The 288,358-nt window shown below is 44.1% G+C and overlaps 2 protein-coding genes across 2 annotated transcripts; one reads left to right on the top strand and one right to left on the bottom strand.

Annotated features, from left to right (window-relative positions):
* Positions 1 to 24,468: 24,468 nt before the first annotated feature.
* On the bottom strand, positions 24,469 to 24,825 carry LOC121279428 (histone H2B 1/2/3/4/6-like). Its single transcript, XM_041190672.1, has one exon. The coding sequence runs from the start codon at positions 24,823 to 24,825 to the stop codon at positions 24,469 to 24,471; it is 357 nt and encodes a 118-aa protein (XP_041046606.1).
* A 44,804-nt stretch (positions 24,826 to 69,629) lies between these two features.
* LOC121279409 (corticotropin-releasing factor receptor 2-like) lies at positions 69,630 to 269,825 on the top strand. The gene is made up of 12 exons (XM_041190630.1): positions 69,630 to 69,747; positions 69,875 to 69,994; positions 160,261 to 160,346; positions 193,970 to 194,076; positions 200,591 to 200,708; positions 205,370 to 205,523; positions 210,746 to 210,806; positions 223,198 to 223,270; positions 238,544 to 238,629; positions 253,988 to 254,123; positions 254,302 to 254,343; positions 267,157 to 269,825. The coding sequence occupies exons 1-12, from the start codon at positions 69,630 to 69,632 to the stop codon at positions 267,295 to 267,297; spliced, it is 1,242 nt and encodes a 413-aa protein (XP_041046564.1). The 3' UTR covers positions 267,298 to 269,825.
* Positions 269,826 to 288,358: the final 18,533 nt, after the last annotated feature.

Here is a 288,358-nt window from a genome sequence, read left to right as displayed (position 1 = left end):
GTGGTGTAAGTATACCCACAGAATTGTTAGGAAGGGAGTTCCAGGATTTTGATCCAGTGACAGTGAAGCAACAGTGATATATTTCCAAGTCAGGATGGTGAGTGACTTGGAGGGGAACTTCCAGGTGGTGTTCCCATCTGTCTGCTGCCCTTGTCCTTCTAGGTGGTCGTGGTCATGGGTTTGGAAGGTGCTGTCGAAGGAGCCTTGGTGAATTTCTGCAGTGAATCTTCTAGATGGTACACACTGCTGCTGCTGTGCGCTGGTGGTGGAGGGAGTGAATGTTTGTGGATGTGGTGCCAATCAAGCGGGCTGCTTTGTCCTAGATGGTGTCAAGCTTCTTCACTGTTGTAGGAGCTGCACTCATCCAAGCAAATGGGGAATATTCCATCACATTCCTGACTTGTGCCTTGTAGATGGTGGACAGACTTTGGGGAGCCAGGTGGTGAATTACTTGTCGCATGATCCCTAGCCTGACTTGCTTTTGTAGTCACAGCATTTATATGGCTATTCCAGTTCAGTTTCTGGTCAATGATATCCCCCAGGATGCTGATAGTGGGGGATTCAATGATGGTAATGCCATTAAACATCAAGGGTTGATGGTTGGGTTCTCTCTTGTTGGTGATAGTCATTGCCTGGCACTTGAGTGGCATGAATGTTACTTGCCACCTGTCAGCCCAACCCAGGTCTTGCTGCATTTGGCATATACTGCTTCAGTATCTGAGGAGTCACGAATGGTGCTGAACATTGTGCAATCATCAGTGACCATCCCCACTTCTGACCTTATGATGAAAGGAAGGTCATTGATTAAGCAGCTGAAGATGGTTGGGCCTAGGACACTACCCTGAGGATCTCCTGCAGTGATGTCCTGGAGCTGAGATGACTGACCTCCAACAACCTTCCTTTGTGCTAGGTTTGACTCCAACCAGCAGAGAGTTTCCCCCCTGATTCTCATTGACTCCAGCTTTGCTTGGGCTCCTTGATGCCACACTCAGTCAAATGCTGCCTTGATGTTAAGGGCAGTCACTCACACCTCACCTCGGGAGTTCAGCTCTTTTGTCCATATTTGAACCAAGGTTGTAATGAGGTCAGGAGCTGAATAGCTCTGGTGGAACCCAAATTGGGCATCAGTGAGCAGGTTATTGCTAAGCAAGTGCCATTTGATAGCACTGTTGATGACCCCTTACATTACTTTACTGATGATCGAGAGTAGACTGATGGGTGGTAATTGACTGGGTTGGATTTGTTCTGCCACATGGCTTGGGCCTTCCTCTGCTGCAGGAAAAACTGGGCCAGGGGTGGAATGAGGCCCTTAAATTTCATATAGTTCAACCCACCGGGGGAGCGCAATATTCAGCCTATGATGTTCACTGGATTGGGACACTACAATTACTGTTTTTGGGGCATATTAATGACTTGGACTTGTGAATATAGGGCATCATTTCAAAGTTTACAGATGATATAAAACTTGGAGATTTAGTAAACAATGAAGAGGATAGTAACAAACTTCAGGAAGATATTGACTGGCGAAATGAGCAGACATCTGGCAGCTGAAATCTGTTTCAAATCAATATGAAGTGATGCATTTTGGAAGGAGGAAAAGAAGAGGCAATACCTGTGAAAGCAAGGAGAGACAATTAGGGCATGACAGTTGCCTGTGAAACAGGACATGTCACTCACAGCCTGGTTTTCTGATGGATGTTGCACTGCTGGATTCTCACTTGGTAGAGCAGCCATGACCTCACTGTCAGCATAGGAACGGTCCAGCTCCTTGTCGGCCAGCTGGATGACTCTGTTTTCAAAGCCTAAAGACCTTGATTTCAGGCTTTCCTCCACTGGTCTGAGACTTTCCCTCTTGTTCTGTGCAAGCTTGTCTTGCATAAACAGAGATGGAGACAGTGTAAGCAGGATGCCTGCCAGGACAGATGATAAGTATGCCTAGCATGTGTGGGTAATCAGTGGTCCCATGGACAGGATAAGGATAATGAAGGTGTGTGAGAGAGAGTGAATGGTGATGCCCCTTGAACTGGGGGTGAGCGAGGACCCTGTGGATGTGTGAAGGGTTTGAGAGTGTGTGTGTTGAGAATGATGAAGAGTGACTTATCCTGGTGCAACAGAGGAGATCATTCATTCTTTTGTGGCACTGGGTGCCTGTCCTCTTTTACAGGGCGTTGGTACTGACCACCCCTCCCAAGCTGGATTGGTGATGTTACTACCTATCCTGTGGCAAGTGCAGGGGTAGAGGACATCACAGCGAGCCTCCACTGCAATAAAAAGGCATTCGAGGGGTGCGTTATTGAACCTGGGGGCTGAAGTCTTTTTGCCTTTCGGGGTCGTGTCTTCTTTGTCATGGGCTGGAAGCATTGAGAGGTATGCCTGGCTCAATTTTAAATATGGCACTTGGTGTGATGAAGCAGTGAGGTGATGGCATAGCGGGTGAATGAGAGCCCACCCACCATGGAAACGGCGTGTTTCCTGGGAATGCATAGCTAATGCAGTGGGTTTGGGATGATCCGGCGTTAAATGCCGCCATTGGGTAAAATGTCATTTTACCCACTCACTACCACACTTAGTGCAAATCTGAGATGATTCCCCCCATAGAAACATAGAAGATAGGAGCAGGAATAGGTCATGTCGCCCTTCAAGCCTGCTCTGCCATTTGATATGATCATGGCTGATTCTCTATCTCAACACCATACTCCTGCTCTCTCCCCATACCCCTTGATGGCTTTCGAGCCCAGAAATCAATCAATTTCCTTCTTAAATATATTCAATCACTTGGCCTCCACAGCCTTCTGTGGTAAGGAATTCCACAGGTTCCACCACCCTCTGAGTGAAGAGGTTTCTCTTCAACTCAGTCCTAAATGGCCTATCCCATACCCTGAGACTGTGCCCCCTTGTTCTAGACTCCCCAGCCAGAGGAAACCTCAGCTCTGCATCCAGCCCTGTCAGAATTTTATACGTTTCAATGAGATTCCCTCTCATTCTTCTGAACTTCAGTGGATACAGGCCTAGTTAGCCGAATCTCTCCTCATATAGCAATCCTGCCATCCCAGGAATCAGTCTGGTGAACCTTCACTGCACTCCCTCTATGGCAAGTGTATCCTTTCTTAGGTAAAGGAGACCAAAACTATGCATTATATTCCAGGGTATGGTCTCACCAAGGCCCTGCACAGCTGCAGTAAGACATCCTTGCTCCTGTACTCAAGGCCCCTCACAATGAAGGCGAACATAACATTTGCCTTCTTAACTATTTGCTGCATCTTCATGCTTGCTTTCAGTGACTGGTATACAAGGACACCCAGGTCACTTTGTGCATCAACATTTCCCAATCTATCACCATTTAAATAATACTCTGCCATCTTCTTTTACCTAAGTGGATAACTTTACACTAATCCATGTTATTCTGCATCTGCCATATATTTGCCCACTCTCAGCTTATCTAAATCACCTTGAAACCTCTTAACACCCTCCTCACATTCCCACCAAGTATTGTGTCATCAGCAAACTTGGAAATATTACATTTGTTTCCCCTCATCCAAATCATTGATATATTGTGAATAGCTGGGGCCCCACACGCTGATCCCTATGGTACCCCACTAGTCACCGCCTGCAACTCCAAAAAAGATTTGTTCATTCCTTCTATTTCCTGTCTGCTAACTAATTCTCAATCCATGCCAATATATTACCCCCAATCCCATGTGCTTTAATTTTGCACACTAACCTCTCATGTGGGACTTTATCAAAAGCTTTCAGAAAATCTAAATACACCACATCTACTGTCTCTCCCTTATCTATTCTGCTAGTTACATCTCAAAAAACTCCAGTAGGTTTGTCAAACATGACTTCCCGTTCGTAAATCCATGTTGATTTTGTCTAATCCTGTTGATATTTTCTAAGCGTCCTGTTATCACATCCTTTACAATAGACTCTAGCATTTCCCTGACAGCTGATGTTAGGCTAACTGGTCTGTAACTCTCCCAGAGAGGTTGGTTTCTGACAGGGCCACTCAGTTCCTGACCTCATAACAGCCTTTGTTCAAACATGGACAAAAGAGCTGAACTCCCGAGGTGAGGTGAGAGTGACTGCCATTGACATCAAGGCCGCATTTGACAGAGTGTGGCAGAAACCAGTTCTGCTGAAGGGTCATGAGGACTCGAAACGTCAACTCTTTTCTTCTCCGCCGATGCTGCCAGAACTGCTGAGATTTTCCAGGTAATTCTGTTTTTGTTATGAATCGGCACTCCATGTTGAACATCACTTGGAGGAAGCACTGAGGGTGGCAAGGGCACAGATTTTACTCTGGGTGGGGGACTTCAATGTCCATCACCAAGAGTGGCTCGGTAGCACTGACCAAGCCCTAAAGGACATAACTGCTAGTCTGGTTCTGTGGCAGGTGGTGAGGGAACCAATAAGGAGAAAAAACATACTTGACCTCATCCTCACCAACCTGCCTGCCGCAAATGCATCTGTCCATGACACTATCGGTAGGAGTAACCACCACACAGTTGTTGTGGAGATGACGTCCCACCTTCACATTAAGGATACCTTCCATCGTATTGTGCGATACTACTACTGTACTAAAAATTGGATAGATTTCCAACAGATCTAGCAACTCAAGACTGGGCATGAGATGCCATGGGCCATTATCAGCAGCAGAATTGTACTCAAGCACAATCTGTAACCTCATGGCCCGACATATCCCCCACTCTACCATTAACATCAAGCCAGGGGATCAACCCTGGGTCAATGAAGAGTGCAGGTGGGCATGTCAGGAGCAGCACCAGGCATACCTAAAAATGAGGTGTCAACCTGGTGAAGCTATAACACAAGACTATTTGCATGCTAAACAGCATAAACAGAGAGTGATAGACAGAGCTGAACAATCCCACAACCAACAGATCAGATTTGAGCCCTGCAGTCCTGCCACATCCAGCTGTGAATGCTGGTGGACAATTAAACAACTCACTGGAGGAGGAACGACAAATATCCCCATTTTCAATGATGGAGGAGTCCAGCACATCAGTGCAAAAGATAAGGCTGAAGCATTTGCTACAATCTTCAGCCAGAAGTGTCGAGTGGATGATCCACCTTGGCCTCCTCCAGAGGTCCCCAGCATCACAGATGCCAGTCTTCAGTTCATTCGATTCACTCCACGTATTATCAAGAAATGGCTGAAGGCACTGGACAGTGCAGAGGCAATGGGCCCTGAAAATATTCCGGCAATAGTACTGAAGGCTTGTGCTCCATAACTTGCCGTGCACGTAGCCAAGCTGTTCCAGTACATTTGCAACATTGGCATCTACCCGGTTATGTGGAAAATTGCCCAGGTATGTCCTGTACACAAAAAGCAGGGCAATAATCACCCCATCAGTCTACTCTCGATCATCAGTAAGGTAGTGGAAGGGGTCATCAACAGTGCTATCAAGCAGCACTTGCTTAGCAATAACCTGTTTACTGATGCCGAGTTTGGTTTCTGACAGGGCCACTCAGTTCCTGACCTCATTACAGCCTTTGTTCAAAGATGGACAAAAAAGCTGAACTCCCGAGGTGAGGTGAGAGTGACTGCCATTGACATCAAGGCCGCATTTGGCAGAGTGTGGCATCAAGGAGCCCTAGCAAAACTGGAGTCAATGGGAATCAGGGGGAAAACTCTCTGTTGGTTGGAGTCATACCTAGCACAAAGGAAGATGGTTTTGGTTGTTGGAAGTCAGTCATCCCAGCTCCAGGACGTCACTGCAAGAATTCTTCAGGGTAGTGTCCTCAGCCCAACCTTCTTCACCTGCTTTATTGATGACCTTCCTTCCATCATAAGGTCAGAAATAGGGATGTTCACAGATGATTGCACAATGTTCAGCACCATTCGTGACTCCTCAGATACTGAAGTAGTCCATGTCCAAACACATCAAGACCTGGACAATATCCAGGCTTGGACTGACAAGTGGCAAGTAACATTTGCACCACACAAATGTCAGGTGATAACCATCTCCAACACAAGAGAATCTAACCATCACCCCTTGACGTTCAATGGCATTACCATCACTGAATACCTCACTATCAACATCCTGGGGGGGGTTACCATTGACCAGTTGCTGAACTGGACTAGCCATACAAATACTATGGTTACAAGAGCAGATCAGAAGCTAGGAATCTTGCGTTGAGTGACATCAAAAGATAACTCCCCAAAGTCTGTCCACCATCTACAAGGCACAGGTCAGGGATGTGATGGAATACTCACCACTTGCTTGGATGTGTGCAGCTCCTAGAATACTCAAGAAGCTTGACACCATCCAGGACAAAGTAGCCTGCTTGATTGACACCACATCCACAAATATTCATACCCTCCACCACCAAGGCACAGTAGCAGCAGTGTGTACCATCTACAAGACCCATCGCAGGAATTCACCAAGCCTACTTACACAGCACCTTCCAAACCTACGACCACTACCACCTAGAAGGAAAAGGGCAGCAGGCAGATGGAAACACCACCACCTGGAAGTTCCCCTCCAAGTCACTCACCATCCTGACTTGGAAATATATCACCATTCCTTCACTGTAGCTGGGTCAAAATCCTGGAAATCCCTTCCTAACAGCACTGTGGGTGTACCTACAAAACATGGATTGCAGTGGTTCAAGAAGGCAGCTCACCACCACTTTCTCAAGGGCAACTAGGGATAGGCAATTAATGCTGGCCCAGCCAGTGATGCCCACATCCCGTGAATGAATAACAAAAAAAGAAAGAATTATTGCTAATTTGTTTTGCCCAGTCTATATGTAGATTCAAGCCACCAATGATAATGTCACACCCTTATTTTTTGCATCTCTAATTTCCTGTTTATTGCTGTCTTTTACCTTATCACTAGTGTTTGGAGACCTATAGACAACTCCCACCAATGTTTTCTGCCCCTTGTTGCTTCTCAGCTCCACCCAGACTAATTATCTAACTAGATTTTCTGAACCAATATCCTCTCTCACTGTTGCATTTCATTCTTAACTAACAACACCACACCACCTCCTTTTCCTCTTTGCCTGTCCTTCCTTAATATTGAGTACCCTTGGATATTCGGTTCCCAGCCTTGGTCACCCAGCAGCAATGTCACCATAACTGCAATCATATCGTATCTGTTTACCTTTATTTGCATTGTTAATTTATCTACCTTATTGTGAATGCTCTGTGCATTCAGATACAGTGCCTTTAGCCATGTCTTCATAAGATTTTTTTTTACATGCATTTTTTGTGCTATGGCCCTATTTGCTGCTCGCCTTTGTTTTCTCTGCCTTCCACTTCTGCTTTTTACTTTTCTGTCTTTCATTCCTATCTTTGTTTCCCTCTCTTGTATCTCCCCACTCAGGTTCCTATCCCCCTGCCAGTCCAGCTTGCACGGGTCCCATCTTCCCCAGAATCCTTCCCAGTGTCTCAGGAATCTAAATCCCTCCCACCTACACCTTCTGTCCAGCCACACATTCACCTAGTCTATTCTCCTATTCCTGGTCTTGCTAAAATGTGGCACTGGGAGCAATCCTGAGATCATTACCTTTGAGGTCTTGCTTTTTAATTTATTTCCTAGCTCCCTATATTCTACTTTCAGGACCTTATCATTCCTTTTACCAATGTTGTTGGTACTGATATGGATCACCATCTCTGGCTGTTCACCCTCTCCCATCAGAATGTCCTGTAGCCGTTCAGTGACACCCTTGACCCTGGCACCATGGAGGCAACATATCACTGATGTCATGTATGTGGCTGCAGAAGCGTCTATCTGTTTCCCTTACGATAGAATCCTCTATCACAATTGCTCTCCCACTCTTTTTTTCTCCCCCACTGTACAGCTGAGACATTCATGGTGCCAAAGGCATGACTCTTGCTGCATTCCCCTGAGAAATCATCTCCCCTCAGCAGTATCCAGAATGGAAAATCCGTTAGAGAGGGCAATGGATCCAGGAGACTTTGCTACCTGCCTAGTGCTTTTATTCTGTCTGGCAGTCACCCATTCCCTTTCTGCCTGTGCACTCTTTACTTGCGGTGTGATCACCTCAGCGTACATGCTATCCATGAAGATTTCATCCTTGTGGATGCTCCAAAGTGTCAGAAACCTCAGCTCCAGCTCTAAAACACAGATTCTGAGTAACTGCAGCTAGAGATACTTGCTGCACATATGGTCGCCCAGGACAGTGGGAGTGTCCCTGACTTCCCACATCACACAGGAGGAGCACTCCACTTGGCTGAGCTGCCCTGCCATGACTTGCCCTTAAATTACTCCCTTTATTTTTACTTCTTCTAGTTTAGAGAATATTAAGGACAGAAGAAATATTAATGAAGTCTTATTCACGAAGGCCACCGCTCTTCTTATGGAGGAAAGGTGTTAAATGAAAGGATCACCTCCTTCCCTCTTCAGCGAATTCCCTCTCTTACCAAACTCCAACTGTAGCACTCTAATGCAGTGGTCCATTGCAGACAAAAGCATCACTGTAGCTGGCTTGCTTTTATGCTGTCTGATTCTAGCTTCTGAAAACCTGTTTAAGCCAGTTAACTAATTAACTAGTTGCAGCTGCAAACAGAGCCTGTATCACCCCTGGACTAAAACTCACCCTCTCCCAACACAAAGAACAACTTTTAGTTAGTCGCTAAATTAAAGAAAGATTTGGATAGAAATTAACTCTTAAAAGTCCCTCTCTCACTAAGATCCAACTTAAGCAGTTTATAAAGCACTCCAGTGGTGGAAGAGGATAAGATAGTATTTTTTTTCCCCAAAAGGAGTTGGATATATAGTTAGCAAATAATTTTTAAAAACGCAAGATTATGGGGAAACAGCAAGGGAGTGGTATTAATAGATAACTCATTCCAAGAGCTAGCATAGGCATGTTAGGTTGAATGGTTAAATACTGTGTCATTCAATGATCCTATGAAGTAATGTTCTGTGGAGGAACACAACTGAAGCTGTATAGCAGCAAAGATCCACATAAAGCAATGAGATGAATGACCAGTTAATCTGCTTTTGGCAGCATTGTTTTAGAAGAGAAAGTTGGCCAGGATCTGGGGAGAACTCTCTGCTTTTCTTTGAGTAGTACCATGAGTTCAGACAAATGGATGTAAGATCTCATATGAAGAATGGGCCTCTTTCAATGCAGCATAGTGCACTGATTGTCAGCCTAAATAATATGCTAAGACCCTGGAGTGATATTCTTGCCTTGGAAGTCAGGATGACACCAACTGAACGAAGATGCATTCTCTCCATATCATTGTGCTGAAAATCACATCCATGTCTTTGTTACTTCTAGGTTTGACAATTGCAATGTTCTCCTTGCTGACCTTGCATCATCCAGTCTATGTAGGCTCGAGCTTATCCAAAACTCTGCTGCCTGTTTCCTACCTCGCACAAGTCTTGTTCATCCACCACTCTTGCGCCTGCTGAACTATATTAGCTCCTGGTTCAGCATTCCTCAATTTTAAAATTCTCACTCTTGTTTTCAAATCCCACCATAGCCTCACTTCTCTATATCTTGATTACCTTGTCCAGCCCTTAAACCTCCAAGATCTCTGCACTCTTCCAATTGTGGTCTCTTGCTCACCATAAGTTTTAATTGTTCCACCATTTTATCCATGCCTTCAGCTGGCTTGACCCTAAGCTCTTGAAGTCCTTCCCAAATTGCTCAGTTTCTCTTTCTCTCTCCTCCCTTCATCAGGTGTTCCTTAAAACTTACCACATTGCATAAGGCTTTGGTCATCTGCCCTAATATCTCCTTATCTGTCTCAGTATCAGATTTTGTTTGTTAGTACTCCTGTTAAGTGCTTTGGAATGTTTTAGAATGTTAAAATCTATATAAATGCAAGCTGCTGTTAAAAGAATGATGCCATTAGTATGGGAGGTTTTGAAGTGAAGGACATGTTTTTTATTCTTTATTGGAATCTGGGCACCGCTAACAAGGTCAGTATTTCTTGCCCATGCCTAAATGCCCATGAAAAAATGGTGGTGAGCCATCTTCTTAAACTGCTGCAGTCCATCTGGTGTGGGTATTCCCACATTGCTGCTCGGAAGACAGTTCCAGTGACAATGAAGGAACAGTAATATAGTTCCGAGCCAGGATAGTGTGTGACTTGGAGGAGCAAATGCCGGTGATGCTGCTGAAGTGTGCCTGCTGCCCTTATTCTTCTAGGTGGTAGAGGTCATGGGTTTGGAAGATTCTGTCAAAGAAGCCTTGATGAGTTGCTACATTGCATCTTATATATAATACACACTGTTACCACTGTGCATCAGGGTGGAGGGAATGAATGTTTATGTTGATGGGTGGTGGGCCGATTAAGTGGCATGCTTCGCCCTGGATGGTGTCGAGCTTCTTGAGTATTCCCCCTAATTGACTTCAATTTTACTAGGGCCTAATGATGTTACATTTGGTCAAAAGATACCCCGATGTCAAGAGCAGTCACTCTTACCACCACCCCCCTCCACTCCCCTCTGAACTCAATTCTTTCGTCTATGTTTGGACCAAGGCTATAATGAGGTCAGGAGCTAAGTGGCCTTGAACATTAGTGAGCAGGTTATTGCTGTGGAAGTGTCGATTGATAGCACTGTCAACGACGCCTTCCATAACTTTACTGATGATCGAGAGTAGACTGATGGGGCCATAATTGGCTGGATTGGATTTGTCCTGCTTTTTGTGAATAAGATAAGTTTGGGAAATATTCCACATTGATTTTACCCAGACCACTTTAATCTCAAGGAATAATTCTGTCCCCCAAAATAAATCAAGAAACACAAGAGTTGATCATCCTTTAACAATTGCAGGAATTTTGAGGGTCTTGTTGCATGGTGGTTATGTTACTGGGCTAGAAATGGAGCGGCCTGGACTAATGATTGAAAAACAGCTGTAACAATTTCCAATTTTCATAAATGACTTGGGATCATTTGTATTGCACTGAGGGGATGCTGCCCTGTTTTAGGTATTATGTTTCAGATAAGGTGTTAAACTGAGGACCTGTCTGTCCTCTTAATTGAATGTGCCACTATTTGAAGAAGAGCAGGGGGTTTTCTCTGATGTCATAAGACCATAAGATCATTCTCCTTCTTAAGCAGTCCCTCAGGAATAAGGGCGACTTGTTTAATGGGTTCTGAAATGGATGATGAGACCAACGCATGATGTTCAGACTCTGCCAACTATAGGGCAGGTGATGCTTGAAGTGCCACTGCACATTCCTAACAAAGTCTCTTGATGTGTTTGGTGCTTTCCCGAATGAGCCTTCTCCATTTTGGCCAGTCACAAGCCAGGATCTCCCATGAGTCAATGGTGATGTTTGATCTCTTCAGGGATGCCTTGAAGACACCCCTAAAGCATTTCCACTGTCCATCTGGGAGTTTCCTACTGTGACTGAGTTCCAAGTAGAGCAGTTGTTTCAGGAGTATGGTATCAGGCACACAAATGACATATCTCGCCAAGCCGAGCTGATTTTGAGTGATTAGTGCCTTAATGCTAGAAAGTTGCCTTGTGAGAGGACTCTTCTGTTGGATTGCCTTTCTTGCCACTAGATTTGGAGGTTCTTGTGAAGACACTGCTGTTGGTACTCCTCCAGTGCTTTGGGGTGTCTTCTGTAGCTTGTCCAAGTCTCCGTAGGGATCACTCCTGCCTGATAAACCATAGCCTTAGGTTTTGAGATCCTGGTCCTCAAATACACTTTTCCTCAGTTGGCTGAAGGCTGGGCTAGCAAATTGGAGGCAGTGATGAATTTCATTGTTTATGCCTGCCTTCATCAAGAGGAGGCTTCCAAGATACAGAAAATGGTCCATATTTTAGTCCATTAAGATCATAAGGTCATAAGAAATAGGAATAGGAGTAGGCCTTTCAGGCCCTTGAGCCTGCTCCGCCATTCATTAAGACAGATTGCGGTCCTAACTCACTTTCCTGTCTGCCCACTATAGCCCTCGACTCCTTGAAGAGCAAAAATCTGTCTAACTCAGCTTTGAAGATATTCAATGACCCAGCCTTCACTGCTTTCTGGAGAGGAGAATTCCAAAGATTTCTAGCCCTCTGAAAGAAGAAATTTCTCCTCATCTCAGTCTTAAATGGGAGACCCCTTATTATGAAATTGTGCCTCTTAGTGCTTGATTCCCCCATGAAGGGGCATCTTCTCAACATCTACCTTGTCAAACTCCCTCAGAATCTTATATGTCTCAGTAAGATCACCCTTCATTCTTCTAAACTCTAATGAGTATAGGCCCAACCTGCTCAACCTTTCCCCATAATACAACATCTTCATCCCAGGAATCAGCCTAGTGAACCTTCTCTGAATTGCTTCCAATACAAGTCCATCCCTCCTTAAGTAAGGAAATCAAAACTGTACCTAATATTCTAGGTCTGATCTCGCCAATATCCCGTTTAATTGTAGCAATGTTACAGGTACATTTTATATTATTTACAGGCCCTGACTTTGCCATGTTTATACTTGACACCCACCCTCCACATCCCTTGTAATAAAGGCCAACATTTCATTTGCCTTTCAAATTACTTGTTGTATCTGCATGCTGACTTTTTATGACTCATGTACAAGGACACCCAGATCCCTCTATACTGCAGCACTCTGCAGCCTCTCTCCATTTAAATAATATTCTGCTTTTCTATTCTTCCTGCCAAAGTGGACAAGCTTACATGTCCTTATCAATGTTTCCTCTCAACCAACATTACTAAAATAAACAATAATTTAGCCATTTATCATTTACTTTTTGTGTGGCCTTGCTTTATGCATAGGGTTGCCAACCTTCCCAGAATGGCCAGGAGACTCCTGGAATCACCCCCAATGTCCCGGCAGCTAATAAAAGTCACCTGGGAGGTTTTAAAATGATAGGCTTCCCCATAAAATCAATTGATTCCTCTCCTGGCAGCCACAGAATCCATTTCACTGAATGGCATTGCACAGGCAGGCTAGGCAGCACTCCCACACAGGCAGCGTGATGATGTAGCACATTACATCACGGCCGCACGTGTGTATTGAGCTCATAGATGTTGCTGCTTGCCTCCCTGCTGGTTTTTCTCCCGCTGGCGCTGAGGTGGTAGTGGAATCAGGCTTCTGCAGGAAGCAGGTGTGAGGCCATGGGGATGGAGCGTGTGAATTTGTTAATGTAACTATCAGGAGGGAGCAGGGCAGGGTTGCCACTTGCTGGAGAGTGGAGCTCGAGGCGGCTATTTGTCAGTGCCTGCCGTCTAATACCCGGGGCTTTGGACTTTTCCCCCCTCTCCCATGCTTACGGGATTCTGTGATGTCACCTCCACTGGTGTCTCCCAGAACATGCCTAGCCAGAGTCGGCAACCCTATTTGTGCGAGATGGCTGGCACATTTCCCTACATTGTAAAAGTGACTACGCTTCAAAAGTACTTCATTAGTTGCAAAGTGCTTTGAGGTTATGAAAAGCACTTTACAAATGAATGTTCTATCTTTACTTAACACCCACAGAGGCCAAAGTGGATAGCCTGGGGTTATGAAGAGCATTGATCCATGTATATTTGACTTGCTGTCATGTGTAATTCTGTTTCTTATCTGAATTTAAATGTAAGCATTTTTTATTCCCTTTTGACAGATCATCCTGCCCTGTTTTTCATCATTGCTCACATCTCTGCTAGAACAGTACTGTGAGGCCTTATCATCTTTATACAATGTTACAGGTACATTTAATATTATTTACAGGCCCTAGCACGGCCAATCCTGCCTTAATTGTATCACAGTTGTCAAGTCTAGGTTTCTATCATGAGTGAGAATTGTAATTTTGAAAAGACTAAAATAAACAAGCCCCAGTTAAACACATGGATCTGTGTTTATTTTTAAGTAAAATAAGATCAGAATAAGTTACATTTTCAAACTAATGGGTGAATAAGAATTACTTCAAATGAATGGCATTTGGTAAGTTCAGTTAAATGAGCAACACTCTTCAATTTGCATTGTAGCTGGCAGTCAAATCATCCTAATGTAAATCTACCATGAGTAATCCCCCAGCTGCGAGTACAGCAATCAAATGTCAATATGTCTCCAGTTCGTGGAATGGGTCCATATCATGAGACTACTTCTAATTGGCACTGATCAGAAATTTCAGTAACAGAGCCCACAAGGTGGCTTCAGAGGGAACTAATGCTGTTGTGGTAAGAAATATTCTTTTAATTCAGTGTTGTCCATTGTATATCACCCATTAGTCACAGGGATTGGTTAAGGTGACACCATTTTAACCACATGCGTTAATTTTACAGTACAGTAAATGAACCCTCACGTGTAAATCTACTTAACAAACGTCCAGTGCAATTTAGTATAAAACTTTGCAATCTTTTGCTTTCACCTAATTATCTGAAGAAAATAACAACATGATTCTCTCCGTGCAACTCAATGGAACATCAATGAATTCTGCGTACAAACCAGCCAACTCCATATTTGCTAGAAGACCTCACTAACTTGTGTAAAATGTGAAAAAAATTGTTTCAGATTCTATCCTAAACGCTTTACTAGCAAAATTAAAACACGCAGTTGTGCGCTCGCAGACCCCTTTTTTAATCACAATTTTAGTTTTAAGAAAGTAAATTGAGTTTTCTCAGTTGAACTGTATGCAGCCATCACAGGTATACCTGCAACATTGAAGAGCTGTGATCGCTTGGTGGAATTTTTGTCTGATTACATCCTGTGAAGGGTGCTTGAAATTAAACACCCTGTGGATACCGTATAAGCAATAACCTGGAATTATCTAATAAAGCTAAAGAGCCAGATGGGAATTACATAGAACACCTACAGACAAATCTTTTTGAAACATTAACAGCAGGTGACAAACACATTACCACAACCACAAATGAACAGCATAAAACTTGGCAGCAGCTAATTGCATGTACATGCTTGCCTACATTGTCCTACAATGCTTTGATTTAAAAATTCTGTTCTTTGTTTTCAAATCCCTCCGTGGCCTAATCCCTCCCTAGGGTGACCATTCATCCAGTTTTATACTGTTCAATATGGTTTTAGTCTGTCTGGCCATTTTGTTGTACTGAATGGCTTTATGTCCTGTATTTTGTGCCTTAGTAGACTTACCACTGTGAAGAACTGTTCTCGTTCCTTTCCCCATCTGCAACAACCTCAAACTGACTGTTGTCTCTCGTTGACTTGCAATTTGGCCTTTTCCATCTTGAACCAAGATATATACATACATATGAACATATGAACTAGGAGCAAGAGTAGGCCATTTGGCCCTTCAAGCCTGCACCACCATTCAATAAGATCATGGCTGATCTGATTATAACCTCAACCCCACATTCCTGCCTACCCATGATAACTTTTCACTCCTTGTTAATCAAGAATCTATCTATCTCTGCCTTAAAAATATTCAAAGATCCTGCTTCCATTGCCTTTTGAGGAAGAGAGTTAATACCTCCTCCGGGTCTTAAAGGTTTCGATCAAGTCACCTCTTACTTTTGTAAACTCGAGTGGATATAAGCCTAACCTGGCCAACATTCCCTCACAAGACAACCCCCCTACTCCCGGTAATAGCCTAGTAAACCTTCTCTGAACTGGCTTCTAACGCATTTATATCTTTCCTTAAATAAGGAGACAGTACTGTACACAGGAATCCAGTTGTGGTCTCACCAATGCCCTGTACAACTGAAGCATTACCTCCCTACTTTTGTGTTCAATTCCCCTCGCAATAAATGATAACATTCCATTAGCAATCCTAAGTACTTGCTGTACCTGCTCAGGGCTCTGCAATCTCTCACCATTTAGAGAATATGCTTCTTTTTTATTCTTCCTGCCAAAGTGAACAATTTCACATTTTCCCACATTATACTCCATTTGCCAGATCTTTGCTCACTCATTTAAACTTTCTATATCACTTTGTAGCCTTCTAACATCCTCACAACTTACTTTCATACTTACCTTTGTGTCATCAACAAATATAGCAACCGTACATCTGTCCCTTCATCCACGACCTTTATATTCTAAAAATTTGAGGCTTCAGCACTGATCTCTGTGGCACACTACTTGTTACATTCTGCCAACCAGAAAAAACCCATGTACGGCTACCTTCTGTTTCCTGTTAGCTTGTCAATCTTCTATCCATGACAATATATTACCCCTTAAACAATGAAATTTTAGATTCTGCAATAACCTTACCAAATGCCTTCTGGAAATCTAATTACAATACATCCACCAGTTCCCCTTTATCCACAGGACATGTGACTCCTTCAAACAACGCCAATAAATTGGTTAAACATTATTTCCATTTTAAAAAACCACATTGACCCTGCCTGATTGCCTTAAACTTTTCTAAGTGCCCTGCTATAATATATGTAATAATAGCTTCTAACATTTTCCCAATGACAGGTGTTAAACTAACTGTTTTCTGTCTCCCTCCCATTTTGAATAAAGGAGCGACATTTGCTATTTTCTAATCTAATGGAACCTTTCCCCAAATATAGGGAATTTTGGGGGGAAATTAAAACCAAAGCATTAACTATTTCACTAGCCACTTCTTTCAAGGCCCTAAGATGAAGTCCATAAAGACCCATGGATTTGTCAGCCCATTGCTCCAACAGTTTGTTCAATACTACTTTTCTGAAGATTGTAATTTTCCTGAGTTCCTCCCTCCCATTTCCTGATTTACAGATATTTCTGGGATGTTACTCGTATCCTCTATAGTGAAAACCAATGCAAAATGCCTATTCAGTTCATCTGCCAACACCTTACCTTCCATTACTAATTCCCCAGACTCACTTTCTATTGGACCAACGCTCACTTTGCTAACCCTTTCCTTATATAAATATTTATAGAAACTCTTACCATCTGTCTTCATATTTCCAGCTAGCTTTCTCTTATACTCTAATGTTTCCCTCATTAATCTTTTTGTCATTCTTTATATTCTGTCTAATCTTCTGACTTGCCACCCATCTTTGTGCAATTATATGCTTTTTCTTTAAGTTTGATACTGTCTTTAACTTTTTTAGTTAACCACAGATAGTGGGTTCTCCACTTGAAAGTTTTCTTTCTCATTGGAATGTATCGATTCTGTGCATTCTGAAATATCATTTTAAAAGTCTGCCTCTGCATCTCTATGGAACTATCCCATAACCTCATTTGCCAGTTCACTCTAGCAAGCTCTGCTTTCATACCCTAATAATTGCCCTTATTTTAAGTTTAAAATACTAGTCCTGGACCCACTCTTCTCTCCCTCAAACTGAATGTAAAATTCAATCATATTATGATCGCTGCTACCTAGGGGTGCCTTCACTTGGAGCTCCACACATGATGATTCATCTCTGTACATGATGATGTCACCTCTATATACGATGACATTGTTCACCCTCGCTGCAGCACTGCCCCATATTTTTGGCCTCCTACAGTGGCCACCCTACTCTTCCTTACCTGAAATCTCTCCTGTAACTCTGGCTTTTTGTGCATGCCTGATTTTAATTGCTCCATCATTTGGCAGCTGTGCCTTCAGATTCCTGGAATCTAAGCTTGGGAATTCCCTCCCTAAATCTCTCCAATACACTACCTCTCTCCTCTAAGATGCTCCTTAAAACCTACTTCTTTGGTCAAGCTTATGGTTATCTGCTCTGATACTACCTTGTAGGGCTTGGTGTCAATTTTGTCCTATTACTTTGCTGTGAAGAATCTTTGGATGTTTTACTAAGTTAAAGGTGCTAGTTAAATGAAATGAAGTTGTTTAATCAACTGATAGGATTCACAGCAGCAGGAAAGCTAAGAGGACTATTCAAGCTCTCAGCGATGACTCCATAAAACTGAACACACACTTCAACGTCACAGCAAGTCAAATTTCCTACCAGCTTCTAAATAGCTGAAAATGTTCTAAGCAAAGTGCCAGTAAGACTAAGTTACCAATACCCTTTGATGCTTAAATATCTAATCCAGGTTTACCAGACCATTTACCATGTGCAATCTTATAGATGTTATCAAGATATTAAATAACAATAACAATAAATAATCTGGCTAGCTCGATGACAACCAGTGCTGCAGTGAGGGTGAACAATGTCATCATATATGGGGGTGACATCATCATGTACAAGGGTGACATAATCATGTACAGAGATGAATCATCATGTGTGGAGCTCCAAGTGAAGGCACCCCTAGGTAGCAGCGATCATAATATGATTGAATTTTACATTCAGTTTGAGGGAGAGAAGAATGGGTCCAGGACTAGTATTTTAAACTTAAAATAAGGGCAATTATTAGGGCATGATGGCAGAGCTAGCTAGAGTGAACTGGCAAATGAGGTTAAGGGATAGGTCGATAGAGATGTAGTGGCAGACTTTTAAAATGATATTTCAGAATCGTTACATTCCAATGAGCAAGAAAACTTTCAAGTAGACAACCCACTATCTGATCAAACACTGTGGTTGGCTGAAACACTGGTTGCTTGACAAGTTCTACTTATGTCAGAGGGATGCCAGATCCCCAAAATGTGACATATTTGGTGCAAAGGTTGTAGCTATTTTATAATCCAGTAAAGACACCACACACCCAAAGAACTTTAGCCCAATTTCACTATTTCGCCATAACTATAAGTTATCTGAGTGCTTAATTTTGAACTGGCTCTAATTCCCATGTGGAACAACATCCTGTTCCAGAACAGGCAGGTTTCTAGCCTGGAAAGCATTGCATAAGCCAACTTCTTAATACAATCCAGCATATCAATTTTTTGCCTAATGATTAAGCCATGTAGCACCCATTCTTGGGTGCAAATTGGCCTCCAAACCTTCAATATGGCGGCCATGAAACATATGCTCATTATGAGTTACATGTCCACAAGATTGGTAAAGGCCAAAAACAATTAAAGACCCAATGCCTATTTGAGATGCCAGTGCAAGATTAGTTTGTAATAAAATGAGGAAATGCTGGAAATATTCATCAGGTCAGACAGCATCTATGGATAGAAACAAAGTTCACATTTCAGGTCATGATTACCCTTCATCAAAACAGCCAGCGCTGGCTGCACTTAGTGAAACCAGGCCTTCATGTGGCCTAAGTGACAGTCCTTAAAGACAACACCTGTTAGGTCATTATACTTGCTGGAATACCAGAGGAGCAAGAGTCTGCCTACCGACCCAAGTTAATCATCACATACTTGTGCAAAAAGTCTTCATTATGATGAAAGATGTTCATCTCACAGTAGTTCATCTGAAATTTATTAGTGATTTGCCATTTCTCATCATAAAATCATAGATAGATATAATACAGAAGGAGGCCATTTGGTCTGTCATGTCTGTGATGGATCTCTGCAAGAAGACATCATCCATTTCCATTCACCTGTCCTTTTCCCATAGTCCTGCAATTTTTTTCTCTTGGGACGATAACCCAATACCCTTTTGAAAGCCAAGATTGAATCTACCTCGTTGCCAATCACCTTAAATCAGTGTACTTAAAAAAAGGTGCACAGGCAATGGAATAGGATTTTTCAAGGTAGATCGCTAACATTGATGTTACTCTCTCTCACTCTCTCTTCCTCTCTCTTTCTCTCTCTCTCGCTACCTATCCAAACTGATCTGACACAATGATATATTCTAAATAACTGAGGCCAATCAGGATAAGATGCAGGTCTTTGCGTTCCTCCTTTGGAATAGAGAAGCCAACCGGGAATTACATATCAAATGGTATAGGAAAAGGCCCTGTCTACTTTGGTGTGACACAGGGTAGTACTCTGTGTAACAAGGAACACATAATCAAGATAAGAGTTAAAGTTGGAGCTTAGAAAAGCATTCTTTAAAATCTGGCTAACTCAAAATGGGGCACTGATACAAATACTATCAGGACTACAGCTCTAGCAGACCATTTTTCTGCTGTAGAATATGTTTGCCCTGTACAGGGACAGCAACAACCTAAGCAAACCAATTGAACTCATTTTTTAATGCCTGCTCCAAAGTAGATGAGGTTTACCTGCAGCCAACATAGGACTTTGACAAGGTGTTTACTAAAACCCGCTTTCACAGCCATATCTCCTTTCTCAGTGACTGTCTCCATCTCCGACTTACTCCACGTGGATTTCAATTGAAATTCCATCCCTCTTGTTTCGAACCCACCCAGGATTACAGGTATCTCCGGGACAGAAAACGTTTCTCGGACTGCTGTTCCCATCACATTCTGAAATCCACACTCAGTGCCATGCGCCGCCATATGAACACACTCGACCTCTCCCTCCAGCAGCATTGCCGCACCCTTTTTCAAAGCTGCATGTGCCCCCAGTTTCATTTTATTCTTCGTCTCATCCGACGCCTCAACAAGAAACTTTTTTCCTTTCTCTCAAGTGCTAAGGAACGCAAGCTCCAACAACTCATCAACCTGTCTAGGACCCTCCACCCCTGCCTGTCCCTCCGTCCCCACCCCATCTTCCAATCCCAGCCACGGCCGTGTATTCACTATACCCCCTGACCTTCCCCTCTCCAACGCTGAACGTTCAGTGCTCAGCAAAGGACTTAGTTTCATACCCTTACGCCCTCATCTCAATAAATTTCGGGCTCAGCACGATGCTGAACTCTTCTTCCACCGTCTTTGTCTCCGTGCTCACTTCTTTGGGCAGGAGTCCTCTCCCCGTTCAATGGATCCTTTTACCTCCAATATTCTCCCTCCACCTGGACTCCTCCCTCTGGATTCTTACCTTCTCTTGATCTTTTCATTGAGAACTGTCAGCGTGACATTAGTCATCTCAATTTCTCTGCTCCTCTCACCCATTCTAATCTGTCTCTCTCTGAACTTACTGCACTCCGTTCTCTCAGGTCCAATCCCAACATTGTCATCAAACCCGCTGACAAGGGTGGTGCTGTTGCTGTCTGGCGCACTGACCTCTACTTCGCGGAGGCTGAGCATCAACTCGCAGACACTTCCTCCTACCTCTCCCTGGACCATGACCCCACCACTGAATATCAAGCCATTGTTTCCAGGACAGTCACTGACCTCATCTCCTCTGGAGATCTTCCTCCCACAGCTTCCAACCTGATAGTCGCCCAACTTCGGATGGCCCACTTCTACCTCCTACTCAGAATCCACAAACAGAACTGTCCCAGTAGACCGATCGTGTCAGCCTGCTCCTGCCCCACGGAACTCATTTCTCGTTATCTTGACTCCCTTCTCTCTCCCCTTGTCCAGTCCCTTCCCACCTACATCCGTGATTCCTCTGACACCTTACATCACATCAACAATTTCCAGTTCCCTGGCCCCAACCGCTTTCTCTTCACCATGGACATCCAATCCCTCTACACCTCCATCCCCCACCAGGATGGTCTGAGGGCCCTTAGCTTCTTCCTTGAACAGAGGCCCGAACAATCCCCATCCACCACTACTCTCCTCCGTCTGGCTGAACTTGTTCTCACACTGAACAATTTCTCCTTTAACTCCTCTCACTTCCTCTAAATAAAAGGTGTGGCTATGGGTACCCACATAGGCCCCAGCTATGCCTGTCTCTTTATGGGGTATGTGGAACATTCCTTGTTCCAGTCCTACTCCGGCCCCCTTCCACAACTCTTTCTCCGGTACATCGATGATTACTTCGGTGCTGCTTCATGCTCTCATCGGGACTTGGAAAAATTTATTAATTTTGCTTCCAATCTCCACCCCTCCATCATTTTTACATGGTCCATCTCTGACACTTCCCTTCCCTTCCTTGACCTCTCTGTCTCAATCTCTGGTGATAGACTGGCAACCAATATCCATTACAAGCCTACCAACTCCCACAGCTACGTTGACTACAGCTCCTCACACCCTGCTTCCTGTAAGGACTCCATCCCATTCTCGCAGTTCCTTCACCTCCGTCGCATCTGTTCTGATGATGCTACCTTCAAAAACAGTTCCTCTGACATATCCTCCTTCTTCCTTAACCGAGGTTTTCCACCCACGGTCGTTGACAGGGCCCTCAACCGTGTCCAGCCCATCTCCCGTGCATCCGCCCTCACACCTTCTCCTCCCTCCCAGAAACATGATAGGGTCCCCCTTGTCCTGAATTATCACCCCACCAGCCTCCACATTCAAAGGATCATCCTCCACCATTTCTGCCAACTCCAGCACCAAACACACCTTCCCTTCACCCCCCCGGTGGCATTCCGTAGGGATTGTTCCCTCCGGGACACCCTGGTCCACTCCTCCATCACCCCCTACTCCTCAACCCCCACCTATGGAACCTCCCCACGCCCACGCAAAAGATGCAACACCTGCCCCTTCACTTCCTCTCTCCTCACCGTCCAAGGGCCCAAACACTCCTTTCAAGTGAAGCAGCATTTCACTTGCATTTCCCCCAACTTAATCTACTGCATTCGTTGCTCCCAATGCGGTCTCCTCTACATTGGAGAGACCAAACATAAACTGGGCGACCGCTTTGCAGAACACCTGCGGTCTGTCCGCAAGAATGACCCAAACCTCCCTGTTGCTTGCCATTTTAACACTCCACCCTGCTCTCTTGCCCACATGTCTGTCCTTGGCTTGCTGCATTGTTCCAGTGAAGCCCAACGCAAACTGGAGGAACAACACCTTATCTTCCAACTAGGCACTTTATAGCCTTCCGGACTGAATATTGAATTCAACAACTTTAGATCTTGAACTCCCTCCTCCATCCCCACCTCCTTTCTGTTTCTTCCCCCTTCCTTTTGTTTTTTCCAAAAATTTATATAGGTTTTTCTTTTCCCACCTATTTCCATTATTTTTAAATCTTTTATGCCCCGCTAGTCTTTCCACCCCACCCCCATTAGAGCTGTACCTTGAGTGCCCTACCATCCATTCTTAATTAGCACATTCGTTTAGATAATATCACTATCTTCAACACCTCTGTGTTCTTTTGTTCTTTTGTCTGTGACATCTTTTGATTATCTGCTCCTATCACTACTTGCTTGTCCCTACAAGCACACCACTCGCCCCCAACCTCTCTCCCCTCACCGCCCCCCCTCCCCACCTTAAACCAGCTTATATTTCACCCCCCTCCTTATATTCGCTCAGTTCTGTGGAAGGGTCATGAGGACTCGAAACGTCAACTCTTTTCTTCTCCGCCGATGCTGCCAGAACTGCTGAGTTTTTCCAGGTAATTCTGTTTTTGTATAGGACTTAGGACTCCTTAGAAGTAGGTCATTCGGCCCCTTGAGCTTGCTCTACTATTCAATAAGATCACGGCTGATCGAGTTGTGGTCTCAGCTCCACTTTCTTGCCTGTCGCCCATAAACCTTGACTCCCTTCTCTAACGAAAATCTATCTAACTCAGAAATAGAAACAGGAAATGCTGGAAAATCTCAGTGGGTCTGGCAGCATCTGTGGAGAGAGAAACAAAGTTAATGTTTTGATTCGGTATGGCTGTTCTTCAGAGCTTCCATAGATTAATTAAGTACCATTTCCCTTTCACATGTCGGCTCCACCAGATCATATTGCGATCTTCTAAGTATCCTGCTATGACCTTCTTAATATTGAATACTAGCGCTTTCCTTATGACAGATGTTAGGCTAACTAGCCTTTAGATTCCTGCTTTCTACCTCCCTCTTTTTTTGAATAAGGGTGTTACATTAGGTATTTTCCAATCCATTGGGATCCTTCCAGAATCTAAGGAATTTTGCAAGTTTATAACCAATGCATCTACTATCTCTGCAGCCACTTCTTTTAAGGCCCTAGGAGGCAGCCTCAGAGACTTGTCAGCCTTTAGATCTAAGAGTTATCTCAGCACCTTTGCCTTGGTGATGGTGATTGTTTTAAGTTCGTTGCTCCCTATCACCTCCTCATATTCAATTATCTTTGGGAAGTTTTCTAGTCTTCTGCTGTAAAGTCAGACACAAAATACTGCTCAACGCCTCCGCCATTTCTTTGTTTTTCATTACCGATTCACTAGACTCACTCTTTAGAGGACCAACACTAGCTTTAATTAGTCTTTTCCTATTCAAGTGCTTATAGAAACTCATACTATCGGTTTTTATGTTACTAGCTAGCTTTCCCTCATATTCTGCTTTCTGCCTCTTAATTATCTCTTTAGGCACTCTCTGTTGATTCTTAGGGCAACATTTTCCCCCCATCGGGGGGTGGGGGAAGTGCGTGAGCGGGTGCGGGTGGGTGTTCTTCTGATCGGGGGCGCACCGCCATTTTACCTGGGTGGGCCAACTATGGCCCAGCAAGCGTGACATCCACCAGGAAGCGCTATGCACTGCCTATGCGGGCCGGGGTGAATTCCTTCAGCTGGGAGTGCGCTCTTTCGCGCATGCGCATGAAAGAGCGCACAGATCTCCCTGAGGCAAAGTGCTGCCTCAGGGAGATTGGCTCTGATTTAAAACTTTCAATAAAGGCGAATAAAAAAATTCCCTGCCATGTCCCCTCATGTGACTTGCCGATAACTTTTATTTAAGCATTTAATGAAAATTTAAATACCCTCATGAAACCTCATCCCGCCCATGGATGAGGTTTCATGTTTTTTCCAAAGCCCGCCTGGGCTCCCGGCCTGCCCACCAACCCTAAGGTTGAATTTTATATAGATCTGTCGAGAAGCTCTATTTGCAGCTGGTATATTTAGTGACCGCCTTGGTGCCCTCGGAAACGGCGTGTTTGGCCAGTTCCCCCGGCAACAGGAGGCGGACGGTGGTTTGGATCTCCCGGGAGAAGATGGTGTGCCGTTTGCTGTAGTGGATCAGGTGGGAAGCCTCGCAGGTGATGCGCTCGAAGATGTCGTTGACGAATGAGTTGATGACACTCATGGCTGAAGAGGAGATGCCAGTGTCCGGGTGGATGTGCTTCAGCACCTTGTAGATGTAGATGCTGTAGCTCTCCTTCCTGCTTTTCTTGCGCTTCTTCTCACCTTTGCCGCGTTTCTTGGTGGCAGTTTTCTTTGACCCCTTTTTAGGGGCCATGCCCTTCGCCGCCGCTTCAGGCATTGCGAATGAAAGTGGTGATGGACAGGTCCATCAATCATGTTAATTAGTTTTTTAATGGCCTTAATAGATCGTTGACTAAATGATGTAGAGTGATGTCAGGATGCATGCCCAATGTATCACTTTGTCATTTTATGCATTGGCGAGCGGGCCCCGCCCCCGCTCGCCGACTGGAAAAACCTGCCCTTAAAGTCTATCTACTACCTTTCCCTAGCTTTCTGTCATTCTGATATATCAAATCCTCTTCAACATTTAGGTCCCAGCCTTGGTCACCTTGCAATCATGCCCATCAGGTCATACATATTTACTTCTATCTGTGCTAACAATTTACCCCTTTGTCACAAATGATGTGTGCATTCAGAGAAAGGGCCTTAATCTCTTTTTTTTTAAACAATTTTTGCATTTTCCAGCCTTATCTGCTGGTGCACTCTTACGATTGTATGTTCTGTCCCTTCCTGTCACTCTCTGGTAGCCACGACCCAAGTTGCTGCTCTGTTCTATTACTTTGTTGTTTCCCTTTATTATATTTTCTCTGTCAAGTGATCCCCCCAGCCACTATTTAGTTTAAAGCCCTCTTTACCGCCCCAGTTATATAATTCACCAGAACACTGGTCCCAGCATGGTTCAGGTGATGATCGTCTCAATGGTACAGCTTCCGTTCCCCAAGTGCTGGTGCCAGTGCCCATGAATTGAAACCCTTTTCTCGCACATCAACCTTTGAGCCATGCATTCATCTCTCTAATCTTATTTATCCTATGTCAAGTTGCTCATGGCTCAGGTAGTAATCCAGAGGTTATTACCCTTGAGGTTCTGCTTTTTAATTTAGCCCCTAAGTGCTCATACTCTCTCGGCAGAACCTTTTTCCTATGCTGTAGATACCTATGTGAACCACAACAACTGGCTCCTCCCCGTCACCCCTCCCTTCTCCAGCCCAGAGCAGATGTCCCGAACCCTGGTACTGGGTCAGCAACACAGCAATCTGGACTCTCGCTTTCGGCTGCAAAGAAATGTGTCTATCCCCCTCGCTATGCTATACCCTACTGCCACTACCTTCTTATTTACTCCCCCAACTTGAATGGTGCCCTGGGTCAGTTAGCTCATCCACCCTGCAGCTCCCACAAACAAGCTGAAAGAACCTCAAAACTGTTGGACAGTTGCAAGAGCTGAGGCTCCTGCACTCCTGATCCCATTACCTGCCTGACTTACAGTCACACGCTACTGCCTCTGACCACTGACTAAATCAGAAGGCCCTGCCCTAAGGGGTGTGTCTGCCTCCTGGTATAAAGTATTCAGGTAACTTTCACCCTCCCTGATGTATTGCAGTGCTGGTGGCTCAGCCTCTGGCTCAGTGACCCTGAGCTGAAGCTCCTCAAGCTGCAGACATTTACTGCAGACCTGTTTGTCTTGGATCACACTGTTGTCAGGACCCACCTTATGCAGTCGCAACACATCACCTGCCCCGCTATCCCAAATGAGTTCTAATTAACTAATTATTTAGTTTTATTTAATTATTTATTTTCCTTTTTAATTTTAATTCATGCCTCTTGCCATCACTTACTGTACTAATTAAAACCTTATGAAGGTTTTAAGATATTTCAAAAGTTTTGTTTTTCTAATTTTCAGCTATTTACACACTCTTCCTAAGTGTAGTTACTCGCCAGCCAATCAACTCACTGCTTTCCTTTGGTGTTACTGTTCACTGTTTCTTCAAATTGAAACTCCCGCTCTACTCTCTGTTCTGAAGTCTCGCTGTTTTAACCTCTCTCCTGAAGTCTCACTGTTTTAATTTCTCTCTCCTGAAGTCTCGTTGTTTTAACCTCTCTCTGTGAAGTCACACTGTTTTAACCTTTCTCTGCAAAGTCACACTGTTTTAACCTTTCTCTGTGAAGTCACACTCATAATCTCTCTCGCTGCTAAATTACACTGGTTTAATCTCTCTCTGCAAAGTCTCACTGCATTAACCTCTCTCTGTGAAGTCTCACTGTTTTAACCTCTCTCTGCAAAGTCAAACTGTTTTAACCTCTCTCTCCCAAAGTCTCGCTGTTTTAGCCTCTCTGCGAAGTCTTGCTGGTTTAACCTCTCTCTCCTGAAGTCATGCTGTTTTAGCCTCTCTCAGCGAAGTCTCGCTGGTTTAGTCTCTCTCCTGAAGTTTCATTGGTTTAACCTTTCTCCCACAAAGTCTTGCTGTTTTAAACTCTCTCTCCTGAATTCTCACTCTTTTAACCTCTCTATCCCCAAGTATTGGACCTCTAAACATCTGACAAGCAACGGTAGCCAGAGCTGAAAGAGAGGGACCATCTAATGATCTTGCTATCCATTATTCCAGGATCCTCCTGCTCAGAATAGATGGAAGTTGAGGCACAGCTGCCTGCAATTCATGAACCTCTCTCTCCTGAAGTCTCGTTCATTTAACCTCTCTCTTCATAAGTCTTGCTATTTTAAACTTTCTCTCCTAAAGTCTCGCTGTTTTAAACTCTCTCTCCTAAAGTTTTGCTGATTTAAACTTTATTTCCTAAAGTCTCGCAGTTTTAAACTCTCTCTCCTGAAGTCTCGTTGTTTTAAACTCACTCTCCAAAAGCCTCGCTGTTTTAAACTCTCTCTCCTGATATCTCGCTGTCTTACATTCTCTCTCATCAGGTCTCACTGTTTTAAACTCTCTCTCCTAAAGTCTCGCTATTTTAAAATCTCTCTCCTGAAGTCTCACTGTTTTAAACTCTCTCTCTTGAAGTCTTGCTGTTTTAACCTCTCTCTTCTGAAGTCTTGCTGTTTTAACCTCTCTCTTCTGAAGTCTTGCTGTTTTAAACTCTCTCTCCTGAATTCTCATTGTTTTAACCTCTCTCCTGAATTATCATTGTTTTAACCTTTCTGTCACCAAGTATTGGAACTCTAAACATCTGACGAGCAACTTCCATCTATTCTGAGCAGGAGGATCCTGGAATAATGGCTACCGTTGCTCATCAGATGTTTAGAGCTGAAAGAAAGGGATCATCTAATGATGCTGCAATCCATTATTCCAGGATCCTCCTGCTCAGAATAGATGGAAGTTGAGGCACAGCTGCCTGCAATTCATGAATCCTCTCAACTCCACAATAAAATAATCCAGAATTAACACTTGGAGAATGTATTTACAGAATAAACCCCATCATCTAGACTTTGAATACTTTGAACATCTCCCAGCTTCAGCCTCTGAGCTGTGGCTAATCTGGCAACATTTATGCACTGAGAATGGTCAGTCAAAAATAATGAGGTGGGAATGGGGTTTCAATGACTGCAACAGTATGGGGGAGATGGTGGTGTCGTGTTAAAGTCACTAGACTAGTAATCCAGAGGCCAAGGCTATGTCTTGAGACCAAGGGCTCAAATCCCACCGTGGTAGTTGATAGAATTTAAATTCACTTAATCTACGATTGAAAAACTAGGCTCAGTAATAATGGCCATGAAATCATTGTCAATTGCTGTAAAATCCTGCCTGGTTCACTGATGTCCTTTAGGGAAGGAAATCTGCTGTCCTTACCTGGTTTAGCCTACAGACTCCAAGCCCACCGCAAGACCATAAGACATAGGAGCAGAAATTGGGCCATTCGGCCCATTGAGTCTGCTCTGCCATTCAATCTTGGCTGATAAGTTTCTCAACCCCATTCTCCCGCCTTTGCTCCGTAACCTTTGATCCCCTTACCAATCAAGAACCTATCTATCTCAGTCTTAAATACACTCAATGACCTGGCCTCCACAGCCTTCTGTGGCAATGAATTCCATAGATTCACCACTCTCTGGCTAAAGAAGTTTCTCCTCATCTCTGTTCTAAAAGGTCTTCCCTTTACTCTGAGGCTGTGCCCTCGGGTCCTAGTCTCTCCTACTAATGGAAACATCTTCCCCACGTCCACTCTATCGAGGCCTTTCAGTATTCTGTAAGTTTCAATCACATTCCCCCCTCATCCTTCTAAACTCCATTGAGTATAGACCCAGAATCCTCAAACGTTCCTCATATGTTAAGCCTTTCATTCCTGGGATTGTTCTCGTGAACCTCCTCTGGACCCTTTCTAGGGCCAGAACATTCTTCCTGAGGTATGGGGCCCAAAATTGCTCACGATATTCTAAATGTGGTCTGACCAGAGCCTTATAAAGCCCCAGCAGCACATCCATGCTTTTATATTCTAGTCCTATCGAAATAAATGCCAACATTGCATTTGCCTTCCTAACTACTGTCTCAACCTGCAAGTTAACCTTAAGAGAATCCTGGACTAGGACTCGCAAGTCCCTTTGCACTCCAGATTTCTGAATTCTCTCCCTATTTAGAAAATAGTCTATGCCTCTATTCTTCTTACCAAAGTGCATGACCTCACATTTCACCATGTTGTATTCCATCTGCCACTTCTTTGTCCATTCTCCTAAATTGTCCAAATCCTTCTGCAGCTTCCCCGACTCCTCAATACTACCTGTCCCTGTGGTTGACCCTTAACTGCCCTCTGAAATATTGTGACAAGCCACTCTGTTCAAGGGCAGTTAGGTATGGGCAACAAATGCTGGCCTTGCCAGTGATGCCCACATCCCATGAAATAATTTTTTTTAAATGGAGTGGCTTTAACAGAGCAATGATGGTCTCAAAATGACTTCTCGCTCCATTAACACCAGAGATGTGACCAGTTTCATTCTAAAGAGGAACTACTAACCAGGTGTCCAAAGCATCTATTTAATCCGTGTAGGATTGGGTCATTTTAATTTGGAAATCAGGGCCCTATAACATAAATAGGATTCCGTTTGCAATCTTATGTTGTAAATGAGCAGTGCCTGCGCTCTGCCGGCTGCTATTAACTCCACGTGCAATAGAAGAGAAGAGATCCAATAAAGGTAACTGCTCAAGTATTTTTGTGGGTCCTGGAAAAGCAGGAAAAGGACTTTTGGGCCCACAAGTATAACTTGGGCCTGTGGAGACCCCAATACCAGTATCCTTCATTATTACATGTCTTCCACACTCTTCTGCAACTTGCCTTCCTGGCAGAAGCTCAAACCCAATTTCCCGTCTTCAATATGACAAGCTGTGTTGGAGAACATGTTTGAGCCCTGCAGCTCACTCACTAAATTTAAATGAGTGCAGAGTCTCAAAATTACAAGAGTCCCTTTGCTGCTGGAACAGTCCTAAAATCAAAATTGACTCTAGTGGCATTAGACTGTGGTGATGAGCCACAAAGGATGGCCCATCTGCTCTGCTGGCAGCTTCTGTCTAAATCCTGCTAATCTTGTCAAATGCAATGAGAATGCCAAGACATGTGCACTCTGGCAGGAAAAAATATGAAAGTACGACGAATCAAAGTTTGGAATTTGGCAAGAAACTATAAAACTTAGAGACGATCTTCTATGTTATTGCTCAGCAATTGCAAGTAGTGCTTTGACTTCATTTGATTGATACATCTACTTTTCAGTAGTATTATGCACGATTTTAGCAATAACAAATGAACACTAATTAGCACTCATCATTGGCTGTCCCTCAATTCAAGGATGACATCTACTCAGGATCGTGAGTTTCTGCCATGGGTCTTCATGTGTCTAAACAGGTTGACTCTAACCCACAGAACTTTGAGCACATAGGGCAGGATGTCTCACAAGATAGTGGTATCTGGAGTGCAGGATTTGCCTTATATTCTTTCCTTCTCTGTCGTTGCCCTGTTTCATCGTTAAGACACTGTGACTGTCAAAAAGATATAATAATGTCTATAATGTTATTAGAAATGATTTTAAAATGGAGTTTAGCGGTGTCTGTGTATGCTTGTGTGTGTGTCTTAATTAGATTAAAGCCAGATGGTCTAGAAGCTTTGATATATAGAAGAGAAGTAGGTTTGAAATGGTATTTAGATAAACACGGAGGCAATTTGCATTTTTTTCTTTAAACAAACTAGTGTAGCTTGGATTTAAAGAGAGGGTGTGAAATATGACACCTAACCAGGTGAAGCTCAGAAACAGTGTGTTTGTTTATTTTTCCAAAGGATTACTAATAAAGTGGGTATTATGAAAGGGTTTCTCTTAATTAGAAGAGCTAAAGTTCAAAAGGCCTAGTGATACAATGAAAAATTTGCATTCAAAGAGGAAAATATGTATAAAAGAAGAGAAGGCTGTTGGTAAAATGGAGACGGATTCTAAGATCTAAAGCCTCCAGCCTGTAAGCCTCAAGCCACTGCCTGCAAGGGCCCAGAGCTGAAAGAAATTGATTTTGAATGCAACTATCCAGAGGTGTGCCCGGGTTTGTTTAAATCTATGTGTTTTACTGTTGCCTTAATGGAGGTGTAACTAGGAGTCAGATTAATTAGGGGATTTTTGTAGTTATCGTAGAAGTAATTTTGTAGACATAAGTATGTGCTTACAATCTTTCTTGTATCAATAAATGTTTAATTTAGTTTTATTAAATCCTCTTGAGACTCAGTTGTCTTATTATAACTGAATTCAAAGCCTGCATCTCGAAACGTACAAAATGAAAAAATTGGTTATGACAGTTATTTCAAGTTTCCCTTTGGGATTTTAACAACTCAGCATTTACCCCCATTGGCTGTGTCATATTAATTGGGGGCTCTTTGCAGGATATATTTGAAATTCTTTGATTTTTTGGAGTTGGTGAATCTTAAGGTTATGAGTACGAGAAGCATTTTGAATTCAGGAGTTGGTGTGAGGTATTTTTGAAGTGGTGAAGCTGCAAAAATGATTGTATCCATGGCTGAATCTTTTTTGCGAGTAGAAGATATAACTCTGATTCGGTTATAGAAAGTATCCAAGAATAAGTTAACAGAGTTGGCAGATAAGTTACAATTAAGATTACCTGCAGGGGTGAGGAAATTAGACAGAGGACATAATTTTCCCAGAATTGCACTAAGTGCGGTAGCGGGCGGGTAAAATGGAGTCCTATCCGCCAATGAAAATGGCGGATTTTCATGTTGTATCTTCGTGAGCCCGCTTCACTATATATTCACTCCCGCGAAACATGCAGATTCTACGGTGGACGGGCTCTCATTCGCCCGCTTGCCATCACCCCGCTGGTTGCCATCTTTAAAAGGCAGCCGCCAGCAAAGCGCTCATCGCCACCAACTCACCACCGCTGCCCAGGAGACATAGCCAGCAAAGGCAAAAAGACTGCAGTCCCCGGCTTCAATAATGGGTTCCTCGAGCGACTGCCCTCCATGTCCCCATGACGACAAACCCTGCAGTAAGTGGCAGATTTGAGCCACCAGATCCCTAGACATGTGCAGTCGTCGACAACACCGATTCTCAGTTATCTGCAGGAATGGCAGGCAGTGTCTATAGACCTTGGGTGTCGCTTGGTGCCAACTGGCAACGGCTCGCTGACGCTCCTGGGCAGTGTGTGCAGGAGCCTCAGCTGCCCCTTCTTCATGAGGTTGCTGCTCCTGCCTTTGCGCAGCCAGGAGCCTCAGTCGCTCTCTCCTCCAACTTCTGTAGGCCATCAGGTCACCAGGATCCATGATTCTGGCGTGGTCCTCCTGCAGCATGAAAGAGAGAAAGACATGGTTATCATGGCTGTACTTAGCACCTTTCCTGACCCTGTGTGACCGCCCCTTAACGCCTCCCAGAGAGTGCTGGTCACCCCTCGGATGGCCAGAGGTGAGTGTGCTGCATGGTTGCCCTGTCATCTGTGACATGGGGAACACTGGTCTAAACTAGGATGCTGAGATTGCAAGGGGCTGTGTGCACCTCCAGCAATGACTGCTACATGGCCAGCATTGTTCTGGAGATTGTACAACGTGTGCAGTCCAACTGCTCTGCGGTCCAATAAAGTGGTGGCGGACTTGAAGTCTGTCCTGGACGGCTGGCAGGGAGCGAGGGGGTAAGTAAGATATGGAGTGCCTGGTGGCCCTTTGGTGCCTCCATGATGCTTGCTTGGGCGGGTAGGCTAAGAGCCTGACCCCAATCATATCACTGTGGCAGCACCTGATCTGTCTTAGTTACAGAGGCATGGTCAGTTTATACAGATGTCCTTAATGCGTGGCCATTTCCCTCACTTACCCTGCCTCCCACCTCAATTGCCTGTGTGTGGGATGCAGTGCCAGGGCAGCACTTGACCCTCCACCCCTCAGCAATTGCCTCTGAGGCGGGTCAGCACTTTCCCGCAGACACCCCCATCCTTCAGCAGTCACCTGCGGAGCCAGACATCAGTTTCTCCTGCCCCCCCCCGTGCCACCCCTGAGGCCTATAAACAATGAATGAGTTGTGGAAAATGCTTTGCCCTCTCACCTCACTTCCCCCAAGTGAAGGCCAAGTGCACGTCACCTGCATGCTGTTGTGAAAAACGTCTCCATGCTTTCCCACTGATGTGGACAAAGGATACGGCGGGTTCCAAGAACCTGGTGGGATGGCCTTTTAATTATATGCTAATGTATTACAATTAGCTCCCTGACGCCTGATGGTGGGAAACGTGGTCTGCCAGCGGCGGGCTGAGTGGAAGATTGCGACCTGCCTTCGTGCCATTGTGAAGTGGGTACAGCCATATTTTCCGCAAACGCCACCTATCACACACTGCCAGCAGTCTTGGAAAATTCTGCCCATAGTTGAAGTGATAGCTCAGCATTTGAAATTGGAAGGAATAGCTGAGAGACAGGGTTCTCGAAGGGGTGGTTCATTTGAATGGGTTCAAATTCAGTTGCAAATGAAAATGTTTGAATTGGGAGAAAAGGAATGAGACAGGGCATTCCAAAGGGAACTGGCAGAAAGGCAGGAGAGAGAAAGAAAACAGGAAAGGGGATTAGAAATTGTGAAGATAGAAAAGGAAGAAAGAGAAAAAGAGAGAGAGAATTTCAACTGAAAATGCTGACAGTTAAAAAGGAGACACCAGGTGGTGAGGAGGGACTTATCTCCAGATGAAAACCCAGTGGGGAGATGTTTAAATTTGTACAAGCTCTTCTAAAGTTTGAGGAGAAAGATGTTGAAGCGTTCTTTACTTCACTTGAGAAGATAGCTAAACAGATAAATGGCCACAGAAGAACTGGACATTGTTGTTGCAATCCAGGTTGCTGGGGAGAGCATGAAATATATGCTTCACTGTCTGAAGAGGTATCAGTTAATTTGAATGCCTATGAAATGGTTCCTGAGGTATTTAGGCAGAAATTTAGGAATATGAGAAAACAACCTGGGCAAATTTATATTGATAAAAATAAAATACTGAGGATGCTGGAAAACTGAAACAAAAACAGAAAATGCTGAAAAAATCTCAGCAGGTCTGATAGCATCTGTGAAAAGAGAAACAGAGTTGATGTTTTGAGTCCATATGACTCTTCTTCAGAGCTTACATTGAGTTTGAGAGAGTAAAACAAATTAATTTTGACAGGTGGATGTGGGCATTAAAGATAGAGACAACATTTGCAGCTCTTAGAGAAGTAATTCTTTTGGAAGAATTTAAAGACTCAATTCCTTCGGTAGTGAGACCTCATGTGGAGGAACAAAGGGTTGAATCTGTAAGGCAAGCAACAGGCTTAGCTAATGATTATGAGCTAGTTCATAGTGCTAAACCTTTTTTTTGTCACAGTTTAAAATCAGAATAGGACATAACGTGGGAAGGTGAAAGGAAGGTGGGTAGTCAAAGAAGAGAAAGAAAAATTCCCAAGAATTTTTTTTCAGAATTAAAGGGAAGGTGCTGAGGGTAGAAGTGACATTTGAAAGTTGAGATGTTTTCATTGTAATAAAAACACAAAGTCAATGTGCCTGAAATTGCAGGGGAAATCTATTGGAATTATAGGGGTGCAGGAAAGTACTGGAAGTAAAAATATGGTGGGTTCTGAGGTTCAGGCATTGGAAAAAACAGTTGTTTTTGTACAGATAAAACAAGGAGAATCAGGGAAATATAAAGGAGTAGGAATGTGTTCACAATTCACCCAAGGGAGTTCTGAGGAGCAGGTTGCAGAAATGTTTAAAGGTTTTATGTGTGAAGGGAAAGTCTTTCCATGTATACAGGATGGAATAGGTAAAGATGTTAATTTTTTAAGAGACGCAGGGGCTAGTCAATCCTTAATGTGGGACATTGGCAATTGTTCAGAGGGAGTATTGCAGGAGCAGTTGATAATAAATGGGATTCATGGATATGCTAAACCTATTCCCTTGTGGAAGATAAATTTAAAGAGTAAATGGAAGACAGGTGTGGTGGCAGTTGGAATAGTGGTTAAATTGTACATTGCAGGGGTTCAGTTTATTTTGTGTATTGATATAACTGGGTCACAGATTTGGGTGATGCCTATGGTAGTTGAGCAGCCTGTAGAAGTGTTCTCAACAGAGGTGTTGCAAAAGGAACATCCTGGGTTGCTTCCAGATTGTGTGATAACAAGGTCACAGGCTAATAGGTTGAAACAAGGAACGCAAGAAAGACAGGCAGTTCAAAGGCAGGAAGAAGGTATTGAAATCCAAATAGCAGGCACTATGTTTGATAACATTGTTCATAAAAACAAAGCAGAGGAAATGGCAGTTGAGTTGTTTAGCTCAAGGCAGTTAATTGAGTTGCAGCAAAAGGATTTGCAATTAAAACAATTATATCAGACAGCTTACTCAGAAACATAGGCAAAATGTATTCCAGGATGTTCTTACCTTCATTTTAATGAGAAAAAGGAGGCCAGATCATGTCTCAACAAATGAAAACTGGAGGGAGGTACATCAGATTGTTATCCTGTTTGGTATAGAAATGAGATTCTGCGGATTGCTCTTGAAATTCCAATGGTGGGACATTTAGGAATTAGAAAGACACAGGCAAAGATACAGAACTATTTTTTATTGTCCTGGTTTACAAAGGGATGTAGTCAGATTCTGTAGAACATGTCACACATGTCAGGTGATACGGAAACCACAAGCAGTGATTAAGCCAGCACCTTTAAACCCAATACCAATATTTGAAGAGCCTTTTACTAGGCCATGATTGATTGTGTAGGACCCCTCCCTAAGACTAAAAGCGAAAATCAGTACTTATCAACTTACCAACAATAATGGATGTGTCAACAAGGTTTCCTGAAGCAATATTTTAAAAGAAACATTACAATAAAGAAAATTGTGGAAGAGGTAACTAATTTTTTTACAAGATATGGTTTACCTAAGGAAACACAATCAGATCAGAGATCAAATTTCATGTCACTGCTTTGGGGATGAAACAGTTTAAGTCAACAGCTTATCATCTGGTGTCACAGGGGCTTTGGAAAGATGGCATCAAACTTTGAAAACTATGATGACAGCGTACTGTCAGGATTATCCACAGGATTGGGATAGGGGAATTCCATTCTTGTTATTTGCTATTAGAGATTCTCATAATGCATTTATTTGAACTAGTTTATGGTCATGAGGTAAGGGGACCACTGAAATTGATTTATGAGAAATTTGTGGGTCAAAATTTGGAAACTCCTGGATCACATATCAAATTTCAGATAGAGACTCGACAGAGCATGTGAGTTGGCTAGGGAATATTTAAAGATATCACAGCAAGTGATGAAAGTGAAAGCAGACAGGAAGGCTACAGCTTGGAATTTTGTTGCTGGAGAGAGCACTGGGAGACTCATTAAAGGCAATGATTAGTGGGCTTTACAAGGTTCAAAAGAAATTGAGTGAAGTAAATTATTTAATAAATACTTCAGATAGAAGAAAGAAGCAGAGTGTGTCATGTAAATATGCTTAAAAATACTTTGACAGGAAAGAAGAACAGAAAGAGGTATTAGTGGTGGTAGATGATGAAAAACAAGCAGAAGTGCAGGACTCTGAAATTGATTTTCCTCTATTCAAATTGGATAATGGGGGGGGGGGGTACTTGAAAATTTAAATAAAATATTGAGTTACCTTCCAAGCAATTGTCAAAGTGATTTGGAAAAGCTATTGTAGTCGCACAACCTATTTGTGGGAATAAGTTGGGGAAGAAGGATTTAGCTATACATGATGTGTCTGTCGAAGTTTCATCTTCAATAAGGTAACATCCTTAGAGATTAAATCTGGCAAAGTTATCACATGTATAAAAAGAAATTGACTTCATAATTCAAAATGATTGCAGTAACTGGAGTTTGCCTATTGTATTGGCACCAAAACCAGATGGAGCACTAAAGACTGTGACTGGGATTTTCTGGCTCCATAGTGGGTAGGACCCGCCGCTGGCAAGGTGCCACCCCAGCCAGAAGTCCATTGACTTGCAGCAGGACCTGAAGATCCTGGCGGTGGCTGGATGTGGAAAATCTCGCCCTCTGTATGAACTATTGGAAGGTGAATATAGTGAAAAAAGATAAATATCCTATACCACAGTTGGAGGATTGTATTGAGAAAGTCAGACAATCAAAATTTATCATAAAGATTGACTTGCTAAAAGGATATTGGCCAGTAACATCGGACAGATCAAAGGAGATATTGGCTTTTCTGATGCCAAGTAGACTATATCAGTTTAACGTCATGCCATTTGGTATGAAGGATGCATCTGCGACATTTCAAAGATTGACAAACAAAGTCATTTCAGGTCTAAGCAATTGTGCTGTGATATTGATGACTTAATAGTTTTCAGTCAGATGTGGGAGGAGCATTTACAGCATCTGGAAGAATTATTTACTTGATTACAAGAAGCTAATTTGGTGAAGAGCTTGGCTAAAAGTGAACTTGCAAAACGCAAGTTACATAACTAGGCCATACTATTGGACATGGTAAGGTGTCTTCGAGAGATGTGAAAGTCAAGGCTATCATAGATTTCCCAGTGCCTACGACAAAACAAGAAGTTTTGAGATTTCTGGCTTACCAGGAATTTGTACCAAATTTTAGAAGTTGCTCCACTGACTGAATTATTTAAAAAAGAACAAGAAGTTCAATGGACACGGGAGTGTTAGAGGTCATTCGGTAGTTTGAAAACTGTATTAACTACGACACCAGTTTTGGCAGTACCCAATTAGACACACATACATAGTGCTTCCCGTCGGGCATCACGCTGGGTGGGCCTTAATTGGCTCACCCATGTAAAATGGCGGTGGGGCCTGTTTCGACGGCAGCGATTGGCTGCTCGCCCGCCACTGAGTTGGTCGGGCCCACCCACCCATCAAGGGCAAAATTCTGCCCAGTGTGTTTGTTTATTTTTCCCAAGGATTACTAATAAAATGGATATTATGAAAGGGTCTTATTTTTTAGAAGAGGTCAAATTCAGAAGACACACTGATACAATGAAAATTTGCATTCAAAGAGGAAAATATGTATAAAGGAAGAGAAGGCTGTTTGTAAAAAGGAGAGGTATTCTAAGATCTAAAGCCTCCGGCCTATAAGCCTCAAACCGCTTCTGCAAGGACCCAGAGCTGAAAGGAACTCATTTTGAATGCGACTGACCAGAGTGTGCTTTGCCAGGGGTTTGTTTAGATCTATGTGTTTTAACAGAAGTGTAGGTAGGAGTCAGATTAATTAGGGGATTTTTGTGGTTATGGTAGTAGTAATTTTGTAGACAAATGTATGTGCTTACAATCTTTTTTGCATTAATAAATGTTTAATTTAGTTTCATAAAAACCTCTTGAGACTCGGTGGTCTTATTATAACTGAATTCAAAGCCTGTATCTCGAAACATACAAATTGCAAAAATTGGTTATGACAGTTGTTTTAAGTTTCCCTCTGGGATTTGAACAGCTCAGCTTTTATCTTTGGCTGTGTCATAATAGTGATTCAAAACGAGATGCAGCTTGATGGACATGTTTTCGTCATTTTGAACAATTGGTAGCAAGCTCCTCCCAGTCATTAATATCAATACTGTCACACTTCATGCAGAGCTTCATGGTGTCTTTGAAGTGTTTTCTTTATCCTTTATCATTGGAACATTGGCCACCTAACAGTTGAAAAAACAGCCTGGCAGGGGAGGCGGTTTTTGGCCATTTAGGCACAATATCCAGACTATTTTGATTTTGTAGGAGTTTTGCCTGAATGCCTATGGACCTCGCTTCAAGGGCACTAATATTTGTTCAATTGTCCTTCTATTGAACCCAGAAGTTCACCAGAGACATTGCTGATAGAATTGCTCTAATGCTCTTATGGCCTGAACTTTTCCCGCGTCGGGCGGGCTTGGCGGGAGCGGGCAGGGGCAGATGGGAACCCAACCACAGCCCGCGATCGACCCCACACTGCCATTTTACGCTGGCAGGCCAATTAAGGCCCGCCCAGCATTATATGTGAGCAGTAGCGAGCGCTACCTGTGCGGGCAGGGGGAAGAGGGAGAGGCTCCCTTAGGGAGATTGAAGCATTTTTAAAAAAATAAATACAAGCAATAAAAATTTAATGGAACATGTTCCCTCATGTGACTGTGTCCCACTCGTGGATGCTTGCACCCTGCAATTGCGACATAATCATATAACTCCAACTGACTTGAGTAGGAGATCTGAAACAGACAGCTTCAAAATTCGGACCGGGGTCAAGCAAGGTCGTGTGATAGCCATACTGTTTACAGTCTACCTGACAGTGGCTATTCACCTCAAGGATCAACATCTTTTTGATGTCAATATTAATTAACATCTAGATGGAACACTCTTTAACCTCAGTGGCCCTGGTGTCAAAACTAAACTAACATCCTAACATACATGACCTACAGTTTGTTGATGAATGCAGTGTCATTGCCCACTCTGCACCGGATTTGCAAGACATTTTCGATCTCTTCAATTCTGCATTGAAGAAATCCAGCTTGTCCTTGGACATTATCAAATCAAAACACATGTATCAATCCACATCTGGCTAACCAAATATTCCATCTCCTGGAATATGTTGAGGAAGAGACTAACTAAGAAAGTAATGCATTTACAGCAGTCAAAAAAACACTTATCTACTCTGCTTTTTATCTTCTCGTTTTACTTAAAAACACATAAAAAGGTTAAAGTTGACATGTATAAGCCATGTAAATGTGAATATTGAGATCATATGTCCAACAATGGTGTCTGTTACTCATTTTTTATTTACTAAGCAAAAACGCATTTGCCACATCTAGCCTGGCTGCACACTTTTGTGGAATTGCATATATCTGGGGTCATTTGATCCACATTAACTCCCAGGGTGGTTCAAAGTCAAGAAGTTATGTTCAGGAAAATGAATAGGGCCAGTGCTGGTCTGGAAGATAGTGCTCCAATATTTCTTTCGGGAAAAGCATTCAGTTTTCATAAAGCTTCAGTAAAAGCCTAATTGACCTAAGAGAAAGGGCTGGAGGAACTCAGATGTTTCAGTCTTGAGTAGAGGCAATTGAGCAACAACATTTGGTATTTCAGATATTTTAGAAAAAGCAAATCCAGAGCACTGCTTCAATCCAAACAATGGCATTAGGACAAGGTCTGCAGGTTACACAGAATTACATGGAATATACAGCACAGGAACAAACCATTTGGCCCAGCCAGTCATTGCTCCATGCTCCATTTGAGAACCCTCCCAGCTTTCCTAACCTAACTCTATCAGCTTCACCCTCTATTCCCTTCTCCCTCATAGGCTTATCTAACTTTCTTTCAAATGCACCTATGCTATTTGTCTCTGTTCTCTGAGATAGCAAATTCCACATTTTTTGCAGAAGTTCCTCCCGAATTCTCTTTGATTTCTTGGTGGCGACCTTATATTTATGACCTCTTCCCCACATAGCCTTTCATAATTTTGAAGATTTTTATTGGGTCCCCCAACAGCCTTTTCTTTTTGAGAGAAAAGAGATCCAGTTGGTCATTCTTTCTTGACAAGTATAATCTTTCAGTTTTGGTATTATCCTTGTATATCTTTCATGAACCCTGTCCAATGCCCCTATATCCTTTTATTAATATGGCGAACAAAGCTGCAGTACTCCAGAGTGGGATTTTCCAGCCCTGCTGACACAAAGGGTCAGAAAATCCTGGCCCAAGGTTGAATAGAAGTTTTGGCACAAGGGTGTAAAATTGAATCTTAGACTCTGGTCAAGTGTTTTCTTCACAGAAGAGTATCATGGAGTAGACTTCAGGTAGGGGAGAGGGGGAAAAAACTTTGAAATCTTACAAGAAACCAGATATTTTGCTGGTTAAGCTGCACTCATTCTGTGGATGGGTAAAAAGAAGAAAGAACTTGTATTTATGACCTCAGGATGTCATAAAGCACTTTGCAGCCAATTAAATGCTTCAAACTGTAGCCATCATTGCAATTTAGGAAAAGCAGCAGCCAATTTTCAAATAGCAAAGAGAAATGAGGTAATGAGCAGATAACCTATTTTGGTGATGTTGGTTAAGAGCTTAATGTTGACCAGGAAACAGAGTGTATAGTGCCGTGGGATCTTTTGCGTTCCCTTGAGAGGCAGTCAGGGCCTTAGTTTAACATCTCACCTAAAATACGGCACCTCTGAAAGTGCAGCACTTCATCAGTACTCAGGACACAGTACTCAGTTCATGTAACTCTCAGTTATCTGGATTAGGGCTTGAACCACAACCTTCTAATTCAGATGAGAGTTCCACCCCTGAGCAAAGGCTGATGTCTGAATCTGGATGAGCTGAAGGCCTTCTTCATCCCTTCCTATCATAAACTTGTGAAAGGTCTAATAACCTCCAGTGTTAAACAGTGTACTGACATTGCCACTTGGCTAAGGTACTATCTATAAAACCTTTCACCAGGAATACTTAGAGCCTTAGAGAGCAGTAAATTGTGTGGGGGGGAAAAGAACAAATAATCTAATTGTATTATTAACTAATGTATTTTATACTTATCAAGATGAAAAATGTCAGTGATTAGAAAGTGAAACACTTTCTATTTCAAGCAGCTAGTGATGGTACGAAACATCCTCAGACAGATATAATTCAGCCAAAGGTAAAGTAAGGCTTCCTCTCCCACTGCAATGTGCAGTCCCAACCTCAGAAGTAAACGCACAAATGCATCAATGTACCATTTTTGTCAATGTCCACCAGTCACCTGTGGGCTGACGAAGTGAGATTGCCAAATTGTGAAAAATTAGCAACATCCTTTTGTTGTGATCTCAAGCCAACCAGGACATCCATCTGTTCTTGTCTGGTCTAGATTCGAATGTAAGACCCTGTCACGTAAGATCAATAGCTAACATACAGCTTCACTGAGTTTCCTTCTTTCGTCAATCTCCCTGCCCCCCAGTATGTTTCCAATGTAATTTTTTATGTGGAGCTAGAGGGGAGTACTTTGAATGAAAAGCACTCCCATATACTTACCTTCCTCTTTCATTACTTTAAATTATGCCTTATTTGGTAGTTACAGCAAGCTGCTAAAAGTATTTGGTGTTATTTATGGACGTTGCAGAGCATATGGCAGAGATCCTGGAATGCAAGTTATTGTTTTAATAAGAAAATGAAAAACAAGTATTAATAACGATCAATTCTGTTTGCCAATGTAAATGGGTCTATGTGCTTTAATGGTAAAAATGAGATAGATTTATAACCCTCTTGAATACCTATGTCTATTGCACATTATGCAATGAAAATTTTACCTTAATATTCTATGTTGGGTTTTGTTGGCCACATAGGGGAGGTGATGGTGTAGTGGTATTGTTGCTGGACCAGTATTCCAGAGACCCAGGGTAATGCTCTGGGGACCCCGGTTTGAATCCTGCCATGGCAGATGAATTCAATATTAAAAAATCTGGAATAAAAAGTCTAACGATGACCATGGAGCCATTGTTGTAAAAACCCATCTGGTTTGCTAATGTCCTTTAGGGAATGAAATCCATTGTCCTTACCTGATCTGGTCTACATATGACTCCAGACCCACAGCAATGTGGCTGACTCTTAAATGGCCTAGAAAGCCACTCAGTTTTTACAAAGTCACTAAAAAGGAATGAAACCGGACGGAACCCCCAGCATCAACCTAGGCACCAGAAACGACAACAGCAAACTCAGCCCTGTCAAACCGGCAAATCCTCCTCACTAACATCTGACAGTGAGTACCAAAACTGGGAAAGCTGTCTCACAGACTAGTCAAGCAACAGCCTGACATTGTCATCCTCACAGAATCATGCCTTATAGATAATGACCCAGGCACCACCATCACCATTCCTCGGTATGTCCTGTTCCCCCAGCAGGACAGACCTAGCAGAGGTGGCAACACAGTGGTATACAGTCAGCAGGGAGTTGCCCTGAGCGTCCTCAACATCGACTCCGGACCCTATGAAGCCTCATGATATCAGGTCAAACATGGGCAAGGAAACCTCCTGCTGATTACCATATATTGCCCTCCTTCAGCTGATGAATCAGTGCTCCTCCATGTTGAACACCACTTGGAGGAAGCATCGAGGGTGGCAAGGATGCAGCATGTGCTCTGGGTTGGGTACTTTCAATGTCCATCACCAAGAGTGGCTCAGTAGCACCGCTGCTGACCGAGTTGGCCGAGTCCTAAAGGACATAGCTGCTAGACTGGATCTGTGGCAGATAGTGAGGGAACCAACAAGAGGGAAAAACATACTTGGCCTCATCCTCATCAACTTGCCTACCGCAGAGGCATCTGTCCATGACAGTATCAGCAATGACCACCGCATAGTCATTGTGGAGACAAAGTTGCACCTTCACGTTGAGGATGCTCTCCAGCGTAATGTGTGGTACTACCACCGGGCTAAATGGGATACATTTCGAACACAAGACTGGGCATCCATGAGGCACTGTGGGCCATCAGCAGCAGCAGAATTGTACTCAAACACAATCTGTAACCTCATGACCCGGCATATCCCCCACTTTACCATTACCATCAGGCCAGGGGACCAACCCTGATTCAATGAAGAGTGCAGGAGGAGGGCATGCCAGGAGCAGCATCAGACACGCCAAAAAGGGGTTTCAACCTGGTGAAGCTATAACACAAGTCTACTTGCGTGCCAAACAGCATAAGCAACAAGTGAAAGGCAGGGCTAAGCGATTCCACAACCAACGGATCAGATCTAAGCTCTGCAATCGTGCCACATCCAGTTGTGAATGGTGGTGGACAATTAACAACTCAGTGGAGAAGGAGGCTCCACAAATATCCCCATCCTCAATGATGGAGCAGCCCAGCATATCAGTGCAAAAGATAAGGCTGAAGCATTTGCTACAACCTTCAGCCAGAAGTGCTGAGTGGATGATCCATCTCAGCCTCCTCCGGAGGTCCCCAGCATCACAGATGCCAGTCTTCAGTCAATTCAATTCACTCCACAAGAAATGGCTGAGGCACTGGATACTGCAAATGGTATGTGCCTGACAATATTCCAGCAACAGTACTGAAGACTTGTGCTCAGGACTTGCCATGCCCCTAGCCAAGCTGTTCCAGTACAGTCACAACACTGGCATCTACCTGGCTATGTGGAAAATTGCCCAGGTATGTACTGTACACAAAAAGCAAGACAAATCCAATCTGGCCAATTACCGCCCCATGAGTCTACTCTCGATCATCAGTAAAGCAGTCAGTCATCAACAGTGCTATCAAGCAGCACTTGCTTAGCACAAATCTGTTCACTGACGCTCAGTTTGGGTTCTGCCAGGGCCACTCAGCTCCTGACCTCATTACAGCCTTGGTTCAAACATGAACGACAGAGCCGAACTCTCAAGGTAAGGTGAGAGTGACTGCCCTTATCAAGGCAGCACTTGACCGAGTGTAGCATCAAGGAGTCCTAGCAAAACTGGAGTCAATGGGAACCGGGAGAAAACCCTCTGCTGGTTAGAGTCATTTCTAGCACAAAGGAAGACGGTTGTGGTTGTTGAAGGTCAGCCATCGCAGCTCCAGGGCATCACTGGAGTTCCTCAGGTTAGTGTCCTCGGTCCAACCATCTTCAGCTGCTTCACTAATGACCTTCCTTCCATCATAAGGTCAGAAGTGGGGATGTTTGCCGATGGTTGCATAATGTTTGGCACCATTTGCAACTCCTCAGATACTGAAGCAGTCCAGGTCCAAATGCAGCAAGACCTGGACAATATCCAGGCTTGGGCTACAAATGGCACGTAACATTCATGCCACACGAGTGTCAGGAGATGACCATTTCCAACAAGAGAGAATCCAACCATCACCCCTTGAAGTTCAATGGCATTACCATCACTGAATCCCCCACTACCAACATCTTCAGGGTTACCTTTGACCAGAAACTGAACTGGACTAGCCATATAAATACTGTGGGTACAAGAGCAGGTCAGAGGCTAGGAATCCTGTGATGAGTAACTCACCTCCTGACACCCCAAAGCCTATCCACCATCTACAAGGCACAAGTCAGGAGTCTGATGGAATATTCCACGCTTGCCTGAATGAGTGCAGCTCCCACAACACTCAAGAAATTTGGCACCATCCAGGACAAAGCAGCCCGCTTGATTGGCATCACATCCAGAAACATTCACTCCCTCCACCACCGATGCAAAGTTGCAGCAGCGTGTACCGTCTACAAGATGCACTGCAGGAATTCACCAAGGCTCTTTCAACAGCGTCTTCCAAACCCACGACCACCACCATCTAGAAGGACAGGGGCAGCAGATACATGGAAAATCACCTAGAAATTCCCCTCCAAGTCACTCACTATCCTGACTTGGAAATATAACGCCGTTCCTTCATTGTCGCTGGGTAAAAATCCTGGAACTCCCTTCCTAGCAGCACTGTGGGTGTACCTACACCACAAGGACTGCAGCATTTCAAGAAGGCAGCTCACCTCCACCTTCTCAAGGGCAATAAATGCTGGCCCAGCCAGCAAAGCCCACATCCTGTGAATGAATTAAAAAGAAGAGCTTTGATCAGTGAGTCCATTTGAACGCTATATTTATCTACAAAGTGGCTGTGAGTCACACATTCCTACAAAGAAACTAACAAAGACTCCAGGCTCACACTTAGAAAGGTCTAATTCCTCAGGTAGCTTTCAAGCTATTGCCAGCACCTTCATACCTCTGCAGGCTCTTGGTTAGAGTGGAATGTTGATATACACTGATTTATTTCAGATGCTTCTAACAACAAGGTGACTTTGAATGTGCTCACTGTTTAAATCCTTTTGTGCATTGATTTTTGTTCGACTTTTTAATTTTGTGCCCAGCAGGATGAGAAAACACTTTGCCAGTTTCAGCATTCAGAGCAGGCCCAGGTGTAGCAAGGTCTGATATTTTTCAAATTCCCCTCTGTGACCACTCTGATGCTAAGTTGGATGTAGCTTTGTGTTGTAGTTTGAAACTGCTACTTTGGTATTTCAAATAGGCAACATAGACTTAATTGTATCCCATTAGTCTAAATTGGATTTGAACCCATGTTCCAATATCTAACCTTAGTGGACTACACTGCTGTTGAAGATAAGTCGAGATGATAGAGCACGTCTGTGTGCCTTCAATGTACACTTGGAACTTCTAGTATTCAACTTAAATCTCATTTTGATGTCTCCATAGAAGTTCTTGGTGTAGCTTTCATAGCTGGTTCCTCAAACAAACTGACCATTGACATTCATAGCTCAAGCTACTCACTCATATGCAATCTGTTGGTAAGTGTGTGAGTCTGTCCTGAATTCAGTTTATTTATCTCCAGGGCCTACCTTCCCAGAATTCTGGAACCAGATCTTCAGGTTTCCCTAGAATTCAGTAATTGGATTCAAAATCCCTCTATGCTATATTTCTGTGCTCTCTTTCATTTGATACTCTTGTTTTCAATTGCCACAAATTTTCAGGAGCCTCTGCTGCCCTAACAATGTGTGTTTATGTACGTATATGTGATGGACATCCATATGCAGATTTATATGTGTGTGTGTGTGTATATTTGATTGCTGTTATGTACTGTACTTCCAATCAAGATTTTAGGCTGAAAAACATTGCGAGTCTTATTTTGATTCAATATATATGTATCTGCTGCACACTTCTTTAAAAACATGATTAAAACATAACTGTATTAGTCATGAGTCATTCAGTTAAGACATTATACCAAGGTCCAATAGGCAATAATTCCCATCCCACTATGTGAAGAAAATCCTTGGCATTCTGGCCAATATTCGTCCATCAGCCAATACCACCAAAAACAGATTAACTGATCATTCATCTCATTGCCATCACAGAATGACCACTACAGATGTCTACAAAGTCACTACACTAATTCATTATGTGAGATGCTTTAGTCTGATACGGCAATACATGAATGCACAAATTATTTATATGTTATCATTTATTAGTTGCGATGTCTACTTGTGCAATCTGTTTGTTTTGTGATTCATAGGAACATAAGAACAGGAGTAGTACATTCAGTTTCTCAGGATTGCTCTGCCAGTCAATTAAACCATGGCTGATCTGCACCTCAACTCCATCTACCCACCTTTGCTCCAGAGCCCTTGATATCCTTATCTATAAAACATCTAGCTCAGTATTGAAAGTTCCAATTGTTTCAGAATCTGCAGTCTTTTGGGGTCGAGAATTTGAAATTCCCATTACCCTTTGTTTGAAAAAGTGTGTCCTGATATTTTCCTGAATGGACTAGCTCTAAATTTAAGTTTATATCTCTTTGCCCTTGATTCTCCCTCCAGAGGAAACGATTTCTCCATAAAAATCCTGTCAATCTTTTTAACATTTTAAACAACTTGATCAGATCATCCCTCAATCATTTACACTCAACTCAATAAGCCAAGGTAATGCAACCTGCCCCCATTGTCTCATTGCCTAAGCCCTAGTGTCATTCTGGTGAATATTCACTGTACGGCTTCCAAGACCAATATGTTTCAAAACTGAGTGATGTATGCCAGATGGGGTCTGACCAAGGTTCTATACAATTGCAGGATAATTTCTGTCAGTTTGTATTTCAGCTCCTTGAGATAAAGGCCTCCAAAGCAAACACATCAGTGCAATGAAGGTGCAAGGCTACAGGGAGAAGGCAGGGCAGTGCAAATAGTTTGAGAACACTGAAGCCAAGAGTTGACATTAACTTGACATGACAAATGGCCTCCTTCTGCTCAGTGAAATTCTGTGTTTCTATGACAAATTACATATACAAGACATGACAATGTGAGTGAAGAAATAGAAATATTTATTTTAAAAATCCGTGTTTTTTCTAATGTTTGTTACTTTTTGGCAGTTTTAAATGGACTTTATTTTCTTTGTTGAAAATTTCTAAATCAATAATTCCTCATAAATCTTGTGTATAGTATATACCTCGTCACATTTTCAGCGTCACACTTTGTTACTGACAGCTCATTATTATAAAACAATACATTCCATTGACTCACCACGAACAACACCCAAAAGTCAACTAGTATTATAATAAACTAATTAGCTGTCCTAAGTTTAATTTGTTGTGTTTCTATTTACAACTTTCCTGTGAACTTCAACATTTAAATTGATCAATTTAAATTTCAAATATTCAGTTAATAATAATGAACAATTTAACTTTAAGCACCATTGCCAGATTTCATAGGAAATCCATATTATTCACAACAATGATTTTTTTTGCTCTGGGCTTTACGGAGGAGAAAAGTTAGCTCAGCTTTAAAATGATTTTCCTGCAAATTGATATTCTGCATTTGTTTTTACAAATATACTTTTTAGAAGTAGTGTTTTTCAACTTTGTCCACATAAATCAGAATTACTGAAGCAAAGGTCAGTGCAAGCAATTGTCATTATGCTCAGGGAATGACTTAGGCTCATTCAGTCGATAAGGAGACAACTCACAGTATTTCATATTTTTTTAATTAAATCTGATTAGTCACCCCACTCTCAGTCACTATCCAGTGACCCCACTCTCAATCATTAGCCAGTGACCCCACTCTCAATCACTATCCAGTTGCCCCACTCTCAATCACTAACCAGTGACCCCACTCTCAATTGCTATCCAGTGACCCTGCTCTCAATCACTATCCAGTAACCCCACTGCCAATCACTAGGCAGTTACCCCACGCTCAATCACTATCCAATGACCCTGCTCTCAATCACTATCCAGTGACAATGTTTTTGATCACTATCAAGTGAACCTGCTCTCAATCACTATCCAGTGACCTTGCCCCATCACTATATGGTGACCTTCTTTCCCAATTTCTATCAGTGGCTGTTGTTCTTGATCTTCAGCCAGCCACTCCTGCTATCGGTCACTATCCAGTGATCGCTGCTTCTGATCTTTATGCAGTGACTGTACGTTGAATCACTATCCAATATCCTCCTGCTCCCAATTTCTATCCACTGATCTCTAATCCAATCTTTACCAGTTACTACTGCTGTCAGTCACTATCCAGAGACCCCTACTCCTGAACTCCATCCAATGATCCTGCTCCTGGTCTCTCTACAGTGACCCTTGCTCCTGATCTGTATCTGGTGACCCCAGCTCCCTATCTTTATCCAGTGACTCATGTTCACAATCATTATCCAGTGACCACTGTGACTGATCAAAATCCAGTAACCCCTGCTGTCAATCACTATCCATTAAGTTTGCTCATGATCTTTATGCGGTAACTCCCGTTGCCAAAATGTTACATTCTCCCATATACCATCTAAATATCTGTGGAGAAAAAAAAACAAGGTTAATGTTTTGAGTCCGTATGACTCTTCTTCAGAGCTAAAGAGAAGGAAAAACGTGATGAAATTTATTCTGTTTAAGGTGGGTAGGGCAAGTGAAGCTGGAAAGAAGGACTGTGAAAGGTGGAGGCAAAGGAGAGATTGCCAAAGATGTCATGGACAAAAGGTCAAACGGGTGTTAATGATAGTAGTACTGGCTAAAAGAGGTGCTGATGGTGGCATTAAAGTCAGAAAGCAGAATGTGATAATAGCAGGACAAGAGTAAACACTCTGGAAAGAAAACATGAACAAGTGACAGATGGACCTTGTAGGGATGGGGTGGGGGGAAGGGATGGTGGTGGGAAAAAAGATTGAAAATAGAATAAAATGTGGGGATAAAACAATGAATAAAAACGAAAATAAATAATAAAAATGTGGGTAAAGAATAAGATAAAATAAATGAAAAAACATTTTAAAATGAAAATGTATATTGAAAAAAGGGGATTAAAAAAGGGGTGAGAATGGAGGAGAGAGTTCATGGTCTGAAGTCATTGAACTCAATGTTAAGTCTGGAAGGCTGTAAAGCACCTGATCGGAAGATGAGGTGCTGTTCCTCCAGTTTGCATTGGGCTTCACTGGTACATTACAGCAGGTCAAGGACGGACATGTGGGCATGAGACCAGGATGGGATGTTGAAATGGCAATCGACCGGAAGGTCTGGGCCATGCTTGCAGACAGATCGAAGGTGTTCTGCAAAGTGGCAACCCAGTCTGCATTTAGTCTCCCCAATGTAGGGGAGACTGCATTGGGAGCAGCGAATGCAGTAGACCAAATTGAAGGAGGCACAAGTGAAGCACTGCTTCACCTGAAAGGAGTGTTTGACAGAGGAGATAAAGGGTCAGGTGTTGCACCTTCTGCGATTGCATGGGAAGGTGCCCGTGGGAGGGGGATGAGGTGTTGGGGCTGATGAAGGAGTGTCCTGGAGGGAACGATCCCTACAGAATGCCGACAGGGGGAGGTGAAGGGAAGATGTGTTTGGTGGTGGCACCATGCTGGAGTTGGCGGAAATGGTGGAAGATGATCCTTTGAATGCAGAGGCTGGTGGGGTGAAAAGTGAGGGCAAGGGGGGCCATATCATGGTTCTGGGAGGGAGAGGAAAGTGTGAGGGCGGAGGCACTGAAGATGGATTGGACACTGTTTAGGGCCCTGTCAACCACAGTGGGTGGGAAACCTCGGTTAAGGACAAAAGAAGACATGCCAGAAGCTCCGTTTTGGAAAGTGGCATCATTGGAACAGATGTGGCAGAAGCGAAGGAACTGAGTGAATGGGATGGAGTCCTTACAGGACACAGGGTGTGAGGAGCTGTAGTTGAGATAGCTGTGGGAGTTGGTGGCTTGTAATGAATATTGGTGGACAGACTATCACCAGAAATTAAGACAGAGAGGTCAAGGAAGGGAAGGGAAGTGTTAGAGATGGACGATGTGGAGATGATGGAGGGGTGGAATTTAGAAGCAAAATTGTTAAAATTTTTCCAGTTCCAGATGCGGGCATGACTTGGCACCGAAACAGTCATCTATCCAGTGCCCACCTGTTCCCAATCACCATCCAGTGCCCACCTGTTCCCAAACACTATCCAGAGCCCACATGCTCTGAAACACTATCCAAAGCCCAACTGCTCCCAATCTCTATCACGTGTCCACATGATTCCAATCATTATCCAGTGCTTAACTGCTCCCAATTACTATCCAGAGCCCGCCTGATTCCAATTACTAACCTGTGCCCACCTGCTACCAATGGCTATTCAGTTCCCACCTGATCCAGAATACTATCCAGTGCCCATCTGCCCCAATCTCTATCCAGTGTCAACCTACTTCCAATCTCTAGCCTGTGCCCACCTGCTTCTGATCTGTATCCAGAGCCCACCAGCTCCCAATCTCCATCCAATTGCCACTTGCTCCCAATCACTATTCAGTGCCTACCTGCTCCCATATTATCCAGTGCCCACCTGTTCCCATTCGCTATCCAGTGCCCACCTGCTCTCAATCTCTAACCACTGCCCACCTGCTTCCAATCTCCATCTAAATGTCACCTGCTCCTAATTGCTATCCAGTGCCCACCTGCTCCCAATCACTATCCGTGCCAACCTGCTCCCAATCATTGTCCAGTGCCCACCAGCTCCCAATCCACTATCCAGTGTCCACCCATTTCCTAACATTAACAAGTGCCCATCTGTTTCCAATCATTATCCAGTGCCTTCCTGTTCCCAATCACTATCCAGTGCCCGCCTGCTGCAAACCATTATCCAGTGCCCACTTCCTCCCAACCATTGTCCAGTGCCCACCTGCTTTCAATCACTACCCAGTGACTACCTGTTCCTAACCATTATCCAGTGCTCACCTGCTCCCAATCACTATCCAGTGTCCATCTGCTTTCACTCACTATCCAGTGCCCACCTGTTTTCAATCACTATCCAATGCCCACCTGTGCCAAATCACTATCCAGTGCCCATCTGCTCCCAATCACTATCTACCTCACTACCTGCCTACTCCCAATCGCCACAGTGCTCACCTACTCTGAATCACTATCCAGTGCCCACCTTCTCCCAATCTCTGTCCAATGGCCACCAATTTCCAATCACTACCCAGTGCCCACCTTCTCCAAATCATTATCCAGTGCTCACCTATTCCAAAATCAATATCCAGTGCTTACCTACTCCCAAACACTATCCAGTGCCCACCTGCTCCCAATCTCTATCCAGTGCCCATCTGCTTTCAATCTCTATCCAGTGGCCCCCGCTCCCAATCATTATCCAAAGTCGACCTGCTCCCAATCATTATCCAATGCCCAACTGCTCCCAGTCACTATCCAGCACCTGCCAGCTCCCAATCTCTGTCCAGTGCCTACCTATTTCCAATCATTATCAGGTGCCCAACTGCTTCCAATCACTGTCCAGTGCCCACCGGCTCCCAATCTCTGTCCAATGACCACTTATTTCCAATCACTACCCAGTGCCCACCTTCTCCAAATCACTATCCAGTGCTCACCTATTCCAAAATCAATATCCAGTGCTTACCTACTCCCAAACACTATCCAGTGCCCACCTGTTCCCAATCTCCATCTAGTGACTATCATTATCATTATCCAGTGGCTCCTCATCCAAAGATCTAACTAGTGGCCACCTGCTCATAATTATTATTTAATAACCTTTGCTGTCAATCATATTCACATGACCCTGGGTTCCAATCTCTATCCAGTGTCCCCGGTTCCCAATTGCCATCCAGTCCACCTGCTCCCAAACACTATCCAGTGCCCACTTGTTCCCAATATTTATCCAATGCCCACCTATTCCTAATCACTAAGACAATGCCCACCTGTTTACAATCATTTTGTGTGCCCACTTGTTTCCTATCATTATTGAGTACTCACCTGTTTACAATCACAACCATTGCCCACCTGCTCCCAATCACTATCCAGTGCCCACCTGCTCCCAATTACTATCCAGTGCCCCTTGCACCCAATCTCTGTCCAGTGCCCACCTGCTCAAAATCACTCTCCAATGCCCACCTGCTCCAAATCACTCTCCAGTGCCCACCTGCTCCAAATCACTCTCCAGTGCCCACCTGCTCTATTCAGTGCCCAACTGCTTGCAATCTCTATCCAATGCCCATCTAGCACCAACCCTGTCAAGCCCCCTCAGAATCTCATATGTTACTATAAGATCACCTCTCATGCTTCTAAACTCCAATGATTATAGGCCTAACCTGCTCAATTTGTTCTCATAAGACAATCCCCTTATCCCAGGGATCAGCCAAGTAAATTTTCTGAATTGCTTCTAATAGAAGTATATTCTCCTCATACAAGGACACCAAAACTGTACACAGTAATCTAGGTGTGGAAAATTGCCTAGATATCTCCTGTCCACAAAAAAAAAGGACAAGTCCAATCTTGCCAATTACCATGCCATCAATCTATTCTCAATCATCAGTAAAGTGATGGAATGTGTCATCAGCAGTGCTATCAAGTGATGCTTACACAGCAATAGCCTGTGTACCGATGCTCAGTTTTGGTTTTGGAAGGGCCACTCAGCTCTAGACTTCATTTCAGCCTTGGTCCAAATATGGACCAAAGAGATGAAACCCAGAGTTGAGGTGAGACTGCTCTTGACAAAAAGACGGCATTTGACTGAGTCTGGAATCAAGGAACTCTAGCAAAACTGAAGTCAATGAGAATCAGAGGGAAAACTCTCCAATGCTTGAAGTCATGCCTACCAAAAAAGAAGATGGTTTTGATTGTTGGGGGTCAATCATCTCAATCCCAGGATATCACTGCAGGAGTTCCTCAGTGTAGTGTCCTAGTGCCCAACTTTCTTCAGTTGCTTCATCAATGACTTTCCCTTCAACATTAGGCCAGAAGTAGGGATGTTCACAAAATTCAATACCATTTGCAACTCCTCATGTAATGAATTTGTCCATGCCCATATGCAGCAAGGGCTGGACATTCAAGTTTGGACTGATAAGTCGCAAATAACATTTGCACCACAGAAGTGCCAGGCAATGACCATCTCTAACAAGAGAGAATCTAACCATCTCTCCTTGATATTCAATGACATTACCATTGCTGAACTCCCCACTATCAATAACCAGGGGGCGGGGGTGGGGGGAAGTGCTGGTACCATTGACCAGAATCTTAACTCTGCCAGCCATATAAATACTGTAGCTACAACAGCACAGTTTGGGAATTCTGCAATGAGTAACTTGTCTCCTGACTCCCCAAAGCCTGTTCACCATCTCCACAAGGCACATGTCAGGAATGTGATGGAATACCCTCCCCATGTCTGGATGAGTGCAGCTCCAACAACACTCACAAAGCTCGCCAGCATACAGGACAAAGCAGCCCACTTGATTGGTACCCCATCCACCTCCTTTAACATACACTCCCACTACCTCTGATACACACTAGCAAGTGTGTACCATCTACAAGGTGCACTGCAGCAACTCACAAAAGCCCCTTTGATAACCCCTTCCAGACTCGCAACCTCTGCCACCTAGAAGGACAAGGGCAGCAGACCCATGGGAACACCACTAACTGTAAGTTCTTCTCAAAGTTACACACCATCCTGACTTGGAACTATATCACTGTTCCTTCTGTTCTTCCCATCCAGCACTATGGGTGTACCTACAGCATAGGGACTGCAGCAGTTCAAGAACAAAGCTAATTAAGGATGGGCATTAAGTGCTGGCCCAGCCAGTGACACTCACATCCCAAGAATAGATATTAAAGAAAAGGCTTTTACTTGTATGTGGTTAGGAAAGTAAATCACGTAGATTCAACAGGAAGTAGAATTAATTGAAGTAGGTGGTTTTGCTCATTGTTCTGTTTCCTATAGATAGTGGGTCTGCATAGTGATAACCCAGTCAACATGTAAGAGAATGCCTGTATCAGTGGTTGCAATAGCAACAGCTTGGTGATAGATGCAAGAGGAGTTTACCACCTTTTTCTTTCTCTTCCTCATTCTCTTTTTCTCCCTTCCTCTCTCTCTCTTTATCTTTCACACATACACACGCACACATACAAACATACACACAAACACATACACACAAACACACACATCCACATTCATGCTCCTGTCAGTCTCTGCTCTCTTTATTTGTTTCTCAGGTAATTTTCCAACTTTTTGATGCCACTGGGACCCACATATGTTTCCACATTGGAAATTCCGACAGCTCTCTGACTATTTAAGGTAACAAATTGTACATATGAGACTCTTGCCATATTTATCTCTGCACGTATGTCTGCATTTCTATAGCTCAATCTGTAATTTATTCATTCTGTCTATCTATTTTTGTTGGTACATTGATGTATCCATTACATATATCCATACAGAACCTATTTTGTACATTTTGCTATCTTCCTCTGTATATCAATTTACCTCTCTTCAGGCCTATGTACTTATCTTTGTATCTTTTTCTCTAGCTGCATCTATCTGTTGTATACCTTTGATTCTGCTTCGCTATTTCTTTCTTTCTGGATCTTCCATGTATCTATCTCTGTGCATTTATCAATATCCATTTGTCTCTGTCTTAATCTTGCTGAATATGTATCAAAATGTCAGTACTTTTAGAACTATCTACCTGTGGCAATAGCCATTTATCTATTCTGAACCTTTACTTGTATCTGTTCATGGCTCTGTACCGAACTGAACACAGCTTTATTCATATTCATCTATCTCTAACTCAATCAGTCCAGCTGCATCCATTTTAATGCAAAAGGTTTATCTATCTCCTTATTTGTGTATCTCTACCTGTATCCACTTATATCTGTTTGTATTAATCAATAATGTACCTGCATTTGCATCAGTCTCTATCTTTTAATATTCTATATCCATCTCAAGTTATTTTTATTTTCAACTGTATTTCTCACTCCCTTTACCGCTCTATACCTATTTCTATTTATCCATCCACCATCACTATCCATATTTATCTATCTTGTTATTTATCTCTATATCTATACTCTATCTATATACAGACCTATATCTGTACTAGCTATCTGCTTCATCTGTTTAAATGTCTCCCCATGTCTGAATATATATTTTTTTCATAAATTTATGTCCTGCATTTGATTGTTTGCTGTTGTTTATTTTGAACCACGTTCTGATATCAGGTTGAATTTGGTGTCAGAGTGAAAATGAACAGATGCTGACTGAAATCCTTTTAGTGTTGCAGCCATTTCAGGGCATATTGGGCACATTAGTCATCTCTTATCTGAGGCTTACTGCAGCGAGTCTGTCCTTCCACTCAACTCAAAGAGCCACTTTCTCTCGCGTTTACTTTTTTTTTAGCAGAATGATGCATTCCTTAACATAACTAAAGAACAAAAGCCACTGAACTTGGTGGGCACAATGTAACAGTAAGTAAACTAGCACAGTGCATCTGTGCAAAGCCATTGTTTCAGACACACTCTGGTTTATTCTGCAATTCCCAAAGCTTATTTTTTCAATCAAGCTTCTTGTTACCTCTCCCAGAGTTTAGGGGTTTGATAGAATAGTGTTACTGGATTAGTAATCTAGAGGCGCAGACTAATGTCCTGGAAACATGAACCACCCTGCCACACAAAGAGTCGGTGGAGAATGCATTGCGACTGATACTGGCTGCCCCACAACCATTTAATGCTCCAACGAGCATTAATTGGCTGGACAGAGAGGGGGTGTTGCTGGAGAGGCCGAGGGGGAGGTAGCACCCGTGGAAGGGGCAGACCTTGTGGGTGGAAGGAGGCCAGTGATGGAGGTGCCCTCCCCCTTCCCATCCCACCCTAGGCCTGAGCAGGGTCACTTTCTGGGCTTCCCCCTGCCCCTGAGCCCCTCCTGCCAGCCTGCAAATTGAGGCTGGGTTGGAAATGGCCCTTAATTGGTCATCAATTGAGGCAAGGGTGGGCCGGCTGGCCTTGGCTTTGCCCGTCCCACCGCAGAACTTCGGATTTTCGGAGAGGTCAGGGTGGACCATCTGAGGAATTTTACAGCACCTCACCCACCCGCCTAGTAAAATTCTGCCATTGAATTCAAATCACACATGACAGTTGAGGGAATTTACATTCAATTATTGAACATGTTTGGAATAAATCGCTAGCCTCAATAATGATGATCCTGAAACTATTGGATTCATGTGAAGACCCATCTGGTTCACGAATATCCTCCAGGGAAGGAAATATGCCTTCCTTACCCAGTCTGGCTTATAGGTGACTACCGACTCACAGCAATATGGTTGCATACGAATATACATATGAGCATATGAAGTAGAAGCAGGAATAGGCCACTTGGCCCTTTGAGCCTGCTCCGCCATTCAGTCAGATCATGGCTGATCTGATTATAACCTCAACTCCACATTTCCACCTACCCCTGATAACTTTTCACACCTTGCTTATCAAGAATTTATCTACCCATGCATTAAAAATATTGAAAGGCTCTGCTTCCACTGTATTTTGAGGAAGAGAGCTCTAAAAAGTAACAACCCTCCGAGAGAAAAATTTCTCCTCTTCTCTGTCCTAAATAGTCAACCCTTTATTTTTAAACAGTGGCCCCATAGTACTAGATTCTCCCACAAGAGGAAACATCCCTTCCACATCGACCCTGTCAAGACCCCTCAGGATGTTATATCTTTCAATCAAGTCATCTCTAAATCTTCTAAACTCCAGTGGATACAAGCCGAGCTTGTCCAACCTTTCCTCATAAGGCAGCCTGCCCAATCCAGGTATCAGCCTAGTAAACCTTCTCTGAACTGCTTTCAATGCATTTACATCCTTCCTTAATTAAGGAGACCAATACTGCATACAGTACTCCAAATGTGGTCTCACCAATACCCTGTATAACTGAAGTATAAGCTCCCTACTTCTGTATTTAATCCCCCTCTTAATAAATGATAACATTCAATTAGCCTTCCTAATTACCTACTGTATACTAGCCTTTTGCGATTCATGCTCTAGGACATCCAGATCCCTCTGCATCTCAGAGCTCTGCAATCTCTCACAATTTAAATAATATGCTTTTTTTTTCTACCATTTTCCCACTTTCCCACATTATACTCCATTTGCCAGATCTTTTCCCACTCACTTAACCTATTTATATCCCTTTGTAGCCTCCTTCTGTCCTCTTCACATCTTATATACTCCCTATTTTTGTGTCATCAGCAAATTTAACAACCATACCTTTGGTCCCTTCATCCAAGCCATTTATATAAATTGTAAAAAGTTGAGGCCCCAGCACTGATCCCTGTGCCACAACACTCATTACATCTTGCCAACCTGAAAAATACACACTTATGCCTACCCTCTGTTTCCTGTTTGCTAGCCAATTTTCTATCCATGCCAACACATTACCCCCTACACCATGAGGTATTATTTTTCACAGTAACTATTGATGTGATAGTTATCAAATTACTTCTGGAAATCTAAATACAGTACATCCACCGGTTCGTTTGCCTCCAATTTGCCCTTAGAAATGTCCTAGCAAACCATCCAGTTGTGTCAAACCACCCCGAAATGTTGAATAAGAATAAAACCAGACAGACCACTTGGTATCAACCTAGGCAGAGGAAACGACAAAGACACATTCTGCCCAGTCTACGGCACAAAGTCCTCCTCACTAACATCTGGGGACTTGTGCCAAAATTGCAAGAGCAATTGCTAGACTAGTCAAGCAACAGCCTGGCTTATTCACATTCACCAATCGTCCCATACTCGCAGATTACCATCCCTGATTATATCCAGTCCCACTGGCAAGACAGACCCAGAAGATGCAGCAACACTGTCATATACAGTCAGGAGGGAGTGACCCTGAAAGTCCTCAACATTGACTCCAGACCCCATAATGTCTCAAGACATCAGATCAAACATGCACAAGAAAACCTGCTGCTAATTACCACCGACTGCTCTCTCAATTGCTGAGTCGTTACTCCTCCATGTTGAAAATCACTTGGAAGATGTACTGATGATAGCAAAGGCACAGAATGTACTCTTGGTGGGTGACATCAATGCCCATTACTAAGAGTGGCTCAGTAGCATCAATACTGACTAAAGTAGCAAGTCCTAAATAACATGTCTCCCAGACTGGGCTTGCAACAAATGGCGAGAGAAGCAACAAGAGGGGAAAACCTATTTGTCTTTTTGCTCACCAACCTACCTGTCACCAATTCATCTGGTCATGATACTATTGAAAGGATTGAGCACCGCACAGTCCTTATGGAGACAAAGTCCAGTCCTCATCTACCGGCATGCTAAATGGGATAGATTCAGGATTGCTTGAAATTGCATGTCCATGCAATGCTGTGGGCCATCAGCAGTAGCTGAACTATATTCAACCACAATCTGTAACCTCATAGCCCAGAATGTACTCTGGGTGGGGGAGTTCAATGTCCATCACTAAGAGTGGCTCAGTAGCACTAATATTGACCAAGCTGGATGAGTCCTAAATGACATAGTACCTAGACTGGGTCTGTAGCAGGTGGTGAGGGAACCAGCAAGAGGGAAAAACATACTTGACCCCTTCCTCAACAATCTGCCTGAATCAGATGCATCTGTCCATGACAGTATTGGTAGGAGTCACTACCGCATAGTCGGGGAGACTAAGTCCCACCTTCACATTGAGGACACCCCCCATCATCTTGTGTGGCACTACCACTGTGCTAAATGGGATAAATTTCTAGCAACTCAAGATCGGGCAATCCATGAGGCGCTGTGGGCCATCAGCAGCAGCAGAATTGTACTTGATCCCTATCTGTAATCTCATGGCCCGGCATATCCCCCACTCTACCATTATCATCAAGCCAGGGGATCAACCCTGGTTCAATGAAAAGTGCAGGAGGGCATGCCAGGAGCAGCACTAGGCATACCTAAAAAATGAGGTGTCAACCTGGTGAAGCTATAACACAGGATTATTTGTGTGCCAAACAGCATAAGCAGCAAGTAGTAGATAAGGCTAAGTGATCCCACAACCAACGGATCAGATCTAAGCTCTGCAGTTCTGCCACATCCAGTTGTGAATGGTGATGGAAATTAAACAATTCGCTGGAGGAGGAGGCTCCACAAATATCCCCATCCTCAATGATGGAGGAGCCCAGCACATCAGTGCAAAAGATAAGGCTGAAGCATCTGCTACAATCTTCAGCCAGAAGTGCCGAGTGGGTGATCTATCTCGGCCTCCTCCAGAGGTCCCCAGCATCACAGATGCCAGTCTTCAGCCAATTCAATTCACTCCACGTGATATCAAGAAATGGCTAAAGGCACTGGATACTGCAAAGGCTATGGGCCCTGAAAACATTCCAGCAATAGTACTAAAGACTTGTGCACCAGAACTTGCTGCGCCCCCAGCTAAGTTGTTCCAGTACAGCTACAATACTGGCATCTACCCAGCTATGTGGAAAATTGCCCAGGTATGTCCTGTACACAAAAAGCAGGGCAATTCCAACATGGCCAATTACCGCCCCATCAGACTACTCTCAATCCTCAGTAAAGTAATGCAAGGAGTCATCAATAGTGCTATCAAGCGGCACTTGCTTAGCAATAGCCTGCTCACTGATGCCCAGTTTGGGTTCTGCCAGGGCAGCTCCTGACCTCATTACAGCCTTGGTTCAAACATGGATGAAAGAGCTGAACTCCCAAGGTGAGGTGAGAGTGACTGCCCTTGACATCAAGGCAGCATATGACCGAGTGTGGCATCAAGGAGCCCTAGCAAAACTGGAGTCAATGGGAATCAGAGGGAAAACACTCTGCTGGTTGGAGTCATACCTAGCACAAAGGAAGATGGTTGTGGTTGTTGGAGGTCAGTCACCTCAGCTCCAAAACATCACTGCAGCAGTTCCTCAGGACAGTGTCCTAGGCCCAACCATTTTCAGCTGCTTCATCAATTACCTTCCTTCGCACCATAAGGTCAGAAATGGGGATGTTCGCTGATGACTGCATAATGTTCAGCACCATTTGCAACTCCTCAAATATTGAAGCAGTTCATGTCCAAATGCAGCAAGACCTGGGCAACATCCAGGCTTGGGCTGACAAATGGCAGGTAAGTTTCATGCCACACAAGTGCCAGGCAATGACCATCTCCAACAAGAGAGCAACAACCAGCCCTCCTTGATGTTCAATGGCATTACTATCATTGAATCCCCCACTATCAACATCCTAAGGGTTACCATTGACCATAAACTGAACTGGAATAGCCATATAAATATTATGGTTACAAGAGCAGGTCAACGGCTAGGAATTGTGCGATGAGTAACTCACCTCCTGACTCCCCAAACCCTGTCCATCATCTACCAGGCACATGTCAGGGAGTGTGATGGAATACTCCCCACTTCCCTGGATGAGTGCAGCTCCCACAACACTCAATAAGCTTGATACCATCCAGGACAAAGCAGCCCACACAACATCCACATACATTCACTCCGTCCACCACCGAGGCACAGTAGCAGCAGTGTGTACCATCTACAAGCTGCATTGCAGGAATTCACCAAGGCTCTTTTGACACAATCTTCCAAACCCACGACCACTACCATCTAGAAGGACAAGGGCAGCAGGTAGGTGGGAACATCATCATCTGGAAGTTCCCCTCCAAGTCACTCACCATCCCGACTTGGAAATATATCGCTGTTCCTTCACTGTCACGGGTCACATGGGTCATGCCTGGACCTCGATGGGGCTTATCGTTGCTGCCAGAATGTCCTGGACCTGTGACACAGAGTTCCGCCATTCTCTCTGTGTGATCCCAGCACCTTTAAGGTGTGGTCGGCCCCCCCCAATCTCATCAGCATCTGTATCTGGTGAGAGTGTGGTCCTGAAGGGTTCAGCTCACGAAGGATTCCATAAGATCAGGATAAGTTAAATATTCCCTGCTGCATCTCCATAATATGACCCTATTCACAGAGCGCAAGTGAGGCACCATCAGCCAGACAGGAGTTAAACATTCACAGATGCAATGTGAGGATCTATGGTGTCTCCTCATTGCATGTCGTCAACATCCTCCATGGATCTAGCAGCTATGCGGGTCTCCCAAGGGAGATTGCCTCATCTGGCCAGTGTGATGCTTCATTGCCATCATGCTCAACATCGAGGAACTGCTCACCCTCATCACCGTCAACGCCCTCCTTATCGGAGGAGACATGTAGCTCCTCCATCTCCTCCTCAGCCAGCTCCTCTCCCCGTTGCAATGCCAGGTTGTGAAGGGCAGGTGATGATGATGCGCAACGCCCTCTGTGGACTGTATTGCAGGGCTGCACTAGACCAGTCCAGGCACTGGAATTGCATCTTAAACATCCCAATGGTCTGCTCCACCAAGGTGTAAGTTGCAGCATGAGCCTCATTATACCTTCTTTCTGCTGCACTTTCAGCCATCATACAGGCGTCATCAGCCACATCCTCTGTGGGTAGCCCTTGTCCCCAAGGAACCAACCCTGCAGTCTCTGTGGGCCCTGGAAGACCTCAGGGATCTGAGACCTGCTGAGAACGTAGGAGTCATGCACATGCCCTGGGAACTGCGCACAGACCTCCAGGATGCATTTGTGGTGGTCACACATCAGTTGAATATTCAGCAAGTGGAGGCCCTTGCAGTTGACATAGTTGACCATGGTGCTCAGATCTCCGTCGCAACACATGTGAGTGCAGTTGATGGCGCTCTGCACCTGTGGGAAATCTGATATTTGGGCAAATCTCAGCGCTCTTGCATCCTGGCTTTCCTGTCCCTGGGCGAAATGCACAAAGTTGTGTGCCTTCAAGAAGATGGCATCTGTGGCCTCATGGGTGCGTTTGTGCATGGAGGCTTGCAATATCCCACAGAGGTCACCCGCGGAGCCCTGAAAGGTTCCACTGACGTAAAGATTGAGTGCCATTGTCACTTTCATGGCCACCGGCAGTGGATGCCTTACATTTCCCCTTGGCACCAAATCCTGTAGCAGGTGGCAAATGTGACCAACCAGTTCCCTGGACATGCGCAGCCTTCGGATACACTGATTATTGGTCATCTGCAGGAATGTCAAGCACAGTCTGTAGACCCTGGGCCTAGTTAGGTACTGACCAGCGATGGCTCAATGTGATTCTTCAGCGGTATGTGCGTGAGCCCCAGCTGCCCCTTCTTCTTGAGGGTACGGCTCTTCCCGCTGCCCAGCCAGGCACCTCTGTCACTCTCTTCTCCTTTGTCTGCACACTCTGTAAGCCATGAAGCATACAGCTAGGTCACCAGGCTCCATGCTCCTGATGTACTCCTCCTACAGGATGAAAGAGAGATGTGTGGGTTAGCATGGGTTTACTAAGAACCTCTCTTGGTTAGTCTGAAGGCCCCTTAATTGATCTCAGAGAGTGCTGGCCACCACTTGGATGGCCAGAGTTTAGTGTGCTGCATCACTGCCCAAAACCCCACCCACCTCCACCCCACTCCACCTGACCGATTGGCAACAGCTTCACCCACTGGACTACATGCAGTGCTCTCAGCTCAGGCGCAGACATTCTCCTAACCCACAATGCAAAGCTGCACTGTTAGCTTGAACCATGGGGGAGACTGGTCCAAACCTGAATGATGGCATTGCAAGGGGCTGAGAGCACCTCCACCAGTGACTGCTCAATGGCCAACTTTCTCAAGGAGATTTTACAATGTGCCCAGTCGTCCAACTGTTCTGCTGTCCACTAAAACACTCATTAGTTTGCAGTCTGCGCCCGAGGGGTGAAAAGCTCTGGAGCATTTGATGGCACTACTAGGCCTCTGTGTTGCTTGAGTGGGCGGATAAGCTCGAGGCTCCAACTCCAAGCATGTCAATGTGGCTGTGCTTGAACTGTCACAGCTGTGGAGGAATGGATACTTTATACTAGCTCTTCCTAATGCCGCTTCCTTCATGCCTCACACATGCTGGTGCATTACCATCAACAGCAGCGCAGCCCTTAACCCCCACCCCACACCTCCCCCAATGCACCTCACCTGCAGGACAGCCCATCGCCCCCCAGCGAAGTCAGATAGCTGGGAAAATGCGACTTGCTAGTGCCCTCACCTGAATGTGCAGCGCCTCAGCCTTGAGGTACAATGGGCAACCCTCACAAGCGCTGCACAACGTTAATGTGCACTCACCTCCGAATTCCCCTCGAAGTGCAGCCCGCCAGGTGCATGCCTTATAAATGCATGTATAAATGCTCAGATGATCCAGCGTGGGGGGATGGTTCTGTTGAGCTGGGCTTATAGCAATATGCAGATGTATTACAATGAAGTTCCCAACGTTTGACAGCGGGATATGTTAGCTTGAACCATGGGGGAGACTGGTCCAAACCTGAATGATGGCATTGCAAGGGGCTGGCAGAGCCATTGACAGGCAGAGTGGATGATTGCAGATGTGTTTCACAACCGTGTGAAACCGATTTTTGGCTTCCCGCCATTTTGTCTGCTCATGCCCACCATGAGGCCCTCCACCAGCAGGCACTGAAAATTCCACCTTGAGATTCTGTTAACTTGACAACCATCATGGATAGAGTTTGCCAGCAATGTGAACCTTATGCTCCATTGAATCCCTCCCCTGGCCTTGCATCCTTGGGACTCATGGGCAGACCCCAATCTTGTATACATCATGTTACAAGTTGTTTCCTATCCTCCCGAACAGCATAAAAAAAGCAATGAATAAATGATGCTCCAAATCCATCCCTAACAATATGCCAAATAAATGTGTATGGTATTTTGTGCATCATATATTCATTTCTATTGCCCAATCAGACAGAGGATCCTCCTGATTTGTTTGCAGTTTCACATCAAGCATGATGCCTTTACTCATTAAATTATCACAGGAGCTACCCATTCATTCTAGATAAAGGAAAGAAAGACTTCAGATCATCCCAAAGTAATTTGCAGCCAATTAAGTCCATTTTGGAAGTGTTGTCACTGTTGTGATGAAAGGAAATGTAATTACATTTTGTCCTGAAAGTAGCAATGTGGACATGAGTCGATAATTTGTTTTGAGATGTTGGATGAGGGATAAATATTGGCCAGGTCACTGGGAAGAATTCCCTTATATAGTACCAAGTGATCTTTTAGGTCCACCTGAGACTGCAGGCAGAGCCTCTGTTTAAACCTTGCATACAAAAAGCACACCTCCAACTGTACTGCACACCCACAGTACTGCACTGAGGGTGCACTAATGTTGGCCTAGTTTTGTTTGCTTATAACCCACAACCTTCTGCCTGAGAAGCAAAAGTGAATCCAGCTGAGCCACAGCCGGCACACTGTTAAATTTCATTCTAATCCAAAGATCCAATTTTCAAGTGCTGGTTTGATTAACTTCTATGTGTGGCAGGCCAAATTCAAAAAGAAATCCAGAGCATTCAACACTATTTAGTGCACTGTGTATAAATCATCAGCCTGGGTGATCTTTTATCCAACTGAAATGTTTATTAACAGGTCCATAATGTGTCCAAGATAGAGAGCAAGAGAGATACCGAGAGAGAGCAATAGGCTGACAGATCACAGAATGGCTACAATGCAGAAGGAGGCCATTCAGCCCATCATGTTCACACTGGCTCTCTGAATGAGCAATTCACTTAGTGCCATTCTCCCACCTTCTCCCCTGCATATCTTCCTTTTCAGAAAACAGTTTAATTCCCTTTTGAAAGCAAAGATAAAAACAAAATACTGTGGATCCTGGAAATCTGAACTTTCTGTTTTTGTCCCTTTTGAATGCTTTGATTGAACCTGCCTCCACCATACTCTTAGCCAGCATATTCAGACCTTAACCACTTGCTGCATGAAAAAGCTTTTCCTCATGTCGCTTGCCAATTATTTTAAATCTGTGCTCTCTTATTCTTGATCCTTTCACAAATGGGAACAGTTTCTCCCTATCTACTCTGTCCAGACCCCTCATGATTTTGAGTACCACTATCAAATCTTCTCTCAGCCTTCTCTTCTACAAGGAAAACAGTCCCAACTTCTCCCATCTCTCTGTGTAACTGAAGCTCCTCATCCCTGGAGCCATTCTCTTGAATCTTTTCTACATTCTCTCCGCCTTTGCATCCTTCCTAAAGTGCAGTATCCAGTGCTGGACGCAATACTCCAGCGGAGGTTGTTTAATGTCTTATACAAGTTAAACGTAGCTGCCTTGCTATTGTATTCTATGCCTTTATTAATAAAGCCTAGGAAACTGTATGCTTTATTAACCACTCTCTCAACCTGTCCAGTCAGCTTCAATGACTTCTGCACATATACACCAAGCCCCTCTGCTCCAGAACCCCCCTTAAAGTTGTGCCTTTTATTTTATATTGTTTCTCTATGTACTTACTACCAAAATGAATCAATTCACATTTCTCCACATTGAACCTCACCTGCCACTGTCTAAATGTTCCACCAATATGTCTGTGCCCTTTTGAAGTTTTATGCTATCTTCCTCATAGTTCACAATGCTTACAAGTTTTGTAACATCTGCAAATTTTGAAGTTATGCCTGTACCCAAGATCTAAGTCATTAATATAAATCTGTAAGAGCAAAGTTCACAACACTGACCCCTGGGGAACTCCACTACAAACCTTCATCTGGGTGGAAAAACAGTCATTAACCACTGCTCTGTTTCCGTCACTCAGCCAATTTTGTATCCATGTTGCTGCTGTCCCTTTTATTTCATGAGTTATAATTTTGTTCACAAGTCTGCTGTGCCGCACAGTATCAAATGCATTTTGGAAGTCCATGTACATGACATCAACAGTATTGCCCTCATCAACCCTCTCTGTTACCTCTTCAAAAAACTCCAGCAAGTTAACTACCACGGTTTTCCTTTAACAAATCCATGCTGGCTTTCTTTAATGAACCCACATTGTAACTATTAATATTATCTCTAATTATTGTTTCTAGAAGTTTCCCCATCACCAAAGTTAAACTGACTGGCCTGTAGTGGCTGGATTTATCTTTACGCCCTTTTTTGAACAAGGGTATAACATTTGCAATTCTCCTATCCTCCAGCACCAACCCCGAGTATAGAAGATTGGAAAATTATGACCAGTGCCTCCGCAATTTCCACTCTCACTTCTTTCAGGGTCATCTCATCTGGTCTGGTGCTTTATCAACTTTAAGGATACACAGCCTATTTTATACCTCCTTACCAATTTTAGCTTCTTGTTGTATATTAATTACCTCCTTTTTCACCATGGCTTTGGTAGCAACTTCTTTCTTGATAAAGACAGATGCAAGGTACTCATTTAATGCCTCAGCTATTCCCCCTGTCCCCAAATGTAAATCCATTTTTGGTCCATAGACAATCCTATTCTTCCTTTTACCACCCTTCTACTTTTTATATGCCTATAGAAGACTTTGGGATTCCCTTTTATGTTAGCTGCCAGTCTCTTTTCAATGGTAGAAAGAGACAGAGATACTGAAACACAGAACAAGAGACAGATACAGCTAGAGAGCAAGAGAGAGAAGCATTGAGAGAAAGCAAGGGAGAGAGTTACAGGTAGGGAGCAAAAGACAGAGATACTGAGTGAGAGAAAGAGACAGAGAGATATAGGTAGAGAGCAAGAGACAGAGATACAGAGAGAGAAAACAAGAGAGCAAGATACAGAGAGATACAGATTGAGCGCAAGAAACAGAGACACTAAGAGTGAGGGAGAGCAAGAGACAGGAACAGATAGAGAACAAGAAACGGATAGAGAGCAAGGGAGAGAGTTACTGAGCGGGAACAAGAGACTGACAGGGAACAAGAGAGAGTGGGAGATATTGCATCACAATGGTTCATCATACGGTGATGTGTAATCTGAGGAAATCAAATGCTGCCAGTAGCACTAAATGGATAGTGACTATAGAATTTCATGTAAGATGTTCAGGGGTTCAATGTAAAAGCTGAGATCAAAACTGTTCTTATCCTTTCAGAAAGGGGTGTAAATTACAGCCTTAATGATGTTTTCTGTTGTGTCATTTCCAACCACTTCAATGGCAATGACTGACAGCAAGGAAGAGAGATTGAGTGAAAGCAAGTGACAGAGAGATACAGATAAAGAGCAAAGGAGAGAGGTATAGAGAGAGAAAGTGATACCGAGAGAGAAAGAGAGAGAGAAAGAGACAAAGATACCAAGAGAAAGAGACAAAGATACTGAAAGACAGTACGAAACAGGGATACCAAGAGAGAGAGACCAAGACACTGAGAGAAAGAGACAGAGATACTGAGAGAGAAAAAGAGACAGTGATGCCAAGTGGGAGAAAGAGGCAGTGATACCGAAAGGGAGAGAGGCAGCGATACCAAGAGAGGGAAAGAGACAGAGATACTGAGAGTGAGAAAGAGTTAGAGATACAGCGAGAAAGAGACAGTGATACCAAAAGAGAGTAAGAGACAGAGATACAGATAGAGACAGACAGAGATACCGAAAGAGACAGACAGACAGACAGAGATACCGAGAGAGAGAGAGAGCAAGAAACAGAGACACTGAGAGAGGGAAAGAGAGGGAGAGAGACAGTGATATGAGAGAGAGAGAGGGACAGATACCGAGAGAGAGAATGAGACAGTGACATCGAGAGAGGGAAAGAGGCAATGATAACGAGAGGGAGGGAGGCAGTGACGCCGATAGAGGAGAGACAGAGATACCATGAGAGTAAGAGACAGTGATACCGAGAGAGAGAGAGATACTGAGAGAATAAGAGACAATGATACCAAGAGAAAGAGGCATAGAGACCAAAAGAGACAAAGAGACAGAGATATCAAGAGTAAGAGAGAAGCAGTAATATTGAGAGGAAGGGACAGAGATACTGAGAGTGAGAAAGAGTCAAAGATATCGAGAGACAGTGATACCAAAAGAGTGTAAGAGACAGAGATACAGAGAGAGAGAGAGACAGACAGAGATACCGAGAGAGAGAAGGAGACAAAGATACCGAGAGAAAGAGACAGATACAGAGAGAGAGAGACAGAGATACCGAGAGAAAGGCAGTGATACTGAGAGAGAAAGAGACAGAGATACCAGAGAGATAAAGAGACAGTGAAACACCAAGAGAGCAAAAAACAGATACTGAAAAAGTAAGAAGCAGAAGTTACTGAGATTAAGACAGATACCAAGAGAGCAAGAGACAGAATACAGATAGAGAGCAAGGAAGGGAAATACCAAAAGAGCAAGAGACAGAAATTCTGAGACAGTAGGAGACAGAGAGAGATACCGTGAGCAAAAGACAGAAGAAATAGAGAGATACTGAGAGTTAGACAAATACGAAGAGCAAGAGACAGAGAGCAAAGAGAGATATCAAGAGAGCAAAAAAAAACCAGATACCGAGAGCGAGCAAAAGTTAGAGAGCTACTGAGAGTCAATAAATACAGGAGTGCAAGAGACAGGGGGGAAATGAGTCACAGCACCAGAGGCAGTAACTGATTGAGATGGAAAAAGGTGAAGCATGGCCACCAAATAGAGATAACCTTAAAGAGATTGGAAAAAAAAAGTGTGGGAGAAAGACAAAAAAAATGAAGAGATAGGGTGAAAAGAACAAAACAAGGCAGGTAGGCAGAGAAAAAGAAACCGATTGGGGGGGGTGGTGGTGGTGGGAGAAGGGGACTGACAAAGGAAACAGGGGGTGAATTGGAAGAGATGGAAACAGAGATCCATGAATTCATGGTGTATGTAAGGAAGAAAAGAGACGGATTGACATAGGTGAATATATAGGCAGAACAGGGATTATGGCTTGAAAGAGAAATAATAAAATTATGAATAAGTGGAGGAGTAGCCGGAATTCACAGTGCAAAACACTCAAATTACCGATATATTTGATCAGGCGTGGACAGCTGCAGCATTCTCATTGGCCACAGAGGTGGAGCGAATCTAACGGAGAGGTGAGGCTTTAAACCAAGAGGCTCCTCGCACATCTCATGAAAGAGAGAGGAGAGCCGCTGTAACAGCAACAACAAAAGAAAACACACACACACACACACCGGCACTAGTGCAGCACCGACCCCAACCAGCACCATGGACTCTACAATATTTCAGATCATCATCGACGAGTTTGATCCCAATTGCAGCCTAATAGATGTTTTCCAGGACCATTTCTATGAAACTGACTCTATCCCTGTTGTGGATCTCACTGGTAGGACAGTTTAACCCGGGCAAGAAATTGTAGATTTAACTTGTGGACTTTTAGCTCATATTTGATTTTTTTTCTTCTTGTTAACCTTTCTTATTTACATTCTATATTTTTGTAACTTCTTCCAAAGGCATTTATTGCAATTCAACTACCGATCAAATAGGAACTTGCTGGCCGCGGACAACAGCAGGGCAGCTTGTGGCGAGACCTTGCCCCGAGTTCTTCAATGGGATTAAGTACAATACCACAAGTAAGAACAGTCTTTTATTCATAAAGAAACTTATGAAGTAGCATAAATGTCCATTCACATTATGCTGTAGAAACATAAATGTAAAGATTCATTTGGACTGTGATGATTTCGTGCTCCATCTTGGCTGGGCTTACAGTTTCTAAAAAAAAACATGCTTTTTCATTTCTGTTAGTGATACAGGTTTTATTTCCCTTGTTGGTGTACGCTTTGAGCCTACAGTTAATGGCGTCTTTCCCGTTAATGTTTTTTGAGTCTGGTGTGAATTCAGTCTGTGGAACCTGCATTTTGTGTTTTTAAATGTGAAAAAAAAGTGTGAAGTTCGAGTTAGAAACGAGTAAATGGGAAGGGAAGCTGAAAGGATTGGGGTTGGGGGGTAGGGGGAGGAGAAAGCCAAATAGGTAGCTGTGACTTCTGCTCTCTGTGCTACTGTGAGGGCTTGTTTCTTCCTGACCCCGTGTAGTCCGTTATAGTGTACGGGATGTCACTGCGTCCTCTTTCATTGGCACACTTAAAGGGACATCGTGTCCCCCCCTCCCCCCCCGCCCCCCCTCCAACACACACAAACACACAAAGTTTGGCTGCCAAAGCTTTTTCTATGCTTTTGCTGTGGAAATGTGACGGTGCAATTTGGACTTAGAAATGTTTAGTAGCGATGTAACAATTATGAGTCGCTTTGATAAAGTAAAGATAAACTATTTCCAATGGCAGGGAGGGTCAGTAACCAACAGAGATAGCTTTAGAGATAATTGGCGAAAGCATCAGAAGAAAGATGTGATTTTGTGTAATCACAGCAAGTTCTTCTGATCTTCAATGCACTGCTTGAAACGATGGAATTTTCACAATGGAATTGGATATATGCTTGAAAAGGAAAAAAAAAATCCAGGGCTTTACAAAAAAGAGCAGGGGGAGTAGAATGAGTTGGATAGCTCTTTTGAGGAGCTGGCACAGGCACAATAGCCAAATAGCCACCTTCTGTGCTACACTCTTATCTTCTTTGCATCGTGAAAATGTCAGCATGTCATTTGTGTGCAATTTTTGTAAACTGCTCCAAGTGCAGGACATTGATGGTTCGCTTTTAATCTGAATTCTGAGTGTGTTTGGAAGGTTATTGCAACATGGAACTCACTGCCTGAAAGGGTGGTCAAGGCAGAAGCTCTCACCACAGTTAAACAGGACTTGGATGTGTACTCGAAGTGCCATGACCTGTAGGGCTACAGACTATTGCAGGAAGGTGAGATTAAGCTGGGTAGCTTTTCATTGAGCAGCATGGACACATTGGGCTGAATGGCCTTCTTCTGTGTCATAAATTTTCTAGGATTCTATGATTCTAATATCCAAGGGTGCAAATTGTCACTCCATTTTGGGCACCAAGAGGTTAATTGCTCATCAGGTGAGACAGTGTGCCATGTGTGTATCTCAAAGCACAAACATTGACTGGTCACAGTGATAGGTCAACACTGCAGTTGATGTGGACTTAGAAATTAACGGGTAAATATTTAATACTTTTATACGATGCTGCATCACCTGCTACGTTAATGCCGGATTTGGTTTAATGAGCTCATGCTTACAATACGATAGCCAACAGAGGAAATTCATATGAGAGTGAGACCACTAAATTGAAAGAGATCACAAAGAGCAAGACTGGTAGACAGAGATTGAGAGAGGAATGGAAAGAAGGGGCAGTAACTGAGAGTATTTTCCTGTCCTAAGTCAGTGCTAGCAATTACTCAGCTACAATGCCTAATGTAAGGTGTTAATGTAGTCACATTATAGCATAGCTTTTGAACTGCTTTTTATTTTAATTTTACGTTATATGAAAGCAATGTCATGAGACAAATGTCAAAAATTGGACGTCGTTTAGTTTGAAATTTACTGAGTTTGCTGACAAAAACAAAAATTGCATTCTAAAATAAAAGCAAAATACTGTAGATGCTGGAGATCTGAAATAAAAACAGAAAATACTAGATAAACTCAGCAGGTCTGGCAGCATCTGTGGAGAGAGAAACAGTCAACATTTCGAGACCCTATGACTCTTCTTTAGTATGGACTCGAAATATTAACTCTGTTTCTCTCTCCACAGATGTTGCCAGATCTGCTGAGGTTTTCCAGCATTTCCTGTTTTTATAATATTTTTATTATGGTTGCCCTGAACTGAACATAAATCAGGCTTTCCAGTATCATGATCAGGAAAGTCTGGAGAAACTTGGGTTCTTCAAACTCATAAAAGAAAAGAATGACTGAGAGGGGGCAACATGTAAGGTAGCAACTGGTATAGAAAAGCTGGGGTAAAATTGGCCTCCGTTAATAGTGAATCCATAACTCATTTTATATTATGTGCTATTATTCTTTTGGTTTGTTTGAATGATAAGGGAAATCAGATATGGTGTGAAACAGGTTGAAAATTCTCTATAAGCCCATTTCACACTCACAATGTAGATGAATTTCACCACTCCACCCGCCACCTCTCTCTCTGGTGAATCTAGAATTGTATTTCAAATGAAACTGTGACAATAGACCAAGAGCGTGGCTTCAGAATAGTAAAATATAAATTTAGGAACACTATTTCAGATGCTATGTTTTTTTTCTGACAAGATAAACTAAAATGGCTAAATGACGCATGCTATGTGATTAACTTCAATATCCTCTGGATAAGGGGTGCTGGGAATCTGCCAAATTTCCTAGTGACCATAATGGAATGTGTGAATGTAAAACTCAGGCGAAGTCAGAATCAGGGGAGTTTGACACTCTTGCAGTTACACTGAACTTTTATTGTAAGGAATATCCCAAAGTATTTTGCAAATGCAGAATGTTGAAATAGAATGGAGAGTGTAAATAGACACATTTCCTGAATTCATAGATGAAGAATGATGCCTCAATAAGATAGTACAGTGGAATAAGACCACTTGAGGCAGCATCTTTAGCGGAATTACAGATTTTAAAAATCATTATTAATATTGGCAAATTACATCTGCATACATTCAAGTTCAATATCTTACTAGCTTTATTTGGGGTTTTTTTGCATAAATTTAATTTCTGAACCCTTCTGCTGGAATACAGTTACAAAAGTGCTCACTAACCCTCTAGTATGTCACCCAAGCCTTTCTTGAGCCCAGATGCACAGTATTGGCACGGTCTTTAAATAAGAGTTGACATTACATTTGATCTTGATCTGCTGTTGCTCGATCTCCACATAGGAACATAGAAATAGCCATTCAGTTCCTTGAGTGTCTTCTGCCACTTAATTAATTTGCGGTTGACTTGTACCTCGACCCCATTTACCTGGCTTTGATCCATATCACTTGATATATTTGCCTAAAAGAAATCTATCAATCTCAACAGCCTTTTCTGGGAGACAGTTCCAGCTACACACTTTGTAGCAGGAGTAACAGGATCCCTCCATTCCCCCAAACTAGTGTGTTGAGACCAATTGCACAAACCAGCTTCCCATTTCAACTGAGATCAGATCACAAGGCACAATCTGAAGCTGGGACCCTTCTGATCTGGATGGTCCAGAATCAGCAAAGCTACTGGGAATAATGTAAACATTAGTTTAAAAGGGCACAGTCACTATATTAAGTACTTCCAAGACACTTTCTACTAGTGTATGGAAAAACATACAAAAAGAGGACAAATAAAGATCACTCGGTCAATCAAGCTTATCCCATTAAGACAACAATACAAAAACATGTACATCATTCACCCTCACCACACCACATAATCACTTGAGAGGCCAGACACACAAGAGGAAACACAAACATGTGGTTGGTTCAGGAATAGCTCTAGGAAGTTTATCCAATTCACCAAAGTAATCAAGAAAAGCTCAAGGATTTGTCGGATGTCCAAACTCCACAGAATCACAAATAACTAACAACCTACCATCTATAATTGGAAATGCGCTCGTCACTCATCAAGTGCCTGCTGGAAAGATTTATTGAGTATACATCTTGGCAGTTCTTTCTAGACAGTAACAATTCTCTGTGAAAAGCAATACTTCCTGGCATCTAAGCTTACTCTTTGACCCTTACTTTTTTGTGGTGCCCTCTAGTCATTTCAAATAAACTAATGGAGCCATATCCAAATCCGTCATAACTTAAAACATTCTTAATCACTTGAAGTCTACAAGGATGTGATCATTATCATTGGAGCTAAAAACTCAATAGCCCTTATAAACAGGCATGGACATCATAGTGCATAATTAGCCAGCTCCTGTTCAAAGTAATGCAAACTTCATGCTGCCTGTTAATTTAAATAATAGTGGCATGCAGACCAATACTGAACATACAGCTGACTGCGCATACCTCAGCTGGGTGTCCAAGTTCATGCCAAGCTAGCACCACTTAAAGCTAGCCTCCACCTCCTTAAAGGCAAGATGTTTTCCGGCTGCAGCGGGTTCTGGAAGTCATTGATCTATAGGAAGAGTGAAACTGTCACAACATGGCAAAGAGTAGGGGCCCAGATTTTCTGATACTACACTCAAGGTCCTGGTTCACGATGTTGACAGGGGGAGGGACATCCTGTATCCGCAGGGGGCCAGGATCTCTAGAAAAGCGTTAAGAGGGAAATGAGATCATATAGCCACAAGGGTAGATGCGAACAGTGTGTCCATGAGGATCTGGATGCAGTGCCATAATAGGTTCAATGATCTCACATGAGTCGTCATGACCAGTAAATCCTTCTTCAAATGCTATACTCTTGCAACTGAACTGCTAGCCTCACACACTGCTCCATTCATCACATCTACCCTCCTTTGCTCACTTAGCAACAATCTTGATCAGTCATAAATCATACCTCATTCATAGTTTTACCTCACTTCATGTAATTAGCACACCCACATCTCAGTTTGCATACACTGCCAGCTATTCAACCATGACAACCACATCACCCAATTTCACTGCATCACACTCAATGATACCCTGCTCCCTTGCAGGACAAGGTGGGATAAGAGTTAACCAGTGAGGGATAGGCATGGCTGAATGTCCTCACCCCCATGGAGGAGACAATGGACATCATTAATGTAGTAGCCATCTCTGAGGCAGGGCTGAGACCATAGAAAATGACTGTACGCTCTGACTTAATCCACTTCCTCATGGTCCATTTCCCTCTCATCTCTCAGTCTCTTTGCATGCAGATGATGTAAGTATGCAACTCCTGCAACTCCCCGCTTCATGACCTGTCCCCTGCAACCCTATCCTTGTGCCTTTCTTCTTTAAGATACCCAAGAACTTTCACCTGGTCAGGCACTGATGGGTGAAGGGAAAAAGGAGTTGGACACCTACGATGAAGAAACATGGTCACTGATCTCATTCCCCCAGCCACCAGCTCAGATGCCAGCACTGCATGTGCTTTAGAGGGTAATATTATGGAGAACTCTCCATGTGGTGATTTGTCTGGTACCAATAGGCTGCAGCCAGGGTGGAGGGGAGGATTGCATGGGTGCCAGTTTCCTAGAGGGCAACGTCGCATATGAGTTCTGCTGCAGAGAACTTAGATGAGGATTTTGCTGGGGCAGCACACAGAAAAAGGCGGATGGCTGTGCACATAGAAATGCTTGGTGCATTGGCAGGCCAGCTAGAAGGCCTGCAGTCAGTGTCAAGAAGCATGGATGAGTCGGCTCCAACTTGGCATAGGGCTGTGCGCAGAGCTTGGATGTGTTGACCAACTGTATAAGAATACACAATGACCCAAACATTTGATAGCCAACACCTCCACTTCCATTGCAAAACAAGCAGAGGTGTCTGTAAAGCAGTAGAAGCTCAGGATGAGGTCATGTTGCCATATAGACTCACTCTGTTATCATCATGGCCGCAGATACCTTTGAGGCCAGGTCTCACAGCAGGATAACAATCTGTGCTCCTGCAGATTAATAGCATTGCTGAGATGCAGCCCAAGAGAATGGCAGTAGCTCTGTAGGCTAACATGCAGTACTGCCCCAGGATGGCAGCATTCATTCTCCCACCACTGTCAAATTGCCAGCGCTCCTGTTGTTGTCTATCAGCCAGCCAGCCCAGACTGCTGTCACCCATGCCAAGCTGATGCAGTCCAAAGCCAGGCCTTCAAGGCCCAGAGCAGCTTGAAGACATTCTGCAAGCCTTCTGCAGTTTCCCATACTGTAAGTCAGTAACATTCCACCAGCTATGCTATATGCACTGCATACAAGCACTAGGACAAACAAAGGCAACCATAACTCAGGTATTAAGGGTATGCACAAGGGTGATAAGTTGATCTTTGTATAGAATATTGGATGTTTTGCTGGATAAAGAACAATTGTTTTATGTTTGCTTTTATTTCAGCATTGTGGCCCAGAGGTTGCTATGGTGGTCAGGAACAGAGGGATGATAAGGCATGGGACTGTTCTACCAGAGGGATTTGGTGCTAAACTCATGGGAACTGTAGTTGAATGAGGCAATTAGGACAGCCTGGTCAGAATGGGGATGTGCAATTTGCCTCCTCCTTTGCTTTCTCCTCCTCCTCTGCTTCCTCCTCTTGCCGAGGTGGTCACTGAATATATGGTGGCAGGGGCTGTGTCCTGATGACGGCTAAGATGTGGAGAATGCAGTAGAATGCTGGGGATCTCCCCCATAGTGATCAAGGTAGTGAAACTGTTGCTTTAGTACTCAGTGGTCTACTCGATAATGTATTTTGTGGCAGCATAACTGTCACTGTACGCATACTGATCATGTGTGACTGTGTTGTGGAGCGGAGTCATGAGTCAGGTATAAAGGCAGGTTTAGTCCTTGTCACTGAACAGCCACCCTGTAGGTTGACATGATGGCTGAATAATCGATGAACACTAGACACATGCAGAATGAAATCATGACTACTGCCAGGATAGCTGGCGTTTACCAACATGATGTGCTGAGCATGGTTGCACACCATCTATGTTGCAGGACATCCAGCTTTTAGTTGAGGTGTCTGTAAAGCCACAGGTGTGCAATCGATGCCATCCTGCACCATGGGGAGTCTCGCTATTGTCGCAAAGCTACATGCACACTTTGCCCTCTGCACTTGGTGCAGAGAGAGCACAATGAAATCCGTCTACATGTTATAGAGAGTGGCTCTCATTTCTCTGATGCAGTGTGAACATGAGCTGAGAGATGTTATATATGTTGTCTTTTCCAGTCTGGAAGGGTCCTAATGCAACAAGATTCAGGGTGACAGTCACCTTCACAGTCATTGGCAGTGTCATTCTTGTCCTGCTCTGAGGCTCCATCTTATGTTACAAGAGATGGTAGAATTCTATGAGCACTTCCTCCATGAATTGCAGTGGATGCTGACGCTGCTTCTAGCCTAGGTGGATCCCGGAAGACAATAGGTGGGTAAGGACTTCTGCTGAGAGCCCTTCCCCTCCGCCACCTCCTCCTACTCCATTATCTGCAACTTATCCTCTTATTTGCTGCCTCTGCTTTATCTGCCACTCATTTTGCCACCCAGGGGAGATTGCAATTATAGCACACATGACTTGGGAGTAAGTGGTCTGCCCAGAACACTTGCAGTTACAACCAAGGCCTTCTCTATGTGCAGATTCTTCAGCCTTTACCAATTTTAACCAACTCATCAAAACACCAAGCACTTTCACAAACTCAGAAAGAGCCAGTACAGAGTAACCAGCAACTAACCTGCAAGTTATTGATCATCCCTTTAAATAGCAATGATGGGGCATTCTTCATTTCACTGGACACATGTTCAGCTGTGTCTGTTTCAGAAACGGTGTTAGCTACAGTGACGAGGTCCAAAAAAGCAGCACAGGCATTAAATTAGCGTTAGGTAATGGCTGATATCATAATCTGCTTATTCTGCATACTACTGATGCAGGCACCTGCACTAATGCCCTTAGCAAGATAGCGTCTGTCGCATGTTGCACAGGCTATGGAACCGAATTTCGCAAGTATTTTTTTCTCCAATAACAGCTGGTACAACACATTCGGGTTCATATACTTATAATGAGGATAATAAAACAAATCAGAATATTACATTCTAAAACTCTGTGATGTATTGTACATGAGATCTTCAAGTACGGCAGACATTCATTGCTGTCCAATGCATGAGGCAGTTATCAGGCTGCTGTGATGGTTGAACCAGATATAGTTCAGCTGGAAAGCAAGTGGAAAACTGGAGACAAGTACATGGTCACAATGAAAATGCAAGAGAATCTATCATTTATATTATTTTTTGTTAAAAGTAAAGGACATTCTTGATGCAATATTGGGCAACTGCCTGGAATGAGCAGTTTCATTTGAACAATGCTAGAGTAATTGAAATTTTCAAAATTGAGATGGGGCAGTCTTCTCCCTAAAGAAAACCTACCCATCTCATTTTTGAAAATTTCAATTACCCCAAGACTTCCCCTTTAAATCCTGTTCACTAATTTGTTTTGCTCATTTTCACCTCTCCTGAAGGTATCAAATCTGTTTTTTTAATTAACTCATGGGATCTGAGTGTCACTGGCAAGTTCAGCATTTGTTACACATCCCTAAGATAACTGAGTGGCTTGCTAGGCCATTTCAGAGGGCAGTTAAGTGTCAACCACTTGCTGTGGATCTGGAGCCAGACCGGGTGAGGATGGCAAATTTACTTCCTTAGAGAAGAATGTGACGTTACTGGCAAGGCCAGTGCCTATTGCCCATCTCTAATTGCCATGAAGATCTTGTCATGGCTTTGCATCTTAAACTGTTGCAGGTATGAGTCTTACAGTATTTACAGCACAGAAATAGGCCATTTGGCCCAACAAGTCCACGCTGATGTTTATTCTCCACATGAGCCGATACAAGTGAGTAGCATGCTAGCAGTTAAAGTAAACCACTTTGATGTGGGCCTGAAGTCACCTATGGGTTAGACCAGGTAAGGACAGCTGATTTTCTTCCCTAAAGGCTATTAATGAATTACAGCAATCTGACAGCTTCATGATCACTTTTACTGACACAAGTTTTTATTCCCAGCTTTTTTAAAAGCTGACTTCACATTCTCCAAATGAGTCCATGGAGGGATTTGCACTCTGAATTACTGGTCCAGTAACAGGGTCACTACGCTGCGGTACCTATTCTACATTTGTGATCTGAACCTGAGGTTGGCAGCCTGTTCAAAGCTGAAGGAATTTGATCCTGATTCCATCCAACATCGACACGTAACAGAGGTGATTGGATAATGAACGTGAGTGGGAACCCCTGAATGATATTTCTCCTCGGCTCAGGAGCACTGAGAAGATATGTAGCACACACATAATTGAGGTTAACTAAACACCACAGTCTGTGAATTGAACCTATGATGTTCCATGTTTACTCAGTTAGTTCCGACTTCCATCAAGTGAGCTGCTGGAAGAAGGAGTTTAAAGCCAGCTCGTATTGCAGAAATATTAATTAGTTAGGTATTCAGACTGAGAGGTCAGTTGCTCCAAGGTGAACTTTGCATTGTAGTGAACCATTAGTCTGGAGGAACTGTAAAAATATGCCTGCTTTAAGGGAAAAAAATTGATTGCACAACACAGACTTCCTGAGCCTGAGACACAATAAACAGCTAATTTTTCTATAGGCCAGAATGTTGCTGTCGGTGTGCGGGGACAGGCCCAACATGCCAACGCATAAGTGACGTAAGATGACATTGGGCGTACGTCCCGACATCATTGTGCGTCATTCTGATACTGCGTTTGGTGGGCGCACGCCTACCAAACTGTCAAAGGCCTATTAAGGCCAATAAGGAAGTCATTAACATCATTAACACTGCTGCCCATCCAACCTTAAGGTTGGTGGGCAGGCAAAGAGCCCAAGCGGCCTTCATGTTTTTAAGGAAACCTCGTCCATGGGCGGGATGAAGTTTCCTGAAGGTTTAATAAAACCAATAAATAAATTTTGTTAAATTGACAAACATGTCCCAGCTCATGTGACACATGAGGGGGCATGTCAAAATAATTTTTCTCTTCCTTTATTAAGAAGTTTCAATATGTACTTAATCTCCCTGAGGACAGGGAGATTGCTGCGCTCTTTCTCTCCCTCCTCCCTCCGCCCGCACAGGTAGCGCTGGGTGCTACGGAACGCATTTTACGCTGAGTGGGCCTTAATTGGCCCGCCCACGTAAAATGGTGGCATGCAGCCGATTGCAGGCAGCAACTGGCTCCTCACCCGCCCCCGCCCGCTCCCGCCCTGCCTGCCCGACATAGGTAACATGCAGCCCATAATGTTTGTTGGATGGAATCTTGACCCCTTTAAGAATAATTGTGGGATTGAGCCATTTCTGATTCCTGACATGCAGTTGATGGCAGTGCACCCGCCCATAAGATCTTCCCGGAGTCGGCCGGTTAATTGGTCACTTCTGGGAGTGCCATTTAAGTTTAGCAGGTGAGTTTCTGAGGCTGCGGGAACCAATCAGAGGACAGGGCAGCCCTTCTAGCATAGGTAGGTGCTACCATTGTCGGAGGAGCACCATGAGGGAGGCGCCCTCTGAAGAGGTCTCAATCTTCTAAAAATAAATTGTGTCCTCAGTTGCCTGGTCACGCCTGTAGGGGGAAAACCCCTCCACAGGGTGGCCCGTGGCCCACTGTTACCTGCTGCTCCAGTGAGGGGTTAAGAATGGGTAGGCTGTGTGGGCTCCCCTGGGAAACTGCCGGCAAGCCACCTCAAGGCATGTTGGGCTATGGCTGCCGTGCTGGTGAACTTCATCTGTCCACAATTGGGAAATTAATCATTCAAACTGGGCACCTGCTGGTACTAGGCAGGCAGCCATTGCTGGTGATGACTCGCCTACATCAAGACTGGCTGGAAGCCGGAACACGTTGGGCATTAACCAGCACCCTCATTTCAGAATTTCCCCCTGGTCTGACCTTCAAACCTGCCTTTGCATGAACAGGGTCATTTCCCCCGCTATCAGTAAATAGTGCTTTACAGGTCAGTAGATATTGGGTAGGAGAAAGAAAGAGAATTTAAATCAGCAGGGGACAGAAACATTAATGAAGAGGAGACAGGTGATTGGGGGATATTTGAAAGCTGGGAAGGAGGTGACAATGAGGAGATTCAGAGGGAGGGATACATGGAATACATGTCACAGAAACAGGCCATTCGGCCCAACCAGTCCATGCCCTCATGTATGCTCCAATCAAGCTTGCTCCAATTTTTGTCATCTAAATCTATCATTATAACCCTTCTCCATCATTTCCTTGCCTATCTTCCCCTGAATGTATATATACTATAAGGTAATGTGGTGGAAGGAGTGGATGCTAATTGTGAAGTAGAAGGATCAGAAAATGAGAATTAGACCAGTGTTGCAGGACTGGAGGTGCACACAGGAACATAACGCTGGAACTGATCATCAAGCCGGTAAAACTACTTCTCTCACTTCCTCTAAAAGCCTTAACTATGGGGCTCAAAAACAACTACCTCCCCCTCCCCATGACAAGCAGGAAGTCAGGGGTGACTAAACCCTAAAAAACACAAAATGTGACCAAATTCTAACGAGTACTTACATGTCATGAGTTTTACAGCAACAGCTTGGGAAATCCAGCAGCAAAATGGTGTCTGGAGATGCCTTTTATGGCACTTCCTGTCAGCCAGGCAGAACAAGGGTGCTCCCCACAATCCCTCCAGGAAGACTTTGGCCTCTCCCATCAATTGCAGCCTCTCTTTAGCCCCTGCCACAATTAACAACAACCCCCTTCCCCAATCTCCTCGCAAGCCCTACTCTGCACCCCAACTCCGATCACAGAGACAGTGTCCAAACGTCACTGGCTCCCGCCTCCTGCCATTGGTTTTCTCACCCAGCAGCCGGTCACACTGTCAATTTGCCAGCGACTGGTTGAGAAATGGAAGGAAAAATGAAAATAATACCTTGCTATTAAATGCAACAGAACCTCTGCATCCTTGGCCTCGCCAATTTCAGCTCCTCCCCATTTCCTCTACACCTTCCATAAATATCCAGGGCTATGTCTTCAACCATCTATTGGTTAACTCAATCAATAAGCAAGATGGAATGAGATCACTGGACATCTGTTCCTTCTTTCTAAAATTAACTCCTATGATTTGCCTCGGAATATTCTCCTATATTAATGGTGCAAAATAAATAGAGGTTTTGATCGGTTAGGGAGTTGAAAAATGTGCCTGGTTTTCTGTACCTGATTTCTATCCACTAACTTCTGCTGAAAAATATGCACGTGGATGTTAGTTGACAACAGGATCATGGTCAGGAGTGATGGTCCCCCCAGTTTAATAAGCTACTGACACTCACTGCATTGACTCACATATGGTGAATGGCCACTTGAATGAAGCAGTGGAGGGCAACAAGCACCATGTGTATATTGCACTTTTCAGGCCCACAGTACAGCCTGAAGCACTTCAGCTCTAACAGTCTTGTTGGAAAATCTTCACCACATAGACTGCAGTGGTGCAAGAAGACCTACTACCAGGATAGCTAGGGCTGGGTAATAAATGCCAGCCTTTCCAGCGATGGCATGTCCCAACTATGAATAGAATAATTTTTTAAAAATCTAAGCAACTGTTCTGTAAATTTGAGCATAACAAGGTCCTACAAACAGCAATGTCATGAATGGCTTCTTAAGATATTTTGGTAGGGGGAGGAATGTTGGCCAGAGCACTGACCAGAACCCTGCTTTTCAAATACATCCCATACTCCATACGCAGCAAGACCTGGAGACCTAGAAGGCTTAGTCTGATAAGTGGTCAGAAACATTTCTGCCACATGAGTGTCTGGCAATGCCGACCTGCAACAAGAGAGTATCTAACCATCTCCCCTTGCCATCGCTGAATCCCTCACATTCAGCATCCTGAGGATTACCATTGACCAGAAACTGAACTAGACTAGCCACATAAATACTGTGGCTACCAGAGCAAGGTTAGGAGATAAGAATTCTACAGCAAGTAACTCAACTCCTGACTCCCCAAAGCCAAAAATCTACAAGGCACAAGTCATGAGTGTGATGGAATACTGTCCACTTGCCTGGATAAGTGCAGCTCCAACAAGCTTCAAGAAGCTCGACACCATCCAGGACGAAGCAGTGCACTTGATTGGCACCCCATTGACCACCTTAAACATTCAGCTACACACAGTGACAGCAGTGTGTACCATCTACAAGATGTACCACAGCAACGCAGATGCGTGGGAACACCACCAACTGCAAGTTCTCCTCAAAGCCACAGACCATTCTGACTTGGAATTATATCGCCATTCCTTCACTGTCATTGGGTGAAAGTGCTGGAACCCCCTTCAACAGGCTCACTACTACCTTCTCAAGGGCAATTAGCAATGAGCAATAAATGCTGGCCCAGCCAGTGACGCCCACATCTCATGAACAAATAAATAAAAAAATTCATGGGATCTTTTACATCACTTGAGAGAGAGCTGGGGTTTCAGTTTAATGCTTCATCTAAAAGACTCTGATTATGCAGCACTCCCTTAGTGCTGGGAGTTACAGCCTAGATTACGTGCTCAAGTTTTTGGGGTGGGGCTAGCATTTGTATTCCATAAGAATTAGTGCTTTCAGGCAGAGAGGAGAACGCCAGGGAAAAGAACCCAGGTTTATACAACAGAAGGATAAAAGGGCCAAAATTATTGCTCTAATGTTTAGGAGAAATTCGAAATTGTCTATGCTGAAAAGATTCATATCATGGCATCATACAATCAGAGAATGGTCACAGCACAGAAGGAGGCCACTTGGCTCATTGTGTCCGTGCTAGCTCTCCACAAGAGCAATTCATCTAGTCTCACCCCCACCTTTTCCCTGTAGCCCTGCAATATTTTTTTCTTCAGATAATTATCTAGTTCCCTTTTGGTGGCCAGGATTAAATCTGCCAACATCACCTTCTCAGGTAATGCATTCCAGACTCTAATCACTCACTGTGTAAAAAAGATTTTCTTCACGTCACCATTTCTTCTTTCATCAATCACCTCAAATCGGTGTCGTCTAGTTCTCAAACCTTCTACAAACAGGAATAGTTCCTCCTTAACTAATCTGTTAAAATCCCTCATGATTTTAAATACCTCTATCAAACCTCTCTAAGGAGAACAGTCACAACTTCTCCAATCTATCCACTTAACTGAAGCTCCTCATCCCACGAACCATTCTTGTGAATCTTTTCTGCACCCTCCCTAAAGCCTTCACAGCATCGCTCAAGTGTGGTTCCCAGAACTGGATGCAACACTGTAGCTGAGGCCGAACTGGTGTTTTATATATGTTTGTCATAATGTCCTTGCTTCTGTATTCTGTGCCCCTATTTATAAAGTTCAGGATCCATGTCCTTTATTCACCACTTTCTTAACCTGCCCTACCACCTTCAATGATTTGTGCACATACATGCCTTGGCCCTGCTGCTCCTGAACCCCTTTAGAATTGTGCTCTTTATTTTATATTGCCTCTCCTCATTCTTCATACCAAGATGAAACACTTCACAAGTTTCTCTGCATTGTGGAGCAAAGGAATAAAATAGTCATAGTAAGTGTTTGATAGCAGCAGGCTGCAGGATTAGAGATTAAATACAGTCTCAGTAGAAGTGAATCAAAGCAAAACTGGCAGTACCTTGTATAGCCCGTGTTTGATGCACATTTACTCATTATGTTTGTCAGTAGGTATTACTGTTAGGGTCAAGTCTGGGGTAATGCAGCTTTTACTGATATTGATATTAGTAGGTGCCTTGGACATCTTATGCCTCTGTCAGCTTGGCTCAGCAGTGGTACTTTTGAGTCAGTAGGCTGAAGTCCTACTACAAGAACTACATATGTAACTAAAGCCAATATATCAGTGCAATGAGGGAATTAAGCATTGGCAAGGGAGTGTGCTTTGTCGGCTGAGGCACTAAATCAAGCTGTACCGAAGAGTGTAAAAGATGTACTTGCAAAAGCCCCCAGCACCCTTGGGCAACAGTTGTGGGATTATGCTGTGCTTTGGCTGTCATGGTTGCCTACGTAACAGTCTCTGTCAAGCACTGAAGATGTTCACTGGTTAGGCCTGAGCTGGAGTATTGTGTTCAATTCTGGACACCACCCTTTAGGATAGATGTAAAAACCTTGGAGAGGATGTAGAAGAGATTTACGAGAATGGTACCAAAGATCAGGTACTTCAGTTTTGTAGAAAGCCTGAAAAAGCTGGAGTTGATCTCCGTAGGCCAGAGAAGGCTAAGAGGAGATTTGACAGAGGTGTACAAATCATGGATGCAGTGCGCAAGGAGAAACTGCTTCCAATAGCAGAAGGGTCACATGTTTGAAGTGATTGGCAAAAGAACCAGGGACAATATGAGGACTTCTGTTTTACAAAGCAGGTTATTGTCATTTGGAATGCACTGTTTGAAACGGTTGCGGAAGTAGATTCAATAGTAACTTTAAGAAGGCAAAAGAAAACAGAGCTATGAAGAAAAAGGAGGGGCCTGAGATTAATTGGATAGCTCTTTCAAAGTGCTGGAAAAGGCCTGATGGAACTGAATATTCTCTTTCTGTGCTGTGTCATTCTATGATTCTAATCACCGAGGATGCAGTAAGATGCTATACAAATGCAAGTTCTTTTCTTCGTTAAAGGTGTTCTGCATTACAAATTATAATGAAATATCAGCCACAGTAATTTCTAGGCTATAATGACTATCAGGCTTGGTAACTGTAGGATACCATTTACAAGTTGTCCTCATGGATGGCACACACAAGATGGAGGATATTATTAAATCATTTCACAGATAAAATGGATAGTAGAGCTCCCAGTTAAAGAGCTTATTTGAACTTTCAGAAAATTTGTAGGTTCTTTATGAGGAATACTAATTAAACTAAAAAACAGAAGGTGTGATTAGCCCTGAAGAATTCAAAATAGGATGCATGGCTGATTTTTTGGATTATTCTTTAGAGATGTAACTCTCAAGAACAGGTGGATCAGCAATGTGTGGGAAGATGCAATTTTAAAAATTCTGAAACCTGACTTCAACCCACTCACTTACTGTTTTAATGGAGGCAGATCGAGGAAGTGTAAGTGGTACAGGTGACCGACCCACTCTCATGAAGCAGATCAGTCCATGATATTTTTTTAAGAAAGTTGCATTGTTGATTTTAACTGAATTTTTAATTTTAATGAATGGATGCCCACAACTGAGGAATCCTGGCAGATAGATAGAGGCGAAGAGGCCTGGATCAATGAGGTAAATGCACTGGTCCTGGACCAAAAGGAGGAGGAATGTTTCACTTCGGCCAAAAATGCTTATCTCCACACCATCAGACATCCATGATTGGCCAAGTCCCATCATCCTCTCCTCCCAAGGTTGGCTAACCACCCCACGACATCCAATTTATCCTCTCCCTCCACAGCATTATCATCTCCTACTGTAAGATGTCCACATTCCATAATAACTGACATCATCCCCCCCAACCTTTGCAACATCTGATAAGTTTCCCCTTCCCTACTGATAGATTTGACCACTTCCCCCTCCTCCTGCCATGATGTCAGACTTACCTGACACCAGTCATCTGGATGATGATTACCGGCCAATACAGTCAATCTGTTAATCTGGCTAGCTGTTCAGCGGGAAATCTTTTCAATACATTTAAGATCCCTCCCGCTGTTAAATATGGCAGGACCTGCCAAGAACCTTTATTCCCAGGTTTCCCATCCAGAAATCCTCTTACATCTCTCTTGCTGACCCCTGAGTAAATATTGGGGCAATAGCATCAGATTTGGATAGATTGTCATTTGTGCTGGTCTGTGTTGGAACTCTTTTGCTTCTGATCAATGGGCAGCACCCAGTTTTCTACCCCTCTGTAATGATGGTGGAGTTTCCAGCTGGTACAGCTCCATGAATAGTTGAATCCCTTCAGTACTTCACCCAGTGCCATTTCCACTTCCACTCCTTATGTGCAAGGCTGGTCGGTGAAGGTTCAGTTTCGTAAAAAAGTGCCCAAGAGGTGTGGAGCTTTGACTTCCGGTTGCAAAGCTAACTGAACAGCAGGAAATGGCATGGGCAGCACCCGCCCAATTTCCTGACATTCAAATCTGAGTGGCAAGGCTGTCCCTTGAGTGTCACTATTTCAGCATCTTGCCAAATCTAACACTTTCATTTCTCAGAGCTCATGTTCCAGCCAGCCACGTTACCCACTGATCTGGCATTCAAGGATTGTAATTGTATTTGTGCTAATTTTATCCAGCCCTGTAATGACGCGACCTATTAATGTTTGCCTATTTTCTTCGCTCAAAAGTAAGCTGTTTGTTTAGTATTTCTGTTAATTTCTATATGATGTAGTTGTTAAAAGCATCAACGCATTGAAAAATCGCCGTGGGAACAGCTACTTTGGTTGCTATGTGGAGGACTATCATAACCATGTTCTTTTTGATATGGATTTAAAATGTCATTAGACAATGGGGGAGAAATTGGGCTATGCAGCGCCAGTTTGTTGGGCACCTCATAGCTTCCTAGTGCTTGAAAATAAGGTCTCAGATGCATGTTTCTGTTGGGCGGGACACCATCTTGTTAAAGGAGTTCACATGCAGTGACCTAAGGAATGCAGAGGAGGCAGATTTTGATATCATTCAATGTACAATGCAGAATTGACACTGACACTGCCATCTTGAAACTCCAATCTCTAAACTAAGCTCTGCTTAATATGTAGATGAACAAGCATAAAATGAAAGACCCCTCAGCCCCACCAGTGCGATCTAAAGAGATCATGGAGTACTTACAGATCAGTTGCTGTATTACTTCTTCTGATTGATGGTGCAATTATATGTATTTTTGCAGATTCCCTATACTTGGCTAAAGTTTGAATGGGCTACAGGGAGTAGTTTGTCTGGTGCTGAAGTCATTCTTTGTTAATTAAAAATGCTGTGCTGAAACAGGTTGCTTCCAGACATGGGTAGTCTACTTGCCTTCCTTGGGGAGTTAAGCATGACTGCAAGAAGGAACAGAGGCAATATGGAACAGAACAAGTTGTTAAAGTAGGGAGAAGGAGGAGGGACAGAAGAGAGTCTTAGCAGGAAGCCACACCCACTGAGGGTCTTCAGGGTATAATTCTCCAATGATACTTCAGATGTTTTCACTTCACATGCAGCATGGGTGGTGGAGAGGAGACTACTGTTGGCACTGGTAGGCAATCTCGAGCAGCTCTAGGTATAGAACATGCTGTACCAGACATTTTATTTATTTACTGGGGTGCATGCATCATTGTCAAGACCAGCATTTATTGCCCATCCTTAAAAGACCTTGGGAAGGCGGTGGTGAGCTGCCTCCTTGAACTGCTGCAGTACCTGTGGTGTGGGTACACCTGCAGTGCTGTTAGGAAGGGAGTTCCAGGATCTTGACCCAGCGACAGTGAAGAAATGGCGATATATTTCCAAGTCAGGATGGCTTGTGGCTTGGAGGAGAACTTACAATTGGCGGTGTTCCCATGTACCTGCTGTCCTTGTCATTCAAGGTGGTAGAGGTCACGGGTTTGGAAGGTGCTTTGGTAAGTTACTGTAGTGCATCTTGTAGTTTGTACACAATGCTGCCACTGTCGTTGGTGGAGGAAGTGAATGTTTAAGGTGGTGGATGGGGTGCCTATCAAGTGGGCTGCTTTGTCCTGGATTGTGTCAAGCTTCTTGAATGTTGTTGGAGCTGTACTCATCCAGGCAAGTGAAGAGTATTCCATCACACTCCGGACTTGTGTCTTGTAGATGGTGGACATGCTTTGGGGAGTCAGGTGGTGAGTTATGCAGTACAGAATTCTCAGCCTCTGACCTGCTCTTGTAGCCACAGTATTTATATGGCTAGTCCAGTTCACTTTCTGGTCAATGGTAATGCCCAGGATGTTGATAGTGGGTGATTCAGTGATGGTAATGCCATTGAATGTCTAGGGAAGATGGTTGGATTATCTCTTGTTGGAGATGGTCATTGCCTGGTACTTATGTGGTGAAAATGTTACTAGCCACTTATCAGCCCAAGCCCAAATACTGTCCAGGTCTTGCTGAATATGGACATCGATTACTTTAGTAACTGAGGAGTTGCGAATGGTGCTGAACATTGTGCAATCATCTGCAAACATCCCCACTTCTGACCTTATGATGGGGGAAAGGTCATTGATGAAGCACCTGAAGATGGTTGGCCGAGGACACTACCTGAGGAACTCCTGCAGCGATGTCCAGGGGCTGAGGTGATTGACCTCCAACAACCACAACCGTCTTCCTTTGTGCTAGGTATGACTTCAACCAGAGGAGAGTTTTCTCCATGATTCCCATTGACTCCAGTTTCGCTAGGGCTCCTCGATGCCACACTCAGTCAAATGCGACCTTGAAGTCAAGGGCAGTTACTCTCGCCTCACCTCTGGAGTTCAGCTCTTCTGTCCATGTGTGGACCAAGGTTGTAAGGAGGTCAGGAGCTGAGTGGCCCTGGCAGAACCCAAACTGGGCATCAGTGAGCAGGTTGTTGCTGTTATTGAAGGTATTTGGTAGCACTGTCTATAATACCTTGCATCACTTTACTGATGATGGAAAGTACTGATGGGGCGGTAATTGGCTGGGTTGGATTTGTCCAGCTTTTTGTGGAAAGGACGTACCTGGGCAATTTCCCACATTGCTGGATAGATGCTAATGTTGTAGCTGTGCTGGTACAGTTTGGCTAGGGGCGCGGCAAGTTCTGGAGCACAAGTCTTCAGTACTATTGCCAGAATTGTGTCAAGGCCCATAGCCTTTGCAGTATCCAATGCCTTCCGTCATTTCTTGATATCATGTGGAGTGAATCGAATTAGCTGAAGACCAACACCTGTGATACTGGGGACCTCAGGAGGAGGTCAAGATGGATGATCCACTAGGTGCTTCTGCAGGCTGCAAGTGCTTCAGCCTTTTCTTTTGCACTGATGTGCTGATCTCCTTCATCATTGAGGGTGGGGATATTTGTAGAACGTCCTCCTCTTGCTAGTTGTTTAATTGTCCACCACCATTACTGACTGGATATGGCAAGACTGCAGAGCTTAGATCTGATCCATTGGGTGTGGGGTGTCTTAGCTCTGTCTATTGACTGCTGCTTCCACTTTTTGGCATGCAAGCCCTGTGTTGTAGCTTCACCAGGTTGACAGCTCATTTTTAGGTATACCTGACGCTGTTCCTGGAATGCGCTGCTGCCCTCTTCATTGAACCAGGGTTGATACCCTGGCTTGATGGCAATGGTAGAGTGAGGATATCCATGCCATGAGGTTACAGATTGGTTGAGTACAATTCTGCTGCTGCTGATGGCCCACATGCCTCATGGATGCCCAGTCAAGTTGCTAGATCTGTTTGAAATCTATCCCACTTAGCATAGTGGTAGTGCCACACAACTTGATGAAGGGTATCCTCAATGTGAAGGTGGGACTTTGTCTCCACAAGGACTGCGCAGTAGTCACTCCTACCAATACTGTCATGGACAGATGTCATGTAGGGTTTCCCCTCGTTGCTTCCTTCACCACCTGCCACAGACACAGTCTAGCGGCCAAGTCCTGTAGGGCTCAGCCAGCTCAATCAATAATGGTGCTACCAACCCATTCTTGGTGATGGACATTGAAGTCCCCCATCCAGAGCACATTTTGTGCCCTTGTCACCTTCAGTGCTTCCTCCAAGTGGTGTTCAACATGGAAGAGTACTTCTTCATCAGCTGGTTTTCTGGTCATTATTACCAAGACTAGCTTTTATTTCCAGAGTTACTAATTTAATTTAAATTCCACCAGCTGTTGTGGTGGGATTTGAACCTGTGTCCCCTGGGCCTTGCCACTGCCTCCCAAACTGCACTGCCTTGGCCTGCATTGCAGCTGTCTGAGCTGGTTGGCTGACAGGTAACAGTAGAAGCACTGGTAGAGTGGGAAGGGGGTGGCAGAAATAGAGCCATTGTCACCCCTGGGGGGGTGGGGGGGAGAAAATAAATGACCTTGGTTACATCATCTGCAGCTTATGAATGAGAAGCGATTGTGAGATGGGGGAGAAGTAGGAACAGAAAAAGAAGATCAGTTATACAGAGACCCCCATCATTAGTCCCTTCAGCCCTGCCAGTGGCCATGACTTCAGTGATGCATCTCCTCATGACGATCAGCATTTCCTCCATGGGGGGTAAAACATGCAGGCGTGCTTGTTACCTTCCAATCTTTTCCTGCTGGCTGCTGTTATGTGCCACCTTCTGCTACAAAGAGGGAAATGCGTCAGTGAGTGACCCTCAATATGTTTGGGTGCTATGGCTTTCCTGAATTATTATCTGACAGAGTGGCCGGAGCCTTCTGCCCTCTCTAGTGGCATGTTTGGGGGCAGAAAAGGCACTTAATCAGGCAGAGGGTGGCAGATGAGCACCCCATCACCTTGTTGTCTCTGCCCCAATTAGATCCCAGGTGCGAAGGCCCATGATTGGCATTCTCACCCTGCTACCAATTGAGGCCTTTAAATGGGCAATTAATGACCACTTAAGGGCCTCATCCCGCTACCACTCATATTAACCCAGCTGTGGGCGGGCCTGTCACCATGTGTGCATGACAAGTAAAACAGTGCGGCTCCCTGGAAGGGGGAGGGGTGTGTGGATGGAGTGGGGGAGGTAGTCTCTTCTTAAAAGGCATTCATTGCCTGATTGAGAGACCTGCCAGTGGAAAATACGGGGGGGCAGGGGAGGTGGCCCACTGAGAGCCACACCCCTGCTCTTGCTGCTGACACCCCCTTCCCTTGCAATCGCTCTGCCATCACATACCTGTGGCCTGGGTCGATTTCCAATCCTGGGGTTCGGATAGCTGTCATTCCAGCAGTAGTTACTGCCTCCCCGGTGATGCTGCTGCGTAAAAGGCCTGCAGACCTCTGGCTGGCAGATCTCGGTAGGCAGGATCTCTGCCTCCGAGGTCTTGATTCTGGGGAAAGGCCCACTGCTGGCCTATCAACTAGTTGGCTCGTGATTCGGTGGGCCTTCCCCAAAATAGGTAATGTGGATCTCCCGTCAGCGCTCCAGCCAGCAGGCAAGGCCCCCATCACCTCTAAGATTATGCCCATGTGTGTGAGCTGTGATTTGTGTTTGCAAAGCTTGCAACAGTACTAACTATGTGAGGGTGAGATAAAGCATATGAATTCCAGGGTTAATTGATAAGTGTCGCTAGGTGATGGTGGTGTAGTGAATTGAACAGTGAATGAGACTATTGGTGCAGTTAATAGGAAATGCCATTTGAAGGCAGTGTCACTCATGTTGACAACTCATGTCAAATCATTAACCTTCTTTTGTTCTTTTAGTAGTGTAAATGGCATTGCCCTCTGTTGTTGCTTGTTCCCACTGCCTCCCAATCATTTGTCTAGAGGGCATGACATCTCTCCATCTTTTCATATCTTCCATCAAGGGCCCCAGCACACTATCTGAAAACTTGGGTACACGTTCTGTCAAATGTTCTGCCATTGATCAAAGAAACACAGCCCAGATTGACTTCTGAAAAAAAATCTTCCACCACTTCTTACAGCCACAACTTTAAGATGCTGATGTGTGGGGCCAATGAACAGCTCAGAGGCAAGCAGCAATTGTTTAAGGGCTGACAGCACTTATTTAACTTATTGGTAATATCGTAATGAATGAGCATGGATTAATCGCATAACACAATCTCCACATCTCTTTTTGGAGGTGAGACAATTTCGCCCCCCATTATGTACAGTTGTTGATCTGTGACAGTTTACTTGGAGATTACTAACCCAGCACAACAGGCACATCTTTTGTGTATCTGGCTTCTTGAGCCTATGTTCCAACTAACAGTTTAATTGTATTTTGCTTCAAGGGTCTTTAAAACTGATTTCCTTGATCATGCCTTTGCATTTTCCTGCCTTAATCATTCCCTCCTCTTGCTTACAGTCCTCTTGCTCCTCATCCTTAGTGATTTGAGATGTTTCCATCGTGCTTATTGTGCGATTATAAATTGGAAGATCATGGAGCTTTCCATTCACACAATGATGGAACACCTCTATGTCTTAAATGCTTGCTGCTGCATTGAAGGCCATATGAAGAACAGTTTGCAACCTAGGCTTTCTTCAGGTTCTCCAGATAGCAGTGTGCTATAATAAGGCACTCTTGTTGAACTATAATGAAATTTAGCTTCCATTTAATCCTATCTTGCTTCTCATCACTTCATGCTCCTTTGCCACTGAAACTCACTGTCTGCTCACCGCCAGCTTTCACCTTTGTAATGCTCTAATTGCTGCCCTCTTATTCTCTAGCCAGCTTGTACAAATCTTGGTGCACTTCAGTCCTACTCACTCAACATACCCCCTTCTCTCGGCTGACTTTGGCTCCCTGTCCCACATTGCATTAAATGTAGAATTTGTGTCCTCATCTATAATTCCTTCCACAATCTGCATGGCACCAAACTGCCTTGGCTAATCCCCTAACTCTGGGAATTTTAGCATCTTTACCCACCAGTGTTACAGAGACTTGTGGCCACCTCTGTCCTACACTTTAGAGCTCCCTTACTAAACCTTCCTATCTCTGTACATTAGTCTCCACCTTTAAACATCTTCTTAAAACACATCTCCCAAACCAAGCTTTCGGTCCAATTTGTCCCATCCCAGCCCAGTGTCCGTCTTGCTCCTTTTTAAGAGGCACATTTGAGTGCCTCTTAAATAAATAGTTGTATTTTGGGATACAGTATGATATGACTAATTTGTGCTATGACAAGTGGTAAATTTAATATACTTGAGATGACTTTGGACCTATACGCCCCAATGCTCTTCACCCTTGGGGTTTTCATCATTTTATGAGTCTCTTGTGGGCCAATTGATTGAGATTGATTGCAATGATTGATCAACAACCCCATCATTGTATCATGACGACCAGAATGGTAGAAGATGAGCTAGAAATTCTTATGACTTTTTTAAATAAAACCTTTCTATAGGTCCAAGCTGAGATGAACTTATAGAGGTATAGATAGAAAATGGTGCGGAAAAAGTAGTTTCAGAAAATTGTATTAAACTAAACTATTTGTTTAGGACATGGGAACAAATAGTAAAGTGCAAATTTAGGATGGATATCACATGACTTATTTTATAAAATTAGCATGGAATGGATTTCCAGATAGGATAGCAGAGTCAAAACCACCAGAATTATTTCATAATAAGTGGAACTGGGTGAACTATCTGGATGCATGAAGTGAAATGAATGCACACCCTTATCTGGTTGTGATCATGTGATGATTTAAAACAATCCAAAATTTTACAGATCTTAATAAACTAATGCCTCCATGTCATAAGACACAGAAATCAATAAGAATGCTGTTTGCCAATGGACTATTCCACCACAAATGGCATCAGAACCAAGCCTGTGTGCAATTGCAGCATTCCTTATAAGATTCAACCAGCTGCTTTGCAAACAGGTGCTCTTGACAGAAAATGCTGATGTTAGAAATTAGGCCCAGACTATTCATCCAGCACCACGAGGTCAAATTCCAATTTAAAAAAATTTGGAATAAAAATTTATTATCAATAATAGTGACCATAGGTGGAATTTAACGTCCTCCCCAAGGCGAGTTTGGTGACGGGAGGCATTTAATCAGGCGGGGACATTTAATTGGGGGACTTTTAATCAGGCGGGATGAGGCCCTTAAGTGGGCACTAATTATCCACAAGACTGCCCTGATTAAGTCTGGGATGGGCAGTCTTGTGGATAATTAGTGCCCACTTAAGGGCCTCATCCCGCCATCACTGGTATTCAGTCAGTGGCGAGTGGGGGACTCGCCACGTGGAAGCCCAAAAAGCAAACGCTGTTTGGGTTGCTTGCGGGGTTCCAGGTGGGATGTCCTTCGTTCAAAGGCATTGTACCTGATCTAGGAGTCAGTATCAGAAATGTGGAGCTTGCAGTGAGCTGCCCCCGTGCCGCTGCTGCCGACTCCTCTCCCCCGTCTCCGTGATCCCAGCCCTGCCATCACCTCAGCTGTGGCATGGGTTCCTCGGCGAACCTGGGCCTTGGGTGGGTGCACTACCGGCTGCAGCCACTGTCTCCCATAGTGGCACCGCTGAGCAATGCACACCTGCCAGCCTCTGATTGGCCAGCAGCTCTTGCGGGTAAGGGTGAAGATTTCCAACCCCAGCTAGAGGGCAAGAGCGTGTCACTGCCATTAAATACTCATGTTACTACTGGAGTGTTGTAAAAACCCACCTGGTTCACTAACGTCCTTTCCGGGGAAAAAAAATCTGCCGTCCTTTCCCAGTCTAGCTTGCATGTGACTCCAAACCCACAGCAATATATTTGACACTTAACTGCCCTCTGAAATGGCTGGCAAACCATCCAGTTGTGCATGATGGTGGCTCACCACCATCTTCTCAAAGATAATTAGAGTTGGGCAATAAATGCTGACTTTGCCAGCAACATTCTAAGAATAAATAAATAAATAAACTTCCTCAGATCCAATTATGCCTTGTGTTAAAGCTCTGGATGGCACATTGCCAGAGGAGTTATGGTTGACCTCCATAACAACTGAAATTGGGCTTCATTGCAGCTAAATGTGCAGACTTGTCCTGTATTAATTGTCTTGGGTGGTAAATTTGCTTCAGTAAGGCATGTATTTGCACTTTTTTTCAAATCTCCATCCACATGTTGACAGATTTGATTTACAGATTAAGTACTGATAGCTGATAACATTCTCCAGGGGCCCCCCAGAGGATTGAAATGACAACTGTTTTTCTCAACTACACAGTTTAACAACAGTGAAACAAGGCAGGCACTCTGAAGTTTCATTGACATTTACTGGCTATCATCTCAGAGAAGGAAGAAGGGAGGGGAGGCATTATGAATAATGGGAATACATTAGCAGGGCCTAATGTTGCACGTAATTCACAGCAGTTGCTGTGAACTCGGTGTGAGAGGTGTTCAGTCATCAGCGATATTGGACGGGATCTTATACCCTGGAAAAATAATCGCAGGTTGGGACCGTTTCTGGGTCCTGGCCCCGCACAAGTCGGCAGCGCGATCTTAGGGGAGGTGGTCTCTTAATTAGCTGCCTCCACGCCCACTTTATGAGGGGAACTGTGAGGGTGTTTCCATTTATAAAGCATGGCCACAGCTGCCAGGCCAGTGCTGTGAATACCGCAGCTCTGACCCACTGACCCCTGCACCTCCAGAGAGGGAGGTGAATCTAAAGGAGACCTCAGGGGCCCTGGCTTGCAGTCTGCCAGCTGCCTCCATGCAACTTCAGTACTTTGGCCAAAGTGGAGAAACCCACATCACCAGTCTGCACACACTTTGGCACTCAGTGATGCAGAATGGCCACCCACTGTTGCTGGATGGGTAGACCTTGTCACTCCACTCCACCTCCAGAGGCAGGAGCTCATTGGCCCACCATCCCAATGCCTTCCCATCCTACCTTCCTCCTGTACCTGCCTTCAAGCTTGTCTCCGCGGGACTGGGAAGATTCCACCCAACAAGATCCATTTGGTTTAAACAAAATATGTGACAGACATGACAGCATTTTTCATATTGCTTAGCTTCCAGCCAAGTCTGTTTGATCAAATCAGAGCATGTATCTGGTTAACATTGCTATTTAAGTGTTGCAATGTTTTAGATTTAATAAAGATCAGATTTTACACAGGGGTCCCCTGGCCAAATGCCCTCCTGTCACATCCCTACCTCTGGTGAATGGAGAATGGAAACAGACAGCCTGACTGGCCTGGTGAACAGTAATTAGGCTATAAGTCCTGAAGATCATATGGAATGGGTGACAGGCGTGGATGGAAATAAGGGCAGAAAAGGTTCATTTATCCATGGCCATCTTGGATCAGTATGGTGTTCCAGGGCCCGTGTAAATGTTTCGGTCTGTGGAGGGCCCCAGTGTGAACTTCAGTCTTGACTTTATGGAGGCACATGCCTGCATTTGGGCACCACCTGGGTGGGTAAAGAAAACTGTAAGATGGTGGGGCCAGAATGTCACCTTCTTCCTCTGCAAATGCTCATACCAGTTTACTCAGGGTGCATGCCCAGCTAAGTTAGATTTTGGATGCAGAGTCATCAGAAAAGTGTCTCAGATGGTGGCACAGAATGGGTGGTATTAGACTGACCAATCGTTATACGCAGTGCCTGACATTTAATTCCATTGACTGTAATAGAACTGAATATCAGGCAATATGTATATCGGGCAGCTGATCGGATTTTACCAGTTTTACATCATTGAAATGAATTTCAGATGTTACCATTGCCTTTTCCTTTTTGTTATACCTTGGAACTGAATAGGTGACTAGGCACAGCAAATAAGAGAATTGAGCGTTGCTGCTGTCAAACCCTGTGAATTGGCTGTAGGTCAATAGTAGCTAACAGTGTTGAGTACTTTATGTGTTAAAGAATTATAGTGTTAAGTAGATTTGCTTTTTGGATTTTTATTCAGTGTCCCTAGTGCTGCAGAGAGATTGCAGTCCCTTTTGTTCTGTTCTAACAGCCAAGGAACCAGCAAGTGCTTACTTTCAACTGACGTGTCAATCTGCGCACTTGATCCACCTTCTGCGTTAATCCTATACACAGCTGTCCACCATTACACATGCTGATTTTTCTTCTTCACTGCAAAGAAAGGGTTCTTGCTTCCCTCTGTGAAGAAAGAATGGGTTTGCTGGACTTTGTGGTTGTTTCTTATTCGTAATTCTCATGGACTAAAAGAATGTCTAGCGAATTGGATTGTGGAAGAGATAATGAGTGATGAACATAGTGTTCTGAGGTGAATATGGTTAAAAACTGAAGTGATAGGAACACAGGAATTGCTGGATAGATCAAGGGCCATCTAATTCACCTTTTACCATCCTGTTAGTCACATGATACAACGATAACGGAGCTGTTGACTAATCACATAATCAATCTCTATCAATCAATCTACAATGATGAAAATTCTGGTGATGGAGAGCTTTGGGAACCAGAGGTCCAAAGTAACATGTTCCTTCCACACATGTTACAGTTGCAATAGCCAAGAAATCCCTCTACACTCCATTCTTAATTTCCTTGAGTCTACTAAAAGCTCTATTGATTTTTCTATAAATACAGAGCCCATAAATAAATGAACTATACACTAAACAATCATGGCTTAGGGAGGATTAATGCATCTCCTGTCCATATAACCCAAGTGGAGGGCCTACATTAAGCAACACTAATGGATGTGCAATCTTCCTGTAGGCTTATGACTGTTTTTAAAGCATGTAATAAAAGATTTTAACTGAGTTGATGTTAATCTATAATTAAAGTGACAAGAGTAGGTTTTCCAAATATTCAGGAGTTGGACGTTGATGTTAAAGGCATACTGGCAAAAAATCTAGCATGTTCCTTTCAAAGACAGATGAATAGAGACAGAGTTGCTCATGAACAACACCACGGTACCACCAGTTACTATCCTAGACATTGATCCAACCCAGTGTGGCAGGGAGGGAGTGTGCCGCTCGTCATATTGAGTAAGGATAAATGAGAGGTATTCTTCACTTACACATGATGTAGGCATTAGGTCTTTTGTGCCTATACATATAAAGTGCCTTAATCCTGTTTTATGCCCCTGTCCAAAACTGGCTTTCCCTCAGGCAGCCAGCACCATTGCCCTGGGGCAGCGGTTCCCAAACTGTGGGTCACGACAACTGATTGGGTTGCAGAAGTCGCATTTGGGGTCGTGAGCTCCCCCTCCTCCAAGGCAACAATGGCATCTGTGGGGAGGAGACCCTGGCTGGACAGCCCTGGAATGTAAGAACACAAGAATTAGGAGAAAGTGTAGGCCATTTGGCCCTTCAAGCCTGCTCCACAATCTAATAAGATCATGGTTGATTTGATTGTGCCCTGAACTTCACTTTCCTATCTGGCCCCCATAACTCTTGACTCCCTTGTCAGTCACAAATCTATCTAACTTAGCCTTGAATATATTCAATGACTCAGCCTCCACTGTTCTCTGGGGAAGAGAATTCCACAGATTAACGACTCTCTGAGAGAAAAACATTCTCCTCATTCTGTCTTAAATGGGAGACGGCTAATTTTTAAACTTTGTCCCCTAGTTCTAGACTCCCTCACAAGGGAAACATACTCTCAACATCCATCCTGTCAAGTCCCCTCAGGATTATATATGTTTCAATACAAACAACTCTCATTCTTCTAAACTCCAATGGGTATAGGCCCAGACTGCTTAACCTTTTCTCATAACTCCTTCAACCCAAGGGATCAATCAGGTGAGCTTTCTCTCAACTGTTTCTAATGCAGTTCTTAAGTAAGGAGACCAAAACTGTACAAAGTGCTGCAGATGTGGTTTCACTAAGGCCCTCTACAGCCTAGGAACACTTCCCTACTTCTATATTCGATGACCCATGTAATAAACATAAACATTCAATTTGCCTTCCTAATCACTTGCTGTACCTGCATACCAACTTTTTGTAATGCATGTGCCAGGATACCCTCTATACCATAGAGTTTTGAAGTCTCTGTCCATTCAAATAATATCCTGCTTTTCTATGCTTGTTGCTAAAGTGGACAAATTCACATTTTCCCACATTATACTCCATCTGTCAATTTTTTGCCCACTCACTTAACCCATCTATATCCCTTTACAGACTCTTGACAACTTACTTTCCCACCTATCTTTGTGTCATCCGCAAATTTAGCTACCATACATTTGGTCCCTTCATCCAAGTCATTAATTTAGAATATTAATAGTTGAGGCCTCAGCACTAACCCCGAAGCACTCCAGTAGTTACAGTTTGTCAACCTGAAAATGGCCCATTTACCCCTACTCTCTGCATCCTTTTAGCTAACAAATCCTCTGTTCATACGTTGGTGCTACACCATAAGCTCCTATTTTGTGTTACAACCTTTGATGTGGTACCATATTGAATGCCGTTTGGAAAAACGTAGAAGCATAGAAACTAGGAGCAGGATTCGGCCATTTGGCTCTTCAAGCCTGCTCCGCCATTCAATATGATCATGGCTGACCCTCCATCTCAACACCATATTCCTGCTTTCTTTCCATATCCAAAAATTTATCAATTTCTTTCTTGAATATACTCAGTGACCCGACCTCCACAGCCTTCTGTGGTAGAGAATTCCACTCTCTGAGTGAAGAAATTTTTCTTCATCTCAGTCCTAAATGGCCTGCCCCGTATCCTGAGAATGTGACCCCTGGTTCTAAACTCCACAACCAGGGGAAACATCCTCCCTGCATCCAGCCTTATTAGAATTTTATATGTTTCAATCAAGTCTCCTCTCATTTTTCTAAACTCTTCTGAATACAGGCCCACTTGAACCAATCTCTCTCATATGACAGTCCTGCCATCCCCGGTATCAGCCCAATGAACCTTTGCTGCACTCCCTCTATGGCAAGTATATCCTTTCTTAGGTAGGGAGACCAAAACTGCAAGCAATACTCTAGGTGTGGTCTCACCAAGGCCCTGCATAACTGCAGTAAGGCATCCCTACTTCTGAACTCAAATTCTCTTGCAATGAAGGTCAACATACTATTTACCTTCCTAAATGCTCGCCTGCCTGATTACTTTCATTGACTGGCGTACAAGGACACCCAGATCCATTTGTATATCTACATTTCCCAATAAATCACTATCTAAATAATACTGTGCCTTTCTGTTTTTTACATTGAAGCATATAACTTCACATTTATCTACTTTATACTGCATCTGCCATGTGTTTGCCCACACACACAACTTGTCTAAATCGCCCTGAAGCCTCTTTGCATCCTTCTCATAAATCACATCCCACCTAGTTTTGTATCATCAGCAAACTTGGAAATATTGAGGATGAAGTTTCCTCATCCAAGTCATTTATATATAACGCAAATATCTGGGGCCCAAGCACTGATCCCTGTGGTACACCACTAGTCACCAAAATCCAAGTACATCTCATCTACAGGTTCCCCTTTATCCACCTTGCTTGTTACTTCTTCAAAGAACTCTAGTAAATTATTCAAACAAGATTTCCCTTTCACAAAACTATGTTGACTCCGCCTGATTGTATTGTGGTTTTCTAAATGTCCTGCTATAACTTGCTTAATAATAGATTCCAGCATTTTCCCTTTGACAGATTTTAGGCTAACTGGTCTATAGTTTCATACTTTGTCTCCTTCCTTTCTTGAATAGAGGTGTTACATTTGTGATTTTCCAATCTGCTGGGACCTTTCCAGAAAATAGGGAATTTGGAAGATCACAACCAATGCACCTAATATCTCTGCAGCCACTTATTTTAAGGCAGTAGGATGCAGGCCATCAGGTCCAGGGTACTTGTCAGTGCAGTTATAATAGTTTTCCCTGTTCCTTTTCCTTGGTGATGGTAATTGTTTTAAGTTCCTCCCTCACTTTTACTTCTTGATTTTCAAGTATTCTTGGGATATTTTTAATTCTTCTATAGTGACGACAGACACAAAATACTTGTTTAACGCTTCGCCATTTCTTTTTTTCCCATTATTAATTCCCCAGTCTCACCCTCTAAATGACCAATGCTCAATTTACTTACTCTTTTCCTTTTTAAATATAAAAACTTTTGTAGAAACTCTTCACCTGTTTTATATTTCCCTTTTTTAGTCATATTTTGCTGGTTTCTAAAATCTGCCGAATCTTCTGACCTACCACTAATTTTCACAGTATTGTATGCTTTTTCTTTCAATTTGATGCTATCCTTAACTTCCTTAGTTAGCCATGGATGGTGCCTTCTTCTCACAGAGTCTTTCTTTTTGAAATGAATATATCTTTGCTGAGTATTATGAAATAGCTTCTTAAATATCTGCCACTACTTTTCTACTGTCCTACCTTTGAACCCATTTTCCAAGTTCACTTTAGCCAACTCTGTCTTCATACCCTTGTAATTTCCTTAATTTAAGTTTAAGACATTGGTCTTAGACCCACACTTCTCACCCTTAAACTGATTGTGAAATTCTTAAACTGTTGCCTAGGGACTCCTTTACTATGAGGTTATTAATTAATCTTCTTTTATTGCATATTACCGTATCTAAAATAGCCTGCTCCCTGGTTGGCACTAGAATGTACTGCTTTAAGAAATGGTCCCACATATACTCTCTGAACTCATCTTCCTGGCTACTTTTGCCTATCAGATTCATCCAATCTATATGTGGATTAAAAACACCCATGATTATTGCAGTACATTTCTTATAAGCCCCCATTATTTCTTCCTGTACACTCCGTCCCACAATGTAGCTACTGTTGGGGGACCTATAAACTACTCCCACATGTAATTTCTTACCTTTGCTATTTCTTATCCCTACCCAACCTGATTCTACATCTTGATCCTCTGAACTAAGATCATCGCTCACTACTGTACTAATGTCACCCTTAACAGAGGTACCCCATCACCGATTCCTAGCTTCCTGTCCTTACAAAATGTCAAATATCCTTGATCATTTAGCACCCACTGAATCAATGCTGCCAAACAGCAAGGGGTGGGCAGTTAGCCCACCTTTCACCTTCGGAAGCACTTCCACTGGCATGTGCCAAGCAGGTCCTGGATATTTTTGCACTGATTTGGTCCAGGCAGACGCTGGAAAATGTAACTCAGTGACTCATGTATGTGGGAGAAACCTGGAGGTCATGTGGCAGAGCTGGGAAGCTTGGTGGATGCTTCAAACTTTACAGTGTTTCTGCTCCTGTCTGCCTATTGTCCAGGCTCGTTCACCCGGGCTGGTGACTGTTTCACAGGCACCAACAACTAGATGAAGTGGGGGTGGTGATGTTGGGGGGAGGGGGGTTTAGTGGTAAAAGAGGGGCTGATAATTGAGTGTAGAGAGGGATAAAGAGGAGAGGGGCGGATTATTGTGTGGGGGTGATGGAGGGGATTACAGTGTGTGGGGTGAGGGGTCTAATTACAGTGTGGAGGCAGAGGGGTTTCAGTGAGTCTTCTGTCACCAGGGAACGTGGAGAGCTTGGCTGAAACCTATATGAGTACATGAAATAACATTTTTACAAATTACTTTATAAATATAGAATTTCATATTTATATAATGTATTATATGTTGAATTACAAAACACAAACTTTAATGATTACCGTAAATCACGACATATAAGTTCATTTGGCATATAAGACCTAATTTTTCCAACACCAAAAATATGCTATACTCACATTAATAGTCAGCCGCAATTTTTCACACCACGCATGCATGTTTTACTTACCTGTACCTTATAACTGGATGCAAAGGAGTCAAGCAGGCGACATGGGCTGTGTTGTGAAGAAGCACAAGAGTTTAAGAAATGGCCACTCTGCGTCAGGTGCCAATGACGTTTCAAAATGGCAAACACCTACACCCACGCCAGTAGTTCACTTTTATACTTGGCCTATATGACAACCTTTGTTTTTTGACAGATTTTTTGAGGCTTCAAAGGCCAATTTATATGCAATATCTAGGGTATATACTGAATGTTATGGTGATGTTTTATTGCTGTTTTGTTTTTGCTGAGTCTGGAGTCATGTTCATTTTCAAGTGTTAAAATCGGGTCATATTGGAAAATAGTTTGGGAAGCACTGCCCAGGAATTATCTGCAAGAAAGAAGGTGAAAAACTTACCTGAAAGCAGAACCAGGAGGAACAGAAGTGCCCCCTCCAGCCATACAGTTAACACTTGCTTGATTACCAACATTTTAAGCCTCCAATCACCCTCTCACCTCCTGTCCTGATCTGCAATCATCCCCCACTCCCAACTCTCGAGCTTATCCACCCAGCCACCTCTTCCAACCCCGATCCTCTCCTCCAGTGACCCCCCACCCCCCCCCCGACCACTCCCCTCAGCCTCCTCTCCTGACCCTTGACCCTCGTCCCTGGCCTCCTCTACCCCCAGATCCACCCATCAGTCTCCTCTCGAGACTGCGCCCCCCACAAATGGCCTTTGCTATACCTGCCCCATGGTTCCCGGATTCCCAATTCTCTGAACCACAGTCCTGATCCCCGACCCAACCTCCACCCTGGCCTCAACATTCTGTCACATATCCACAAATTTTTAAGCATTCGTTGATTTTTTGTGCTGTTGTTCACTATGAACCAGATGATACCCTGTTTTATAATGACAAGCGCACTATGCCATATAATATAGCGTATTACTCTGTTGTTAACTTCAGCTGTCTGTTTCCTTTCAGGCAATTTCTTCCAAGTAGGTACATCTTGAGGTCAATTGAAGCGTAACTGCTTTTGATAGAGAAAATGGAAGAACTTTCTTTCATATAGTCCCTTCACAAACGCAGGGTATTCCAAAGTGCTTCACAAGCCAGGGAAGTACTTTTAAAGTGTAGTCACTGTTGTAACATGGGTAAATTCTGCAGCTTTTTTTACACACAGCAAGGACCAACAAACAGCAATGAGATATTGAGCTATTTAACTCTTTGCTGTTAAGGGAGCCAAACAGAAGAAGACCAATGGTTGGGCAAATGAGAGGGGAATGCACAAGAAGCTTGAGATGGCAGAATGGGGAGTGTACAGGTTGGAGGGGAGTGCAGAGATTGGTTGAGAAGTAATTTGAACATGAGGGCAAAGATTTTAAAGATTTGAGGCACTGGGAGCTGGACAGCCAATTTAGCTCAGCAACAATTAGGGTAATGAGTAAGTGGAACTTAAAACAGCACAGATATGCTTGGTTTTGAATGATATTTAAGTTTCTACCTGCTGAACCTTTCTCCATATAAAGTGAGCAACCATATGAATCATTGCTTGGTCAGTGTATGCAAATTCAAAAATGTCAGTTTACCCATGAACACAATAACATTGCTAACAGCATTCGACTGTGCTTGAGTCAACCATTTGGTTCCACATTTCAGTGGAAAGGTGAGTCATGAAATGGATCTCAGAACATCCAAGAACCACAAGTACTGTCTGGTTCATACTTAACCCTCCCCTTCCCTGAAAATACAGAATTCAACATTTTTTTTCTTCCTTTGTAGTCAGGTGTGATAAAGAACATAAAATAAATATTAATTAATCTTGTAAAATTTCAGTAAATAAAATTAGTTTACATTCCAATGCTGTAACACACTGGTTCCACCAGGGCCACTCAGCTCCTGACCTGATTATGGCCTTGGGCCAAACATGGACAAAAGAGCTGAACTCAAGAAGTGAGGTGAAAGTGACTGCCCTTGACATCAAGGCGGCATTTGACCTAGTGTGGCATCAAGAATCTCGAACAAAATTGAAATTGATGGAATCAGGGGAACACTCTCCATTGGTTTGAGTCATACCTAGCAAAAAGGATGATGCTTGTGATTGTTGGACAATCATCTCAGTTCCAGGAGATCACTGCAGGGTAGTGTCCTTGGCCCAAATGTCTTCAGCTGCTTCATCAATGACCTTCCCTCCATCATAAGGTCTGAAGTGTCGATGCTTACTGATGTTGCACTTGTAACTCCGCAGCTACTGATGTAGTCCATATCCATACGTAGCAAGACCTGGATAACATTCAGGTTTGGGCTGATAAGGACAAATAACATTCACACCATGAAAGTGCCGGGCAATGACCATCTCCAACAACAGAGAATCTATCCATCTCCCCTTGGCATTGAACGGCATTACCATTGCTGAATCCCTCACCATTGACCAGAAGCATAACTGGAACAGGTACATAAATACTTTGGCCACAAGAGCAGGTCAGAGACTGGGAATTATGAGGCAAATTCCCACTTCCTCAAAGCTGTTAATCATCTAAAAGGCACAATTCAGGAGTGTGATGAAATAGTAAAGAAGCTCAATACCATTAAGGACAAAGCAGGCATCTTATCTACCACCTTAAACATTCACTCCTTCCACCACTGACACACAGTGGCAGCAGTGTGGACAATCAACAAGATGCACTCCAGTAACTCACCAAGGCTCCTTCAACAGCACCTTCCAGCCCACGGCCTCTACCACCTTGAATAACAAGGACAACGGATACATGGGAACACCACCACCGCCACCTGCAAGGTCCCTCCAAGCCACACACCATCCTGACTTGTAACTATATTGCCGTTCCTTCACTGTCGCTGGGTCAAAATCCTGAAATTCCTTCCTAACAGCATTGTCGGTGCACCTGCACCAGATGGACTATAGTGGTTCAAGAGGGCGCCTCAAGGGCAATTAGGGATGGGTAACAAATGCTGACCTTGCCTGTGACGCTCACATCCCATAGAATGATAAGAAAAACAACTTGGAAAAAATTTCAACCTGCTTATCAGGTAATCTGCTTTATCGTGAGAAGCATGATCACAGTAGAGGTGTATTTCACACATCTCTGTAAAGAAGATTAAATGTATTGCTTCAGCTACAGACCGACATTATCCCTAGGAGGCAAGGTAATAACTTGAACATTCTTAATCATTGTGGTTTGAAGTGGTTGCCAAGGGTGATTTGCCCAGCTTTTATAAGCTGCTTTTACATTGCTTTACTGCTGTGATACTGGTGGTGGCTCTCATGCAGCCAACATCAAGTAACATCAAGGGACCTGAATTCCTTTAAACCTGTTTTCAAGCCTTAAATTGACACTACGCATTGAGCCTGTAGCCCAGCCGAGGGATCTGAGGCTGGCTTGCAAATGGGCCACAGGTTTTACTGATATTGTTTGGCTAAATCTGTCAGGACTGCACCAGCCACAGGCCTATTTTAAGGAGATCAATGTCAGGCTGAGCGTCTCACCAACAGCGCTCTTAATCTAAGTCCCAGCTAAGGCGTGGAGGGATAGAGCAACTAACAAGTCCCTCATTTAAACAAGTGAGGGACTTATGCATGTTTTAGTCAGCTGCCAGGGAGCCTTGAATATTGGCCCTGCCCTAATATCGCATCAGATATCTTTCAGGTGTACTTTTAGCTTGGGACATTGGTTGCATCTGTTTTACATCCATAAAAATGAGCACAATGAGGCCCTATTTCTATCCACAAAAGAAACTTGCCCCATCCACTATATGTGAGGTTGGTGGGTGGGGAGGGTATAGAAAAAAATAGTCTTCCGGCCTTAGCAAATCCACCTAGTGTTCTTTGATGTTGGCATTAAATATGGACTGCAGTGGTTCAAGAAGGCAGCTTACTACCATCTTCTCAAGGGCAATTAGGGATGGGCAATAAACGCTGGCCTAGCCAGCAACACCCACTTCCAATGAATGAATAAAAAAAACTTGCAAAGCACTAAAATAAACACTGAAGCAACATTACAGTTTCTAAAAATTAATAATTCCTGTCTTCAGGGAGTGGTTTCCATGTACTGCTCTTATTTGACACTGGCATTGCAGGCCCACTTGATTCACTGAGAGGGAAGTCTTGCCCTAGGAAGCAGCAGGTGTCAGCAACAACCTGCTGTGAAAGCCTGAGTCTCACTGATTTACACACGTATTGAGAGAGCTGATTCTCCTTCCGTATACCCTAAGAGGCTGTCACCTCTTTCAAGCTGGGTCTCTCCTGTGTCAATCCTCTGCAGTGTACGGGAATACATGGCTGACAGGAAGGCAGCTAGCACTGCTGCTGGTGTTGTTACTCCTCTTCTTCCTTATCAGAGGCCCAATGTAGAAGCTGCAGAAGCTGCTCTCATACTGCAATGAAAGCTGACAGCAGCAAAGTGCAGACCAAGGTGAGTGAAGTCCAACAGTTGAATTGACTCCCAAGAAGTTTGAAATCACTTGTCAAGCAGTGAAAACACACTCGCAGGAGAAGTGCTGTGAGCAGCAGCCTTTCACTTAGGGATGGTTGCAGCTCATCAGTTCAAAGCTCCCAGCCTGTCAGTGTCACTGAGCAGGCACTCTCTGTTGTGCCTGGTTTACCCTAGCGAGTTCCAAACAGTTTGGCAAATCCATGTGCTTGTTCTTTGACTAGAATGCTGGGCATTTAAATCTGCAGTTAATTGGGGATTTAAATATTAAAATCCCGAACCCAGCAGCTCGCCTGCAAACCTGTCTGTGTTACATCTGGAAGTGAGCGGGATCATGCTCAATTCCCACTCCAAAGCCACTTTTTGGTGCTTTAACCCCCCCACTCCCCCAACACCCGAACCTGTGCTCCCTGTCCCCCCGGCTTAGCAGTTAAAATTCTGCACATAGTTTAAAATACTGCAAAAGGTATTTTCTTTATTTCTACTTTAAATTCCTCAAGTTGTTGCTCTTGGGCACAAGCAGACTGAAACAGTCACATCAATTCCTTTCTGACCTGTAAAAGTTCAGGCTTTGATCAGCTATGGGATAGATAGCAGGGAATGACTTGTGGTTCCTCTGTCATTGCTGGGTTCAGCTGCTGTAGAAACACCATGCAGTGTAAACACAGAGGGCTGTACGACAGCAAGAACTGCAGTCAGTGTTATGCAATGACAAAAGGTAACTGCATTTCATCAGAAATGGAGCTACAACCATGTCCCTCCTCTATCTGCCTCACACACATGTCCCACACCCACACCCCCCAGCAGCGCCCCCCACTCCCACCAGCAAAATATCCTCGCTTCCTCTGGATTTTAAACAAACCAGTTTCCTGTCTTAGTAAAGACAAAATAAATTGTGAAGCGACAGCAGAAAATAGTGAAGATCCAGAGCATCTGAAAGATTAAAAAGGACTGTTAGCACTTTGGGTTGAAAACCTTCATCAGAGAGACATCTGTATGGGAAATGGATTAAGCACTCCCAGGTTATGTGAGGCTTAGAGCAGAGCACCCTCTGTACTGCCATGATATGTACCTCAAATTTCCTACCAGGCCCTTTCCCCCTCTACCCCTTCCTTCCACTTGCTTTTCTCAAATTGCTAATGTGATATCTGACTAGCATTGCCAATTAAGAGTAGTTTTCTGCTTTGAACCTATGTTCATAAGAAGGTGGATTGAAACTACTTTGAATTCCTTTCACTTGCAACTCCTATAGCTGGCAGTGTGAAGGGACTTCCGTCCTATTTGTATGGCTGGGTTCCATCTAATATTCAGTCATTGGGGAATTCAGAGCAGGAAAAAATTTAGTAGAAAATATTTCAGTGCAAGGTCTGAGGGCTAGGGCTAGGGCCAGGGGCAAGAGTGGAGGGTGCAGAGAGAGGGTGGGTTAGAGGTTACCGTGAGTTTTCACAGTTCTTTCCAAATCTGCAGCTTCACACACACCTCCTACAAAGACACGGGCAGCAGATTAGTAGTGGGCCACCTTCTTGAAAAGTTGCAGTGCATGTCGTGGAGGTATTCCCACAGAACTGTTAGTGTAGTAATTGTAAGTTACATTTATCATGCTGTTATGGGATGGTACAGACAAATCAGCCCTAAACATGGGTAATCTTAGGGGCTGAGTTTTCCGGCCTTGGTCTTGGAACAAGGATGTAGCTTCATCAGCGGCTCTGTAAATAAAGTTTATTGTTTCTTACAAGGAACCTGCCCTGCACTCCAAGTTTGTTACATTTGGTGATGAGGATAAATAGTGACAACGCAGTCCTTCGCTCTTCACTGTGAGTATTTCGATTTTTAAGGGAAGAGAAAAGAAGTATACTTACCTCTCTTCAGCAGAATTGACCCATAAAATTCATCCATCAAGGACTGGAGTCAGTACATAGAGCGCCTAGTTTTCTACCTTGTGCCAAATGAAATAACAGCAGAGGAGAAACAGGAGGCAATTCTCCTATGTGCCTGCAGGAGCAAAACATGTAATCTAATCCATAGTCTGACGGCTCCGAATATGCCAAATTCCTGATCCTTCAGTGAGTTAGTAGACCTTGTGAAGGCACAGTTTCAGCCTAAACCATCAGTGATGATGTAAACATTCAAGTTCAACTCTTCAGTAAGGGCTCCCAGTGAGTCGATTCTAACGTACATTGTGAAGTTAAAACAGTTAACGGAGCACTGTGACCTTGGTGATACTTTGAATGACATGTTGCAAGATCGTTTGGTTTATGGCATAAACGATTATGCCATTAAGCGCTGTTAGCTTACAGAAGTTAATATAGACCAGAAGCGCATCATGGAGATAACGCTAGCAATGGAGAGAGCTGAGAGGGATTTGCAGGCTTTGCAGAGTGCGCAATATGGCGCTGTTCTGCAGTCAGAGCGTGGCGAGAGGACCAGTGAGGCTACCGTGAAGAGGGACATGGTCCTTTCTGCTAGAAAAATAAAAATAAATACTGGAAGCGGCTCACCAGTAACCCAGAAGTTAAAGTCTCACCAATGTGGGGGTAATCATGTACCTAAAACCTGCAGATTTAAAGAAGCAGAATACCACTACTATCACAAAAAAGAGCAGGTTGTTAAACAATGCAGGACTAGATCAAGATAGCCATTCAGACAGTAGGTCAAAGTAAATGAAATGCACAATATAGATGAACAAGAAGCTGCTGATACTGACATATCTGTACCTTCTGTAGTCTTGTAAAGATTTCTGCTCGGTTTCCATTCCAAGTTAAGGTTGATATTTATAGGACTTTATTCCTAGGTTTACAACCCCTATACAATCTGAAGGTCAGGAAAACTGAACCAATCACTGTTAGACTTCAAGTAAATGGAAAGCCTCTGGTCATTGAGGGTGATACAGGAACATCAACCACAGTGATGGGAGAACACATCTTTAAATACCTTACAGAAGGTACCCAGCCATTGAGTTTGGAGCAAACTATGACTTAGCTAAAGACGTGTACTGGAGAAGCAATACAGGTGAAAGACATCACCTCTTTACCTGTATCTTACAGGCAACAGACAGCCCAGCTGCCAATAATTGTTAATGTTTCGAGCCCGTATGACTCTTCAACAGAACTGTTGAAGAGTCATACGGACTCAAAACGTTAACTGTGTTCCTCTCCGCAGATGCTGCCAGACCTGCTGAGTTTTTCCAGGTATTTTTATTTTTGTTTTGGATTTTCAGCATCCGCAGTTTTTTGCTTTTATTTAAACCAATAATTGTTTTATCAGGTGAAGGACCTAGCCTCTGGGCCGGGATTGGTTGGAAGAAGTTAAACTAAACTGGTCAGAAATTTTTCAAGTCAGAACAGGAGGAATTCCTGAGTTGTTAAAAAAGTATGGCAGAGTACTCTGAGATGAACTGGAGAACAGAAAAGGTCTACAAGCTAAAATATACGTGGATTCTGAAGCAAAACCCTTTTTTTAAGGCAAGACCTGTGCCTTACGTCCTACAGGAAAAGGTGAATTATGTCATTTGGAGAAGTTAGGAATAATCCAGCCAATCCAATTTTCAGAATGGGCAGCACCCATAGTCTCTGTGATGAAACTCGTTCAAACTATTTGTATCTGCGAAAATTATAAATTAACTGTGAACAAGGCTGCAAAATTAGACAAATACTCAATCCCAAGGACTGAAGATCTGTATATTAAACTTGCAGGAGGAAGATCATAAGACCATAAGACATAGGAGCAAAAGTAGGCCATTCGGCCCATCGAGTCTGGTCCGCAATTCAATGAGATCATGGCTGACCTGATAATTCTCAAATCCACTTTCCTGCCTTTTCCCCATAACCCTTGATTCCCTTACTCATTAAAAATCTGTCTATCTCAGCCTTGAATGTACTCAGCAACCCAGCCTCTACAGTGGTAAATTCCATAGATTCACTACCCACTGAGGGAAGAAAATCCTCCTCATCTCTGTCTTAAGTGGGTGACCCCTTACTCTTAGATTATGCCCTCTGTTCCTAGATTCTTCACAATGGAAAACAACCTCTCAGCATCTATCCTGTCAAGCCCCTAAGAATTTTATAGGTTTCGGTAAGGTCACCTCTCATTCTTCTAAACTCCAATGAGGACAGGACCAACCTACTCAAACTTTCCTGATAAGAAAATCCCTCTCTGCCTGGGATCAGCCTACTGAACCTTCTCTGGGCTGCCTCCAATGCCGGCATATCTTTCCTTAGATAAAGGGACCAAAACTGTTCACTATTGTAGGTGTGGTCTAACTAGTGCCTTGTTAGAGCCCATTATAAAGGACGTAATTCACCTTTTCCTGTAGGACGTAAGGCACAGGTCTTGCCTTAAAAAAACGGTTTAGTTTTAGTAAGACTCCCCTATTTTTATACTCCATCCCTTTTGAAATAAAGGTCAACATTCCATTTGCCTTCCCTATTACCTGCTGAACTTGTATGTTAGCTTTTGGGATTCATGCGCGAGGACCCCTAAATCCCTCTGTGCTGCAGTTTTCTGCAGTCTTTCTCCATTTAAATAATATTCAGCTTCTCTATTCTTCCTGCCAAAGTGCATAACCTCAAATTTTCCCACATTATATTCCATCTGCCAAGTTTTTGCCCACTCACTTAGCATGTCTATATCCCTCTGTAGACTCACCCACTTGCCTTCCCACCAATTTTTGTGTCATCCGCAAACTTGGCAATAGTACATTCACTTCCCTCATCTAAGTCATTAATATATATTATAAATAATTGTGGTCCCAGCACTGATCCCTGTGGCACTTCACTAGTTACATGTTGCCATCCTGAAAATGCCCCCCTTATCCCAGCTCTCTGCCTTCTATTAGTTAGCCAATCCTCTATCCATGCTAATATACTACCCCCAACACCATGGGCTCTTATCTTATTAAGTAGCCTTATGTGCGTTCCCTTATCAAATGCCTTTTGGAAATCCAAATATATTACATCAACTGGTTTCCCTTTATCTATCCAGCTTGTAACCTCAGCAGAATAAACTTGTCAGGCATGATTTCCCCTTCATGAAGCCATGCTGACTCTGCTTGACTATATTATGCATTTCTAAATGCTCTGCTATTACGTCCTTTATAATGGGCTCTAACATTTTCCCAATGACGGATGTTAACTGGCCTATACTACCTGCTTTCTGTCTCCCACCCCCACCCCCCCCCCCCACCCCACTTTTTGAATAAGGGTGTTACACTGGCAGTTTTCCAATGTTCTGGGACTTTTCCAGAATATAAGGATTCTTGGAAGATTACCGCCAGTGCATCCACTATCTCTGTAGCTACTTCCTTTAATATCTTAGGTTACAACCTATTAGGTCCAGGGGACTTATTGGCCTTTAGCCCTAATAGTTTCCCTAATATTTCTCTAGTGACAGTTATTTTATTTATTTCCTCTCCACCTTTTGTCCCTTGATTATTTAGTATTTTTGGAATGCTATTAGTGTCTTCTACTATGAAGACTGATGCAAGGTATTTATTCAACCCTTCCGCCATTTCCTGGTTCCATATTATTATTTCCCCAGCCTCCTTCTCTAAAGGGCCTATGTTCACTTTGACCTCTCTTTTCCTTTTCAAATATTTAAAGAAACTCTTACTGTCCATTTTTATATTACTTGCTGGTTTACCCTCAAAGTTTATTTCCTCCCTTTTTTTGGTTGCTTTTTAAAACTTTCCCAATTCTCTTGCTTACCACTAATCTTGGCCACATTGTATGATTTTCTTTCAATTTGATGTAGTCCTTAACTTTCTTGGTTAACCATGCTTAGTTTATCCCCTTCCTAGAACCCTCCTTTCTCACTGGGATTTATCTTTGTTGTGAGTCATGAACTATTTTCTTAAATGTCTGCCACTGTTCATCAACCATCTTTTCTGCTAAACGCCTTTCCCAGTCCATTCCAACCAACTCTGCCCTCATTCCTTTGTAATTACCCTTATTTAAGTTTAACACAGTTGTTTCCGACCCAAGTTTCTCACTCTCAAACTGAATGCTAAATTCTACCATGTTATGGTCACTGCTTCCTAGGGGATCTTTTACTCTGAGCTCATTTGTTAAAGCTGCCTCAGTACACATTACAAGATCCAAAATAGCCTGATCCTTGGTTGGATTCACAACATATTGTTCCAGGAAACTGTCCCGAATACGCTCTATGAATTTTTGCTCATGGCTATCTCTGCCAATTTGATTTTCCCAATTTACATGAAGATTAAAGTCACCCATGATTAATATACTGCCTTTTTTACATGCCCTCATTATCTCCTGATTTATTCTCCATCCTTCAGTATAGCTGCCATTAGGGGGCCTAAAGACTACTCCCACCAGTGTCTTTTTCCCCTTATTATTTCTTACCTCCACCCATATGGATTCTACATCTTCTAATCCAAGATAATTTCTAGCTATTGTACCTATTCCATCTCATACTAACAAAGCTACACCACCACCCTTTCCTACCTGTCTGTCCTTTCGAAAAGTCACATACCCCAGAATATTTAGTTCCCAGCTTTGATCTCCTGGTAACCTTGGGCAGAATTTTCTGCCTGTCGGGCGGGTGGGCCTGACCCAATTGCTGGCGGGCACGGAGCCGATTGCTGCCAGTGAAGCGAGCCGCAATGCCATTTTATGTGGGCGAGCCAATTAAAGTCCGCCCAGCGTGACGTCCACCGGGAAGCGCTATGCGCTCCCTGTGCGGGCGGGGGGTTTCCCTGAAAGCGAGATTGTGCTCTTTCGTGGATGCGCATGAAAGAGTGCACATCTCCCTGAGGCTAAGTGCTGCCTCAGGGAGATCACCTGAACTTTGAAAAATATTAAAAATAGAAAAAAAATACCCTTACATGTCACATGAGTTGGGACATGTTCATAATTTACAGAATAACTTAATTACAATTTTGAAAACCCTACATGAAACCTCATCCCACCCTGGATGAGTTTTGATGTTTTCTCTATTTGCCGCTGGGGCTTCTGGCTGACCCTCCAACTTTAAGGTTGGATGGGCAGGTCCTTTATTTGGTTAAATGATCCTGTCAATGGCCTCAATTAGCCATTGACAGGTCAACGGGCGCACAGCTGATTTTGCTGCGCCCCTGCCTTCCTGAAAATTTAAATGGGGCGGGATAATGTTGGGCATTCCGCCCGAAGTCATCCTGCATCATTTGCCGCATCGGCGAGCAGGCCCCGCCCCCTGCTTGCCGACGGCAAAATTCTGCCCCTTGTCTCCGTAATGGCTATAAGATCATACCCATTAACTTCTATTTATGTTGTTAATTCATTTATTTTGATCCAAATACTACGTGCATTTAAGTAAAGAGCCACTAATTTTGCCTTCTTACCATTTTCCCCCCCTTTGACCTTATTTGCTGCTGTTTTTTATGTTTGTACACTCGGGCCCTTCCTGTCACACTCTGGGTATCATTACCTAAATAGCTGCTCTAAAATGCTGCCATATCCTTTTGCTTTGTAAGTGTATGTATCTCCTCTCCAGAAACCTCCCCCGCCCATGTCTATTTAGTTCCTACTAAAGATCCTACTAAACTAGACAAGAGCCATGTATACCAACAGCTAGAACTGAACAACACATCAAGAAGTTATGTTGCTATAAACATACACAAGGGCCTGTACCAATATACATACCTACCCTTCGGGTCATCTGCTTGTGTAATTTTCCAAAGAACGATGGAAAACCTATGACAAGGACTTCCCCAAGTCATAGAGTACCTGGACAACTTCCTGATCACAGGATCCATAGACGCAAAACATTTGGCCAGCCTCGAAGAGGCTCGGAAGAGATTTGTGGAGGCTGGCACTTGTTTGAAAAAAGAGAAGTGCACTTTCCAAGCAACTGAAATCATGTATTTGGGTCATCGAATGGATGCCCAAGGGTTGCATCCATTAGGGGAGAAAGTCAGGGCAATCCAGGAAGCGCCCTCTCCTACCAACATCACTGAGCTCAAATCTTTTGTGGGCATGGTAAACGATCACAGTCGCTTCTTGCCTAATCCTATCTACAGTGTTAGCCCCTTTACACTTATTATTAAAAAAGAACCACACATGGTCCCGGGAGGCACTGCAAGAGGAAACCTTCATAAGAGTCAAGAAGGTTTTACACTCATTGGGCAGAATTTTGCCATCGGCGAGCAGGGGACGAGGCCCACTCGCCGACGCGTAAAATGACGCGCAGTGACGTCGGGCGGAACTCCTGACATCATTCTGCCCCATTTAAATGTTCAGGAAGGCGAGGCCGCAGCAAAATCAGCTATGCGCCCGCCGACCTGTCAATGGCCAATTGAGGTCATTGACAGGATCATTTAAACAATTAAAGGACCTGCCCGTCCAACGTTAAGGTTGGTGGGCAGGCAGGAGCCCCGACGGGAATTAGAAAAAACATGAAACCTCATCCAGTGGCGAGGTGAGGTTTCATGCAGGGTGTTCAAAATTTTAATAAAGTTATTCTGTAAATTATGAACATGTCCCATCTCATGTGACATTGTCACATGAGGAGACATGTTAAGGAATTTTTTTTCTATTTTTAATATTTTTCAAAGTGGAAGCGATCTTCCTGAGGCTGCACTTAGCCTCAGGGAGATGTATGCTCTTTCGTGCGCATGTGTGAAAGAGTGCACTCTCGCTTTTGGGGAATCCCCCCGCCCACACAGGAAGCACATAGCACTTCCCGCTGGACGTCACGCTGGGCAGGCCTTAATTGGCCCTCCCACTTAAAATGGCAGCGGGGCCCGCTTCTCCGGCAGGGATTGGCTCCCTGCCCACCGGAGACTGGGTCGGGCCCGCCCGCCTTACAGGCAGAAAATTCTGCCCATCATGTCTGCTAGTGCACAATGACCAGTCTAAAGAATTGATGCTGACTTGTGATGCATCACCCTACCGAGTGGGAGCAGTATTGTCATACAAGATGGAGAATGGACCTGAAAGACCAATAGGATATGTATCCAGAACCCTTTCTGCAGCCGAGAATGGTTACTCATGAATTCAAAAAGAAGGCTTATCTATTGTATTTGGAATAAAGAGGTTCCATCAATATTTGCATGTCAGATCACAAGCCATTGTTGGGTTTGTTTAGTGAAGAAAAGGCAACCCCACCAATAACCTTGGTTAGAATTCAAAGATGGGCTTTAATTTTGTCAGCATACGAGTACATTTTTATGCACCATCCGGGTGTGCATATAGCAAATGCAGACGCCCTCAGTCACCTCCCTTTGCCTGATAGTATTACACATGTACCAGTACTTCAAGAGGTAGCACTTGCATTGAATTTCCTGGACTCTTCGGCAGTCTGTGCAAGACAGATAAAGAATTGGACAAACTGGGATCCAATTTTATCAAGAATCCGTGAACAGGTATTGCAAAGATGGTCAAACACAAAGGTTTCTGAAGAATTAAAACCGTTCTATGCCCGTAAATTCTGAACTGAGTTGTCAAGATAGTATGGGGAGCAAGAATTGTCATCCCTTTACAAGGAAGAGAACCACTATTGACAAAGCTTCATAGTGTGCATTCTGGTAGGGGATGGGGAGCAGTGATAACTTGCAACTTTGGATATTCCACAGTCTGTACCTGCTGAGGGACCTGGCACATCATCAGCTTTAATACCCCTGGTGAATATGGGCATAATAGCCAAAAAAATCCGGCAATATTGTGCTCGCTCCGCCTGGCTGTCTAGGTCAGCATTCCAGCCAGGACCTGCCATTTTAAAAGTCATTTTAAAGTTGTCCTGTTTCTATGACTGTGGCGGAACTAAAGTAATTTCTATGGTGCGGAAGAATTAACACTCAAGCTGCAATATGGTTGCCACACAAAAAAAAACCATCTGGTTCACTAATGTCCTTAGGGAAGAAAACCTGCCATTCTTACCTGGTCTGGCCTACATGTGACTCCAGACCCACAACAATTTGGTTGACTCTTAAATGACATCTGATCAAGGTCAATTAGGGATGGGCAATAAATGCTGGCCTAGCCAGTGATGCCCACATCCCATTAATAAATAATAAAAAAAAACTGTGTAAAATGTTCCCAGTGAATGACTGAAAAATCAACCAGTGTCCCAGCCCCTAATCGCCATTCAATAGCCCACACTTGATAGTGTGCATGTGTCTTCAGTGATGTTTCCTGACAGCAAAATGCCTCACTAACAGACTGCCAAAACTCATACATACTCAATGCCAATTGTGTGAGATATTAGAAGGTTGATGACTCCCACAGAACCATAGCCCAGCAAAAGTCCTTCCGAAGTGTGGATGTGAACATTGACAAGAGAATGCATCTGTGCTTATCATTGATCGTTCTGCAGATTGTGTCATATGCGAAATTTTCTTAACCATCACAGCACTGACATTTAGAGCTGTCACATTCAAGGACTTTCAATGACTCTCGATAGCTTGTTGAGACTCCCAGTTCTGGTAATTGGTGAAATGTAGGCTCTGATTGTTGTGTAACTGTAGCATGTCAATGCAGCTGCGATGTTGTCACCTGATAGAAACAAGGTGCTTGTAGAAGACAAAATTTATAACAAGTCCATGATATTGTCTCTCATCTTTCAGATTAAATGTTAAAATAGATCCTATTTGTCCTCTCAGGTAGAATTAAAAGCTCCAGTGCCATTATTCAAAGAAGAACAGATTGGTTCTCCCAGTATCTTTGCCAATATTTATCCCTCAACCAATATCACTAAAACAGATTATCTGATTATTATCTCATTTGGGGGCCTTGCTGTGTGTAAATTAGCTGCTGTGCTTTGTACCTTACAACAGTAGCTACACTTCAAAAGTACTTCATCAGCTGTAAAGGACTTTGGCACATCCTAAGGCTTTGAAGGGTGCTATGTAAATGCAAGTCATTCTGCCTTTCATTTTAGTTTCTTTTTACTTCTGACTGTGACTACTGTGTCTTACAGTATGATATGTTTTCATAGTAGATGAAGCTCATAGGAGTTACCTGTTGTCAAACACTCTGCCTGAGAACCCATTGTGTCATAAAGGAACCTATCATTCACACCAGAAAAGAAACCAATAGTGCATCTTATTTGCCAGACTTCTCAGAGGTGAAGAACTGCAAACTATAATAGATGTCGAGCACATCACAACCATTCACAGCACAGAAAGTATTCTAGTATGGAAAATATGAAGATTAATAAATTAGATGTATTCACTAGGCTCATTTGGTAGAACTATTGCCTCTGAGTTTGAATAATGTGGTGTTGAAGCCCAGGTCCAGGATTTTAGCACATGCAGCTTTCATTTCCAAGGTATACCTTTGATGAAAGACCCATGGAAACCATTGCAGGAATTCTACTGCATAATCCAGGTTGACACTTTAGTGATGTACTGATTGAGTGCTGCATTGTCATGTGTGAACTCTTTTTTTAATTCATTCATAGGATGTGAACATCACTGGCTAGGCCAGCATTTATTGCCCATTCCTAATTGCCCTTGAAAAGGTGGTGGTAAGCTGCCTTCTTGAACTGCTGCACTCTGTATGGTGTAGGTACACCCACAGTGCAGTTAGGAAGGGAGTTTTGAATGAACTATTAAGTTGAGACCTCATCTATCTGTTCAGGTGGACATAAAAGATCCCATGGCACTCCTCCAATCAAGGACAATTGCGTTCTTTTGGCATCCAACATTAATTTCTCAACCAAAGCAGTCAAAACAAATTAACTGGCTATTCATCTCATTGATATTTGTAGGGCCTTTGCTACATGCGTATTGACTGCCTCAGGTAGCTGGCTCTTACTTCAGTACAGGGGAAGAAGCTGATTGATGAGTAACTGGTAAGTTATTCTACTTATTCTAATTGTGCTAAATAGTTTTTAAAGTTACAGTATGGCAGGTCAGCTTGGCCCAGTGGAATGTACATCCTGCAGTATGTGGGAAGTCATGGACACATCATGTGTTCTAGATGAACACATCTTCAGGAAATGTCACAGGCTACAGAAGCTTGAGCTCCAGATTTCAGGTCTTAAGTGGTGGCTGGAGTCACTGTTGTGTATCCACAAGGCTGAGAAATACATGGATAGCATGCATAGGGAAATGGTCACACCACAGGCGAGGAGCATGCAGGCAGTGAGGGAATGGGTGACCATCTGGGAGTTTAAGAGAACCAGGCAGGAAGTGCAGGAGTCCCTTGAGTCTTCCTGCTTGCTAATCGGTTTTCCATTTTGGATTATGCTGAGGGCGATAGTTCCTCAGGGGAGTGCAGCCAGAGCCAAGTCCATTGTATCACGGGTGGCTCAGTTACACAAGAGGGGAAGGAGGAGAGTGGAAGAGCACTAGTGATAGGGGATGCGATAGTTAGGGGACTTTGCAGCACTAACTGTGATTTTGAAAAATTCATTTACGGGATGTGGGCTTTGCTGGCTGGGCCAGCATTTATTGCCCATCCCTAGTTGTCCTTGAGAAGGTGGTGGTGAACCACTGCAGTCCATGTGGTGTAGAAAGTGCTGCTAGAAAGGGATTCCAGGATTTTGACCCAGCGACAGTGAAGGAATGGTGATATATTTCCAAGTCAGGATGGTGAGTGACTTGGAGGGGAACTTCCAGGTGGTGGTGTTCCCATCTATCTGCTGCCCTTGTCCTTCTAGGTGGTAGTGGTCATGGTCTAAGCAGCCTTGGTGAGTTTCTGCAGTGCATCTTGTAGATTGTACACATTGCTGCCACTGTGAGTCGGTGGTGGGGGGGGGGTGGGGTGGGAGGAGCTGGGAGGGTGGTGAATGTTTGTGGATGTGGTGCCAATCAAGAGGGCTGCTTTGTTCTGGACGGTGTCAAGCTTCTTGAGCATTGTTAGAGCTGCACTCATCCAGGCAAGTGGAGAGTATTCCATCACACTCTTGCCTTGTGCCTTGTAGATTCTGACAGGTTTTGGGGAGTCAGGAGATGAGTTACTTGTTGCATGATTCCTAGCCTCTGACCTGCTCTTGTAGCCACAGTATTTATATGGCTAGTCCAGATCAGTTTCTGCTCAATGGTAACTCCCAGGAGGTTGATAGTGGGGGATTCAGTGATGGTAATGCCATTGAATGTCAAGGGGTGATGATTAGATTCTCTCTTGTTGGAGATGGTCATTGCCTGGAAGTTGTGTGGTCCGAATGTTACTTGGCACTTGTCAACCCAGGATGAGTCCAGGATGGTGTGTTGCCTCCTTAGTGCCAGGGTCAAGGTTGTCATGGAGCGGCTGCAGGACATGCTTCTGAGGGATGGTGAACAGCCAGACATCGTGGTCCACATTGGTACCAATGACATATGTAGGGAAAGGGATGAAATCTTGAAAGCAAATTTTGGGAGACTGGGAATCAAATATTCAAAGGTATTCAACATTTAGGAAGAGCAGGCAGAAAGGAAAAGGAGATGGTGTTGCACTGATAGTAAGGGATGGGATCAGTATATTAGTAAGGGAGGATCTCAGATTGGAAGAACAAAATGTGGAATCTGTTTGGGTGGAACGAAGAAACTGCAAGGGACAGCAAACATTGGTAGGAGTTGTTTATAGGCCACAAAACAGGAGTTGTGGTGTGGGACATGGGGTAGAATTTTGCCCTTGGATGGTGTGTGGGCCCCACCGGCTCGGCGGCAGGCGGGCAGCCGAACTCCGCCGCCGAAACGGGGCCAGCCGCGATTTTGAGTGGGCAGGCCAATTAAGGCCCACCCAGTGGCCTTCCTGTGTAGGGGGTAGAGGGATTCCCCATCTGTCAAAGTGCGCTCTTTCGTGCGCACTGCTCCCTGAGGCAAAGAAAAGTCAAAAAATAGCAAAATATTAAAATTATTAACATCTCCCCCTCATGTGACAATGTCACACAAGATGGGACATGTTAATAAGAAATGCAGAAAGTTTATTAAATTTTTAAAAAACAGACATAAAATTTCATCGTGCCAGCGGATGAAGTTTCATAAATAATCTGGAGCCTGCTGGGGCTCCTGGCCTGCCCACCAGCCTTAAGCTTGGATGGGCGGGGACTTTAACAAGGTTAATTGGCCATTGACAGCTCAGCGGGCAGATAGCTGATTTCGCTGTCCACCCACCTTTCTGAAGATTTAAATGGACCGGGATGACGTCGGGGGTTCCTCCTGATGTCATCCCACGTCATTTTCCCCTCGGCGAGCGGGCCCCGCCCCCAAATCGCCGAGGGGAAAATCCTGGCCGTGGTGTTAATGAGGAGATTAGAGCAGCATGTAGAATGGGCAATACAGTAATCATGAGTGACTCAATCGGCATATAGACTGGGTAAACCTAATGAGCACTAATGTTGCAGAGCACGAGTTTCTGGACTGTGTTTAAGATAGTATTCTAGAGCAGTATGGTGAGGAACTGACTAGAGAACAGGCTATTTTAGATCTAGGAAAGGCTAATTAATAACCTTGTTGTAAAAGAACCTTTAGGGATGAGTGACCATAATGTGATAGAATTTTAACTTACGTTTGAAAGTGAGGTAGTTCAGTCAGAAGCCAGTGTGTTAAATTTGAGCAAAGGAAATTATGAAGGTATGAGGGGAAAATTGGCTGAGGTGGATTGGGAAAATACATTAAAAGATGTGAAGGTACATAGACAATGGATAGTCTTTAAAGAATTATTGCATAGTTTACAGCAATGTTCCTTCAAGGCACAAAAACCCAAAATGAAAAGTCAGTCAACCATGGCTAACCAAGGAAGTTAAGGATTGTATAAGATTAAAAGAAAAGGCCTACAAAGTTTCCAAAAATAGTAGTAAACCTGAGAATTGGGAGGATTCTAGATTACAGTAAAGGAGGACCAAGAAATTGCTAAATAAAGGGAGAACATAATAAAAGACATTAAAGCTTCTATAAGTACATAAAAAGGAAGCGTTTGGCTAAGACAAATGTCGGCCCATTACAGGCAGAGTCAGGAGAATTTATAATGGGGAATAGAAAAATGGCAGGGAAGCTGTCTGTCTGTCTTCAATTAGGAAGATACTGTGAGACTGGATGTTTTTAAAAAAATATTTTTGAGGAATATTGTGTTATTCTGTGATGAAGGCTGTGTGAACGTGTGTGTGTGTAAATGATTTAATTAAGCCGGGGAAAAGTTACTATCTGGAGGTTTGAAACGTGAAAGGATAGAGGCATTAGGTTTGAGGTACAAGTGGATAGGTTGGATCTAACATTTGCATTTTTAGATAAGTTGAGAGTTTGTTTGAATATCACACGGAAGTCAGGCGTAACAAGAAACATGTTTGTATCTTGCAAGAGTTCCATGGGTAAACAGAAGAGGGTATATTACATTTTATTGACCCAAAAGCAGAGACAAAATGGAACCATGAAAGATTTTATGTTTGGAATGATCTGACTTTCAAAGAGGTGTGGAAACAATGGAACCTGAGATGAAAGCGGGAGAAAGGTATTTTAGAGTTACTGGAGAAAGCTTGGGTTAGCTTTTGGCTGGTAGATGTGGAGCTTTTAGCTGTAGTTGTGGGCTATTGGATGTGTGAGGAAGAACTCTTGGAAATAGATCTAGGCTGGAAGAAGATGCAGTTTCAATCAGCCATCCAGTCAAGCCAGTAAAGTCTTGCCTCCAATAAAGCTATAGCAGTTTAACTTGGGTAATATTACTGGATTTTTATGGTTAAACATCTGTAAGAGAGTGTCACCTGGAAGGTGTTTACTTGTAGGTCTGACTAAGTAGGGAGTTTTTTGGGGGAATGTTTTGTAAGACTAATTTTAACTGCGCACTATAATCATGTGTGCTTAAGTTTTCTTTTATTCTTGTTAATAAAACTTTTACTTTTAATTTTTTAAATCCCAAAGGTGTTACTGGACTTCTTGCTGCCAAGATCAGTACATGTTCTTCTTGTTTTTAAAATACAAAAAAAAGGGTATGGCCTGTAAGTTTCCTTCTGGGATTTGATTTGCATAGCAGTTAATATCTGCTGAGGTCATAACAATGCAATAAATCTCCCAGGATTAGAGATCCAAGGGATTAGGGAGAATGAGAAATTGAAAGAAAATAGTATTAGTAAGAAGGTTCTATTGGAGAAATTAATGGGACTGAAGATTGATAACTCCCAGGACCTGATATTCTACATCCCAGAGTGTTGAAAGAGGTAGCTATGGAGATCGTGGATGCATTGGTGATTATCTTCCAAAATTCTAGATTCTGGAACAGTGTCTGCAGGTTGAAAGGCAGGAAATGTCACCCCATTATTTGAGAAGGGGGGGAGAGAGAAAACGGGGACCTACAGACCTGTTAGCCTTACATCAGTTGTAGGGAAAATGCTACAATCTATCCTAAAGGATGTGATAAATGGACACTTGGGAATAATGATCTGATTGGGTATAGCCAACATGGATTTATGAATGGGAAATCATGTTTGACGAACCTGTTAGAGTTTTTTGAGGATGTTACTAACAGAATTGACATGGACATGGTATACTTTGATTTTCAGAAGGCTTTTGATAAAGTCACCCAAAGGAGGTTGGTTATCAAAATTAACGAACATAGGATAGGAGGTAATATACTGGCTTGGATTAAGGATTGGTTAACAGGTAGAAAGCAGAGAGTAGGAATAAACGAGTTATTCTCACTTGGCAGGCAGTGAGTAGTGGGGTACCGCAAGGATCACTACTTGGGCCCCAGCTGTTCACAGTATATATCAATGATTTGGATGTGGGGACCAAATGTAATATTTCCAAGTTCGCGGATGATACAAAGCTAGGCAGGAATGTGTGTTGTGAGGATGATGCAAAGCAGCTTCAAGGGGATTTGGGCAGACTTAGTGAGTAGGTAAGAACATGGCAGGTGGAATATGATGCGGAAAAACGTGAGGTTATCCACTTTGGTAGGAAGAACAGATGTCCATAGTATTTCTTAAATGAGATTAGAAAGTGTGGATGTCCCCTCGTCAATAAGTCACTGAAAGCTAATTTGCAGGTGCAGCAAGCAATTAGGAAGGCTAGTGGTATGTTAACCTTTATCGCAAGAGGATTTGAGTACTTGAGTAGCAAAGTCTTGCTTCAATTATATAACTTAGTTAGACCGCACCTGGAGTACTGTGTTCAGTTTTGGTCCCTTACCTTAGGAAGGATATTATTGCCATAGAGGGAGTGCAATGAAGGTTCACCAGACTTGTTCCAGGGATGGCTGGACTGTCCTATGAAGAGAGATTGGGGAAATTGAGCCTGTATTCTCTAGAGTTTCGAAGAACGACAGGCGATCTCATTGAAACCTACAAAATACTTAAAGGGATAGACAGGGTAGATGCAGGTAAGATGTTTCCTTGACTGGGGAGCCTAGAACCAGGGGACACAATTTCAAAATAAGGGGGAAGCCATTTACAACCAAGATGAGGAGAAATTTATTCATCAGAAGGTTTTGAATCTTTGGAATTCTCTACTCAGAGGGCTGCGGAAGCTCAGTCATTGACTATGTTTAAAGCAGAGATTGACACATTTCTAAATACCAATGACTTAAAGGGATATGGGGATAGTGTGGGAAAAAGGCATTGAAATGGATGATCAGCCATGATTGTATTGAATCATGGAGCAGGCCTGCGCCTGCTCCTATATGCCTATGTTCCTGTCCAACTGCAGGCAATTACTTGCCCTGAAAATTATTCGTTGGTGCACTGTTCATTTTCTGAATTAAAACTGAAAATGCAAACATAATGGAACACTATCAGCTGATCCCACAGCAGTGATTCCACAATACCGCACACCCAGTGGGACGCTGCACTTGAAGAGATCACAGGTCAGAGAATTCCAATGTTGTAACCTGAAGTCTTGACATTTGGTTCCTGTGAGTCTACATTGTGGCTGGTCTCTGACTAAAATGTTCTAACGTCATTGCAAATGAATACTGAACAGTGCTGGATTACAACAACAGCAACAGCACTATAATTTACATTAGCATAGCCCCTTTAATGTAGTATGATGTCCCAAGTGCTTTTCAGAAACATAATCGGACAAAAAAATGACACTGAACCAAAGGTGGCTAAAAGCTTGGTCGAAGATGTGGTTTTTAAGCAGTGTCTTAAAAGTAGAGAGAGATTTGGAGAGGAACTGAAGAGATTTAGAGATGGAATATAGTCAGAAAAAATACCACCGTTCCTGAGAGGATTAAATAAATCCAACAGGTCTAGGAAATGTTCTGGCTGTGGGCAAAATTACATTCAAGCGTTATTTACATTTTTTTTAATTTTCAGTGAAGCCCTGTAAATCAATGAGATAAGCTTTTAAGCATTTTAGTTCCAGCCTTTGGAACACAAAGAGAATATTTGGTCAAACGTCAGCAAAATAACTGGTCTCAAGAGCCCACTAAAATAAAAAATAAACTATCAGCTTTGTTCTGGATGAAATTAACCTCATGGTGGCTGAAGAGAAAGTTTGAAAAGCAAAGGAGGAATCAAAAGGTCAGGCTGTGATTTTCAGAAAAGCCAGCTGAGGATGGTTAAAAGGAGATGCAAAAGAAACGGAGGCTATGAAAGGAATCCAAAAGTTCATTAGGAACATAAAAATATGGAAACGTACAGGACTACAGTTCATCGAGCAAGCCCCAGAATACATCTTTATGGGTAGAATTTTCCGTTCATTAGACGGGCGCATACCCAACCTGAACGAGCGTAAAATGACGCACGATGATGTCGGATGAGCGTCCCGATGTCATCGTGCACTCGCGTGATATTTCAGTCGGCAGGCACGCACGGTAGTCGGCAGCAGCCCGCCAACAAGTAACAGGCCTATTTAGGCCATTAAGGTAATAATTAAGTTCAATTTTTCGCTGCCTATCCAATCTTATGGTTGGCGGGCAGGTGAAAAGGCCAAGCAGCCTTTGGATTCTTTAGGAAACATCATCCATGGGCGGGATGAGGTTTCCAACAGCAAATAAAAATTAAATTAAAATGTTTAAATTTCACTAATAACATGTCCCTGCTCATGTGACAGTCAGATGACGGGACATGTTTTTAACATTTTAAAAATCTTTCTTGTTTATTTTCAAAAAATCTTCATCTCCCTGAGGCAGCTCTGAGCCTCAGAGAGTTTCTCCTGCACGCATCCACATGTATGCGTGAACTTCCATGCTTGCCCTCCTCTTCCACAACCCCACCTGCCAACACAGGCAGTGTTGCAGCGCGTGTTTCACGCTGAGTGGGCCTTAACTGGCCCGCCAGTGTGAAATGGATCATGGGCAGCCGTCTGATTCACGTCCACTTTCGCTTTCCCCCACCAAGCCCGCCTAACGACCAGAGAATCCAGTCAAATTAATTTTCTCACCAAAGTATTTTGGTAAAGTAAGGAGAAAATGTTTCCATCGGCAGGAGGGTTAGTAAACAGAGAACAGTGATTCAAGGCAATTGGTAAAAGCAGCAGAACGAAGATGAGGAGATTTCTTTTTAACCCAGCGAGTTGTTATGAGCTGGAAGAAATTGCCTAAAAGGTAGATTCAGTAGTAACTTTAATATTTGTAAAGGAGAGGTCTTATGCTCTATGGAAAACAAACAAGTGTGTGACTAGGATCTTTTACAGAGCCAGCACGATCTTGATGGGCTGGATGCCCTCCACCCAGCCTGTATGGTCCACATTTTCACCACAAAGGACAGGCTCTCCATCATGGGGAAAATCCCAGAAATGGCTCCACTGAAGAGGGATTTTGGAAGGCCTGAAGTTGCAACCCAGAGTGTGCAGATTAGAATAGGTAAGAGGTGGTCTGAACTTGGTGGATTCATTTAGATAGCCAGGCTACTCCTTTGGAGAGGTAAGGTACACTTTCAATAGGGTCCCAGGACACCTTTGGGAGAGGTAAGGCATCTTTTGGGTGAGGTAAGGCACCCTTTGAGATTGTTAAAATTAAACATGTTTATGTACTTTTTGCGCACAAACTCATTGGAACTGTCAAGCTGTCAATGAACTGTCAAGGAAGTGTCCAATGTTGCTAGGTGAGTTGGCATAGAGGGGGTAAGGACAAGGGTGGAGGGCACGGGTTGTCATGGATGTATGAGGGCCATGGGGGTGGTGATGGGGAACATGGGCTGGCATAGATTGGCATGGATGGGACATAGGGAGTATGTGTGTGGGAGTGAGGAGTGAGGGCTGTTATTTGTTTTAATATCTTTCATTTATTTAAACACAGTGCTGGTGCACAGAGGCAGGCCTTCCACCCAATCCGTCTTCGCATTTAGAAGACTCCGGACTGGGTCTGGGATACCCCCACCCTGACCAAAAATCTGACCCACGGTAAACATTTTTAAAGGTCAGGTTTGCAGAGCCAGGGAATCTCCCGACTTTGGGCACCTGACCCGGAGACAAAAATCTGGGCCTATGGTTCTATATGGATTCAATTAAGCTGATTAGCACCCATTCATTTTAGGTGCTTTTCAAATACCCAGGCTTCGACAATGCATCCAAAATGCGCATACTTCCAACAGAGTTTGTGCGCTACCTCTACCAAGCTTCCACTGCGATGGGCACTGTAACATCAGCCAACAAACACAGTGTAATGGTAGGTTCCACAGGTGTACTGATAGAAGTAACTATACATTCCACGTTGCAAAGGATGGGCTCCTAACTCTGAGCAAAGCCCTGAGCCAAGTTGGAGATGGAACCCTCCACGCTCCTTAACATTGTGCGCAGGCCTTCAAGTAGGCTTCACAGTTCATCAGGCATTTGGCTATGTATTCCCCTGAGCCACCTTCTGTAACCTCATCCATTAAAGTCACCTAAAAGCATTGGAACTAGTGTTTGACCTCACCCTCTGATGAGTTGGTTCTTGTGGTGTCTTTCTCCCCTACCCTGTCTCCTGCTTATTTGTGCCCAGTGTCTCATCACATACAGATTCCCCTATTCCCCTCTCTGTGCTACCCTCTAAAGTGCACAGGCTGTCAATCACTCAGCTGATTCTATGGTCGAATTTTCTGAGATGATGAGAAGTTCTGCCACCTGGAACAAAATCAGCGGCTATTCCCTTACCAGAACCTGAAGGGGGATTTTGCTGGCAGTGGTTTGGGATCGCTATCCACTTGATGACAATCAGAGGGTTAGCAGTTCAGCAGCACCTCAGCTAGCAATTGCCACCACTCGGGCCGCTAGATGAAGGAGATGGTGCTTCAATAGCGAGACACGTTTGAAGACCAGGTATGTTTCTTACAGCAAGCCAGATAAGGCAGACAGGTTTCAGTTATCAGGGTGGGGGTCACCTTCAAGCAGTGGTATTGTAGCCATGGGGCGCCTCTGGAGGCAATGGAATAACTATTAAGAAGGGCCCTTTCCGCCCCAAGGATGCTATCAGGGTTTGCCTGGCGGCCCCCTCTCCAAGTGGTGATGGACCCTCCAGATGCAGGCAAAATGATAGCGGGAGCAGCCAGTGGTCCTTAATTAAGTGGCTCAGTTGGCCGGCTAGTAGATGGGCATGTTGCTGAGGTTCCTATCGCTGGCAATATGCCATGGTGGCAGGAAGACATTGGGCTCCCCTCCCGATACCTTCCCCTGCCATATTAGAAGCCCTCCCATCTCCCAGCCTGTCGCCAATGGGCCGGGAAAATTCAGCCCTGTGATTTCATGTTTCTACGAATGATGATATCTCTCCATCGTTACTGTTTTTCCTTCTACCTCAACTGACTGAGCAGGTTGCAGTTCTTGGATATCTGAACTGAAGAAGAATCAAAGCTTAGGTTGTGGTGAAGGGTGAGAGAGGAGGGGGTAAGAACAGTGTACTTATACCCTCTGTAGCTTGTGAGCCAGAAGAGATTGTGTGATGAGGGAAGAGGGAAAAGTGGGGAGAGAGAATGCGGATTAAGTATGTAGAGACCCTGACCATCGACCCTTACAGTGCCAGCAGCAATGTCTCTTTCCATGTTCTGAACTGTTTCCTCCATGGGTTTTAAAACATGTAGGTGTCCTCCTCAAAGGGCTTGTTGTTTCTGTCTATGGTGTGTTATCTTTTCCTGCGAGAAAGGGGGAAATGTGCCAGTGAGTGTCCTGTGATTTAGTTGGAAGTGTGACTGTAATCAATATCTGTCAGTTGTGGGTACAAGGCTTACAATAGCGCTACTGTGAGAAGATGAGATAAGATATATGAATTGTGGTGTTTAGTACTGGTTGATCATGTTGTTAGGTTAGAGGGAAGAGTCATTGTGAATTGAGCAGTAGGGATTGATCAAACTGTGAAAATCCTTGTTACATAATTAACCTTCTTCTGGACAACATCCAAGCTTGAACTGGCATGTGGCAAATAATATTCCACAGAAATGCTAAATACAGATACACTCTCTCAAGTCCAGCAGCCTTGGGAGCGAGGCTATGCTGGATTTTGGATTTTGCCAGATTCTGGGTCAGGCACTTTGGGCATTGGGTGGTTGGGGCCAGTCGGGGTCGGGTGGGTTCACGGGTCACTTGGAGCGTGGTAATAGATCAGTGCGCAAGCAGAGAAGGGGATACAAGTCCAGTGCAATACAGTGTTTGGCTGATTTGCCCATGTAAATTTATTTTAATTCACTAAAATATATTTCTAAAATGATGCATGGCACATTCTAAAAATGTCCGATTTTTGGAGAACTCCAGTTTTTAGGCAGCTGGTTTTGAGAGAATGTACATGTAATGACCCTCTCCAACAGTCCTAAACACCTGTCCCTGATTTTAAATGGCATTACCATTGATGAATCCCACTGATTAAATTGTTATCTGCTGTGTTTTGTAGATTTAGTAGTATTAGGTAGCTTTGTGTCTGCAATTGGGTACAGTTGCAAACATATTTAGCTAAGCTCTTCTCTATTTTGGTATATTTGAACACAGTTGCTGAAATATTTATCTGAGTTTGTCTGTGTTCATGCTATATTTAGTAATGTTGGTGATATGATTAAACGGGGTTATCTCTGGATTTTGCTTTATTCACAATATTCTGAGATATTGCAATAGTTTTGTCTCCATATTTTACACCATTTCTGCCAGGTATTGTATTTGTATTACGTTTGTTTCAACATTAATTTATTAGGATCGTTTTCTCTCAGTATTTTGCTGTATTTACTCCAGCTACTCTTATATATAGATAGATTGATCCAAGTTCCTCTCATTTTACTTTCATTTCCTGTCATATTTTGAGAGTCTAAAATGACTCAGGTTATTGATGGTGAAAGTGCTGAGGTACAAATTTGTCTAGGACTGGTTTTTGGAGGGCCCGTTTTCAGGAGGTCTGAGACCAGCTTAAAACGTGGCATTAGGCCTCATTTCACTAATTTGGGCAAGCTGTCAGTGCCTGTTTTATCCACACAGGCAGCTCAACCATCTCTGAACTTGCCTTACCCTCAATGGTCCTTATGGCCCGAGGGCGAGAGGTGGTGGGTGGTGTTGGCGGAAACATTATGCTGTGAAACCGGGGGGAGTATTCCTGTCCCCAACTAGATCCACATGAATTCTTAAAGAAAATATTTTTTGCTTACTTTTCTCAGTGGCCATTAATAACCATGTCTGAAAAACCTAAGGTGTGCTAAAACAGTCATTCCTCATTAGAATGTGCAGAATTATGCCTATTTTAGGTGTCAAGCAGAGCATATAAAAGTTGGCCTGACTAAAGCAGTTTTTCAGGCATCTTTAGGGCATCTGCTCCTAAAATTAGGCCTTCTTACTTCCATTTTATGCTGGTAAAATGGCTGTAGCAAGGTCCAATTTCTACACATGTATGTTTTAAAAGAAATTTGCATTAAAGGTTGAGCATGTAATAACGCTGGGTGAAGATTTTCATTGAAACACTTTAGCGCAGTGTGGCTTGAATTTTATAACTTCCTTACAACATGGTGCTACACAAGGATCTTAATACTTCAGAAAACCCCGAAGATGCTTGTTTGCTATGAAAGTGTAGAAAATCAAATGATGATTTATATCCTGCATGATTAGCAGTGGCAGGTTTCAGTGGGTAAATTGCCTGGATACAATACATTTGAAGCTTGTTAAATAAGTTCAATGTAGTCACTTACCAACTGACAGGAGCTACAGTCCTCCTGAGTATAGGAATTGCTAGGTGAAAAAAGACCTACCATCTTTTTCACCTTCTATTATCCTGATAGTCACATGGTCCAATGATAATGGAGTTATTAACTTTTTCTTATTTATTCTTTCACAGCATGTGAGATTGACAGGCTAGTCAAACGTTTGTTGCCTATCCCTAACTGCCCTTGAGGAGGTAGTGGTGAGCTGCCTTCTTGAGCTGCTGTGTCCATGTGGTGTAGTACACCCACAGTGCAGTTAGGGAGGTAGGGAGGGAGTTCTAGGTCTCTGACCCAGCGACAGTGAAGGAACAGTGATATATTTCCAAGTCAGGATGGTATGTGCCTTGGAAAGGAACTCACAGGTGTTGGTATTCCCTAGCATCTGCTGCCCATGCCCTTCTAGGTAGTAAAGTTGCTGTCGAAGGAACCTTGATGAGTTGCTGCAATGCATCTTGTAGATGGTGCACACTGCTGCCATTGAGCATTGGCGAATGAGGCTGTGAATGTTTAAGGTGGTGGATGTGATGCCAATCAAGCAGACTCCTTTGTCCTGGATGGTGTTAAGCTTCTTAAGTGGTGTTAGAGCTACACTTATCCAGGCAAATGGAGAGTATTCCATCACACTTTAGCCTTGCAGATGATGACAGACTTTGGGGAGTCAGGAGGTGAGTTACTTGCTGCAGGATTCCCAGCCTCTGACCTGCTCTTGTAGCCACAGTATTTATATGGCTAGTCCAGTTCAGTTTCTGGTCAGTGGTAGCCTCCGCTGGTAAGTTATTTAATTGTCCACCATCAATCATGACTGGATGTGGCAGAACTGCAGAGCTTAGATCTGATCAGTTGGTTCTGGATTTCTTAGCTCTATCGCATGCTGCTTCTGATGTTTGGCTTGCAAGTAGTCCTGTGTTGGCACCTCATTTTTAGGCATGCCTGGTGCTGCTCCTGGCATGCCCTCCAGCACTCTTCATTGAACCAGGGTTGATTGCCCAGCTTGATGGTAATGGTAGAGTGGGAGAATACAATTCTGCTGCTGCTGATGGCCCACAGCAATTCGTGGATGCCTAGTTTGATTTCTGAGGTGTGTTTGAAATCTATCCCATTTAGCACAGCAGTAGTGCCTCACAACATGATAGAGGGAATTCTCAGTGTGAAGATGGGACTTCGACTCCACAAGGACTGTACAGTGGTCACTCTTACCAGTACTGTTGTGGGAAGATGGATCAGCAACAGGTAGATTGCTGAGGTCGGGATTAAGTAGGTGCTTTCCTTTCGTTGGCTCCTTTACCACATGAGGCAGACCCAGTCTAGCAGCTTTGTCCTTCAAGTCTTGGTCAGCTTAGTCAGTAGTGGTGTTATTGAGCCATTCTTGGTGGTGGATATTGAAGTCCCTCACCTACGTTCTGTGCCCTTGCCATACTCAGTACTTCTTCCAATTCCAGTTTAACATGGAGGAGTACTGATTGACCAGCTGAGGGGCAGGGATGGGGTGGTAGGTGATAATCCAGAGGCTATATACCACCATGTTGCCACCTCTGGTGGGTCTGTCCTGTCAATGGGACACACCGGGGAATAATGAGGATGGTGTCTGGGATATTACCTGTGAGGTATGATTCTGTGAGTATGACTACATCAGGCTGTTGCTTGACTAGCGTGTGAACCGTTCTCCCAATTTTGGCACAAGTCCCCCATATGTTAGTAAGGAGGATTTTGCAGGGTCCTCAGGGTTGGGTTTGCCGCTGTTGTTTCCAGTGCCTAGTTCGATGCTGGGTGGTCTTGTTTCATTGACTTTAAGATTTTTTTAGCAGTTTGGTACAACTGAGTGACTTGCTAGGCCATTTTAGAGGGCATTGTAAGAGTCAATTACTTTGTGTGGGTTTGGTTTGGAGTCACATGTGGGCCAGACCAGGCAAGATTGGCAGATGTCCTTCCCTAAAGGACATTAGTGAACCCGATGGGTTTTTATGACAATCAACAGTCTGAGACTGGCTTTCAATTCCAGATTTATGAATTGAACTTAAATTTCACCAGCTGCTATGGTGGGATTTGAACCCATCTCCCAAGAGCAGCAGTCTGAGTCTCTGGTTACTAGTCCAGAGATATAGCTCATCATGGCAATCAATTTCTATCAGTTAATTTACAGCCAACATAGATATGAAGCAAGGAAACACCTGGTGGAAATATGTAGGGACAAGAGGTTGGACATCACCTGTTTCTCCTAAATATGCCATACCAGCAATTGTCATCTTTCACATTATTAATAAACCATATCCCAAAATGTTATTTTCTGAAAGAAATCCATCCAATTTGTACATGAATGAATCAATACTAACTGCTTCCACCATCTCCCAAGGGAACTTGTTCTTCAAATTGACCACTCATCACTGAAATATTGCACTGGATTTCCATTCTGCAAAGTCAGTGAGTAAACACACAAACTAAGAGTAGGAGTAGGCCATTTGGCCCCTCAAGCCCGCTCTGCTATTCAATACCATTCTGGCTCATCTGATTGTGGCCTCAATTTCACTTTCCTTCCTCCCTCCTAAATCCTTTCACCCCCTTGTCAATCAAGAATCTATCTAATTCAGCCTTAGAAATATTCAATGACCCTGCCTCCACCACTTTCTGGGGAAGAAAGATCCACAGACTTACGAACCTCTGAGAGAAAAAAATTCTCCTCGTCTTAAATGGGAGACCCCTTATTTCTCAACTGTGGCCCCTAGCTCTGGTTTCTCCCACAAGGGGAAAGCATCCTTTCAGCATCCACCCTGTCAATCCCCCTCTTTCAATTACGTTGTTAAGGTTTAATTGGCAATTACATTGTTAAGCAGGTGGGTCATTTACTCTGACATTGCTTCTGTAGTGTGGTGGTTATCATGTTTGCCTAACATGCAGGAAGTTCCTGATTCAAAACCAGGTGGAAACATTATAAATGGGGATAACTGAGACACTGGGGGTTGGAGTGTGAATTAAGTCAATAAACACTCTCCAGCAAAGAAACAACAGTGTCTTGCATTTAACTTCACTAACCAACATGGATCTGGTTAACCCCCTCATGATCTTCAATAACACCTCTCATTCTTCTAAACTTCAATGGAGACAGGCCCAACCTGTTCAACATTTCTTCATAGGATAACCCCCTCATTCCAGGGATCGGTTGAGTGAACCTTCTTTGAAGTGCTTCTAATGCAATTGTGTCCTTCTTAAATAAGGATACTAAAACTGTACATAGTGCTTTAGTTGCGGCCTCAACAACATCCTATACGACTGTAGTAAATCCTTTAAATTATGTCTTTAATTTTGCAGCGACCCTAACTTAGGGGCTGCGTTTTATTTTATCCCTCTTTTTGTTAATTTAGTTTATTTGATTGGCTTTAAAAAAGCTACCTCTGTAGTAAATCATCCCTACATTTATATTCCATTCCCCTTGCAATAAACAACAACAGTCAATTTGTCTTATTGTACCTACAGGCTAACTTTTTGTGATTCACTACCAGGACAACCAGATCCCTCTGTGCCTTAAGAGTTTTGCAACCTCTCTCCATTTAAATAATATGCTACTTGTTATTCTTTCTGCCAAATTGAACAAGTTCAAAGTTTCCCACATTATACTCCATCTGCCAATTTTTTGTCAACTCACTTAACCCATCCATATCCATTTGCAGATTCCTTATATTCTCTTCACAACTTACTTTCCTACCTTACTTTGTGTCTTCAGCAAATTAAGCAACCATACATTTTGTCCTGTCATCCAACTCATTACTACAGATTGTAAATCTGTCACTAATTTAGAGATGAGGAGGAATCTCTTCTCTCAGAGGGTAGTGAATCTGTGGAATTTTTACCGCAGAGAGCTGTAGTGGCTGGTTTGTTAAGTACATTCAAGGGTGAGATGGACAGATTTTTAATCAGTAAGGGAATCAAGAATTATGGGGAAAAGGCAGGAAAGTAGAGTTGAGGATTATCAGATCAGCCATGATCACATTGAATGGTGGAGCAGACTTGATAGGCCATATGGCCTACTTCTGCTCCAACGTCTTATGGTCTTATGAGGCCCCAGCACCAATCCCTGTGGCAGTCCACACATAACATTTTGCCAGCCAGAAAATGACCCATTTATGCCTAATCTCTGCCTCCTGTTAGCTAATCAATCCTCTATCCATGCCAATATGTAACTCCCCCCACCATGGGGCTCTTAGTTTGTATAGCAATCTTTGATGTGGCATCTTGTCAAATGTCTTCTGGAGATCTAAGTACACCACATGCATAGGTTCCCCTTTATCCACTAAGCTGGGGACGAGTTCTAGGAGGAGGGACTAAAGGGGGATGGAGGGAAGGTGAAGGGGTTCCAAGGGGGGAAGGGGTTCCGGGGGAAGGGGTTCCAAGAAGGTAAGATGTCCAGAGGGGGGGAATGTCCAGGTGAACATGGAAGAGAGGGCTCTGACGAGTCCATGACTGCCTCCTGGGGAATGAGCTGAGGGTGGGCATGGTACAAGGGAATGACCAAGTGTAGAGTGAGGCAGGAGGGTGAGGATTCGACGGTATCAGTAGGAGGGACTGGGAAGGTGGTTGATGAGGTCTCGGAGGGAGACATGGACCTGGGGTGGAGGGGGAGGGGCAGTGGTGGTTGGGGGTGGGAAGGAAGAGGTCGAGAAGATGAATGTGGATGGAAAGGAAGGGAATGTGCAAATTCACCTGGACATCCCCGAAGGAAAAGGTTTGTGGCTGGTAGGTCACAGAGGGGAGGTGGAAGGTGAAGCCGGGTGGGGTGCCAACAGTGATGGGGGAAAGATGACTGGGGGAGGGGAATGGATGGGGGAGCGAATTAAATAATGTATCACCACCAGGCTGTCTAAATCGAAAGTGAAACAGGAGTCGTGGTGGGTGAGATCTGGTGCTGCATGGGAGTGTGATCATTGGGTGGGCAGAGATGCAGGTCAGCTCAGATGGTCAAATGAAAGAGAATCCCAGCAGACAGCAATGAAAATGCTCAGGATAGTGAGATGAGTGTGATGTTGGCAGAATCCGAGTGCATGGGAAAGTGCTTGAACCAGGCGCCACAAGGCCTGCCACACACACACTTCTCCCTCCAGGATCACTCTTAGGCCAGATGGCCCCTCGGTGATGACAGAGGACAAGCTTGAGGGGTTGACAGGCAAAGGGGCCTCGGAAGGAGAGGACAGCCGCTGAGTTTGCTGAGTGGTTGACCCAAGGATGTCCAGCTGCCGCTCCTCCTTCCTTTGGGTGACCAGGGACCCCAGCCTGACTCCTTGAACGAAAGGAGCACCTGAAGGGATGTCGAGGTGCCCCATTGCCTCCTTATGTTGCCACTGCAGGAACTCACCTTTGACTCCTGCATTGGAGTCCACGTCTGCACACATCTCCACATCCTGCTGGACCAGGGTCTCCATGGCATCCACCATCCTTCCAACTGAGACCTTCACACACACATATGTGGGCACCAGTTTATCAGAGAGCAGGCAGGTGCACTCTTCCAACTCGCGAGCCACTCTGTTCAGGGCTTCCAACAGCTCTGCGTGATTTTCCTCCACCTTCTGCTGACTCTCCAGGATGAGCTGTAAGGCCAAATCTAGAGATTCATTATCTGAATTGGACCTCACAGTTCCCTCTTCCTCAGCAGTCCTCCGAGTGCCGGGCAGATCAGCTGCACTTGCCTCCTCCTGCTGCAGACACATGTCTGTGTGGTGACCACTAGATTATGAACCCAAGCCTGCACTACATCTAGGTCCCACTGGGGTGTGTCTCTCTGCGCTGGTGGTGTGTGTGGGTAAGCGCTGTGATGGATCTTCTAGGCTGCTTATTTCCAGCTCTTCAATGGAGGAGGTCTCCTCTTGGCTGGAGGTGGGGACCTGGATGGAGCTGAGGGACTGGCTGGCTGAAGGCATTGGTCGCTTGGCAGAGCTCCCAGTGAACCAAAGTAGAGATAATTAGTGCATGACAGCAGAGTCACAAGCAGGAGAGAGAGCACTCACAGTTGTGTTGAGGGAGGGATGATGTGGTGCAGGATCCTCAGGAGAGTGTTCGTTGCTGACCTCACCGTCACCACAGGCGCGGTCCATGTCCTCACCAGTCAGCGCAATGCCACCCTCCTCAAAGTGATTGAGGGGTCTAATGTGGGCCACTCCACCACTGACCTGGGACCTTTCCCCGCTGATGTGAGCTCCTGCATGAAAACAGATGGAGAGAGTGTGAGCAGGACACATGGCACTGTGTGGAATATTTGTGTGGTGAGTGGAGCCATGGATAGGAGTGAGGATGTGAGCTCGAGACGATATGAGCCTGATGGAGATGTAAGGGTGTGTGTGAGAGTTAGTGGTGTTGTCCCTTGAGCTGTAAGGTCGCTGTGCATTTGTGATTGGTTTGTGAGTGTGTGAAATGAGATGATGAGAAGAGTGACTTACCCTGGCGGGAAGGAGAGATCATTCATCCCCTTGCAGCACCGGGTGGCTGTCCTCTTTTGTAGGGTGTTGGCACTGAACACCGCACCACCGCCTCCCAAGCTGGATTGATGTTGCTGCCCATCCTGCAGCCAGAGCGGGGGTAGAGGACATCACGGCGTGCCTCCATTGTGTCCAGAATCGCTCGAGGGAAGCATCATTGAGCCTGGCGGCTGCAGTCTTTTTGCCTTTCAAGGCCATGTCTTTCATGCAGCTGTCCCGGGCTGGAAACACTGAGATGTGTGCACTTGGCTGCACTTTAAATATGGTGCTTGGCGTGATGAAGCGGAAAGGTGATGGTGTGGCAGGCGAATGAGAGCCAGCCCGCCATGGAAATGGCGTGTTTCCCAGGAATGCATAATTAGTGTGGTGGGATTAGGACAATACGGCATGAGAAGCTGCCATTGCAGACGGTGGGTAAAATGTCATTTTTCCTACCCGCTGCCACACTTAGTGCAAATCTGGGATGATTCCACCCTGTGTTCCCTGGTTCTAGACTCACCAACTAGGGAATACATCCTATCTACATCTACCCTGTCACGCCCTGTAAGAATTTTTGAAATTTCAATGAATTCACCTGTCATTTTTTGAGAATATAGGCCCAGTTAATCGCTGTTATGATCTCTGCTATCCAGAGGTGCCTTTACAATGAGGTCATTTAATTAATCTTGTTTTTTGGCACATTACTCAATCTAGAATAGACTGCACTCTGGTTGGCTCTAGCAAGTGCTGCTCCAAGAAACTGTCCCAAGAAGACCATATGAACTCATTCTCCAGGTTACCTTTGTCAATCTGATTCACCCAATCTATCAGAAGAATTTTTAGGTCGGTGAGTGGGACGGGGCCCGCGTGCCGACGCATAAAATGACACGCGGTGATGTCGGGTGTGCATCCTGGTGTCACCGCGTGTTGTCAAAGGTCTATTAAGGCCATTTAAATATCAATTAAAACAATAACCTGAGCTGTCCGTCCAACCTTAAGGTTGGCGGGCAGGTGAAGAGCCCATGTGGCCTTCACATTTTTCATGAAACCTCATCCATGGATAGAATGAGGTTTCATGAAGGGTTTATTAATTAAATAAAGAATTTTCAAACATTTGATAAAAATGTCCCACTCATGTGACACTGTCACACGAGGGGACATGTCTAAATAATTCTTTCCTGAGTTTAATAAAAACTTACATTTCGAACTTAATCTCCCTGAGGCAGGCCCGACTCAGGGAATCCTCCCCCGTCCGCACAGGGAGCGCTCAGCGCTTCCGGGCGCACGTCAAGCTGGGTGGGCCTTAATTGGCCTGCTTACATAAAATGGCAGCGTGGTCCCGATTGGTGGGGGGGGCGATCAGGTTCGCACCCGCTCCCGCCCATCCCCGCACAACCCCCCTGACGGGTGGAAATTTCTGTCCTATGTGTAGAATAAAATCACCCATGATTATTATCGTACCTTTCTCACAAGCTCCCATTATTTCTTCCCAAATACTCCATCCTACAGTATGGTTACTGTTACGGGACTTATAAACTACCCCCACAAGTGACTTCCTAGCTTATTATTTCTTATCTCTATCCAAGCTGATTCTACATCCCGACCTTTAGAACTAAGGTAATTTCTCTCTATTGCACCAATGTCATCCTTAATTATCAGAGCTGCCCTTTCACCTTTTCCTAGCTTCCTGTCCTTCTGAAATGTCATGTACCTTTGAATATTCAGGTCCCAGCCTTTGTCATCTTGCAGCCATTTCTCTGAAATGGTTATCAGATTATACACATGTATTTCTATTTTGGCTGTCTATTCATTTTGTTATGAATGCTATGTGCATTCAGGTACAGAGCCTTTAACTATGGGCAGAGTTTTTTAGGTCAGCGGGCGGGTGCAATCGGCGGGTCCGGGATCTGCCAGGGAATGGACCGCTGACCACAATCAGCCCCCAACCGCGATTTCACGCTGGCTGGCCAATTAACAGCCAGTCAGTGTGAAAAGCGCGCTGAGAAGCTCAACACTGCCGGGGTGGGGGCGGGAAGAGGGTGGGCACTGACATCATCGCGGGCGCAGGCGAGGGTTGACAGAAAGCTCCCTGAAGGCAGAGAGCTGCTTCAGGTAGCTGAAGACTTGAAAAGCATTAAGTAAAGTTTTTAATATCAGGAAAAAAAATGTCCAAGCATCGCAATCAGTCACCTGAACATATAAATGCACAATAAAAATGCTGTCCATAAATTTTTATTTTTCTTTCATTTAATAACGGAAACCTCATCCCAGCCTTGGATGAGGTTTCATGAAAAATGCAAGGTCCACCTGGCTGATTCGCCCATATGCCAACCATAAGGTTGGACGGACCACAAAAAATCGGAGACAATTGCACCTTTAATAACCTTAATTGGCCTCTTAATTGTCAGCGGATGCACTTACGGCTTTTGCGCATGCCCGCTGACTGAAATATGGCGCGACACAGGATGACGTCGGGACACACGCCCAACTTCGTCTAGTGCAATTTCGCGTCTGATCGGGTCGGGCGCGCGCCCACCCAATCAGCGTAAAATTCTGCCCTATGTCTTTTTACCAATTCTGCAAACTGTGGCCTTATCTGCTGGTGCACACTAAGGTTTGAACACTCTGTCCCTTCCTGCCATGCTCTGATTATCACTTCTCTTATTGCTACCTTGCTCTCTTGCTTTGTCTTCTCTCTTTAATTGATCACATTTCCCCACACTTAATTCCTCGCTCCCACTATTTAGTTTAAAGCCTTCTCAACTGCCATAGTTATACGAACTCACCTGAACACTGATCCCAGCACAGTAAACCTTACTATGTGACCGCAATTTTGCGCTATCAGCTGGCATTTGGGTTTCCCAGCATGTTCTCACCTCTGACCTACTTTTAGTGAGACTCCTTTGGGGGCAGGGCGGGGTGGAGGAGCACTGTCAGCGACCCATCCACCAGGGTACCTGGCCAATTAGGTCAGCTAAGTTGCCTATTTAGGGCATTCAACACATATAGTCTCGAATTTTCCAGATGCCATAAGAGACTGAAGCCTGACCTATGGATGAAAGTGGCAGCAAGCTTGTGGGAGGAGCACAGAGGGGTGGGGGGAGGGGGTTGGTCTGGTGGTTGGGGGGCAGCAATCCTTCCTTTAATTGCCTCCACCTCCACTGCACCACAAGTGCCAGAGGCCACAGCTGCAGCCACAGGCTACCCTGTGCAGCAGTACCCCTCCAACAATACATAGTGTGGCAGCTGTGGCCACATTGTCTTTTTAAACTTTCTAAAATCTACAAGGGGCACCTACATCTCTTTCCCCCATCTACAACTAGCAGCATCCACATCTGTCCCTGGAGCTGTAGGCAGAGCCTTCGATGCTCCCTTTGGCCCTCCCAGCTGTGAAGCCTACTTGCCTCTCTTAGTTGGACTGGACTCCTGGAGTTGGTCTCTTAATTGGCCACCTCCTTCAAAACCTCCCTTGGAGTCCCAATGCTGCATCTGGGTTCTTGACCCAAGTTCCGTCCCAACGGTGGAATCAAAACCCAGGCACTCAAATTCTGCCCATTATCTCCTTCAAGCATAGACCATTTCCTCTGGTTCTATTGGGCAGAATCTTCGGCTCAGCAAGCGGGGCTGGGGCCCACTCACCGCGACGTAAAATGACGCACGGTGACATTGGGCATGCATCCTGATATCACCGCACATCATTCAGATTTTTAGTTCAGAGGACGCGCACCCGAATCGGTTGCACGTCCACCAAAATGTCAAAGGCCTATTAAGGCAGTTAACTATCAATTAAAACAATAAACTGAGCTGACCGTCCAACTTTAAGGCTGATGGGCAGGCGAGGGGTCTAGGCAGCCTTCGTATTTTTTGTGGAACCTTATCCACGGACGGGATGAGGCTTCACAAAGTTTTTTAAAAGTTTGCAAATTTTTTAAATAAAATTCATAGACATGTCCCAGCTCATGTGACAGTTTCACATGAGGGGACATGTCCTAAAAAATTTTTTTTTCCTTTATTAAAATTTTTAAAACTTAAACTAATCTCCCTGAGGCAGCTCTGTGCCCGCGCAGGGAGTGCTCAGCGCTTCCACGCTGGGTGGGCCTTAATTGCCCCGTCCACGTAAAATGGCAGCGCCCAGCAGTCGCTCTGGCCCAACCCCACCGATGGGAGTAAATTCTCCCCATTGATCTGCACATTAGAGAACAGCTTGTCAACATTATCTAGTCCCTTTGGAATCATATGTTACATTTCTTATCTTATTGTAAGTGGAATAAATTTGAAGTGTATCTCCTTGCACTTGATGAAGATAGGTTCGTGTCACAGAATAGCCAATAATAAGTATTTGACAATCTTCACTGATGTTCTGGAAGGCAGGGAAACCGAACATCACCTTCTTCAGAGTATGCACAATTTTTGTCATTGCATGATGTTTACAAACAGATAAAAAATATTATTCACGAACATGGTGCCTCTTTAATGTTGAATGCCTGTAGTTCTTGAACTGCAATGTGTTAAAGCTCTGGTTAAAGCTCTGTTGTGGTGATAACTGGTAACACTGGGGAAGCAAAGAATCAGGGAAATCTTACTGTGATATTGAAGGTCTGTAATGTAATTGGGGCCTAATAATGTGTTTGGTGTAATCACAAAGTCTGCAAAAAGAGGACTCAGCTTCCAACTCGGAAGTAGGAGAGTGAAGACTGTTTAAGTTCAATGACTTTAAGTAGATAGTTGTAAATATGTGGGACCTACAGACCAATGGGAGAATGGAGGCTGATGCTGTTGACAAAGTCAAGGGCTGGATAGGAGAAAAATTGATTGAGGAATAAGGAAAAAAATATTGCTGATAAAGAAACATGTTCCCGAAGCTTTTGTCTTGTATTCATCAGAACAAATGCAAAACCCAAAATAAACATCTACTGTTAGATGTGATTCCACTATTGGGCAGCACCTGCTGAACAATCCTGAGTGTGCCAATAGCTACAGTGACAACCAATTTAAGATTATCAGTCAAACTTATAATGTGGCTCATTTATACTTGCTAGAAGTGACATACATTCACACGCAGAGACCCATTCTCTGCCAGCAGATGGAATATGTTCAAGCCTTGCACCATTTTTGAATTCCCCAGGAGCTGGAGGAGCCTAAAATTCCCCATTGCTTTCTCCATGGCAACGCCTCAGCCAATCAGAGTTGACTTTCCAACTAACCAGCACCCTTTTCCCCTGTAGTATAAATTGCTGTGATCATTTGAAATTTGGCATTCTTTTGTTTGCCCTGATGAGTGCAAAATGAAAAGTTTCAAAAACATGTCTGTCTTTTCAGCAATACTCTGTATTCAATTTCTGTACTACCAAGCTATGACTGAAGGAAATAAGTATTGTTTGGGATTTTTTGGACTATCATTGGTCTGATAAACTGTAATTGTCTTTTCTGATTTTCTATATTACCTTGTTCCATTCCTAAATGGTTAGAAATCGCTGGTGAAGGTAAATGAGGCTCAGAAAGATTGAGATTGAGTCTTTACTGAACTTTTTTAATAAATGCATTAACCCTCACTTATGGACAATGAGAAACAGCTTTAATTTACACGCCCAACCTAATTCAATACATGTAAATCTGAAATGTAAGCCCTATCTCATATGTGTCAATCAGCCTGAAATCTGTCCCACTCTTTTTTAATTATAACTTTCATTTACAACTTAGTATCAAATAACAATTTTCAGTCATAAATTAACCTTGGTCCATCTACAACAATAACAACAACTTACATTCATATAGTGTGCTTAACTCAGTAAAACATCCTGAGTCCTGAGTGGGAGTATAATCAGACAAAACTTGACACTGGGTTATATTAGAAGATATTAGAACAAAGATTTGTGCAAAGAGTTAATTTTAAGGAGCATCTTAAGGAGGAGATGTAGAGAACTGCAGAGGTGATGGAAGGAATTCCAGAGCTTAGGGCCTGTGCAGTTGAAAGCATGACTGCCAGTCGTGAAGTGATAAAAATCAGGGCTGCACAAGGTGCCAAAATTAGAAAAAGTTCAGACATCTTGGAGGGCTGGAAGGGTGGAGTAGATCACAGATTTAGGGAAGGGCAAAGCCCTGGTGGGTTTTGGAAACAAGGATGAGAATTTTAAAACCAAGGCATTTCTGTACATGGAGCCAAAGTTGGTCAGCAAGTACAAAGGTGATAGGAGAACAGAACTTGGTGCAACACGCAAAACAGAGTTCCCAACCTCCCACCAGTTTACCTCTATCAATTTCCAAACCTAACCCTGAATCATCTCTCAGCACTTCGTCTAGTCTTGTTTTGAACCATGTCATGGCTTCATGTTCCCACCACCCTCACTGATAAGCTGTTGCACATGTTTGTCATGCATTAGAAATTGCTGGATTTTTCATTTTCTTTTGCCACTCTTAATTTGAAACCATCATTCTATGTCTTGCATTTCGTATGAGTCAGAAAGTCTATCCACATCCACATTCTCTAAGCCTCCCATACTTGTAAATGGTGCTATCAAATCACCCCACGGTATTCTATTCTCAAGAGACACAAACTAAGCCACGGTAACTAATCCCTCCTCGTATCTCTGTCCCTTTTGGTCAGCCAGGTGCCTGACATGCACAGAAACTCACAATCATGTTCAACATTTATATAGTATGCTTAACTCAGTAAACCATCCAGAGTCCTGAGCGGGAGCATAATCAGACAAAACTTGACACTGGGCCACATTAGAAGATAATGGAACAAAAGTTTGGTCAAAGTCTCCAAATCAAACTACTGAGAAATAAAGGGCTGGATTTCTGGGGCATCAGAGTGTCCTCCCCCAGGTGAAAGGTTGGGGGTGAGGCCACCCATCCACCTCCAGTGGGTCTCCCTGCAGGCATTTAAAAGCTGTAGGACCATTACTTGGTTTAAGGCGGGACTTCATCCCCATCTGGGCAGTGCTGCCTCTGAGGGCTGCTGGCCAATCAAATGGCTGGCAGCTCTCTCATGCCAGCAGTGTCACCGGGAGTGATGACCACTGCTGGAACTGCTTCCAGTCCCCAATCATGAAGGGCCAGAGTGAAAGGTAAATGCGTGGGTCAGGGGTTGGTTTGGGCAGGGCAGGAGGTCCATGGGTGAGAAGGTCAGGTGCCAGGGTGGACGGGCAAGGTGAGGAGGCATACTGGGGAAGTGGGAAAGACCCAGTGGGCCCTCCGATAAGCACAGCGGACCCGTTAAGGAGACACCCCTCTCCCCTTGCTCACAACCAAACCATGCAGTGAAATCTACTGGACTGGACGCTTGGGGTGAGCCTCTCATGCAGCTGGTTAAATTCCAGTGGCAGTAAAATGAGGCTCTTAATTGGCCATCAATTTTTCCAAGAGCGGGAAAGTCACCGATGCCTCCCTTTGCTGCTGGTAAAATTGAGATGGGGCAGGCAGGCAGGCAACAGACATGGTGTCCATGGCATTTTATGGGCCCTCTGCCTGCAAACCTTTACCTGGATGGGGTGGGTGTGGGAGTGATGTGGAGACTGTAACATCCAGCCACATATTCATCTGTAGGATGTCTTTTTGTCTAATATGTTGCGTACGCTATTGGGATGCATTCCACTTACCTCATTCCAACGATCATAGATTCAAATTGGCAGATCCAAGGCTTAGGGACTCCTAAGTATGAGCAAGAATATCACTGAAGGTTAGCCAGGTACAAAACATGCAACTTTTCAGATCTACTTCCCTCTATTTGTCCACCTACTTGCTAAGGGCCATATGGGGAAAAATCCCAGTCTACTGTTAGGGGGTCCATTGCCCTAAGTTCTAATCCTGAGCCAAACAGTTGGGCAATTATTAACTGTGCTCTGGCATACTACAGTTCTCCCTCCTTCAGTTATTGCAATACCAAGTATGCGACAGAGGGTACACTTGTTTGCACAAACATACGAACATGAGTTTCTATCACAAGGCTTGCCTTCTTGGAACCACCCAACCCAAAGGAGACCCTTTCACATCCCAAGAGTAGGCTTTCCCTACTTGATCATTCTCAAAACAGCTTTGAGTCTTTGCTAGGTGGCAGTGGTAACCAATAGCTCTCCAGGAATACCACAGCTCATTATAAAATGTATTATCAATACCATATGAGCACAACATTGATAAACACCATATCCTTTTTGGAGAATGGTTCCACTGGCTGGAGGTCCAATGCTTCTGATATGGCTGTTTGCCTGACAGATATTATGTCATATCTTCAATACGTTTTGCCAACTTTGGAAAAGGGGAAGATGAACAGTGCCTTTTTGTGCTGGGAAGAGAGGGTGTGAGTAGGAGCAGGAAAGGAATAAGGCAGAGCTTTGAAAGAGGGAATCATCCGAGCATCTGAGGGTTAACTGGGATCCAAGTGGATGTCATTTGGATCCCCAGGACCTGAACCAAGGGTCTTAAAGGAAGTGGCAGCAGAGATAGCGGATGCATTGGCTTTAATATTCCAAAATTCCTTGGTTTCTGGAAAGGTTCCAGTGGATTGGAAAAATGGTAATATTATTCAAAAAGCGGGGGAGGCAGAAAGTAGGAAACTATAGACCAGTTAGTTTAATGTCTGTCATTGGGAAATTGTTGGAATCCATTATTAAGGAAGTAGTAGTGGGCATTTGGAAAGTCAAAATGCAATCCATCAGAGTCAGCATGGTTTTATGAAGAGTAAATTGTGTTTGACTAATTTGCTAGAGTTCTTTGAAGATGTGACAAGCAAAGTGGATAATGGGGATCCTGTAGATGTAGTACATCAGGATTCCAGAAGGCCTTTGATAAGGTGCCACACAAAAGACTAATACACAAGATAAGATCACATGGAGTTAGGGGTAATATATTAGCTTGGAAAAAGGATTGGCTAATCTTCAGAAAGCAGAGAGTTGGGATAAATGGGTCTTTTTCTGGACGGCAAACTGTAGCTAGTGGTGTGCCACAGGGTTCAGTCCTTGGGCCCCAACTATTTACAATCTATATTAATGACTTGGATTCAGGGATAGAAGGTACTATAGCTAAATTTTCAGATGACACCAAAATAGGTGGGAAAGTAAGTTGCAATGGAGAAATAAGAAATTTACAAATGGATATGGACAGGCTAGGGAAAGGGCCAAAATTTGACAGGTGGAGTTTAATGTGGATAAGTGTGAGGTTATCCATTTTGGTCAGAAGAATAAAAAGGCGACTTATTATTTAAATGGAGAGAAACTTCAGAATGCTTCAGTGCAGAGGGATCTGGGTGTCCTCGTGCATGAATCTAGTATGCAGGTACAGCAGGTAATAAGGAAGGCAAATGGAATTTTGGTTTTTATTGCTAAAGGAATAGAGTATAAAAAACAGGGAAGTGTTATTGCAACTGTACAAGGCATTGGTGAGACCGGACTTGGAGTACTGTGCACAGTTTTGGTCCCCTTACTTGAGGAAAGATGTAGTTGCACTGGAGGCGGTTCAGAGGAGGTTCACTAGATTGATTCCAGAGATGAGGGGCTTGTCTTATGAGGAGAGATTGAGCAGTTTAAGCCTATTATCGCTAGAGTTTAGAAGGATGAGAGGAGATCTAATTGAGGTATATGAAATGCTAAAGGGGGTAGATAAAGTAGACGTGGAGCAGATGTTTCCCCTTCTGGGGCATTCGAGAATGGGAGGACATAGTTTTAGGCTAAGGGGTGGTAGATTTAAATCAGAGATGAGGAGGAATTACTTTTCTCAAAGGGTCATGAATCTGTGGAATTCACGACCTCAGAGTGCAGTGGATGCTGGGACGCTGAATAAATTTAAAGAGAAGATGGACAGATTTTTAATTAGTAATGGGTTGAAAGGTTATGGGGAGAGGGCGGGAAATTGGAGTTGAGGCCAAAATGAGATCAGTCATGATCGCAATAAATGGCGGAGCAGGCTCGAGGGGCTGAATTGCCTACTCCTGCACCTAGTTCTTATGTTCTTATGTCTTATTAGCCCACATAAATCTTGTAGCTTAAGCTACAATAGAGTGATGAATATTTCAGAGTTATTCATTCTTTGCTAGCAATGTTTTGTAAATTTCCTCATTAAGCTGAAGGATATTTGTGCCAGGAATAGAGTTCTTTCAATTACACAGTATCACATCACTGCATCCAGGTTAGACCCAAAGTAAAGCTCTCCCAACAATGTGCCCAACTTGTGCAGATGGGCATCACTCTACTATATTTCAGATTTCCCATATCATGCCACCTTGTGGTGTCTCTGAATAAAGATAAGCTCTTGTAGGGGCACATTGTCCCCTGCATTCAAACTCCCAATATACATATTCCATAATTGCTAATCACAGAAACTTCACAAAGTGAGGCACAATTAGCACAAGTTTACTGAAAACTAAAATCATGACCAAAATAACAAACTGTCAAGTCCACCAGATGGTCTTGGAATTCCAGAATCAGTGAGAAGCAAATTCAAGGATATGGAGAAAAGGAGAGTTAATGGAGTTGAAGTGAATCAACCATGGTTTAACAGAATGGCAGAAAAGACTGAATGAGCTATTCCAGGACCTATGTTCCAAGTGAATTTGAGTCCCACTGCAGCACTTAAGCTTATAATTCTGCTTGGCACTTCAATGTGATACTGAGGATATTGCACCTGGGCCGAGCGCCAAAAGATTTGCTCCAAATGTTATTCCCAGTTGCTGTAAATGGTAATTAGATTTTCCACACACCTCAGGCTCATAAGCTCCTTACTTCTGCTTGCCTCAGTTAAACCTAGCCACAACTGTACCTCATTATTCAGAAGCTACCTCAACCCTTTTTGTACTGTGAGCAGAAATTCAGCCACTGTCCCTTATTAAAAATGTATCATAATGACTTTACTCAGGACTCACAATATGGATTAGGAATGAAACCAAATGCATGAGGAAACTCAAAACATGTGGGACCAGTTGTGTGTCAATCTGGTGGAAATAGCTACCATGCCATTTTACCACCCAAAACAAAAGGAGATACAAATTGTGCACAGAAAAATACCAGAATTGATGCAGAAATTTTGGACTAATCTATCTTTTATGGAAATAACTGAGGGAAGAGTGCTGACCAGAGTGTTATGATCTTTTTTGGAATGTTTGAAAGGAATTTTGTACATTCAACCGAACAGGAAAATGTTTATGCCTCATCCAAACGGCTGTACATTTAACAATACTCCAGTCTCTCAGTATTGTGGTGAAGGTGCCAGCCTGGATTTTATGCTCAAATCTGACACTGGGGCCTTTCCGTCATCTTACTAGATCATGGCTGGTCTACACTTCAATTCCATTGAGCCACATTTTTGTCCATTTTCCTTGAGGTCATTACCTAAGAGAAATCAATTGATATGTTTGAATGTTTCATTTAAGGTGGGAGCACTACAAATTGACAGAAGGGATCATAATCCTGAGCGAAAAGGGTCAGCAAAGTGTGAGTTATTTGACCTGTAAATTTCAGAAGTAACTCTCAAGTAAGTAAACTGAATGTAGCTAAGCTAGTCATTCCGTATCTGCTAATGGTGTGTGGGCTAAGGCCTGCCAATGAGTTTTGTCACTTCACAGCAAGACAGTTGACCGAGCAGCTCGGTCGACTTTCAGCTATTTAAAGCTGGGATGCCTCTACAATAAATTGCTGCAATTTGTAATTTTTAGAGCAGGAAAGTATGTCTCTGTGTTGTGTGTGTGTGTGTGTTGACATCCAAGATCAGTTAACCTGCCAACACTCGAGGGTAAATTTTCTGATTGCTCACTTCTGGCTTGGAGCCCCATATATCAGGACTCACGCATGAGAGCGCTGCAATTTTCTGTCCATTAAAATTAACGAACTGGGTATTTTGAAGAACATGCCCAAGATTTCACTCGGGTGAGGCCCTGCATCAGAAGGACAGGTTTTGTAAACTTTATCCTTTTCTGCCAGGACCCATATGGAGGAATATCATTTAGTCAAGGTGCCTTAGGGAAACTGAAGGTAAAGGCAACTGTTGGAAGAAGGAAAGACCATTTAGTCCTTTTCTTCTGCCAATTAAGCCCCACTTGTCACCTTATGGATGCTTTCTAGCTTATTTTAAACTCCTAAGGATGAAGAAGTCAAATCTCCAGAGTATGATTGAATTTTACATACCAGGCTGATCCCTATTATTTGAGGTCTGAGTTGTATGGAAAGACTGGAAAAACATGTTTAAAAGATGCCTTTAAAAGATGCATCTCAGAGCTGACCTTATAGAGATATATGATAGTTAAGGGAATAAGAAAGGTAAATCTGAAATAGTATTTTAAATTATGTTACTAAAGTAAGACAAGGGGAAATGAGCTTAGAATAATTAAAGGAAAAATTAAGATTTATATCGGGATTTTTTTTTCTTCATGCAAAGAGCTAAGGCATGGATTAGAATAGTGGAAGCAAAAGCTCTGGAAACTTTAATAACGATTGTCTCAAGTAGCCAACGAGGAATTTGCTAGTGTTGTTCTTGAAATTGATCCAGGTTTTCTCCGGAAGAATTTAACATTAGTACTGGTTGAGGGCGGGTAGTGCATAAGGTTGCACTCGCTAAAGGCAGGGTGACATGATTAGGCCCATAATCTATTTCTTTTTGTACTTGTGTGTTTTGATTTAGGACTTAAGTACATAGTTTAATACTCCAGTGCACAGCTGAAGGAATGCTACATTGCCAAAAAGCTGGTGGTTTTTAGATGAGACATAAACTTAGGCCTTGTCAACCTGTTGTGGTGAATACTAAACACAGTGTTGGAAGGAGAGCAAGAAGTTTTCCTATTTTCCTGGCTGTCATCCAACCCTTCATCAACACTATCAAAAAGACATCTTAGCTGATTTTTCAGTTCAGTTCCATTTGTGGGGTCTTGCTGTGTACGCATTAGCTGCTTGCTTTTTCCGACATAACAACACTCAGTGCACATCCAAGTATGAAATAGAATAAGGCCAGCATACAAATACAAGCTTTTCTGTGTGTTGGTGTCCTCAGTTGGTAGCACGCTCACCTCTAAGCCACATGATTCCAGGTTCGAATCCCAACCTAGGGCCTGAGCACAAAAATCTGACACTCCAGTGCAGAAGTGAAGAAGTGTTGCACTGCTGGAAATACCATCTTTTGGATGAAATATTAAACCCAGGCCCTATCTGCTTGCATGGATGGATGTAAAAGAATCTATCACGTTATTTGGAAGAACAGAGGAGTTATCCCCGCTTGTCCTGGGCAAAAATTTATCCCTTAATCATCGCTATAAAAAACAGATTTTCCGATCATTATCACATTGCTGTTTGTGGGGGTTTGTTGTGTGTAAACTGGCTGCTGTGTTTCCTACATGACAACAGTGACCATACTTCAGAAGTACTTCATGGTGTGTAAAGCCCTTTGAGACGCCCAGTGGCCATGAAAGACACTGGGCAGAATTGTCCCAGATTTACGATAAGGGCAGTGGCGGGCAGGAAAATCATCACCTTACCCACCAGCGACAATGGTGGCTTTTCACGCCATATTGTCTCAAACCCGCCGCATTAATTATGCATTCCTGGGATACACGCCATTTCCATGGCACACGGGCTCTGATTTGCCTGCCAGACCGTCATCTCACCACTTCATCACAGCAAGCACTACGTTTATACAGCCACTCTCAGTGCTTCCAGCCCAGGGCTGCTGCAAAAAGACTTTAGTCTTCGAGCACCTTTTGGACACTATGGAGGCCTGCTGTGATGTCCTCTACCCCTACTCTGGCTGCAGGAGAGGCAGCAACATTACCACTCTGGCTTGGTATGCGATGGCAGTGAGGTTAGTGTCAATGTTGCACAGAAGAGGTTGGCCATCTAATGCAGGCAGAGGATGAATGATCTCATCTGTGCAGTCAGGGCAAGGTAACCACCTCATCACTCTAAACTCACACACTCGAGCCCATCACACATTCACGGGCACGTCACTCACTGCCAGCTCAAGGGACACTACCACCCATTCTCACACACAACCTCACAGATCCATCTGGCCTCATCTCCTCTGGAGATTGCCTCCTCAGCCCTCACCATCTTGAGGCCACTTACACAGATCAACATGTGTCCCCAAATACCCCCTGGGTTACCCTCCTTCCACAATACAATGCTAGTCCTGCAGCCTCTTCTCTTGTCTGAGTCCACTTCTCCCCCTTCCCCAAGCAAGCCCCAGCCCTGCAGCCATTGAAAAGCCACCCACATATGGCTGACCTGGTAGGTAGAGACCTGCCCGTCACCCAACTACAAGTGACATGGTGCTGCCTGTGAAGCCCGGCGCTGATGACTGCGAGTGCTGCCCGAAGCAAGGTTCTCAAACAAACCCTGAAGTCCTGAACGAAGTTCATCCTGCCAAGTGCACGCCTTATACATGCTGTTGTGAAACATATCAGCGTGTTTTCCCACCAATGTGGGCGGATGATCCAGTGGAGGTGATGAGTCCAGCAGGCTGGCCTTTTAATGATATGCAGGTGTATTACAATGAGGTTCCTGACATCGGATGGCGGCGAACGCAGCCCACCATCGGCGGGCCAAGTGAACTATGCAAACTGGTTTCACAACATTGTGAAATTGATTTTTGGCCTTATCACCACATCGTCCGCTCACACCACCCAACATGCCGAACGCCAGCGGGCACGAGAATCCCGGCCACTATATAAATGCAAATCTTCCTTCTTTCCTTCCTTGCTTTCTTGTAAATCAGAGGGTTGCTGGGCATTAAGGTATAACTTTATTAAAACATAAATTTGGGCAGGGTGTAACAAGACCTGAGATAAAAACAGAGATAAAAACAAACTGACCTCATCTCCTCTGGGGATCTTCCTCCCACAGCTTCCAACCTGATAGTCGCCCAACTTCTTCTACCTCCTACCCAAAATCCACAAACAGAACTGTCCCGGTAGACTGATCGTGTCAGCTTGCTCCTGCCCCACAGAACTCATTTCTCGTTATCTTGACTCCCTTCTCTCTCCCCTTGTCCAGTCCCTTCCCACCTACATCCGTGATTCCTCTGACACCTTACGTCACATCAACAATTTCCAGTTCCCTGGCCCCAACCGCTTCCTCTTCACCATGGACGTCCAATCCCTCTACACCTCCATCCCCCACCAGGATGGTCTGAGGGCCCTTAGCTTCTTCCTCAAACAGAGGCCCGAACAATCCCCATCCACCACTACTCTCCTCCGTCTGGCTGAACTTGTTCTCACACTGATCAATTTCTCCTTCAACTCCTCTCACTTCCTCCAAATAAAAGGTGTGGCTATGGGTACTCGCATGGGCCCCAGCTATGCCTGTCTCTTTATGGGGTATGTGGAACATTCCTTGTTCCAGTCCTACTCCGGCCCCCTTCCACAACTCTTTCTCCAGTACATCGATGATTACTTCGGTGCTGCTTCATGCTCTCGTCGGGACTTGGAAAAATTTATTAATTTTGCTTCCAATCTCCACCCCTCCATCATTTTCACGTGGTCCATCTCTGTCACTTCCCTTCCCTTCCTTGACCTTGCTGTCTCAATCTCTGGTGATAAGACTGTCCACCAATATCCATTACAAGCCTACCAACTCCCACAGCTACCTTGACTACAGCTCCTCACACCCCGCTTCCTGTATGGACTCCATCCCATTCTCTCAGTTCCTTCGCCTCCGTCGCATCTGTTCCGATGATGCTACCTTCAAAAACAGTTCCTCTGACATGTCCTCCTTCTTCCTTAACCGAGGTTTTCCACCCACTGTCGCTGACAGGGCCCTCAACTGTGTCCGGCCCATCTCCCGCACATCCGCCCTCACGCCTTCTCCTCCCTCCCAGAAACATGATAGGGTCCCCCTTGTCCTCAATTATCACCCCACCAGCCTCCACATTCAAAGGATTTCATCCTCCGCCATTTCTGCCAACTCCAGCATGATGCCGCTACCAAACACATCTTCCCTTCACCCCCCCTATCGGCATTCCGTAGCGATCGTTCCCTCCGGGACACCCTGGTCCACTCCTCCATCACCTCCTACTCAAACCCCACCTATGGCACCACCCCATGCCCACGCAAAAGATGTAACACCTGCCCCTTCACTTCCTCTCTCCTCACCGTCCAAGGGCCCAAACACTCCTTTCAAGTGAAGCAACATTTCACTTGCATTTCCCCCAACTTAGTCTACTGCATTCGTTGCTCCCAATGTGGTCTCCTCTACATTGGAGAGACCAAACGTAAACTGGGCGACCGCTTTGCAGAACACCTGCGGTCTGTCCGCAAGAATGACCCAAACCTCCCTGTTGCTTGCCATTTCAACACCTCACCCTGCTCTCTTGCCCACATGTCTGTCCTTGGCTTGCTGCATTGTTCCAGTGAAGCCCAACGCAAACTGGAGGAACAACACCTCATCTTCCGACTAGGCACTTTACAGCCTTCTGGACTGAATATTGAATTCAACAACTTTAGGTCTTGACCTCCCTCCTCCATCCCTATCCCCTTTCTGTTTCTTCCCCCTTCCTTTTGATTTTTTCCAATAAATTATATAGATTTTTCTTTTTCCCACCTATTTCCATTATTTTTAAATATTTTTAAATCTTTTATGCTCCCCCCACCCCCACTAGAGCTATACCTTGAGTGCCCTAACATCCATTCTTAATTAGCACATTCATTTAGATGTACATCACCAACTTCAAAACCTATGTGTTCTTTTGTTCTGTTGTCTGTGACATTTTTTGATCATCTGCTTCTATCACTGCTTGCTTGTCCCTACAATCACACCCCCCCTCCACTTCTCTCCCCCCACCCAACCCACATCCCCTCCACCCCCCCCACCCCCACACACACACACACCTTAAACCAGCTTATATTTCACCCCTTCCTTGGATTCACCTAGTTCTGTCGAAGGGTCATGAGGACTCGAAACGTCAACTCTTTTCTTCTCCGCCGATGCTGCCATACCTGCTGAGTTTTTCCAGGTAATTCTGTTTTTGTTTTGGATTTCCAGCATCTGCAGTTTTTTGTTTTTATTACTACTTTCCTCCGTCTGGCTGAACTTGTTCTCACGCTGAACAATTTCTCCTTTAACTCCTCTCACTTCCTCCAAATAAATGGTGTGGCTATGGGTACCCGCATGTGCCCCAGCTATGCCTGTCTCTTTATGGGGTATGTGGAACATTCCTTGTTCCAGTCCTACTCCGACCCCCTCCCGCAACTCTTTCTCCGGTACATCGATGATTACTTCGGTGCTGCTTCACGCTCTCGTCGGGACTTGGAAAAATTTATTAATTTTGCTTCCAATCTCCACCCCTCCATCATTTTCACATGGTCCATCTCTGACACTTCCCTTCCCTTCCTTGAACTCTCTGTCTCAATTTCTGGTAATAGACTGTCCACCAATATCCATTACAAGCCTACCGACTCCCACAGCTACCTTGACTACAGCACCTCACACCCCACTTCCTGAAAGGACTCCATCCCATTCTCTCAGTTCCTTCACCTCCGTCGCATCTGTTCTGATGATGCTACCTTCAAAAACAGTTCCTCTGACATGTCCTCCTTCTTCCTTAACCGAGGTTTTCCACCCACAGTGGATGAGAGGGCCCTCGACCGTGAGCGGCCCATCTCCCGCGCATCCGCCCTCACACCTTCTCCTCCCTCCCAGAAACATGATAGGGTCCCCTTGTCCTCACTTATCACCCCACCAGCCTCCGCATTCAAAGGATCATCCTCCGCCATTTCTGCCAACTCCAGCATGATGCCACCACCAAACACATCTTCCCTTCACAACCCCTGTCGGCATTCTGTAGGGATCACTCCCTCCAAGACACCCTGGTCCACTCCTCCATCACCCCCTACTCCTCAACCCCTACCTATGGCACCTCCCCATGCCCACACAAAAGATGCAACACCTGCCCCTTCACTTCCTCTCTCCTCACCGTCCAAGGGCCCAAACACTCCTTTCAAGTGAAGCAGCATTTCACTTGAATTTCCCCCAACTTAGTCTACTGCATTCGTTGCTCCCAATGTGGTCTCCTCTACATTGGAGAGACCAAACGTAAACTGGGCGACCGCTTTGCAGAACACCTGCGGTCTGTCCGCAAGAATGACCCAAACCTCCCTGTTGCTTGCCATTTCAACACCTCACCCTGCTCTCTTGCCCACATGTCTGTCCTTGGCTTGCTGCATTGTTCCAGTGAAGCCCAACGCAAGCTGGAGGAACAACACCTCATCTTCTGACTAGGCACTTTACAGCCTTCCGGACTGAATATTGAATTCAACAACTTTAGATCTTGAACTCCCTCCTCCATCCCCACCCCCTTTCTGTTTCTTCCCCCTTCCTTTTGTTTTTTCCAATAAATTATATAGATTTTCCTTTTCCCAGCTATTTCCATTATTTTTAAATATTTTTAAATCTTTTATGCTCCCCCCACCCCCACTAGAGCTATACCTTGAGTGCCCTACCATCCATTCTTAATTAGCACATTCGTTTAGATAATATCACCAACTTTAACACCTATGTGTTCTTTTGTTCTGTTGTCTGTGACATCTTTTGATGATCTGCGTCTATCACTGCTTGTTTGTCCCTACCACCACACCACCCTCTCCACTTCTCTCTCCCCCCACCCAAACCCCCCACCCCCACCACACACACACACACACCCCTTCCTTGGATTCACCTAGTTCTGTTGAAGGGTCATGAGGACTCAAAACGCCAACTCTTTTCTTCTCCACCGATACTGCCAGACCTGCTGAGTTCTTCCAGGTAATTCTGTTTTTGTTTTGTAATACGATCTGATCCTGCCAGTTTCCTGTCAGGGTGAGTTGGGTTAAACTTTACTGTTAAAAACACTAAAAGTAGCCATTTTTTCCAAGTAATTTTGAACCCCTTCCTGCTCCCCTCAACAACACCTGGCTAGATTTTATGGGGGGATGGATTAATTGGGCATCCTCTCTCCCCCACCCTGGAAGGAAGCTGACTTTGCAGCCATAACACTCTGGGGGTAGGCGAAACTAGATGAGGGTGGGACTTCCATCCCTCAGTGGGCAGAAGTGCCGCCCTCAATCAGCCCATCTGATTAGCTGGCAGCTCCATCAGTCCTGGCAGCATTAGAGCTCAGTAAAGGGTGCTGCCGGGACTGCAAGGAGGAGCAGGAGGAGTACTGATGGCTGCTGGAGACAGCTAAGTCCTGGGCTTTTAGGGTGGCCGAGGATCCAGCCCGGAAAGCGGGAAAGAGGGCGGGTAAAGGGCCAGGTTTTGGAGGGCAGGCAGTGAGGAAAGAAGGGTGGGGCATGTTGACATCATTGAAGTTGGAGGGGCGGGCTGTGGTGGGGACACTCCTACTGCGCACAGGGTACCTGCCAAATGATATGGCCCCGCATCCTGCCCTTTTTCAACCTGGTCTCAAAAAACATAATACCCACTTTCAACCACCTGCCACAGCAACTGTATTATGGGGCAGAATTTTCTGCCTACCGGGCTGGCAGGCCCAACCCAATCTCCGGCAGGCAGGAAGCTGATCCCCACCAGAGAAGTGGGCCCCGCCGCCATTTTACGTGGGCGGGCCAATTAAGGCCCACCCAGCGTGATGTCCGGCGGGAAGTGCTAAGCGCTTCCTGTGAGGGCAGGGGGGTGGATTCCCCATATGACAGAGTGCGCTTTTTCGTGCATGCGCACCAAAGAGCGCACATCTCCCTGAGGCTAAGTGCTGCCTCAGGGAGATCGCTGACATTTGTACAAACAGTAAAAATAGAAAAAAAAATCCTTAACAATGTCACACGAGATGGAACATGTTAATAAATTTCACAAAAGCTTTATTAAACTTTTTTAAACCCTACACGAAACATCTCGCCGGTGGATGAGGTTTCATGTTTTTTCTATTGCCCGCTGGGGCTCCTGGCCTGCCCACCAATCTTAAGATTGGACGGGCAGGTGCTTTAATTGTTTAAAGGATCCTGTCAATGGCCTCAATTAGCTATTGACAGCTCGGTGGGCCCGCAGCTGATTTTGCTGCGCTCCCATCTTCCTGAAAATTTAAATGGGGTGGGATGACGTCGGGGGTTCCCTCCAACATCATCCTGCATCATATTGCGCATTGGCGAGCGGGTCCCGCCCCCCCCCCCCACCCCCTGCTCGCCAACATCAAAATTCAGCCCATGGTGTGGGCAGCTTAAAATCCTGGTAAGTTGGCTTGGCAACAAACTCAATTGATCTTTCATTATTTATTTAAATATAGCAGGCTGGCTGCCATACCGGGGACAGCCTGGAGTTGGGCAGGAAAGTGGTGGGCTGGGCACCCCTTGTATTTTATGTTTCCCTCACACCCCCCACCTGTAAACAGGGGTGGGGGGGGGGGAATAAAATACAGCCCACTAACTCCCACAGGCAACAGTTCCCAGGCCACTGGGCAGCTGTCGCTACCTCATCTGAAATTGCTGGTTTGAATGTTACGAACCCAAACAATAAGCATCTGGCACTGGACTCTTTTTGTGGTTACCAATAACCTCAGCTGTCAGTCTCTCTGCTGCTAGAATTTTAGGCAACAAGTTAATCAAGGTGCAGGTACCACTACACAGCATACTGACAGTTTTTAATGATTGAATAAGCCCCCCCACACCCCAGCCCGACCACACACCCACACCAGGGAGGCTGTAACAATTGAACCCCTTTAATTGCAACCACTCCCCCTAAATTACTTTATTCTCCAGTGGCCATGTGCAGTACCTTCAATGAAACAGTGACTGGCAGTCCATCATCAGCTAAGGAAAAAATAGAATTTAAGTTTAACTTTGACACACATTCAGCAAAGCTTATTTGACATTATGGATGACTGAGAGTCTTACTGAATTGAAAATTGTACTAAATTGCACGTGGGTCACTGAAGTGGGACCTTGTAGAGCTGTACAGGTTGTGTACACTGACAGTTATAGCCTACAGCCATTACGTTTGATGCACTGTGAAGTGCTCCACTGATCTATTACCATGTTTTATACCTTTACTGGCAGACTGAGTTTATAGGAATGCTATAACATTTTCCCCCATTTCGGTGGAGAGTCATTTTTTTTTTCTCTACCTGCCTACTGATGGGCTGGCAGCAACAAAACTGCCGGCTGATAGTATGACATCCAAATGGCAACTCACCATAAGTGAGCCTTGATGGTAAGCGTCACATCCACACCAGTATCTACTCCTGTCCTATCCTGAGATTAACTCTCTCTAGAGGGAGATGTTGGATGACAATGAAGGGTGAGAAACCTGGCTGAATTTCGAAGTTAGGGGTAATTGGACCATTAAAGTACCTACCCAATTCCACCAATGGAACTAAAATTAAGCAGATTCTATAAAGAGCAGGTGATTCAATCTGTTGTTAGTACCCAGGTAGTGAAATTAAAAATGACCCCACTTGTGATCTTTGTACAGTTGTTTGCCATGTTGCTACAAAGAGAAACCTGTGAAAACCTTCCAAGCTATAACATGCCGATGCCAATCATTTTACCTCAGCTGCCCATGACTCGTTAACACTCAGGAGGAGTCAACCTTTCTTCAATGTACTGTCACACTGCTCCGATGCAGTAGGGTTTGAAATGTTCTCAAAGCATCAAGTAATTTAACATCTGTAAAGTGCAGTGATCAGCAGGGCAGTCTACTGCAAGAAATAGGAATGGTTTAACACATTCTTGGATAAATGTAATGCCAGGGTGAAAATCCTGTTCTGCTCAAGGTTGCTATTTTACTTTTTAGAAAAATTAAGAAATATGATTCTCTTGTTACCGCTATCTATTTGATCATTTACAAAGTAAACAAGTTCAGACTGGGAGATCTAACAGAAGGATCAAGGTCCAGGGAAAGAATGGAAGAAAAGATGGAGTATAAATTTGTTTTGGGTACCAGTGTGAAATGGATTGGTTTAGCAAATTGGCTGCCTCTTTCACACTCCTAATTCTTTTTTGGAAAGGAAGCTCGAGTGGCGTGAGAAGGGGGTTCTGATTCGCTAGTGCCCAAATTTTTCTGAATGAATTATACACTGATTAGGCAACCAGGTATAGTGTCAGCCTTTGTTCAGTTGTAGATGTGAAGGTTTTGGTTTCAAACCCCAGTCCAGACCTTGAGCATCTATCCTTGGCTGCCACTTTACTGCAGGACCAAAGGAGTGCTGCACTGTCAAAGATGCCACCTTTCGGTTGAGATATTAAACCAAGGCCTCTCAGTTGGACATAAAAGATCCCATCGAAGAAGGCGATGGGGCTTCTCCTTGCTGTTTTGACCAACATTAATCCCTCAACTAATATCTAAAACAGATGATCTGGTGATTTATTTTATTGCTATTTGTGGGAGCCTCCTATTTACAAGTTTGCTGCTCTGTTTCTTACAATACAACAGTGATTACACTTCAAAACTTTAACATTTTCACTAAAACAGTTAATCTATCATTAAGAATCCATTTTTGCTTTGCAACCAATTTTTTCCACTAAGGTTTCTTTTGCTTTTACAGGAAGCGTATACAGAGAATGCACTGGAAATGGAACATGGGCCCCTCGAATCAATTATTCCCACTGTGAGCCCATCTTAGGCGAAAAGGTTAGTCTGGTCTACCCAATATAAAATAGCATTGGTAATTGTAGCATGACTTTTATATCAATCCATTTGTGTCTGTGGGTGCAATATCTGTGCCCGCTGGTGTCGGGTGTGGTCGTGTGAGCAGACAATATGGCGAGAAGGCCAAAATTGGTTTCACAACGTTGTAAAACCAGTTTGCAATCGTTGGCTCAGCCCATCCATGGCAGGCTGTGTTTCCCGCCTTCGGACATTGGGAACTTCATTGTAATATATCAGCATATCATTATAAGGCCAGGCCTCTGGACTAATTCCTCGCTGCTGGATTGTTTGCCCACGTCAGTGGGAAAACACGTCGGTGTAGGACACGTCTTGACCACAGTGACGTGCAGAAGTTGGGACTTTTCATCAAGGTCTTGCTCACATCGCAGACATCCAAGGAGCAGAAATGCTGCAGCCTGGCAGCAATGGAAGAACATTCATGGCATGCTGGATGAATTCTCATGGACATGGCTCTGCTACAAAGCAGCTCATGGAAGTTGGAAAGTCACCACTGATGCTCACAACTTATGGTGGTTGATGGGGTGAGAGAGGAAGGTCTAGGATCAACTGGGAGAGGATGAGGTGTCGGGGGTGTGGTGAGGGGAACGAAGGCGTCAGGAGATGAGGTTGGGGGAGGAGAATGCAGGTGTCGGGGGGGATGAGGTAGGGGGGGGGGGGTGCGGTGCCAGGGAGTCCAGTGGGAGGAAGGATTGTGGAGAGGTGAGGGAGTAGGGTGGAGGAAGAAGTAAGGCTGGAGGAAGGAAGCGGAATGGGGAAGGAGTAAAGCTAGAGAAAGAAGTGTGGCAGGAGGAAGAGGTAAGTAAGGCTGGAGGACGCAGTCAGGAGGGGAAAAGGACCAAGGGTGTGGGAAGAAGGAAGGGTGTCTGAGGGAGTCAAGAAGGGGGATGGACTAAGTGGGAGGGGAGTCTGGGGGGGATGGGGGAGTGCGTACTGTTGGGAGGACGAAGGGGGAGGTAGGGGCTCCGGGAGGTGGGGGGGGGGGTCCAGAGTGGTTTAGGGGTTCCAGGGAGGAAGAGGTCCAGAGGGGAGGATGTCCAGGTGAATATGCAAGGGAGGGTTCTGATTGATCCATGACTACCTCCTGGGGAGTGAACTGAGGATGGGCAGGGTACAAGGGAATGGCGAGAATGACCGAGGGCAGAGTAAGGGGGTAGGGTGGGAGGGTGAGGGTTCAACATTAGCAGTAGAAGGGATGGCAAGGTGATTGGTGGGACTCGGAGGCAGACACGAAGCCTGGGAATGGGAAGGAGGTGAATGTGAATGGGGTGAGATTTTTGTGAAGGAAGCAAAGGTGCATGTTCACCTGCACATCCCAAAAGGAAAAAGGTTGTGGCTGGTAGGTCACTGAGGGGAGGTGGAAGGTGATGCCTGGGGGGTGGGGTGGTCAACAGTGATGGGGGAAAGGAAATGGGTGACTGGGGAGGGGAACAGATGGGAGAGCTTATGAAAAATCAAATCAAGATCATGTCCAAATTGAAAGTTGTGATGGGGGAGATCAGGGAGTGTGATCATTGGGGGGGGGGTGGGTGCGGAGATGCAGGGCAGCTCAGATAGACAACTGAAAGCAAACCCTAGTGGGCAGCATTTAAAATGCTCAGGACATTGAGGTGAGTGTGACATGGGAAGGATCCATGTGCGTGGGACAGTGCTTCCACGAGGCTCTGAGAGGCTCTGCCACATACACACACTTCCTCCAGAATCACTCATTGCCCAGCTGCTCCCCCGTAGTGACAAGGGATGAGGTTGAGAGGGTCACAGACAAAAGGGACTTGGAGGGAGAGGACAGCCTCTGAGATTCCTGAGTGGATGACCCAGGGATGTCCAGCTGCCACTGTCCCATGCATGCAGATCCTTCCCATATCACACTCACTTCAATATACTGAGCATTTTGAATGCTGCCTGCTGGGATTCACTTTCAGTTGTCCAACTGAGCTGCTCTGTATCTCCGCCCACCCAATGATCGCACTCCCATGCAGCACCTGATCTCCCCTATCACGACTCTTGATTTGCTCAGCATGGTCTTGATTTGATTTTCCAGAAGCTCCCCTGTCTTTTCCCCTCCCCCAGTCACCCATTTCCTCCCTCTCATCACCGTTGACCACCCCCCCGGCATCACCTTCCACCTCCCCTTGGCGACCGACCAGCCACAACCCTGAGTGCCGGTGAGCTTGGCCAAATCTGCCTCCTCCTGCTTCGGGCACGTGTCCATGCGGTGACCACCAGATTGTAAACCTGAGCCTGCTCTAGATCTAGGTCCCACCAAGGGGTGTGTCTCTGCGCTGGTGGAGGGTGTGGGTAAGCACTGTGATGGGACTTCCAGCTCTTCAATGGAGGAGGTGTCCCCTTGGGTGGAGGTGAGGATGTGGATGGAGCTGAGGGACTGGCTGGCTGAGGATGTCAGTCGCTTGGCAGAGCTCCCAGTGAACCAAAGTAGCGATAAGTAGTGTATGGCAGCAGAGTCAAAAGCAGCAGAGAGAGCACTCACAGTTGCGTGGAGAGAGGGATGATGTGGTGCAGGATCCTCACGTGGGTGTTTGCCGCCAACCTCACCATCACTGCGGGCACGGTCCATTTCCGCACCAGTCAGCACGATGGCTCCTCAAAGTGAGCGAGGGGCCTAATGTGGGCCACTCCACATCCAGTCTGACCCTCTGCCTGCTGATGTGAGCCAGCTTCTCCTGCATAGGAACAGATGGAGAGAGTGTGAGCAGGACACATGGCACTGCATGGAATGTTTGTGTGGTGAGCGGAGACATGGACAGAATGAGATGCAAGCTCCAGAGGATATGACCCTGATGGAGATGTGAGGGGGTGTGTGAGAGTTAGTGGTGTTTTCCCTTGAGGTGTGAGATCCCTGTGGATATGTGATGGGTTTGAGAGTGTGTGAGTTGAGAGTGATGAGAAGAGTGAGTTACCCTGGTGGAACAGATGAGACCATTCATCCTGTAGTGGCACTGGGTGGCTGTCCTCTTTTGCAGAGCATTGGCACTGACCACCGCTGCCACCACCTCCCATGCTGGCTGGATGATGCCGCTGCCCCTCCTGCGGCCAGAGCAGGGGTAGAGGACATCATGGAGGGCATCCAAAAGGTGCTCGAGGGACGCGTCACTAAACCTGGGGGCTGCAGTCTTTTTGCCTTTTGGGGCCATCCTGTCTTCCGCTCAGCAGTCGTGGGCTGGAAGCTCTGAGAAGTGTGCACTCGACTGGACTTTAAATATGGCGCCCAGTGTGATGAAGCGGCGAGGTGATGAGATGGCGGTTGAATGACAGCCTGCCCGCCATGGAAATGGCATGTTTCCCGGGAATGCTTAATTAATTTGGTAGGTTTGGTGCTACGGCATGAAAAGCCGCCATTGTAGTCGACGGGTAAAACGTCGTTTTACCTGCCAGCTACCCACATAGTGCAAATCTGGGATGACTCTGCCCTGTGTTTTTGTGAGAGGGTGCATATCCCTCTTGTCATTTTATTCTCTAGATTACCTGCAGGCCATTTACCAACACCTATAACAAAGGAGGGGGTTGGGTGTCCCCCTCCCAACCTTTAACTATTCCACACTTGAACTGACTGAAGAGGAATTCAATGCCACCCCCACCAAAACCCCCCACACCAGCTTTTCCACCTCTTATTGCAGAAGGGCTGCGTTTGAAGGTCATTTATAGAAACTAGGAATTGCCAGACAAAAAAAGACCAAGGTCTATCTTGTTTGCCTTCTGCCATTCTGGTTGTTGCATGATACAATGATAACGGAGCTGTTGACAAATCATTGTAATCAATCTCGATCAATTATTCTACTGATCCAAACTTGACATGAGACAACTTGCCTCAGTGGTGGAGGGCTTTGTAAACCTTCCTCCCAGGCCTGCTGCACTTGCTACATGTCATGTCTCAAATTACTCAGATATTGTATCCCAAATATTATTTTCTAAATTAAATCTATCTGATGATGTCAGTCTATCATGAATAGGTCTGTCAACAAAAAGAAAAGCTGAACTTTTGAGAAATGCTGTTCAGGCTTTTAAGCTTTCTTGCTTCCGTGAATTAGATGTATGTGTTGGTGTATGTCTGAGATAAAGTCCCTTGAGCATCGCAAATGTGAGACATACCTGCTGTTGAATAATCACACAAAAGTTGAAAACAGGGACTAAATGGGTGCAGTGCTAATAGGACACAGGCCAGAATTTTTCCCTCATCAGGCGGTCTTGGCGAAAGCAGGTGGGGCAGTCAGGAAGCCGACTGCCACCTGCGATCGGCTCTGCACCGTGATTTCATGTGGACGGGCCAATTAAGAGCAGCGCCCTGTGTTAGGAGGATAGGAGGGAGAGCCGGGTCTCACGTGCAGATCGCACATGCCCCCGAAAGAGCACTTCAATCTCCCTGAGGCACGGAGCTGCCTCAGGGAGATTGAAACGCTTTTTTAAAAAATGAATAAATACAATAAAAATTTAATGAAACATGGCCCCTCACCTGACTGTGTCGCTTGAGATGGGACATGTTTTTACTCTCAAAATAATGTGTTTATTTAATTTGTTTTAGCTTTCGGAAACCTCATCCCGCTCGTGAATGAGGTTTCCTAAAAAATATAAAGGCCGCTTGGCCTTTTTGCCTGCCGCCAACCATTGGTTTGGACGGGCAGCGTAAATTTCAAGTTAAGTAGCTTGTTAATGGCCTTAATAGACCTTTCAATTATCGGCAGGCATGCATTCAGCTCCGGCACACACCTGCCGAACGAAATATCGCGCAAGTGCACGATGACATCGGGATGCGTGCCCAACGTCATCACACGTCATATTACGCTCAAGCATCTCAGGCACGTGCCTGCATGCTGAACGTAAAATTCTGGCCATACTGTTTGAAAGTCTGATTTTTGCACATAGTTTTCATCTGAATTTCAGATTTCCAGAATTTGAATGTCTAAAATTGCTAAATCAGACACCTGCAGGTTTAGTATTCAAGTGCTGATCAGGCACAACTTTTGTGGAACAATATATGTGAGCTCCACACATTCACCTCCACTGATGGCATGAAATGTGCTGCTGGTAAACAGGGGAACATTTCCAGATGGCTAAGTGACCAAATGAAAACACGTGTTCTTGGATGTGGCACTTGAGGTCCTGGTGGAAGAGATCCAGAGGAAGGCAAATGTCCTGTACTTGTAGGGGGGAAGGATTCCGCCTCATTCTCCTGTCACTCTCTCCTGCAGCAGCTGCTCCCCCGGTCTCATATCCTCTTCCCATACCCAGTGCAGATCAATGAGGACTTCTCACAAGATGCTGTCGTCCAAGCATTCCCTTTCTACTGTTAATTCCTATAAGGTTCCCAATAAGGGTAGCACAGCATTTATTCTTTTTAATAAAAGTCCTCAGAGGATTTCCAGAACAGGTGTGCATAAAGCGTTGGTGAAGTCTTGACGAAGTGTCCCAAAATGTCCCCGATTCATTTCAAAACTCCTTTTCAAACATTGAGCAGCAAATGAAGAGTAGAAGTATTCTTAAGTACTCTTAGGTTGTGCTGAAAATCCTCTGCAATAACTTGTTCACCACCAGTGATTTTTCAATGTTAGTAGGATGGTCAACGTTAGCTGCTTCAAGTACTATCCACTATAATGGTGCTTAATCAGCACTAGCAGACAATGTAAGTGGCAATCAGCTTCTTAACAATCCCCTAGGCAAACATTCCTGGCACGAGCTTCAACTCCTTTACTAAGATGACATCTTGGGTGAAATGTTTTACCTCATGGCACCATGTTGGCCACTTTGAAGGCTCTTTAACAGCTAACATATCTGGGGTTCCATGATGTGCTTAACGTTGAAATGATATGGGTCAGAACAGAAATAATGTGAAGAGCGGACTTCAGTCTAAAGAGTTCATTAAATAGTTATTAAAAATGAGATAGATGCAGCCTTGAACAAATCCATGCTTGTTCACCTGAACACATGCAGCATCAAATACTTTATTAATTATATTGGTTACTATGTGTAATATAGGGTGAAATTTTATATGCTCCTCTCCCTGAGAGTAGAATGGCAGCGGGGGAGCATAAAATCAGGTGGCATGGAAAGGGATGCTATGCCCGTCGTCTGCCTGATTCTGCTGGTATTTTACCTGTGGAGCGGGAAGCATCAGGTGGGTAACCTGATCCTGGGCCAACTGTGGCCCTGAAGTGACCAATTAATGGCCAGTATTTTACCTGGTATTTTACCTGGTAGCCTTGGACTGGGGAGAGCAGGGGGGGCATGACCCTCCCGTATGGACACCCTGTGCACAACCAAGGTGCCCTCCTCACCACAATACTCCCTCTCCCATTCTATGCTCCCTGAAACCACACCCCTAGCCCCTTGTCAGTGCCTGCCTGATTGGTCCTGGTGAAAACATGCCACGCCACAACTTACCTGGGTGTCTGTGTCCAGCAACGATCACCTTGGGGACCGGGTACAGTTCTAGAAGTGGCCACTGTTCCCAGTGCTGCTGGGACCAGAAGGCTGCCAGCCATTTGATTGGGGCTTCAGGTTCACCAATGACTTTTAAGCTGTAGGGTTGGGCTCACACCGCCGCATAAAATTCCACACATGGGCAGGATTTTCCTCCCGTCGGGGGTGAAGTTGAAGTGCAGGAGCACACAGGCGAGCCTCCAATTGGCGCCCCCAATAAGGGGGCGTGGCGCCATTTTATGTGGGCGGGCCAATTAAGGCCTGCCCAGCGTGATGCCTTGCGCTCCCTGTGCGGGCAAGAGGAAATCCCTAAACCTGAGAGTGCACTCTTTCGCACATGCGCACAAAAGAGTGCACTCATCTCCCTGAGGCTAAGTGCTGCCTCAGGGAGATAGCCTCAACTGTCAAAAATGATAAAAATAGAGAAAAAAAATTCCCTCACATGTCCCCTCATGTGACACTGTCACATGAGTTGGGACGTGTGCATAATTTTTAAAAAAGCTTTAATAAAATTTTTTAAAACCCTACATGAAACCTCATCCTGCCCGTGGATGAAGTTTCATACTTTTTCTAATTCTTGCCGGGGCTCCTGGCCTGCCCGCCAACCTTAAGCTTGGATGGGCAGGTCCATTAATTAGTTTAATGACTCTGTCAATAGCCTCAATTGGCCATTGACAGGTCGGCAGGCGCACAGCTGATTTTGCTGCGTCCCCGCCTACCTGAAAATTTAAATGGAGTGTGGTGACATCAGGAGTTCTGCCTGATGTCATCCCGCATCATTTTCCCATTGGTGAGCGGGCCCCGCCCCCAAATCATCGACGGGAAAATTCTGCCCCATGTTTCTAAGGGCTAAAATTAAAGCAGATAATTGCTGCATTGGTTCTAATTTTCCTAAATTCCCTAGAGTCAGGGAAAGCTCCATTAGATTGGAAAAGTAGTGAATGTAACTCCTTTATTCAAAAGGGAAAGGATATAGAAAGCAGGAAACTATAGGCCAGGTAGCTTAACATCTGTCATAGAGAAAATGTTAGAAGCTATTATTAAAGACATTATAGCAGGGCACATGGAAAAATTCAAAGTAATCAGGCAGACTCAACATGGTTTTGTGCAAGGAAAACCATGTTTAACCAATTTATTGGAGCTCTTTGAGGAAGTAACATGTGTTATGGATAGATAAGGTGCCACATCAAAGGAAACAGTAACCATGAAAGATGTTACATTGACATAAAACAACCAGTTCACTAAAACTAGTGGAAAGTAAAAGCTCATGATGTAGGGGGGGGGGTAACATATTGGCATGGATGGAAGATTGGCTAGCTAACAGAAAACAGAGAGTAGGCATAAATGGGTCATTTTCTGGTTGGCAGTCATGTCAAACAGGGATCAGTTCTGGGGCCTCAACATTTTACAATTTATATAAATGACTGAAAGTACGATTGCTAATCTTACTGATGACACAAAAATAGGTAGGAAAGTAAGTTGTGAAGAGGACATAAGGATGCTACAAGGGGACATAAATAGGTTCAGGGAGTGGGCAAATATTTGGCAAATAGAGTATAATGTGGGAAAATGTAAAATTGTCCACTTTAGCAGGCAGAATAAGAAAAAAGGAAACTTATCTAAATGGTGAGAGATTGCAGAGCTCTGAGATGCAGAGGGATCTGGATGTCCTAGTGCATGAATCGCAAAAGGATAGAATGCAGGTACAGCAAGTAATTATGAAAGCTAATAGAATTTATTGCTTATTGCGAGGGGAATAGGGAGTTATGTTTCAGTTATACCAGGCATTAGTGAGACCACATCTGGAGTACTGTGTACAGTATTGGACTCCTTATTTAAAGAAGGATATAAATGCATTGGAAGCAGTTCAGAGAAGATTTACCAGACTAATCCCTAGGTTTACTAGGCTAATAGAACTAGGGGTTACTGTTTAAAAATAAGGGGTCGTCCATTTAAGACATAGATGAGGAGAAATCTTTTCTCTCAGAGGGTTGTGAGTCTTTGAAACCCTATTCATCAAAAGGCAATGGAAACAGAGTCTTTGAATATTTTTAAGGCAGAGGTAGATAAATTCTTGATTAGCAAAGGGGTGAAAGGTTATCAGGGTAGGCAGGAAAGTGGAGTTGAGGTTACAATCAGACTAGTCGTGAACTTATTGAATGATGTTGCAGGCTTGAGGGGCCGAATGGCCCACTCCTACTCCTAATTTGTATGTTCATATGTTCTGACCATTTCCTCACCTGATCCCCCTAAGTATCAACTTGGCCTAATTAGTGGCAAGCTTACCTCTGACTCAACAAGGATCTTTGGTTTAAGTTTTACCCAACCTGATACTGATATTCTGTCACTAAGGCAGAACCATGTTGGTAGAGTTGCTCTTTTTAAGTTGCGATGCCAAGCTAAGATGCAATCCAACTGGTCAGCTAGATGTAAATAATCCCATAGAACACGATGCAGCATTATGACTAATATTCAGCCCTCAAACAGCAGGACCAGGAATAGAATAACTGGTCATTTATTCATTCAACTGCTGTTTCTGTGATGTGATTTGTTTATGCATGTAACAATCGTGATTTCACTTGAAAAGTAATCCATCACTTTTAGCCACAAGAACTGTTGTATGTGTTATTATTCTAAATGTAGTCGTTTAAATATATGTTTATGCTAATATGTATATCATCAAAGGAATTGTTGCAATATCACGAGATTCGGTTCTCTTACACAGTCTGCACATGTAAACTAAAGTAACAAGTCTCATTTAAAGGTGCGTGTTCAACCTCTATGCCTGCTCGTTAGCTTCATTTGTATTAATCCAGAAAGAGATAAGACAAGGCGAAAAACTGTCTTTTATAATGGGGTCGATTTCTAGACCATTTCAGAAGGCATTAAGAGGCAATCATCAATTGTGGGGCCAGAATTACATGTAGGCCAGGCACGCATTTAGGTCCCCTTTCCTGAGGGACATTAGTGAACCCATTGTTTTACGTCAAACTAATAATCTTTCATGGTCACTGTTTCTGCTGCCAGCCCACAAATCAACAGGTTTATTAAATTCAGTTTCGCCATCTTCCCACTCCCCAACTTCTAAGTTGTTTGTCCAGGACCATAACTATTTAATCTAACGCGTTTAAGGAAATCATGAATAGGTGGCGTTTTCCTGTGATGCCTAATGAATTCTGGATGTCAGCCAGACTGAAGGTGAAGACTTTCACCCAAATGGACCCTTACCCGAATATAAATGAATATGTTTTGTGTACTATATTAACGGTATAGGTGTAGATTCTTAACTTGCCCCTGGGCACCAAACTGGCCAGCTTGATTTTATTGCTTTCACTGGAAATGAGATCAGACAGTTTCTATACTGGATCTGCATCATCAGATTTATGCTTGGGCAGTGAGTCCAAAGTCTACCCCATCAAGTTATAATGAATATGTATTGTAGTTCGAGTGGGGGAAAGGAGGAAGAAAATGTTATTATAAAGCTTGATGACACTTTTTTCATATTTCACCCCTCTCCTTGGATTCACCCAGTTCTATTGAAGGGTCATGAGGACTCGAAACGTCAACTCTTTTCTTCTCCGCCGATGCTGCCAGACCTGCTGAGTTTTTCCAGGTAATTCTGTTTTTGTTTTGGATTTCCAGCATCCGCAGTTTTTTTGTTTTTATCTTTTTTCTCTCGATTTCTAAGAAAATATGGTTTTGACAGCATCAGAAGCATAGAAAATTGATGGACACATCCTCTTTATTTTACTCTAGGAGTTGTGCCTAAAAATATATCATTGTTGCTGCGCTGACCCAGCATTGTGCTTAAAGAGCTTGTTTATAGAAGCACCTCAATACTTTGTAGATACAGACTGGATATCAGCCTCCAGCAGATTCTTTCTGCTTTGTTTCCCTCACTGAGATACAATAGGCTAATCAGTAATGGGTTCTGGCAAGTTGGGTAGACAAAGACAGGATAGGCAAAAAGCCCCATATTTAGATAAAAATTGAAACACATTCAGAGAAAACACATTTGCAATTTCAATAAGTCTACCAGACAAAAAAATACTTCTCCCAAAAATTGGACTGAGGGAAATGGAAAATAGAAGATAATAAAAGAAAATGGAAAGTAAGAAGAGAAACACAGGGCTAAATTTTCAGGCCCAGCTGAGGTCAGGAATTGAGACGGACGGGACCCAAGTATAATGGTGCTGATCGGCATGATAGTTTCCCAATTCCATTCACAGCACTAGCCATTTTAGAGGAGATGCATTTGGGGCTGGCAAGGCTACCAGCCCCCGTGAGGCAGGTAGCAGATAAGAATAATTAAGAGCCTTGTTAACAGAAATTAAAAGAGGCCAACTGGAATTTTTAGATTGGCCTCCAGTTTTCCAAAATGGCGGAGGGGTGCAGCTTAATTGCCTGGAGGTGGGTACCCAGTGGCAGGCCAGGGACAAGCACTCCAAAGAGGCCTTCCCTGCCTGGGTGCAGGTGCAGCCGAAAGCTACCCCGTGGAGGGATTCCTCCCCCTATGGTGGTCTGGCTGCTGTATCTGTTTTCTCATTAAAATTTTGAAAACGTTGAAGTGGCCTCTCAGTTACTTACCATCCATTGCAAGTTGCTGCTCCTCCCAAGCTGGAAGGCTTCTGATTGACCCTCCAACTTTGAGAGTCTGCCTGCCACCATTAATTGAACAGGGAAACTGTCTCTGTGCCAGTTAATGGGGTTCCTCTATGAAAATCCCAAAGAGTGACTATTTGCCACCACCGCCACCCACCCTCCCCCACCTCCATTTTCCAGGGCCGAGTTCAGGATGTGAAAACAGTTTAGACTCCTGTTTCCTGCCCCCAGATGGAACGTCCAGTCCACAGAGTCAGAAAAGAGAAAAGAGTGAAGAGAGAAATGGGAATTGTAAAGCGGAGAATGGATTAGGAAGAAGATGAAAGGAAGAGAAAGTAGTGCAGAGAACAAAAAGGAGAAAATATAAAGGAAAAGCAAGAGAGAAAGGAGCGTGGTGAACAAAGAAATAGTCTAAGGAGGGCAGAGGGAAAGGGGTTTGAGGAACAAAAAGGAGAGGATTGGCATAAGGAAAAGAGGAAGGAATGGGGTGTACAGAGCAACAGGTAGAGGATTGGCCAAAGAAGAGAGAGGGAAGCAAAGAATGAAGAATTAGGAAAGGAGAAAAGAATAAGGGAGGAGAAAAAACAAGAGACAAAGTCATGGGAATCAGAAAGTTTATAGGATAAGCAACAAGGGAATACTCTGAAACAAATAGTCTATGTTAGACAAAGGAAAGTGACAGTGATGTGATTTCAGAATTATGACCTGAGTTATGCCATTTTAAGCTTCAAATCAGGGAACACTTCAGGGAGTTGTTTGGACAGTTTTTCTAAATATCACACCCCAAGTCCATGCACAGGCAGTGTAGCACCACCAAAAAGCAGAATTAGTTTTTGCCCATTGCTATACATTTCATTACCAGCTTGATTGAGTTTTTCATTGTAATGAATCAAACTGAAAAAGAGAACATTGCATTTTTATCACATCTGGTTAGCTAGGCCTGAATTGTGCATCATATGTTGGTATTTCCACTGCTGCAGCTAAACACTGGCACTGTGCTTTATATCCTAAATTACAACAATGGCTATGCTTCATAAATAATTTATTGACTGTAAAGTGCTTTGAGACACTCCTGAGGTTACAATGGCACTATACAATGCAAGTTCATTCTTTTGTCAAGTATGAACTTAAACTATAGTCAAATAATGAGCTAAGATTAAGATTAAGCTCAGAAAGAGATGAGTTAAGTTCCACGGTTAGAAATGTATCAAGGTGACCTGGTGCAAGGTTGGAATAGTGGGACAAATAGCCCATTTGGAGTACTCCTACCTGAATCTCTTACAATGCTTCAATGTAACATGCACCAATGCATTAAGATATTTGCCTAATGTATAACTAGTACATTATGTGGGGAAATGAATAATGAAATAGGATTCAAAAGATAAATGGCTACCATAAGTACAAGTTGGGGGTGGGGGGGGGCAAACTTGATGATTGATTGGCTAGCTTCAGTTCCTTTGTTCCTATTCATGATAATTTTTCCTCTAATTATTATCACCTCAGCTCATTGTGGAGAAACATCAATAGTCATTAATTTTCTTTTTTAATGGCGAAAAATAATCCATGCTTAGCATGGTGTGTTAGCTTAAGGTGTTTCACTTGTATGATTCTTTTGGAATTAGTTTTGGATTGCTGCAGCAAAGTATTGGGACAGACACAATGGCTTCCTGTGTGTAAACATTCATAGTAGCACAAGAAATTACTTTATTTCAAAGTCAGTTTGGCTTAATTGATCCAGAAGACTGAGGGTCTGAGTCCCATAGAGGGAATGAGTGGGACTCCAGTCAACTACAAAAGGGGTGTTGTTTATAGGAGCTGAAGTCTTTTGATTAAGATGTTGCTGAAGAAACATAGAGCATGATTTTAATTTAACAATGTGCTGGGATAGGGGCTGGTGGAGTGTCCAGTCACACACACAAAACCAAGAAGTAAGTGCAGGCATCTGCCAGTGGCTTTTAAACTCAGCCACCTCATTATAATTTACCTCTGAGTTTCCCGTCCAGTCAGCAGAAGCAGGCATGAAGTGGATCCACATGACTCGATCTGAATTCCAAAGTTTAAAGGGACACTCCAAACAGTCAAATTGGAGGAGTTTGGAGTTGGGAAGAAAAGAGAAAGTGATAGATTGGATTCCTGATGGACAATAACTACATAAAAACAAAAAATGCTGGAAAAACTCAGTAGGTCTGGGAGTGTCTGTGAAAAGAGAAACAAGAGTTAACATTTCGAGTCCGTATGACTCCTTTTGAGAGCTAAAGAGACGTAGAAATTTGATGAATTTTATTCTGTTTAAGAGAGTTGGAAATTGGAAGCAAAATCGATAATTTTTTCCAAGTCCAGACGAGAGCATGATGTGGCACTTATTTAAAAAAAAGTTGTGGGAGGGGGCCTGAGTAGGACTGGAACAAGGAATGTTCCATGTACCCTACAAAAAGACAGGCATAACTGGGGCCCAAGTTGCCCATAGCCACACTGTTTTGTTGTTCCAGTGAAGCCTAATGCAAGCTGGAGGAACAACACCTCATCTTCCAATTAGGCACTTTGTAGCCTTCTGGAGTTAACATCAAGTTCAACAACTTCAGACCATGAACTTTCTCCTCTATCTTTACCCCTTTTTAAATCCAGTGGGTGGATCAAGAAAGAAGGCCAGGGATAGGTGGGAGCTAATGAGAGATTGACAAAGATGTCATGGACACAAGACAGAGGGAGTGTTAATGCTCATGGTGATGACTAAAGAAGGTGCTGATAGTGGCATAAAGATAAGAGTAGAATGTGTTAATAGCAGAACAAGAGTCAGCGCTCTGTGAAAGCACAACATAGAAACCACCTGTGGGTGGGGGAGGGGAGAAGCTTTGGGGAAAAAGGGTTTAAAAAATAAGTAAATAAAATAAATAAAGAAAATTAAAATTAAAATTTTAAAAATGGATTTAAAAAGGTGTAATAATGGAGGAGAGAGTTCATGGTCTGAAGTTGTTGAACTCAATGTTAAGTCCGGAAGGCTGCAAAGTGCCTAAGCGGAAGATGAGGTGCTGTTCCTCCAGTTTGCTTTGGGCTTCACTGGAACATTGCAGCAGGCCAAGGATGGACAAGTGGACATGAGAGCAAGATGGTGAGCTGAAATGGAAGCGACAGGGAGGTCTGGGTCATGCGGATTGAGCAAAGGCGACCTGCAAAGCAGTCACCCAGTCTGCGTTTAGTCTCCCTAATGTGGAGGAGACTGCATTGGAAGCAGAAAATACAGTAGACCAAGTTGAAGGAGGTGAAGTGTTTGGGGCCTTGGACAGTGAAGAGGGAGGAGGTGAAGGGACAGGTGTTGCACCCTTTGTGATCACTTGGAAAGGTTCCGTGGGAAGGGGATGAGAAGCAAGGGGTGATGGAGGAGTGGACCAGAGTGTCGCAGATGAACAGTCCCTACAGAATGTTGATTGGTGGGGGGGGGGGGGGCGGTGTGTGTGTGAAGGAAAGATGTGTTTGGTGGTGGCATCATGCTGGAGTTGGCAGAAATGGCAGAGAATGATCCTTTCAATGTGGAGGCTGGCGGAGTGAAAAACAAGGACAAGGGGGATCCTATTTTGGTTCTGCGAGGGTGGAGGGGGGGGCGAAGTGTGAGGGCAGAGGCGCAGGAGATGGGTCAAACACTGTTGAGGGTCCTGTCAACCACAGTGGGGAGGAACTCTCGGTTAAGGAAAAAGGAAGACATGCCAGAAGTGCCGTTTTGGCTGGTGACATCATCGGAACAGATGCGATGGAGTCAAAGGAATTGAGAAAATGTGATGGAGTCCTTACTTGAAGCAGGGTGTGAGAAGCTGTAGTTGAGGTAGCTGCTTGTAATGAATATTGGTGGACAGTCTATCACCAGAACTGGAGACAGAGAAGTTAAGGAAGGGAAGGGAAGAGATGGACCATGTGAAGGTGAGAGAGGGGTGGAAATTGGAAGCAAAATCAATAAACTTTTCCAGGTCCAGACGAGAGCATGAAGTGGCACCAATGTAAAAAAAATGTTGTGGGAGGGGACCTGAGCAGGACTGGAACAAGGAATGTTCCACATACTCCACAAAAAGACAGGCATAACTGGAGCCCATGCGGGTACATACAGCCACACCTTTTCACTGTTCCAGTGAAGCCCAACACAAACTGGAGGAACCACACCTCATCTTCCAATTAGGTACTTTACAGCCTTCCGGACTTAACATTGAGTTCAACAACTTCAGACCTTGAACTCTATCCTCTATCTTGACTGGTTTGTTAATCCATTAGTTGTTTTTCTTAATTCTAATTTTTAATTTTATTTATTTATTTTAATCCATTTATTCAGTTTTACATCATTTTCCCTCAATACCAACCCCACCACCCCCCCCGCGCCCCCCACCACACACCACCACCCCCCCCCACCCCCCCACAGGGCCACCTGTCACTGGTTTCTATGTTGTGCTTTCAAAGAGTGCTGACCCTTGTTCTGCTATTAACACATGCCATTAACACATTTATGCCATTATCAGCACCTTCTTTAGTCTTTACCATGACCATTAACACTCCCTTTGTTTTCTGTCCATGACATCATTGTCAATCTTTCCTTAGCTCCCGCCTATCCCCAACCTTCTCTCTTGCTCCACCTGCTCCAAGCCCTCTTAAACAGTATAAAATCCATCACATTTCTACTTCTCTTTAGCTCAAAATGTTAACTCTGTTTCTCTCTCCACAAATGCTGCCAGACCTGCTGAGTTTTTCCATCATTTTTTGTTTTTATTTCAGATTTCCAGTATCCGCAGTATTTTGCTTTCATCTTAGGACAAAAGCTACATCTCTTTTCAGTGATGGCTCTTTGGATGTGCTGCTGGGGGGCTTTAAGAAACTGGAGAGAGCTACTGTCCTCTACCAACAAGTATTTGGAGGTCATAGAGGAGGTCAGCATGAATGTGGTGCGCTGCTCCCGGAATCAGTACAGAAAGCGCTTCACTGACCTAACAGATCAGGAAAGGTGAATGCAGTGGCACATTCATCTACATTCTGCTGTGCGCATCACCCATCCCCTCACTCTGCCTAGTTAAGCCAACCCCAGCATATCACTCATGCCATCCAGTTGATCTTGCAGGTGCAGCCATCCTTTTCATTCTATGCACTTGTTCAAATCCCTCTCTATCCATCTATCCTCATCGTTATGCAATGCCATCCCTATCTTATGGTCACCCTCACCAAATGCCCTTCATTCATTGAATGAGCACATGCCATTACTCACACTCATATTTCTTTTATTTCCCAAGTGGCTCAGTAGGTAACACTCCTGCCTCTGGGCTGAAAGGCCCTGGTTTCAAGACCCACTCCAAGACTTGTTGGCTACAGAAGGATCGTTCATGTGGTTCCCATTTTGGAGCCTGAGTGGCTCCATTGTAAAGCTCCTACCTTGCAGCTGGAAGGCTTTAGGTTCAAAACCCACTCCAGAACTTATTGGCTATGAAAGAAGTATTCATGTGGTGCAAATATTTGTACATTTTCCTTCCCATTATCTCTCATAGATGGAAGGATGCTAATGCCCATCCTTACAGGAGAATAGGGCATAGAACACCAGAGAGACGGAGATAATTGGAGGGGGCCCTCAAAACACCTCACAACTGACAATCGCAGTGGAGTTTCAGCATCCCTGAATGTTAGAAATGGGGAGTTAGGAAGCTCCCAGCTACCTTTAAATAAAAGCCACCCACATGTGATACAGCATCAGTCACCTTGATTTGATTTGAACAGCGAGTAAAAAATAATCATCTTCATAATGATAATCTGCAACATATTCATCCTGTCAGGACAAATTCATGTATTTTTATCTTTGCAGCAGAAAGGATTTATCATAGGACTCATGGGGCAGGATTTTCCCCTTGTCGGGAGGGCTCGGCGGGGGCAGTCAGGAAGCTGACCTCTGCCCGTGATCGGGGCCAGACCGCGATTTCACATTGGCGGGCCCGTTAAGGCCCACCCAGCATGAAACATGAGCGGCAGCGGTCTGCCTGTGTGGGAGTGGGGGAGAAGGGCGAGTACGAACTTTGTGCATGCACGCGGGTGTATACCAGAAAAACTCCCTGAGGCACAGAGCTGCTTCAGGGGGATGAACATTTTTCAAAATAAAAAATAAAGATTTCTGAAATGTTATAAAACCTGTCCCCATGTGACTCTATCAGGAGGGGCACGTGCCCAACGAACTAAAAATTCTCCCCATACAGACAGGGTGCCAGCTCAGATGCTCACACTTTGCACAGTGAGACAAATAGCTGGGTTTTCACCTGGTGACTCACACTTCACAAGTGAGCAAAAGAGGATAATGGAGTCAAGGACAGCAGCAAAGAATCTGCGTCAGAGGGTATAACCCTCTCCAAGCTCCTCTCAGCGGGGATGTATCTCAAGATTGGAAGAGGTAAATCATTGAGCAACAGCAGACTATGTGTGATACACTAAGAGGGCCCCAAAGTGCCCTCACCAATTGTTGCACGGAGATAGGTGTCCAACACATGAATGGGGTGATGTCACAGACCCCTGAGATGATGTCCTCTTCCAGGCAGAGAGGGGCCAGCGCCGTGGGCCATCATATGCTCCAATCAAATGAGCCCAAACATGCCTCCAACACCAGTGTACAGGGGGGTGAAATCTTGTTGAGGTTTCAGGGGTCTAGCCTATTGGCTGGTGAGCTGAACCCACTTTTCAGGAAGGTCTGCTGAACCACATGTCAATCAGGCAGTGGCGAGGTCAGCAGTGGGCCTTGCCCTGGAATCAGACCCCCTGGGGCAGACGTCCCATCTCTTGAGAGCTGCTGGCTGATCAGAGGTTGGCAACACTTGCACTCTGCAGTGCCACAACGGAGGCCACGACCGCCACCAGAAGAACACCACCTAGAGTCCTAGGATCACGAAGTGACCCAGGACAAAGGTAAGTGATGTGGGAGGGCTGGTTTCAGGAGGTGGGGGTTGTAGCGAGAGGGCAGCAGGGGGGTCGGGAGCAAGGACAGTGGGGTGGCTCCCGGCTGCCTGAACGTGAGCCCCTTGCTCAGGCATTGAATGCCTTTGATCGAGGGACCCACTCGTCCCCAGGTGCCTCCCCGCCTCTCCCCACCCCCAGCCTGAGGTGACAAACTGTCTGCAGGGCAGCAGCTGTCGTGCATGCTGCATGATGACAGCCCCACCAGCAGCTAGATTAATACCAGCGGCAGCAGGATGAGGCCCTTAAGGAGTCCCTAATTGGCCACTTCAGAGCCTCAACTGGTGTTGGGGCAGGAAAGTCAACCATGGGCCTTCCCGCCTAGAACTTAATTCAGATGGAGGAGGAGAGGCAGCAGGGTTCCGCTACACCATCATCCTGCTGAAGTACATGTCCTTCCCGCCTCCAAGCTCGCCACCCACAAGAGCACATGATTCTTCTCTGTATGTCAACATGTCTGCCAACTTAGACAGCTACCTTAACCTTGGTCTATAGGGCCACTCTGATCCGTACCAAAGCATTCTCCAGCAGAGTAGTAGCAGTGAAGTGTAGCTGGGACATGAGAGGGATGATAATGAAAGGATTTGCGGAAGTAGGCATGCCACTTAAAATGCTTCCACGTCTTACTCACAGCCCATCCCTCAGTCATATGCTGCCCCCCTCCCAATAGTTGAGGCTGCCCCTGGTGCAGGAGGAACAGTCTTTGACAGGGCCCTCGAAGGCTCTAAAACCCAAAGGACATCAGTCAGGAACATGTCAGCAGTCAGAGCAGGGATCTGGGCAGCCTGCATGTATCTCTTCTGACGCCACACAAGCTGCACACACCCACATAGGAGTAGCATAAAAAGGTATATACACATGCATGTTTGAGAAAATGTTTTTTTAATCATTTTTTGTTTTTATTTAGCTGATATAATTGCTGTTCTTCTTCATCACTTTCCCGAGTTCTCCATTTGTGGATGCTGGGTATAAGTCATGGAGCCATTGCAGCATAGAAGAGGGCCACTCAGCCCTCAAGTCCATGGTGGTGGCCTTATAATTTGTTTGATGATGATTGGGAAGAAAGGAATTGGTGGGGACAAGTGGGAAGATAAGAAAAGGGTGTTGGTTGATTAGTTGCAAAGCTGCTTTGTGTCAGTGACATGGAGAGGGGAAAGAGTGATCATTGCATTTTCTGGTGACATGGGTCTACTGGTGTAACCTCAGTGAATCTTGCATTGATTAAGGTGTCCCAGGCAGCAATTTGAGCAGCTGGAGTGCATTGCCTCATCACCCTGCTCCTCTTATTGCTCCCCTTCCGAATCATCCAAGGATGATCTGAGCCCTTCACCTTGTTCCTCCTATGGATCCAAGAAGCAGAGCTCAGAAAACCACACCATTCAGGAGGCCCTCGCCAGGGCATACTGAAGGGCACATCCAAATCTGTCAAGGCTCATGAAGTGCATGCGTTGACTTGAAGAATAACAAATCTGGTGGTGATATGACATTCATTGTAGCACAGTTGGCCACTGGGTTTCTGATGGAAGTAATGAACCACATTTGCAGTTGGTATCCCTATCTCTGCTTCCAGGTTTGAAGAGATCAGAGAGCTTGGACTGCCACAGGATGAAAGCATCCTGGCAGCTGCTTGGTAATCAATGTAGAGCTGGATAAGCATCTTTTGTGCGGTTGTACACCAGCTGCACTTAGATGGTTTGGAAGCTCTTGAAGTTGACAAATACTGCTGTTTTTCTTTCTTGGTACACCTGTATTGCCACATGTGCAGTCGATGACACCCTGAAGCTGTTGGAAGCCAGTCAGAGCTGCAAACCCAAGCGCCCGCTCATTCTGACTGGTAGTCGATAGCAAAATTGACACAGTAGCTGGTCCTGGCAAACAATCCATCAGGCATCTGTCTTATGCATTTGTGGGGTGGATCTCTGGAAGGATCCGGAGGTACAACATGAAGAGTGGTAGATTTTGACAGCCACTGGTTAACACATGGCCACCAGACCCAGCAGACAGCAGTTCTTCCTCTAGTAGGCCACAGATGTCAATAACATCTGACACTTGTGTTCAGACATATCGAGGAAACGGAGCCTGTTATTTCTGTTTTGTGGGTAGCAGCTCTGCAAGCTGTACCTCTCCACTTGCCCCCTCTCCACTTTTGCCCCTCTCCACCAGCCCTGCTCTCCACTGGCCCCCTCTCCACCGGCCCCGCTCTCCACTGGCCCCTTCTCCACTGACTCCCTCTCCACTGCTTCCACTGTCCACTGACCACCTCTCCACTGGTCCCCTCTCCACTGGCCCCCTCTCCACTTCCACCCTCTCCACTATCACTCTCTCCCCTTGGCCACTCTGTGCTGGTCTCTTTTTTGCTTGTTTCCCTTTTCAGCTGTTCCCTCTCTGCCGTGCAGCTCCAGGTCTGTAAGGAACAGATTGCTAAGCGTACAGTTGCTCATCAACTTGGTCCACATCTGAGGTCCAAACTAAGGCAGCATAAAAGGCACCATCAAACCTTCAAAAGTTTGGAAGTAACCTCTAAATTATCCAAAGCAATCTCTCAGCAAAAATACTGTGAACGAATCCCACTAATAGGTAAGAAAGCAACTGTTAGTCCTGAGCACTTATTGGTATCACTCTGTCTGAGGTTGCTTGAAACACCTCAGTTGCAGCTGTACACGTGCCTTGGTTTCACTGGTCAGTTCCAGGAAGGCCAGAAAACATGTGGATCTAAGTCAAACTGAAACAGATGGATGAGTTTTTAACTCTTGAAAAAACCAATCATTTAAACAGAGATAAGATCTGGCCCACAGGTATGTCAATGTCACTCTAGTTGAGTGATTGGCGTATGCAAATTGACAACCTGCCTCTTCCATGCAGCCTATTGCCCTCCAGGCAAATGCAGAGGGAGGCACGTTGGAGCTGGATTCCTGATGTGCTGTCAATATTGTTAATTTTACCGTCCCCTCCCCGCAAACTCACACCCAAACCCAATTTTAAAAACTTATTCTTTCATGTGATGTGCACATTACTGGCAAGGCCAGCGCTGATTTGTTGCCCAGCCCTAATTACCCTTGACTTGAGTGGCTTATTAAGCTATTTCAGAGAGCAGTTAAGAGTCAACCACATTACTGTGGATCTGGAGTCATGTGTAGGCTAGATAAGGTAAGGATGGTAAATTTATTAATTGAATTTAAATTCAACCATAATGGGATTTGATCCCTTTCCACCAGAACAGTGGCTTGAGGGCCAGGATTACTACTCTAGCGACATTAACACCACACCACCATCTCCTTACAGATTAAAATTCAACCAGTAGGGAGAGGGAATGGCCGTTATCCCTTAAAGCCTGATCCATCATTCAGTTAGATCAAGGCTGATCTGTATATTAACTCCATTTACCTGCCAGCTATTCTTTAATACCCTTAACTCATAAAAAATTCAGCTTAGAAATTTTCTATTGACCTAGCCACAACAGCTTTTCAGAGGGCCAAGCTCCATACTTCTACTACTTTTTGTGTCAAGAAGTGCTTCCCAACATCACCACTGACTGGCCCAGCCCTGATTTTAAGGATATGCCCCCTTGTCGTAGATTCTTCCATCAGATGAAATAATTTCTCTCTAACTACCTTATAAGCTCCTTTAATTATCTTTAATACCTTAATAAAGTCATTCCTTAATCTTCTAAACTCATGAGATTACAAGTTTAATACATTCAACTGTATTCCTAATTTACCTTTTTAGCCTGGAATTAATCCCTGCTGCACCCCACCAAGGCCAATAAAGCCTTCCTGATGTGTGATGCCCAGAACTCAGTGCCTGCTCTAGATGCCATCTAACCAGACTTTTATAAAACTGTAGCAAAACCCCCATGCCTTGGTATTTCAGTACCTTTGAGATCAGCTTTTTAAATTCTCTTTGCATTTATCCAGCAGCTTTCAGTGATTTCTGCAAATTGACACCTGAATCTCTCTGTTTCAGTCCCTTTCCATTTCCCATTTAGAAAATAGTCTGATCTATATTCCTTTAATCCTTTGGATGGCCTCACACTGACCCACATTGAACTCCATCCGCCACTGTTTTGCCCACACACTTAATCTATCAGTCATCCTTTGCAACTTTCTACTCTCACTTACAATTATTACTCTGCCACTTAACTATCTGTTATTAGTCTGAGTTATAACCTAATTGCTGTCCTCCCCAAATTACCTCATGCGTCCCAATGCAGCTTGCTGGATCTGGGGTCGTAATAAGCTAAGTTCTCCAAGGGGGTCACAACCTCAGGCAGGACAGCAGCAACCCAGATTAATTTTGAGGGCCTCCACTTCTTGGCCGACTAAATGATGCATCTACAGCACATCCTCCACAGTTGGCCATAAAATTTTGGGATCCAGTCTTATTAATAAAACCATGATTTAAATATATTCATAAGACTAATAAAGCCATGATTTAAATATATTCGTATAATATATGGTAAGACTACCGTCCTTGGGTATGATGCTTTTAACAGTGGGCAGCAGGACAGAAAGCCAGCACTAAGTCTGCCTTTTTGCTTCTAACTTCAGTTGAAATTATCCTCATATAATCTTTGCCAAATGCACATTTCCAAACCTGACAATTGAGGAGGCCACAGTCTCGGAATAACCAAAGATGTCCAAATGATTTCAAAGTAACCCGTAGCAGTAGTGGTAGTCGCCTATGTTTGGCCTAAAGAACTGAAACACGCAGGTCAATTGAAAATACTTACATGAACTTCATGAGTTGACTATTCTCCATTTTCCACTAAAATATAGGAAGAGGACTTTTAAATATTTACCTCATCTCCGTGAATAAATCTGCACATGACACAATTCATGTATCACTCACAGACCATCTCAAATAAAGGATGACAGAACAAGTCTCAGCATGAAATAATTCATTCTGACAAACAGCTTTTTAAAATTGTTTGTGATTTGGATCAACCCAAATACGTGATTGAACTCGTCCCAACTGTACTTGAGGGGGATCCTGAGTCACTAAGGTAAAAAAAAACTTCTTTCTTATCCATAAGGTCTGGGTATTTTAGTGTTGCAAATTGCTGGGAGACTTTTAAGTGAGTCTGGGTTCAACTGAACTATGTCATGAACATATAATAATTTAATAATGTTTTTCTGGTTTATTGTGAAGTAGGTTTATGGGAATAAGTATAGTTGGGTCTGTGTGTGATCTAATTACATTTGGAGTCAAGTAGACTGCAAGTTTAAATCATCAAAAGAAACTAGGTGCTTGATGGGCTAATAAGTAAACATGGATGCTGGCTTAGCATGTAAGGTGTGAAGTGTATTTGCATTTTTAGATAAATTAAGGGGTATTTGGATTTCAAAGAGATCTCAGTCTGTTTACAACTAGTCAGAAAAGCAAGGTGAAGGAATGTGTTTATTTTTCCGAAAGGTTGCTGGCAATATTGACGCCATGAAAGTTTTTATATTATGAGAGAGATACAGTTTCAAAGGCTTATAGAACAATAGAATTTACATATTAAAAATAGAGAAATTTATAGAAAGGAGAATGAAAGGTTATGTGTCAGGAGAAGGCCATGTAAGATCTAACAGGAGTGTGTGAAAAACCTTAATGAAGCCTCCAGCATTTGTGCATAAGTCTGCTATCTACTGAAACTGGAGAAAAGCCATTTGGATTTCCACTGTCCAGGGTATTGTGTTAACTTGCTGAGCTTGTTTTAAATCTAAAATCCCATTTTGGACAGTTGCCTTAAAGGGAGTGTAACTGGGGTTCAGTTTAATTGGGAATTTTTGGAGTTATTACAGTAGTAATTATAGTCTTATGTATATGCTTGACAACTTTATTTTTCTAAAGTTTGATAGACTTATTACTTCTGAATTCAGTGCACACATCTCGTAATAAAAAAAATTGCAAAACTTTTGTGACAGTGTGACTAAGTTTCCCTTATGGATTTGGTCCACCTGCCACACATCATCTACCACATCATAACAACCAACTTAGATTTAAAAAGGACATTTTCTTTTGGACAGATGATGTCACTAGGTTCTTTGTTTGAATCAAGACTAATCTGATAGGATAAATTATCCTCTCTTTGCAGGGATCCTAAATTAAAATATGAGGTGGTCTCAATGTAAAAAGTAATTTTATGAACTGACACTCGCAAAGTTTCAAATGCTAGGCTGCATACAAGAATTTAAGCATTATAATTGGATGGAAATGATGGGGATTGAGTACGCAATCTGCACTCTCACAGTGTGACATCCTGCACCAGGAGCATAAATTAGCAAAAGTTGCCCTCAAGTTCTTTATAGGTACAACTCACAGCAGAAGGCCACACATGATTCAGTACTAGGTGGCTCTAAATTAATAGTCCCATTCAGTGGCTGATGTGAGGAAAGGAAATGACATACTAGTGCAGGAGAAAAGGCTGCTTTTAGAGGTTGAAGTAAAGAGAGGTTTGATTAGGAGGAATTTTTACTTCATAGCTAGCTACACTGTTAGGTGTGGCTCAGTAGTAGCATTCTTGCCTTTGAATCAGAAGGCTGTGAAGTTCAAGTCTGAAGTCAGAGACTTAAGTACATAGTCTTGGTTGGTACTTCAGTGTAGGAGTGCTGCACTATTAATCTTTTGCATGAGATGTTAAACTGATTATCTGGTCATTATTCCATTGCTGTTTAAAAAGTGGCAGCTGAGTTTCCTACATTATAACAGTGACTATACCTCATTGGTTATGCAGCACTTTGCCACATTCTGAGATTGTGTACGGCATTACACAAATGCAAGTCTTTTTCTCATCTTTATATATTGGTCTAGGAATGCTCATTTTCTCCATCTGAGGCAAAAAGAACACTCAATTTTGTTGCACAGACAGCCGCAGTTTAATAAGCACAACAAAAGAGAGATCAAGAGATAAAATAATTCAAGAAATGACTCATAAACATGAATAGTTTACATTTCTATCTTTGTTAGCTCAGATAAACCAGTTTAACTTTGCTTTGTGAACACTGTACATCCCAATGGGCCTGCTTCCATGGAGGTAGAAGAGTGTGATTAGTCATTTGTCATTACTAGTTTGACGCTCAACTGTCCTAGTACTCAAATCACCAATGTTGTAATGTGATAATAGAAAAAGTCAGTATTTATGTAAAAGCAAAATACCGTGGTTGCTGGAAATCTGAAATAAAAACAGAAAATGCTGGAAGTGCTCAACAGGTCTGGCAGCTTCCGTGGACACAGAAACAGACTGAACAGGCAGAATATTTGTGCCCCACCAAAGTCAGGAACAGAGCTGAAAATACTAGCACTGGGTGGCGTGCAGTTTCCTGACCCGATTCCTGGCACCGGCCATTTTAAGGGAGGCATGTTCAGGGCCCAGTAGGGCTGCCCAACCCTACCCGCCCTGGCCACCCACAAGGTGGGATAGCTAATTAGGACCACCTTGTTAAGCGTGGTTAAAGGAGGCCATCTGAGATGTTTCAGTCTGCTTCCATCTTCCTGATGCAATGAGGGTCATGTTTAAATGGTTGAAGGCATGCACCCAGTGGCAGGCTGAAGGGCCAGCACTCTAGACATGCTGACAGGCCCTGCCTGCCTGGGTGCAGATGTAGCCAAAGGCTGCCTTGTAGAGGGAACCACCCCACAGTGTTGGCCTGGCTGCTTTTTCTTTTTATTGGACTTTTTAAAACATTGCTGGGAGGCACCTTCTCAGTTACTTTACTGCAGCATTGTGCTGCTCTCAAGCTAGAAGACCTCTGCTTGGCCCACCAGCTTCAAGAACCCATTTGTCGCTCTTAATTGGACACTGAACCAGTCTCCATGTCAATTAAGGGGGTGCCCCGCTCAAAATTCCAAAGAGTTACATTCTCCTCTCCTTCCCCCCACTACCACCGGGGCACGTTTGTTACCTAGAAACAGCCTCAACTCCTGTTTCCCACCCCGGAGCAAAAATTCAGCCCAACATTTGGGTCAATGACCTTTCATCTGAAGAAGGCAGTCAGTATATCCATCCAGAAGGAACTTATCATTCTTGAATCATAACATCCAATTTTCCTTTTCACAATTTGAGGATTTTTGCCCTCATTGCACTATCTATGTTTTCATTTCAAATGGAATTGACTCCTTGGGGAGAATTTTTCCTATGGCAGGCGGGCTTGGTGGGAGTGGGCGGGGGTGGGCGCAGAGTCGATTGCCATCCGCGATCGGCCGCGCGCTGCCATTTTACATGGGCAGGCCAATTAAGACCCACCCAGTGTAACACATGGCCAGTAGCACTCAGCGCTACCTGGGGAGGAGGGAGAGTCGGGGCCAGAGCGCAGCAAACTCACTGAGGCACGGAGCTGTCTCCGGGAGATTGAATGGATTCGAAGATGTTGTAATAAATAAAGTAAAAATTTAGTTAAACAGGTCCCCTCATGTTTGAGCTGGGGCATGTGAAGTTAGGAAAATTTATTCATTTATTTTATAAAAGCTTCAGGAAACCTCAACCCGCCCGTGGGCGAGGTTTCCTGGAAAACTGCTTGGGCTCTTCGCCTGCCCGCCAACCTTAAGATTGGATGGGCGGCCTTCTTAACAAGTTTAATTATTTTTTTAATGGCCTTAATAGGCCGGTGATAGTTTGGCGGGTGCGTAGCCGCCTCCAGCGTGCGCCCGCCGAACTAAATGTCGAGGCGACGCACGATGACATCGGGACGCACACCCGACATCATCGCGCGTCATTTTACTCGTCGGCGTGTCGGGCCTGCCTCCGCAGACTGACCGGAAGGTTCAGCCCCTTGTGGAAAGGTAAGCTCAATCGGCCTTTAATTAGCTTGAATTGTGCATCTTGTTCTATCATCATGGCTTAATTACAATCTTCTCAATGAGTATACTCATAGATATCTTCCCTCCATATTTTTTAGCCTGGCTTAGATTCTTTGCAGTTTCACCAAATCTTCCCCAGATTCAAATAATAGCCTAATCTTTGCTTAAAAGATGTCTAAGTCTCTGCCTCAACTAGTTCCAGATTGACTCATTAGGCAGAATCTTGCCGTCCCCCATGGTGAGTTTGGTGGCCTTTGGGGGCACTTAATTGGGCTGGTGGGTAGCTGTGCAGACCTTGCCTCTTTCCCGGCCTGTGGATGCCTTCTTCCACCAATTGAGGCCCTTAACTTGGCAATTAATGCCCACTTCCATCCCATCATCACTGGCATTAGCCCATTGTATGTAAATGCAAGGGAGGTCCAGGCACTCCCCACTGGAAGGGAAGGAAAATCTAATATAGAGTAACAGAATCATACAGCACAAAATGAGGCCACTTTGCACATTGTCTCTGTGTGGGTTCTCTGAAAGAGCTATCCAATTATTCCAACACCCCTGTTCTTTCCCCATTGCCCAGCAAATTTCTCAATCAGTTACCAGTGCCACTGTCACATCTGGCTCAACAGAGACATTCCAAGAGAATGAACAATTGGCCACCTACTCATTTTTTTGACTAGGATTTGACAAAGAGTGGGATTGTGAGATCCACCCAGTGGTTTTGTGTATAAGTGGACTATGCCGAATTTAATCACACACCTGCTTGCAGATCTTAACATAAGCAATGGTTGAGTATTAAAGGTGTAAGCAATGGTGGAGTACTCATGGTGTAAGCAATGGTGGAGTACTCATGGTGTAAGCAATGGTAGAGTACTCATGGTGTAAGCAATGGCAGAGGACCATTGGTGTAAGAAACCCTGGGCTAGGGAAAGTAAAAAAAATTATTGCTGTCTAGTGATTTCTGCTGGCAAGTGTTGTTCAGGTGAGAGTAGAAAGGGGTTTGACTACGACACCTCCCATAACCAAACGGGCTGGCAAATACAGTGGGCTGAATTTTAACTGTAAGAGACAGTGAGTTTGCATCAGATGAGGGGTTAAAGTGCCAGAAATCTGTTTCCCAGCAAAAGCCTGCCACCGACTCATTTTCCGCTTGAACTAAAGCCGGAAGGTGGTTGAGCAGCCACAGGGCCAGCAAGTGCGTCGCTGCTTCAAATATGATCTTGAGACTACGATGGTAATTGCCATTCTACTTTTTCAATTAAACTGCTGTCACCCCAAATTCCTGAGTGCGAGGGAACCTGGCAGTTTCTTCAAGGTAACGACTTTGTGGGTTCAGGAGATCAGTACCTTCAAACTTATTTGATGGATGTGGGTGCTTGACTGAGGAGCCTCTGAAATCATGGCCTCCCCACACCCCTCATGGTCTTCCACCCAAGACCTCCACTCTTCTCCATCCAGCTCCCGAACTTCGCACCGTCACCAGGCCCTGGACCAACCATCCCCCCACATTCCTGCTGGGCCAAGGTCTCCAACCTTTCCCCACTCGGGACCCAACCTCCCTCCGGGATCAGCAGCTCCCTCAATTCCCTCCCCCTTCCAATCGCCCTCTACCTCAATTTCAGCTCCTCCAATCGCCTGCACCACCCGAGCCCCACTCCAGTTAATACTCCTCCCACTCACTCCCACCGCCCCTCGTGCACAACTCCCACCACCTCACCCTATCCGGTCCCTCAGTTCACACACAGCAAATAGATACATGGACGCAATAACTAAATCTTGTACAGTAACATAACACTTATATTACTGGACTAGTTATCCAGTCGGTTCAACTCCCACCATGGCAAGATAATTTAAATTCAATTAATTAAAGAAATCTGGAATTAAAAAATTCATATCATATCAGTAATGGTGACTGTGTATCAACTGGATTGTCATAAAAGATATCCAGTTCACTAATGTCCTTTAGGGAAGGAAATCTGCTCCCCTGTATGTGACTCCAGGCCCTCAGAAATGTGGACAACACTTAACTGCCCTCTGATGTGGCCTAGCAGTTATATTTATAAAGGTGGCTCACCACCACCTTCCCAAGGGCAATTAGGCATAGGCGTGCCAATCACATTCTGCAACTGAATTTAAAATAAACTGAAGTGCTCCTGTTTCACAATAAACCCTAGAATAGCTGTTGTCTTGAGGGGGACTGAAAATTGGAGCATTGAAGGGAAAAAAAGGAAAGTAAACCAAAGGAAAAAGTACATTGAGCTGGTTGGCAATTGGATGAATGTTCAGACTCACCAATACTTAGGGCTGGATTTTACAGATTCCCGGCGGAGGGTTTGTAGGTAGGGGTGGCATGTAAAATGGCCAAAGTGCCCGCTGCCTACCCACCCTCCTGTGCTCCCACTGCAATTTTAGCAGGTGGGACAGATGTCGGGCCCGCCTGTTCATGGTTCACATGAGGCCCTTAAGTGACTAATTAATTGTCACTTAAGGCCCTCGTCCCATTGCTGCTGGGATTTGACCAGTGGTAGGAGAGACTCATGTCAAGCATCCAGCCCAGCCCTGTGGTCCATCAGAGGGCCCCCCTCCACCCCCAATCCCACCCCAGTTCTCCTCCCTCCCTGGCCTATCTACCCCAGTTTAATACATATACTGCTTCAGCAACAGTAAACTCTCACTCAAGACTATGCAAATCATGATTGCTTTTTGATTCTCTTGACTTTTTTTCACCTTCCCCTCCATCATAAGGTCGGAAGTGGGGATGTTCGTTGATGATTGCACAGTGTTCAGCAGATTTGCGACTCCTCAGATACTGAAGTAGTTCATGTCCAAATTCAGCAAGACCTGGACAATGCCCAGGAGTGGGCTGACAAGTGGCAAGTAACATTCGCGCCACACAAGTGCCAGGAAATTACCATCTCCACAAAGAGAGAATCCAACCATCACCCCTTGACATTCAATGGCATTGCCATTGATGAATCCCCAACTATCAACAGCCTGGGGGTTACCATTGATCAGAAACTGAACTGGACCAGCCATATAAATACTGTAGCTACCAGAGCAGGTCAGAGGTTAGGAATCCCACGGTGAGTAACTCACCCCTTGGCACAATCAGGAGTGTAATGGAAAACTGTCCACTTGGCTTGATGAGTGCAGCTCCCACAACACTGAAGAAGCTGGACATCATCCAGGACAAAGCGGCCTCTTGATTGGCACCCCATGTACAAACATTCACTCCCTCCACCACCAACACACAGTGGCAGCTGTTTGTACCATCTACAAGATGCACTGCGGAAATTCACCGAGGCTCCTTAAACTGCACCTTCCAATCTCACAACTGCTACCATCTAGAAAGTCAAGAGCAGCAGATAGATGGGAACACCACCACCACCTGAAAGTTCCCCTCCAAGTCACACACTATCCTGACTTGGAAATATATCACAGTTCCTTCACTGTTGCTGAGCCAAAATCCTGGAACTCCCTCTTGAACAGCACTGTGGGTGTACCTACACCACATGGGCAGCAGCCTTTCAAGAAGGCAGCTCACCACCACTTCACAAGGTCAATTAGGGATGGGCAACAAATGCTGGCCTAGCCAGTGATGCCCATATCTCATGAATGAACAAGAAAAAAAGCTCTTGATGAGCAGGACCTCCTGCACCAGGGACCTTAATCACGAGGATTGAAGGCACTTGATTCCGTTGGGCCTCCCCCTCAGAACTGACAGGAGTTCCCCACTGGTTCTCCAACCAGTGGGTAAGCCCTGGTTGGCCCAATAAAATCCCCTGGCTTTGTTCTTCCCAATACTTAGTCAGAGGGAATTTCTGCTAGGGGAAGGGAATGAAGAGTCAGCTGAACAATGACTCAATCTTAGTGACAGCTCTTCACACTTGTTACAAACACACACACACACACACACACACACAAATATAAAAGCATACATACACACACGTGGATATGTGTGATCATGCAAACACAAATACATACATGATTACTTCATTGGTGCTTTGGAATGCCCTGAAGTCATGAAAGACACTATATAAATGCACGACTTTCTTATTGTTGTGGAGTATCTAAAGACACTCAAGTCAGCTGTTGGTAAAGCAGGCAGCAGTTTGTTCAATACAAGCATGCATAGAGGGGATTGCCCTCTCAGAACACTCTAAGATGCAATACAAAGATAAACAGTTTCCTTCAGTCATTTATACCATTTCTGTGATATCTCATAATTAATTTACAATGTTCTTATCTTGTACATCTAGTTTGGTCTGTCCGCAATTACAGATGAGTTTATAAAATAATCATGGAATAACCTGACCTTTAGCAAAAACAATGCCCACAGTTTATCTCAAAACATGAACTTTGCTTATCTGTCCTGATGTTTTACTACAGTGCCCAGTCATCTACATATCTTAGCCTGCCCTAAGGTCAGGCAATCAGTTTTTTCACAGTATAACTCATAGACCATTCATCAACTTATTCTATCCTGACCCAAAGGTCACATTCCTTAGCTTATCATGGACTGACTGATAGGCTAGTCATGAACTCCTGGCCTGACCAAAAGGTCACATTCCCTACTTACATCTACTCTAGTGTTCCTTTTTACTGCAAACACTTTTAAAACTTAAACCAGCAACTTGGTCAAGCCTAGGTGATCCCATGATACACCATTACACACCACTCCATTACATACACAAGCATGTATAGATACAAATACATGTGTACACATGAATTCATATATCAACACTGTGACAAAAATATAATTTTCATCAGCTAGTCAGATATATTTTGAACTGAATCATAATTTTATGAGTTTTACACATCCAGCACAGAAATGCACTTGCTGGGGGAATATCAGCTGCAGCTTCACAATAATTTCCCACCCAAAAACTGACTGACAGAGAATTATCTGAGGTGCACATCTTAACCCCCATTGTGCAGTTTTGGTGGTCGAAACTCCATGAATTAGGGCATATAAATGTGTAGAACACTTTCTCGATAAAATCGACTGGCCTGCTTTCTGCGCAGTAACATTTAACAATTTAATGAATCCAGTTCTAAAGTGGTTTCGTTGTTTACTGAAAAGTGAAAATGGCTCCTCATAAAATGCCTGTTAGTATGTTAAGAATAATCAAGAATCAAAAATTAATCAAGTTAAAGATTATCTTTGAATGGGGATCGGGAATTTTGAATGCTATGTCTATGATCAGCATCCCAGACAAATGCAGTAGCTGGTGTACCAATAATGGTAGTAAGGTGGTACAATATTGTAGTCCCTGTGAACAGTGAATCGGCTGCTGGAAACCAATGGTTTATTGTTCCTAAACTTGCTGAACAAATGGGGATTAGCATTATCATCATGGGACAAGACATTATTGTCAATAAATCCAGCTTGTTCATACTTGAAAAGAAACATCATTATATTTCGGGATCCACTAATGTTCAACTAGCAAACAAAGTTGGATAAACTTACATAAATACTTACCACGAAAGACTAGCCTTGATTTTCAGATAGGTGTTAATTCATAAGGCGGCATTCACCCACTTATTTTAAACATATTAAAATAATGCTGATCATTATTTTTGCATGGAGTGTTACATGTCACATGTAAGACAAATGGCTCATCTGTTTTGAATATGGACACTACATTGGGCTGTTTTCAATTCATTAGCAGCTCCCCAGAAACCATTGACTTCCTCATAATGTTCAGCGCCTCACAAATCTCCTATCTAGCTTCTCCCAGCTTTCAAAGATAATTATCAGAAATCCTTGGGCCTACTGCTTTGAGTCCTTTAGTCTGCCCAGGACTCATCTGTCATGAAGTCAATGGGATATTTTTATTTGGGGAGGTCATGGTGCTTCTGTTTTCTCTTTGGAATATCTAGAGGAAGTGATCGTTCCAAGTAATTAGTTTCCTCAGTTTCAAACCTTTATGCATCTTTTTTGACTGTCCTCTGACTGAAATAATATTTTAGTGTAATTCTTCACCTCAGCTGTTTTTGGCTTTTATTATACGATTTTCTCTCCCTCTGGATACCCTTTTAATATATTTTTGGATTTTTAAAATATTTATCTCAGTGATCCACTTCTCCTTCCTGCACAATTTGTACATTTTCTCCATTGTACTTCTGTGATTACAAATGGATGTGCTTATTCTGAGCTTGCTGGTTTAGGGTAGATAATTTTTTTCTGCATCCTTAGTTAGCATTATACCTTTAGAAGCATTTCATTTGTCTTCTAAAGAAGTATTGTTGTAACCTTTCCTCGTGTACTTGGTTTACTTGTTTGCTCATTTAGCCTTTTTAAAAGTAACGCCTGAATATTACCAGAAGCACTTTTTGGCTCCGACTAATTTCTCAGCTGGAAATCAGCCTGGCTGACAAGGCTGGCTTCCAGTCCAGTGGACCCAGCAATGTGAGTTCAAAATGTTTTTCTAAATTTTATTGCCGGGCAGGAGGAGCAGGAGTGTTTCAACAAGGAATTTTTTGGGCCTCCTTTAATTGCCCCAGGGATTTCCCCCCTTTTCTCAATCGTGATCACCCCAGAAAATCTGTCTCAGCATTCATATGGATCCACGTCAACAGCATCTTTGCCAGCAAGGGCAGTGATTCCTGCCAGGTTCAGGAAAGAATCAGAGCCTAAATATTTATATAAAGCCCGAAAGTCAAGATTGTTCTAGGCCTCAGTATGCCAGCACACTCACACTGACCAATCGTGCAACAACATAAGTGGCTACGTGCCTCTTATTGTTAAAAAATAGTGTATGGTCAAGAATTCTATCTAAATTGACTTCAGGAAATTTTATTTTTGCATTTTGTTTCAGAGGAAATACCACCTCCACTTCAAGATTGCTCTGATTATCAACTATCTGGGTCACTGCATCTCAGTTGGAGCCCTCATAGTCGCCTTCATACTTTTTCTTTGCTTGAGGTATGTAACCTTCACTGTGAATCTAACATTACTTTGTTTGTCAACACGACGTGTTTGAATGTTCAACATTGGCTATCAAACCTGACCTCAGTGAACAAAGACATGTTTGGAAACTAAAACAGGAATAGGCTAATTCATCTCATCCAGTTTGTCCTACATCTTGTTAGCTGCCCAGTTGTCCCAGTTTTCCTTGCTTTCTCTGTGCTCCTTAATACTTCTCAAGTAACTATCCACCCCTCCTCAAAACAGCACAATTGATTCTCCAACTTTAGCCCTCTTGGTTGGTGTATTTCCATACCTTTACAACCCTTCTTATTAAAAGTTTCTTCTGGATTTATTTTTTAAGCAACTTAACTGAAAATATACAGTTGTCCGTGTATTCTGCATTCCTCTACTAGAGAGGAGCCATCCCCTACTATAATGACCAATTAATTAATTCTACATGTATGTCCTTCTGGGACAGGAGACAGTGGGCGAAATGACCTCCTTCCATGCTTCAAGCTTCTATAAATCCCATCCACAATGATTTACAGTACACATTCATCATTCCATTCATGCGGTTCCATCTCTTGAGGGGAGCGAGCTTCTCCACAGATGAGATATGACCTTTTATCATTTTATTCATTTATCAGCTGCAATCATATAGCAATGTAAATAAAAGAGCGCAACAAGAGAAATGCAGGACAGAATCTTGTGCTCTCTCTTGTGGAGAGATTGAAGTTGGAAAGAACATGTACTTAGGTGGGAGGGTGGTGTACTGGAACCACGTGCCTTCTCGCCTCCACCCAAATTAAGTTCTGGCACGAAGGCCCATGGTCGACTTTCCTGCCGCCAATTGAGGCCTTTAAGTAGCCAATTAATGAGCACTTAAGTGCCTCATCCCATGGCCACTGGTATTAACCCAGCTGTAGGCAGGTCTTTCGCTATCAGGCATGCATGACAGCTGCACCTGTGGTCTTAGTGGTATTGTCACTGGACTAGTGTTCCAGAGACCCAGGTTAATGCTCTGGGGCCCTGGGTTCGAATCCCACCACAGCAGATGGTGGAATTTGAATCCAATAAATATCTGGAATTAAAAGTCTAATGAAGACCATGAAACCATTGTTGATTGTTGTAAAAACCCATCCGGTTCACTAATGCCCTTTCGGGAAAGAAATCTGCCATCCTCATCTGGTCTGGCCTACATGTGGCTCCAGACCCACAGCAATGTGGTTGACTCTTAAAATTGCCCTCTGAACAAGGACAGGCAATTGGCAGGGGGGTGGGGGAAGCAATAAATGCTGGCCTTGCCAGCAATGCCCACATCCCATGAACGAATATATAAAAAGAGCTTGTCAACTCCAGAGGAAGATGGGAGTAGAGTGGGGTGTCTCTCATTCAAAGGCACAGGGGCTGAACATCGGGAAGTGTGGTGAGGGGGAACGGGGGGGGGGGGGGGGTGGGTGCTGAGTGCCACTGCCCTGCCCTTGCTGCCAACCACCCGGAGTCCCTCTCCTGCAACCTCAGCCCTGTGAACCTACGTCGCCACCCCCACCTCCCCCCCCTCCCCACCACTACCATTACTTACCTCTGGCCTGGGTCACTCTGCAATCCTGGACTCCAGTGCCTGTCCTTCCAGCAGCAGCCATGTCCTCCCCAGTTGCGGTGCTGAACACAAGAGCTGCCAGTCTCGGATTAGCTGGCAGCTCTCAGGAGGCGAGACCTCCACCCCCAGGGGAAGGCCCACTGCTGATTAATTCGTAGCTCGGTAGGCCTTCTGGAAAATTGGCAGTTTGGGTCTCTCGCCGACTCTCCAGCCAGCAGACGGGACCCCTGGCGATGCAACAAGACCTAGGCACCTCATTTCTCGATTAAGCACTTTTCAGCCTTCCAGACCCAACATTGAGTTCAACACTTTCAAACCATAATCTCTACATCCCATTTTATTTCTTTTTTTTGCCTCTTTTGGTTTTTCTCTTGTTTTCGCATTCAAACAGCAGCACACCTGTTATAGGCACATCTTTCATTTCTTCGTTCCTTTTCCTCCTCCATCACCATTCCCTTTGACCCTGTGTGACCAACTCTTCTATCATTCAATCTCGTGTCTTCCATTCCACTTTCTTTTGTCCTTTTCCCACCCACCTCTTGCTCAAAATCTATATTTCTAACTTTCCCCAGTTCTGACGATAGGTCAACAACCTGAAATGTTAACTCTGTTTCTCTCTTCAAAGATGTTGTCTGACCTGCTGAGTATTTCCAGCAATTACTATTTTCGTTTTATATAAGAGAGAGACTGAGTTGATATAATATGGTTACTATGTAGCTGGGCACAGAAATGTGACTTTCAATATCTGTATCTCACAAACCAACCATGATGGCTTCTTCTCCCACGTTTACCCCTTTCTTTTAATTTAAACTGCAACTACAGTCTGCACCAGTTATACCCTCCTCACACATCTTAGAAGCCGACAACAGAGAAATGATAGTATTTGACATCACCATAGGCATCTGTGACAAAGTTGCCGCTTAACATGCAGTAAACCCACTGGCTACTTTGACAGTTCACTACTTGCTGATCTTGTAAAAGCCAATTCTTTTTTAAAGGCTGCATCTAATCAACATCTCATTTTGTTGAATGTACAGTGCAGAAATAAGCCATTCTGCCCAACTAGTCTTTGCTGGAGTTTACGCTGCACAACAGCCTCCTCCCACCGTACTTCATCTCATCCTATCAACAAATTCTTCTATTCCTTTCTCCCTCATAGAATCATGGAGTGGTTACATCACAGAGGAAGCCATTCAGCCTTGTATCTGTGCTGGCTCTCTGAAGGAGCATTTAACCTAGTGCCATTCCCTTGCCATTTCTCCATAGCCCTGCAGATGTTCCCTTTTCAGATAATGATTCCCTTTAGAAAGCGTCGATTGAATTTTCCTCCACCACTATCTCAGGCAGTGCATTTCAGATCCTGACCACTCACTTTTGTGAAGAGGAAATCATGTGTAATTTATTGGAGTTCTTTGAAGGAGTCACATGTTCTGTGGATAAATGGGAACCAGTAGAAGTAATGTACTTAGATTTCCAGAAGTCATTTGATAAGGTGCCAAGTCAAAGGTTACTGAGGAAAATAAAAGCTCATGGTGTAGGAGGTAACATATTGACATGGATAGAAATTTGGTTGGTTAACAGGAAACAGAGGGTAGCCATAAATGGGCCATTTTTTGGGAAAGAGTGGTGTGCCACAGGGATCAGTGCTGGGGCCTCAACTCTTTACACTTTGTATAAATGATCCGAATGAAAGGATCGAAGGTATGGCTAAATTTGCTGTTGATACAAAGATAGGTAGGAAAGTAAGCTGTAAAGAGGACATAAGGTTAAATGAATGTGCAAGTATCTGGCAAATGGAGTATGACGTAGGAAATTGTGAAATTGTCCAGGTTGGCAGGAAGAATAAAAAAGAAACATATTATCTAAGTAGTGAGAGATTGCAGAGCTCTGAGATTCAGAGGGATCTGGATGTCCTAGTGCATGAATCGCAAAAGGCTAGTATGCAGATACAGCAAGTAATTAGGGAACATAATAGAATGTTATTGCTTATTGCGAGAGGAATTGAATACAAAGGTTATCCTTCAGTTGTGCAGGACACTGGTGAGACCACATCTGGAATACTGTGTACAGAATTGGTCACCTTATTTAAGGAAGATGTAAATGCATTCAAAGCAGTTCAGAGAAAGTTTACTAAACTAATACCAGGAATGGGCAAGTTATCTTATGAGGAAAGGTTGGATAGGCTAGGCTTGTATCCACTGGAGTTGAGAAGAGTAAGAGGCAACTTGATTGAAACATAGATGATCTTGAAGGGTCTTGACAGGGTCGATGTGGAAAGGATGCTTCCTCTTGTGGAACAATCTAGAAATAGGGGGTCACTATTTTAAAATAAGGGGTCGCCCATTTAATACAGAGATGAGAAGAATGTTTTTCTCTCAGAGGGTAGTGAGTCTTTGGAACTCCCTTCCTCAAAAGGCAGTGGCAGCAGAGTCTTTGAGTGTTTTCAAGGCAGGAGTAGATAGATTCTTGATAAACAAGGGGGTGAAGAGTTACCAGGGTTGGTGGGACGTTACAGTCATCAGCATGAATTTATTGAATGTTGGAGCAGATGCAAAGGACTGAGTGGCATACTCCTGCTCCTAGTTCATACTTTTGCTGTGTGATGAAGGTTATCCTCATGTCGCCATTGCTTCTTTTTCCAATTATCTTAAATCTGTGTCCTCTGGTTCTTGTTCCTTCCACCAATGGGAGCGGTTTCTTCCTATCTACTCTGCCCAGACCCTCACGATTTTTAATACCTCTATCAAATCTCCTCTCAATGATCTCTTCTCCAAGGAAAACAGTCTGAATTCCTCCAATCTTTCTATGTAACTAAACTTCCTCACCCCTGGAGCCATTCTTGTGAATCCTTTCTGCACCCTTTCTAATGCTTTCACATCTTTCCTAAAATGTGGTGCCCAGAACTGGGTGCAACACTTCACTTGAGGCAAACCAGTGTTTTATACAGATTTTACATAACTTCTTTGCTTATGTACACAGTGCTTCTCTTGATAGAGCCTCGAATAATATATGCTTTATTAGCCAATCTCTCATGCCACCTTTAACCATTTATATACACCCAGGTTCCTCTGCTCCTGCACTACTTTTAGAATTGTAACCTTTATTTTCCAGAAGACAGGAAGCAAAACATTGATCTACGTCAACCTGGCTACTTTACAATGTTATTATTTTATTTTTAAAATGGACAAAAGCTTTTCCCTCACATGCCTCATTAGCCATGACTCATACCAGAGGAATTTCTAACCTTCAGAAACCATCAGTAACAATCAGTAACCTTGTTACCTTTAACGAGATCAAATACCCCCTATGATTACAGAAAACCAAATTCCAAAGAAATGCACCAAAACCCTTTACATTTCTAAGGCAGATGCCTGGCCAACAGGGACAGTATGTCTGCAAGGACAAAAGGGACCCTGACTCTTCTATTAAACCTCTCAAGATTCTAGACCTGTCCAACGCCCAGGAGAAGTAGTAGAAGGTATGTCACATGATCTCCCCCAAGCTGCTAGAACCTGTAATATTGCCATGTGGAACTGAACCCGGGCAGTCTACCATTTTACCACCTAACAGGTAGCAGCAGAAAGAGTGCTGTCCAGGTACATTGTCCGGCCCTCATCTATACTGTGTACTACTGGAAAATCAGAACTCCTGTATCTGTGCCTATAAGACTCATTCATCTCTGCATGCCTTTTTCCAATGGGGAGGTCATCGTTTCTGGGAAGACGAATCACCCTGCAACAGTTTCAGCCCACTAACCTCTGAAGGAATACTTCACTGGACTTTTGATTCTGGACTCTGGACTCACGTGAAACCATAAATCTTATTTTTATTGTGGTCTTGCCCTGTACCCTTTATCCCTCTTTTTTTGTACGTGTGTTAAATAAACCAACCCTCTTATTTTACCTTTTCTCAGGTTTGCTGTGGGTTATTAATAGAGGATTAGATCACTCCAAACTAAAAGGTTGGGGAAAATATGCCACCACTTATAAAGAGGAAAAATCAGAAATCAAAAACGCCTTTCTGTTTACGGATGGGTAGTGAGAGGAGAAATCAGGGCTGGTTAAATTAACCCCCCTCCTGTCCATAACAATATTGTCTCTGCATTCTTCCAAACAAAATAAACCACTTCACACTTCTCTACATTAAATTTCATCTGTCACTTGTCTTCCCGTTCGACCAACCTGTCTCATGTTGCAACATTGTCACAGCCACAGAGACACAAGCAGAACAAATACGTTGTAACAGTTGATTGAAACTGCCTGAAGTCTCCACTGTCTTCTGCAGTTATTAACAATGTGAACATGATGGGAAAGTCAGGCAACTTCAATCAGCTGCTTGTAATGTGAAAGGAGGCAGTCAGAGTGTGCTGACTTGCTGCCTTCAGTCATCTCACCACCAAGCCCCGTGGTCTCAAATTCCTGATTCATTTCACGTGCCCTGCCTGCAATCTCCCTTACAGCCACCGGAGAGGGGAGACTGGAAACCTGTCAATCTAAGCAAAGCTTGAATCTGGAACCCACAGGCAAAGAACCGGTCTTTATTTAACCCAGTACAGCACCCTCTCCCCCAACACTGGGTTTTTAAAGCTGGCATTCATTGGGTTTTGCTTAAAGGGAGGGGTTGATCTGGTGAAAACAGGATGATCCCTCTTCTACCTAAAAAAATGTCTGATTTACTCATTTAGAGATTAGAAAATGGTTAAATGTCTTTGAACTCAACAAGCCCACCACTTTGTAAGAGCTCAACTTCAACAATGCAGCCTCTCGCCATATCCATCAATTTTAGCTCTCTTCAGAAATGCCTTTAATTGCCTTGTGAACATTTTAATATCATGCATTTCAGTAACCATGCCTTGTCACTACACTATGGGTTTGTGGAAAACCAGCACAATTTCAATTGCTCCTTCTTTCTTTGTGTTGGCTGTCACAGGAGCATCAGATGCCTTCGGAATATCATTCATTGGAACTTGATAACCACTTTCATACTGAGGAACGGCATGTGGTTCCTGCTGCAAATGATTGACCATCAGATACATGAGAACAATGAGGTAAACTCACAATTGAATCCGAGCCATCATCAGCTTAAAGTGCCTGACAGTGTGTAACTGGGCACCACAGACCAGGAGGGTTGTATGTACATTCCATTGCTGCCATATACTGAATTAGCTGTTCTCAGCAGGGGTCAGGAGTAAGAGTGCCACAATTGGCCTTGACACTGATTTAGGAAAGGAAAAATGCAACCACCCAGCATTTTCAATCGTTATGCACTGACCTGTACTAGAAAAACATGTATGCTTAGATGTTGGATGACAATATGATTGGCTTCATCTTTGTGACCTCAAATAAATTTCCAACACAAGTTGTTCAGGCTCATCAGCCTGAATTTTCATAATGTGGGAGGGGGTCTCTGGCTCATCCAAAATAGCATTGGATGCCCGATTCCAGAAACCCCCCCCCCCCCAAACCAGGCACCCACCATTTTCACTGGGGTATTGTGGAGGGTGCGGATTGCGGGATAAATTGAACTTCGCATATCCATGGTTTACGGAAGCAACTGCACATATTAAAGTGCAGCTGCCTTCAGTCAGATTCAGTTTTCACCAGCAGAAAGTCCAAAACATGACTTGTGCACTTTAGACCTATCAGAAGAAAGTATAACGTCAGTGGAGTTCTTTGAAGAGGAAGGGTACCCTTTGGATAGGTCCAGGGACACCTTTTGAAAAGTGACCTTTTGAAAAGATGAGGTGCCCTTTAGGAGAGGTAAGTTGACCTTTGGGAGAAGTCAGCTGCCCTTTGGGGAAGGCAAGTTGCCCTTTGGAAGAGGTCAAGTGTCCTTTGGGATTGTTAAAATTAGACATAAATGTGCATAAGAAGTGTGTAAAATCGCTGGAACTGTGAAGCTCATTGGAACTGTCAAGCTGTCAAGGGAACTGGCAAGGAATCTGTCAAGCTGTCAATGGAGCTGTCAAGCTGTCATGGGAAATGTCCAAGCTCATTGAAACTCTCCAGCTGTCAAGAGATTTAAGTCTCCTGGTCTTAAACTTTAAAAAAAAAGTCAGTCTGCTGGTTTAAAATATCAGTACTTACTATTTCACTCTGTCTGTTTACATAAGTCTGTGGGTTATCATTATAGGATTAGTGCTGCATGACTGACTTCACAACTTATCATTATCAGTGGGATACCTGTCAGTTTTTAATTTGATTGACAGCTGCAAATGGTGATAAATGTTTGATTTGCTGCTATGGATGCAAATGCTTGTTGTTATATGGGATTAAATGGTTGAAGGAATTTAAATGTAGTGAATGGGTTTTTATCAATTAGAATATTTTTTTAAAAAATAGCGAATTCATCAAAAGACACTTAGAACTTTATTTTATTTCCTCTCAGCATGGGTCCTGAGGTCTGCCCATAGTGGATACTGGGTAAGTTGACACGGAGGGTGTAAGGGCAAAGCATGGTGGATGAGGGGCATGGGTTGGAAGGAGTTAGCACTAAGTTGGCATAATGGCTATAAAGGGCCATAGGGGGAGGATGGAGGGGCATAGGTTGGCAAGGAGGGTATGAGGGTCCCTGTCGGGTTGGTAAAGGGGCATAGATTAGCATGGAGGGTATGAGGGTGATTGGGGTGCATGAAGTGGCATGTCCTGGCATGAATGGGGCATGGGAATGTGTGGGGTGTGAGCAGGGTGAGGGCTAGAGGGTTGCTGTTTGTTTTATTGTATGTTTTATAACTGGGACAAAGTGCTGAATCACCAAAGCTGGTCTTTCACACAGCCCTCCTGCACACCCGGCAGCCCCTGTGCTGCCTCCAAACTGTTTCTGGGGGCGGCAGGCCGGACTACTGTTAACACTCGCCTAACTAGAATGAAAATCTGGCCATCTGGGCCACTTTCTCCTGAGTAGTGCTTGCGGAGCCGGGAATTTTCCTGACCAAAATGCAAGCAATCTTTTGTGTTACACACTGGAAAAATTGGATAAATATTTGAAAGAAAGATACAGGGCCACAGAATAGGGCAATGGGGTAAGTTATGGATTGCTCTGGCACACACAGAATGGGCTGAATGGCCTCCTGTGGTTCTACGGTTACAACAGCGAGTACTTCATTGGTTGCAAATGTGATATAGGGTGGCTTGAGGTTGTGAAAGGTGCTATGTAAGTGCAAGTACAAAACCAAAATACTGCAGATGCTGGATATATAAAAAAGAACAAAAATGCTGGAAATACTCAAGGCAGCGTCTGTGAAGAAAGAAACAAAGTTAACATTAAGTCTGTTTCTCTTTCCACAGATGCTGCCTGATCTGCTATTTCCAGCATTTTCTGTTTTTTTATTTTGATATTACATTATATAAAATGTAAGTCTTTTTTTCTATGGTTAATCAGCATAACAAAGAAAGACACAACCAAATGGCTCTAACTTCAGGACAGGAATGGGGGAGACTGGAGTGAAAAAAGCCATTGAATGATTCACAGACCTCACAAATACCAACATAACAAGTCAGATGAAGTGGTACATTTGATGTAATTCTGTAAAAGGAGCCTCAAGGTTGACTGGTTTGGTAATTAAAGTATGAGCGTGAATTTTCGCTCATTGGGCACGTTCGGGAGCAATTGGGTCACGAGCCCCTGACCACAATCAGCCCCTGACCCCGATTTCACGCTGGATAGCCAATTAACAGCCAACCAGTATGAAATGTGTGCTGAGAAACGCTCAGCACTGGCGTTGGGGGTGGGAAGAGGGCGGGCGCTGATATCACTGCGGGTGCGGGTGAGTGCTCCCAGTGAGCTCCCTGAAGGCAGACAGATGCCTCAGGGAGCTGCAGACATCCACAGAATAAACAAAACAACAAAAATGCTGCAAAATATGTTCATGCAGCACAATCAAGCACCTGAAAGCATACCTCATAAAAAAACAGTTCCCAGATATCTCTTTTTATTTTATTTTCCCACAGAGATTCCATCCCACCCTGGATCGAGGTTTAAGCAAAAATATAAGGGCCGCCTGGCCAATTGGCCCGTCCGCCAACAGTAAAAGTGGACGGGCCATGAAAAATCACTTTCAATTGCCTCCTTAATGGGCTAAATTGCCTGTGGCAGTCTGAAACGCATCCACCGATTGAGATATCGTGCGAGTGCGTGATGACGTCAGGACACTTGCCCAACGTCATCTTGCACTATTTCGCAGCCGGGCCCGCCTGCAGGGCGTAAGACTCTGGCCATCATCTTGGATTTTGTCCCAAGATCGGAATTAAGCTGCACGGGGGGAAAAATACTTCTTTATAATGATGCCAAATCATAAGAAACAGCTTTAGAATTTAACCACACAGGGAAATTCAAAGTGCGAAAATATTATAAATGTGGTTCTAGTTCTGAACTAGTAACCCAGAGGTCATCAGTTCAAATCCCATTGTGGCATGTTGTGAAGCTGTATTCACTAAATCTGGTCATTTGTGTGGACTACAATCAAGCGAAGAACCATTCATAAAAAGCTCGCTGATATCTTTCAGTTTTGGGCGTCTGTCGCCATTTCTCACTCTAGCTTAGATTTGGTTGACTCTTAATACCCTCTGACATGGCCTATTGAACCACTCAGTTTGAATCAAACATGCTGGCAGTTGAAGGAGTTGATCTGCCAACACCCTCTCAGGGCAACCAGGGGTGGGAAATAAATGCAGCTACACTTAGAATATATATGTATATTTTTATATTAAGGTCTCCACTGGGCAATATTTCATTTAGACCAGAGGATAGTTTCACCTATTGTCAGTGCAGAGCAGAGGGAAAATTATTCTCCGGCCAGTCCTTCGTTTCACCTGGAAGGGATTTCAGGTGGTGCGGTGTGCGGGAAATGGAGAAAAGTGTTCTGTTCCCCAGCATTGATGAGTACCAAAACAATTCACATCCAGATGTCTTGGAACATCTCTTGAAACTTCTCCAGCAGTTTAATAGCCCATTGGACTGCCCTGTGAAACACATCCCAGAAGGAAAAAACTGTTCGGACCAGTACTTTTATTTCCCAGTTTTTACTGTTTTTTGTCTTCTGGGATGACATGCAAACCAGGGAATTCCAGGCTTGATCTCTATTTTTGTACTAAGTTACTTGGTCTTAGCCAGGCTGCTTTGAGGGCACTACATTGGACAAAGTGCCTCTCTACTAGGGACAAATTTCCTGCCTCCAATAGAGTAAAATCTACTGGCAAGTCTACATCTGGAAATGTGTGGACTCAGCTGTGATGCTTTCTATGGTTGAATGGCCAGCAGATGCTATGATGGTCCCATAATTAATGGGCACTCCAGACAGCCATTAAGAGATCAGCCAGTGCTTGAGAAGCTGCATCAGTGCTTTCAGGAGCAGAGGAAAGAACATTAATCAGAGTGGGGGTAGAGGTAGGAGGGGGAGGTGGTGAAAGCAAGGAGGGATCCAAGAGAAAATACACATCTTATACAATGTTCTAACAGTAACTATTGCCAGGTGAACCTCACAGACACAGACTGGAGAACTGGATGGAAGGTTTAGCACTCAGTTTGCAGCACTGTAGGGAGTACCGCAAGCTAAAGGTGCTGACCTCAATTCTGGTTTTCTAATTTGGAGCTCAGTTAAGTGAGCTTCTATGATGAAAGCAAGGCCTTGCAACATTTACCCTGCAATATTATTCTTGTTCTTTTGCTCAATGTAAAATGTGTAACTACACATTTAATCTTCTTTTTCAGCCCTGGTGCCGTCTTATCACAACTATCTTCAACTACTTTGTGGTGACTAATTTCTTCTGGATGTTTGTTGAGGGGTGCTATCTCCATACAGCTATAGTGATGACCTACTCCACAGACAAACTGCGTAAATGGATATTCCTGTTCATTGGATGGTGTAAGTCAGCGACATTTTCCAGGTCTACCTAATAAGCAACCATCACACAAATGCAGTTGACTGAACAACAACAATTTATATTTATATAACGCCTTTAATGTAATGAAATTCCTAAGATACTTCACAGGAGCATTATAAAACAAAGTATGACACTGAGCCATGTAAGAAGCTGTTTTGAAGTTTCACTTTTGTATGAGTGTGTTTAGATAGTCAGTATATAGTTTATTTATACTATTCACAAGACTTCATAGTAAGCACATGGTTCTATTGACACAGTCTATTCTGTGTCTTGCTCTCTTGGAGCCTCTTGGTCATCTGACCCCGATGTCATGCTCATTAACACCATTGTCTCATGAACATAACCATTAACCCATTACTCTATATCTCAAAACTCTTACATTATTTTGTTAAACTGTGTACAAATTATTTACATTCCTGCCATCTTCCCCCAAAGTCATAACCCCACAGGTTGAGCCTGTCTGGTGGTTTGATCACTCTCCCTGATCTCGTCTGGAGTACTCTCGGGCGGGGATGCTGACATACGCTCGCTTCCTGGAGTTGGGAGGTCATCATGATATTACTGGAATGATTGTCTCCTTGTAGCTTCAAAGCGTTTTCAGGCCATTCTATTCCTTCATAGAACCCCCAATGGTGTTTTGGCAAGGTATAACCGAGGCAGCTGGGTTTGGTGCATGACCGTACTTTCTGCCTGATGGTCTCTGATCCTGCCCTTTTGCCCTGGTTCTAATGTGGGCAGTGTACTTAGTTTAATTCAGTGATTATACCAGTTGGATTGTTTCTCTTTGTGTGTTTGTTCATAGTGCCATACTCAATCATGGTCTCGTAAAGTGATGTTGGCTCTGAGTTGATGTTGGAACAAAGGAAGTTGTGTTTTAGCCTTCTCCCCATCATAATTCAGCTGGCAAAACATCATTCCCTAATGGTGTTGTTCTGAGTAAGGTTAGCTCACAGGGACTGTTCCTCTTCATCACCATTTTGATGGTTTTCACCCCTCTCTCCGCTTCACCATTTGGCTGTGGGTGGTGTGGCGAACTGGTCAGATGGTGGAATCCATATTCCACTGTGAATTGTCAGGAACGTTTGTTCATAAGTTGTGGAAGGTTGTCAGAAACTACCTCATCCGGGATGCCATGAGAACAGTAGATGTGTTTCAAAGCTTTTACCATAGTTTCTGCAGTTGTGGTATGGAGTCTGCTGATTTCCAACCAGCAAGTGTTATAATCAATGGCCAGAAGGTAGGTCTTTCCTCTGAAGTCATACAGATCCATTCCTTGCCTTTGCCAAAGTCTAGGCAGAAATGTTGATGTTCTGTTGGCTCTTGGTTGCTCACGTCAAAATAAATGCTTCAATGATTTCAAAATTCCCACCACCATACCAATTGTTGTGCCCGTGCTCTGCTTTTGGTAATGCTTAAATGTCAACTGTGCAGTTTTTGGAGGTTGCATTTTTGCATCATTTACGGAATTACTAGCCTGTCGTTGAATGCTAGAAGGTTGTCAACAATTGTCAGATGTTTTTGTTCATGTATGTTGTCTTAATACCTGATTGTTTGGGACACTTTCAGGCCAGCCGCCTTGTCAGTACGGTCTGACCTGACTGCATTCTGTGTCCATCAGCTGGGCTTGTCGGATCTCCTGAAGTTTGTTGCAGAGGCCGATAGGGTCCCTGTTATTGATGAAGAATATGCTTCTGCCCCAGAGATGAGTGTCAAGTGATGTTTTGTGGCCTGGTTGACTGTAGCTCTCGACAGCACGTTGGTAGTTATCTGACTTTTCTGTGGCACACACTCTGTTGCAGAGTCATAGCGCATGAGTCTCAGCCGAAAACACTGTATCCTTGGTAGCAATTTCCTTGGAATTCAGGAGAGAAAATAGAGATTTATAATCTGTCTCAATCCTGAATTGTAATCCCATTAAGTAATCTGAAAATTTTTCACAGGCCCATGTCGCCACGACTACCTCCTTTTCAATCGCTGCATAATTCGTTTCAGCCTCCGTCAATGACCAAGAGGCATAGGAATGCAGCTTTTTCCTGCCAAACTCCTGGATCTGTAGCAGAATGGCTCCAAGCACCCTGTCACTGATTGTTGGCAGTTTGGGGTCATGATGTGCCAGCACGCCTGAAGAGGCGAGCAAATATTTAATCCTGGCAAAAGCATTCTTCTGCTTGACTCCCCATTAACACTGCTGACCTTTTCTCAGCAGGTCTCGCAAAGGTTTGATGATGGCAGAAAGATTTGGGATAAATTTCCCCACATGCCGAAAAATTGTTGTATGTCAGCAACAGCCTGGGGCTGTGGACATTCTTTATTCGCCTTGGTCTTTTGAGGGTTGATTGTTATCCCTTTTTGGTGTATACATGTTCAAGCACCTTAAAGCCTCCCAGACTCTGTGGTCGTGTTCTTCTTTACTAGCACCATGGACATGCAAATTGTGTCATGTGGCAAATAATGTCCTCTGTGCCTTCGAGGATGTTAGGTGTAGTATGTTAAAAGGTTTCTGGCACAGAGGATATGCCAAAGGGAAGTCAATTGAAATAAAAATGACGGAAAGGAAAAATAAACATTGTCAACAACTTTGATTTTCGGTCAACTGTGACCGAGGGGACTCTGTCAAAAAACCACTATTGGCATCCAGGTTTGTGAAAAGGATACTTCTGGACAGCTTTGCCAGATTGTCCTCAGGAGAGGACATTGGGTGTGTCTCTCTTTGGACAGCTTTATTCAGCTGTGCCAGATCAACACAGAGCCTGAGTTTGCCAATAGGTTTAAGGACTGTCACTGGACCTGAGCACCATTTTGTAGACACTGTCACAGGAGAGACCTCTCCTTGATGCAGACCCTGTCAATCTGCTCTTTGACTCTTCCAATCAGTGGGTGTGGTACCCTCCTAGAGATAAATAAAGAGAGGGGTTTGGCATCTGGGAGTAGAGTGATGTGATACTCACAGTTCCCAGTACAAGCTAGGAAATAGGAAATTCATTCCTAAATATGGCTCCGCTGTTGTCTTATGTTACCTCATCGACCCTTTGTAGAAGACCAAGGCCTGAACAAGCTGTCCTGTTGAGTAGAGAAGGTTGCTGATTCTGTAGGATATTAAGAGTTTATTTAATTTCTCTGTCCTTATATTTAAGGGTTGTAGTGATCTGGTCCTTCACTTTGAGGTCTGTGTCTCCTGGTCCCTGCAGCTTTAATTCTGATGGCTAGATCTCAATATTATTAAGCCAGCCCAATTTGTCTGATAAGACTGTGATCCTAGCCCCTGTGTCCAGTTTCAATTCTGTTTTATAACCTTTGACATTTAGCTCTACAGATCAGAACAGCTTCTTGGCATCTTTTATTTCCCTCAGGAAATCATCCTGAATGTCTTTATTTCCAATTTGCTGTATTTTAGAATGATGAGATGCTTGTTCCCTCTCTCTTCCCTTCAATTGTGCTTTAGATCTGCAGAATCATTTAAAATGTCTGGTCTTGCCATAAAGAAAGCATTCAGCATACCCTGCTTGGCATTTTCTGTGGCGGTACTGTGCTTTGGCACTGGTGGAAGGGTTCTTCCAGCCTCCTTGGTGATTTTGGCAGACTTTATCGTGGGCTTTTTGCTGGGCAGGCCACCCAACTTTGGGCCTACATATTGGATCGACCCGTCCAGAGCCTCGACATTTCACCAAAGTACACCCCAATTGTGCTGTCATAACTCCGCCTGCCTTACAAACCATATGGTCTTCCCTAAATCCTCTTTAGTTTGCTGAAAGTTCAACAGTGCATGGTCAAGCATGCCGACTATAATGCAGTCACGAGTTGACTCATGCTTCAAAGCTCCGTAACTGCAACTGTTGGCCAGTCAATATACATCGTTCATAAATGAATTTGCCCAGCTTTTGGTGAAACCACACCCTTTCAATGGCTAGATTTTTTGTAGGGCGGAAGGTCCTCATAAGCTCATTATAGGAAGCTCCTTGTCGCAACTGGACATCATCAGCTATGGCCCCTTGCATATAAACAGTTACAGACCTGGTATTTCTCTGCTTTTTTTGTGTAAACACAAAGCCGCTTGGTACCTTTTGAGCTGTCTCCTCCAGAGCTCCCACTGTTGTCCTTGCTGCAAATCCTTGATTTGTTGGAAAAGTTGTGGAAGGGGTAATGGTTGTTGATGGCTGTCAACATCATGCACGGTCCTCTGTCCCCTACCAAGGTACGTTTCGGTTTTGTTCTTCCTCGTTGTGAGGTTGAACTGTTCCAAGGTCTTCACCAATGGGTTACCATCTGCAACTTCAGTATTTTAAACTGTGGCTTCCAGCACTGCCACCATACTTTGAAGAGGTTTCACTTATTCTATGAGTGACTTGAGATAGTCAGTGTATAGTTTTTAAAAAATTATTTATTTATGCTATTTACAGAGACTTCATAGTAAGCACCTGGTTCTATAGACACAGTGGATTCTGTGTCTTGCTCTCATGGAACCTCTTGGTCATCTGACCCCTGATGTCATGCATACATTATCATTAACATCATCGTCTCACTAACATAGCCATTAACCCATTACTCTACAGGAGAAATTAGGTCAGATGATCAAAAGCTTTGTCAGAGAAGTAGGTTTTAAAAAGTGTCTTAAAGGAGGAAAGCAAGGCCGAGACCCTAGGCAACTGAAAGGCAAAGCCACCAATAATGGAGCAATTATGGTTGCAAATGCACAACAGGCTAGAATTAGAGACGCACAGATACCTCGGGGGGCTTGTAGGTTTGGTGGAGATTACTGAGAGGCCACGGAGGGATTAGATAACAAGGATGAGAATTTTAAAATCAAGGTGTTCCTTGACTGGGAGCCAATGTAGGTCAGTGAGCACAGGGGTGATAGGGGAACAGTTCAGGGACAGGGATGCTACCCACTGAGCCACTAGACCTCCCTTCCCAATATTTAAATGGAGGAAATTTTTGCTCATCCACTATGGATCTAAGTCATAAAACACACGCGGACACACAAACACCTGTAAGATATGTTTGCAGATGATATGCACTTTATATAGGTGTCACACTTAACTCCTGTAACACTTTCCATATCAAGGTTTGTGGATGACAGCTATTATGTACATCAGGCTATCTTCTGATTGTCACAGGAGCTCTGTATATACAAAATCACAGCCAAGATCCTTTTTCAAAACTACATTCACTCAGTTAAACTGACAGAGGTATTATTCTTCCACAGGTATCCCCTGTCCCATCATTGTAGCCTGGGCCATAGGCAAGTTATATTATGAAAATGAACAGTAAGTAGTGCATAAAGATGTCATGTGAATTTGTGAGTTTTATATTCCTGTTTGTTTGGGGGAGCAAAGCATAAAAGAAAAAAAACCTAATAAATCTGTCAATTTCCAGTTCCCTGGCCCCAGTCGCCTCCTATTCACCATGGATGTCCAATCCCTCTACACCTCCATCCCCCACCTGGATGGTCTGGTGGCTCTACGCTTCTTCCTCAAACAGAGGCCCGAACAATCCCCATCCACCACTACTGTCCTCCGTCTGGCTGAACTTGTTCTCTCAGTGAACAATTTCTCCTTAAACTTGTCTCACTTCCTCCAAATGAAAGGTGTGGCTATGGGTACCCGCATGGGCCCCAGTTATACCTGTTTCTCTACGGGGTATGTGGAACATTCCTTGTTCCAGTCCTACTCAGGCCTCCTCCCACAACTCCTTCTCCGGAACATCAATGACTGTTTCGGTATCGCTTCATGCTCTCGTCTGGACCTGGAAAAATGTATGAAATTTGCTCCAATTTCCACCCCTCCATCACTTTCACATAGTCCATCACTGACACTTCCCTTCCCTTCCCTTCCTTGACCTCTCTGTCTCAATTTCTGGTGATAGACTGTCCACCAACATTCATTACAAACCCACCAACTCCCACAGCTACCTCGACTACAGCTCCTCACACCCTGCTTCCTGTAAGGACTCCATCCTATTCTCTCCATTCCTTCACCTCCGTCGCATCTGTTCCGGTGATGCTACTTTCCAAAACAGCGTTTCTAACATGTCTTCCTTAACCGAAGTTTCCCAACCACTGTGGTTGACAGGGCCCTCAGCCATGTCCGACCCATCTCCCATGCCTCTGCCCTCACACCTTCCTCTCCCTCCCAGAACCATGATAGGGTCCCTCTTGTCCTCACTTTTCATCCTACCAGCCTCAGCATTCAAAGGTTCATCCTCCGCTATTTCCACCAACTCCAGCATGATGCCACTACTAAACACATCTTCCTTTCACCCTCCACTGTCAGCATTCCGTAGGGACCATTCCCTCCAGGACACCCTGGCCTACTCCTCCATCACTGCCAACACCTCAACCCCCTCCCATGGCACCTTCCCATGCAATCGCAGAAGGTGCAACACCTGCCCCTTTACTTCCCCTCTCCTCACCGTCCAAGGGCCCAAACACTCCTTTAAAGTGAAGCAGCGCTTCACTTACACTTCCCTCAATTTGGCCTACTGCATTCGCTGCTCCCAATGCGGTCTCCTCTACATTAGAGAGACCAAATGCAGACTGGGTGACCACTTTGCGGAACACCTTCAGTCTGTCTGCAAGCATGACCCAGACCTTCCTGTCGCTTGCTATTTCAACACACCACCCTGCTCTCATACCCACATGTCCGTCCTTGGCCTGCTGCATTGTTCCAGTGAAGCTCAACGCAAACTGGAGGAACAGCACCTCATCTTCTGACTAGGCACTTTACAGCCTTCTGAACTTAACACTGAGTTCAATAATTTCAGATCACGAACTCTTTCCTCCACCCTCACCCCTTTTTGATCCACCTTTTTCAATATTTATTTTTTAATTTTTATATATATTTTGTCCCCACCTATTTCTATTATTATTTTTAAAATTTATTTCCATTCATTGTTTTATCCCCACCCTTTCGCCTGTTTCGATCTTTTTTCCCACACCGTCCCCTCCCCCCACCCCACCCCCACTAGGACCATCTGTCACTTGCTCATCCTGCTTTCTACTCTTAATGTCACCATCAGCACCTTCTTTAGCCAGTATCACCACCATCAACACCCCTTCGACCTTTTGTTTATGACATTTTTTGCAATCTCTCCTCTGCCTCCACCTATCACTGGCTTTCTATCCAGCTTCATCTGTCCCACCCTCCCTTAAACAGTATATATTTCACCACATTTCTACTTCTCTTTAGTTCTGAAGAAGAGTCATACAGACTCGAAACGTTAACTGTCTTTCTCTCCACAGATGCTGTCAGACCTGCTGAGTTTTTCCAGCAATTTTTGTTTTTGTTTCAGATTTCCAGCATCCGCAGTATTTTGCTTTTATAATAAATCTGTCAAACCTCCCTTCTTTCTTTGAACATGTATATTCCAACCCTTCCAATGTCTTGAAATAAGAGCTAAATGACTGAAGGGAAGAGATCAAAAGCACAGTCAACAGCAGCAATAGCGATTTTGATTGATATAGTTCCATTAATGTAGAAAAAAATCCAAAGGTAAAGCAGTGTTTGAAAGAGAACAAAGTGCAGGAACACTTGAGAAGAGTTTCTGAAAGAGTGCAGAATGAGACAGTGTAAAAATTAAAAAACATAGATTGTTGAACACAGATTCTGGAACTGGATAAGATCGGAGTGATAGGTCTGTGGAGTTTGTGAGGACACAGGCCATTGACTCCCTTACTGTGCTGTGGTTTCACAGTTAGCTACTAGCCTCTAGTTTTGTGTCCAAGTGGTCATTAGTTCCTTTATTGTTACTGGGTCAAAATCCTGAAATTCCCAATACTGGGTGTGCGTCAGTATTTGCAGGGTTAGTGGCAATATTACAGATGTTGCTGAGTGAATGTCAGTATTTACAGGACATCCACTCTTGAGTGACAGTATTTATAGGATGTTCCTGACTGAGTGTCAGTATTTTGAGGATCTTCCTGATCAAGTGTCAGTATTCACAGTATATCCCTGAGTAACTGTCAGTATTTTGACGTTTGAGTATCAGAATTTATAGGATGTTCCTTGGTGAGCGTCGGTATCTACAAGATCTTCCTGAGTTACAGGACAGTCCTCAGTGTCAGTATTTTGAGGATCTTCCTGATTGTCAGAATTTACAGGATGTTCCTTGGTTAACTGTCAGTCTTCCAGGGTGTTCTTTACCAACTGCCAGTATTAACAGGCCATTCTTTATGTGTCTCTAAAATAACAGGATGTTTAAGTGTCAGTGTTTATAGGATATTCTTTGGTGAGTGTTAATATGTACAGAATGCTTCTCACTGAGAGTAAGCATTCTGACCATTAAAATTAACGATAAGAAAATCATTGCGCTGGTGTTGTCTATTTCCCTGACACAAACTCCCACTGTGTACCAGGAGCAGAGGCGGAAAATCCCATCTGTTATGTCAAATGATATAGATTCCCAGGATAGAATAAAACCTGTGCAGCTTGGTACTGGCTTTTTAACAAAAATTATTTACTCTAATCAAATGATGAAGATAATGATGAACCAAGAACCCCACTGATGGATAAAGTCCTCCACCCGCAAAAAACAAGAGTCCTGCTGATCTTGTTGGGGGTTTCAATGTAAGAAGGCTTTGCATGTTGACTGACATTTACTAACACAACACACATTCACAATTAAACCTGAGATCTTCCCAATCTCCAAGGGCAGGACTTTTACCTTGTCGGGCGGGCCCGAGAGCGGTCCCGAAGCTGACCGCCACCGGCGATTAGGCCCTGACATCGATTTCACACTGGCTGGCCAGAGACGCGCGCTGCAGCGCTCAGCACTGCCGGGGGGTGGTGGGGGTGGGGCGCCGCGCGGCGAGTGTGGACCTTTGTGCGCGCGCACTGGTACGCGCAACGAAAGCTTCCTGAGGTAGCTATGTGCCCTGGGGAGCTGAAGGTTTAAAAACTCAAAAATAAAAAAGTCACCACTGTTAAAAACCTGTCCCCTCATGTGACTCTTGTCACACAAGCCGGGGCATGTCATGAATGAAATTTTAAAAGTTCTATTTAATTTTTGATTGCTGTTAGACACCTCAACCCACCCATGAATGAGGTTTCCTAAAAAAAAATCCAAAGGCCGCTGGGCCTTTTTGCCTCCCCGCCAACCGTGAGGTTGAACAGGCAGCGAAAATTTCATTCAATTGTTACTTTAATGGCCTTAATAGGCCTGCTAATTGTCGGCGGGCACATTGCTGCCTCCCGCGCGCAGCCGCCGAGCATAATACCGTGCAAGTGCACGATAACGTCGGGAGGCTCGCCCGTCATCATCTTATGCTCGAGTGGGTCAGGCTCGCACCCGCCCGCTCAGCGGAAAATCCTGCCCCACAAATCGGTGTTATATTTACCATCAGGGCAGCTAATGTCAGTGCTGATAACCAAATGTGCCAGTTCGCCTGCCACCCGTATGTTCTGTCATTCCTTGATTGGTCTTGTTGAGTTGATTTCAATTTGAAAAGGAAACTAACCTCCTGCTTCCATTACACAGAAACATACATGGACACATATACACATGCATGTACACTTGTACATACATATAAACATACACACATTTGCTTTCAATTAATAAATAAATTCAATAAAAATCTGGAATTGAAAGCTGGACTCAGTATTGGTGACCATGAAACTACCATAGATTGTTGTAAAAATCCATCTGCTTCACTAATGTCCTTTAGGGAGAGACATCTACTATCCTTACCTGGTCTGGCCTATACATGATTCCAGACCCACAGCAATCAAATTGACTATGGACTGCCCTACGAAACAGCCTAGCAAGCCAAACACACACATTTTTTCAACATATTAATTCTTGGGATGTGTCCATCTCCATTTGCCGCTAAGAAGGTATTTGTTGATTAGTAAGTTTGCGGATGACACAAAGATTGGCCACATGGTTAATAGTGAGGTTGAATGTTTTGGGCTACTGGAAGATATAGAAGGGATGGTCAAATGGGCAGATAAGTGGCAGATGGAATTTAACCCTGAAAAGTGTGAGGTGATACACTTTGGAAGGAGTAATTTGACAAGGAAGTATTCAATGAACAGCATGATACTAGGAAGTTCTGAGGAACAAAGGGACCTTGGCGTGTGTGTCCATAGATCTCTGAAGGCGGCGGGGCATGTTAGTGGGGTGGTGAAAAAGGCATATGGGACACTTGCCTTTATCAATCGAGGCATAGATTACAAAAGTAGGGAGGTCATGTTGGAGTTGTATAGAACCTTGGTGAGGCCACAGCTGGAGTACTGTGTGCAGTACTACAGTGCTGTGGTCGCCACATTATAGGAAGGATGTGATTGCACTGGAGGGGGTGCAGAGGAGATTCACCAGGATGTTGCCTGGGATGAAACATTTAAGTTATGAAGAGAGGTTGGATAGACTTGGGTTATTTTCATTGGAGCAGAGAAGACTGAGGGGTGACCTGATCAAGGTGTACAAGATTATTAGAGGCATGGACAGGATGGACAGGGAGCAGCTGTTCCACTTAGTTGAAGGGTCAGTCACAAGGGGACATAAGTTCAAGTTGAGGGGCAGGAGGTTTAAGGGGGATGTGAGGAAAAACTTTTTTACCCAGAGGGTGGTGACGGTTTGGAATGCACTGCCTGGGAGGGTGGTGGTGGTGGGTTGCCTCACATCCTTTAAAAAATACCTGGATGAACACTTGGCACATCATCACGTTCAAGGCTATGAGCCAAGTGCTGGTAAATGGGGCTAGATAGGTAAGTCAGGTGTTTCTCACGTGTCGGTGCAGACTTGATGGGCCGAAGGGCCTCTTCTGCACTGTATGATTCTGCGATTCTGTGATTCTTCCTGAACCACTGCAGTCCTTATGCTCCCTCAATGTGGTTAGAACTTTAATACAGTAATATATCCATGCATTCACAGATACAAATATTATGTACACAAACACATATATATTCACACCTACACAAATGCTGCATGTACATATACATGCACATGTGCATATATACAAGTGCATATGCACACACATACCCTGAATATTCAAACACTGTTAACTGGAATTACTGAGAGGAGAATGCAGTGTTCTGCAAAGGTGATTGCCAAATATGTAATTTGAAAGCTTGGATTTATGAAGCATGTTATCACATCATCAAAACATTTTATTGGACTCATCACCATTCATTACTTTTGGTTATACTCCTGTCGTTAGGCAGCTACATCTCATAATCAGCAATGAGATAAACAGGCAGTTAATCTGTTAAGGTGGGGGTGGGGTTTAATGGTAAAGAAGTAGATATCCGGAGGGAGTGAGCAAAAGCTTGCTCAAAGGGATCGGTTTCAAAGACAGCCTGAATGGAAGAGAGAGTGATTGAGAGGCAGAAGTATTTAGGGAGAGAATTCCAGAGTGCGGAACCTGGACAGCTAAAAATGCAGCCGCCAGGGGTGGGGTGAAGGGAGGGGCGATGCTCAAGAGGCAAGTGTTAGAAGAACAGATAGTCCCGGAGGGATTGCAGAGATGAAGATGGTTAGAGAGACAAGTCATTCAAGAGATTTAAACACAAGCAAATTGGGAACTAATGTATGCCAGGAAGCAGAAAGATGATGAGTGAGCAGGACTTGATGCAAGATAGGATATAGACAACAGATTTTTGGATGAACTAAAGTTAATAGAAAAATAAGGATGGACAGCAGGACAAGAGAATATTTGAACAGTCTCATCCAGAGGTGATAAAGGATGAGAATTCCTGCAGCTGAGGTGAGGATGGGGGAGAAGGTGATATTATGGAAGTGTTTTGATATGAAGTTAGAAACTTAGCTCAGGGTCAATTAAGACATCAAGTTCATGAACAGTCTGGTTCATCTTGAGACAGTGGCCTGGAAGGGGATAGAAGCATTGCTAAAGATGATGAGTCTGTGATAGGGCAAAAGATGATGACTTTAGTCTCGCCAAGGTCTACTGAAAGAAATTGCAGTTCAGAAAAGACTGGATATTGAGAAAGCATTCTGGAAGCACAGAAGTAGTGAATGGGTCAGTAGAGATTTTGCAGATGTTAAGTGTCATCACAGCACATGTGGATATTTTAGTGAAAATATTTCCTTTGATCGTGCACCAAATTTGCCTATGTGGCTACTCTTATCATCTAAATTTCTACATGTAAGTTTTTTCTGAATACCTCTCTGAGAAGGCACTTGCAGCATTTTTCTACATTAAAGGCACTATATAAATGTAAGTTGTTTTTGTTAAGAAGTCTCTTTGGCCCATTTTGATCTCATCCCTCCAAAATACCAAACCCTCCCATTAATTATCTGAAGAAAAATCATATTGGACTCAAAACATTGACTCTGTTTCTCGCTTCACAGATGCTGCCTGAACTGCTGAATTTTTCCAGCACTTTCTGTTTTTATTTCAGAAATGTCAGGGAAGTTACTTTGTGTCTGTCCTCACGGAGGAAGATACAAAAAACCTCCCAGAAACACTAGAGAACCAAGGGTCTAGAATGAGGGATGGAAACAAATTAGTATGAGTTAAAAAGTAGTACTGGAGAAATGAATGACTGAAATTTGATATATCTCCGTGACCCAATGATCTACATCACAGATTGTTGAAAGAGATGACTAAAGAGATATTGGACGCATTGGTGATCATCTTTCATAATTCTATAGATTTTGGAATGGTGCCTGCAGATTGGAAGATTGGAAATGTAACCCCACGGTTCAAGAAAGGAGGGAGAGGTAAAATGGGAAACTACAGACCTGTTAGCCTGATGTCAGTATTAAGGAAAATACTTGAATCTATTATAATGGGTGTGATAACTGGACACTTAGAAAATAATGACTTGATTAGGCAGAGTCAAGATGGATTTATGAAAGGGAAATCATGTTTGACAAATCTGTTGGACATTTTTGAGGATATAACTAGCAGAATGGATAAGGGGAACCAGTGGATGTGGTGTATTTGGATTTTCAGAAGGCTTTCGATAAGGTCCCAACAGGAGGTTAGTAAACAAAATTACAGTACATGGGATAAGGGAGTAATATATTGGCATGGACTTAGGGTTGGTTAACAGACAGAAAACAGAGAGTAGGAATAAATGGGTGATTCTCAGGATGGCAGACTGTGACTAGTGTGATACCCCAAGGATCAGTGCTTGGGCCTCAGCTGTTCACAATCTGTATCAATGATTTGGGTGTGATGCAAAGAGACATCATGGGGATTTGGACAGACTTAGTGAGTGGGCAAGAACATGGAAGATTAAATATAATGTGCGTAAATGTGAGGTTATCCATTTTGGTAGGAGGTACAGAGGTGCAGAGTATTTCTTAAATGGTGAGAGATTGGGAAGTGTTGATGTCCAAAGGGACTTGGGTGCCCTTGTTCATAAGTCACTGAAATATAACATGCAGGTGCAGCAAGCAATTAGGAAGACAAATGGCCTTTATCACAAGATGATTTGAGTACAGGGGTAAAGATGTCTTGCTTCAGTTGTATAAAACCTTGGTGACTGCACCTGGAGTATTGTGTACAGTTTTGGTTGCCTTACCTACAAGGGATACACTTGCTATAAAGGGACTGCAGCGGAGGTTCACGAATTCCTAAGATGGCGGAACCTTCCTATGAGGAGATATTGAGGAGACTGAGCTGTATTCTCTAGAATTTAGAAGAAAGAGCAGTGATCTCATTGAAACTTACAAAATTCTTAAGGGACTAGACAGGGTAGACGCAGAAAGGATGTTTTCCCCGGCCTAGAGGACTAGAAATAGAGGCACAGTCTCAGATTAAGGGGCAACCTATTTAGGACTGAGTTGAGGAGGAATTTCTTCACTTAGAGGGTAGTAAATCTTTGGAATTTTCTAGCACAAAAGGCTGTGGAAGCTCAGTCATTGAGTATATTCAAGACCGAGATTGATAGATTTCTACATAATAATGACATCAAGGGATTTGGGGATAGTGCAGGAAATGGTGTTGAGGTAGATGATCGCCATGATCTAGTTGAATGGCAGAGCAGGCTCAAGTGGCTGTATGGCCTACTCCTGCTCCTATGTTCCTTCGTTCAGATCTCCAACTTCTGTAGTATTTTGCGTTTACATTAATTATCAAGCTGTTTTGAATGACTCTGGCCTCAGGTACTCTTCCTTGAAGACTAATCCACTCTCAACACATTCACGATGTTACATAGGATTGCATAGGATATACGGTACAGAAGCAGGCCATTCGTCCCAACCGGTCCATGCTGGTGTTTATGCTCCACTCAAGCGTCCTCCCATCTTTGCTCACCTAAATCTACCATTGTAACTATACATTCCCTTTTTCCTCAGTCTACCTTCCCCTTAAATGCATCTATACTATTCACTTCAACCACTCCCTGTGGTAGCTGCTTTTCACAATCCTACCACTCTGGGTAAAGAAATTTCTTTTGAATTCCTTATTGGATTTCAGATTCACAGAATCACACTGTGCAGAACAGGCCCTTCGGCCCATTGAGTCTGCACTGACACGTGAGAAACACCTGAGCTACCTTAATGCCATTTACCAGCACTTGACCCATAGCCTTGAATGTTATGATGTGCCAAGAGTTATCCGGGTACCTTTTAAAGACAACCTGCCTCCACCACCCTGCCAGGCAGTGCATTCCAGACTGTCACCACCCTCTGGGTATAAAGTTTTTTCCTCACATCCCCTCTAAACCTCCCGCCCCTAATCTTGAACTTGTGTCCCCTCATGACTGACCCTTCAACTAAGGAGAACAGCTGCTCCCTATCCACCCTGTCCATGCCCGTCGTAACCTTGTACACCTTGATCAGGTCACCTCTCAGTCTTCTCTGCTCCAACGAAAACAACGCAAGTCTATCTAACCTCTCTTCATAACTTAAATGTTTCATCCCAGGCAACATCCTGATGAATCTCCTCTGCACCCCCTCCAGTGCAATCACATCCTTCCTATAATGTGGCGATCAGAACTGCACACAGTACTCCAGCTCACCAAGGTTCTATACAACTCCAACATGACCTCCCTACTTTTGTAATCTATGCCTCGATTGATAAAGGCAAGTGTCCCATATGCCTTTTTCACCACCCCACAAACATGCTCTTCCGCCTTCAGAGATCTATGGACACACACGCCAAGGTCCCTTTGTTCCTCAGAACTTCCTAGTATCATGCTGTTCATTGAATACTTCCTTGTCAAATTACTCCTTCCAAAGTGTATCACCTCACACTTTTCAGGGTTAAATTCCATCTGCCTCTTATCTGCCCATTTGACCATCCTGTCTATATCTTTCTGTAGCCCAAGGCACTCAACCTCACTGTTAACCACCCAGCCAATCTTGTGTCATCCGCAAACTTACTAATCCAACCCCCCACATAGTCATCTATGTCGTTTATATAAATGACAAATAATAGGGGACCGAGCACAGATCCCTGTGGTACGCCACTGGACACAAGCTTCCAGTCACTAAAGCAACCTCTGTCATCGCCCTCTGTCTCCTACAACTAAGCCAATTTTGAATCCACCTTATCAAATTATCCTGTATCCCATGTGCATGTGCCTTCTTTTTCAGCCTCCCATGTGGGACCTTGTCAAAGGCTTTGCTGAAACCCATATAAACTACATCAATTACACTACCCTCACCTACACACCTGGTCACCTCCTCAAAAAATTCAATCAAATTTGTTAAGCATGACCTCCCTCTGACAAAGCCATGCTGACTATCCCTGATCGAACCTTACCTCTCCAAGTGGAGCCAGATTCTCTCCTTCAGAACTTTCTCCAATATTTTCCCTACCACTGACGTGAGACTCACTGGCCTATAGTTCCCTGGCTTATCTCTACAACTCTTCTTAAATGTGGAACCACATTAGCTGTTCTCCAGTTCTCCGGCACCTCCCCTGTGGCCAAAGCGGAATTAAAAATTTGGGTCAGAGCCCCTGCGATCTCCTCCTTTGCCTCCCTCAGCAGTCTGGGACACAAATCATCCGGACCTGGAGATTTGTCCATATTTAAGTCTGCCAACACCTCCAATATCTTGTCACTCCCTATATCAATTTTCTCAAAAACCTTAGTGTATTTCTTGGTGTATCTTATATTGATGGGCTCTTGTTATACTCTTTCTCACAATGGTACACATTCTTTTGTCACCACTCATCAAAATGTTTAATAATTTTAAATGCTTCTATTAGGTCACCTCTCAGTCTTCTTTCAAGAGAAAAGAGACCCAGCCTATCAATCCTTCCCTGATATGTATACCCACTCGTTTCTGGTTTCATCCTTGTAAATCTCTGCACCTTCTCCAGATACTCTATATCATTTTTGTAAAATGGTGAATAGAGCTGAATGGACTACCCTTAACTGTGGTCTAACCAAGCTTTGATACAGGTTTTGCATAAGTTCCCTACTTCTTGATTCTATTCAATTTGGCAGAGAACGGGGAATTCTGACATTAACATATTGGATGAATACCTGATTGAGGAAAGGGAGGAAGGAGGAATTATTGGCTTTTATGCAATGTCTTTCACAACCTTGACATGCCAAAGCTCCTCATGTCCAATGATGTATTTTTGAAAAGCGGGCACTATTGATATGAAGGCAGATGCAGCAATCAATATTTCCACAACAGAGACTGGGAACAACATTATGGTCAATGCCCATGGGACCATACCTAGCAAGAAATCAGAGCCTTTAGAAAAGGAGAGGAGAGCAATGAATAAAACATTAAGTTATTTCAAATATTTTGTATTTATCCCACTTGTAAAGACAAACAGAGGAGGTTAGGGGATCCAGTATGTACAGTAGCATACCTTTTGAAAGACCAATGTGTTGTCTTGCTTCCGCCAACCTCTAAGATAGGGGAAAATTTCCACAGAAATGTGGTTATTTGCAGCTTTTTTTTTATCTAAATGTTTCTTTGTTCCAATCATTCAACAGAATCCAAACAAATTGAGATGGCTAACCTACTACAAAAAAAAATCTGATTAGAATGTGATCTGTCCAGTGGGATAGGTCAAATATCGGGAAAAGGAAAATAGTTGTTGATATGATTCAATGCTTAAATTACAACGGTTCATTTATTGAGTGATGGTTCGATTCTTACATCATCAATTTTTCTTCGTCTTTTGCAACTTTTTTGCAGTTGCTGTCTCTTTACGGTAGCCCAGCCAACTTCTGATTGTTCATGTGGGAATCTAGACAGTGGTCTCAGTCTAATTGATTATGGGGGTCATCACAACTGCGCCTAAACCTATTCTCCACCCACACATGTGAACTTTCTAACAGGGGTCAGAAGCAGGGTTTCTGGGTGACTCTCTGCTCAACCCAAATAGTAATCCAACTGCTGCCCTGACATTTAACAGCACAAACAGGGGATCTTCTAGCTTAACTCTGCAGAACGTTTAGCTGCAATTGAGTCTACCATCTGCATTTTGTAACCAGTTATTGTAACCGAAAGGTGAAGGGGATTTATTTGAAGCATTTTAGCTGCATTGACAAAGTACCACCAGAAAGTCCCACTTCTGTAAATCAAAGTACGTGGGGACATTACATAAGTTACAGTACAGAGAATGATTAGTGCTTCTTTTTCTCTGTCATCGCCTTTAACTTTGTGCCATTTTATTTTTAAATTGCTACTTGTAAATCATCTGAATAACTCCGTCTGCCAGCACAGTGATTGTGCTGGCACAAAGCCAGAGGCAATTAATATGAATCTTGTTGTTTGCAGGTGCTGGTTTGGAAAAGCACCAGGGAAATATATCGACTACATCTATCAGGGTCCAGTGATACTCGTACTGCTGGTAAGTGTGTAAATACAGTAGTGTAGATATGAACACATTGTGTAACTGTTTCGGGGCCTCACCTGCTGGCATAGGGAAATAGTAGATTTGCTCACCTTGACCTTTTGACCTGATAGGAGCGCAGTTTCCTAAAATTGGTCCTATTATCACTTTTAACTATAATGATTATTATTGTGTGGCATAAATTAATTCTGATTGGATTTTTCTGAGACCATTGTGGTCATCCAAGATGAGGGAATTATTGCTGGGGAATAGAGTCATCCCACATATGATATCCTTGGGCTGATTTTCCCTGTCAGTACATTTTGTGTCTCAAAGGTTATGAACTAATGCAAATACTGCCTGAAAGTGCAAATATTACTTACAGTCAATGAATTAGCTTATATAAATTACGGTAAGTGCCCGTTTTAAAATTGCCCCATCTTACATTGTTTCGCTTTAACGTTTGTTCATTCAGTGGGACCTATATACTCATTTAGTGTCACGAGTTTCATTTTAAAGTCGTTTTGTGCCAGTCTGACACAAGATCTTGTGATACGATTGTCGCCATTTTGGAAAGGCTTCTGTTGCTCCTTGACACTGTCTCTTGCTGTTGATCACCCTCATAATAACTCCTTCTTTTACTTGGCAGCCACATTTTTGATGATTCTTTTGGAACATTTTGCTAGATAAACCAAGTTAAATAAATGCAAATTGTTGTTGTGGTTAATGGATGTTGGGGAGGACTTCGCCCTAGGTTATGGTGACTTCTCCTGGCAGCTTACTGAGCTCCTCGTCATTGCTAATGGCAAGCTGCGGGTGCTGGAGGATGATGCGGGTCTTCTTATTGTCCCGGGCCACATTGCCTGCCTGGATCTCGGTGTTCATGTACTTGAGAACAACGACCAAGTGGACAGGGGCTATTAGGAAGGGAGTTCCAGGATTTTGACTCAGCGACAGTGAAGGAATGGCGAGTCAGGATAGTGTGTGGCTTGGAGAAGAACTTACAAGTGGTGGTGTTCCCATGCGTCTGCTGCCCTTGTCCTTTTAAGTGATAGAGGTCACAGGTTTGGAAGGTGTTGTCGAGGAGCCTTGGTGAGTTGCTAGCTTTCTTATTTTATTGCATACTTCTAAATTTAATTCCACTGCACTGTTACTTCTCAATGGTGCCACATTTACTTTGTTACTTACATTCTTGACTAGTTCTTTACCCCACTATCTCCCCCACCCCCGGTGAAGAGTCCCTTGTTTACCCTCAGAGTTGGTGACCCTGGTAGAGTAGGCACAGCACTGGCACCAGAGAATGATCAGAAGGAAGTGGTATCATGTCAGTTGAAATGAAATGGGTGAGGGAAGTTCTTGGGAAAAGTTTTGAAAATAAGTGGTAAGGTTTTTTTCCCATCATAACATGTAGGAAGCTGCACTGATACCCTCCTGGCCGCTTTGATGCCTAATGATTGCACTTAGTGCCTAATGATCACTTCCAAACATGAATGATCATTTCCACAAGCCAGCTACGAGTGCTTCAATGATCTGCGATCAAAGCTATGAGTGTTTCAATGATCTGCGATCAATGCTTATTCCAAATTACAACATTTGATGTCAGATCACTTACAAGCTTTTATAAATGCTGAATTGATGGCAGATCTTTCAGGTAGGGGTGGGTCAATGAAAGTGAATTGTCATAAAGGGTAACAAATTCTCAAAGAAAAGATGGAAAGTCATCAGTGCCTATTATACTTAACATTTTGCCAGGACATGAAGAAAGACCTTAAAGAAGAGAGAAAATGAACAATAGGCAGCACCTTGTGGTATATAATTAGCAGCTGATGGTATAGAACTGCTGAGACGATGTGAAAGCACATTCCATACCTTTTGCCAGGTTTAAAGTATTGTACTATGATTGGTGACAATTAGGTTTTTCTGGTTGACGATCACTACAGCAAGTCTGTTTCCAGACAACACTGTACTAAGCAGGGCATGTTGTTAATTAGGATGCTTCTGAAGAAATGCCCAGGAGTTAATCATGCCTTCAAGTAAATCTGTGTCATTGTAACTGCTGATACAATCTATCTTGTAGTTTTCACATTCAGTCATTGCCTATCAAGGAAAGATCTCGTCACCAATGTCTTTAGATTTTGGTACTGGGAAGTGGGCACAGAGCACCTCGCATGCAACATGACCTGTCTGGTATCCCACCATTCAAGTCTTCATCTGTGTTGATGGTCACACATAAGCAGAATGGTGCTTGAATGGAAACCCTTAATCTTCATATATGGAGAACCGTTGTTTATTGAACAACAGGGAGTGATTTACGTGCCACATTACACCCTGGAAGGGAAATCTTCTATTTAAAAAAAGTATTCACGCACAAAATTCATCAATGCAACACAGGCCTACCTGTTGATTTGTAGTTTGAGAGGTGTTTTTGAGTACTCCCTGCGCAGCTTGTGCGGCGTGAATCAAGTATACAGTTATATCCTCTGCATTTCCTCGAAGTGGCTGAGTACACACAATCATAGTGTCACAGTGTCAATATACCAAATTGGTCAATTCATGTGCCAGCAACACCTTCCTTATTTGCTCCTGAAACAACAAGCATTAGGAAGCAAGATGCCTCTTGTTCTGGTGCTATTTTAAAGGGCTACTCAACAAATTGCAGCTAAGGTGCTTTTGACTTACTTGTGCTGAGGCAAAGTTGGTGGAAGCACTGTGATGAGCTGCTGGAGGTTTGAGGGTTTCTGTTGACCAGAGAAAACAGAAAATTTACATTGTCTTACATAGGCATGTGGTGCCACATGCTCTGTGATATGAGCAGGACATGCAGAGGAGGATGCAGAGAGCTCCCTCTGTGGAAGGGAGGAGAAAGACAACTCTCCTTAGAATGCCCTACCCCGAGAGCCTAGGGATGGGCCAGGAGCAGTGCTTCAGGATGTAGTGATAAAATTACATCACGCCCTTCACGAAGACCTGGAGCTTCAAACCAGGGCGAGGATGGCTGTTCCAGTGGCTGTGAAGATCACTGTCAACCTTTCTCTTCACAACTAGTTCCTTCCAAATGGGACCAGGACACACTAGCAATACATCACAATCCACTTTTATTCTGCAGCAGCCAGCAATTCCCATCACCTTCTGGCCTCCAAGACAGACAACAGGATGGGTGCTTGGCTACAAGGATTACCACCTGCCACACATGTCTAATGACTTCCTTATGCCATCCCACCAACGAGGTCAGAACACCTTCAATGACAACTATTAAGCCACCTGTAACACCTTTGAGAAAGCCATTAATCTCCAAAAGCTGAGATTCTGCTGCTTTGATCACTTGGTGGGAGCTAGGCTCATTGCAGTACATGCCTGAGAGGGTCTCCAGTTTTGTGCTAGTGTGCTGTGTCCTCCATAACCTTGCAATTGTGAGGACTAAGCCACTATCTCTTGGAATCCGGAGGTGACCTCGCGAGGAGCAAGAGGATTAAGGGGAGGATGAAGAAGGGAGGAGACCATGTACACTATGTGCAACTGAAGGGAGTGAGAAGGACCATATGGTAAGACTTCACCTCAGTTGAAAGAAATTTCCCCATCCCCAACAATGAGCCACTAGTCCCTTACAGCACATCTATTTAGACTCCCTGAGCAGGATTTTGGGCTTTGGGTTGGGACCCCAGAATCGGGGACAAATGGTCATGACCCTGCATTTTGTAGGAAAAAGTTACCCAGCTTGGATTTTCCCCTAATTGGCCAATTAATGACCAGTGGGCAGCCTCACCATCCACTTAAGGGGAGGGCCAAAAGGGAAGATTTCCCAGGCGGGCACCATGACAGTGAGAGCGGGGTTGAGACCTGGAAATGGTCCTGACTCACACTTATATCCTGAGAGCATAATGTTCCATGTTTCAGGTTGGTTATCTTTCATCAGCTTGAAACCTGAACTCTGTTTCCCTTTTCACAGATGCTGCCAGACCTGTTGAACTTTTTCAGCATTTCCTGTTTAATGACAGCAGTTTGAGCCTGCATACCAGCAGTCGGGGGTCTCAGGACCTCTGTCTGAGCTTCTGATGCAGCACTGAAAGATCGGGAGGTCTCTGCCTATTCTGCAATGGAAGCTGAGAGAGCAGCCAGTAGACACTGAACCATGGACTGTCTGGCAGTGCTGCCATGGATTTGACCACCACTAGCATGGTGTAAAGGGTGGGCCCTAAGTCTGTTCAATGCCCTCTACCATGGGTTGAGCCAGGTTCCTCCATTTTCCTGGTCAATGATTGTAGGCTATTTGGCAGGCTTGCCAATGCACAAAACATCACGGTGTCCATGTTTATCAGCATTTTCCTATAGCCAACATGGCCTCATCTGGACCTGTAGCAGAACTGGTTTGCGGCCACATACTCCAGACAGTTTGCACATGACCCGGCCTATTCTCCTAGCTTGGCTGCAGCCCAGTCTTGCCTGGTGGCTCACCACATGTGGATCCCAACTCTAAACTAGCTCTTAAGGTGAGCACAGTTCCTGTATCTGAGCTGGTGGCTGCGATCAAGTGATGGTGTTTCTTCCTAAGAGCTCTCTTCCTGCTCTCACCCACCTGCCTGAGGTTGTAGTGGTTGAGCAGCCAGAAGATCTTGGCTACCTAAAAAGCACAAAACTTAAGGGGAAGGTAGAGGTGAGGGAAGAGAGGTATGGGGGAAAGAGAGAGTATCAGGTCATTCCATTTCAAGGCCCTTTCAGGATGAGGGTGACAAGTGAGTCAAGAAGATGCATAAGGCAGAAACTTACCATCATCCAAGATGGCCTTGGCAGTGTCCGGTGCCACAAAGTATGTGTCACTGGTGCCCGTGATCCTGTAGACTATCTGCTTAGGGCACTAAGAAATAGATTCTTACTGATCCTCCATCCTCATCTACCTCTCCCACCTGCACAACCTTCTACTGCAAGAGAGGGGGCAGAATATCAGTGACAATAGCTGGGAGATTATAGCCCCTGGGGGGGGTAGGGTGGCAGCAGGGGGGCTGTACATAAAATTGGATGCCATGCCATTGGAGCTGTTCTTGGTGCTTACTCACCTGACCCTGCCCCCATTGTAATTTTACCCATGGCGAGAAAGGCGTTAATGGCTATTTAAAGGGTCTCTTCCCACCCCACTGGGATTTTAGCCACTACAGAAGGTCGGCACCAACTGTGTAGCCTGGCAGCTTTCACAGCAAAGTGGGGAGGCACTGTTATGAGACCCCTATGCCCACTGAAGGCCTCCCCAGGTCTTCCCACTCCCACGATTCCCCTTCCCAATTGCCCTGTCCACCTCTGCCGCCAAACTTGGCGCCAAGGCCTGCCAGCCTATCCTTAGCATGAAACACCTCACCACTCACTTGTGCCTCTGTCTCCATCAACGATCGCCATTAGAGATTGGATGCAGTCCCAGCAATGATCACCGCTCCCGTTGGCACTGCTAGGACATGGGAGTTGCTGGCCATTCGATTGGCTGGGATTAGAGGAGCGCAAATATATGATAGGGTCCTCGGACTGGAGGAGATTACATAGGTAGAGAGGGACAAGGCCATGGAGGGATTTGAAAACAAGGATGTGAATGTTAATACCAAGACTTTGCTTGACTGGCAGCCAATAAAGGTCAGTGACCACAGAGGTGATAGGGGAACAAGACAAGTAAGACATTTTAAAAACCTTTTTGTATCACTACCTTGAAGTTATCATTTTACCACTACACCCATCCTCGACTGTGATTTTAGCTGAAATGCCTGTCAAATGTTCATGGGAAGAGACATACATGATCCTTTGTCCTGCACAGCCCAACACACATGTGAACATTGAAATTTCAGCACTGGGGGGCAGGGGGTTGGCTTCTCATTGTTGTGCCAGTGCAAGCTGTACTGAACTATCTACTCTAATCCTATTTCCTCTATTTCCCATTTAATATTGTTCTTCAATTGTCTCTCTAGTTCACTTTTAAATGTTCTTGCCTGCACTTAAACTGTCCCTGTGATTATTTATTCCACATTCCAGGAGGGTGTTTCAGAAGATAGGGATTGTATTTGAGTTCTGGTCTCAGAAATGAAAAGGCCATTTCTAGTCCAGTATATCACTCAATTTCCTCCTCTTTTTGGTTTACAAAGTCTGATAGAAATTGATCTGGTTTATGTATTAGCAACAAAAGGTCTTTGGGAAAGATATCAACTGGTTCTTCAATGTGAGATATTACAGCAGGAGATCATATAGAATATCATACATGGTACAAAGCGTTGAGTTGGTGGAATGGAACAAAGTTGTGAGATGAGCTGTCATTTAGAAAGACATGGGAGGGAGAAGCATTGAGCCTATGTATAATGATAGACTTCATTTTGTTGGCCTTGCTGGGGTGCAGTGATTGATCACTTCGTACGTTTGGCCTCCCCAGTATTTTTATTGTTTTAAGGAAGGCTCATGAATAACTGAGGAATAGTTGAAGCTCAGTTGTTGAGCTATAAACATCGATCGACTGTCAAAAGGGAAAAATCCATATTGACCCATTGCCTTTTAAGCACCGGTGGATAAAATAATTGTGATTGCAGTATCGTTTTAAGAAAATCTTGCCTATGTCTAGATTTACTCAGCAATGACATTAAAGGCTCTAATTGGCACTAAATCAGCTTGAACAAATCTTAGTAAAAAAAAAGCTTTTACAGTGATGGATGAGCCTGAAAACAAAGCTGTGCACATTAGCAGAAAATTTATTTGCTTCACAATAACTCATTAACAAGAATTATTTTAAGTTACTGAGTCATTTAAAAGCTAACACCGCTAACATTTAAAAATTTTTTTTTCTATTTAGGGCTGATTAATATTTTCGTGCAATTGAACATAACAAAAGCCAAAACAACAACAGACATTCATATATAACAATGTTAGTGTAGTAAAATAAGGCACTTCACAGGAACATTACCAGACCAAGTTTGACACCAAGTCACCTCAAGAGATAGTAAGACAGGTAACCAAAAGCTTTGTCAAAGAGCTGGGTTTTATGAAGTGACCTAAAGGATGGGAGAGAGAGGGAGATAGAGGATGAAACTTCCATTGACACGGCCACCAATAGTGGAGTGAAGGAAATTGGGAAGACAAATTTTTGGGACTCATTTCCTTTAGTTAATGTCCACGTTAGCTTTCAGAAAAAAGTGGCTTTAATAATTACAATGTTAACATTATGTTAAAAGAAAATCTTTTTTTCTTTTATATTAGAATTACCTGTTTCCATGCATGAGGAGAAAACAATAAATAAGAGCCAAATTGGCTCTCCTGTGGGCTACTGCTGTACACAGTTCCAGGCATAAACCACAGTGTGGAGAAGAATGTAACAGAGAACAACTGAACGGCTACTGGAGGCTAGGCACCTCCACTCTGAAGAAGCTAGCTGGGAATTTACACTAAACATGCCCCCAGGAAACCTTGGATGGAATCATCCAAGATTTGCACCAAGTGTGGTAGCGGTTGGGAAAAAGGACATTTTACCCGCCACCCACAATGGCGGCTTTTCACGCCATATTGTCCCATTCCCAGCACGTCCAACCTCATTAATAATGCATTCCCAGGAAAAATGCAGGATCGCTGCTGGGGTTGCCTCTGATTTGCCCACCCTGCTGTCAACTCAGGCCTTCAGTACACCGGGTGCCATATTTAAAGGCTGCCCTTGCACAGAGCTGGCACTCTTGAAGGGATAGGAAGCTTCTGGGAACTGATGGCTGCCAAAGGGAGGAAACATGCTGCCAGCAGATTTAGCAACGCCTCCCTCAAGTGCCTACTGGTTGCAGCGGAGGCCTGCCATGAGGTCCTCTACCCCCAACTCTGGATGAAGACCAGCAAGCAAGGTCAGCAATTCTGCTTGGGAGGCAATGGCAGCAGTGGTCAGCACTAACACCTGCAAAAGAGGACGGCCACCCAGAGCCGCACGAGGATGAATATTCGCCTCCGTTCCACCAGGGTAAGTCACTCCTCTCATCACTCTCAACTCACACACTCACGAACCCATCACACATCCACAGCGTTCTCACTCACTGCCTGTCCAAGGGACATCACCATTCAATCTCTCACACCCACCCTGCAGATCATGTCCTTATACCATCTATGGCACCACCAACACATGCCAGGCACCCTTGTTATCTGGCCTGGCAGATGTCCTGCTTACACTCTCTCCATCTGTCTTCATGCACACAGCAAAAGGGAAATGTCGCAGGCTGCTAGAGGAATGCCTGAAATCAAGGTCCTCGCACATTTTGAAAATAGAGTCATCCATCTGGACAGCAACGATCTGGACCATTCCTGTTCTGAAGGTGAGGTCGGCAGTGCTCAACCAAGTGAGGATCCAGCAGTGAAACATCCATCAGAGTGATGAGACCTGTGAGTGATGAGTTTTGTTCCACAGTCCCTGCCATGCACTCATTATCTCTCCTTGGTTTCACTGGCACATCTGGGAAGCAGCTGAGGGAGTGCATGATACATGTCCTTGTGCCAAGCTCTGAAGAAACCTTGGAAGAAGAATCTGATGGCAACCCCACTGAAGACCCGTCACAGCGCTCACTCACACCCTCCACCAGTGCAGAGACGCACACCTCGGTGGGACTTAGTTCTGGAGTAGCCATGGGGTCACAATCTGGTGAACACGTTGGACTGTCTGATCCACAACAGGCTGAAGCGGGGATTTCCAAGGTTTCTGGCACTTGGGGGACTGATGGAGGCCAGAAATCTGCTGAGTCCAAGACAGATGAGGAGACTCTGGACTCAGTCATGTCACAGTTGCTGGAGCTGCAAAGGCAAGCTCGGGAACATCAAGAAGGGATGTCCGCTGCACTCCTCAGATTATAAGGCACAACGGAGGAGTCCGTCTGCCTTCAGTCTAAGGTGATAACACCGGCATGACAATGCACCAAGGTCAACACTGGTAAGATGGCAGCTGTCATGGAGACTTTGGTCCAGGACATTAGTCCTGCACTGCTGCATGGGCTCAACACCATTGCTGATGCCATAGTTGGCCTCCGACAGTGTCAACGTGAGAGGGGTTCGGGGCAGCTCTATCCCACTCCAGCTTCCTCTTCCATTCAAGGAGTCAGACAGGGGCCCTCAGGCACCCATAGGGAGGAGGATCAGCAGATGCATATCCTGGGGGCCACCACCCAGGTGACTCCAGGGGGATCCGGCCCAGCCCTTCTTCCTGTGACCCCAGCAAATCCAGCTCCACAGGCTGAGAAGGGCACTGCTGCCATTCAGCAGGACTCCAAAAGCAGGCCAGGGCCCTCCCGGTCTTGGCCCTCCAGAGGACGCCCATCAACATCAGCATAGGGCGTAGCAGTCAGCAGGCTGCCTCCACCTCCGCTGTGGATGTTGAGGGAGCACCAAGACGTAGTGGCAGGGGTAGGAAGATTAAGCAGATGTAGTTGCACAGCCTGGGCACAGGTGTTCATCACTTGTACATAATGTTCACTATTGTAAATAAACTCCCAAGAATGTCTCCTTGCCCAGGGTTCCTTGTTCAGATGAGCAGTGTTCGTGTCACTCAGATGTGAAACCTTGGTTCCTGCCCAAGATGAAGGCAGGTGTCTCAGTCCAGGGCCTCTTCCCTGTGCTTTGTGCAACCTTCCCAGCACATTGATGATGCGCCTTCACAGTCACTGGTCACATCAGTCATGCCTGCACCTCGATGGGGCTTATCATTGCTGCTAGAATGTCCTGGGCCACACAGGGTTCCATCATTCCCTCTGTGTGCTCCCAGCACCTTTGAGGTGCGGCCAGCCTCCCCCAACTCATCAGTGTCTGGTTCTGGTGACAGTGTGGTCCTGAAGGGTTCAGCTCATGAAGGATGCCATAGGATCAGGAGAAGTTAAATTTTCCTCACTGCATCTTTATGATATGACTCTGTTCACAGAGTGCAAGTGAGCTGCCGTCAGCCAGACAGGAGCCGGACATAAGCTATCTGAGGATCTCTGGAGAGTCCCCACTGCATGTGGTCATCATCCTCCTGGAATGCAGGGACTATGGGCATCCGCTGCGTCTCCATGACAGGAGCCTTATCACAGAGGGTATGTGCACTGCCATCAGCCAGTCAGGAGTCAAACTTTCACAGATGCAATGTGAGGATCTTTGGAGTCTCCTCATTGCATGCCGTCATTATCCTCCATGAATCTAGTGGCTATGAGGGCCTGCTGAGCGTGCCTGCCTCAATTCTCAATGCGATGGTGTCATTGCCTTCCTTCTCTCCTTTGAGGACCTCATCACCTTCGTGCCCGTCGACATCCTCCTCATCAGAAGAGATGTGCAGCTCCTCCAACTCCTCCTCAGTCAGCTCCTCCCCCATTGCAGTGCCAGGTTGTGAAATGCGCAGGTGATGATGATGTGTGACACCCTCCGTGGGCTGTGTTGCAGGGCTGAACCAGACTGATCCAGGAAGCAGAACCTAATTTTCAACATCCCATTAGTCTGTTCCACCAAAGTGCAAGTTGCAGCATCAGCCTCATTGGACCTTCACTCTGCTGCAGTCTGAGGCCACTGCACGGCTGTCATCAGTGACGTCCTCTGTGGGCAGCCCTTGTCCCCGAGGAGCCAACTCTGCAGTCTCACTGGACCCTGGAAGACATCAGGGATCTGAGACCTACTGAGAACGTAGGAGTCGTGGACACTCCCTGGAAATTGTGTGCAGACCTGCAGGATGCATTTGTGTTGGCCGCACACCAGCTGACCATTCAGCAACTGGAAGCCCTGCAGTTGACGTAGTTGGCTGCTTGTTGCCATGGAGGTCGGAGCGCCACGTGAGTGCAGTCAATGTCATCCTGCACCTGTGGAAAACCCGAGATCTGTGCAAGTCCCAGCGCTCTTGCTTCCTGGCTTTCCCGACCCAGGGTGAAATGCACGAAGTTCTGTGCCTTCGTGAAGATGGTGTCCGTGATCTCCTGGATGCAGTGTGTGTGGAGGCTTGCAAGACCCCGCGCCACAGTCACTTTCATGGCCACGGGCTGTGGATGTCCTCCATGTCGTCGTGGCACCAAATCCTGCAGCAGGCGGCAGATGTGACCAACCAGTTCCCTGGACATGCGCAGTCTTTGGTGACACTGGTTATCGGTCATCTACAGGAATGACAACTGCCATCTGTAGACCCTGGGTCTAGCTAGACACTGACCAGTGATGGTTCACTGTGGATCCTCAGCAGCGTATGCAGGAGTCCCCGCCGCTCCTTCTTCTTGAAGGTGCTGTTCCTCCTTCTGCCCAGCCAGGTGCCTCTGTCACTCTCTTCTCCTTCATCTCCGCTTCCTGTAAGCCATGAGGCATACAACCACGTCACCAGGCTCCATGCTCCTGATGTACTCCTCCTGCAGGATGAAAGAGAGACTTATGGGTTAGCTTGGGTGTACTAAGAACCTCTCTTGGTTAAGTCTGAAGGCCCCTTAACAGTGGACACTTGGGCTGTTGCTTTTGTGTTTAATTGGGGATGAAGTACTTGCAATTTCTGGAATGCTTTATTTCTCCACCACTTGGATGGCCAGAGTTTAGCGCACTGCATCGCTGCCCAAAACCTCACCCACCTCTGCCCCACTCCACCTGACCGATTGGCGGCAGCTTCACCCAATGGACTGCATGTAGTGCTCTCAGCTCATGCACAGACATTCTCCTAACCTGCACTGCAAAGCTGCACTGTTAGCTTGAATCATGGGTGACTGGTCCAAAACTGAATGAAGAGATTGCAAGGGACTGTGAGTGACTCCACCCGTGACTGCTCCACGGCCAACTTTCACATGGAGATTGTACAATGTACCCAGTCATCCAATTGTTCTGCAGTCCACTAAAACGCTCATTAGTTTGCGGTCTGTGCCCGAGGGGTAAAAAGCTCTGGAGCATTTGGTGCACTTTCATGCCTCTGTGTTGCTTGAGTGGGCGGATAAGCTAGAGGCCCGACTCCACGCATCTCAATGTGGCTGTACCTGAACTTTCTCAGCTGTGGAAGAATGCTCACTTTATACAAGGTTTTCCTAATGCGTGGCTGCTCCCCTCCGCCTACCCCGTATGTGCTTGTGCGCTACCATCAGATCGTGCTGCCACCACCAGACCCCCAGCGATACCCCAATTTGTCCCAACTGCATTGCAGCCCTTGCCCCTGCACCGCACCGTCAGGAAAAAGTGGCTTGCCTGTGCCCTCGCCTGAATGCACGGCGCCTCTTCCTTGAAGTTGCACGGCTGACCCTCGCAAGCGCTGCGCAACATTAGTGTGTACTCACCTCCGAGTTCCCCTGAAGTTCAGCTCACCAGGTGCACTCCTTTTAAAAGCTGTTGTGGAATCAAGCTAACATGCCCGGATGATCCAGCATTGGGGGAGGGATGATTTTGGTGAGCAGGGCTTATTAGGTGCACGTGTATTAAAATGATGTTCCTGACGTGCGGCAGTGGGAAATGTGGCCCAACATTGATGGGCGGAGCGGATAGTGTGAAACCGATTTTTGGCCTTCTCGCCACATTGTCTACTCATGATCGCCATGATGCCTGACGCCATCAGGCTCATCTAAATCTTCAAAGCTCTAAGGAGTGTAAATCAACCAAACTTTAAAGAAAGAAAAATGTTGGGAAGAATTCCCCCCCCACCCCCCCACCACCGTTGGGAGAGGAAGTACAGGAGCAGGCACAGGCGGGTGCGTCTCCGATCGGTGCCCCCAATCAGGGGCGCACCGCCATTTTACGTGGGCAGGCCAATTTCAGCCCGCCCAGCGTGACGTCCGCCAGGAAGCGCTATGTGCTCCCTGTGCGGGCAGGGGGGATTCCCTCAGCCGAGAGCGCGCTCTTTCACACATGCGCACGGAAGACTGCTCTCATCTCCCTGAGACTAAGTGCTGCCTCAGGGAAATTGGCTCCACATTTAAAAATGGTAAAGGTCCAAAAACAAAATTTGCCTGTCATATCTCCTCATGTGACAGTGTCACATGAATTGAGGCAAGTCCATCACTTTGACTCTAACCTTTATTAATTTTTTTAAAACCCTCATGAAACCTCATCCCATCCGTGGATGAGGTTTCATGCTTTTTCTGAAGCCCACCAGGGCTCCCGGCCTGCCCACCAACCTTAAGGTTGGATGGGCAGGTCTGTTAATTATGTCAATTACTTTTTAAATGGCCTCAATAGGCCGTTGACAGGTTGATGGGCACAGAACTGATTTGGCTGTGCCCCGACCAACCTGAAAATTGAAATGATGCAGGGTGATGTTGGGAGTTCTACCCGACATCATCCCGCGGCGGCCAGTGGCCCCGCCCCCCCGCTTGCCGACCTAAAGATCCTGGCCATTATATTTATATGGTGAATTTGATGACTTCAGGATGTCCCAAATTGCTTTGCAGTCACTGAATTACTTTTGAATTATAATCACTGTCATAATGAAGGCATACATGGCAGCTACTTTATGCACAGAAAGATCCTGTAAACATCAATGAAAATAAGTGGCCTGATGATCTCTTTTAGTGATGCTGGTTGAAATGTCTTCTTCAATATGGATCTTTTGCAGCCACATAAGAGGCAGCCAAGGCCTAGTTTTAATATCCCATTGAAAGGCAGACCACTAGAAGTGCAGTACTCCTTCAGTACTAAGTTTATAATCACAGAATAAAACTAAACAAACAGGCTTAACTATTACCAAGAGGTGTGGCAAATGTGTGGGACAGGCTGCTTGCGGAGGTCAGTAGTGTCAGTAAGTTCAAGAGTGTGAGATTGAACAGTATTTTAGTAAAATAAGTGATTAAGTGTACAAGTGATAGTGTCCAGTATAGTATTGAACTTTGGAACCAGTACGTGAGTTGGATCAAAATTGTTTTTTTTATCCCCAGTCCTGTGATTTGCTATTTAAACGTATCAATCAATTTAACAGAACAAATCAAAAGGTCCCAGGTTTCATTCCTGGGCTTAGATTTTACCCTTCCTTCCCCAAGAGAGTTGGGATCAGATTTCCATTAATAGCCCTGACCTGAATCCATTTTGCGGGGTCAGAGCTCTCACCAGGAAGCGGAAGCCTCTGCTGCCAACAGGAAAAGTCTATCTGGACTATTGCTGCAGCATATAAGGAGGCAGGGCAGGTTAAAGGGGCCGGTAAAGTACTGAAAATCAAAAAAGCATCTGCAGGTATTAACACCCAAACAGCCACTCCAACTGAGTTAATTCAGCACAGACTAGAAACTAAACCTAGGACATCATTTGCTAATTCAACCTGGTAGAACAGTAGGGATCTCAATTAACAGCTGAGTTATTGTAGGATTAATTATGTAAGACCCAGCAAGGTCTGTAAAGAAGAGATAAAAGCAAAAGAGATCTTGAGGAATACATTTATGATGTTTCCACATTGTGACTAGAGGAATGTTTAGTTTTTGCTGTCTATTTAAATGTTAGCTAAGAGAAGCAGTTTGATGTAGCAACACCACCTTTATTTCAATGTGTGTTCTTTGGACAAGTGCAATGTGCAAGAGAAATTATGAAAATAAATTAAACCTACACTGGAAATCATGTTCATCAGTATTAACTTATAAATACTTAATTTCTTTGTGTGCAATTCCTTTGCTATCTTGTTGGACAGGTTGGCAACCTGTTTATCTATCCTTGTATAAAATCTCACATCTAGCAAGTGTCTTTCACACTTAAGATGCCCCACACAAATATGTCAACAGGATTTTTAAAAAACATACCATATTTTTATAAAAACAAAAAACTGCGGATGCTGGAACTCCAAAACAAAAACAGAAATATCTGGAAAAACTCAGTAGGTCTGGCAGCATCGGCGGAGAAGAAAAAAGTTGACATTTCGAGTCCTCATGACCCTTCAACAGAACTGAGTGAAATTAGGAGAGGGGTGAAATATAAGCTGGTTTAAGGTTGGGGGGGGGGTGGGGGGGTGGCGAGAGAGAGAAATGGCTCATTCCAGCCAGAATCAGCCCTCCCCCATTGATGTCATCATGCTGGCATTTGCCAGGGGTCACTGTAGCTGAGGTAGGCAGCCCAAAATTCAATGTTGCAGAAGAGTGATCTACCTGAGGAAAGGTCTAACTGTCAACAGATGCAGGCAACCCACCCAGCTTATTTTGATCAGGCCTGAGGCACTTCTTCACCGTTTACAGGACTTTCCTGCATTTAAATTGAAATGTAAAATTAACATCCTGAGGATAGGATAAGGTGCATTAGAAATGCAAGTTCAAAGCAATTTCATAGAAAGATAAATTCATATGCTAATGTTAACACTCCATAATTTCAAGGACTTAACCATTTTTGTTATAAGATGCACTTATGGCATGCTGTTTTTCTCAACAGGTTAATTTTGTCTTTCTCTTCAACATTGTGAGGATCCTGATGACTAAACTGAGGGCATCAACCACATCCGAGACAATGCAGTACAGGTAAATGAAGCCAAGACAGCTATTATGCAAGTGTTAAGCTTATTCCTCTTTCGGCTGACAGATTGAATAGGTACAGCGACCATCTTTGTGTCCTGAGAGTATATTTGTTTGTGTTGATCAACTTGAAATATGTAGATGCTGAATTAATACATCTTTTATTTCTAGCTCTCCATCTCAGTGTGTGTTATTTCCTCACTCATTAATATTTAATATCCTCATTGCAATAGGGTTATGAATGGATGTCCCATTCAAAGGGCAGAGTTTGTACTTAACTGACCTGCTCACAGTCGGTTAGGGGGGTGCAAAGCCTTTTTTATTCATTTACAGGATGGGGGCGTCGCTAGCTGGGCCAGCTAGTCAGGATGGTGAGTGGAGGGGAACTTCCAGGTGGTGGTGTTCCCATCCACCTGCTGCCCTTGTCCTTCTAGATGGCAGTGGTCGTGGGTTTCGAAGGTGCTGCCTAAGGAGGCTTGGTGAGTTCCTGCAGTGTATCTTGTAGATGGTACACACTGCTGCCACTGTTTGTCAGAATATAAAGAACGGCAGAGAATGACTAAAAGGTTATTCAAGGGAAAGAAATTAGAGTATGAAAGGAAGTTAGCTAGAAATGTAAAAATGGATAGCAAGAGTTTCTACAGGTAAAAAGGAAAAGAGTAAGTAAAGTGAGCGTTGGTCCTCTGGAGAGTGACAGTGGGGAGTTAATAGCAGATAATAAGGAAATGGCAGAAGAGATGAACAAATGTTTTGCTTCTGTGTTCACTATAGAGGATGCAAAAAACATTCCAGTCATCGCTGCAAATCAGAAGGTGAACAGGACAAAGGAACTTGGTGAAAATGAAATCACTAGGGAAACAGTACTGAGCAAATTGATGGAGCTACAGGCTAGCAAGTCTCTGGGTCCTGATGGATTACAGCCTAGGGTCTTAAAAGAGGTAGCTAATGAGGTAGTCGATGCGCTGGTGTTAATTTTCCAAAATTTGCTAGATTCTGGAAAGGTTCCATCAGATTGGAAAGCAACAAATATCACCCCTATATTCAAGAAGGGAGGGAGATGGAAAACAGGAAACTATAGGCCAGTTAACTTGACATCTATTGTGGAGAAGTTATTAGAATCGATCATTTAGGAGGTTATAGCTGGGCACTTAGAAGAGCTCAAGGCAATTGGGAAGAGTCAGCAAGGTTTTGTGAAAGGAAGATCATGGTTAACCAATTTATCAGAGTTTTTTGAAGGAGTAACATGCGCAGTGGACAAAGGGGAGCCTTTATTTAGGAATCCTGTACTTCCAGAAGGCATTTGATAAGGTGCCACATAAAAGATTATGACAGAAAATAAAAGTGCATGGTGTAATGGGTAACATATTAGCATAGATAGAAGATTGGCTGGCTGGCTGGCAGAAAGCAGAGAGTATGCATAAATGGATCTTTTGCTAACTGGCAGGATGTGACGAGTGGCTCCCACAGGGGTCTGTACTGGGGCCTCAACTTTTTACAATTTACATCAATGACTTAGATGAGGGCAGTGAAGATGTGATAGCTAAATTTGCAGATGACACAAAGATAGGTAGGAAAGTATGTTGTGAAGAGGACATGAGGAGGTTGCAGATGCATATAGATTGTTGCAGATGGATGTAGATAGGGTGAGTGAGTGATCAAAGATCTGGCAAATGGTGTTTAATGTGGGGAAATGTGAAGTTGTTCACTTTGCCAGAAAGAACAAAAAAACAGAGAGCTACTTAAATGGCTGCATAATTCTGAGATGCAGAGGGATCTAGGTGTTCTAGGACATGAGTCACAAAAAGTTAGTACGCAGGTACAGCAAGCAATTACAAAGACTAATGGAACGCTATCCTTTATCAAAAGAGGGATTGAACATAAAAGTAAGGATGTTGTTTCAGTTATACAGGGCATTGTTGAGACCGTACCTTGAATACTGTGTGCAATTTTAGTCTCCTTATTTAAGGAAGGATGTAAATACATTGGAGGCAGTTCAAAGGAGGTTTACTAGATTGATACCTGGAATGAGTGGGTTGTCTTATGAGGAAGGTTGGACAGACTGGGCTTGATTCCACTGGAGTTTAGAAGAGTGAGGGGTGATTTAACTGAAATATACAAGATCCTGAACGCCCTTGACAAGGTGGACGTTGAAAGGATGTTTCCTCTTGTGGATGAGTCCAGAATTAGGAGGCACTGTTTTAAAATTAGAGGTCACCCTTTTAGGACAGAGATGAGGAGAAAAATTTTCTCTCACAGAGTTGTGCGACTTTGGAATTCTCTGCCTCAGAAGGTGGTGGAGGAGAGGGTCATTGAATATTTTTAAGGCAGAAGTAGATAGATTCTTGTTAGGCAAGGGAATCAAAGGTTATCAGGGTTAGATGGGAACGTGGAAATTGAAACACAACAAGGTCAGCCATGATCTAACTGAATGGTGAAGCAGGCTTGAGGGTCCAAATGGTCTACTCCTGTTCGTATTTCTTATGTTCTTATGTACCTGCGTGATTACATCATGGGCACCTCAAATGGCAAGATGAGAGGCTACAGGTACCCTGACCACATTGGGGTCTTCCTTCACCTCGTCCTCCTGCTGCTCCTGTTCTTCCTACTCATCCTCCAATGGAGATGCAGAGCAATAATCCAATTCATCCTCCTGCAGTTCTCGTCTTCTTGATGTGCAAGGCATAACAGATCATCACCATTCAGAACATTTTTAATAGCACGTACTGAAGGTGGCCCACAGATCTGTCCAGACAACTGACTTGCATCTACAACAATCCAATGGCTTTCTATTGTGCTCATGTTGCTTTGATTGTACCTTTCTTGGAGGTCAATGTAGGGTTCCTCACAGATGTCATTAGCCATGGCCTTGTCTCGAAGGAATCATCCACTGACTCTGTTTGGAGGTACGAAGACCAGTGGGACATAAGACTGGCACAAAATGAAGGCATCATGGCAGCTTCCAAGATATCTTGCACAGGCCTGCAATGAAAACCTTCCTGTGATTATATATCAGCTCAACATTGATGGAGTGGCATCTCTTTCAATTGACAAATACTGCTGATTGATCTGAGCGTTGCCTTAACTGCCACGTGTGTACAGTCTATGATCCCCGGACTGGTGGGAATCCAGCCACTACAGCATATCTGAGGGCCCTCTCATTCTGACTGAACTCAACAGCAGCAAAGTGAATGTAATTGGCCTCCATGGCAAACATGGCCTTGATCACCTGGGAGATGCAGATGTGTTCAGCAGATTGTGAAATCCTGCCGATGTCATGAGCAGATCCCTGGAAGGAGCTGGAGGTGAGGAAATTCAGGCCAGTGATGGCTTTTGACAATTCATAGCCAACTGTTACCTTGGAAGGAGATCTTGTCCCAGAAGGCAAGAGAGCAAGGACCTGCTGCAAAAGCCTGAGCTTCCTGAGGCACTCTTCCTCAGTCATGCTCAGGAAGCTGTTCCTCTGCCTGTTGGAGGTATTGTCTCCTTCTAGCTGGAGTTACATGATCATCCCCACACTCTGGTGCAATGGCAGATGGCTGCTCCTGCTGCTGCTGCTCGTGCTATTCCACATCAGAGGTCTGAGGTGGAGTTGAGTGAGCTCCCATGCGGCTGAAAAGGCTAACAGCTGGAACAAAGTCAAAAATATTGAAGGTAGTACAAATGTCCTTTGAAGTATTGGAAATCTTGAAAGTAGTGAAAGCAAACTCTCAGAACAAGTCTCGTGATCAAAGGCCTTTCATCCTGGCAAGGAAGCCGCTGTCACGTTTCAGAATTTAAAGGACCTGTCACTTTATCAGCTTGTTCAGTCTTTGCCGTGCTCTCACCTTGTTGAGCCTGGTGAGTTTCAGACAGCTCAGGAAACCCAAAATGCAGGGTTAAATCTTCAATCAATTGTCACTTAGAAAATGATGGCATATGATAATCACCAACCTGCCTGTCCTATGGAGGTTTCCCACATGCCTTGAAATACACACCACTTAAGTCAGAAGGTCAGTGGAGTCAGGTTGGATTTTCAACACGCTGACTGACATCTTTTCCATCTTCAACCCCCCTCCCCACATGCCCCAACATCCACCTCACCACCCCACTCCACCCCACCCCCTTTCCCCTGACATTTGAAAATTCTCCCCTTTGTTACTGGGCTGGGAATTCAGAGAATTCAAACCCATCATGGCAGCCTGAGAATTCAAATTCAGTTAAAGATATCTGGAAACAAAAAGTAGGTGTCAGCAAAATATTTCCGTAAATCTTGTTTAACTGGTTCAACTTTAGGGAAAGTGAGCAATCTTAGCTGAAGAGTCAGATTCAACTCAAAAGGTTAACTTTCTTTCTCTCTCCACAGATGCTGTCAGACCTGCTGAGTATTTCCAGCGCTTTCTGTTTTTTAATTCTGTCTTTACCTAAGTCGGCCTATATGATGGGCCCAGTCACACACCCACGTAGCTGACTTCTGACTGCCCTTGAAATTGCCAGGCACACTGCTCAGAACAACTAGGGAATAGGCAATAAATGCCAGCTTTGCTAATGATAAGAACATAACATGAGAACACAATAATCAGGAGCAGGAGTAGGCCTTTCAGCTGCTCGAGCCTGCTCCACCAGTCAGTCAGTTCGTGGCTGATCTGGTGTGGCCTTATCTTCACTTTCCCGCCTGTCCCCTATAACCCTTGACTCCTTTGCCAATCAAAAATCTGTCTATCTCAGCCTTGAATATATTCAATGACCCAGGCTCCACTGCTCACTGAGAAAGAATTTCAAAGACTAACAATCCTCTAAGAGAAGAAATTCCTCCTCATCTCCAACCTAAATGGGAGACCCCTTATTTTAAACTGTGCCTGCTGGCATCCTAGGCACGCTACTGGAGATTTCATACTGTCCCTTACTTTGGAAAATGATATGAATTCATTGACCTGACTTTGACCTCCTTCCTTTGGTTGTGATAGATATCAGAAATGCAGGTTTCCGCTTTATAGAAAAATGCCCACAACACCAGAACTGCAATGCACACTCAGTACTCAGCAGATTAAATTTAATGAAAAATATTCATAAGGTTAATGGAACCAGATTTACACATAATGGTCTGCAGCCTGTTGAGCAAAGTCATAGGCTGAGAGAGACTCATCCTGAATATGTCATCACTCTGAATGATCTCTCCAATTTTCATGCCGTTCTGGAAATTTAACTGTACTGTGTAAATCACTTAAGGTCCAGATAAGCTGATCTCAGCAGAATATTAAAAGCATCAACTATTGAAAGACCTGAAATTCTTCTTTGAGGGAGTGATGTGAGCTTTAAAGGATGATCTGCCTACTAATGAACTCTACCACTTCTGCCAGTCCATTTAATATCAAAGTAACAAACATTTGATTTCATCCAAGGTTAAATTTAATGCTTGTTGGAGTCTCAGTTTAGTGGAAGTGTCTCAAGATTTTTCCTGTTAATTTCTGAAGATTTCTCTTAAAAAAGCAGGGTACATTGACACAGTATGTTGGAACTCCGTTGGCACCATGTTCAGAATGCTAGGAGAGTACCCCTGTGATTCCCCAGGTAGAGGAGCAGACTTCTGCCATGTGTAGGTATAATTCAATTATAAGATTATTCTATCTTCTTCCCTTGCCTTGTTGAATTACCAATTTTAGCATGGCGTTCTGGAGAAATGCCAAAAGTAGCAGCAAAATGCTTCCCAACCAACTTGCGGGGAATTAGATGGTACTTCTAAATAAGGAAGAGTGGGATTTGATCATGTGAGGAAAAGCAGCTCTGCAGACTTGAGCTGCTGACTATCCTGGGCTGAATTTTATTCGAAGGCTGCAGGTCTCGGTGACAGCAGCCGAGGCCGGTGCCACTTCCACTTGAGTGTCATGCAGCAGGCCAAGCATGATCACACAGCGGTCGGCCCATAAACTAACAGGTGATGTGGGTCTCGTTCAATTAAAGAGTGGAAGCAGGTAACGAAGTACCAATGGCGGCATCCGGTGCTGGCGCCATATTCAAAGGGTTGCCTGCTCTGAAGAACAGCTGCCTCCTTTGAATCGTCTGCCTAAGCAAAGTAACATTGCAGAAGACCCCTCCACCTGACAGAAGACCCCTCCGCCTGATAGAAGATCCCTCTGCTTGCCAGAAGACCCTTCATCTGACAGAAGACCCCTCCACCTGTCGGCCAGTACAGAAGACCAGGAGGATGCAGGCAACATTCTTGATAAGCAAGGGGGTGAAAGGTTATCGAAGTTGAGTGGGAATGTGAAGTTGAGGTTACAATCAGATCAGCCACGATATTATTGAAGGGTGGAGCAGGCTTAAGGAGTTGATTGGCCTACTCCTGCTCCTAATTTGTATAACATGTCAGAGGGAAGACAAGGTTTAATGATGCCTCCCTGTCTCCAAGTTGGAAGGACAAGCGAGAGGTCGTCTTCCTCAGGGATGGGAGGAAGAGACAGGCCCGCCTGACCACAAGGAGGTCAGCAGCCATGGGGTGACCACTAACCTACTCCCACCCCCAACCCCTACCCCAAATATGGGTGCAGAGCTACAAATGGGTCAATGGCCTCCTTTGCTCCACCAAGGTGAGTTCTATTTTTTTATTTGAGCATGGGATGTGGGCATCGCTGGCTAGGCCCATCACTAATTGCCCTTGAGAAGGTGGTGATGAGCTGTTTTCTTGAACCACTGTAGTCCCTGTGGTTTAGGAACACACACAGTGCTGTTAGGGAGGGAATTCCAGGATTTTGACCCAGCGACAGTGAAGGAATGGTGATATATTTCCAAGTCAGGGTGATGAGTGACTTGGAGGGGAACTTCTGGGTGGTGGTGTTCCCTTGTGTCTGCTGCCCCTGGCCTTCTAGATGCTAGTGGTCATGGGTTTGGAAGGTGCTGTCTAAGGAGCCTTGGAGAGTTTCAGCTGCATTTTCTAAATGCTGTTACACTGTTGCCACTGTGCATCGGTGCTGGAGGGAGTGAATATTTGTGGATGGGGTGCCAATCAAGCGGGCTGCTTTGTCTTAGATGGTGTTGAGCTTCTTGAGTGTTTTTGGAGCTGCACTCATCCAGGCAAGTGGACAGTATTCCTGTTTATGCCTTGTAGATGGTGGACACACTTTGGGGAGTCAGGAGGTGAGTTACTCGCCGCAGGATTTCTAGCCTCTGACCTGCTATTGTAGCCACAGTATTTGTATGGCTAGTCCAGTTCAGTTTCTGGTCAATGGTAACCCCCAGGATGTTGATAGTGGAGGATTCAGTGATGGTAATACCATTGAATGTCAAAGGTTGAAGGTTAGATTTACCCTTGTTGGAGATATTCATTGCCAGGCACTTGTGTGACATGAATGTTACTTGCCATTTGTCAGCTCAGCCTGGATATTGTCCAAATCTTGCTGCATTTTGGCATGGACTACTTGAGTTTCTGAGGAGTCGCAAATGGTGCTGAACATGTGTAATAATCAATGAACATCCCCACTTCTAACCTTATGATGGAAGGAAGGTCATTGATGAAGCAACTGACAATGGTTGGGCCAACGACACTATCCTGCGGAACTCCTGCAATGATATCCTGGAGCTAAGATGATTGACCTCAATAACCACAAACATCTTCCTTTCTGCTAGGTGTGAATCCAACCAGTGGAGAGTTTCCCCCGAATCCCATTGACTCCAGTTTTGCTAAGGCTCCTTGATGCCACACTCGGTCAAATGCGGTCTTGATGTGAAGGGCAGTCACTCTCACCTCATCTCTGGAGTTCAGCTCTTTAGTCCATGTTTGAACCAAGGCTGTAATGAAGTCAGGAGCTGAGTGGCCCTGGCAGGACCCAAACTGAGCGTCAGTGAGCAGGTTATTGCTAAGCAAGTGCCGCTTGAAAGCACTGTTGATGACCCCTTCCATTACTTTTCTGATGATCGAGAGTAGACTGATGGAGCAGTAATTGGCAGGGTTGGACTTGTCCTGCTTTTGTGAACTGGACTATATAGGCCAGATTCCACATTGCCGGGTAGATGCCACACTGCTCTCCTCTTTGGGGCTTGCATGTGGAAACATGATATGGTGCACTTCATGAGGAGTAAGTGACCACCCAGGGGGTGAGACAGCAACATTTCCTATTAGAGGCATTGCTGCATCTCAGTGAGAGGCATCCACCTACTTTTGCTGATCTCCCACAAGGTTCCTCAAGAGCAGACGTGTGGAGGAGGCATTTGTGAGCCCCATCATGGGACATGTCACCAGCATAAGTATTGTGCGAGACTTCATGGGGAATCTAAGAGTGTTCCTCCTTCTGTTGACAGGGGGAATGGGCACACAATGATAAAGGCAAGGCTAAGACTGATGGAGACCTAGACCTTTGTTTCCTGATCCCAGCAGAGGAGCAGGCCCTAGAACTAACTGGGATGCATGGTGGCTGAGCGATTGTTGATGGTGAGACAAGAGTGTCATCATAGGAGTGAATGAAAAAGTGCAGGGGTGCAAGTGTATATCTGGACCATACATGAGGTATAGTGCCCATGTGTCCATTACTTAAACACGCAGGGCTCCATCTCAGACATGGTTGTTAATGAGGAGATGTGAAGTCCTTAACACCTAAATTGCTTTCTCTCATGCAGGTCTCAATAACCCCAAAGGATGTGCAGCTGGCGAGAGCTGGGGACAGGTGGCCACCTCTGAGGTGAAGGAGGGATGCTCTGAGGGTGCACAGTTACATCATTCTCCTGCACCTTCCACCAGCTTAGATACTCTCATGTTGGTGGGTCGCCACTCACAATTAGCAGGGTCACAAGCTGGCGAGCACATCACAAACATGCCCAAGCAGCTGATGGGGGCTTGACAGCCAAGCCCACTGATAGTCAGAGGACTGTGAGAGGCCAGGACCACGGCTGAACCCAGACTGACGATACGTGTCTGGGAGTCAGCAACTGCTGAATTTGCAGTGAGAGGTAGGGGAACATCTGATAGAGCTGCCAGAGGCTGTGTACAGTTCTGCGTAGATGATGGAGGAGTCCATCCAGGCCTTGAGTGTTGCCATGTCTCAGGTGTGTGTACACATGGCTTTCTCCATTGATAGATTGGCAACACTCAGAGCCTCTTCCAGCAGAACACTCAGTGGATGAGAGAGATGCGTGCAAACCTACATGCCTTGTCTCAGAGTTTTCTGTAGCAGTCACACAGTGAAAGACAGAAGGCATCAAGAGTCTTCGTTGTGGACACTGGCTCCTCAGTCCCTCTGCCAGTGACCCCTGTGCCTCCACAGATGGCAGAGAGTGAGTTCTGCACTTGTGCAGGTGTCCATTAGAATGCTGGGACCCTGCATGCCTCAAGCAGCCAGAGAACAGCCACCAAGGTCATCCCAAGCCAGGAGGCAGCACATGCAGCCACAAATGCAGAGATGGCAGCTCGTAGGAGTAGACATAAATGAGTTAAGAAGAGCACCTGGATGCACTTGGGGATCACAGGTGTTTAAACTTTATACCTGTTAAGACTTTATAATGTTGTACCAATTAATAAATGTTAAACTCATTCCTGCTGGTCACCCTTTCAACTCTTGCTGCCTTGTTAGATATCATCCACAGCCTTGCTTCCTCAATGGGCTGCTCGTATTGGAATGGGTCATGTCTGGTCAGCAGCTCAGCTGTGTCAGCGCATACTGTGAAGCTGAACGCTAGGTGATGGAGTGCAAAATGAAGGAGATGACAGCAGATCCACATAAAGTTGAGGTTTTATTACAGACCTTGTGAAAGGGCATCAGTGTCAAAAGCAACAGATATGTATGAGATTGTCCTGAGCCTCCTTGCACATCTCTCATTTTCCTCTGTTCTGATGTAAGAGATTCCTCATCCTGTGCTGCCTGCTCTGCATCCTCCTGTACATCCTGCTCACTGGATCAGGAGTGGTGATCAATGATGCCCTCATTATTCAAGGCCTCCCCTCTCTGCAGTGCTAGGTTGTGCAGAATACAACAGACCATGAAGACCCACGGGACCATCACTGAAGGGCACCACCAGATCGGTCTAGGCAGCTGAATCAGCAGCCCAGTGGCCTGCTTGAAGGTTACTCGGATGGACCAGTGACAGGTACTGGGCTTCTTTGCTGCAGTGAGAGGGTTCTTCACAGGGGTGAGTAGCCATGTTATCAATGGGTAGCCTATGTCCTCAAGAATCCTTCCCTAAAGGTGTGAGAGGTCCAGAAAAGCAGTGGCAGCTGCAGCTGCCGAAGTACATAGGTTTCATGCCTACTCCCCAGGAACCATGCACACACTTGAAGAATCTGCTTTTGATGGTTGCTGACCAGTCGGACATTAATGGAATGGATGCCCTTCCTGTTGATGAAGGCCACTGGTTGGTCCATAGCAGCCTTGATGGCCATATGCGTGCAATTAATGATACCTTGTACCTGGGGGAATCCAGCAATGGCTGCAAAGTCGATGGACCTCTCCACCTGATTGCCCAGGTCCATTTGGAAGCACGCATAGCTCCCCCATCTCTTGAATAGGGAGGTGTCCTCCTTGATGAACCCAAGGGCTTCAGCCTGCGAGATTCCACACCTGTCCTGAGTGGATCCCTGGAAAGTTCTGGATGTAGAAGTTGAGAGCCACATTGATCTTCAGGCCTAAAAACAAAAAACTGCGGATGCTGGAAATCCAAAACAAAAACAGAATTACCTGGAAAAACTCAGCAGGTCTGGTAGTATCGGCGGAGAAGAAAAGAGTTGACGTTTCGAGTTCTGTTGAAGGGTCATGAGGACTCGAAACGTCAACTCTTTTCTTCTCCGCCGATGCTGCCAGACCTGCTGAGTTTTTCCAGGTAATTCTGTTTTTGTTTTTGATCTTCAGGCCCATGGGCATTGAGTGTCCACCAAACCTCATGGGTCTCAGCTAGTCCTGAAGCATAAATCGGTCCCTGTGCAGGTGTCCATCAGCATGCACCTCCCTGGAGAGCCTCAGTTAGTGCAGACACTGCCGCTCGGACATCTGCAGATACTTGAGCCATGTATAGTAGATTCTGTCATGAAGGTAGCCTTTCTTTGCACAGGAGGCTGTTGCTACATCCCTTTACACTCTTCTCTTGCACATCCACTCTGCAAGTGGCTTTCCTTCCATTCCTGCTGTTGCTCCACCAGTACTTCCCTATCTCAGCACTGCATCTCCTTCTCAGAGGCATCCATTGGGTGGATAAGCCCCATGCCATATGGGCTCTCTTCTTCTCCTGCATATTTTTTGTATCCCACCAGCACCCCCCACAAAACCTTTCCCTTGCTGCTCACTTGGGACTAAGTGCTACTGTCCCTCTGTGTCCCCTGCAGAATGTCTTCCCCCATTTGTGCTGCCACTTTCACACACACACCCTGTTAGTGCTGCCATTTTCACATGCTTCACCCCCACCATTATTGTTGCCACCTGCATATGACCTCTCTGATGGTGCTGCCACCTTTACTCCACTTCTGCTGGCAGCCAGCAATGGCCTCAATTCCACCTCCACCCTCCCACTGCACGTTAGCTCTGAGTATCATTGACTGGCACAGGCAGCACTGAACTCCTGTCTCCTTGAATGGGGTAAGACTCTGAAGCCCCCTGGTTCCCATGTGCCATTCATAAAATCTTGAATACAGTGTAAGATTCAACTTAGTTGGTATCTAAACTATATTAAATGATGTCCCGCCATGTTGTAGTGAGAAGTCCACACTCCGTGGTTCCCGCCACACGTAAAATTCGGAAGCGACGTCACAATGTTGGACTTCTGTGCAAACAAGTCCTCATTGCATTTCACAGTTCCCCTTGCTGCCGATCGAACTGTTAGAGGTCCGCTGAAATTCCAGCACATTTCTGTGCCGGAACATTCTATTGTCATTATGATTCTGGGAAAAAAGGGATATGGGAGGTTTAGCCTCCTCCTGCACTACTCACATTGACCTGCAGGCAGTCAATTATAGAATGGTATTGCAGGGACCGGAAGAAAGTAAACTGACATCCTGGGAGATGGTAGACAGCCAGAGAAGCACATGCCCCACCCCTACCTGATCTGGGTTACATGTGATTGATTTCCATACTACATGATTGCTTCTTAATGTCTGCCTACCTGTAAAACAACTGAGGCTGGAGATTAAAATGTTATCCACATGCTGAGAATATATTTTTTAAAAAGCTAACCCACTTGCAATCTCATGGAATTCAAGATAGATTATTGATCTAGTTAGAAAATTGGTTGAGCAGCAAGAGGCAGAGAATAGGGATAATGAGCAGATACTGTAATTGGAAGAATGCGGATCTGTGTTAGGTCCTTAGCTATTGACCACGTATATTAACAATTTAAATGATAGGATAAAAAAGCTGCAAGTTTGATGATGACATAAAGATAGGCGGCACTGTAAATAGTGTAGGCCGAAGCATAATGTTATGAAGAGATATTATTAGATTAAGTGGGGAAAACTGGCAAATGCATTTCAATGAGGGTAAGTGTGTCCTCGTCTGCTTTAGAACTAAAAAGGATAGAAAAGGGTATTTTCTAAATGGTGAGAAGCTAGAACCAGTGGAGGCCCAAAGAGACTTAGAGCCTCCATGTAGATAGATAATTGAAATGCCATGAACCGGTACAAAAAATAATCAGAAGACTAATAGAATGCTGGCTTTTAAATCTAGAAGATTAGAATACAAGATGGCAAAAGTTAAGCTTCAGCTATACAAAGCCCCAGTTAGACCACACCAGGAGTACAACATTCAGTCCTGGGCACCACATTTTAAGAAGGATCTATTGGCCTTGGAGGGAGTGCAGCCTAAATTTACCAGAATATATCTGAATCCTAAGGGATAATTTACAAAGGGAGGCTACAGTAACTAGGTTTGCATTCCTTGAAATTTAGAAGGTTAAGGGGCAATCTGATCCAGGTTTTCACGATATCAAGAGGTTGATAGGGCAAAACTATTTCAGCTGGTTAGGGAGCTCCAGGACTAGGGTGCTTGGTCTAAAAATTAGAGCCAGGTCTTCAGAAGTGATTAGGAAACAATTCTACACACAAAGGGTGCTAAAAGTTTGGAACTCTCTTCTGTAAATAGCAATTCATGTTAGATCAATTGTTAATTTTAAATCTGAGATTGATGGATTTTTGTTAAGCAAAGGTAGAAAGGGATATGGGGAAAAGACAGGTATGTAGTGATCAATCACATATCAACCATAATCTCATTGTATGGTGGAACAAATTCGAGGGGCTAAATGACCAATTCCTGTTCCATTCCTAATGTTCCAATGAATGCCTCACACTAATCTCCTCAGTCACTAAGACTGTATATTTCCACCAGTGGAGCATTGCATGCTTGTGTCTCTCTATCTCTTCCTTAACAAAAACCTGAATATGATCCTTGACCACCACAAGCATAGATGTGTAGAATTTCAATCTTTCACCCTCTCCTCTTTCACCCTACAGTATTTAGGTTACACAGAGTTCTGCTGTCTGGCTTCACTCACATTAAAGTTCCACACATTTCTGCTGCCAGTTGGTCTTACATGCAATGAGATTGGACAGTCCATGTACTCAGGGCTTCAGTTTGGGTCACATGATACTCAATCTGAAATTTCGCCCAGGTGATCTGGCAGGCTAATGCTGTAACAGGTACCGTGAGGAGCTTTCATCACTGGTACTCGGTGCATGTATAGCTGGTTAAACTTCAGCAGTACCCCTAGGCCTATGTGGGAATTCCTACAACTTCACAGCACAATAAATGCCAGTTCTGTGCCATAAGTCTGTGGACTGCCCAATCTTATTGCACATAAGGTTCTAACTGACAGCAGAAAAAGTAAACTTCCATTCCATCTGTATTGCCAGATACGAACTAAAGTCCTAGAAACAAAAGACTAGTAACTAACCCATTGCTTCTTCCAATTCTGCCAAAAACTTGTGTTGTATAGCATCCCTCATGAGGGTTGGCACATGGAGAAATCATGCACAGGCTGAAGCTTCCTTCAGGACACTGTCGACAAAACTGACATTAGCTATTTCAATCCCTAACAACACTGACACACCTCTTAATTGCTGATATGGGCACAGTAGTGTAGTAATTATTGATGTAGCTTGGCGGTGCTGAGTTCAGCTCATGCTTATAAAAACTTGCATTGTAAGTTCAGCATGCTGAATAGCACTTGTAGTACTGAAGATCTGCCTGCTTCAGCTATTGGATTTCTGCCACAGAAAATCAATTCCATTCTAATCTCCCTTCACAAGGGCTTGTTATTTCCTAGACACTGCTTCACCCAGTAATGTTACAGCAGTGGGTTGGGAGATGCTCCTTGAAAGTTCCAACGTGTTACATCTTGGAACCTATTTGGCTCCTATGCCATACCAAATTGAGAGTAAAAAGAGAAGCTGGATTGCATTTACTGTACCAACAGTAACATAGTGGTAATGTTACTGGATTAATGATCCAGAGACCCATTCTAATGCTCCAGAGACATGAGTTCAACCCCCACCACAGTTTTTGGGGGAAATTAAATTCAATTAATTATACATTTGGAATAAAATACTAGTCTCAATAATAATGATCAAAAAACTATCAGACTGTCAGAAAAAATTATCTGCTTTGCTATTGTGCTTCGGTGGAGTAAATCAGCAATCATTATTCGGTCTGGTCTATCTGTGACTCCAGACCCACAGCAATGTGGTTGACTCTTTACTGTGATGCCATGGCAAGTCACTCAATTGGATCAAGCAACTACAAAAAAAAAGCACTCTGGGTGTACCTACGCCATATGGACTGCAGTAGTTCAAGAAGGTGGCTCAGTTAGGGATGGTCAATTAATGCTGGCCTGACAGCTATGTTTACATCCCTAGAATAAATTAAAAAAACAAATTTAGCATGGGTGAAAATCATTTCCCACCAACATTAATGTGAACAGAAATCAGCTACCAAGTTCTGAATTGACTCTGAAGTGAAAAGAAAGAAATACTTAAACTTATATACTGTCGTGCCTCTCATGACAACTGAAGATCTCAAAGTGCTTTAAAGCCAATGAAATATTTCTGTCGTGTAGCCATTGCTGTAATGTAAGTAACACAGAAGCCAGTTTGCACATAGCAAACCTCCACAAACAGCAGCATGATAATGACTATAGAATTTGTTTTCTTTAGTAAAGCTGAATGAAATTCTCCTCTCCAGGGAGTCTCACTCAGCTTGGTTCTGTTGTCAGGCCATGACCATAGCATATTATTCACATGGCATTTACACTGTAAGTGTAGCTTCAATTCAAATTGTTCTGTACTCTAACTAATAAAGCCTAACACAATTGCAACTAGCTCAAGGTGACATGTGCCCAGAAAAACATTTAGTTACTACGTCAATGAGCTTTAACTTCATTTTTAAAAAATAATATAACCTCTATCCTGTCACCATCTGTCCTACAGGAAGGCAGTGAAGGCAACTTTAGTTCTGTTACCCCTTCTTGGCATCACTTACATGCTGTTCTTCGTCAATCCAGGCGAAGATGACATCTCACAAATTGTTTTCATCTACTTTAATTCATTTCTGCAGGCCTTTCAGGTGAGTAATCTGGATAGACAAACTGATAGTTTATGAACCATGGTCCTAATGCAATATGACAGCTTAATTTGTTGTGCAAATTAGATCTTTTCCTAAAGCATTATGTAATTTAAATGTTTTGTAAAGAGTTAATGTCATAATTTTCTGTAGGACTCAACAAGACTCTTTGGTTTTACAGGGTTTTTTTGTGTCCGTGTTTTACTGCTTTCTGAATAGTGAGGTAAGCTGAACTTGATCTCTTCTGAAATAATTTGACAGCAGTAATGGGTATTAACATTTGTAAAGCAGTATCTCATTTTAACCTCTTAGTTCTTTGATAAACCAAGCAGAGGGGTTAATGCATTTACAACAAAACAGTTAATGCCTTCAACAAAATGAAGGAATGTCACACCAACACATTTCATCTTTGTCTACTCAAGAATAGCCCAGCAGTAATATCTGGGCTCAAAAATGTTCCAAAATGTTTTTAAATTTTTATGAAATATGGGTGAAAGCCAATGGTCATTGTCTAGGGTAGAAAAGAATAGGAAATAGTCTTAGGGATGGACCACCATCTACAAGGCACAAGTCAGGAGTGTAATGGAATACTTTCCACTTGCCTGGATGAGTGCAGCTCCTACAACACTCAAGAAGCTCGATTCCATCCCAGACAAAGCAACTCACTTGATTAACAGCCCATCCACAAACTTAAATATTCACTCCCTCCACTACCCTGCACAGTAGCATCAGTGTGTATCATCTATAAGATGCACTGCAGCAACTCATCAAGCCTCCTTCCAAACCCACAACCTCTACCACCTAGAAGGACAAAGACAGCAGATGCATGGGAACATCACCACCTGTAAGTTCCCCTCCAGTCACATGCCATCCTGACTTGGAACCATATCGCCATTCCTTCACTGTCACTGTGTCAAAATCCTGGCATTTCCATCGGTAACAGCACTGTGGGTGTACCTACACCACATGAACTGCAGCAGTTCAAGAAGGCAGCTAACCACCACCTTCTGAGGGGCAATCAGGGACAATAATGCTGGCCTAACCTGTGAAAGAATTTAAAAAATAAGATGTGGTTAAAAAGAAAACTCAGGTGGTAGGTATAGTTTATTGAATAAATTTATGTTTTAAAAGTCTGTGGGGGGAAAATGGAAAACTGAGGGAGGGTGGGAATTCCACAGTGTGAAGATGCTAGGTAAAATTGTGATTGAGGACAATGTTATGAGCCTTGAATTCAACACAAGAGGTTTTGAGTACAGGAGTAAGGATGTCTTGCTGCAAATTCTATAGAGCCTTGGTGAGACCTCACCTGGAGTATTGTGTACATTTTTGGTCTGCTCATCTAAGAAAGAATATACTTGCCATTGAAGGAGTGCAGCGGATGTTCACCAGGCTAATCCATGGGATGGCGAATTGTCTTATGAGGAGAGATTGAGGTGACTGGGCCTGTGTTCTCTAGAGTTTAGAATAATGAGACACGATCTCATTGAAACTTACAAAATTCTTACAGGGTGTGACAAGATAGATGCCTGGGGGCTCTAGAACCACACGACACAGTCTCAGAATAAGGGGCAGGTGATTTATGACTAAGGTGAGAAAGAATTTCTTCACTCAAAGGGTGGTGAATCTTTGGAATTCTCTACCCCAGAGGGTTGTGATCTAATTGAATGGCAAAGCAGGCTTGATGGGCTGAATGGCCTACTCCTGTTCCTATGTTCCTAACATAGGGAGGAAGAAAAGCATGTGGGATGGTGTACTTGGATATATCGTGGTACAAAAAAGAGAAATGCTTATTGTTGACATAGTAAGTTCTTAAGAAAAGAGAAGACCACTTTGTTATTTCAGGTGCACTTAGGAAAATTATGAATTAGAAATGAAGTGTTTCAGCCTTTGTGGACCTCAACAGTCTGACAGTGAGAGGTTGACAACTCTATTTACATGAAGAAGAAAAATTACACCCTGTATCTGTTGTGATTTTGCTGATCACATTACTGAACATTCACAAGAAGCAATCCAAACATAATGACAGAATAAATCTCTGGAGACCTAACTAGCTATTTCTAACACTGAAGCACCACAAATTGGCATTTAGTCAACATGCATTTATATTCACAATTACTGCTTGTTCCTTCAAGTTGCTGCATATGTTAAATTGAAGCACCACAATTTGGCATTTAGTCAACATGCATTTATATTCACAATTATTGCGTGTTCCTTCAAGTTGCAGCATATGTTAAATTGATGCAGTGAATCATTCTCACTGTCAACTGCTCACTGAATTTTCAGAAATTCAAATAACACTTTTAACCTAACCCATCTGGCAGGAAAGGGGTGGATGTCTGTTTATTACCCCATTCCTGATTTTATGCTCCATTGACTTCAATGGGGCTTAAAATTAGGAGGAGTGCGAAACATGAATCCAACCTGAGCTGATCCGATTGGTACCGGTGAGTTAACTTAAAATTGTGGCTTATAGTTCAGGAATATGGGAAATAAGAACACAATATGGGAACTGACTTGCATATTATTCATATCCACTGCTGGATGCTGATTTTCACCCATATGCCTTATATTTTAGTGCTGACTCACTACAAAATTCCATCATGATGAATTCTGCTTTCAAACCACACTGACTTTGAATTATTCGTGGTCGTTTGCATTAGAACATGGAGCAAAATCTCATTTTATCACTAGTTGCAGATCTTCATAGGGAGTTTACCTACTTTTTGTGGCAGAAAATGATACGTGGAATGGTCAGACATCCCATTTTAAGGAGCACAAACTTCCAGGTCAACTAGAGCATGTGAAGTTCCCTCGTTCTTTTTCCTAACAATATGCTTTGATCTACAAAAAGTTGGGTTAAAACTTTCCATACTCATTTCAAATAGAGGCCTCATTGCCAGCAGAAAGGAAGCTGCCGCTTTGATTCATAGTATTGAACTACTCAGACCACCACATTATCTACTCTACCACCCTATACCTCTTAAATTTAATTACAACCGTCTATCCAACAAGGTCAGATGCTTTATGAACCCATCATAGCCATCTTGCCCTGGGCCATACTGTCTGACATTTGGTCATTTCTGTCACTGTCCACAGAGGTTCCAAGTGGTGTGTTGCCTCCCTGGTGACGGGACATAGGACATCACTGAAAGGGTGAGGAATATTTTGAGAGGGGAGGGGACCAACCAGAAGCTGTGGTCCATGTGGCAACCAATCACATAGAAAGCAAAAAATGTTGAGGCCTTACAGGCAGTGTTTCAGGAGCTCGGAAGGAAATGTAGCAGCAGGACCTCAAAGGAAAACTCTCTGGATTACTCCCAATGCTAGTGAGTATTGGAATAGTAGGGTGAGACAGATTAACATGCTGTTGGAGAAATGGTACAGGAGGGAGAGCTTCAGGTTGTTAGGGTGCTGTGACCAACTCTGAGGGGTGAAGGTAGATGGGTTGCACCTCAATGGAGCTGAGACCAATATCCAGGTAGATTAACTGGAACCAGGGGGAAGTGCTTAAGCTAAGTTTTCAGCAGATTGGCCCTCTGGATGAAACACTAAAAAGGAGAAACAATAAGCACAGAGGACTAGAAGAGAAAAATAACAATGGAGCAAAGAATAGATCAGAAATATGAGAGATCAGTCAGGGTCGCAAATGCGAAGCAGCCTAAGATGGGAGTGAATGTATGTAAATGCAAGTTGTGTGGTAAATTATTGAACTATAGACACTTATCACCACATGGGTCTATGATATAATAGCGCAGAGAAAGGGAGGACTGAGAATTTAATATTACTGGTTACAAGGTATTCAAGAAAGATTGGGAAGGGAAAAAGGAGAATGGGGGGGGGGGGGGTCACTGACAGTATTGATCAAAAAAACTATTATCTTACCGAAGAGTGATGATGTAGTTAAGGGGTCAAAGGCAGAAGCTGTCGGGGTAGAATTAACAACGGCAGCAGAGCTATTACACTCTGGATGTATAATGCAGACCACCAAACAATGAGATGGAGATACAGGAGCAGATTTGCAGGCAAATTTCAGAAAGATGCAATAAGAGTGGTGATAGTAGGGGACTTCAGTCATCCTAATATAGGCTAGGGTAATAACAGTGCAAAGAGGAAAGAAGGGGAGGTGTTGTTGAAATGCATATTAAAGAATTTTCTTGATCAGTGTGTTTCCAGCTCAATGAGGAAAAAAGCAGTGGAGAATCTAGTTCAAGGGAAAGGATTGGGGCAAGTAGAGCATGTTTCAGCAGAGGAGCATTTTGTGGGGAGGATGTAGTGAGGGGACAATGATCATAGTGTCATCAGGTTTAGATGAGTTATGGAACACATACGAACATAGGAATTAGGAGCAGGAGTAGGCTACTTGGCCCTTCGAGCCTGCTTTGCCATTCAATGAGATCATGGCTGACCTGATAGTAACCTCAACTCCAAGTTCTTGCCTACCCCCAATAACCTTTCACCCCTTGATTATCAGGAATCTATCTATCTCTGCCTTAAAACTACTTACAGACTCTACTTCTACTGCCTTTTGAGAAAGAGAGTTCCAAAGACTCACTACCCTCTGAGAGAAAAGATTTCACCTCATCTCTGTCCTAAATGGGTGGCCCCTTATTTTTAAACAGTGGCCCCCTAGCATTAGATTCTCTCACAAGAGGAAACATCCTCTCCACATCGGCCCCGTCAAGACCCCTCAGGACCTTATATGTTCCAATCAAGTTGCCTCAAACTCAGTACACAGGAGATCTAATAAAGGGAAGAAAGGTCATATGGACTTGAAACATCAACTCTGTTTTTCTCTCCACAGATGCTGTCAGACCTGCTGAGTTTTTCCAGCATTTTCTGTTTTTTTTCAATTAAAGGCAACTTGTGTATGACTAATTAGTTTAAGTTCTTTAACGAAGTGACAGAGAGAGCTGATGTGGGTAATGTGGTTGATATTGTGTATATGGACTTTCAAAAGCTGCTTAACTAGACTTGTTAGCAAAATTGAAGCCCATAGGTTTAAAGAGACAGCGCCAAATACAAAATTGGCTAAGGGACAGAAAGTAGAAAGCATGTTTATTTTTCAGACTATGATTTCAGAAGTATACATTGGCCTGAATCTTCCCGTCGGCGATTTGGGGGCGGAGCCCACTTGCTGACGGGAAAATGACGCGGGATGACGTTGGGAGGAACCCCCGACGTCATCCCGGTCCCTTTAAATTTTTTGGAAGGCAGGCAGGCAGCGAAATCAGCTGTCCACCCGCCGACCTGTCAATGGCCAATTAAGGCCATTGACAGGCTAATTAAGATAATTAAAGACCTGCCCGTCCAACCTTAAGGCTGGCGGGCAGGCCAGGAGCCCCAACGGGCTTCTGATAATACATGAAACCTTATACACTGGCAGGAGGAGGTTTCATGTCCATTTTTAAAAACATTAATACTTTTAATGAGATATTTATTAACCTGTCCCATCTTGTGTGACATTGTCACATGAGGGGGACATGTTAATAAGTTTTTAATTTTTCTATTTTTAAAGTCTTTTGGACTGTCAGTATTCTCCCTGAGGCAGCATTTGGTCTCAGGGAGCAGTGCGCACATGCACGAAAGAGCACACTTTGACAGATGGGGAATCTCTCCCCCCCACCGCACAGGGAGTGCTGGGTGGGCCTTAATTGGCTCGCCCACTCCAAATGGCAGCGGGCCCCGTTTTGGTGGCGGGGACCGGCTGTCCGCCCGCCGCCAAGCCGAGGGCAAATTTCTGCCCACTGGTATTACCCAGGAGTCGGTATTAGGACCACTATGTTTATGATATGTATTAATAACCTGGGCTTGGGTAAACAGGGCACAATGTCAAACGTTTGCAGATGACAGAAAACTCAAAATGAAGTGAACATTGGGAAAATAGTAGCAGGCATCAGGAGGACATAGACTTGTGAAATGAGAAGACACCTGGCAGATGACGTTTTATACAGAAAATTGTGAAGTGATATATTTTGGCAGGAACAATAAGATAATAGAAATTCAATGATATAATTTTAAGGGGGTACAGAAAAAGTGAGAAATAAGGGTGCAGGTGAATAGGAACATAGGAGCAGAAATAAGCCATTCAGTCCCTTGAGCCTGCTCCACCATTCAACTAAATCACGGTGATCATCTATCACCACACCACTTTCCTGCACTATCCACATATCCCTTGATGTCATTCATATCTAGAAATGTATCAATCTCTGTCTTGAACGTACCCAATAACTGAGCTTCCACAGCCCTCTGGGGTAGAGAATTCTAAAGATTCACTACTCTTTGAATGAAGAAATTCTTCCTCATCCCAATCCTAAATGGTCCCCTTATACTGATACTGTCCCTGGTTCTAGACTCCACATCCTTTATTATCTATCCTTTCTAGCCCCTGAAAAATGTTGTAAGTTTCAATTAGGTCACTGCTCATCCTTCTAAACTCCAGAGAATACAGACCCAGTCTCCTCAATCTCTCCTCATAGGACAGTCCTGCCATCCCAGGAATTAGTCTAGTGAACCTCCACAGCACCCCCTCTATGGCAATTATATCCTTCCTTAAGTAAAGAGACCAAAACTCGTCTCCTTGATGTGATCTCACCAAGATTCTATACAATTGAAGCAAGACATCTTTACTCCCGTATTCAAGTCATCATGCAATAAAGGCCAATATACCATTTGCCTTCCTAATTGCTTGCTGCACCTGCATATTAGCTTTCATTGATTTGCGAACAAGGACACCCAGGTTCTTTTGGACACCAATATTTCCCAATCTCTCACCATTTAAGAAATACTCTGCATCTCCATTCCTCATACCAAAATGGATATCCTCACACTTATGCACATTATATTCCATCTGCCATGTTCTTGCCCACTCACTAAGCCTATCCAAATCCCCTTGAAGCCTCTTTGTATCATCTTCACAATACACATTCCAACCTAGTTTTGTGTCATCAGCAAACTTGGAAATATTACATTTGGTCCCACATTCAAATCATTGATAGAGATTGTGAACAACTAGGGTCCGAAGTATTGATCCTTGCGGTACCAGACTAATCATAGTCTGCCAAACCTGTGAATGACCTGTTTATTCCTGCTGACTGTTTTCTAATGGTTAACCAATGCTCAATCCATACCAGCGTATTGTCCCTTGTGCTCAATTTTGTTTACTAATTTCCTATGTGGGGCCTTATTGAAAGCCTTCCAAAAATCCAAATACACCACATCACTGGTCCTCCCTTATCTATTCTGCTAGTTACATCCTCAAAAAACTCCAACATGTTTGTCAAACACAATTTCCTTTTCATAAATACATATTGACTCTGCCCAATCAGATCATTATTTTCTAAGCATCCAGTTATCACATCCTTCATTATAGATTCTAGTATTTTTCCTCCTGACGTCAGGCTATCAGGTCTGTACTTCCCCGTTTTCTCTCTCCCTCCTTTCTTAAACAATGGGGTTACATTTGCAACCTTCCAATCTGCAGAAACTGTTCCAGAATCTATAGGATTTGAAAGGTGATCACCAATGCATCCACTATCTCTATAGCCACCTCTTTTAACACTCTGGGATGTAGATTGTTAGCTCTGGGGGATTTATCAACTTTCAGTCCCATTAATTTCTCCAGTACTACTTTTTAGCTAATATTCATTTCGTTCGGTTCCTCATTCTTGCTGGTCCCTTGGTTCTCGATTATTTCTGGGAGGTTTTTCATAACTTCTTGGTGATGACAAACAGAAAGGGTGGAATTTTCTGGCCATATTACAACACAGACAGGGCTGGAAAATGCGGCAAGCCATTCAAAAGTTTGGTGGAACTGGAAGATACCATCGGCAGGGGCACCGGAAAATTCCGGCCAAAGTAATTATTTAGCTTATTTAGCATTTCCCTATTCCCCATTATAAATTTTCCTATCCATGCCTGTAATTGATCCACATTTGCCTTTGCTAGTCTTTTCCTTTTTGCATACCTATAGAAGCTTTTATAGTCCGTTTTTATATTTCTTGCTATTGTAATTTCATATTCTATTATCAGTTTGCTGAATTCTAAATGCTCCCAAGCGTCAGGCTTACTACTTTTTTTTGGAAACTTTATAAGCCCTTTCCTTTGATCTTATACAATCTTTAATTTCCTTTGTTAGCCATGGTTGACTGACTTTTCCTGTGGGGTTTTTCTACTTTAAAGGAATGTATATTTCTTGTAAATCATGTATTAAATCCTCTAAATGCTAGCCATTGTTTGTCTACCTTTACTTTCATGGTTTCTCATGTTTAGATTTAAGACCCTAGTTTCAGATTGAACAACATCATTTTCAAACTTAATGGAAAATTCCATCATATTGTGGTCACTCTTCCCTAGAGGTTCTTTTACAACAAGATTATTAATTAGTCATTTCTTATTATATAATACTAGATCTAAAATAGCCTGTTGTCTTGTTGGTTCCTCAACATACTGCCCTCGAAACCATTTTGTACACATTCCAGGAATTCATCCTCCAGTATTAATGCTCATTAGATTTATCCAGTCTATATGTAGATTGAAGTTACCCATGATTATTGTATTACACTTTTTACATGTACCTCTAACTTCCTGATTTATACCATACCCTACATCACCACCACTTTTAAACAACTTCTACCAATATTTGCTGCCCCTTGCTGTTTCTGAGCCCCACCCAAACAAATTCTACATCTTGTTCTTCTGATCTAAGCTCATCCCTCCCTAATGTCTTGAATTCATCCCTTCTTATCAACATTGCTACACCTTCTTTTCTGTTTTGCCTGTCCTTCCTGAATGCTGAATATCCTTGAATAATCAGTTCCTCACCATGGTCAGCATGTAGCCATGTCTCCGTAATGGCAATTAGAACATAAAGATTTACTTCTATTTGTGCCATCGATTCACCTAATTTGTTGTGAATTCTGTGTGCATTCAGATAGAGTACCTTTAGTTCTGTCTTTTTAATATTGGCAGGGATTTTCCAGCCCCATCATGGCAGGACCCATCATGGAGGCCCGGCCAAATGTCTATTGACTTTTGGAGGGACCGGACGATCCCGGTGATGGGCAGGGCTGAAACAGCCCGCCCATTATTCTGTATTTTAACCCCATTTGATGCTGGCATTTGTTTCTGCTGCCTTCCACTTTAGTTTACTACTTTTTTCCTTCCCATTCACTACCGGTTTTGTACATATATCATTGAAGGTGCAGGACAAATTAAGAAAAAAGCATATGGAATCCTTGTTTTTTTCATTAAAGTAGGAATACCATATAAAAGCTAAAACTTTATAAAACACTGGTTAGCTCTCAGATGAAGTATTGTGTTCAGCTCTGGGCAGCACGCTTTATGAAGGATGTCAAGACCTTGGAGAAGGTGTGGAAGAGATTTATTAAAACTGTACCAGAGATGAAAGACTTCAGTTAAGTGGAGAGACTGGAGAAGCTGGGGTTGTTTTCCTTACAGCATCGAAGGTTAAGAGGGGATTTTATAGAGGTTTTCAAAATCATGAAGAGATTTGATAGCGTAATTAAACAAAACTGGTTCTGTTAGCAAATAGGTCAGTAACCAGAGAGCACATAGGACTTAGGACCAGGAGTAGGTCTTTCGGCCCTTCAAGCCAGCTCCACCATTCAATAAGATCATGGCTGATCTGATTGTGGTCACAATTCTATTTTCCTTGCCTGCCCCCTTAACCTTGGTTTCCTTGCCTATCAAAAATCTGTCTAACTCTGCTTTGAATAAATAGAATGACCTAGCCTCCACTACTTTCTGTGGAAGATAATCCATAGACTAACGACCCTCTGAAAGAAAAAAAAATCCTTATCTCCATCTTAAAAGGGAGACCTCTTATTGTTAATCTGTGTCCCCTAGTTCTAGTCTCTCCCACAAGAGGAAACATCCACCCAGTATCCACCCTATCAAGTCCCCTTAGGATTTTATATGTTTCAATAAGATCACCTCTCATTCTTCTAAACTCCAATGGGTATAGGCCCAACCTGTTCAACCTTTCTTCATAAGAAAAGCCCTTCATTCCAGGAATGATTTGAGTGAACCTTCCCTGAACTGCTTCTAATACAATGATATCCTCTTTGGTACCTGATGTGACATGAACCATTCTCTTACAAAGCAAGTTGTGATGATCTGGATTGCACTGCCTGAAAGGATGGTGCAAGCAAATTCAATATTAACTTTCAAAAAGGAATTGGATAAACACTTAGAAAAAAAATTGCAGTGCTATGGGAAAAGAGTGGAGGAGTAGGGCTAGTTGAATAGATCTAGCAAAGAGTTGGCAGAAGCACGTGCCAAATGGTGTCTTTCTATGCTGCATCATTCCATGATTCTATTCTCTATGTGGTGGAAAGATCTGTGATATCTTTTCACACATCATTTCAGCAGAATTGTATTCAACCACAATCTGTAACCTCATGGCCCAGCACATCCTTCCCTCTCCCATTACTTTCAAGCCAAGGGACTAAACTTGGTTTAATGAGGAGTGTAGGAGGTCATCTGGCAAATGGATTATCAGACATATGTAAAAATCAACTGCCAACCTGGTTAAGCTACAACCCGAGACTACATAATGCTAAACAGTCAAAGCAGCATGCAATATACACAGCTAAGCCTTCCCACAATCAGATAATCAGATCAAACCTCTGCAGACCTGCCACATCCAGTCATGAATGGGGATGGACAATTAAACAACTAACTGGAGGAGGACGAAAAGATTAATAAGGAGGGGAAAAATTAGTGTATGAGAGAAAGCTAGCTAATTAATATATAGTTGGATAGTAAGAGTTTCTATAGATTCTTAAATAAAAAAAGAGTTAGTTGTTGGACTTATAGAGAGTGCATCTGGGGAATTGATAATGGAAAGTAGGGAGATGGCAGACAAATTAGTCAGGTATTTTGCTTCGGTCTTCACTACAGGGGACACAAGTAACATCCTGTAAATCAGGAAATGAAGGGAGGAAGGAACTTGGGAAAATTACAATCACAAGGAAATGGTAAATTATTGGGGCTGTGGGCTGACAAATCCCCAGGTCCGGATGGACTTCACCCTAAGGTCTTGAAAGAAGTGGCTAATGAGATAGTTCATGCACTGGTTTTAATTTTCCAAAATTCCATAGATTCAGAAAAGGTTCCATTAGACTGGAAAATAACAAATATAACTCCTTTATTCAAAAAGGGAGGGAGACAGAAAGCAGGAAACTACAGGCCAGTTAGTCTAACATCTGTCATAGGGAAAATGTTAGAAACTATTCTAAAAGATGTTATGCAGGGCACTTCGAAAAATTTAAGGCAATCAGGTGAGTCAACATGATTTTGTAAAAGAGAAATCATGTTTAACCAATTTGTTGGAGTTCTTTGAAGGAGTCACTTGCTATAGAAAAAGTGAAACCGGTGGATGTACTGCACTTAGATTTCCAGAAGGCACTTGATTAAATGCCATATCAAAGGTTATTGCAGAAAATAAAAGCTCATTGTGTAGAGGGTAACATATTGGCGTGGATAGAAGATTGGATAGCTACCAGGAATCAGAAAGTTAGCATAAATTGGTCTTTTTCTGGTTGTCAGGATGTGATGAGTGATGTGCCACAGGGATTGGTTCTACACAGTTGGTCAATGAACTCTGCAGTGACAGTAAGATGTGTAAAAAAAGGCTTTTAAAAAAGTAATTCATTCATTACTTTCCACAATATTTAAAAACAAGTAATTTCACTACAGGGCAATAATAATGTTAATCATCTAGACCCTTTAAAGTATCAATAACAGAAACTGCAAGCCCTTGAAACCACTTAACCTTGTGTAAATAAACATTGTGGAATTGACAGCAGAGATCAGAGAGCCAGAGCTGTCAATCAAGCAATGGTTTCCCTGGGCTCAGGTGTTTTGACAAGCTTAATGGATATCTGAGCTCTCAGCCAAGCCTCGTATTGTATGCTCATTGTGGGCTGAGAGCTCAGTCAATTTGAATGAATGAATGAATTTTTAAAAAAACTTTTTTTACACACATGTTACAGGGTTCATTTGTTCTATACAGTATATAGTGGGCCAACGGGCATGGAACTGCCATAGCTTGGCATAGGGGTCATAAGGGCCTTTTAACCAGCCCATCTCGGCACTCGGCTGCTTTCAAAATTTTTCCCGGTTCAGCTGGCCCTACTGCAGCCCACATTTGCCCCCAGCAATGAAGATCCCACCTTTGTGGGTACTTTCTACTGAGGTGGGTGGGAGGAGCCAGGAATTTTCACAATTCCCGTTACCCGCTTCAGCGATGAAAATCCAGCCCTTTATGTCCAAACTCACTGGTTCCCCCCACTGTTCTTTTAACAATCTTTGTGAAGCCAAAAGGGCTTTAATGCTCCACCTGATCCCACCTAGTGCTATACTCTCCAAAACCTTACCTCATTTGATCCCCTTTAATGAAATACTGACTGCTTAATACCGCAAAAGAGCCGCTGGTTTCCTAGATTCCCGTCCATACAACAAGCTGTCTGTCAAAAGTCAAAATGCGCAGACAGCTCTGAGAATTTTTTAATAAAAGCTTGACTATCAAAGTTGGTCAGGCCTCCAAAGCAATTCATGAGGTAAGTAGTGGACTTATTCCACCCGGTGAAGGTGATCAGGCAACAATTAATCTCCAAGTTCATAGGCTGGGACTTTCCAGTCCCACCAGTGGTGATGAGCGCCGCTGGTGGGACCGGAAAATCCCACCCGTAGTGACTGTAGTGAAGTTAACAAACTCACCAAACCCAGTCACCAGTCACAAGGTCACATTGCAACAATGTGACAATGATGGAGAGGGAAGATCCATGGAAAAAAATTAAAAGCGGAAAGGGGTGCACTGTACAACTTAAGGGGTACATTTCACAACTTAATTTTCCCAACTGAAAATCATGCAGGTTGTGCATCATGTATGTCAACCTATATATGTTTATCCCAGTGCTACGAGCACCAAATTGTAAAAGCTCCTAAAACCATTTAGTTTCTGAAATGTCCAGAGGTATCAAATATGTAAATGAAATTGTCCATTTACTTTCAGGTACGTTCTGCTGCAAGGAAGAGATGGCATCGATGGCAAGACAACCATGCTCTCAGAGTACGAGTTGCACGGGCTATGTCTATACCAACCTCACCCACACGAATCAGTTTTCATAGCATAAAACAGACAACTGGCGTCTGAATGAGACTGAGCAATCCTTTCTTTGTGTTTTTCACTGTTTTCCTTCAACACTGAGGTGATTTGTTTGTTTGTGGATTGCTGTACCCATTTAAAATATGCGACAGTGAACAAGAGAAGCCGAAGATGCAAAGCCCACCACAACAAAATTAAATTGTTGCTAGGAGTTAAGCAGACTGTAATCTTCCTTCCAGCATGCAGCACCAAAGTGGAAAAGCAGGGAGTGTGAGGCTGCACAACTGATCCTGTGGTAACTGAAATGTCATTTGCAGCTCACGTAGCTCTGTCTACAGTCAAACTCTGGCATGGGGGAATATCACAATTTCAGGTCAAGAATGAAGGCTATCTCAAAGCTACATCCTTTTGGCTTTCATCTTATATCATTGAGCTTGTGCACAAATTCCTAATTTCCTTCTCAAAAACCACCTTGAATTGCCCGCTGGGAATCCATAGTATAAGGAGACAGAAGAAAACAAATGTTGGCTTCTGAGGTCACCAAGAATTCTCAAGGTTCAAAACATTAATCCACCTTGAAAGAAGCTTTGAAGGAATGAAGATCTGTTCCAACCCCCGCGCCGTACAATTAATCCTATCCAAGCTCTCTGCCGGATGTGGCAAACCCCATATGTAAATTGGATAACTAATCTGTCAAATGACATGCACCCAGCAGTGAAATGCAACAAAACTCTATCTGTGTTATCTACAGGAATAAAATAATTTTGTCTCAGATCACTGGTCCAGAACCAGAAGAAATTGAAAATGGATGGATCATTAGGTTCCATGAATCAAGAAAGAGCACACTGTGCATCACAGATGCAGTGCTAACTAGGACATGTCTTGCTCAAACAGTAGAAATGAAAGAAAACAATTTCTAATCTATTTAATGAATTTTGTTTTGCTGAATAGTGAAATATTGTGGACCATGGTCAGTTAATAATCAATTGACCCAATTGAGTGAGTATTTGGAATCGATTTATTGATATTTCTGAATGTCCCAAGACACAAGATCAGGCCTGGAACACCCACCTAGAACCAATTTTTACAGCTGTTGGCCTGATCACAATTGAGATGATCATCTGAATTGAACTGATCCATAATCTGCACACTCAATGTTGAGGCCTATCCAGAACTATCAAACCCTGATTACCAGCAACTTGGAAGACGCATGAAGAGACCACATCAAGGGAGTTACCTCCTAGTGGCAGCTAACTAGATAAGAAGAATAGAAGAATCACTTGGGAATAAAGATTACCTGCTGTATAGCCATTCCCCAAATGAAGTGATCATTACTGAGCCAATTCACACCTCATCAAAACATCTTGTTATGTGAGCTTTAGTTCTTCCTTTGCAGTTTAGTGTCATTTCCTCTTTGGATGATCTAATCCCAAACAGTTAGCTAGTGCAACATGTTAAAAGTGGCTTGCTTCATATATAATGTTAACAATTGTATCAATATTTACACTAAAAAAAGTCAGGATATTTAGGACGCATTCTCTTATATTTATAGTTATTTTTCATGAAGCATAGATGAATGTTGCAAGGTTAACACTGAGTGCACTTTTGATCACGGCGTGTTACATGCGCCACCATCCATCTACACGTTACAAATCCAATGATCCCCCTGGAAATGGAAACTAATTTAAAGGGCTGGGTGCAACTTTTTTAAACTGCAAACAATCTTACTCTGCACCCTGACCGTGTTTAAATTATGATTCATCACCCTATCTCGTATTCTAACTTTGTTTCGCAGGATTTCAAACTGCTTCAACTCAGCCATCCCTTTCTCCACCAGTCCACAGGCAAATCAAAAACCTAAGTTTGGGATTTTCTGTTCTCTGCTTTTCTTGAATTGTTTTCTCTTCCTATCATTTTCCATCTTAGCCAACACTTCTCCCACAATCAATCCATCAAAAACAAATCAGTCATTTGCTGTCTGTGGGATCTTGTGGTGTACAAAGAGGTTTGTCTGCATAACATTGTCCACAGTTCAATAGTAATTTATTGGGATAACCTGAGGAAGTGACAGGGAACTATATAAATGTAAGGTCCTCCTTTTCTATCTTTCTGCTGTCTGACATGATAAGCCTTCACCTAGGTTTCTCAAGTAAATAAATACCAATTCTGTTTGTCTGGGAAGTTAAATCAAACGCTTTACAATGACAGAATGCCATTCCAGGGGTGTGAAAAGGGGTGCAGAATTGTCAAAGGAAGAGAACAGTTTCACTGAATTTTTGACTTGCCTCTCCATTCCAAAAGAAAGTAAAAGGTTATTTTTGATGATGTTCTGCATGATGGACCTTGAGCATTCATCAGATTTTCCCAAAATATACTGGAAAATCACTGTAGTTAACTGAGTGCTATAGAAACAGAATGAAAATTTAGAAGGCAATCCTATCTTCACCAGCTAAAGTCATAAACATAGTGTATAGAATTTACTGCACAAAACAGGCTATTCAACCCAAACAGTCCATATGCTGTTTGTGCTCCATTCGAGTCTACTTCCATCCTTCATCATCTAATTCTATTCAAAACCCTCTATTCCCTTCTCCTTCGTATGCTTCTCTAGTCTCTCCTTAAATGCAGCTATGTTCTTTTGGCACTCTATCCACCACCTTCAACATTTACTCCTTCCAGCACAGACACACAGTGGCAGCAGTGTGCACAATCTACAAGATGCACTGCAGCAACTCACCAAGGCTCCTTCGAAAGCACCTTCCAAACCCGCGACCTCTACTACCAAGAAGGACGAGGGCAGCAGAGGCATGGGAATCCCGCCACCTGCAAGTTCCCCTCCAAGCCACTCACCATCCTGACTTTGAAATATATCGCTGTTCCTTCACTGTCATTGGGTCAAAATCCTGGAACTCCCTAAAGCACTGTTGGTGTACCAATACCATATGGACTGCAGTGGTTCAAGAAGGTGGCTCACTACCACCTTCTCAAGGGCAATTTAAGGATTGATAGCTGGCGACGCCCACATCCTGCAAAATAATTTTTTTTAAATCGCAGCAATCACTCCCTGTGGTAGGGAGTTCCACATTCTCTCTATTCTCTGGACGAAGTGGTTTCTCCTGAATTTCTTATTGGATTTGTTTGTAACTATTTTATAATTATGGCCCCTAATTTTGGTCCTTTCCCATGACATTGGAGTGATAAACTTGTGGATGAAATATAAGCCATGGAATGCTATTGGTAGCTGCTTAGAGAGATTTTATTGAACTGTCCATACTGTTCCATGATGCCTTTATGAGCTTTTAAGAGGGTGGAATTAAACATTTTGGACTGTGTGTCACCTAGATGAATTATAAATAAGAAATTTCCAAACTGTGGATTGTATGCCACATGTGACACCTGGACGTAATTATTTGGCCCTTAAAACTCAGGAAATTCAGTCCTGTTTGTATTTATATTTCATAATTGGTGATGTGTCCTGTTTGACTTTTGTCAAACTAGAGGGCTGTTCTTATCATTGGACATAGAGATGGATGAATCCTAAATCATCATAAAATCTTATTAGGTAAGGATGTTAAGAGATATGGAGCAAAGGCAAATATGTTGAGTTGAGGTACAGATCAAACATGATCTGTTAGAAGGAAATAATAGGCTTTGGGTTGAATATCCTACTTCTGGTACAACAACAACTTGTATTTATATAGAACTTACAATAAAACGTCCCAAGGTGCTTCACAGGAACATCCTAAAATAAAATTTGACACTGAGATATGTAAAGAGATATTAGGGCAGATGACCAAAAGCTTGGTCAGGGAGGAGTGTTCTAAAGGGGACAAAAGGTTTGAGAGGCAGAGAGATTTAGGGGGGAATTCCAGTGCTTAAGACTCAGGCATCTGAAGGCATGGCCACGAATGATGAAGCGATTAAAACTGGGGACTCAAGAGGCTAGAATTAGAGCAGTACATTTATCTCAGAGGCCTGTGGAGCTGAAGCAAATTAGAGAGATGGTTGGAGTGGGGTGGGGGGCAAAGTTATGGATAAGCAATTTAAAATTGAGCTGTTATTAATCGGGAGCACAGGGCGATGGGCGAACGGGACTTAGCATGAGTTAAACTTTTGAATTAGTTTAAGTTTATAGATAGTGATATCAAAGTCATAGGTGAAGGTTTCAACAGCCGAAGTCAAGTATGATGCCAAGGTTGCAAATAGGTTGTTTCAGCCTCTGACAGTGGCCAGAGAGAGTGTTGGAGTCAATAGCTAGGGAACTTCGTTTGCGGTGGAAACCAAAGCCAATGACTTTGGTATTCCCAGTATTCAGTTGGAGAAAATTTCTTCTTATCCAGTACAGGATTGCCACAAGCAATCTGGCAAGCTAGAGACAGTAGAGGGATTGAGAGGTAGTGATGAGGGAGAGGTGGATGCTATCAGTTTACACTGTTTTTGGATCATGTCGCCAAGGGGCAGCATATGGATGAGAAATAGGAGGGGTCCAAGGATAGATCCATGGGAACACAACAGGTAATGGTATAGGGGCAGGGAGAGAAGCCATTGCAGGTGATTCTCTGGCTACAATTAGACAGATAAGAATGGAATCAGGTCAGAGCAGTCCCATCCAGCTGGACAAAAGTGGAAAGGCATTGAAGGAGGATGGTGTGATTAACCTTGTTAGATGCTGCAGCCAGGTCGAGAAGGGTGAGACAGAATAGTTTACTTTTGTCGCGGTCACATAGGACGTTATAATGTTTATAAATTATATGCTTCTCTGTCAAGATTAGAAAAATAATATTTATTACATGGAATTGAGATGATTGTGGCTTTTTTTTAAATAGAACGTAAGTAGACTCAGAACAAATCCTAAGAAGAAGAAAGGATTCATACAAATGGTTTGATATCAAAGAAACAATAACAAAAAAAATCAAAAGAACTTTGAGTGAAGATTGAATTGTTTAACAATGTCGTTGAAATGTCTATTACATTCTAACCTGTGCTATATTTTCCTTTCTTAAAATGAATTTCTTGCTGACCCAAAGTAGGGTATGATGCCATCATTCAGTTGCCATCTATGTGGAAAACAAATAATTTCTAAGTATCAGCAGACTATTTACTTGTTTGGACCATCATAGTCCAACACGGGAAAGTTCTCACCCAAAATTCACACCAGTACATTTGGCAGATGAAGCTTAGTTGATAACCAGGAATTTAATAGAGTTTTAAGTTGGTACAGATACATTTGACAATAGTAAGAAGCCATTCAACAACGTGTCCTCTTCAGCAGTGATCAGCTTCAACTAAAAGATACGTCTCATACATGGTTCATATCAAGCACCTTGTCTAAGTCACTGTTCTTCACCTGTCAGAATAGATTGTCAGTTTTGATGGTTATTTAACTATTAGAAGCATCACAGCTAAACATAATTCTAATTCTTATTTTTTCATGGGATGTGGGTGTCACTGGCCAGGCCAGCATTTATTGCCCATCCCTAATTGCCCTCGAGAAGATGGCGGTGAGCCGCCTTCTTGAACCACTGCAGGTACACCCACAGTGCTGTTGGGGAGGGAGTTCCAGGATTTTGAACTAGCAACATGTGCACTTTCCAGTATGAATTTTTGTACACTGATCGGAAACATGGTTGATTTTAACTCGCCCAAGTGATTTTGAAGCCAATTGTGGTACAATTAATACGGGCGTAACTAAAATTGGCTACTTCAGCAGAGATCAGCTTTTGGACTTGGGATTTTCTTGATCTGGATGGCTTAAATATACATGAGCAATGACAATACATATGTAGTAAACTCCCACTGTTCGCAGGGGTTTTGTTCCCATGAGATATTGCGAAAGGGGGAAATTGCAAACAGTGAATACGGTTTATAATGAAACTTATTTAGATATGTTCCAGCCATCCCCAAATTTCACATTTTTACCTTAATGGAGTCAATAAATCTACTTTTTTGGTTAAATTAAAGACAATTTTACTGAAGAAATTGCTTGTCAATACAAGAAAACAAAAACAATGTAAAACATTTCAATTACAGAATATAGTACCCTGTAATGCAATTTACAAATCACAGTACAGTATATTACTTGACAGTACAGGTACATGAAGGCAATTTTACATGAAGAAATTGTCAACACAAGAAAAGAGGAACAATTTAAAACTTATTACAGAATACAGTACATGCCTGTAGTATAATTTACAAATCACAGTACAGGTACTGTACATTACAGGCACCATACTTTATTTGAGAGTGGATGTAGATGGAGTGGGTGGCGTGGCTGATGCAGGCATTGATGTGGATGATTTGGATGCAAAGAACGATGTTATTGTTGACTGCTTCGCCTTCTGTTTTTCAATTTTATAAAGCTGTCAGTAGAGCAATAGCTGTGTCCATTGCTCTACAAAAGGTGATGCTTCTTTCCATGCTTGCATCATGATCTGTTGCCTGTTTTTTTAATCTTTGGCTGACTTTATGAGATCTGCCATCATCCTGGTTGTGTACTGAGCCTTTTTAGGCTCTTCTTCCAGCTCCTGCTGCTGTTAATGCTCATTTAATCTCATCAGTTCAACGATTCATCCGTAGAGAGTTCCTCTTGATGAGATTGAAGCAACTGATCTACTTCATCTGTGGTGATGTCTTCAATTCCCTCTCCTCCAACTTGATTTGCCGAGTCAACAATCCTGGCCGCTTCAGCTTCCACATTGGGCAACCCTGTGATATCATTCACAGACTCAGGCCAAACTTTTTTCCAGCAAACATTTATAGTTGAAGCTCAAACTTCATCCCAAATGCCCTTAATTATACTTACTGCTATGAGGATGTTGAATTCCTTCCTTCCAGCAATCACACACTGTGGTTGAAGGGTCTGCTTCCAGAAGATGAAGGATGTGGTTGAAACTTAAACCTTGAATCAGACAATCACCCCTCGCTCCACTGGTGGATCAATGAGGTCAGATTTGTAGGTAAAAACAAAATTTCAACATCTGTATGGTTCTTGGCGAGAGAGTGTGGATACCCAGGTGCATTATTGAGGATTAGTAGGCCTTTGAATGACAGGCTCTTTTCCCTGGGATAAATACGGACCTCTGGCAGAAAGCAATTGGTAAACCAGTCTTCAAAAATGGATGATGTAACCCAGGCATTGCTGTTAGCCTTCCAAAAGACTGGCAGGTAGCATTTATTTTCCTTTTGAAAGCTGGAGGGTTTTCTGACCTATAAAGCAGCATTGGTTCACGTTTAAAGACAGCCACTTTGGCACATAGCAGAAGTGCCAATCTGTCCTTTGCTGCTTTAAACCCAGGAGCTGTCTTCTTTTGAAACGTAGGTCTTACTTGGCATTTTCTTCCAGAACAAGCCAGTTTCGTCTGCGTTGAGGACTTGCTCTGCCTGGTAGCCTCTCTCCTCAATGTATTTCTGCAGCACCTTGGGAAACTCTCCTGCAGCTGCATGAACAGCAGAAACTGCCTCACCCACAAACTTCACATTATGCAGCCTGGAACGCTTTTTAAAGCGATTGACCCATCCTGTGCTGGCTAAGACTTCTTTGGAAAAAGAAGTGAGGTTTCGGGATTGCGAACTGTGATTTGATACACAAACAGATTCGCACGGGTAAACATAATCGCGATGGAGGGGGTGTGAATGGCAGGAGTTTACTATATTCATTGAGCAATTAAGAAGATTACCCCATTCCACGATCATTCCTTGTACTGCATAGTTGCTTTGCAATTGCGCAGCATGCTGTAGGTTTCAATGCTGCTTTATCTCCACATCTATGTCCATTCATTGACGGTTTTTCCATCTGATTTGCTTCCCTTGGTTCTTACTGGTCAATTCTTACACTATTGATATTTTAGTCTGTCTAATGTAGTAGATCTGGATGTCAAAACCATCCACACGTATCTGATCCATTATTTCCAAATATAACAGGGTAAGAAATGGCGGATTGTAGACTGCTGTGATATTGCAGCAGGTACTCATAATTCCCATCAGAGAATAAAGTGTTAATGTCGAGGGATGGTATATGTACTGTGAGGTTCTAAGTTTATCACAGCTTTTATGGAGTAACATAATCCATCCAGACAAAAATATTCACCATCTGAAGTAATAGAATGCCTGGATAACTTCGGTTATGCTGAACAGCTAAAGGTCAAATGCATTCTTGATGCAGTACCTTAAAGGCATTGAATTTAATGTTTCCATGTCCCTCTAAAGCCATCACCAACTATCAGGTTGAGTTTACGTAGGAACATAGGAGCAGGAGTAGGCCATTTAACCCCTTGAGCCAATTTTAAAATTATTTTCTCATTCTAAACATATTCCTGTGTGACCGTTTGTCCTTAGCTATTAAAGAAGACAGCCAGATTATCATTTTATTTTTTTTGCAGTGAGTTCTCTGATGATTGATAAGACCTATTTATGCTCAGAAAGGTCCCCAAAGATGAGCAGTGACTTCTGGATAAACGAGGCGCAGAATTTTATGCCTAGCGGGTAGGCGCCGCCTGACCCAATCGGGCCTAAAACCGTGCGAGATGACGTTGGCAAGTGTCCTGACATCATCCCGCACACGAGCAATCTTCAGGTTGGTGGGCAAGCGTGGGGGTCAGAGCCGTGCCCACCATCAATTAAAGGCCATTAAAAAGGTAATTGTTCGCAATTTTACATTGCCAGTGCGATTTTGCACTTGTCGCACGAGCAAAATGGGCAGGCGGGCAGCGGACTTTTTGCAAAACCTTATCCAAGGGCAGGATAAAAAGGGTCAGTAGCATTGCCAGTGTGAGTAGTGAGGAGTTTAGGAATTGGTTGCTGCTGGTTGCTTATTTGAACTTGACAGCTTCATCTCAGTTCAGAGCTTCATTCTTAGAATTTCCAGGCTTCATTTCAGGACACATTGCTGTCTCCAAGGCTGCCGGAGAATTTTGACCATGTGGCCCCTTCTGTTACCCTGGTATTGGGGATTGTGCTCCCCGCTGGTGGCACCTGCACTGAGGAGGAAGAGAGGGGCAGAAGAGAGAGGAGGCCAGGTGTCCCAATGCAGCTTCCAGAGGAGGGACCTGTGGGAGGAGTGGTGCAGGCTCAAGGGGCACAGGGCCAGCCAGTAGTCCAAGGTATAAGGGGCTGAAGAAGATGCCCTATCTTGCTGTCAGGGTTTACAAGCAGCGATGCAGCTATCTCCATATGTCTGAGGCGCATTGCCAAAGGAGGCTCCGCCTCTCCAGGGAGACAGTGACCTCCATCTATCATATGATTGGGCCTGAGATCACCTCCAACTGTGTGAGTGGAAACCCCATGTCAGTGACTCTGAAGGTCACAGTGGCCCTCAACTTCTATGCCTCCGGCTCTTTCCAGGGTTCAGTGGGGGATCAGTGTGGAGTCTCCCAATCAGCTGTCCACAGTTGCGTCAAGCTGGTGACAGAAACTCTGTTCAAGTAATGATATTTATTAATTTCCATACAGATGAGGCCAGCCGGGCTGAGTGAGCCAGAGGCTTTGCAGCGATTCCTGGCTTCCCCCGCCTCCAGGGTGCTATAGACTGCACACGTGTGGCCGCCAAGGCACCAGCAGGTGAGCCCAGTGCCTTCGTCAACAGGAAGGGCTTCCACTCCACGAACATGCAAATAGTGTGTGATCACAGGATGCAGATTCTGCAAGTCTGTGCAAGATTCCCAGGCAGCTGCCATGATGCCTACATCCTCAGACACTCCCAGGTGCCGAGGCTATTCAGTGCTCCAGCCCGAATGGATGGATGGCTGATGGTGACAAGGGCTATCAATTGAAAAGGTGGCTTATGACGTCTCTCTGCCACCCAAGAACCGAGGCAGAGCAGCGTTACAATAACCTCCACAAGGGCGGTGATAGAGAAGACCATAGGTCTTCTGAAGATGCGCTTCCGATGCCTGCACCATTCAGGAGGAGGGCTACAATACCCCCCAGAATGGGTGTCGCTGATAGTGGTTGCATGCTGCGCTCTCCACAATCTGGCACTGGCAAGGGGGGACCCACTGGAGGAAGAAGATCTTGAGGCAGCTCCACAGGCCACAGAGCATGAAGCCAGTAGTGAGTCAGAAGAGGAGCACGGTGAGGAAAACACTGAGGGCGTGGAGGCAGACCTCTGTATCTTTCAGGGAGGCAGGGATGCCCTAATCCAATGCTCCTTCAGCTAGGCTGCCAAAGATCTGCTTCCACCTCATGTTAGCGTTGCCGCCTGAAATGACACTTTCATTTGAACCCAAAGTCCACTCAGTGCCTGTGCAATAAAGTTTAGAGCCGCTCAGATCCAGCATTACATACTGGCGTACCCTGCGCCAAAAAAAAGGTGAAGCATACTCAGGCCATTAAGACAAAAGCAAAATTTATATAATTTTGACACTCAACAAAAATGAACATTACCTTATCTGGTGTTAATGGTTACACCAGTAAACATATAAATAAAATATGGCAGAACAGAAGATCACCCATGAACAGTCTCTCTTGTGCTCGTGGTGCCTTAAACCTTCCTTTACAAGTGATGCGCCTTGGTACCCCCTCCACTCCCTTTCGCCGGCAGCAGCATTGGAGGCAGCCTGCTGACTCTGCTGCATTGTTGGCCTTGGTGACCTTGGCGGCCACCCTCCGGTCAGTGAAACCTGTGCTGGTCCCGCCTGGGAGGGAGCGGCCAATGCTACGGCTGGTATCTCCCCAGTCGCCAGCCCATCAGATGTCACGGTCACTGGCGGGGGGTGGGGTGCGGAGGTGTAGGGGACGTTCTACTGTCATCATCCAGAGAACCCTGAGAGGAGCCCGCAGAGATGACGAGCAGCTTGTGTGCCAATGTGAGGTTGCTCTGGGCCTTCTTGCTTGCCATTGACGGATGGGCGCCTAGCAAGAATACTGGGTGCCTCATCTATTTCCCACACTGTCATTGACCACATGAGATCAGTACCTGTGTGAGGGCTTGCAGGTCCAAGCACAACCGAGGAACCCCTGATTCCGTTCCTGGATCTGCCTCTCCATGAGAGTCGCCACTCTCTCAATGCAGAAGGCAGTGCGCTCGGCCATGAGGGTCAGTGCAGTGCTCATGCTCCGCATGGACTCCTCCACAACAGAGGCCATGGCATGCATATCCTCATGGATCTCTGCCAGATCCTCCCGCACATCCCGCTGGACATCCAGCATCTGCCTACCTAATGGACGACTCCAGAGGCTCATCATCTGCTTTCAACTCAGCGTTGTCCTGGTCTCCAGCAGTCCTCCGACTGCCAGCACCCTGGGCACTCTCTGCCGCTGCCTGCACCTTTAGCGAGTGTGAAGTGCCCTCACCGCTGTGCACCAACGTTCTAGCCGATGATCTAATGCCCACCGAGGTGCTGGTATCTGCACTGGTGCCTGGCTCAGAGAGTGGGTGTGACAAAGATGCATCTGAAGCCCAGCAGTCCTCTGGCATCAAGTGTGGCTCTTCGGGGTCCTGCATATAAGTGCCTGCTGGTGAATCTAAGCTAGAAAAACAACATATCACTAATTTACGTCATCTCACTGTCACTGTGCATGCCAGGCACCCTGGTCAGATAATGGAGATCTGCATGATGGTGCCATCATCTTTCAATAATCAATGGGGACTCCGGGTTTGAGGCTCCCATTAATGATGAGACTACACAAGAATGTTTGCACAGTCAGAAACTCTCACCTCTGTGCACGGCACTCTTGTCTTCGTCAGAGACCTCTGCCTCTCCATGACCTGTTGAATGAGGTGGGTGGTGGCTCTCCAGCTCCAAACTGTCCAGTTCAAACCTTGTCATGATTAGGAGGTTTGGGGGGCCTCCGCCTGCCTGTGACCTCTCTATGTAGTTATGGCTTCTCTTCTGAAAGGACAAAGGAGCATTGATTCTTCCACTCTCTACCTGCAGCAGCATTGCAACCTGGCTAACCCCACTGAGGAACACCTTGTAGGGCACATCCGAGTCATGGCCCTCGAGCCTCAAGGCACTCAGTCCAAGCAGCCAGGGCTCACCCTCTTGGTCATTGATAGTTGACACTCAGATTCTAACACCCCTGAGCTCCACAGAGTGACGGCCAGTGCTTCACACTTCCCCACTGTTCCATGCCAACACGGTACTCACCCTTGCTGAGCTCAAGCAGGTCATTGAGCCTTTTACAACACTACACCCATATACCCTTTTACAACACTACACCCATATACACCTCACAACATCATGGCTGCTGACCTCAGCTGCCGCCTCCTCCCAAGCTTTTTTGGCCCAATGTGATGGCCTGCTCCTGCCATCCCTGGGAACGAGGCTGCCCCACCTGACACCCACCTCCTCCTTGAGACCACAACGCACTTGTCTGGAAAACAAGGAGTTGAATGCCCACCCGACCTGCCCTCCCACCTGATATCTCTGGCTGCTGTTGAGGCTCCAGTCTCCAGACCGCAGAATGATTCTCCCCTGGCAGCCTTCAGGGAGCTGCCTCTGCCAACTTTAAACTGCTCGCTGGCTCGCCATTGGACCCGGTACCCGAGAAGCCCCCGCCCAGCCCTTCCCAGCCATTGGGAAGACATGTTTCACACTGGGCGGGCCTTAATTGGCCAGCCAACGTGAAATCACGGTCATGGGCCTGTTTCCCGACCACTCTCAGGTCCACCAATCGTGTGCGCCTGACGAGGGAAAAACTCAGGCCCAGGTTGGGAATTCTGATTTTTCAGCCGAGTCTTCCTCCACTGGCATTTACATTCAGCATAAGCAATGGATCAGGCCTCGGAGTAGGAGATGCCTTCATGGATGGGCTTTTGCCATGCTCTCTTGTCTTGAGCATATTTCCCCACTAACGAACATCTATTTTGCACTGTTTCAGCCAGGCTTGCGTCGAAAGGGCGTCCTGAGCGCTCTCTTGCCAGTAATGAGACTGGCTCATCGATATTCCTGGACACAGCCTCCTAACTGGTTACCCCCCAGTGCACCAGCATGCTCCTGATGCTGCCTGCCGAGTCAGAACCCAGGAGCACCGAAGCCTCAGCAGGCCCACCGAGAGAGAGAGATGGGTCAGGGACTGTGAAAGCAGATCAGCTTGGGGTCGTCCCCAGAGAGGTGAAGTTAAATATATTATTTCAGAGGTGGAAAACCAGCAGGTTCCTTATGTCAGAGGGAAAACTCCTTTGGATGGTTTGTTGGGCCTGCAGGGGAAGCCGCTTCTGCCCGCAGGCATCTCATTGGGGGATGGAGCCACTTGCTTATGGACCACCACGGGGAGGCTTATGGACCACCAGGAAAATGCCAGCAGGTGCTGTAAATCACCCTTGAATCGGGGCTTTCATTATTTAAATTGGCTGCCCATCTGCATGTTGCAGGCATCTGATTTGCTTTCCCCATGAAAGTTCTCCTGTGGTGGGAATATGTCACAGAGCTGCTCCAACGTGCCTCCCCAATATTTTCCTAGCCCCCTCACCTCCAGACCTGCCGAGGACCTAGGGTCAGGAAAATTCAGCACGCTGGAGCAGGAGAATGTCATTCAGGGCTCCACCATTTAGTTAGATAATGGTTGGTAAAACTCCATTCACCTGCCCTAGCTCAACTGCTTTAAGGCAGTTTTTATACCTTTTTTTTCCTGAGCATTTTGAAACTATTTCCCAATTGCCAATGTGCCATAAAAGATCATCTTCAGAATTCATTCTTCAAACACTCACATCACATTACACTCGGCATGTCAGCTTTTCGAAGAACTTTGGTGTCAGGGTATTTTGTCTTACTATCTGATCATCATTAGTCATCTCAGACAACTTAGGGGAAAGTAATTCAGTTTCTTAATGTGGCATGCAACTTTCACAGTCATAAATCAGAATCGTCAGAATAATAACACCATACATTTTGAGCTTGGTTTGCAGGCTGATGCCTCTCTTGTCCCAGAGGTGCTCACAGAACTAGGCTGTCTAATATTGGTATGCACTTATATAGACAGGGTATTAAGCTGGTAGGTGAATTTGTCCAGACTCGTCCAGAGCTTGAAGCATGTGATCATGAATTGTGAGAACTGATGGAGTGTGATCCTTGCCTGACACAGGCTGGAAGAGTACTAATGAGTGCTCCCTGGTCCAAAACCTTCCTATATGTAAAGCATAAACAGCCTTGTATCATGCTGTGGGTTTCTATCAAGTTACAGCCTTTTGGAAAAGGTGAGTGGTGGCTAATTGTGGGGTTTATTACCTTGCTAAAAGAACATTTTGAGCCTAAAACTACACTTGGGTTCATGACTCTGCATATTCAATGCGGCAACAGTAAACATTTCAGAGGTGTGACCTAACATTCTAGAACAGCTTAAAACTGTTAGAAGTGGTTGGGTAGCATAGGTGGGTGGCATAGTTGGTTAGCACACTAGTACACTAGTACTCGGGTTTGAGTCCAATCCAGAAGTCATAAGCGTTTTCCTTGTCAGTTACGAGGGTTCTTTATGAGGTGATCTTGGACAACCCACACCAAATTTCTAACATTTGAAAGGTGAAGCATTTCACAGTTCAAAACAAGCGGGTAGTTTTGGTCATTGCTATTTAATCCAGGAAATGGCACGATTCACTGGGGTTGATTATTCTTCTAATTTTTTGATTTAGCTTTATTTTGGGAACAGATTCCAATTCCATTGTCTGCCTGACCAGAGAGTGACTGATAATGACACCAGGTGTAAAATAAATTGGTAAAATGTTGCATTTGCCAGCACTAAACCCTACAAGCACAGGCAGCCCCTACACCTCCCCCCCACAACACCGCCTCCCCCTCTCCCCCCCCCCCTCCCCCCCCATCCAAAGAAAATGTGGGAATTAAAAAGACAGGTTAGAAGAGAGCTCTCAATCTCTTGGTGCTGGGTAACCCTGATGATTTATCATCATGTAAGGTCCACTTATCAAATGGAGAAAGTTCATACGCATCTCAGGGTAGTATCTTCATCAAACTGTGCACAATCCATGTATTATGGATGCTAGTTAATTCTCACCAAGCTATTTTCCTGAAGGAAATTCCTGGGCCGGGATTTTTGCAAATCAGGACTGCTGCCGCCCCGCACACGCATAAAATCCGGCATGATGATGTTGGGTCACGAACCCAATGTCAACACACTGATTTCCCAAAACATACCAGGCGGGTGGCACCAAAAAGCTACCTACCATTTTGAAAAAAATCATTAGCTGGCAATTGAGCTCATTAATAAGCCAACTGATGCAAAGATTACGCTGTCCATGCCAAGCCCATTATGGTGTGGGCTGGCGAGCGAGAGTGACGAATCCACTTTTTGACCATATGAGGTGAAAATGAGGGAAAGGTACACATTTTGTGGGTATGACCTGTGCACACAGGGGCAACTGCCAAGATGATACCCCCTCTTGTATCTTTCCACCTGGTCTCCAAAGCCCGCCCCTCCCTCGGGTGCCTGATCCGCCTCTGCCCTAACATCCCGGACTGACCTGAGTCCAGGTTCTCCGGGATCCGCTGCTCTCTTCTTACTGGACCTGCTTGTAACCTAAGCAGCACCCACTTCGGAGCTGGCGCCTGTGAGACCGCCAGGGCTGTTGGCCAATCAGCTTGGCCGCCGGCTCTCCACGGCGGGATGTCCTCACAGTCAGGGGCAGAAGTCCCACACTCTCCTTGTTTAGGTTGCCAGCAGCGTCTTATCACTACATTTTTTGACTTATCCAACAGTGGAGAGTGGGGGAGGTGGGTGCAACGAGCAGCATGTTCCCCTCCCCATAAAATTCACCCCCAACCACCCCCCCCCGATTCCCCAAGTGCAATTTCACAGTATTCCTCCCCTCCCCCTCATATTTTTGCCATTCAAATGAGCCAATTAGTGTTGGATCCTGGCCACGTAACTCAGGACTCTCAGCGCCCCCCATGAAGAATTTCACCATCTCAGTCTGTACTCACCCTTATGACTCCCAGTAACATTCCCTACAAGATACTTATCCACTCCTTTTTGGAGAAGTTAACAACACAGTTCCAACTCCTTTTTGCCGTGAGCAAAACTGCTCCTCTATTGAAAAACAGCCTTGGAGCCACTCTTTGGCTTTACCTTCATCAAAAAGTCTATTTGCCTGCGAAAGCGAGATCTCAACCGATGAAATTACGGCAGTGGAGCGGGAGCAGCTCCAGGGAGATTTCTATCCACAGTTTATTTTAAACTTATTTATTTTAAACCCGTTTCTGTAGTTCTATGTTGACAATCGAAGTCAAACTACTCAATGCAATTATGCTTCTGAACGACATGACTCATGTAAGCCTTTTGTTTGTTGTCTAATTTTGACTTTGCCCTACGTGATCAGGAAGACAGAAGAATGCCGGTCTCATGAGACAGATATATATTTTTGATTATAATATGTGGAAAATCTATATGTGAATCGTTAAAAGTATAAAGTATTAGAGAATTTCATAACGTAAGGATTTGAATATTCTTTATTGAGCGAACAAACGTGGCGATGTTTTAAAATTAGCAGTCCAAATTACATTGTGATGTTCGTAATTTGTTGTAGTGGGCAAGTAAAGGAATTTCATAAACTGATGTACAGAATGATTCAAACCCATTTCTATCAGATTGATCCTCATATTTGTTTCCAAGGAGTTTCTTTTTTGCCAATTTGCTATATTTCACTGCAAGCAGAACAGAAAATGATTGTTCCAAATCAGTGATCTTTTAAAAATTTCTCAGCAGGATCATTTCATTCAGACATCAGTAAAGCAGCTTATTTATTACTTCCGAATATTTAAAGAAATAGGGGGAGGGAATAACAAGTTTAATAAAAGAAATCAGAAGTTAAAAAGGTAACTGTCTATGTTTCACTGCTACAAAAACAGAATTACCTGGAAAAACTCAGCAGGTCTGGCAGCATCGGCGGAGAAGAAAAGAGTTGACGTTTCGAGTCCTCATGACCCTTCGACAGAACAGTTCTGCTGAGTTTTTCCAGGTAATTCTGTTTTTGTTTTGGATTTCCAGCATCCGCAGTTTTTTTGTTTTTATCTCTATGTTTCACTGCTCTTGGGAGGGAGTGGCATTAGGAGAAAAACAAATGGTTGAGGTAAGCTGTTATATCGCAGCAAAGATGAGGTTGCTACAATGGGTATAAAACTACTAATCTGTAGCAAAGGGAGTTCCAGATAGATGGATGCCACTAAATGAACACAGAGAGCACTACAGGTACACAACAAGTCCATCAGCAAGTGAAGAAAAGAGAAAACAGTTTAGTGTTGGAGGGAAAGATCCTCAATTTGGAACTAAAAGAAAGGAACATATAATAAAAGAATAATCAGCCCTTTCGCACATTCAATTATATCACGACTGATCTGAACTTGAACTCCATTTTACTTGACTTAGCTACACATCACCCAATACCTTTAGCTAACTAAAGCCTATCAACCTACAATTGTCTGACCATCCACTGCCTTTGGGGGATGGGAATTCCACATTTCTATTGCTCTTGGTTTTAAGAAGTGCCTCCTTATTTCACTCCTAAATAATCCCAGCTCTAATTTTAAAATCATATTCCCTCATTCCCAATTTCACCATTGGTGTTGGGTGAGATGGTGGCACAGTGGTAATGTTGCTGGACTAGTAAATCCTGAGATACAGGCTAATGATCTGTGTTCAAATCCCACTGAAGCACCTGGTGGAATTTAAATTCAATTACTAAACCTGGAATAAGGTGGCCTCAATAACAGTGATTATGACAACTAAAAAGCCATCTGGTTCACTAATGTCCTTTAGGGAAGGAAATCTGCCATCTTTACCTTGTCTACATGTGACTCCAGATCAACAGTAATGGGGTTGACTCTTAATTGCCAGTTCAAAGGCAATTAGGGATGGGAATAAATGCTGGTCTTACCAGTGACACCCACAACCCATGAAAATAAAAGTCAACAGTTTATATCTACCCTATCATTTTTTTTCAATATTTTGTAAACTGCAATAAGATGGCCACTCAATCTTTTAGACTTAAGGAACTACAAGCCAAGCTTGTGCAGCTTGAAAATTGTATAAATGTAATGGTTATGTTACTGAATTAGAATGCAGAAGCTGGGGCTGATGGTCCTGAGAATGTGGGTTGAAATCCCACCATGGGAGCTTTTTGAAGTGCAGTTTTTACAGAAAGCTGGCATCACTTTTTTTTCTTTTGTTGTGATGTGGACATCGCTGGCAAGGCTGGCATTTATTGCCTATTCATAGTTGTCCTGACACAGCTGAGTGGCTTGCTAAACCAATCCATAGAATGTTAAAAGTCAATCAGGCTAGGTAAGGATAGCAGGTTCCATTCCCAAAGGAACATAAGTGAACAATTGAGTTTTTATAACAATTCTTTGGATCACTAGTCCACTCTGCTTGGTGCTCAGGAACAAATTCAATGGCAAAGGCCCAGACCCCACATCAGACCTAGGGCTGCATGACTGCCGTTAGGGCAGGAATTCTGATGTCTTTTCCTGAATTGGCCTATTTGTGACTCTCATCCCATTCAGTTATGTCAAACCACTAAAAAGAAAATCCTCCATACTAGCATTGTGAGAGTACCTTTGCCACATGACTTCAGCTGTTCAAGGACAAGGCCCACTACCGCCTTCTTGGGACAACTTGAAATCCAATAAATAGCCTTACCAGTGACCCATAACTCCTAAGACTTTTTTTTAAAGTTGCTTTGTAAGAATAATCAACACAAGAGGAGAAAGGAGATCAATTGATAAAGGTTGACCATAGAATATACCAAATACTATTGGAGTTAATGGCCTGAAAATGCTTTCTTCAAGTGTAACAAGATGAAAAGTGCAGGAAATAAAAAAATGTCATCTCTGTCAGGCTACAATAAAGGCAAGAGAAAGGGCACCATTGAGTCAAAGAGCTTGAGAATAAAAGGGACCATGGTGGAATGTGAATTGGAAAAGTAGTCAGCAACATGGGGGACAGGTAAGGTTCAAAGTTGCTAATGTCAAATGCTCAGACGATAGCTTCCTCATAGAAAGATGAGGCATTGTCTTTGAATTTTGAACTGAACTTGGTAGCTGCAGTGTTGCCACCAAGTTCAAGTAAAAATTAGAGGTGAAGTGAAAGTGATGAGCCTCAAAGAGCTCACTGATCTCAGCCTAATCAGCACAAGCAGAGCAGCTTCTGCACAGCAAGGAGCACAGCTGCTGCATTTATTAGCATAAGCGTCTCTGATGGATTCACTCTGATGGAGTGAATGCATTGCCTGTTGTGGTACTGAGTCATCCTGACTGGAAAATGTGGGTTCTCAGGTACAATACCCGAACTATATTGAGAAACTCTACTAACATTGCAAATTTAGGAATGATTTGTTAATATTAGTTTCCTTATTTTTGAAGATAAATGGATTTCAAGCAGCGTAGCCTTCCAATTACATTTCTTGCTTCCACAACTTCCTCCCATCGGCTAATCTCTTTAGTTTCTGAAGCTCCTTACTCATTCAGTGGTACAGTCGTGGTATAGAACCTAACCATCACTCCATGGCATTCAATGGCATTACCATCGCTGAATCCCCCACTATCAACGTCCCGGGGATTACCGTTGACCAGAAACTGAACTGGACTAGCCTTCTAAATACTGTGGATACAAGACCAGGTCAGAGGCTGGGAATCCTGTGGCAAGTAACTCACCTCCTGACTCCCCAAAGCCTGTCCACCATCTACAAGGCACAAGTCAGGAGTGTGATGGAATACTCCCCACTTATCTGGATGAGTGCAGCTCCAACAACACTCAACACCATCCAGGACAAAGCAGCCCGTTCAATTGGCATCACATTCACAAAAATTCACTCCCTTCACCTACACACAGTAGCAGCAATGTGTACCATCTACAAGATGCACTGCAGGAACTCATCAAGGCTCTTCAGACAGCATCTTCCAAACCCACGACCACTACCATCTAGAAGGACTAGGGCAGCAGATGCTTGGGAACACCACCACCTGGAAGTTCCCCTCCAAGCCACACATTATTCTGATCTGGAAATATATCACCATTGCTTCGTTGTCGCTGGGTCAAAATCCTGGAACTCCCTCCTTAAGAGCACTGTGGGACTGCAGCAATTCAAGAAGGCAGCTCACCACTACATTCTCAAGGGCAATTAGGGATGGGCAATAAATGCTGGCCTATCTAGCAACACCCACATCCCATGAATGAATAAAAAAAGTTATATAGGTGCTGGCTGCATTCCAATCCTTCAGCCAAATTACATTCCTTATATGTGAACCAAAAAAATGAATATTGCCAAGCTATTTAAATATGTAGGGAGCATTGCAGTCTAGGTGGATCCTAGCCTTGCCCACCATTCATGTAACTCTTTCTAGTACAAACACATTTCCATCTGTTTCAGATGAAGTTACATTGTTTAATAGTTTGCCATTGTGAGATTTGAACTCTTGATCTTGGGGTTACAAACCCAGTACCATAACCACTTGGCTATTTAGGCCAAGCCTCCATCATTCATGTACATGCACTTTTCGACAGGTTGCTGGATAATGTTCAGGAATCAATGCCCTTGCTGACACATGCCTCTAATTTAGCAAATTGTATCACCCTATTAACATATTTATTGAATCTGGGATTTTCTTAACCTTGGAGAGCAGAAGGGGTAATAATTATCAATACGAAACTGGTAAAAAAAACTAATCAAAAAGACTGATGGAATGTTGGCCTTATCCCAAGGGCATTCAAAACAAAGTAAGGAAATATGCTTTCGATGTGGAAAGCCATGATCAGATTCCATCTTAAGTACTGCTTTCAGTTTTGGGTACCGCAGCTCAGCATGGTATATTGAGGGGTTACACCACACAGTTTCACACAAATGATTTTAGGGCTAAAAGAGTTAAATTATGGGGACAGGTTGAATAAACCAGGCTTGTTTTTTCTTGAGTTTAAAAGATTGGTGGATGCTCTAATTGAGGGATTTAAAATGATTAAGAGGATTTAATAGGATAGAAATATGAGAGAAATTCATCTGTTGGAGGAATCTAGCACAAGGGAACATAATCTTCTTTTCTCATTCATTCGTGGCAAGGCCAGCAATTGTAGCCCATCTCTAACTGTCATTGGGAAGGTGGCCTTCTTGAACTGCTGCAGCCCATGTTGTGTTGGTCATCCAACAGTGCTGTTAGGAAGGGAGTTCAAG

This window comes from Carcharodon carcharias, chromosome 6 (assembly GCF_017639515.1).
Source record: "Carcharodon carcharias isolate sCarCar2 chromosome 6, sCarCar2.pri, whole genome shotgun sequence".
NCBI lineage: Eukaryota > Metazoa > Chordata > Chondrichthyes > Lamniformes > Lamnidae > Carcharodon > Carcharodon carcharias.
This window is presented reverse-complemented; position numbering and strand designations above follow the sequence as displayed.

Excerpts from the sequence above, each read along its gene's own strand:
- LOC121279428 (XM_041190672.1), bottom strand. The coding sequence starts at position 24,825 with ATGGCCCCTAAAAAGGGGTCAAAGAAAACTGCCACCAAGAAACGCGGC.
- LOC121279409 (XM_041190630.1), top strand. The coding sequence starts at position 69,630 with ATGGACTCTACAATATTTCAGATCATCATCGACGAGTTTGATCCCAAT. Across the intron at positions 238,630-253,987 it reads TCCGAGACAATGCAGTACAG|GAAGGCAGTGAAGGCAACTT; the intron begins GTAAATGAAGCC and ends TCTGTCCTACAG. Across the intron at positions 254,344-267,156 it reads ACTGCTTTCTGAATAGTGAG|GTACGTTCTGCTGCAAGGAA; the intron begins GTAAGCTGAACT and ends ATTTACTTTCAG.